The following is a 247,500-nucleotide window of genomic DNA, read 5'->3' on the forward strand; positions in this document are numbered from 1 at the left end:
GCACGAGTAAAATTAATACCAACGACAAGTTTCAAAACCCAAACTTAAACTGGTAAAAAACAAAAAATTGCTACTAGAAGGGTTCTTTTGTCAATCAGAAGGCAATAGCAATCGAGAGTAAGTTTACATTTGTATTGCTTGAACCAAGGAATCTTAAAGAATTGATGTTTTCGAACTATGTTAATTTGTAGGAAGTAGGTGAGAAAGAAAAGCACCAACTTGAATAGATTAGCAGAGCTCGCATTTGATCAGTTTAAAGTGCAATGTTTAAGTTAACGCTAGTAATCGAGTGAAATTCAAAATAATTTCTTGAAATTGTTTTGAGCTATTAACCGGTATTTGCTACAATAAACTAATTTCAAATCATTCAAAGACTCTTGGTTTTAGGCAATTGAAATTTTTAAGGAGAAATATTTTATCTTAGCTTAAACTTCCTCAGGTGAAAATCAAATGCAAATCTACTGATGTCGAAAGTGGGAGGAGCTCGCTTGCTTTTGTATCGCACGTTCTTGGTAAAAACAGTCAAAATTCAAACAAGGGCCGCACTATAAAAGAAACCTCTGCCTGATCAAGCCGCCAGTCGTTTCATTGTAAACACCGAGCTGTGAACATCGTAGAGTCCGTGCGGCAAGATACCATAGCACATTGACATAATAAATTTGAAATTCGTATGCGTATTTACCTCGTGAACTGATAAAGCTAGAGATTTCTTAATTTGTTTTTGCGGCTAAATTGTAATATACGTTGTCCAAAATATTCTTTTAACAGATTAGGTTATTTTTTTGAAGACACTTTTGGCTTTATTTCTTGAAAAATACCAATTCCACAGCGTTTACTTCCTACTTGCTCACTATGTCCGCCATCCCTTATTGTAATGTGACGTTGAAGCGGTGACTGTTTGAAAAAGGTGGGAGGAGCTTTCCCTTTTATAGTGCGGGTCCTTGTTTAAACCGAACACAAACAAATGGCCTTGGCAGGTCCATTTTACCCACTGATTGATTTTGTTGCTAAAAATAGACATATTGCCAAAAGGCGGAAAGACGACAGAATATTGAGAGCCTTACAAGTTCCTCAAGAATTCTAGGTTCTGAAATTGACCGGTGGTTTACATTTTCACTGGGACATCAAATTTTGTTCTGCAAACTGGAATCGGGGTCTTCCACTTTTACAGACAAAACAGGCTTTAATTAGTGAAAACTTACATCGAATTTAAATTAAAAATTTGTAAGTTTGTTAAAAAAAACTTATGAATAAGCAGAAATCAATCATGCCTTTAAACTTCAAGTTCTCGGCCCTGTCTGCAAACTGACCACGCAAAATTTAAATAGAAAACTGAAAAATGGCCCGGCATTTTCAATGGGGAATCGTGCCTACAGTGATTTGCAAACCTCGCTAAAAACTATCACACAAAAAAATATTTATGTTACTTATCAATGACAATGGCTTGGTATTTTCACGTCAAAATCGAGCACGTCAAGCTTACATCGATCTCTTGCTAAAAAATGACAAACCCTTCACATTTTACAGAGCCTTTCTCAAACGTAAATGTTTTGGTACTCAAAGACTGTCTGTCCTAGATTCAAAGCGAACCTCGAACCAATCGTCGTTACATTTTCACTGAAAAAGCTGTTTGAACCTCAACTGAATCCTTGCACAAACAACATGGAAAAACAAACGTTAAAACTGCAAACAGCGAACAAAATTTTCCGAAGCAACTGTCTTTTCTTTGGTCCAATTTTCAATTTTTTAGGTGCCTTTCAATGACACTGAATGTAATTTGAACTTGGCGTGAAAGAACTGGCTAACATTTTGCAGTCAATAAGTTCAACTACACCAAAAAGGCAACAATTACTATTATCTTCTCTTACAAAAAAATAAATGGCTTGAAAATCAAACAGAAAGCAGGCTGGATTTTTATCTGTAAGTTGAATTGTACTCGACGTAGCTAAAAATGGTTTAGACTGTTTACTGCGCCTTTCAATAACACGCGGACTCTGAAGTTTAAAATTCAGCCAACCGTTTCGCTTTTCACTGCCGTCAATCACTAGAGTGGACCTCTTAGAAAACAACGACGTTTGGCTCAACGGGGTCAAAAGGTCATGTTCGTGCGTTGTGATTGGCGGATTTCGATCCACTTTGTCGGTTTCTGTATTTTTGTGGTCAGTCGGTTGTCTCCGTAATTATGATTGACGGCAGTAAAAAACACAAACCGTTACCTGGGGTTGAAGTTCAGAGTCCGTATGTTATTGAAAGGCGCAGTAAAGACTGATAGTCCTTTATTTTCCCTTGTGATTGTCGAAATGATATGCTTCGATCGCCGAACTGCCGCCATCTTGGTTTGTAATGACGAGCGCAACCTGGAGAGAGCGCGTAACATACCGATGGGGGTGGCACGGGGGGAGGGAATCAGGTTGTCCTTCTCATATATATTATCAAGTGCTCCGGCCTCCAGATGCAAGCTACAATACATAGGATAGACTGAGCGACATCGCAGCAACAAATTTGTTGAACGCAGAAGCGCAATCAAAGCGCGGAAGCGCAATCGAAAAAGTAATTAAACAACGTCACATCTATCAATCTACCGCCGTTTCCGATCATTTTACTCTTCCTGGCCATTCAATCAACAACATAGAACTCATTCCCCTAGAACTGATCAATTCTAACAGAGACGACATTCGCCATTCTAGAGAAGACTTTCTAATTCCCAAGGGCAAGATTCTTGAACCCTATGGAATGAACAAACGCGATGAAACTTAATCTTTTCATATTTCTATTTTTATAGTGGCCTTTGTACACGTTTCTGCTGTTTCTGTTTCTGTTTGATAAACCAATCATATCTAATCTTTTCATTAGCATCATTGTAAGAATTGGAAATATTTATTTCCATTTTTACTAAGCTTTTTGCAGCCCTTGAAGAAGGTTACTTTCGTCTAACCGAAATATTTGGCAATAAAATTACCCTTTTTAGTTGTCCGATCAGCCTTGCATTTGGTTTTATGTGTTATTCAATATTGTTGATCCTGATCTTCACAAAGATCCGGCTTCACTTACATGCTGTTTGTACAAGTAGACCTTATATTATTGAAGAGTTACCTGTCTTTCAATTTCCCCAACTCCCGCCCCCTTGGCAGTTTTGGCGCTCTCCTCAGGTTGCAGGTGCCATTGCAAACCAATCTGGCAGCAGTTTGAGCTTACGATCTCAACAATCACATGGGAAAATAGGGTCGACTAATGATTTTTCCAAGTCACACCTATTCAGCCTGGGTTGTTTGAGTCCTTGAGCCACCCCCTCCCATTTTCCCTTCTCTCTTTGTTACTTCAAGAGCATTAAGGCTATACGAATGAAACCTGGGGGTATATAGTACGTCCAAAACTATGTCCTTCCTCGTCCACAAAATGGAACGACTACATCATACGACATAGGATGTATGTCATTGGTTCTTCATAGCCGCCATCTTAAATTTCTCCATTTCTCCAAAACCTCAGAATACCGTTCAAGTCCAACAAAGAAAGGGAAGATGATATAACATGTAAAAGTAACGACGATACGCCATTTTCACAAAAGGTAAAAAAAGAGCCAAATTTCGAAAAACACGCTTCTTCAAATTTTTGTTGCCATGGAAACATCAAGTTATGCAAACAAGTAGATGTCATACCAAATTGTTTTCAGGTACATTTTAGAAAAAAAACAATCATCAAGATTGGCGGTGTTTGCTTTAATAGTGAAAAAGTTTATGACAGTAAACGGTTTGAACCCAGGAGTCATGTCATAAGTTCGTAAATTATGATCATCTGGGTGAGTGTAGTCCTGAGAAGGACTGTTAACGTTTGAGGTGACATTGACTGAAGTTTCGACAACTTGAGCGGACGTCATCTTCAGGGTCAAGTAAATTGTGTAACGTCAGTAGATGGTCCCAATGTCGCTGGTTGCTGGCCTGATTAATCAACGAAGCTGAGATGTTATCAGTCTTTTGTCGGTTAAGCTGTGATGTTATTGGCTGTGAAGACTGTAAAAAGTGATTGGTGCGTCTCGATCTATCTTTTGTAAGTCAAAAGTCCGTCTAGTGTTAGTAAAATTGCCTATTGTTTGTCTGATTTGATAAGTCTTTGGTAAGGTGCAGGTAGTTGTAGGCAACGTACGGTTCATTGCGTCTGTTCTAAGTTAGTAAACTAGCTTTCCAGAGTGAGTCGTTGATAGTAATTTGTTCCACGGATAACGAACTTGGCTGAGTCCCAATACCATTTCTCGTTGCTATTTGTGTTCAGTCAGTCGTATGTCCAAATGTCTGCCTGTCTCACCAATATAAGTGGACTGGAGGTCGCAGCATTTGATCGTGTAAACTGCTTCCTGATTGAGGCTCGGTTCGTCTCTGTCCTTAACGTTCGTCAGTAGTTGTCCCAAAGTAGTGATAGGTTTGTGGGCTGCACGGATGCTGTAGGGTTGTTGGATACGTCCGATAGTTTCAGAAGTTCCTTTGGTGTAAGGTATAGTCGCAGTAGTAACAGGTGTCGCGTCTTTGTTTGTGACGTTAGGTGCCGTGTTTTTGTAAGTGTTACGTCTTAAAATGTCCTTGTTTTGGTTGTTGTTGTTGTTGTTGTTGAAAACGTTGTGTAAGTACATGTTATCGTCTGCTGTCAGGTGAGCCACAAATCAGTCGCGCTTGCCTTGTCAAGGTCTGTATAGTCGTTGCTTTATTGAATTAGGATTGTAGGATGATTGGTTTAGTAGTCTGTCAGTATGTGTTGGTTTTCTGTAAATCGTAGTAGGTAGTTTGTTGTTGTTGTCGAGGGGAACAAGGCAGCCTAGAAAATGTATTTTGCCATTTTTTTCTCAGGACTACACGCACCCTAATGATCATAGTTTCCGTACTTATGAAAAAGTTATGAATGGTCAAAGTCAGCGCGGGTACTTTTTGGTCACCCTCTCTCTCTGAGCTGTCTCAGCTCTAAACTTTTAACAGACGTCTAATAACACTGTCAAAAGATGAAATTTTATTGCAAGGAGACACCTGTATGGTCTTTAAAATAGCTAGTCTTCTTCAGAGATTTCGAACATCAGTTTTGAGCATCACAACAATTGCTTTCTTATCCGGCTTGAAAACTGGCCAGAATAGTTAAAAGGCTCTGCGAATTCGAAGATTCATGGAAGCTACACAAAGATTTTCAAGCAAAGGCAAATAACAAGCCGACCACAACGTTAACAGCGCGTTACATGTGCTTAGCGAAATCGCTTCATGATCGAGTGACAGTCGGAAAATGTATCTGAGGTCTGAGTCATCCTTGAAATTTAACGAAAAAAAAAAAAAACCCGAAATATTAAGTGAAAACTGCCAAACAGCCCTCAAGTTATCGTTGAAAAATCAGTTAGTGGCGTGAATTTCTTTGTGAAGACTTGGAAACAAAATTGAATTTGAGCGGCCATCAAAATATCAATAGGCAGCCTGCGATAAATTTACTGAAAAAAAAAAAAACAGGAAAAAAAACCCATAAAATCCGTAAAAGTCTAGTTTCAGACTCGGTAAAGTTCTAAATCTATTAGACAAACAATAACAGACAAAATCAAATGAAAGAGAGTAGATTGCCTGACACTGGGTTTTATTCGAGATCATTTGATCGAGCCGCCAATTCACACTGAACATGATATTTGTCCGAAAGCTTTAAGAACGTAAAAACGAAATTCACATTTTAGCCAAAAAGTGTCAAAAATTAACCAAAAAATAGTATAGAAAACAGCAAATTAAGAGTCACTTAGAATCGATTGTAAACGTGAACATTTGATTAAAGGCTAACCGACTTTAAATGGCTACAAAACCACGAATGGCGGCCTATATATAGTTCATGATTATGTTCAATCCAACATTCTAACTATATGAAGAACGGACTAAGAAAAATAGTTTTTCAGAGAAATCACTTCAAACGTCGAACTTGTCATCAATTAACCAGAAGCAGCTTCTTAAAGGAAAAAAGAATTGTTAGCCTTAAAATCCTTATTGAAAAATGACAAAATGACAAGATTTTAACTTTAAACAGGACCGAGAATGGATCGATAGATCAAAGTCATTTTTGAACTTCGTTTTCCACAAAAAGTCTTGAAATTCAACAGAACTCATTACTGAACTGAACAACAAAAATGTCTTTGGAAATGGACAAATTCTCTTTTGATTTTTAATAAGAAAACACTTGTTTCCTTAGAATCCTTACTGAAAACTATGAAATTGTGAGACCTAATGAAACTTTAAATGGGCTGTACGTAAGACATTAACTCTAAACTTCTCGATTCAAGCATTGTGAATATACGTGCTCTATCCTAAGAAACCACTAAAAAAATATTCAGAAAAACCAGCCTGGCTGAAAATATACAAATGTCTTATGAACCACATACTTTCTACTGATAAATTGTTTGGCTCATTAGCTGAAAAATTGACAAATAAATTGAAACGGTACAAGTAGTTTTCAAATTGTGGATACCATTTTCATAGAGAATGCACTTGTTAACACCAGCTAGTTGAATACTAAGAAGTAAGTTTTAGCCTTAAATTGTGGAAAATGAGGAAGCATTTCTCCATCTCAGAGCAATTACTCAAAAACGGACTAAATGTTAATTTAAAAAATGATCAAAGAGTAGCAAAGAGAAATAGTTTCTAACTTTAAGGTTGCGCTGTGTTGACCTTACAATGGAATGGAGATAAACGGAAAAGCCTCCAGATTCTCGTTTTGGATAAATTTGGGAATTTCTCAACATCAATGTCTCCACTTGAAACTGACAAGCAGACATCTTTAAACCGAATTCGAAGACAACCATAGTGGTTCATGATTCTTACTTTGACACATTTTAGAGCCACTGTGCAGGTATGTTGAGAACATTTATCGAAAAATGACAGATACTTTTAGAAAGATGAAAACAGCAAATGCTTGACACTGAGATATGGTGCACCTTCCTCAAAACTCTTAATGAAAATGTACTCAGTTCTTGTTAAATCTTGCTAAATAGCTTTCATCGTCAAAAATGTATTATTATAGAAAATGGTAAGTATATGACCTACCATTTTCTATAATAATAGACAAAGACAAACGAAACGGCTGATAGTTTTACCGTGAAATGATAAGGTGTGGCCGTCCAAATAAAAGCTATTGCGCAGTACTTTCCTGTGGTGCTATACCGTTCATTTCTAACTTTTTGGATTCGTAATTTCAGCTCTCGTTCTCTCTAGATCTCCACAAAAAATATATATGTTCTATGCGATGTTCTTCAGCTTATATCTGTGTTTTCACTGTATCTTGAAGTGAAACATTTTGTGTTAATTTTTCGGCAGTTTAAGATACTGAATCAGAACAAAAGCTAACGTATTTACACAAGTATAGGCCGCACCCGCGTAAAAACTGCACCCTAAGCTGCACCCGCACCCCAACCCTGACACTGTGACTCGTTCTGCCCGCGTTTTAGCCGCAGCCGAAAATATCTGCAAAACAAACTATGTACGGGACATTTTTTGGACATTTTTTCATCCGATAGTTCATTCTTTGGAGCTTTTTTGTGATTGTTTATTGTATTCGTTCATAAGCTGAATTCTTAACCTTAAACATTGCCCACATTTTTGTTTCAGAATCGCACGGCCTAAGCGTGTGTAAACACGATAAGCTTTTTGCGCGTATAGTAAAATAAGTGAAATTATATTTCTCTACCTCTACTTCCTTGTTCACTTAAGATGATCGTCTTTGTTGCTTGTTTGATTCTGACATCCAAAGGTCCCCTTGGATGCTAAATTTAAAGAAAACAAAAAAAATACATCAATCACTAAATGGAAGAATACAAGGGCAGCGTCGTAATAAAAGAAACTTATATGATTTTTAGAAAGTGTTCGGGTAGCAGTAATCTAGAGCTGTCTCAGTCTTAAGCGCCCTGTTTACGACGTATGTAAGATCTATTGTGTTGCTAGTTTTAAAAAGAAATGGCTCTTGCATTAAATTGAATACGACAATTGCAAAGCCTTTCTGCTCCTTCTTGCCATTTTGTATAAGGTCGCGTTTCATTAACCACATTCCGGATTAAACGTAATAACCTCTATGTATCTCTCGTTAGGTAAATTGTGGGAGACGAATCTACAAACGTCTGCTTGCGCACGATATTCATTTTGTATTCTGGTATCTCCAAAACCTCTTATGAGTGATTCATTTGGTTGTCATTATATGTGTAATTATTATGGAATAGGGCCAATCGAACACACAATAATTCTGTTTTGCTTAAACACCATAAAGTTATTTTTATCTAACCGAAATATTGGGCAATAAAATTACCCCTTCTTGCTGTCTGATCAGCCTTGCATTTGTTTTTACGTTTTATTCAATATTGCTGATCCTGATCTTCACAAAGATCCGGAGTCACTTTGCCATAATAATAACCCACCAAAACGTAGTTAAATAGAATAGACTTAATTCAAATAACGAACTCACCTCTTTAGAAAGTAATTTCTTGGTTGACGCGTCTTGATTGCTTTCCCATTCCACGTCTGAAATGTACCTGAGGAGAAAAAGTGCAATAGAGGATCATCGACCGGAATTCAAACATATAAGGATTGCGTTCACCCGCTATCAGACTATGCGGCAAAAACAGATCTTAGCAAGGGCCGTTGGAATCAAAAAAGAAAATTGGTGGTAACCCTACAAGCGTTCTCTTTAAAATTTATAGCTTATAAATAAAAATTAATAAAAAAGGAAAGAAGGTTGTCTGTCTTTCTCACACGTTTACTTCCTGTGTTTGCCCCCAAAGCAATTCCTAAATTCAAAGAACAGTTTATTTTCCCTGTACAGAAGCATATATCCTGACCTTTCAAGCCTAAGCAAGTAAACACGCAAAGAGAGAATCGCCGGTTTAGGTAAATAACGGCTCTACCCGCAAATGGCAAAGGCTTATCGAGGCGGGTAGAGCTCATCTTGTCAAGATGATATGCTTCTACCTTGTGCTCAGTCGTAAACGAAAGTTTTTGACAGTTTGACTGCATTTCGCGAATATAATGGCAAGAAAAAGGATCTGCAGGCGTTGTTTGAAAAAAAAAAAACGAAGCAACAACAACAACAACAACAACAACTCAAGGGTCCACGGGATAAACACAAGGCTAGGCTGAAAAGGAGAGCGTACCGAGCATATGAATTCTGCTATACATGTACATCTCTAAAGAGCTTTTTTTACATTGTAAGTCTCACCTCTTTAACTTTAATGATCAGGTCCGCTGTAATGCTTGCTCATTCCTTGCCGACACTTGCTTTGAGGACTGGAGATAAATAACAGTCATGTTAGGAAATGCTAGGTCACGTGTCTTTTAAATATAGATATTGTTGTTCCAGGAAATATCCATGCCACCACCCCCTCCCCCATTAAGGATGGTGCCTGCTAGTACATAAGTATTTTGCACAGTTTATGACTACACGGGAAAAGTAGATCTTAGTATGGGCTATTGGTATCCTAAAACAAAATTGAGGGCAACCAGGTATTTTGCAGGACTAATTATGTAACAAAAATGTATGGAATTTTTTCCCCAAATTTAAGCTTAATTGTCTCTGAAAAATGCATGGCTACCCCTACTTTTCTTCTCGGATACCAATAACTCTTGCCAAGACCAGCTTTTTCCGCGTAGTTACAAACCGCGCAAAAATATCTTTAATTTACCAGGCAACGCCATTACGAAACCGAAGTTTCTCGAACCATCCTGAGGTGCGCAGAACATATGCACAGTAGCAAAAGGAGACACCGTCCTAAAGGTTTCTTTGGTCGGACCCTCCCCCTCCCCCCCCCCCCCCCCCCTTACCCCATCTGGAAATTCCAATTTAGCTTTAAAAAGTTTAGCTTTGGAGAGCCCCAACCCCTGCAGAATTTCCAATAATCAACCATGGTGGGAGTATGGATTATTTCTGAAACCACATAATTCAGATTGGAGTGGAATATCAGGGGAGATAGGAAAACTTCAAATCTGATCCCCCAACAAAAAAAAAAAAACCAACAACAACAACAACAGCAATAGATCTGTAGACGACTAATAACATATATAAATCACTAAGGTTTTGCTTTTACCATGCACAAACTGAGATAAAGCTTACCTTTGGCAATTAAAAAAGTTCGTCGCGTTGAAATTTTGTTAAGTCTTCAATCCATTGCACTCATTGTTTCCGTCCTTAAAAAGAAAGATACGTCTTATTACTTAAATAATTCAACGAACTAAAAGTAGATTGTATTATCAAGATACGTGGTACTCAAAGCTGCAATAAAATCTAGCTCGCCTCAAATGTCTTCTTTGGCAAAGACCTGAACAGCACTAACGGCAGCAGCCGAAGAACAAACTTTAACAGTTTAAGTTGGGTAATGTGGTCAGTTCTAGCTGTTGGTGTTTGTAGATCCTTTAAACTCTTAAATATCACCATCCAAATGAAATCAAATGAGCTTGCAGTATAGCACTTTCTTGTGGGATTATATAACATGCTACAAATGTGGTTTCCTCGCCGATTTTACTAATACTTTCATTCGCTTCGATGATGAACAAATAAACAAACGTTCACCAGTTGCGAACTCGGATGCAACCTAAGGCACTTACTTAGCGGAGCTAAATCTAACAGAACATGGACCTGCATCATGAATTTTGTAAAATTCTAAGTAACATAAAATAACGAAAATTACCTTCAGCACTGACGAAGTTGCTTTCGAACTTCAATTTCAAAATTGACGACTATTCTGCAGCGGCCAAGACACGACATCCACGTGCACACATTTCTTGAGTTTCCTCGACGTACAACGAAGATTTTGTCCTTCTGAGCTGTTCTCGATGTTTTCTTCCACCATATGGGACATCAATACGGATTTAACGTGGTAAAATCTCCGCAAAAAAGGAAGAAAAACTCGCCGTTTACGGAACAACAGTTTGTTCTTCGCAATAACGGTCACCAGGCAAGGTCGATGGTGTGAGAGAAATTTAGCATACAATTTGCAATTCAAATCAAAGCCCTAAAAGTGTCGCCTTGGCTTTCTAAAAATATTTACACCAAAATTAAAAAAAAAGTGTGAGGGTGAGGACAATTATTAATGTACAATTTTATGCACCCCACGATGTAGACCCGATGTATATGTACTAAAAACTGTCTCTACCACCTGGCAGCTGAATGAATTAAATAGTTAAATAATCTCTGGGCTAAAAACAAATTGGCTCTCTCACTGAGACAAGAAAGTCATGTTCACGGCATGATTCCTTTCTTTGGCTTCTTGGAAAGTCTTGGAACACATTTCGCTTCCGCAAAGTGAGCTATCAAAGTTCTTTGCGCAAAAACGAGAAAACATTTTCGAAAACATTGACGTTCGATGTGAAATTTTTTTTTTTAAAACAAGCAATAACGGTTATAAAGTCTCAGCTACGGATATTTAACAATTATTCCATGAGCGCGCGTTGGATATGAGATGGTAAATAGCCAACGAGGCGCGAAGCGCCGAGTTGGCTATAACTAATCTCATATCCAACAAGCGCGAATGGAATAATTGTTTTATTAAATTCTCCGCGTTTGGACATTGCTGTTGAAGTTTACTGAATTTTTATATTTTAAGAAAAAATTTCTTTCAAATTAAAACGACCAGATGTTGAGGCAACCTCCGACCAAAGCGCGCGAAACCTAATGATCACATGACACGCGCAGCGCTTTGCAAACGGAGTTGAATGAAAAATCGAAAGCGAAGAAAATCGGACACAGTCGGACATCTAAAATTCAAGAAACGTTTAAATGTACGTATTATAACCTTTCTGAGACTAGTATTCAAGTGCTTTTGAAGTTCCAGCTCATCGAGAAGCGTAATAGTTGTGCACATTTGAGCAAATGTTCTGCTGTGTGGTGCCGAGCGAAGGAAGAGATTAGGGCAAGGACGGCTTTTTTCATGCTGAACTGAATTCCTCGCGGACGATTTAAAACACTTTAGGCAAGTCCAAGTGTACGAGGTACAACCTCACTGAGACAAGCATTCAGTGCAAGTTTTTAAACTTCAAGCTTATTTGAGAAGCGTAAGAGCTGTGCACATTAGTGCAAATGTTTTGCTGAGTGGTGCCGAGTGACGGATACGAACATTATGGCCGCCGCTCGTACGGATTTCATAGATGAACCATCTGAAGTCCTCGTAAATTCGTAAAAACATAAAGGCAGGCATGAAGCTCTTCCTGAGAAATTTCTTCGATTGGTTTTAACCTCTTACCGCCAGGATTTGCAAGCCATCCTGAAATTTTTGAAGGTAAGCGGTTGTTATTGTTGTTGTTATGTGATCTAAAAAATCGTAAAATCATGCAATTTTGAAGATTTTAAAGGAAACTTCAGAGATACGTACCATTAAATAGTGTCATACCGAACTTTGTGGCTTTTATTGTTGTTATATTGAGATGGCATTGTTTGGTATTTCTTTCTTTTCCTTTTTTTTCTACATTTTTCCGAGGAAACGTTTGCTTCCCGCCGAAAAAAAAAATTAGCTTAGCGACACCTGGGGCTTTCGTTTTCCATATAAGGTCAAACTACGGTATATGAGCTGATAACCGAGATTTAGTGAACCAATCAGAACGCAAGAAATGCAATATCCGAGGCTGAGAATTTAATAATAGGGAATATAAAAGTATTCTTTAATCAGTACCTCTAGAAATGTGCCGATAATTCAAAGCATGATCCCCCAGCCCTACTCCCCGAGTATACTCCGGACATTTGACCGTGTACCGAGCCCGGGGAGTAGAGGAAATGAACTGGATTTTTCTCTTGGTTTAGTGGAATTGATACGCGGATTTTGCCCTGGTTTCTCGGGAATAAGGAGTTTTTCAAGGGCAGAATTAGAATTTCGCCTCTGCGGTGAGGAAAATGGCTAACACAAAACGCCTGGCCTTCAAAATAGTTTTTGAAAGTAATAGTGATTGATTGAAGTTGAAAAATTTGTTCCTCGAGGAGAGGCCTTGTAGCACTTAAGGATAGCGGGCCGTTTGAGCGACTCTTTGGCCCCGCAAGGCGGCAATTTTAAGAACGAAATTTTAAAAAGTTCAAATGCCCCGGAGTTCAAATGTCGCAGCTTATGTCTCTGCGGCCAAACGAAAAGGACTAAGCTATATCTCACAGTTTAAACATTGAATGCCCAGAGTTACAGTGCAAGGATGCGAGCGACGGAGTTGCAGCCTGTGTCAATTTTTGAGGAATATACACGCAGCTTCTTGTTAAGTAGTCAAGTCAGCAGTATCGAATGGTATCGAAACAACTTCTCGCAGGTATCGGTATTTTAGGCAAATTACATTTTCAGTGATATCAAATATGTAGTATTGATATCAAAACTTACATAAGATGTAGGAAAATTGTGGGAACTTGAGTAATATTATACAAAAGGCCATGAATGGAGAATGAAGTCGGAAAGCAAAGAGCAGCGAGTACCAAGATTACTGGGTAGGGCAAACATTGTTGGATTTCTACTCGACTTTTTATGACCCATAGTTCTCAAACGCTTTTCAGAGTTGTTTCAAAACCACAACCCATCCTATGCGTTTTGCAGTGCAGATAATAAGGCCCAACGAGTACATTCACAGTCAGAAAAGTTTGTAAAAATGAATCGCATACCCCGAAATTACAAGCTGCTGTTAGCAAAAATTTTGCCTGTTATGAAAGTCTGGGCGACATTTCATCAACCGAAGCGTTAGTTTCTCATCACAATTCAATCAGAATTTCTAAGACTATCACGGCCTTCTGAACAGATCTGACGAAAAGTATCTTCGGGTACTCCTACATAGTCGAAGTTTTTACTGTTTTGCATTGCACATATGGGCCTTGCATTACACTGGAACGCATAGAAGATGGAACTTACTTGTTGTGCAGCACAATGTCGGGTTTCCATACCAAGTGAGGACTGATATTGATGGAGCGCAAACCTTGGTATTTTATAGGATCCCAAGACAACCACGGATCGTGCCACTGCTGTTGTAAATATAATAATTTCCTTCAAAACAAGTTTTCAATATTGCCACAGACAGGCCAAAAAAGAGGGTAGTTGATATGAATGGAAATATCGTACCAAAAATTTTCCAAGGCAATCCGAAGACACCTGAAGTTCTCTTTCGGCCGCCCTATGAACACTGATGAGCAGTGGGAAACATGGAATTGGAGCAGTGTTGTCTCAGGTAAAAAGCTGACTGTTATCTACACGTGGATAAAATTATGATCTAACCGTCTGATTTGTTGTCCTGTTTATTTGATTTTACTTCAGTACCTCCTTCCGCACATTATCCCTGTCTCCTCCGATTCTCCTCTTTAATTAAAGAGTTGCCATTATCTATTTAATGCCGCTATTTTGAAAATTAGTCTAAAACGAAAACTCAAGAAACGCGGGGTAGGAAATCCTTTCCAATTTATCGTAACAAGCTCGTAAGATGAGAGTGCACGGCTGACTTCCATATTTGGAAGTTAACCGTGCAACGGATTAACAAATTTATCGGTTTCGTCCTGCCAACGAACCGTCTACGAGCTGGACTGAAGAGAGTGTTTTTTACCGTACGACGTCACAACGAAATTTGAAGACAATTTCGATTAATTGTTTAAAGATGTGAAAAGATCTGTCCGAGTATAACTACTCGTGGACGCGCGTGGAAAAATGTCGGCTGGTTTCACCAACGTAACAAGCATTACAACTTGCACAAGAAAATTTATACACAATGCGGGTAAGGAGCCTTAAAGGGTCTTAAAGGGAGAGGATCTTGCACGTTGAACAAGTGCTTGATTTTGAACGTAGAAAAAATAAGTTTGATATCAATAGGTTTACAGAATCGATTGATGAGTTTACGTACTCCATTCTGTTATATCCGAAAACAAAATAAAATAAAACTGCGGTGATTCCTATTGTCTTCAAAGCGCTGTGAATGAATGAAAATGATGGTATCTTAGCAACACCTAGAACGATTTACTACCCAACGTTTCTTGGTCTTCTTGGGGTATTTCAGAGGACAGCGTAGAACTAAAAACAGGGATTATATGCGGAAAGAGAAGTGTAATAAAAGACACCGGACAATAGTTCAGACGGTTAGATGATAATTTTAGTCAAGTGTTGATAACAGTCAGCTTTCTGCCTGAGACAACACTGCTACGTGTTCGTTCCTTTCACTTTTGCATTTCGACGCCAAGTCTTTTTGGGTCTACCGTACTTTCGGGTCTCCACTTCAAGGACACGTTCACGCTGTTATCACTTTCCGTTCTCTAGATGTGACCGTCTAACATTCAACATGATTTGATATATACTGATAATGAGCACATCTTTCTCGCTACTTTGATTGCTGGAAAACATAAGCGAATGTTTTAACAATGATTTAAGGACGGTGCCTACTAATACCGAAGTATTTTTGTGCGGCTGATGACTATGCGGGAAAACAGATCTTAGCAAGGCCTATTGGAATCCAAAAAGAAAATTGGGGGTAACCACGCATTTTTCAGAGATAATTAAGCAATAATATCTCTAAAAAACGCCAAAATATAAAGCAATGTATGGGATTTTTTTCCTAAATTGAAGTTTAATTATCTCTGAAAAATGCATGGTTACCCCTAATTTTCCTTTGAGATACCAAAAGCACTTGCTAAGTTCTGCTTTATCCGCATAGTTTTAAACCGCGCAAAATTATCCCTGTATAAGTAGGCACCACCCATAGGAAACCTGAGTATCTCGAGATGCGCAGAACGTATGCGCAGTAGCAATAGTAGGCACCGTCCTTAACATCAAATCGCTAAATGAAGTTTTCGCTAAAATATATAATTAGAAGTTGTGAGCAATATTGCTGGCAATGGGCACCATTAGCCCTGTACTGTTGAGAGCTGGCCGTGCTGCTCGTAGCCATGAGAGCAGATACAGGTTACAAAACTTCTTTTAATTTTCGGTAATTCCAGAGCAGCTCAGTACCTGTATTTAATCAATGTAGTGCTACCTTCGAAGAAGCAACACTTTCAAAATAAATTATTGCGTCAAAATAAATCAACTTGGCAAAGGAAGAGAACAACCTTTATTTCAGTTGTCGTTAAAATTCACACCAAATTACATTCATTTTATTTTTTTAATGCTTATTATACAGCTAATATTAATGTAATACTTCTAGCTACAGATAAGAAATAATATTGATGATTTACATTGAAAATACATTAAATAACTGGCATTCTAGGATATCTTACAATGAAATACAAAGCCGTAGTAACGGTATAGGTTTAATTTTTTTTTTCATACGTGATTCTCAGCTCACAAATGTTAAAAAAAAAAGTAAAAAAATAAATCAATATTTCACTACATTGACTAGCTTTCCAGTGCAACAAAATAAACAGACTTTCATTTTTTAATATAAAACGTAAAATCAAAATTGTAAACAAACGAAGTAAAAAAACTTATATGATAATTAAATTTGTTCACACTTTTAAGTTAATTATGGTACTCAAAAATAGCATAATTACTAATAATATTACAATATTAACACTAATAATTATTCTAATATTAATTATCGAATGTTTGATATTAACTTAATTCTACCTAATAAGCCATGCTAGCGATTTGTCCTGATTAATCAAAATGGGACTTTTCCAAACACTTTGTGAACAAAAACCGACGAAATTAAAAGAAAAGCACATTTCTTTTTTACAAATCTACAGATCGGTATAAAGGTGTTTTTGAACCGAGAAATTGTACACTCAAGTCAGTAAAAGCGTATAAAATGTCTTGCAGTCATAATCTTTATAAACTGTAAACAAAAAAGCGACTTAAACATAATTAAAAAAATGACACAACTTCACATTACATTATGTGTTATAAATGCGTATCAGCGATTGAAATTCTCCTTAATTCATAATGCTCTTGTCCACTTATGTCCCTCTCTGGTTCTTTCTCGTCGTCTCGTGTTGGCTCCTGGTCATACTGGCCCCCAGTTTTCAGCGCAAAAACCAGGTCGTCGAAGTCCCGAGTTTCATAGTCATCTTCGTACATGTCATTTACTCGTCCCAGGCTCTCAGTGTCATCCATGTTGACGAGCATTTTACGACTTCCTTTAGGCGTGGCTCCAAAGTCTAGGTCATCCCAGTCGCTCTGTGTGCAGAAGATATTCAAAGTAAATGAGAAATACCCCTCAGAGATGAAGACATTTAAGCCACAAGACTTGTATTCTTGCCCTGGAAGTGATTCTAGTCCAACGAAGGGTATTTTGTCAGGATTTCCTTACCGCTACCCATTCATGCATCTCGGAAAGACAATAGGAAACACAATTTCTTTTCTCAGAAAATTAAGTGCACGGCAGGACTTGAACCACAGGCCCTGTGGTTAGGAAGTCCGATCTTAGCTTAAGAACAAACAAATAAACGCACAAGAACCACGACAAAGCACTTTTCGTTTCACAAACCAATCACAGCAAACATGTTTTTTTTTTTCTTTTTTATATAAGAACCAATCAAGAAAAAGAGAATAATCGTTTCTTGGTTGATACATAATTATCCATTCTCTGATTGGTTTGTTGCGTTCTTCGTGTTTGATTTGATTGGCCAAAAGTGAAAAGGCAATCAAGAAGGTGGGAAAGGGGGGGGGGGGGGAGGGTGGGGGTGGGGGACATCAATCCTAGTTGCTTCATGTTACAGAAACAGGGTTAGGCATCGCGTGGACACTTGTGGGCATCCAATAAACTTGAGTTCTTTTTAGCTGTTAAATGGGCAGTTCTCGGTGCTGCGTATTGTGCATGCAACGTTAATTAGAAAAGGTTTGAGCTTAAGAGAAGAAACTTTATTTTATGTTACAAGAATTACGTTAATATATGTCGTCACTGAAGATAAGGAAACAAACAAATGAACAAAACAAAAAGGACATGCAAACAGAAATTGTTATAGTGTAAGTACTAAAGAAAGTTTACAAATCAAAATGAACTGCTTACAGTTCCAAGCAAACAAATTGCAAAAAAGTTAACACGATGCTAAACCATTCGTATGAAAGTGAGAAACGAGTTTTATTGCATTTAAGTTATTAATATCATTTACACTTGTTAACGTTTAGACTTAGTTTAGAAAAGGGAATTGCTATTTTAACTTGTGTTTTTATGCAAAACATGCTTTTCAAACAAGTTATATTTAAACGTTATTTTTAAATGATTTACGTGATGCATGTGGTGACAAACGATCTAAGATATTTTACGTTATCAAACAAATCTTTTAAACTAACAATTCTTGGACCCGGATATCCAATGGTGGACATGCGTCGTTCAATTTTCGTCAGATAAACCTGACCCGGTTAAAAAAAAAGAAAACAAGGTTATAAACATTGATTAATCAATGAGAAAAAATACATGCAAAGTTAAATGAGCATTTTAGTTACACACCTTTTAAAGTTTTAAAAGTTTTATATAATTCTAATTAAAGCGGTTTTGTTTGACTGTTGAGAGTACACAGGAGTTTCTTTAGATTGTCAATATCGATACCAAAGTAACCGATGCCAAGACATTAGGGTATGGCAGAGCTAATCGATATTATATGGAACCGAACGGTATCATTTTCGTTTCCATACTGCACGTGGCCAACCCGAGACAAGGAAAAGCATGTGGTCAAAACTTTGACAAGGTTTTTTGTTGCGATCGGCAAGAGGTGATAAATGTAATGTTGGCTTTTAGACAATCGTAACAAAACCGCTCTATACCCCCAAACTATCATGCATTGGGGCGGTACCTTTATTCTTTGAAACTTAATAAAATTCACACAAATCATGCAGTTATAGTCATAACTGATATCAAACCTTTAGTGTGAGAGACAAATTTCCAGACTAAATATCAATAACAGGGTAATGTTAGCTCCACAGCGCATTTTTAAATTAAGGGAACTTTTGATCAGGTTTACGTTGAAGGTTCAGGTTTAAAATATCTCATGCTGAGTTTGCATGCGTAAAGGTAGTTTCTAATTGCAACAAAAGTCTGAAAAAATTATCAATTACAAAATAACCACTTTCAAAGACCAATCAAACCCTAACTCCCTTCCATGGGAGTTGTTAAGCAAAATGACCCACATCAAAATGTCTTACTCCACATTATGTATGAATACAAAACTTGTGAAAATAACTCAGAAGCTAGAAAAATAAAAATTACATATCTTTTAACAAGTCTTACCGGATCATCCGGAGAATTTCTCATCCCAGGCCTTTTGAGGCTTGATATCGACTGCCCAGGACTTCCCGGGCTATCCCTGAACATGTCTTCTCGCAATTCTATCGGCGGCGGAACAGACGGCACGGCAAACGTCTGCTTAAACACGCCGCGTAACTGATTGCGCAGGCAGCAGTACCAGATAAACACGTATAACGCCTAATGACCAAAAGAAAAATGACAAATATTTGATTATGAGCTCAAAGCAACGTAGATGAAGACGTCGAAGTCCGTTTACGAAAGCGTCACTTGAAAATGCGGGATTGACCATTTCATAAGTACAGTCTAATTTTACTGTTTTTGTTAGTGATCGTCCTGTCAAAGCGCCGCCAGTTCCTGAATAAGGTGTCAGTTTTTTTAAAACAATTCTCTACACCGTCTCAAAGAAACGCAGATGAAGACGTCGAATTCCGTTTACGAAAGTCACTTGGAAATGCGAGATTTAACCTTCCAAAAGTAGTCATATTTTACTGTTCTTGTTAGTCATCGTCTTGTCAAGGCGCGCGCCATTTGTTGAATAAGGTGTTAGTTTTTTCAAAAAATTTCTATACTGTCTCAAAGAAAGGCAGATGAAGACGTCGAAGTCCGTTTACGAAAGCGTCACATGGAAATACGAGATTTAACGTTTCAAAAGTACATTCCAATTTTTACTGTTCTTGTTAGCGATCGTCGTGTCAAAAGTTCCGTCATATGTTGAATAAGGTGTTAGCTATTTTTTAAACATTCTCTGTACCGTCTGTTAGCTTTCTCCTACTGGAAATTACTTGTAAGTTGTCCTTTGTAACTAAAAACATGTTCATCGCAAAATCTCTCACCAGTATTGCGTCTAGTGCAATAAATGTGATGATCATCCATAGGGATCCAAAAGCCAAATGAAGCCCAGCGAACAGCCACACCAGCGTAAGAAGAACGAAGAAAGCCATGATGTAGCGGATTTCTAAAACAAAAACGAATTAAACATTGATGTACTGAGATATCAAAACGACCAAACGTGTTCCATGTCATATATCTCAAAAAAGAGAAGGAGTGAAAACAGAAGTCTGAGTGCTCCTGTCAGGAGTCGAACCTAAGCCCTTCCGATTACTAGTACGGATGCTCCACTTCTGAGCTACAGAAGACTCGTGTAAACTCGGTTCACGTTCATGGGACAAACATCCTGCATACTTCTATGATTTGAATGCCATGTGTGGCATATGCGCAATAGAATAAATGTGATGGTGTATTTTAAGCCTGATAAATTAAGAGGAGGAGTATTTCATCCAATTTCCAAACGCCGAGCAGTGGCGCAGCCAAGTTTTTTATACCAACTTTGAAGTGTTTAGAAATTGGATGAAACACCTTCTGAAACCATTAATAATTCTTGGAGAAATTTAAAGTTAAAGTTGAAAGCAAGATCACATGCCCAATCTCCTTCACGGTTGTGATTTCCTTTATTTTCACGCCATAAATTATTAATGGTTTTGAGAGTACAATATACAACATCAAAGAAGTGCAAACCTCTCGCGAAAATCAAGGTTACGTGTGTCATTAGACCATCGAACACCAAAGAAGGGCTGAATCCTATTTTTTTTTTTTTATTTCCCATAGAATTTCCCATAGGTAAGGTAAGGTCAACTATATTGTACCAGGGTGGCCCATTCAGCAACGAGGCTGATATCCAGAGGGACCCTGGACTAAAAATATAATAATTAAAAATACAAGACATCGAAATAATTTAAAAATACAGAATAGAATTTAAAAATACAAGATATAAATTTAAAGATACAAGCAATAATTTAAAGAGTATAAACTATAAACAAGCATGCAATAATACGTTTTGTGCACAGTGCGTTTAATTTTGTGCGCTTAAGTTTTTGTTTAAACTTTTAATCTGCCCTCTGCTATCCATATCAATCTAAGTCTTCACTTATAGTTACCTCGGATATTGTAATGTCCGCGGAATACATCATCATAGTACTTCCACTGTGGAGTGACCTGATACGCCTGCGTGAACACTACAGCCACGCCCATCAGCAAGAGGAGGACTGGACCGACTGCGCCGGCGAGTGCAGCGTAAGCGTTTGGAATAAAGCACCTAGTGAAACACAGTTCAAGAATCACATTGAATTCAGATAACAGTACTGTTACATAAGGTTCCCAAAGCAACAAAACAACCCTCTGGAAGGTCTGCAAGCGATGATGAAATGGCGGACGTTAGCTAAAGTCAACATTCATGCCTACACTTGACGTCACAATTAACAGTGGAACACCTTGCTAAAGGTCAGAATACGTTTTTACATGTGCAAGGCTCTCCCCTCCCTTCCTCTCCCCTCCCCTCCCCTCAATTCTGAGCTAAACACTTTCGGATGTTACAAGTCGTTGTTTTCAAAACTAGGGGACACACTCGACACAGTTTTAGGAAATCCTCCACTTGATAGGATGGCAGAATTTTTGTCGCTGGTGACAATTTAGACACCTCGGGTAGCGAGAAATAATCTTGGGTAAAGTCTCTTGTCTAAGGAAAAAATACGACAACACAAAGATAACGTAGCCTCTACTGACCCCACTATCTTCAGACCGACAGTCCGATCGAATAAAAGCTTTGTAGAGTGCAACAAGACTCCCCGGACAAACACAACAACAACAAAAACGAACAAAGATAACTTACACCTGTCTAGAAAAATAAAATAAAAATGTCACGTTCATTAAGAGCAGCAACACTCACATGTCTCCGTTGTCGTGTACATCTGCGTAGGATTTCGTGAAATCCCAGCTGAAACCCAGTTGTGTAACCATAATATAGAGCACAACGACAACAACAGGCAAGCCTGAAAGAAACACACATGAATTACGTTTCTACGAGGCTGTAGCTCTTTAAAAATTGGATCTCTATGACGTGCCTTTTCCATATTTAGATAAAGATCACAATTTTATTGGTTTGAATTTATGCTTTAAACATTTGCTGTGGGTGGTCAGAGATAATTACATTCTGTTTGGTTGTAATAATAACAGAGCGGCTTTCGATTGAGTGTCGCAAAACCAAAGTATTTGCTCTGACCAATTACAACAGACGTAAACAGCACAATAAGCCAATCAGAATTACGGAAAAACGCGTGCGACCGAAACACAATTGGTTTGGGTTTGGCATCTTATTGGTAAAGAAAGTGGCGCGAACTTTGCCAACCAATCATAGAACGCAGTAAACCAAAACCAAGGCAAACGCGAAATTACTTTCGACACTCAATTAAGAACCGTTCTAGTCTGAAGAACAGCCACCCCTCAGAACTTATGCACTTGACTTTCAAATGTATTTGATATTTAAGTCCACTGATACGACTGAACTGAAAAGCGACTCCGCTTCTCGTTGCTGCTACACGGAGCATGCGTACTAACCCCATCCAAGGATGAAGAACATGACAAATTTCCTGTCCGTGTGCTCATCATTTAGCACGAAAATTCGCCACAAGTTCCACGCCTGAAAATAAAACATAAATTCACACATATTACAACTCAGCTCTCACCAACTTCTGATGCAAAGGTACTAGGGGTACTACTCCCGCCCCGGGTCCCCTCCCCTTCCCCACATCCTTGGCGTGCTTGTTTCATAAATCCCCGTTAAGTAATTGGCTTTATTAAAATTATTCAACAAACTTTACATAATAAGGTCTTAAGCTTTATAGTAAAACTGACTAAGTAAAGTTAAGAACGTTTATGGGTTCGCAGCGAAATGGGTAGGATGTAATTGTGGCCACGTTCTCGCTAGCATCGTGACTTCGCCCAGACCGAGACGACCTGCACCGTTTGCAACGTCTTACATGTTTGGTCGAGAGAGCAAAAGGACAAACATTCAACAACAGAACAATGCTCGCAACCCTACATACACAATGCAGCTGTAGGTTATAAGGGTCAAGTGAAAATAGAGTTTTTGAAGGGTACAGGTCTGTTAAAGAGATCACGTAGGCGGTGGGTGGAATCACTGCTCATATTTATCCCTACAAAGATACCCCAACAATCTACGCCTGGCTGGAGAAGCTATATATGTCTGTATTGAGAGCAACGATGTGGAGCAAAGTGATGGCAAAGACAAATTCTTGAGCAAACATCTTTCACAACTCACGTCCCTCGTGCTAACTGTGTCATCATCAATCTCCTATCAGCTACATCTATACATAAAATTAAAGTAACGTACCTCAATAAACATCCAAGTAAACTGGCACAGGAAGAAATAGTGGAAAAACACGGCGAGTACAGAACAGCGAGTAGGAAGGTCCACCAACGTGGGGCTCAGATAAGCGCCGAGAACGAACATCAACTGAAAAGTATCATGTTTAAAATAACGTAAGCTTATTATGAGACCTCGATAACTCAGAAATCAGATAATACTACCATTCCTTAAGAAAGGTAACAAACGAACACCTAACTTGTCGTTACAAATATCCATATTTGATCAAACACACAGGTTACGAAAATAAGGGGTGATCACCAAAGACAATTTTTTTTCTTAATATCTTTAATTTTGGTGAGCTCACTGAAATACGTGCATAAAATTATTATTAAATTAACATAAAAAGAAGCTTGGGTCGGTTATCTTTAAGACAGTTAAGGCGGTGTTTAGCAAAACCACGTTCTAAGGCATTTTCAATTTTGCCAACAGTCATATCTAAACATTGTCTGCTGCTGACGGTAACAAGAAGACTTGCATCCCAGACTAAAAAACTATTTATCTACTTAAAAAAAAAATAAAATAAAATAAAACACTTATAAACAGATTTGGAGGCCAGACTCTGTTTAAATAACTGGCCCAATAACTTCTAAAACCATTTCGTCACTCGCCGCTTCCGAAAGTTTGTATTAAATCAGCATCAGTGGGAATTGCGAGTACTCACCTGGCCCATCATACAAGAGAAAAACAAATGCATCAGCAACTTGGCAGCAAACATATTCGCAACGGAGCACAGATGATGGATGATCACTGCCAGAGCAAACACACCCTGATAACAAGAAAAGAAAAGATTACCATGAAAATTGTACTACGGACTAATGAAAGCCAAAGGTTAACAGGACGAACGGAGGTTCGACTCCCATGCGGACAACTCGTTTTTCTTTTCGTATGAGACATGTGGATGGAGATAAATTCAATCTGTGTTCATGCGAGTGATCACCAAAACTTCACAGTTGCGAGCATGAAAGTTGATATTATTGGCTTTCGATTTTGCTGATTCTTGTTCTTGGTGTTGTTTTGTTCCTGTTGTCGTTGTTGTAACGATGTGAAAGAAATAGAGCTGAAAACCAACTTACAATTTAGGAAAGAATCGTCAGCAAATCAATTTGTTCTCCTTGTAACGGAAGACTTACCAGGCAAACAAAGCAGACAATAAAGAAAGCTAGGTTATAACCAGCTCGGTCATCACTTTCCCCTTGAGCTGCAAAGATGGAGAGATGGTCGCATTGACACTCTACATAATCCTCTTTATCACTCTGAAAAACAAGAAATCGCAAGTTCAGAACGATAGTCAACCATCAAGTGCCAACACTAATTGCTTTTCTTCGTTTATTACGTTCTTTGATTAGTGGAACGACAAACCTTCATGCAACTTTCTGAACCAATTAAAAGTAAAACCAACGACAATCGTGACTTTATTGCAAGCGTTTTCATGCGCTTGACACATTTACATGCATTTTCTTCGAGTTCTAATTGGTCCATAGTGTTGTTTACATTGCTGTGATTACAGCTGCACCCGGATCAAAACGACGTTGGCATCGTCTTCAACAAGCCGGCAAACTGGCTTAGCAACCACCACATGCAACAACTTGTATGTGCCTCAGCTTTGGTTATTGTGAGTGTACGGACAAACGATGGGAAAAAGGCAAAATAACACGCTCACCTTTTTCGTGCATCCTTCCTTGGACCAAGCTGACTTGGAATGATCCCAGTACACACAACTAGAAAAGAAACCAGAAATGCACTCTTTTTCAATACAGCATCGTCAAGGCAATGTGGCAATGTTGTCTATCTCGTCGTTGTTATCTTGAAGCTAAAAAATTACATTTTTCCAGAGTTACATGTAAAGATAGAAAATATAAATTGAGAATACTTACTCGGCTCCCTTTGGAGTGACTCTCTTGTTGTTGGTATAAATGCGGTATGTGACAGGATTTCGGCTGCTGACGAGTGACGAGGAGTCGTTTGATGAGGTGGAGAGGACCTAAAGAAACAGACCACGCTCGGTTAAGGCTGGTTTCCGCATCGCTTAGAACACTCAACGATAACTGCCGCTGCATAAACTGAGCAATTATCAGCAGTCCAAGTAAACCTATTAGCTAACTAGGAAAAGTGTGAGCCGAACACCAAGCAAGATAAGATAGGGAACACAACAAAGAATTAACGTAAACACGGTAAAGCAAGAAACAAATACAGCAAACACTGCAAGAAGATATGTTTCTGTGAAGCTTACGTCGAACACAGGTCGATTAAAAACGATGGAATTGATGAATGTCTTTACGAGAGAGAATGAAGAAACAAGAAGAAAGAAAAGAAACTGAAATGAAATTAAAAGACGTTAATACCAAGATGCAGAAATCTAACCTTGTCACTGATGACAGGCGGTTGGCCAGGCTTGTTAAACCAGTGAGCGGTCTGATAGTCAATAAAGTGGACATCGCGACACTAAAAAACGAAATGAAGATTAACTAAACAAACTGTGGCAAGGAAATGATCAACAACAACAACAACAGCAAATGAATATAAAACAATGGAAACAGCAAACCATTAGAGTCACGCTTACCTCTAAGTCACCCGATGAAGACGTGGAATACAAATTGGACGGATACTGGAAGTAATCTTTTCCTTTGCTGCAGAGAGCAAAAACAAACACTTAAGAGGCAATGCAACTGACATTTTTCAACAAATGTTAGTGAACGTCCCAGGATGCATTTCGGCGGGCGCTTCTTAAAACGTATGGCGAGCGCAGGCTGGTTAATAACACGAGCCATGTATGAAAACATACGTGCAATTCTTCACAAAAAAGGTCTAGCTATCCTTAAGGTGATTTTTCCAGTAAAATTCGAAGCGATCACTCTTAACCCAAGTAGGTTCTTTGCATGACTGTACCATTGAAACTCTCGTACAACTTGCCCGTGAGACAGGTTTACTTACAATGAGTCGTTACCTTGGGAACTATGGTAAGCCATTCATCTACTGGCCACAGAAACTTAGATTCCTTAAGACAAACTCTACAGGAGTTAGCTGAGGATAACTGACTTGCCTGGATTTAATTTGCAGTCCATTCAGCTGAGCAGGTGTTCGTCTGAACCCTTCTACAGTGGCATAAGTTCCTGTTAAGGTTGCGGTCTGCTGGTCTGAACACGACAGGCCGTTCAACAAAGAAAATGCAAACACCTCGAAAATTGTAGAGAACTTGTCTTGACCCCTGGAATATGAAAAGGAACGTTCTTAAACTCGTTAATTAACAAAGAAACTCATAAACAAGATGAAAGCTTCGACATCCAGACCCATGTGAAGTTTCACATGTATAATAATTTTCACACGTACTTGGTGTCGTCTCTTGAGGGGTTCAAAAGTTCATCAAAGATTTTCATCATTAGGTTCTTGGAACGGTCTTCCAACCTAGAGAACAAATAATAAATAATATTGTTGTTTATATGTATACACAAACAGAGACTGTACTACTACTACTACTACTAATGATGATGATGATGATGATGATGATGAACTTTGTTCAGTTTATACTATATTGCTCTCCAACAGATAACTATTTTCTATATCGTTTCTATATTATGGGCTACGACTTGCGGACTACGGAAAAAGGAAAAATCATGACAAAATTAAACCAAACAGAAAAGTTTGAGCCCTCTGTCTTCTTCACATTTACAAGTGGCTTTTCGTAACGATTTACATTTTTGACCAGTCGAAAATTTTGGTCTTCTTTACCACAATTCATGTGAAAAGAAGGTTGCCTGTTGTCAAATAAGATGGGCCCTGGTTCGAAGTAGCGCGTCACTTACACACGGTCGGCTGAAGATGGCAGGCTCTTCTTGTAATTTAAAATGGCACTGATCGTGTCACGTGTCAGCTGCAGTTGATCCTCATCCAGTGTTTTCTGAACATTGCTGTGCAGTTCCGTGAGAATACTGCAAGGAAAACAAAATAGTCATGACTCTTGCGCATTAGGCAGCTGCAGCGATCCATTTGGATCAAAGGCTCCCTCCACCATAAGGGGCCGTCACCCAAGGATAACGACGAACGTAAATCGCCTTCTGGGGTGCTTAAATTGTCAGCTACTTCACTTCACTTTTATTTCAGATGCTACCTTAAAAAGATATACACGCACCGCGACGGCTAGCGATATTTAAAACTCACGGAACTGGCTGTCCCCGGCAATGTCCACGGCTCGTTGTGGAAGAGAATTCCAATTAACAATTGTGCGGGGAAGAAAACTGAATTTATAGATGTTATTACGGGTATAGGGCGGGACATAGTGTTCACCATGCATGGAACATTTTAATGGAACACTTGAATGGCAACAAAAAAAAAAGTTCCCTGACTTGAACGTACAACAGCAAGACGTACACTGCTGTAAATTAGACCACAACTTTCGGTGCGCAGGGGAGCTGATGAACTTGTTACGGTGAATTTAACGAAAATCTCTGAGCATTTAAGCAAATAAAATGCACGCCAAATGAACGTCTAAAATGAAAACAAAAGTAAAAGAAAATGCCTCACCGATAGATATCTTCATCACTAAGCGGTGTTTGAAGAGCTGAGGCTCGTAATCTGAGGAAGGTTGTTGTTTCTTTGTTTTCAGAAATGATAACCATTGAAGTGTTGAACTCTTGAATAATCCTGAGTTTAAGATAAGCGGCATAAAAAACGTTAGTACTTTCCCTCTCACAAGCATGTTGTCCAACAAAACGGGTGGTGGCAATGATCACCTAAATTATCCAATCATCTGTGAACACCGTTTAAGCTCTACTAAGCCTTCGAGGAGCTTAAGATGGGTGGGGCGGGCGGGCGGGGGAGGAGGAGTTTAGTACACAGGAGGGTTTATTCCTAACCGTTTGAGCAAAACAAAAATCACCTTTTCCGAACTTTTAACACAAGAGGACTGTGTTTCACAGACAAGATGTTCGATGTTGTTCATGTATTTGGTTTTATCAACTGAGTTGATAAAGTAACTGGCCACCGTAAAGAGATTTGAGTGTTGACGTTTCGAGCGTCAGCCCTTAGTCACAGCGAATCCATACTTCCTTTAGAAACAAACCCTCTTATCCCGATGTTATTCATACCTCACCACAGTAATACTTCTTCTCTTTGAAAACCTCATTTTCGTGCAAGCAACGGAAATCTTATTTGAAAGTCAAGTTTGACCGTCAATTTATTGCTGAGCTTTGAGGTATGTTTTGCATTTTTGTAACACTGATTTCAATCCTTGCTTTGTTACTAGTTGAGAGAAAAAAGAGCGAGGACTCATCACAATACTAGATATCTTCAACCTAGTTCCCCAGGGTCTCTCATCTTCTCGTCCTTTGGAACGAGAGAGATAGAGGGGAGACCGGAAGAGGAGAGACCCTGGGACCGAAGTTGAGACATCCCAACCACTAGGCCTATTAGATAAGAAGACTTTATCACAAAGAGGTAGACTCAATACAACTTTAACGCAGCAGGTATATAAAGCAATACGACTTACTTGGCCCCTCCAGTGGCATTAAGCAAAACGACCTCGAATGCTTTTGGGTACTTAGTGGCGGACGCCTCACTGGGAGTCAGAGCGATGGAAATGATCTTGGACGTCTGAAAAAAAAAAAATGAAATAATTATATTCTCAGAGAAAAATTGCCATGGAAAAATGCAAAAACAAAAATCGACGCCAGATATCCTTTTAAACCAATCTTACATTTGTAAGAAAACGGCTGGGATTAAGTCGTCGAACGCAATGTATAGGGTTATATCCCGAACATCTAAAATCAGGGTACATCGAAATCTTCCATAACTCTAATAACATTTCTAGTAAAAATGATCAATAGATAGCAGTTTTTATATTCTCAGAATACTCTACTCTAAAAATATGCTCAAGCATCAGGCAAACAGTCTCGTTTTCAATTTGGATCAAATATTCGTTTTAAATTTGAAATTTCTCGATATTTTTGAATGTTTAACAACGTCGCCTAGTCTAATACCATAGGGTGAAAGCCATGCATTCCTCTTCCGAGTAAAAGACGTCTCAGTTTCCCCAAGACGTTTTTATCAAGAGGGAGAGGAAGGCTGTTCGCTTACTATAATCTTCGAAACAAATAAAACACCCACCTCTCCCTTGGCAAATTTGATAGTCACTGTGCTAGGTTTCTGATAATCTTCCCCAGCAATAGCTTGGTAAGTCTCCACGCCTGGCTTTGTGGTGACTCTTTCAGTTAGATCACGTGTCTCGTAGTAGACCGTGACGTCAGTATCTTTGCCTTGACCCCGAATGACTTCAACGGAGACTTCTGTTAACGACTTCTCCACAGCTTTGAAACTAGAAGAAATAGAGCAGGTTCATTGTTCACTGTTCGGTACTGTAGCAGGGGCTAAATCGCAAGATATCCTTGATTAAACAAACTCACCGTAATAAAGAGCTTTATACGAGATAGAGACACCTCACCAAAGCTCCTTGTTACATTTTCGACACTTTCAAACAAAATATAAGAAATGTAAAAGGCTGGCAGAATTTACTTTTTTGACACCCGACAACGCTGCGTTCTCCTCCTTACACTTACTGTTTTGTTAGACGAAAGCCATCAGAGTTTTATCCAAAACTTCTCAAAAATTAAGATAACATTTTGTTAGGAAGGAACGATAAATTGTCCAGTGTAGTAGAATTCCTTTGTTGTCAGAAATTTTGAAACCGGAAGACTGGATGCAGAGGCTTGATCTCGTAAGGCTATAGTCATGGGCTAACGTACGCGTTTCCGCTGTCCAAATGTTTGACCAATGGCCCAATTTTGGGCAACTTATGGGGGGAGGGGGGGGGGGGCTAACACTGAAGGGGCAAATCGTAAATCTACGGTAATATACTTTTCTAGAATATAAACGACCCTGAAAAGAAAAAGACAACAAGAAATAGAGGTAAAAATAACAGCTCACATGGCATCTTTACTGAACGCTATTGTGCCGTTGGGAAAATCACTGCCCAGAACCTTGACGACAGCGGAGTTGGCTCCTGTATCGATTAGCGCCTGGTTACCACTCACAATTCCAGTTAGGTCGACATGAAACTGGCTGGCCCATTCAGCGTTCTAGAGAGAAAAGAAAAGGAAAGAATGCTTACGGTCTCTATTAATCCGTTGTGTACTTAGAACAAAGGATTTTATAAGATAGATAAAGATAAAAAACCTTCATTTTAATAGGGTAACTCCTTCAGTTTTTGTACAAGATAAAAACTGCTATCCATAGAGGCCCTATATAATAAACTAGCTATAAAATGTCATATAAAGTAAAAACTAAAAATCTAAATCTGATAAAAATTCTGATTAAAAATTACACACCCATGATAAAAAAGGCTTTTATCGTATATTCTAATTTTACAGACGGGAGTCTGACTTTATCACTGCTCCTTGTCCTTCTGGGCAATACATCCCTGTTATAATTAAAATAGTGCATAAAGGACTTATGACAATGATGACAGCACCAGGAAACCTTAATTCAAATTGCGTAGAAAATTCATTTGGAGACAAAATCCCGTGAAAATCAAGAGTAATAAAGACTACATAGATAACAGCTTCATGTGCTACTACTTACGTTATCATTAATCAAACGGATGACAAGATCTTGTTCTCGCACGCCAGAAGCAAATGTGATTATTCCTTCCCAGGCTACAACTTCACTACGGAACGCACTTTCACGAATACGCCATGATACCTGTAGGTAGAATCATAAGTTAAATCACGCGAGAAGCGAGAGACGAAGACTACGAGCAGTCCCTTATTTTTCTAGGCGTCATTAAAGTAAAGCGAACGAAACGCGCGAGTGAGCGCGACAATTGTCTCCCACGAGATTTTTCTCTTACTCCGCGTGTCGCGTCTCCTCGCAGGAGACAATTTTGCGTGGTCGCCCGCGTGTTTCACTCGCCTTTCTATTCCTGAGACTATACTTTAGTCCAGGAGAGACGACGAGAGCGCAATCCCTCTACCCTTCCACTCAAATTTTGCTTTTAAGCTTTGCAAGCTATATTGAAGGAGACTCTTCTTAAACTTTAGACACTAGAACAGAACAGGACGGAGTTGATCAGATCAAATCAGAAAAGAATAGAGCGGAAAGGAACGGGCGGGGTGTGACAGGAAAGCAAAGCACAGGACGGCACAGAACAGCATCGAACAGAAAAGAACACAAAACAACAGAATAGAGCAGAACAGAGCAAAACGGAAAGGAACAGCATCGAACACAAACTAAAAACACACACACACGCACACAAAGCAACAGAACAGAACGGGCTAGATCAGAAAAGAATATGGCGTGAGAGAACGGGAGGGGTGTGACAGGACAGCAAAGCGCAGAACGGCACAGAACAGAAAAGAACACAAAACAACAGAACAGAGCGGAGTAGAGAAAATTAGCACGGCACGGAACGGTACGGCACGGAGCAGGACAGAACAGGGGTTTTCAAACAAAGTAAGACATGCAGAAAATAGCACTACCTACCGCCACAGTATCCGGTAGACAACCAGGAGGACAGTTTTCTTTAACTGTACTAGAGGCCTAGGCGCCAAGAACAAGGAAAGAGTTTGAAACGATAGGCAGAAATAAAAGGGCAAAGATGACCTCTGCGTGGTCAGAAAATATAAATGGTGAAAAAGAAATTGGTTGAAGAGGGCAGTGCGACAAGGAATGCTCGTTAAGTAGTAGAATATGAGGGCAAGATGCCTTTTACATTGCCTTTGGATTCGACTTTAAGTTATTTTAAGTCTCAAATTACTTCTAGATTTGAATGTCCAATGGCGAAGTTTTGAAGTAACTAGCTTGAAGAGTAATTTAAAACAAAAGGAAAAGGAATATTTAGAAGAGAGCAGCTTCAAGTAGGACTGAGTATTCACATTACCCAGCAATACACACATGAATAATAAATAAATAAATAAATGGTAAATAAACAAATAAATTAAAAAATGTCTTTATTTAAGTTTCGAAGTAGTTAGCACTGTAGCGCTATAAATAAGTGAAATAAATATACAAACTGAAAATAACATTTGTTAAAAATCCCAACTAGTGGAAGGCAATCCAGTTGGCTATTTACAAAGCGTGGCCTTGATTTGAAAACGGGGCTACCGTGAAACAAATCCAAGGGGCCGCAACTCGCAACCCGGGGCCTCCGGAATACATGTCCGGCGCCGCAACCACTAGGCCACGTCGCTTCTGCTAAATGAAATACTACAAGAGAAGTAGGGCATTATGGTGCGATGGCACACCTTGCAGAGACACGTTGAAGAAGCAGCAGTGTTAACCGAGGTCATAATTTAAATTTAAATAGAAAAGTCTGTTGTAGATAAGGTTTACTTTGACAGCTCAAAGCTGATAAGATTTTTGTGAGTCCGTGAGTTTACCAAATCATTTTATAATTTTCTAAAAAAGTTCCAAGTAGGAGACAGATCGGCACAGTGACATTGTGCTGGTACGCCTTGTAGACAGCTGCACTGCCGCTACATACCTTAACTTCACCAAATGTCGCTCTTGTTCTTTGAACTCTAAGAACAACTGAAAGACACAACATCATGGCATGATTAGGACACACGCTTTGTTTTTTCGTCAAACAAAATTATCAAGTTTGCGCATGAACAAAGTAGAGATTTAACATCTCTCACCAGTTCCTGCTCCATCTTCGTCAGCTGTTGCTGTCCGTGAACCAGGCATAAAACCGATTTCTCCGTTCATCAAATCATTTCCTTGAATGGTAATAACAGCCCACGACTGACAGGAAAAACAGAAATTGAAAACATATGCTAGCGTTAATTCACAGAAAAAGGTCCTTTTGAGGAATTCAAAGCTCGCGAACGACGCCTGTAGGTCTAGTATGAAATAAAGGGAGGGGGCTGGGCACACCACGTTAATGCCGACCATGAATTTATCAAACCTGTTTACATGGAAACGCTTTCAACTAGGTCGCCGAGTTAAACTGACGTAGAAAGAACGCACTCCTAATCTAATTGTGTTTGGAGTGGAGATCGTATGGGACAATCAACGAATCAATGGATCTTGGGACGCGTATCTGGCACCCCCCCCCCCCCCCACAGATTTTGCAGGGGTGGATGACATCATCATCAACTTGGCAAAGAAGAGAGAGCCTTGGATCGAGATCATCGAACGAACTCCCTAATCTTTGATCATTACTAGTAAATAGATAAGGGGTTAGTTTTTTTTCTAAAGGAACTGTGGTGTTGCATGGGTGGGGAGTAGAAATGAATGCTATTTTTCCCTTTTCTTTGGGCGTACGTGAAAGCAGCTTTCTTCATCTATGCCAATAACGTATACAAGGCAAAGCGACCGGGTTGGGTTAATAGGAACCCGAGACGAGAAGCAAAACTGATATCTCGAGTTTAAAAACTGAATGAATCAAACATTGAACAGCTTCTGCACCTGGAGTCCACTGTCGGAATCAGTAGCTACTCTAGCGCCACCTTGGACATTTGTTAGGTAAACCAAAACCAGTTCGTCAGGTTCGGGCACGCTATCATCGTTAATTACCAGCTGCACTTTCCTTACTTGACCGCCTGCTGGTATGGGGTCTTCATTCTGAAACAAGATCAGTCAACAGAGCATTAGCAGCAGTACTGGAAATGCCTGACAATTTGATCAGCCATTTTTCATAATCGTCTAAAAAAGACAATCACTGACATACACGATGGATTTGGTACCTTTTACGATGCATTATGGGACCTCGCAGAATGCACTGCCATTGTCAAATTTAAAAACAAGTAGGTCACGGTGAGATAGAGTTTTGTGACAAAACAAAACATGTTCAAGGACATTTTAAAATTAATCAGACATTTCAGAAATATGGTCCTACAATGTCCCACAATGTCCCAACAGGTAGTTTAATGGAGATCTCGGTACACTGTATAAGCTCTTATTTCTTAACAAATTACTTGAATGATTAATTCCCATATGTTTGAGCAATCTCAGATGATCCGGATGACGTTATCCGACTTTAGACGCCTGAGACTTCAAATCGGTCGTTTCCGGGTTCAAGTCCAGCTTTGACCGCTTATGAATATCACTCGAAAATCTTTTAACCGTGTTATTTTCAGTTTGATTTACTTGTTTCTTTGTTCGAATGCTCAGCTCACAAGTACCTTAACCCATAAACACTTATCGAGGGTAAACAAAGAAACTTAGAAATGCTGGGGAGGGGGATGGGGAGGGGGAACCATGATATTTTAGCATTAGCTCCCAATCATTATGAATGCCACTAACTCATTCTTTAAAACAACATTTTCTGTGTTCAACATCAAAGTTTCAAACACAACAACATCATGGCAGTCTTACCGGGAAATTCACTCTCGTTGAAAGCTGAACATAATCGGGACCAGCGGTGGCATTCCTTTCTCCTGTCTTCGCTGCAATGGCCTCTTTCAAGGACTGCATGGTGGGACTCCAGCCCTCCCCACCCCCCACAGTCCTCACAAGGACAGATACATCACCAAATGTTCCCTGGGTTCGTTGAATTTCTAGCTCCACAGCACGAGAAGAGTTCTCTGACGCTGTTATACGAGGGTCGCGGAAACTTAGCACTCCTTGAGGGTCGTCGTTGTCTTTGATTGTTATGCGTACTGTCCTGTTCAGACCAAGACGTGGAGAAAAACCTGGAAAATTAAAAAAAAAAAAAAAAAAAAGACTTACATCTATTACTCGAAAGCGGTAGAAATACTATAGAAATAAAATACGAAAAATAATTTTGAATGAACTGGTCTATAACGAACAAACCAGGAAAAAACTCGGCAATCGCAAAGAAAAATTGCCACGATGGAAATCCTTATTCATGATACAGCCGAAGCGGTTATTACAGTAAAAGTCGTCACCTGGATGATCACTTTTTTATTTAAAAGGCCATTTTCGAGTTGATTTGAACTTCGCTACGAAAGCGAGGCTAAATGCAAAGCTTTTCATGTGAAAACTAAACTTGAATTTTCATAGTAAAAACGATGCACGAAGCAACCCGCAAAAGACCTATTAAATCAAAAAGTGATCACTCACTTTGTGACGGTTTGCACAATAAGAAGCATAAAGCTAAGCGTGAGTTATTGTGCGCAGTGAAAATTCATACTTTGTGCTAGTAGGGCTTGTTTTTGTGCTTACTTCACTGGTGGGAACATGCTTAAAGGCTTACAGCGCTATTACAGGTTACTTACTTCCGGTGACACTAGTGATGTTGAGGTACAGCACACGGTCTTTCTCCGGGTTATTGTTGCTATCAGGCACATTGACATCAAATTCTTTACTAAACTCTCCTTCAGCCATGCTGAACGATTTCGTCTGGCCGTGGAAGACGTAATTTACTGTAACAGATCCTAGCACACTGAACTGCCGAATGACTTTACACTTGGCCTGAGACAAGACAAAACGGGCAGCTATGAGCAGTGATAACACAGTACGCTCACTTTAATTAAGGCCAGCAGACTAAAGAGGACGGGGGAGGGGGGGGGGAAGGAAACAGGTCATCCGGGACTTTTTGTGGGATAGTCAGGGGGACTTATCCCATCGTGTGAACTAACCGAATAGTCCCAGAGGCCACATGTGGTCCCTATGAGATCAAACCGACTTGAACTCAAAATTCTGCCTGCCCCTTCGTGTGACTGTCCCTGGGACCAGTACCCTAGTGTAAACACTACAAGGAACTTTTCTCTCGGGAACTTGCTCCCTCGTGTGTGCCAACCGTTACAAGGGGGCGCCGTTTTATGCAATATCAATCAACATTTTGTAAGGTTAAAGTTAAAGTTGAGTAAAGAAAAAAAATCTTAATATGTTAAAGTAAAGCTTCAGATCCAATGCTGTATTGTAATATTTCGCATAAAAACAAAAAAGAAAAAACAAAAAGAAAAAAACGTAGTTCCGTTTTGGGACAAGTTAATATGAACCATCACATAGTCCTTTCCAAAATGTAACAGCAATAACGCCAAACAAGGTCAATTTTTCTCTCTTATATCACGCTGACAAATTTTATTGAAGAAGTATATCGCTTACCACTCCTCCTTCGACCGCTGCAAGGTGTTGTCTGTCTGGAGCAATGACAACAACACCGCTGTACTCAATGATCGCCGTGCGACTGGCTCCGGTGGTGATGTTTGCGCCTCCAGGAAGGTTAGAGGGCGCCGTGTGAGCTGTGACCAGATACAGTGAATACACGAGCTTCTTATTTGGGACAAGCATTGGATCAACCTAAAATACATGAAAGAGAAGGTTATTTTTTAAAAATGTTGCGATAAACTCCAAAACTGTCGTTTTTTCTCTTTCTCACTTTTCAGTTCCTCGCTCGATTCAGACTTTTAGTTTGAAGAACGCGCATGTTCGTAGACTGTATGACGAGTTAACGGAAAAGATGCCAACTGTTTCGCAGTCCAATGCTGCAAATTAATACTCCTTTTAAAGGGGGTAATGTCACCTATTTGTGATGTTAATTTGAATGGCCAAAAAACACATTTGCATCGACGGAATCGTTAAAATAATGGTTCAGTGTTGTTAACAGTAACACTACAACTACACAGAAACTAGTATTAAGTATCTTTGGCCGCGGATGGCCAAGATTAAAATGGATTGAAACTTGAAAATATTGGCTAATTTTTTCAGGTTCTTCCAGCGTATTTGGAGTAATCGCTAATAATTGATTATAGTTTGTTCTTCCCAGGAGAAATCACTTTATATTTTATTCTCGGTGCTCTAACGACTAAGTCATTTGATGTTAGCGAAAAGGCACCTTGTCAAATACTTGAGCAGTTTCGACCAAAACTCCGCGACAGTGCCCCTTTAAAACCGTCCGACCCCGGTGAAAAAAAAAAGTGGCTGTTGTTGGCACATCGTTTCTTAAGTTTATTCCCATTCGCATTCATGTGGCCATAATTTTATCCAAAAAATGAATTAAGAATAGTCATTTTAAAGTTTAGAGCATATCATTCATTACAAAAGCAGAGAATCTCCATTCCTTGCACGAGTGATTTGGACATATAGTGCCTATGTTGAGTTTTCAAGTCGATGACAGTTCGTCCAATGGACCTCATTCGCTTTATATAATAATTACCCATTACAAACAACGTGATATTCTCAGAAGAATTGATCCTTTGTCTTTTTAAAGTAAAGAATGCATGCCAGTGTCAATATGACCAATTCTAAAAGAGACTACTCCCTAGAGGACCGCCACATGATCTGTAAAGGGGCAACAAAACAACGAAGAGAATAAGGTCTTCTCCATTCTGAAAAGGCTGTCCAAAAATTCAAAATAACGTTTCTGGTGGAAGTGAGTTTTTTGAGCCGTTTGCTCTGTTTTGATCAGTTATGCGAGCTCAAGCAAGCTCCTGGTGATTGTTAAGTAAGCACAGCCTATAAGCGCGGATTATGTTAAACATTGTAAGGTTTTCCCACGAAAAACTCAATGGATGACAGCAAAAGAATGAGGACTTACTTTGGCAGAAAACGTTACGCTTTTCTTCGATCCAGTAAATGACAGCGGACTGCTGGTGATCACGACTTGCCCTGCGGCAAAGCCACCTGGGAAGGTTCCAGGCGGGGAACCCTTGGTGACGTCAACTGAAACACTGCCAAACAAACCTTCACGAAGGACCGTGATGGACGTAACCTCGTTGTCTATAAACAGAAGCGAATACAAGATTAAAGTGAAGGTCGAAAGAACGACTTTCGAACGGCAAATAACATTGGGAGAGGGAGGGGGGGGGGGGGGTAGAGGGCAGTTTTGAGAGTCTTGAAAAGCTGCATCTTATTCGTCTAACATGTGAAATGAAAATGTTTTCTGTCGATTAACATTATCGGTTTCAAGAGCCCTCATCTATGAAATGAAAACTGAGTTCGAGAACTGAGTCCTGACCTTGTCGCCATATTTTGCCTCCCAACACAGTCGTCATTTTTGTGAATTTACTTCTACAGTTCAAGAAAAAAAAGTACAAAAAAAAATGCCTTGACTTTCCTTATGTTCCAGTATAGAGACTAAGAGAATAAAGTCAAGTAAAATGCGACATTCAGTTTCCTGAAAATCGCTTTAATGTCTAGGTTAACAGTAATAGAAAGCAACAACAACAGCAATAGCGTCATGAAAGGTGCAAGTCAGCGTTGTTTGAAATGTCATTTTGTTGTGGATAGCGACGTTTCGCTATACTGCTGGCGATGGTGTTGGCTGGCATCGCCTGACACAGTCGTGAGACAAACGATCGACTAAGCTATCAACAACAAAAACAAGATTTCTTCCTTTGCTGTTTACATACCAGCTCCGACTGTCAGTCTCAAAGAGTTGTCAGCGAACTTGAACACTGCATTAGCCGCATCCTCTGGAACTGAAACCAATTCGGTTGTGTCGCTTGCCGAGTTAGTTGATAGCTTAGGGGCGATAGAAGTCGCTGGAACTAAACAGACAAGTAACGTTAACAGCTTGAAAACCCAAACCTTTATTTAACACCGACAGCAAATAAATAATGATAGTTCTTTTAAATCCCACCAACAGTAATGCCTTTTCAAAACGCCCCGTTTACGTCGGTTTCATCGAATAGGCATGAAAATCAAATGATGAGAAACGAATAATCCAAATTGAACAGGACAGGTTAAAAAATCCCACGTACATGCAGTTTGCAAAAATCTCACCTTGACTGTCGCTGTAACGAACTCCTGTTAATGTAACAGTGAAACTGGAACCCAAACGCAGGAAGGCTGATAAAGTGATGTTCTTAGAAATCTACGTGGAAGAAATTGAAAAAAATGTGAGTGAAGAGGAATTTTCCAATATAAATTGCAATAAAGAAAGAAAATCAATTAATTTACTTCGTGCAAAAGACGAAGAGCAAAGCAAAGTGCAAAAAACGAAGAGAGAAAGGCTGCTCGTTTACAAGCAAGTTCTCCTTGGCAAGTCCCGCTTTCACATTCAAGCGCAGGTGTGTGGGTGAGATTAAAGTTGCATAATGGACTGATAGCCAAATTCTTCACAACACAAAAAACATGAAAATGTCCCTTCACACAAAAGTACGTTAAAAGAGAATATTTCGACATTGCTTTGGTGCAGTATCAGGAATAACTAAACCGAAAAAACAACAACAACAAAACATTATACATACCTGGCTTTGTCCACTGGGAACTGTAACACTTCCTTTCATCTCCGTGGGGTACCACTCCGAGTGTCGCACTTCGTACTGTATGTCGACTGCGCCAAATGTCCCTTGGTCTCGCTGCACTGTGAATCGCAGAAGTCTGCTGCTCCCGATCACCTGTACTTTTTGAGCACCAGGTTGAAGCTTGAATATTCCGTGAGGATCGTCATTAGCGCTGAAATTTAAAATAAAAAAGCTATCATTTATGAATTCACATACAGGCGCAGAAGTAACAGCTACCTTGTATAGCGTAATGAAAAGCACCACAGGAAGGTACTGCTCAGTAATTTTCACTTTAACAATGTTATCCATAGACTCAAAATTTGAACTATCTTTTACAGCAACAGTATCACAGAAAAGTGCTATCATTTATGATGTCACATACAGACGTAAAAGTAACAGCTACCTTGTATAGCGTAATGAACAGTACCACAGGAAAGTACTGCCGAGAGGCTTTCACTTCGATGCTCTAGCTTTAGAATTTCATCCAGACTTAAAAGCTAGAACCACCTTATGCGGCGTAATAAACAGCCCCACAATTTGCAATTTTGGCATTGCCTTTTTAATGCATAACAAACAGTACAGCTTTCATTTGAGTCGTCCCAATTGAGGATTTCATCCACAGATTGAAACATAAAAAACATCTTACGTACCATAAGAAAAAGCAACCCACTGCGTGGCCATGATTTTACCAACCTTATTTTGAAGGTGACATTATTATGTGCAAGATCCAAGTCTGCCCCTCCGTCCACAGACATGATTCTCAAGTTGTATTCTCCTTCCAGTTCAGGAACATCATCGGAAGTGATTTCTACCACGATATTTTTCCTGAATTCATCTGCCAGGAAGGTAACAGTGCCAGAAGTAGTCTTCACACCACCCGATGGACCGGTGATCTGCCAATTAAGCTGTTCAAACAAGCAGAGGAGTTGACTGATATGACCACACCGCTCAAAAGGTTTACCAGAAACTTTGGCGTACTGGTGATCTGCCTTTTCCCTTTTGGGTCGTTAACGAAGGCGCTTTGTTCAACGAATTTATTTCCCCCATTGATTTTAATTGCCACGGACACCTTCAGAACCACAATTCGGTATCTATATGAGAATCTTTACCTATTGCCATACATCAGCAAAAACGACAGAATAAACCACAAACAAATAGTCGCCATAAATTGAAACAGCTTGGAAAACTTTTTCTGTAAATCTGAACATGTTTTGAGGCAAAGCAATGACGTCAGCAAAGGTTCTCTTATAGTAAAGTCCAAAATAGCGGGGGCTATTTTCAGTGATTCGGCCTCGCCAGTATTTCAAAACCTTGTAGGGCATTGGCAATAGCGAGGTGTCTGTCAGTCGATAGTCAACTGCATTAGGTAAGGTCGGGTGATACTTACATTGACCGTCCCTTGTCTTCCTTCATTCCTCACCACAGTGAAATGTTCTGATGACACTCCGCTTGCTGGCTCAGTAAACGTTTTCGTGGCCGTATTCTCAAAGCGGAACACTCCATTAGGAAAGCCGTGCTTTTCAATGGTTATGGTGATGTTGGCTTGGAGACCGTCGATTGAACCATTACCAGACACACGGTATATTGTGAGAAGAAATCGTTCTTCCGGTTCGTCGTGACCTATGTAAATGGCAGAGAAAACATTAGTTTGTGTGCATCACGTTAAGCTCCTTTGCAGTCCCGAAAAGATTTGACAACAAAAGTTTAAGTTTCACAAAATGAACCAAAAACTAACCGAGCTCGCCACGTGTCTAACAGCCTAGCTCAGTTTCTCTTGAAAATAGAAATTAGGTTACCCAACGAGCATTCCAATTTGTTCAACTTGTCCGAACTATCGAGAAACTGTATTGGTAGGAACGGCATTCAATTTAAGGGAGAAAAAAAATGAAAAATTCACTGTTCTCTACAAAACCTAGAATTTGGTCATTCGAGTTGTTGTTTGCAGGAGTCCGCATAGAAATGTACCAAAATGTATAACGCAGTGCAGAGCCATAGTTTCGCTTGTTAAACCTAATGACATGATAACACTTTCACTCTACACTCACCCAAGAAAGGTTTCACGCGAAGCTTTACGGTCCTTTTAGCTCCCGTGCCACCATTAGGAAAAACTTCTGATCCGTTTGTTTGGCCTTCAAAGTCATCAGATAACAAGCAAGAATCACAAGGAGGGTGGAGACGAACTAGCTTCCAACTCACCTAGAGTGTACAAAAAGGAAATACTTAACTTACTACTCTTCAGTCAATAATCGAACAATCATACTGTCCCTCATACTTCATTTATTTATACACGGTAAAATCTTTTAGTAATACATTATAATAAAAAAGTATTAAAAACTTCACAAGTTAAAATAAAAATACTGTTCTACAAGATTGCCGTGTGGGACCCTGAATGACAATTGTTGTAAAGTCGATCATTTTTCCTTTTAAAGCGACCAAGAGAGTCTATTATCCGTAAATTGACGGGCAGACTGTTCTATGATAGCGCCTCGCTGTACCCAAAGCTACGACTGCGATAGCTCGTGTGTGGCTTTAGCAAGTCTAGTTTGATCTCGGAATCCGTTAGATTATTTTTTATATATTGCGGATACTAAACAAATTTTGTAAGTACATCGGGGAAAGCCCTTTAATTGTTTTAAGCGGGTGGAGAGATTGTCCCAGTGGAGCCTCTCAACAATTAGACACTCACATCCTTAAGCCTATGAGCAGGCTTTCCTCAGTCATAAATGTGTTAATTTTATCAATCATGCAGATGCTACTTTGAACAGCAATTTCACTTCTGTCTGAACGAGGTATAAAAAATTTGTTCAACTCACCTCTACATCTCCCTCTGCTCCACCTTCTCGTTCAATGATAAAACTGATATCCGTAGAAATGCTTGGATTTTGAAGCGACAACTGAGATGCGTTTACAAAACCAAACAATCCACTGGGGTCATCGCTCGTTTCTATGGTAACAGTGGTGGTGTTTGGCGAGCCTAATTTAGCTCCTCCTGTGATGGAATCTAGCGTGACTGTAAAAACTTCACGGTGCTCCGGTATGTCATCGTCGATGATCGGTATGTTTATTGACGAGGAGTTTTGGCCGTTGGAGAAATGAACGACTCCTCCAGATTTGGTGAAATCGTTGGCCAGGAATGCACTGCCATTGTGGACTGTATACCTGACGTCGGCAACTCCCAGGCTACCCCCTTTATGATCGAAAAACGGAAAATAATTAGGTAAAGTTTGACCGGATAAGAACAAACTTTTTGAATACAAAGAGGGATGAAAATAATGGGAGAGTAGTGGAACGGTGCTTTGTACAAAGCAGCTGTGAGGTGGGGCTCCATTTTACTGTTCATAAACCTAACCTTAATATTAAATACATGAAATTATCATATATTTAGTTAAGCAAACTGCGTACGAGTTATATAAGACGAAAAATCTTTGAATTTAGCAACTTTAAGTCGATTTAAGTTTGGAAATTCATCAATTGACAATCATTAATCATAATGAAATACATACGAGGGAGAGAATACTCAGAAAAAATCCTGGCACCTATAGAGACCAGTTTTGTTCAGAGTTCACGTAAATGACCATTTATATTTTCATGTTTGTGGGAACTAAGACTGACCAACTACCAGCTTTACGAAAGCTATTGAAAAAAGTGTTGCAAGGCCATCGAAAAAGCCTGTGGTCACCTTCACGCCAAAATTTTCTACAGATTTCCTTGCAGCGGCTTTTAAACTTTCTAAGAAGCCAAACTTACCTTCTCTAACCAGGTGCAAAACAGCAGCACCGCTCTCTTCTCGCACGAGCAAAGTGCTCCGCGTGAAGTGAATTGTTCCACGGGCCTCGTCGTTTTCACGAATCACAACCAGCACCTCGCTCTTTGCTGAGTTTATCCTGGGTGGAATATTCAGCTGTAATCCACCCACCTCGCTGTAGTCCAAAGCCGAAGGAGACACAAGCTGCACTCCAAGCAGCTGCACTCGGATGGTTTCTGAAAGCTCGGGGAGATCGTCTTTCTTTATTAGAATGGGGACGATTTTTTGATCCTCTCTATTGCCAAAATAAAGAACTGAAAAAGTAAAGTTTCAAAATTAATATTTTGCGTCCTTGACTAAGGACAAACTGCATTGGAACAACTGACTGACTGATCACCTTCTAAGTTCTCCTTACAATACCCCTTCTCTGATTTAGATCCTTAGAACAAAGGAAATCGTTCCTCCCCCACATGGGGGAGGAATGCATGACGAGCCCAAAGAGCGTCTTCGTAGGAGGCTGTAGTTATCGGGATACGCATGTTGACATTGGAACTTAAGGGTTAATAAAAGCAAGTTCTGTATATCTAAGATCAGTCCGTCAGTTCCTTAACGCAATCAATTGAATAATTACTGATGGTAAAGTCCGGATCAAGTGTCTGCCTGTTTTGTCAAGGCTTAAATATTCTAATCTTAAAAATAAAAGATGTTTGCTTCTTTTGCTTTGTTCTTTTGTGTTGTTTCTTTGTTTGTTTGTTCGTTTGTTCGGAATCTGCAGAAGGGCTAATCACAGTTCCGTCCTCGCCTACTGCGCAGTTTTGTACGCCGGATCAATTCAATGAAATAAGTACTATGTTGCAGTTTTAAACAATTCGCCAGCTCAAAAAAAAAAAAAAAACTATTATAGAACCAAAAGCAACAAAGCATAGGTCCTACCACTTCCAAACGATTCGTAGTCCACTCCTTTCGTGGCTGTCGCTGAAGACACACTGTAGTTCACCGACAAGTGACCTATGCTACCGCCATCCCTCACTACTGTGAGATTCACAAAGCCAACATCTTCGCTGACATTTTGAGGCGACGCAGACTGGAACTCGATGACTCCATATGGATCATCACTCGCCACAACTGTGACTGTTGCTTTGCGAGCGCTCTGAGATGGGTCAAGTTCAGCTGGACTGGCAGCTGTTAGAGTGAAGTTGTACATGGCCAGTTCTTCTGCCGTAGAATCGTCTTTTACCTTGGAAAAACAATACCACGGGCGGATGTGAGTTTCTTAAAGATAATAACCTGTGTTGAAAGCATCGTTTTGTCCTTCAATGCCAATTCTAGGCTGGTGACATAAAATGGGACATTTCTTCAACTTCCGTTTAACTAGAGGAACCAGACCCGTAGTGTGTGCGTAACAAGTTGCTGGTGAGAACTCTGGGTCTCAAGGTTCCGAGCGCTTTGTTTTCAGTACGTGATCCACGTAATAATGGTGAACGTTTATTTGCTTTCTTCTATTTTTTGCATGAGAAATGAGCATGAAAATCACCAAGAGCTGTATTTTTAAAGACAAAAATAAAGCTAGGTTGAGTTGGGGAATCAGTTATGTATATTAAATAAGCCTTAATAGCTTGCGTAACTCCTCTAAGCCCATTCTTTCCAAAGAATTTCATGATTGTGTGATTTTTCTTCATGCTGTAACCACTTATGGCGTCATCACTTTCTAATTTGTATATATCTGGAATTAAAGAAGATATCGCAAAACTAAAAACATCATCCTTACTCATTTTAAACGGCCTTCCAAATAAGCAAAACTTTTTTTTCTTTATAGGCACTTCAAGGAAATGTTGAGAAAAAGGTAAAATAGCTCACCTTGATAGGAAGCAGCACCGTGTCCAAACCATTCGGCATTTTAATTGAACCAGAGGTTACATTAAAAGTACTGGCGGGACTAGGCGCACCAGAATGTGACTTGATCTCCCACCTGACGTCTGCCTCACCAGATTGACCCACCCGGCGAAGTACCCTGAACAAATGAACCAAATTATTACGATGAATACACTGCCTGCCTGCAATAAATACCTTGGCAAAAAATTATAATTTTTGGATTTTTATATTTCCTCGAGTTCATAGCAGCTCTCTGGGAATCTTATCAGTTTTGTTAAATAGAGTATTTTATCGTGTGCCTTCAGACTATTGACCGGATTAAAAAGTAGACGGTTATTTTTACAGGTGTAGTGGTTACAATACTGATAGAGAAATCGTAGTTGTTGTCCTACTTGCTCTTGCTGTAGTTGTTTTCTTTCTTTTCCTTCTACTTTTTCGAACACACGGTAGTTCGAGGCGTCTGTAAAAACACTTTGGTCCTTGATAGCAAAGCAAAATTGTCGTCCGCTCTTAAGAAAGAACCAAAATGTTTTCATACTTACCGAATGACAAACACTCCGTCATATCCTTGCACTGGTTCTCCTGCAATTATATTTCTTGTTGATGGATCAATCGACACCACGCCCTCAACTTTGTCATTGGGTGGGATGTGCACTCTGGCTTTATCAAGCGCCGGGTCGAGTATGCCGCCATTGTCAACACCAACAAGTTCAACTGTAAACGACTGCCCTACTTCTGCCACAGAGTCATCAAGGGCACGGAGCGTGATAAACTGAGATCTGACTCCCTAAGAAATTGAAGGCGAGTTTTAGAAGAGAAAATGTCAGCAAAATGCGTGGGAGGAGGGAAGAGGGTTGATGTAGTGGCCAGTGCGTTGGATTTTCGAGCAGAAGATATCCTAGGGAGTGGGGGTGGGGGGCAGTAACATCCACAGTCACTTCTTGTTTCAGAAACACCTTAAAGCACACAGCAGCTGTCAGCCACTTGGCTCGCGAAGACTCTTTGTGCAATGTCAAAAGAAATATTAAAATAAATGGAAACCTAGAAGTGATTGACCAGTTCTGTCTAGAGTATGTTTTCACTGATAGCTTTCTTTAACGGTGGGCGATTCCGACGAAAATGGTTTGAAACCGGACCAGAAAAATTAGGCCAAATTTGAGTTTTCCACTTACATTCTAATCGGAATGACGCAGTTTTCGGCTAAATGGAAAACAACCGGTATAACATCCTTGTGTCACCTTGGATCAATTCCTTGAGACAGGATTTCGGGGAAAACGAAAAGCTTAGATGCGGTTGTATATTCACCTGTCTGAAAGTGACCGTTCCATTCATCGGTGATATTTGAGAACTAGCGTTTACAATCCCAGCGTCTGGTGTAATCATCCAGTTGACATGCACATCTCTGAAGTTCCCGCGCTCTCTCCTCACTTCAAGTCGTAAAGTAGCTCCTTCTTGTATAGGGTTGATGTCAGGTGTGGCCTTTGCAAAGCTGTGATTTAAGCACTTTAGTCAAGATATTTTGCAGCAAATTGCGAAGCATAACTGGCAAGAAACAACTAAAAAATTTAAGCTAGAATGTTTCTGAAAAATTCTATAGGTCAATCAAATACACAACTATAATTACGCTGGAGATTAAACGCTCGCAAACTACGAAAATGCGAGATTTGCATTGAGTATTCTATGACAAAGTATAAGAGGGGGCAGAACATTTAGTCATTGCAAATGTAAGAAACAAGAAAAATTCATGAAAAGTGGGAGTCTTTTATCAGATTCAACCCAGCTGCCTTGGCATTTTAAACTATTAAAAAGAATGTATGCGATTTGAAGTGGACGTGTAAAATGTGACCACAATTCTTAGCTCAAATGATCAAAGGGAATTTCGAAGTCAAATAATCACGCTCGCTTACATGTAGTATGAATGTGAATTCTTGCTACACCTGTAACTGGTTGTGGCTTTATGCAAAGGTTTCTTTGTTAAGAAGAAATTACATAATAAAACGTTTTTATACAGGAGAGGATTTTCAAAAAAGTTTGGAACAGATTTCACATTCATTACTTCTCTACAATCGATTTTTAAGCCATACACATACCCAAAACGCCCGTAAGGTTCATCATTAGGCTTGATAACAACATCAACCTTGCTTGGTGAGCCTATTCTCACTCCTCCAATGGGTCGACTGATTTGAACGTAAAATCCTTCTTCAATTTCTGGTACATCATCGTTGATTATTGTAATGTTAAATACGGTGCTTGAGATCCCAGGGGCGAGCATGACAGTTCCTTCACTTGGAGAAAAATCTGAGTTGTTCGCGGAAGAATAGATGTTTGAAATTAGAGGACGAGCGATGAAACGGAAGCCTACAGATCCTGACAAACTTCCAGTTCGTTGTACAGTGATATTGAGCATTCCAACAGCTTCGTTCAACATGATTGTTTGAGTGGCGTCGAACGTTAGCTCTCCCACTGTCTGATTTGGTTGTGCAATCACGACCTCCATTGAACGAGAGTTTGGATTAATACGAGGGGAGTTCGCAGCCATTACGCCTTGCTTGAGCGTCACTGATGTCAGATTCACTTGAAAGATTTTCTTGATTAGTGTGTTATTATACTGGAAGAAATAAAAATGTCTGAGCATCACTAAATAGTTTAAACACATAAATGGCTTCATAAGTATCAGAAACGTCAAGCACTTCAGTGTTAATCGGAAACACTTTTAAGGACCGTGTCTCCTAATACAGACTGAAGTATTTTTGCACAGATAATGACTATACGGAAACGCAGACCTTAGTATGGGCTATTGGAATCCGGAAAAAAAATTGGGGGTAGCGGGGCACTGTTTAGAGATAATTAAGCAACAATTTGTTCTAAAAAGCAGTATATTACAAAGTAATGTATGGCGTTTTTTTTTTTGTTGTTTTTTTTTTAATTGAAGCTTTATTATCTTTGAAAAGTGCATGGTTATTCCCACTGCTTTACACAAGCGCTATGCAGATACATACAACAGAAACCGAGAGGCTGAAAAACATTGTTTAGAATCTTAGCTAGCTTAGAATGATCATCTCCTTTCTAGCGCTATCAGACCAGGAAAGCTTATCACGGAACTAGCATTGATACATACCCTTAAGCAAAATTTCGAAAATGCGCGTTCTACGAAGCTTATACACTTTGAAAACGTGAACGGCTAATCAGTTGACTAATAGGATAGCTGGCCAAAGCTTTACACATGGATTACCGTGTAGACGAGGCACATTTGAACCCATCGTCTCAAGACTGCATGCCGCCTTCCCGTCACTGTAGGCGTGGTCCAATGAGGTCTCTATTTTCACAACCCTTGGTATTCGTAAAAGCTACTACTTACGCTTATAAATTCAAAACCCAACTTACATGCATTATGTCCAAAGTTATCTGCGTCGAGTTCACTCCATCAGGAATATCCACAGTACTTCTCACAGCTTTGTAATCAACTCCAGCCACTGCTACTCGTTCGTCCCTATTAGCAACACTGGCAAGCTGAACGGTTTCGTACGACACTACAATGTCTCCAATGAGGCCAAACTGTCGCATAATGTAAACAGACAAGGTAACATTCTTGGGGCCGTCTTCTTGAGAAATGACCAGAGCTTGTTTCCAGTTGATCAGCCCGTGCGGGTTGTCATTAGCTGGGATGATGAGCATGGCTGTGACACGCGCGGTGTTGAGCACGGCACCGCGGTTAGGATCTGATGAACCAGTTTCTGAGAGACGCTGAAGTCTACAATCAAGATTATAACAAAGAAGTCAATACCGAGGCAATGTCCTGACCACTTCTACTGACATTCGGCGCATGTGCACGTGGGCGCCCCTTTGAACGTATTCTCTTAAGGGGAAGTATTACGGAGATTTTGACCTTTTATGTGAAAACGATGCGACAACACCTTCACTTAGTTACAAAACTAGTAATAATCAGACTTGGGAGTGCGTTCGATGATCTCGATCCCAGGCTCTGCAAAAATCTGCAGGCATCCCCTGCAAAATCTGCAGGGGATGCCAGATACGCGTCCCAAGATCCATTGATTCGCTGATTGTCCCATACAATCTCGACTCCAAACGCAATTAGGGGAGCTCGGGAACTATAATAGAGACATTTAGCACCAGGCTTTTCGGCAAAAACCTCAGACGGCGAACGGCTAGAGATCACGTCACAAGGCTCTGACGTTACGTTTGCGGTTTTCAACGTGCGTTTTCAACGTGGACAGTTAGGTTTTCACGTAAGTCATTTACCTCAGCAATTTGAGTCGTACTTTTCAAGGCTTTTTGAAACGTAAAAATGTCAGATTTGTATGTAGCAAGTCTTTATGCTGATGTTTAGGTGTAAACTAACGCGAAAGAGCGAACATGGAGCTTTATGTTGCTGTATGGAAAACAGCACTACTGCTGTTCGCAAATTCAATATGGCGGCCACTTCAAGTGATCGGTGTAGCTAAGGCGGTAGAAGCCATAAACGTCAAACGCCAAACGCCTAACCTGAAACTGCCGTTTCCGGTTTGCCGTTAACGCAAAAACCAAGGTGTTAAATGTCTCTAATATTAAATTGTATCTAGTTATCCTCACTCATTTCACATTTACATCTCAGATCACGTACCTGATGTATGCAACCTCAACAAGCTCAGGAACCATGTCCCTGTGTACAGTTATCGATATATTCTGGCTGGTTTGTCCATCTTCAAACACAAGTTCTCCAGATAGTGGAGAAATATCTCCCTCACTGAAATTCCCAGACACATTCCAGAGGGCTACCACGCGACCGAGACTTCCATACTCCCTTATAACCACAAACGTCACTACTGATTCAACAGCTAATTCGGCTTGAACCTTAGAGAGGGAGCTCCGTGCAAAGCCTATGCGGCCATGCGCATCATCGTTGGACAGAATATTGACAGTCAGTTCTTGTTTCTGAGTGTTGACAATGGCTTTGCCCGAGGCGTTGTAAATGCGGACGGCAAATGCTTCATCCCTCTCAGGAGTTGAGTCAGATAGCACAGTGAAGTCAAGTTCAAGTTCCTTTTGCCCATTTTCAAAGAGGAGTTGCCCTTGCCTGGCAAAACAAAACAAAATGTAGAAGGAAAGTTACGCTATAAATAAGTGTTGTTCTAAGTTGAATGTAGAGGCACTGAAGAGTTTTCTTTGCATGTAAAACCAAAACCTAATCGATCGTCTAGCGTGTGCCTTATACATTCATAACATTATAAGCACAAATTCAGTGCATTTGGTAGAAAAAAAACGTTTATTCAAATATTCACAGATTCTCAACATGTAAAACACAATATGCAAGGTTTCATTTCAATATGGTCGAAGAGCAATACAGTTGCTGTGGAGTGATTATTTAACATTAGAAATAAATCGATTAAAAGTGAAACATGAAGTAAATACTAGTTGACTTCCACTATTTCAAACACTGGGTGCAACGACAAATCATTCAAGAAAGCAGAAGAGGCAAATTATCATATGAAAGCAAACAAAACAAACCCGGATTCTCCTCTATTTGGGAAGAGATCAACGACACCCATTAGTTGAGGTAAAAAGAGCATGGCTCCTGTACAAAAAAACGTAGATCAGTAAAGACTTACCTGGGAATGAAGTCAGCTTGTGATGAGAGAGATAACGGACGGAGAACAGGAGACATTTCTTTTCCAGAAACTGCTGCCAAAAGCAATGCTGTATCGCCCGCCACGGGATCGTTGATGACAAATGGAGTGGCGCTCTGGGTATTGGCAATGGTCGTATTCTAAAAGGAAAAACAATTTTGCATACGGTGCTAAGATATCAGAAATAATTTTTCTTCCATTTATGAATCTCGTAATGTTGTTTCTGGTGCTAGCTTGTGAGTCATTGTAGATCTAACTTGTTATCATCAAAAACTGAAACAGTTGGGATACATTTCATTCCTTTGGCACAGTATGATATGTGTATGATTAATTGATGGATGGACGGACGGACGGACCAACGAACGGACGGACGGACGGACGGACTGACTGACTGACTGACTGACTGACTGATTGATTGATTGATTGATTGATTGATTGATTGATTGATTGATTGATTGATTGATTGATTGATTGATTGATTGATTGATTGATTGATTGATTGATAATTTCTTCTAAAGAGTTGGAATCATTACAGCTCCAGGAATACCAGAACCACAGTAACTTGCAAACAGAATTATGTCTTGATGTTTTCGGGTTATTACCAAATTAATTCATTCCAAGTACAAACCACACGGCAACAAGTTTGTTATACATCTATCAAAAGTTATCACCCAAACATTTTCGGATCCAGTAAGTAAGTTAGCTTCGCGTTGAGTCTAGTTACTCACCATCTGAAGAGTAAACTTGGACGCACTATCCCACTTGTAAACATTCAACCGTCCATTTTTCTCAGTCGTGACGAGATAAGCTAAAAAAACGAACAAAAAATGCACAACATGAACACCAGGTGTGCGTTTCTCAAACCTGAAAATATTCAGGGCCCGAAAAAGTAATTTACGTGCACTAAAAAAAATCGATTTTTATCATTTTGCAAAAGAGTTGAAAACGTCATAAGGATAGGAGACTTATGGACTAATCTGCATGATAAACTACCACAGGCGATACAAAAATGGACTTGAAAAATAATTCTCGGGACCGGAAACTCTTTGGGAGGTTTGAGGAAAAAGGTTCGGAGGGGATAAGAGGAATTGGAACCAAATATCACATGGCGATAAGAAAGAATTCCAGCTAAACATTTATGGGGATAAGTGGGAATTCGAAAAGAACATATTTCTAACTTTACAAACTACTTAAACACATCTCAGCAGGAAGAAAACGATAGAAGATGATCGTCAATGGGGAAAGAAATTAAAATCGACGAGTTAGCCTTTAACCCAAATTCAGTTAATATGTACGTTTCTGGTCCACGAAAATCGTGTCATCTGTCCAGACCAAATTAAGGAAGTAATCACGTGAAAGCCACACCTTATGAAGATTAATTCTCAAACTTATTAATAATTCATGACCATAGAACAAAGGATATCACTACCGTGAAAGAGGTTTGTAAATGTGATCTTAATTACCAGAAAATATGTTGAACTTTTCCTTTGAGTTTCTCCAAGAATTATTAGTGGTTTGAGAAGCTATATCAAACACTTGGAAGAGTGTTTCATACCATTTCCAAACACTTTGAAGTGGGTAAAAAAAAAAAAAAAAAAAACTTGGCTGCGCCTCGTTTTTTTAACCCAACTTCCCGGTGTTTGGAAATCGGATGAAACACTCTTCCCTGTATTTGATGTATTACACAGCTCACTTACCGTTGCTGCCGATAATATACGGTTTAGCTGACTGAACATCTGAGATTGCAATTCTCTGCTCGGGGGCACTGTTAAACCTGTTTACATTCCAGAGGTATATGTCCACGGTCGACTTGGAGTTGGCGAACACCAGATAATGATTCCCACTGAATTCAAAATACTCCACCCCAACGGGGCCGTTTGTGTCGATTTCTTGAAGCAAACTGAACGAGTTTGATTGCCACTCGTAGATGGGTGACTTGGTTGTGAAGCTTCCGCTGGCGCTGTCTTGGAAGAAGGTTATGGCGACTTTAAGACGTCCAGCATTGGTGAAGACGGCTAGACCAGAGGCACTACGAGTGTTGTCAATATTAACACTTTGTAGTGTAAATTTGTCAGTTACCCACTTGTAAACCTGTGAAGAGAATGGAGAACATCAAGAAACAAGGAAATATAATTTGTTAAGATTAGAAAAAGGCATAGCATTTAATAAATCAGAAAACGGTTGATTACGCGCCGATTGAATGCTTATCAAAGTTTTAGTCTTCTTTTCATAACCGGTTAAGGACGATGCCTACTAATACCAAAGTAGTTTTGCGCCGTTTATGACTATGCGGGAAAAGCAGATCTTTGCAAGGACTATTGGAATAAAAAAAAATGGGAGGGGTAACCACGCATGTTTTAGAGGCAATTTAAGCAACAACAAATCTAAAAAAGGCCAAAATACAAAACAATGTATGGAGTTTTTTTTCCCAATTGAAGCTTAATTATCCCTGAAAATCCGTGGTTATCCCTAGTTTTCTTTTCGGATTCCAATACCCTTGCCAAGATCTGCTTTTCTCGCGTAGTTATAAACTGCGCAAAAATATCTGTTTTAGCAGGCACCGCCGTTAAGAAAACCGGCTTTCTCGGACCAACGCGAGATGCGTAGAACGTATGCGCTGCGATGCTCTCTCATTTATCCTCAGTTCAAATATATGGCATTTCATATATGTCACTTTCATCTCTCCACCTCTACGGGTGTAGAGACCAGTTCAAAGTTAGTTTGATAGCTCAGTTGGTAGAGCACTGCACCTGTATCGCAAAGGTCACAAATAAGATCATGCCAGCGAAATACTTTGTAGGAATCTTGTTCGAATTGAAGCGTTGTAGCGTGTTTGGATACTCCTTTCTTTATGCGTTCACTGTTAAGTCCGCTTCTCAATCGAATTCATTGATAAAAATCACAAAAGGTGCACTTCTCTTAAAAGTAAAAAAAAAAAGGTTAGTGCAAGCGCTTCGTAAATTACCTTCGAGCTAATATGCGTCTCTCCAACATTATTCATCTGGTTTGCGACGATCAGATAAACATCACTCTCCCCAGGAGGCTGAAAGAACTTCACATCAGACGCTCCTTGGGTAGAAATATTCTGAATGACGGTCAGCTCTGCACTGCTGTCCATGGTGTAAATCCTGGAGTGCGTCTCGTACCTTCCATTACTTCCATGATTGGCAACTGCTAAGTAAACTTTGTTTCCCACAACAAAAGAATCCCAGGCCACTCCTCCGTCAGTAGCAATGGTCTAAAGAAATACAAAGGTCGACCAAAACATTTTTCTCTTTTTTAATGGTTTATTTGTTAGATGTACTGGTATGTACTATCGCGGTATACCTTTGTGGGTTACACTGTATTTTGACGAGCCCACAAGCCGAGTTCAAATATACAACGCATACACTGCTTTTATGAGTTTACAAAGTGGATTTAATTTCCAAGCAATTGCACTACAGGGAGCAGGGATGGCGCAGTGGTGAGAGCACTCGCCTCCCACCAATGTGGCCCGAGTTCGATTCCCAGACTTGGCGTCATATGTCGGTTGGGTTTATTGTTGGTTCTCGTCCTTGCTCCGAGAGGTTTTCCTACGAGTACTCTGATTTTCCCCTCTCCCAAAAACCAAATTCGATATGGAAAGTGTCTCCAAACAGAGCTCTGTTGTAAATACACTGACACTTTAATAAAGGTGATTTGTTTTATTTTATACTTTAGAAAAAGGAGCATTTTCAAATAAAAGAATAAAATAGCACTTTTCGTATGGTGTTGTTTATTACCCAGTATACGGTGGATCTAGCTGTAGGCTGTGCTTGAATCTGATATGAAATTCTAAAGTGTCACCTCTCAGACAACACCTTGTAAGAAAAACTCTTCATAGATGTGGCCAGTTGTAAAAGTGCACAAAATCATTTGTGAAATACATGCATGTACACTTGTATTTTTTTCATTTAGTCTGGAGCATGAACTTTCTCTATCTCATCATCATCATCATCATCATCATCATCATCATCATCTCAATTAGGTCGGTAAAAGCCGGTTAGGCAACACACCAACCACTTACAAAATGTAAAAGTAAAAATTACATGCAACAATAAATAGAATACATAACAAAAAATTAACTATACAAATACAAAATTTACTATACTTACTAACTGTAAGTATGAAAGGACTAAGAGATTTTAACGTTTGCAATAATTGTGCAATTCTTGTGTTATTGCGCAATTCAAGTCGAGGTTTTTAAATATGAAAATTGTTCAACAAAGGTATTATCACCTGTAAAGGCACAAGGACTCCTTGCCATCGGAACAGAGTAGAACCAAGATATTCTCCCATGGCACCATCACCAACGCCATATGGTAAATCCCCAGTTCTGTTATTTCCGGCAAGCAAAACAAATCGGTCCCCAAAAGCTGAGAATGTGTGCCAACTGTACGCATCCAAGGTCTTCAACCGCTGCAGCTTTTCAAAGTGAACGACGTCACCAGATGCCGAGCTGGCCGTTCGAGATATCGTCTGAAAATCTAACGTGATTCTTCCAAAGTCGCCCTTACTGCGAACGACCTTGGCCTTGACTGTGCCTTGGGATTCTTCGACATCGATCGAGCTACTCAGCGTAGAACTGGACACTATTTGGAATTCTCCATACGGCGAATCATTCTCGGTTATAGTCAGCTGTGCTTTATATGGCGATGTAAGTCTTCCATTTCCTTGAGAGAAGATACACAAGTTAGACGGGGGCAGTAAAATGATTGGACCCATGATATAATCCAAAACCAAAAACAACATCTGCGTGCTAGAGGGCAAAACAACTATGCTTCGCTGCAGGAAATATTTGGTTAAAATAATAAATAAACAAATTAACTGATAGATGAACTTAGTCAACTCACCAGTTATACTAAGCATTATGATGAACATTTCAGCCTTTTCTGGTGTGGAATCAAGCAGGGCCTTCACTTTGAATGCCTTTCTTGTGTCCCCATCATTAAAGGTCACATTGCCTCTCACCGGAGACAAATCAGCGGATGAAGAAGAGTTGAGCACTTCCCAGTACACAACTACGGTCCCATACGAATCCACGCCTCGAACAACCACAAACTCGGCTTCACTATTAGGGCCTATGCCAGGTTCCGAGATGGTCTTGGCCAGCGAAGACGGATCTAAGCTAAACACTCCATACGCATCATCGTTTGCGGGAATAACCACCTCAAGCGTTTTTGGATCTCCAATAATTGTGTCTCCAGAGTTTCGTGTCAAGGTGATTTTCAGAGTTTCGTCTCCTTCAGGGAAGCTGTCATTCGTGATATAAATTGTTATGTTCTGTTCCCTTATTCCGTCTCCAAACACCAGGGTTTGTTCCCTACCATCAAAGCCCGTTATATTGAAGTCATCGGCACTGACGGAAGATCTCAACTCGACAAAGTAATTGACTTGCTCGACGCCAAATGTTCCTTGGTCACGCAACACGGTGAGGGTGTAGGGATTTCGTGACTCGGTGAGAAACACCCTGTGATGAAAAATAACGTTGGAATCACGACAAATATAACGGGTAGCGTCTCAAGAGGATGTTCCTGTTTTAGTGTACCTGCATCTAATTTTCCCTCATAATATTACTACTTAACAAACGTGCAGCCCATGAGAAAAAGGAAACAATGACCAACGATGAACTACTTTAAACTGTTTAAGTAATGTTTAAAAAACGAGCAGGAGTGTTTTATCGGGATTTAAAAGGGGTTTTAGACCCAATAAAACACGTGCTGCGGGTTTTTTGAACGGCTTCAAAAACATTCCTAGAAAAGCGTGTGTCAATAGAGTTCATAACAATTATGCTTTTATGAACGTTGGAAATTAGCATACGGGAAATACACCGCATACTAATGAGTAGCGTTTTATCAGTTGATAAAACACCTCATACTAATAAGGAGGTTTATCGATATAAAGTTACTGCACGTGATGTATTATCGACCATTTGATAGGTCAATGGGCTTACGAATTATTAATGAGTTTTTGAAACATTTTCTAAACTACTATCATAACAACTATATTTTAAACGTTTTTGAATGCTTTGCTTGTATTTGGCCGTTGGATGCCCTTTCTACTTGTACTAGGTCTTAACTGATTTCTTCCCTAACCGAAACTCAAAATACAGAATGGAGCGAGCTGGACTATTAGTACAAAGCATAATTTGGTCGACTGCAGTTGTGAATGATTTGACGCCCATAAAGCATGGTAGAGGAAACTGAGCAAGCTAATATAAATTGAACTGTATTAATTACCTTGCCTGTGGAAACCTGAATACTCCATATGGATTATCGTTGGGCGACAACGTGATCTGTGAAACACGATGAGAGCCGAGGAGGGGTGGGACGCTGTTGTTAAATTGAAGAGGGTTTACTAACTCCACCCCTGTGATGTTCACTAAAAACACTTCACCAAGCTCTGGGGTGTTATCATCTATTACCCAGACTGGGATAGACCCCACATCTACACTATCGGCTATTATGATGCTCCTTCTCCCTTCAATGAAGTCCAGTCCTGGAGTGGCTAATCCTTGTTTAGGTTGTAAGGCTGTTACGTTGCCACGGATTGTCTCGTAATAAACTCTTATGGCGCCTGGAGAAGAGAAAGAAAATGGAGTCTCAGGAATTTTCGAGACGCAATGTTCACGTCGTTGAGGCACATTTTAGTACAGCAAACTGCACATGCAAAGAACTACCAACACACTAGCACTGTAGTAAACAGTGAGAGAATGAAGTCATGTTCCTGGCAAATCTTTGTATCTTCAAAGAGTCCGCAAAATCTTGAATCCATAGAGCAACAAAGTAACAACGCCATTCTAACTTTTTTTTTTTCCAGTTGCAAAGGAAAAAGTGACAAGGACTACGTAAAGGAATTCCCGAATACCTTTACTTGAAGGTTCATACTCAACCATTCGAAATTGCACCAGTGAAAAGTTAACAAAACAACCTTCTAAAGCGTAATAACCAGCGCCAAAATGCTCTTCAGTTACTTTCATTTGAATTTTAACTCCAGCCACAGAATCTTTAAAACCATTTTGCCCAAAGGCATGGCAAACAGCAGAACAGGAAATAAATGTTCAGTAAATTTTATTTAAGTGGTACCAGTTAACGATTTACAACTACACCTACAAGAAGTTACTTAATACTTCGAAGTTGCAGCCTAGTCACTAGTGAAAGAAGTGGACAGTATTTTGTTAAATCACTTTTTCACCCCAGTTACTAACTTTTCAAACCCGCCTTATGATAGCTACGGACTCAAACGGTATCGTGGTCGGAAAAAATATGATATTCCACTGTTACCAAAAACTAAAACAAAAGTACGTACCAATTTTTCCAAACAGCCTTGAAACGGTCAGAGTAAAGTTCTTCTCATCTTGACGAGTCACTCGCCGTGAGCCTGATTCAAGTTCTACTACACCATGAGGCCTGTCACTTGCACTAATGCTTATGGTAGCAGTTGTTTTTCCCGGAATGAAGCTCGCATGTCCGGTTGACGCGATGCCGAAGGTTTGAATGTTGCTCAAGCGGACCACAAACACTTCATGTGTTTCTGGAGAGGAGTCATTGCGGATTGTTAGGATTATGCTGGTGTGTGTTTCACCCTGCAAATAAGAAGAATTAAAATGAGTAGTTGAATTTAGTAAGGCATTGTTTAGATGCAGTACTTTACATGAGCCGAATCAAATTCAATGAATTAAGTTCATGTGAAGCACGGCGCCTGAATATATTCAGAACGGCCGATCTAATTCGGATCGGCTATGTCGTTTTTCCCTCCTGGGTCAGCCGGGAAAAAAGGCTGTGGACCGACTTTGATTCAGAAAGCGTACTTGACATGAGCTGAATCAAATGCATCAACTGACCCAAATCCACAATTTTCTTCAGTCATAGTACGCTGTGACTTAACTTCGGCGTCTGAATCAGTTCAGCAGGGATTAATTAATTTGTGTCGGTCTCAATTCGAAGTTGATTCGGCTCATGTGAAGTACGGCGTCTGAACTGGAACTTACGTCAAAATTAATTTCTGAACAAGAATGAAATCATCACTCATCGCGTTAGTTTACCGGGGTAAAACGTTAGCTTAAAATTCATCTACACCGTGGAACAATAACCATACAAAGTCATAAAAGAAAACAGAGACATCAAGAAAGACTAAGAAATTGCTGATATACTGTCGAAAATTTACCGGAGTGGTAAGTAACAGATAATGCACCGAAGCCTCATCACATCACTTTTGCAATGTTTGCATTTGAAGGGGTGACTGCACGTGAATTTTTTTATGAACGGGGTGCGAGTTAAGAAAAAATGTAAGTACTAAGTTTACACCAACAATTTACCATTTAAAATTGTGAAGGAGAAGCCCCCCACCAAAGCCCCCTTTACTGAAAGCAGCCTTGACAAGCCAAGCGAAAAACCAATGTAACCTACCTCATTAAACTCAACAGTGCCATTAACCACAACAAAATCAGATGAAGCATTTATCCCAGTCACTTGCCAATCAACAGAGACACGCCCAACTGACAGAGTCCTGTTCACAGACAGAGAAACCTGGCTTCCTTCTTGAACAACAACAGAGCTGGACTGTTCGTCAAAACCCACTTGTCCAGCCACACCATCGTTTGCCTGAATGATGACGGTCACGTTGCTACCCAAACCTATTAAAGTACAGAAAACAGAATTCAATGAACCTATTGGAAGCACTTTGCTACCAAGCGAACGAACTTATAAAACTGAAAAACAAGAAGACATAGCGACATAGCTGCTCAACGGCTTCCATTATTTGCATTGTCACACTTTTCGAACTCAGAAGTTGTTGCCACGTAAAAGGGGAAGTATCATAAGGTGTTAAACCTCCTTTGTTAAAAATGGTGAAATAAGACCTTCACTTAACTTCAAAGAGAGGAAAGAAATCAACTCAATTCTTGACAGAAACAACTCGTGATCTATTCCAGCGCATTTTGGAAACGAAAACGCGTGAACTTGAAAACTGTTAGCCTAACATTTATCACTGAGTTTTAAACCATTCCGACCTACTCTGTCTCTAGCCATAGGCACTAATCGACAGTTTTATTGCACTGGGATGATAATCTATAACAAAACAAGACAATTATTTTTTGTTTTTGTTTCTGTTGACAGAAAGTATTTTGGGGTATTGTAATAGCATCAAATTTGCGTGATACTTCCCCTTTAAAACGTAACACAAGGCCTGACTGACAAAGAAAAGGCTGACAGCTGTTTCAGTTGTTGTTGTTTTTAGTTTGTTTTTCTCGTGTTTTATGTTCTATTTACATTCATGCTAGTGCAAGTTCATATCAACTAGAGAAATATGACCTGATATTATCGGGCACCACACTCCACTCCATTGTTCTGTAAATCACTGCATTGGACTGCATTACAGTGTAGTGCATTAGCTTTATGAAATTTAATTGCCTGGTGATTCCACGGTATTGCATTGCCGTGTACTGCATCAGATTACAATGGATTAAATTGCCCTGAGTTGTAATGTTTTGTGCGATAAATATTTTGGCTTTCATTAGACGTCACTATCCTGCATGCATCGTACCTGTTTCAACTCTTGCACCTCCAGTTGGATTCACCAGTTTGATCACAAAGGCCTCATCCGGTTCAGGGATATCATCTCCCTTTATACTGACAATGTAGGTTTTATTGCTGTTGTCTCCGTTTCTGAAGAGAAATTGAGTTGAATCGCTTGCATCGAAATCGGTTCTGATCGTGGCGCCATCTTGTTGGACCTCTGCACTTACTGTTACATCACCAATAGTGCCTGAAGGTTTAAAACATAACCAGTTGTGTAAGAACTTGGAGAAACGGGGATGGCACAGTGATGAGGGCACTCGCCTCCCACCAGTGTGGCCCGGGTTGGATTCCTGGACTCGGCGTCATATGTGGGTTGAGTTTGTTGTTGGTTCTCATCCTTTATCCGGAGCGTTATTCTCTGGCTAGTCCTGTTTTCCGCTCTCCTCGAAAACCAACATTTCCAATTCATTTCCTTTCCGATAAATTGTTTCGATATTACAGGTAACAATTTGGCATTAATTGTACGCCTTCGTGACATTTTATATGTCGTTATGAAAAGAATATATAAAGGAAGAAGAGGAACACAGTAAGGGACGGACCATTATTTCCTTAAAAGGGGGGGGGGGGGGGGTAGGGGGATCCTGAACAAATAAATAAATCTGCACACACACTGGACGAGACCACTTAACGATAGAAAATCTACGCTTGTCTCAATAAAGCGTATTTGAAAGTTCCACAAATAAACTTACCACGAATTGAGAGACAATTTAGTTTAAAAAATAATGAAGAACGAGGGCTAAATTTCCAGGCTGGGTAAGTTAAGATGCGATGCAAATCACACCAAGGGAGGTTGTTAACGATAATTAAGTTTCTCCCTTCTAATATCCCAAGTTCAATTTCAAGTTTCAAGTTTATTAAAGATTTAAACATATACAAAGAGAAGATAAGCACTGCTAGCAGTTAGCTACAGCTATTCGAGGCGAGCAGTGGTTTTGACGCATAACAAATAACAGCAGTTCAACCTCACAGAATCAAAAAAGTAACTTACAATACAGAAGCAGGTGAAACAAGAGAAAGGAAAATAATATGACAAAGAACTAGGACTAGATGTGTACAGTTTAAGAAACGAGATTTAGCTTTTCGTTGTTGTTGTTGTTTGTTTCTCTCATTGTATAGATGGTAAAAGAATCATTAAACCTTCTTACCTCTCAGCCTTTCAATGACGAGACGAACTGACAGACTGTCAGTTTCGTTAACTGTTACACGGCTGCCCTGACTCCCCGCATCTGGATTGGCAGCTTTGATAACCATCAGGCCATGCGCATCATCGCTTGTAACTATGGTAACAGCAACTCTCTGCACCCCACCCAACTGAGGCGGAAGCACGGGCGATTGACCAATCAGCTCCACGTGCTCTAATTTCACATCAAATACTTCACCTAGTTCAGGATCAGGGTCATCGTAGATAGAAATAGTTATGTTTGCAGAATCGTGTCCACTGGGAATTATAATAGAGCTGTTTGTTGTTACATTGTAGTCGATGTTCGGCATGGCTGGATTTCCTCCAACGTGTTCCACAGTGCTGTCAAAGTTCAAAAGAATACAATGCTCTTATTTCTAGTACTAACTGCCCGAATCTTACTCCTGTAATTGTTGATAACGGTGGGCCATTTTTGTTTACCTTTTCATTAAATTAATAAAAACAAGAGTAAACTCAACCAGCTCCCCTTTTGAAACAGAAACCTTGATGCTCACAATACCTTGGGGGAGCAGGGATAGCCCTGCGGTTAGAGCACTTGCCTGCTATCAATGTCACCCAGGTTCGATTCCCGGACTAGCGTCAGATGTGGGTTGAGTTTGTTGCTCCGAGAGGTTTTTTTCTCTGAGCAGTCCCCCGGTTTTCTCCTCTCCTCAAAAACCAACACTTTCCAAATCCCAATTCGGTCTGGAGAGTGTCCCCAATTAGTGCATAAGAGCGATTTACGTTTTATTAGAAACAAAAAAAAAACACAATAATGGTTTAAAAACACCAAACCTCGAAAATAACAATAACAGTAATAAGTCATAAGCAAACAAGGTCTCTGATAAGGACAAAGGAAAATTAACTGAAAGGTGAAACGGAAAACCAAGCATATACCGGCAGATACCCACAGCGCTACAATTTCTCAAATACAATCAACTCTCTCTAACGAGGAAACCATTCTTGGAAGTAGCTCAATCTGTTCGGTATACGGAAGTGTCCAACTTAAAAATAGGTATCGTCGCAGACAAACTTGGGAAATTCGGAGGAGCCAGGCACAGCTCACGCTGTCCGCCGTAGACAGCACTTTTGTCCAGAAATGCACCTTACCTTGAATTTGGGTACTTTATATAAGGCGGACCTATTTCTCATTTTCATATGATTTCATATTTGACAGAGTTATTTGTGTTTTAGTAAGAATTCAGGGTAGGGGACACATTGCGGTGTCTATCATACAGTTCATTCATCTCGTTAGGGTCCATTTCTGGACATATCTCGTAGAGAGAAACCCGTCTTAATGCGATCTCTACTTTGATAGAGCTGATTGTATTTTATAAAATGCGACTTTCAAGGTTCTCTCTGTTTTAAGCTATATCAATCCTAAAAGTCAAAGGCCTACAAAAACAACATGGATGAATAAGTACCACATACCTATAAAACACTCTGATATCACCCGCGGTACCAAACCGTCTTGAGACCAAAAGATACGCTGTACTTCCCTCTGAGGCATTATAACGTGCTTGGGCGAACTCCACCACCCCGTGCGGGTTATCACTGGCCTCTATCCGGACACGGGCAACTCGAGTAGACGTATCTAGGGACGGGGTCCCCTCGGACAAAAACGTCACTGATGTCAGGTTAACGTTAATTACCTAAAATAGGAAGGAAAACAGGTCAGATCATGCTGGTATTTTGATGTGGTGAATCGTCATGACAGTGAAAGGATGTTCCAAACTTGCTTGCAGCGCGTAAAGGTTACAGCAAAACAACTTTCAGTTCACAAAATTTCATTTATATCTGCTTTATTGCAACACTAACCTTTCTAGTTCCTAACGAGAGGCAGCTTTTATCATTTTTTCGTATTATGAAATATTCTTTCGATAGCAGTCCAAGCCAAATTTTCAATTTCAAGAGCAATCTGCTGTGGAATATACGCAACCAAATTCGCAACCTGACGTGAACAAGCTGGTCCCGTCGTTTGCAATTTGCTCTAGAAAACTGTTGCTTCGGAAAGGAACATCCTGTTTGACTGTAAAGGTGACCAAACTGTAGTAGGACACTAAGGAGACGGGACACAGTATTTCATCACATATCAAACACCGAGAAGAGAGTTGAAAATACGACGCGTAGCGGAGTACGTTTTTGACTTAGGTTTTTGATATTGTGATGAAGCACTGTGACGACTGTTTGATGTAACTTCTCAAACAAACTGATTCTAAAGGGGAAATTAAGGATGCCAAAACGAGGAGTTTTTCATCAGATATCCAAACACGTCACGGTGCATGATTTCCTTTGTCTTTGGCTTTTGAATTATTAATGAGTTTGAGAAGTTACATTGAACCACCTTGGACGCCATCAGTCCAGATAGTTACCAGCCAGTTAATCAAATGCATCTAAAGGTTGGGGCTTACCCCTAGCCTCAGATGTAATTCGATCAATAAGTAGCAAGATTAATAAGATTAAGATTAACGGCTAATTCTGGATTAGAGTTGAAACTCAGGGATATATTAGCGTTAAGGAGAACGTTAAGTTTTAGGTCAGTTTTAGTAAAGTGTTATGATTCTGGGCCGGGTTGTTTGAAAACCGATTAACGCTAATCTACGATTAAAAGTTAATCGAGATTTTCATCCTGCTCGTTAAAAATGGTTTTATTTTATTAAAGGCTAATTTCAAACTAAAGGTAAAGAATAGTCTAAGTCAAAACTGGGGGCCAAAACTCTTTTGGAAGAATCTTTATTGATAAGTAATTAAACACGAATCAAAGTTCACCTTAATCCAGGATTAGCTTAATCGGGCTTTGAACAACTGGGCCCTGGGTTACAACTACGGTTAGGATTAAATGGATGATTAGTTTTGCAAAACAGTTATTCAATGCAGTCAATCTCTGGGATGTTGGTGCAATCCGATGAACTGCTTTAGTTTGTTTTGTTTCCATTTATTTATTTTCTATATATATTTTTTTATAACAGGTACTTTGTTGATAAACATCTCTCTTCCGTTTTCGTTGGTTTGTCCTTTGTTACTTTGAGGCCTAAACTTTGAATTTAAAACTATGTTTACTATAGTTCCAGCTACATACAAGTTTAGATTGTCTACTATTCTTTTATTACTTTTTATGTTTTTATTGATTATTTTTATGTTTATTATTATAATGTGTTTGCACGTTCACGCCAAGAAAATCAAGTTTATGTTTAACTTTATTATTTCATATTTATTCATACCTTATTTGCAACTGTTTTACCACGGATTTAAGGTTTGAGAAAATAGTCATTTCTACTGATGTTATTTTCTTTAAAAGAGATATTTATGTTAAGACTGATTTATAACATGCTTACGGTTATGGATCTGTTGTCCAAGGGCTGTTGGAGGTAAATAACATTGGTAAACAAAACAAAGACGAACAAAAACACATCAAAAATGAACTAACAAACAATAAAAATAAGTAAAACAAAACGAAAAGAAAAGAAAAGAAAGCAAATAAATGAAATAAAATGAGAACAAAAACTTTCAAACAAGTTACACATTTATAAACCAGAAAATAGAAAAAGTCCAAGAAGAAGGAATCAAACATTAAACCTTAGATTAACTTAGATTACTGATTTGTTTGTTACCATCTAGGTTGTTCTACACTCATCCAGCGATGTATTTTACTTTATAATATACGTCAAATTCTGTACATAAATGCTAAATTTGAAGAAAATGATAGAACAATTCCAACATACTATATTTCATCTGTTTAACTACAATCGGAGCCCGAATGACAGTATCATGCCACATGCAAGGTTTAAGATACATGTCTCAAAAAAATCTCCTACCTCTAAAACTTCAGGGATATCATCGGATTTAACATCAAAAACGATATCACGGGAAGCTACGCCATGAGCAAACACAAGGTCACCCTGGAATGGAGTGATATCATCACTTGCTAGTGCACCATTCAGCCGTGCCTCCCAATGAATTCTAGAGCCACCTCGCAGACCAAATCGCCTGCTGACTACAAGGGTTACTGTGGTTCCCTCCTGAGCTGATTTTGATAGTGACGCATTGTCAAAGCCTACCAAGATAAAGCCAACGTATTAGCATAATCATCATCACTAGAGAGACCTAGCTATATTTCTTGCTTGTGTTTAATAAAACAATTTATTCCCTCGCGGTTATTGGGTATGGGTTGAATATAGCCAGCTCAGCGCTACGGACCTCGTTAGCTATCTACAATCTCATACCAATGCACGTTCGTAGAATAATCGTTAAATATCACAGCGATATATTTGTTGCGAGTAACGTTGGCAAATCCAGGAAGGCCAAAATTCACTTTTTAGTAACCGCAAAATGGAAGTCGTTGTTCTTATTACTTTGGAGACGCCTTTAAGCGTTTGACAAAGTCACGACAGAATAACATGAGGAAGTAAGAAGGCTAATGTTTGGAAGAATGGAAATCGAAATTATTGTCATTTCATTTCTTTAAAATTTCAACTATATATACTTTGCACGTAGAAGTCTCGTAGTAGTTTTATTTGAACCGTGAATACCAGAAGTTTTACACATCGGCTTTTGTGGAGTGCAAATTTACGACACTAAAAGAGAGCAATTCTCCCAAAACAACGCTTTCTACATTTTAGGTAAGCGAATACCCACGAGTGATGGTTCTCAATTAAGATTGTTGGACACTAATAACAACAGGTGTCCGGTAGCCAAACTATATCTATATGTGTAATATGAAATGTGCAAAATTAACGCAAGTGAAATTTAGCGAATCTTGCGAATGTCGGCGAAGAATTAGCAAACTTTCGCTTCAAAATAAATTTCGACAAACGTGTGGCCGAAATTTTATAGATATTTTGTTCACGCTGGGGCTAAATTGTGAAAAGATGGACGGGAAAGTGGCACAAAAATGAGATTTCTACTTTTAAAGAAATGTCACAGAAATTCGTTTGCACTAAACGATGTAGGTATCGAATGTTCCGGTTGTGGTAAAGGAAATTTCGCTTGGAAGAAACGAACGTTTGCGACATCAAAGAACGAAATTTGGTGAAATTCGTTTGTAGTACTTTAACACGGTAAGATATAAGCTACATGTAAAACAAGTTAGCACTAACCGATCAAGCCATAGGGATAATCATTCTCTAGTATAGTAACTGTGCACTCCAGCTGGGAACCCAAAACGGCCCCACCATAGACATCAGTCAATCTAATTCTGAAGTCCTCGTTAAATTCAGGTTTCAAGTCGTGAACGATCTCTATTGGGACCTCTGCCACTCTCTGCTGTTCTACCAATGTGATGTTTCTTGAAAGGATTCTGTAATCGGAGCCATTGGCAGATAGAGCAACCACTTCAAACGATACTGCAATCTGAGATTTAAACAAAAAAAACGTTCGTGATATTAAGAAGGGAACACCATTAAATGGTAGTCTTAATGACGTGACATGTATCACTGCACCTATCAGAAAGCACTGCAGCGGGGCTTGACACAAAGCAAATTTATTGTTATGGTCGGGTTATTAGTGAACTAGTTATTGGATTTTGTGTACTTTTCTGTTACATTTAGGGCTCAAGATCCGCGGGCCACAATACTACAGCTTGTGCATCTTCATAGATTCAAAAGTAAGAACGGTTAACAGGGAGCAGATTACATTGCAAGTGGTAGAATGATGCAAATTGACCGCTTTTTGAAGGAGCGCGGCAACGTTTTAGAACTGACAGTATGGCTAAAAGATTTTTAAAAAAAATAGCAGCTAAACTAAATAATAATTCATGTGTGCCAGGGCAATGCCTGGAGTGGAATAGCAAATATTATCTGGAATTTAAGCAGCCGATATGAGAGAGTAAAATAAACAATTCACTGGGTCGGTAAATAAACTCTGACTTTGTTTAACGAGGAAATAAATGTGGATGTCATTTTTGGGCGGGAGGACAAAAAATGGACAATAATTTCAGACTAAATGGGGAGAACCCACTCATGACGCCGAATCTTAAACCTGCCGATAATTTCAGTACACAGAAAATGAAAGCTACTCCGGGTATATTGAACTATTTTTTTGTCATTCATTGTCTGAATATTTTGACGCAATGAACATACTCGGAGTAGCTTTCATTCACTCCACTTCACTTACAGTTCCAAAATCTCCAGCCGTTCTAGTCACGTTGACAACTGATCCAGAATGCGGCTCGTGGACGCTGACTGCACTGTTCGACAGTTGTACAATACCATTGGCATTGTCATTCTTTTCTATGACAAGCTGTGCAACACGAGATGCTCCTATTCGCGGTGAATTGTCTGGAGCTGGATAATCGAAATACAAACAAAGCATTGAGTCAAGATGTGATAAAACACATCAAAAGAAAAAATCTACAGACACTGTTTAGCCCATTGTTCACTTTGAAAAGCTCGCAAGGTGAAAAGGACAACAACAATCCCAAGAATGCAAAACAATCCGTATTTGTTTCCGTTGTACGTTGTACGAACGCGCGCGGTCTTTGAAGGGATAGTCTCGAGCGTGCGCTCTTACACGCTCCACGCTTGCATCGCTTCGGGCTTCGTGAGTTCGCGCTTTCAGTGATTCGCGACTCCCTCCGGGAATTACAAGAGAAAAAAACGACTGTATTGCAGTCTCAACATCACAACAATGGGTAAAAACTAACGGTCACTTTCAAAAGTAAGGAAATTACAAGTAAGCATAAAATTAAAACAAAGGTTTTTCCTACCGGGAAATACAGGATGACCTCCAACAAGTTGCACATCAGTTATATTGACCATCACCACCTCAGCAGCTTCTGGATTGACATCATCCAGCACCATTACACTAACAGTAGCATTCGTTTGTCCCACGTCAAATACAACAGCTCCTCTTATGGGAATATAGTCGACATTAGGGGTCGCCATCCTCATATTTGGCATGTTTCGATTGACGCTGCTGTAGTTCACTCTGACCACACCTTCTGTTCCTGAAGCTCGCTTTATCGTAAAGTTTACAGTAATGTTATTTTCACTGACTGCAAGTTGAACTGGCGAGAATATAAACACGCCATATGGATCGTCGCTTGCAGAGATGGTTATGTTGGACTGTATTCCGTGAGCTGCTAGGCGTCCTGCAGATACATTTCTTAGGTGAACCAGCAAACTTTCTGCGAGCTCAGGGGCCTGAAATTCAAAACATGTTTACCATCTAAATTTACTATTAAGCTCCCAATGTACCAGTCAAGCATTTTATGCACAACGCAGATTAATCAAATAACCATGAAGGAGGAAGATAAAAAGACGAAGAGGAGGAGGAGGAGGTGCAGCAGCAGCAGAAGAAGAAGAAGAAGAAGAAGAAGAAGAAGAAGAAGAAGAAGAAGAAGAAGAAGAAGAAGAAGAAGAAGAAGAAGAAGAACAAGAACAAGAACAAGAACAAGAACAAGAACAAGAAGAAGAACAAGAACAAGAAGAAGAAGAACAAGAACAAGAACAACAAGAACAAGAACAACAAGAAGATAAAGAAGAACGAGAAGAAGAAGAACAAGAACAAGAACAAGAAGGAGTAATATATCAAACATGAGACACAGTGTTTCATCACACATCAAACACCGAGAAGAGAGTTGAAAATACGACGCGTAGCGGGGTATTTTTGACGAACTTCGAGGTTTTTGATATTAGGATGAAACACCGTGACGAGTGAAGAAGAAGAAGAAGAAGAAGAAGAAGAAGAAGAAGAAGAAGAAGAAGAAGAAGAAGAAGAAGAAGAAGAAGAAGAAGAAGAAGAAGAAGAAGAAGAAGAAGAAGAAGAAGAAGAAGAAGAAGAAGAAGAAGAAGAAGAAGAAGGAAGAGGAGGAGGAGGAGGAGGAGGAGGAGGACGACGACGACAACAACATGCAGCAGCAAAGGAGAAAAAAGATTAACACCGGCAAGGACATCTAAAGCACAAAAGCGCAAAACTAAACAAGAGGATCACCAATGAAGAAGCATATAGAGAAGAAAAAGGCGAAAATGGACAAAACCAAGGACTGCAACAAAATCAAAAGGGATCGCAAGAAGAAATGTAAAAACAATAGGGAAAATGACATACAACATCTTCTTTGATCCTGATAGTAATCTGTGTGCTATTGCTGTTGACAGCTAACACTACAGAGCCATTTGTGTTCTCCACATCATGGGCGCCTTGTCCTGACACTTCCCAATAGACGGTGGAATTACCTAACAGACCACCGGTTCTTTGCACTGTCAGGCGTACAATGCTGCCACTGGCTTCAGTGACGGTGCGGCTGAGAGAGTCTGGCGCGAAGCTGATTACACCAAATGCATCGTCACTGGGGAGGATTGTTACATGGGCTACCTTTGCAGCTGCGTTCACTTGAGCTGAAAAAAAGGACAAGCATGAAGAAGAAATAATTCAGGCAACGTGATAAACCTCCGCAGTTTGCCTTCTCTAGTTTGAAATATCGTTATCAAAAAATCAAAACTGGCATTTCAAATTTTTGAACAACGACCAAGTACTAAACATGTTTAAACAAGAAGTCTTGGAAGAAAAAAAAAAGGCATGATCTGCCACTTCTTAGCTTCACTTGTCAACCCCCCACCAGAGTGTAAACAATTGATGAACACAGTACATCTTCACTACCACGATTGCCGATGAACTGAGTTCCTATCAAAAGAATTAAAAATTCTTTGTCTTCATTTGAAGCCAATCTTCTTACTTAAATCAACAACGTGTCGGGACTGAAGGTAGTCTATTTTTGCTGTTCATATCCGAAAGGTGTTAAAGGAAAGTGATGCAGTTCACTACGTCCATTATTGCGAACTCCTTGCCGACCAATACATTCCAAAACGCCTCCCTCAAGGTAAAGCTGCTTTGGAATACGTACCGCAAATGAGAGCAAAAAGACTAATAAGCCCCCCTAAAGCGGCCTTCACACGACAAATTTTTGTTGGCCAACTTGTGTTGGCCAACTCACGTTGGCGTGTGTGAACGACACAACAACACGTTGGCCGACTGTTGGCGACAAATAAAACTTGTCTCTATTCTCGCCAACTTTTTTTCGTGTTGGCCAACTCGCATTTGACGTGTGAACGATAAACATACATGTGTTGCTGAATTTTAACCAGTCAAAATTCGTCCACACATCACGTGATTTGCCCGACACTCACAAAATCCGCAAAAAAATTTTGAACGCGGCTTCATTCTCTGCGCTAAGCTCTTGCACGAGCGTATTGTACACGCCAAAGGAAGGATTTCTTGCTATGTATGGTTTTACCAAAGCCTTTCTGTTTCTCCATCGCTTTTTGTTGTTTCTTCGACGAAAAACATAAAATAAAAGCAAGCCTGAAGCGGCAACTCTCCGTGTGTGCCATTGCACCACGGACGCCATGTTGCGAGTTGGCGTATGTTGCGATTTGACGTGTGTTTGACGTGTGAACGCAAGAGTTGGCCAACTTTTTGGAGTTGGCAAACACATGTTGGCCAACAAAAATTTGTCGTGTGAAGGCCGCTTAATAAGCGCTTCCCCTTAAAAAAAAATACGCCACTCTCAAACATGTGCCACTGTACTTTGACGGTGGAAAAAATACGGAAACTATAATTTTATTTGGACTACTTTTAAATTGATAGCTTTCATTATTATAATCCTTTTTGTTGCTGCTGTCTTTGGTTTAAGGTTTTGAGCATCCATCTAGTATAAGGTATGTAGTCTCAAAACTCTATATGGAGTGAAGCCTCGCCCAGTAATTGACGATTTCCAGTTAAACCATCGCTATAGTAAACAAGCGGAATACATCGACACCTACGAAAAATTCTGAAACAAGTAAGCATGAACTTAAACGACTTACCTCCTCCCTCAGCATTAAAAAGCTCCACCTCGAATGTCTTACTAAGCTCTGGAACATTGTCATCTACGATTGTGATGTTGATAATGCTGCTACGGGAGCCCGAGGCAAACTGCACCGCACCTGTAGTCTCTGTGTAGTCTTCGGGAGAATGGGCAGAGCCTGCTATCGTTTTCCATTGGCACTTGACAATTCCTGGTAAAAAGGTATCCAAATTTATAAGTTAAGGCCCCATGCACACTAGTACGTTTTCGTTTTTTCGCCCCGAACGAATTGAAAGTCCACTAAGTTCCTTAATTTTATAACCTCGTTAATCCGACCACCCTGTTATTACAACCATATTTTCACGGCCCGAAGGAGGTCGTGTAAACGGGCTCCGCTATATGACTTCCTTTCTTCTCTATTTAAAACTAGCGTGATAACAAGTTTGAAGGCCATAGTTGAGTAATTTTTTTTTTTTTTTTTTTTTTTTCAGAGAAAGAAATGTGGATTCTAAAGGCCAAATCGTCACTAGTGCTGCTTCTTCCTCCGGACCCCACAATAGCCTATTAAGTATGATATATACGAGATTGGCTGAATTATAACTGTGTCTCACCAAGTGTTCCTTGCACCCTAATCACATTCAGCATCAATGTCCCTGCACTTTCTCTAACGTCAACATTGAACGGGGAAGCTGATGGTGCGATAGTTCCATTTCCAGCTGGAATACTGGACATGAACTGAAGTAATCCATAAGGGTAGTCACTTTCTCGTATGGTGACATTAACTTTTGTGTAGCCTGGTCTCAGGCTTGCAGCACTTGTCGGAGTGCTTCCATCCACTGGCGTAACTGATGTTAGATTAACAGTGAAGTGTTCAGCTACTTCAGGCAATGTGTCATCATTCACAGGAATTATCAGATCCTGGGAGTGGAAAGAAAGTGCCTTTAAAATGGGAACTGACCTTGTAAACTAGTGTCAATAAATGTAAGTTGGCGTGCGAGAACGTTGCATGTTGCAATAACATTTTTTTTTCTCTTGGAAAACACTACCAACAATACACTGGCAAACTGCTTTGCTTTGCTCAAACACACTAAAGGCCAAGTAATATGGGCAACATTTTCTTGAAACTTGTCGCGTAACAAATGTTGCGTTGAAAGTTGCGATTGTTTGCTGCGTGTATTACCACCAAAGTAAATGCTGTTTCTGCTTTTATCAAAATGAAAATTGTTGCGCTTTGCGCGCGAGGGTTATAATACCCCCCCCCCCCCCCCCAAAAAAAAAAAAATCGCAACTTGTAACGCAACATTTGTTAAGCGACAAGTTGCATGAAATGTTGCTCGTATTACTTGCATTACTTAACTTGCATTTGCCAAGAATTCTTGCAAACTTCGAATTCATCTTCATTTTCACGCATAAATCACAGACCAGTTAAAAGAATGAGATATGCCGCTAACATTGGAAACAAAAGATCTCAGTATAGTCTGGAATTTCGTAGTTGTAATACGGTACAAATCTTGCGAGGAAATGCTGTCCGAAATTGCTGGCATAGTATACAGCTCTGACAGAATAGAATGCCAAATGAATGCCATGCCAAATAAACCGCCAAAAACGTACGTTTTATACACAAAACATATCGTTCCAAAAGCTTCGAAATAATGCGCAGTTTATTACGTATACTATGCGGGAAAAGCAGATCTTAGCAAGGGCTATTGGAATTAAAAAAGAAAATTGGGGATAACGACGCATATTTTAGAGATAATTAAGAAACAATAATTCTCAAAAGTGCTAAAATACAAAGCGATGTTTGTTTCAAATTGAAGGTTTATTATCTCTGAAAAATGCATGATTACCCCCAATTTTCTTTTTAAATACCAAGAGCACTAGCTAAGTTCTGCTTTCTCCGCATAGTTTTAAACCACGCAAAAATATCCCTGTATTAGTATGCACCACACCACCCAAAGGAGACCCGACTATCTCCAGATGCGCAGAACGTATGCGCAGTAACAAAAGTAGGCATCGTCCTTAAAGTAGCAAAAACAATGTAGGTAGTTTACAAACCTTTTCACTTTCACCCTCTGCGAACACAACACTTCCACTAGCCATTATGAAATCACTGGTGGCCAGCACAGAGCTCGAGCCTTTGTACACACTCCAGCTGACAGCGACCGACCCAAACTTGCCCTTCAAACGCTCAATGGTAACAGTAACATTTGTGGACTCCTGAATGACTATTGTGTTGATCGACTTGAATCCAAACAGGCCATTGGCATTGTCACTCTTTAGAACTGCAACAAAGAGATGAAGGTACAGTAAAACCTCTTTAATGCTCTGTCATGCGCTACACCCTCCCCTCCCCTCTCCCTAAACCGTACACAGGATGAGTTTGAACTGGTTCATTACAGGAATTCCAGGACTTTTCATGACCCCTTTGACAATTTTCCATAACCCTGATTTGACCAGTTGTTACTTAACTGCTTCAGTTTTCTTTGAGGCGTCCGCGTTTTATAAACTAAAGCCTTATCACTTAACAGCTAAGAATTATTTGACTTCATCAGAATTTATTGTAGAATGCAACATTGCGGGATTATCGCAAATCGACGGCAGTTTTCTATGGTCGATACTCTTACAGACCATAAAATGACGCCATAAAATGTTCAAAACTGAAGTTGTTGAACCACGAGCCGCAGGCGAGTGGTTTCAGTGGCAAGTTAGACCATAAAATAACTGCCGTCGATTTGTTGTTTACAATAACATGGACAAAGTACGACCAGAATAGGCTTTATTTTCCGTTGAGACAGCGCACGCGATACATCTGACGTCACTTTGTAGTCCGGTGCTCTCCCAACAGAGCTAACCGGTCGGTGGTTTTAGTGATATTTATGCAGTGTTTATCCAGATTTATTCGCTCCACTGACTGACTACTAAGTGTGGGAGTCATGGATGGAAGGAGGGGTTTTTTAGCAAAGGAGTGGTCGATCTGAGGGCTGACTAGCCATAGTGGAATCCCCTTGATTTTCCCACGCCATTAAAACCTGGTTTTTACGAGCGACGCAGGAACAGGCCCAAGCAAAAGTGCAAGCAAAAGACTGCTTTATTCACTGTGAAAATGGCCTCGGCGCCAGCATAAGCATAAGCCCAAGCACAAGGATTAAGTTTTTCCTTTTCTTGTGCCTGCGCTTGTGCTTGTGTAGTCTTCGTTTTCACTTGACATAAAGCTGTTATGCTTCAACACCTTGTACTTGTGCTTGTGCCTGTGCAAGCATCGCTAGTGAATACCAGGCTTTAGTCGTTAACTTCTATGTTCTCTATCAAAAGCATTCAAGCATCTTGGATCCCCTATCGTGAAAAAGGCCCTCCAAAATGTCTGAAGGGGAAGGTTCTACTATGCCTCAGAAGCCAATTCACAGAATAAAGCCAGTCATAAAATCTACTTAGTTGGGAGTTAAAAATAAGACCAAATTTCGTTGAAACTAGTCTTGACGTTACAACACTTCATAGTTTTTTTTTCTTTTTTTTACTTGATCATCATCATCATCATCATCATCATCATCATCATCATCATCATCATCATCATCATCATCATCGTCGTCGTCGTCGTCGCCGTCGTCATCATTATTATCATTACTATTATTATCATCATCATCATCATCATCATCATCATCATCATCATCATCATCATCATTATCATTATTATGGCCCGAAGAAAATACCTTCCAGCTGCATTATAAAATGAGAGACAGTGTCCAATCGAGCTCCTCCCTTAGGGCTGTAGAGCACCACGGTGTACGGTGGATCATCTTCAGGAACGTCATCATCGACTGTGCGAATTGTCACTATTCCTTGCGATACACCAGGGTTAAACGTCAGGTAGCCATTAATTGAAGTGAATTGCTTATTAGGAATCGCCATCGCTTTTACCAAACTGATGGTAAGAAGTACATTTAATAATTACGTTAAAACGAGGAATACTTTGAACATAGGTAACCCTTACATAAGTATAAGGGAAGTGTCACGCAGAGTTTGATCTTTTTGGTGAAAATGGTACAATACCTTCACTCAGAAAAAAAAATTATCAATAGAAAGACGATTCTCGCGGTTATCTACGCAACCAGACCGTTCCGAAAAATAAAATCAGACTTGAACGGGATTTGAACCCATTACTACTGCGAAACCGGTGCAGTGCTCTACCAACTGAGCTATCAAGCCAACTAGGAGCTGGTCATGTTCTGAGTTCATAATATACCTGCAAATAAGGTCAGTTGGTAGAGCACTGCACCGGCATCGCAGAGGTCATGGGTTCAAATCCCGTTCAAGCCTGAATTTTTTTCAGCCTGCTTGCGTATATAACTGCGAGAATCCTTTTCCTATATGATCTTTCATCCGCAGTACGTATACATGCTTCAAAATAATTCTAACCAACAAGACTAAACTCCTAAAAAAGGTAAGGTTTCGAAACGTTTTAGGGTTTTGACATGACAGGAAATCGCAATTTATCAAAATATGTGTTTAACTATAACAGAGCTGTAGGAATCAACCTCGCTAATAAACTTTTCTCTTCAAGAACAAAGTAAAACGGTGATCTAACACTGGGAAGAGAGAACCGCTGTAAATTACAGTGCAACTTGTCATGAGCACATATCTGGGCAATGATTTATCATGTCTTCGTTTTCATCAGGTCAAACACCACAGTGAAAACATCAGAGTATAAGCGATACACTAAAATATCATCACGATAAATGTGGCTAAATCAGGAGCAAATAATGGGTTCCTGGACTAAATATAAAATGCAAAAATGTAAAAATTCTGTAGAACAAAAAACCATCAGGAGAACACATGAACGCTCTTTCCCCTGTCGGACGTTGTGATAAAACGTATTTTCTTAGGTGCATTTTATGACATAGTCTAACGTAATATTGTTCATACTGTAAGTAAACATATTCCCCACTCCAAGAACCACGGGTAGACTGGTAGGACTGAGGGATTATGGGATCGTTTGGGTGGTGATGATCAAGTGCATTTCTTGGCATGTCAGTTGTGTAGGAAATACTCTTTAAGTGACAACTATTTAACAACACCTACGCTACCCGGAGAAAATGCCGAAAAATGCACTTACTTGTCGGCCCGTCTACCAAACAATCCACCGTATGGAAAAAGATGGCGACTATACATTTTACCATAATACCCTGCGAACCTAACACAGCTATTAGGCATTAGTATAAATCTACTAGCGTTCTATCACGAATGCCGTTCTCTGATTGGCTACGCTACTCGCTATCTATTCTGTGATAGATAGTGAGTAGCGGTTTTCAACAAAATGGCGGCCGCTTCGTCGCGTTTTCGAAGTGTCTGCGATGAGGATATAATTAATTTACTTGTTAAGTTTTGAGCGACTAGTAGATTTATACTAAAACAATTAGATTATTCGCTCTCGATTTCTATGCGTGATAGCTGATTCGGGCTGCGCCCTCATCAGCTATCACGCGATAGAAATCTCGAGCTCATAATCTAATTGTTAATTAGAAAGCCCTATTTTTGGCGAAAATCGTCCCTGTACTAACAACAATGTGAATGCTAGGTTTGACGTTTTAAGAATTTTTCTGTGCGTTTTTATGAGCATTTTCAGGGTTTCCGAACGCTAAGAATTATGGGTAAATGTACCAGTCACCATCTTTTACTCGTACCAGTCTTTTCACACTTTCTGGAGTGCAGAATAACTTAAAAGGTTGACAAAACCTACTCCTTATCAAGAACTTGTGGGTATAAAGTAATGTCCTGAATGCACCCACTGAACTGTGGGTCTGAACTTCGACTTTTTCCTACTCGGTAAATAGCAGCAGGGCTGAACGATCCCGAGGGAATGGACCTGAAAAAAAAAATGGGAAAATGATGAGGCTAAATTATTTTTTGCAGCAACAAAAAGAAGAATTCTAATGAGAGAAAACGAACGCGATAGAAGAAAATGACTTTTGGACGACTCCATGTCGTCAATATGAAATGTAAAACATACAGGGTCTTAACGTGACATATCATCATCATCACCACCACCGCCATCATCGTTTTTTTAAAAAGTTCTTTTTTCATATTGTAGAGACGAAGACTACCCGCATATAGGCGGGTAGAAAAAAAATTGGTTACACTGTTTCATACATTACAGGTCGATAGCAAATTAGACGGCAGCCTATAAACAACTAAATAATTAAATAATTAAAACTAGCCAAAAATAAATGTAAAGAAAGGTACTCGCAAAAACGGGAGGAATAAAAGTACCAAAATTTATAAAGTACAATCATGATATATACAAGTATTGAGTTGGAATCGTCGAAATGTCTTGTTCTTCTACCCCTTTTTGGAAATCATAACTATTACAGTTTGCTATGATAGAGAAAAAAAGATGAAGATACGCGAAAAAGGAGAAAAGTTAGTAAAAGAAAACATTTCACACTTAAAAGCCTTACCGCGCACTGCCAATTGGATCTCCATCTAAATAAAACTGAACTTTATTTGCGCCCACTGTGAAAACTATAAAATGCCAGTTACCATCCGCTATGTCCTTTCCAAAGTTTATGTCAGTCTGAGGAAAAAAACAACGGTCTGTAACTATAATTTATCATAATTTATAATATATAACGAATACAACAAAGTAAGAAATCGAGAGATATAAAAAAAGGTGCACGGCTTACAGTCTGAGTTGGAAAGCAACATGCTCATGCATGGCAGTTTCAAGTTTCAAGTTTATTCAAAAATTCAAAAATTTAGCTAAAAAGAGAGACTGGCCGAGAGCTAATCTAGGCAGGCCAGACTTCCAACTGTTTAAGGATAAAATTAATATTACAGTTATTACAAACAAAGACAGAACAAATAAAATTTAGGGGAGGTAGAGAAATCACGAGTAATACGCACATACAAAAAAGAAGAAATATTCGAAAAATTAACGAGTTGCAACTAATTGGCGAGACCTATTTTCTGTACTATCATAGGCGTTTCAACAGTTTGACAGACTATAAAAATGACTTAGAGGTGTCACTATGAATAGCCAAAAAACACATTGGCTTCAATGGAATCGTCACAATAATGGTTTAGATTTGTTTGAATAACCCTAGTAGTGCACAGAAACTACTACTATTAATTATGTTTGGCTGCAGATGGCTAGGATGGAAGTGGATTGCAACTTGAAGAAATAAGCCAAATGTATTTTGGTTTGCTCTTGCTAGGAGAAAAACGTTACTTTGTCAAATGTTTGGCCGTTTTGACCAAAATACAGCAAAATCACTGTGACAGTGCCCCTTTAAAAATGACCAAGGAAACAGTAGAAGTGACAGCGGAAGATCATCTCCTCTTTACCGCTGTTTATTCTAAAAGATGTTTTAAGCGACTTGTGATGAAAACAAGTGAGATTAATATATTTGTAATGAGTTCCTGCCACTTAGAATAGAAGAGAAAGTAGAAATGTTTGAGAAAGTGAAAATAATGAGCAAAAATTTATATAAAATAATAAAACACGCAAAACCTCCGAAATGGTAAGTTAATCCACGGAACATTACATCCAGATTGTCGCCATTAAAATGTTTTGGAAAGATTAACTGCCATTGTCATATAATTTATATAAATATAATCTACGTAAGAATGATTAGACTGCAATCTTCCACATACCTCATTTCTCAAGTAAAAGAAGGTTGCCATAGTATGTGAACCAGTCGTGTTTAGTGACAAAGCAAAGTTAACCGTATTTCCAGCTACACTAGCCAAAACGTATCCATATTTCCCTCTGGTAACATTCACCCACAACCTAATAACAAAAAGTTGTGAAACAGTTAATCGCTTTCTCAATTGGCTATTTTCGAGTTGCTTTGAACCTCATTACGGAAGCGAGGCTAAAAAAGGAAAATTAGTTGATTGCCAACTAATTTCATAACAAAAACTACGCACTTAGCCTCGCTTTCATAATGAGGTTCACACAATTCGGAAATGGCCTCCACAACTGTACTACTGTGTTTCCCGCCAAAACGCACCCAAGTAATGAACTCCAAGAAAGACAAACTGATAGCACACTTTATTTGCAACCCTAACCAGACAACTTGGAGATTTAACCTTCTAAAATATGGAGAGCTTTTTAGTGGCTCATATTTACCAGTAGCTTGAAAACAAAGCCCTGAAGTAACCCTGGGTGCATGGCTTTTGGTAAATAGCAACAGCTTCCCCGTGCAATCAGTTCTGTACGTTTCTTGTGAGTAAAGCAAACTGAAATAGTCCTTTGTGAGTTTCATTTCTTTCACTTACTTTAAAGTCGTCTAACACCTCCAATCCAATAACATGAACAAAACTACGTCGTTAAGTCTTCAAGTAACTTGGATGGATGGTGATTCTGACGAACGGCTACCGCTCGAAACGTCAGCACTCCAATCTCTTTAAGGTGGCTAAATTACCTTATCAACTGCTGATAAAACCAAACATTCATTTTCACTCCCCACCGAAGCAGCACCACAGATTCTTTAGAAACTAACTCTCTAATACTTTTGGAAAAAGTATTTTTAGTGATCGTATTTGAAATTTCTTTAAAATGAAAAGAAAGCCAATCCACCACTTACCTCACACTAAATGTGGATTCTAAACCAGTTACACCGGAAACCTCGACGAACGATTCTGCAAAAGAATGAAATATCCAGTTTCAACAGCGCCAAACAAAATATAAAGCTTCACTATCACAAGCAACATAAGCACAAGAGCCCTCATTTTGCCTTAAAAACAAGCCCGATGCAAGTAAAGCCACAAGAGACCTTTTTTTCGCTACGAAAACGTGCCCCATTCAAGCATAAGCAAGCGCGGTGAACCTTGCTTGAACTTACTGTTGTGTCACTTGAGAGAACAACGCTTATTCTGGATAGCTGAATCAGTGGAGAACATCAAGTAGAATAGGGTATAAGTAAAGAAAATTTAAATAAAATTTCCTTCAAATATCTTGCTTTTCAGTTTAAATAGCCAGAGGTTTAAAGAATGTTAAGAAAATAGTATTATATGAAGTCATGGTTCTTGTATCTGAACGTTGCACAGGGAATCAATGATGCATGGACTATGCCCAGAAATACCTAACGTGACGAGGTCCTGAATGCGACCTTCCAAACTGTCATTATTCAGCTCTTATTACATACCTATACGTCTAAGCTAGTTACAGCACTGTAACTAATTGAAAAGGCTAATCTTATTCAATTGAATGAAGGTTACTCAAGACAGGTCACTATTTAAGAAACCGTTCGTCAAAACAGACGCAATCGTACCATTGTTGGTTCCATCAAAGCAGTACACATATGTCTGGGTGCTGGGTCTCCTCCAAGCAGGCATACTCTTCACTCCTGGCATCACAGAGCCAAGTAAGAACAAATCGTAAGCTGTAGCCGATCTGGGAACGGACTCTTGAGATTCTTGAGGAGTGCGAACCTCCCACGCGACCTGCAAGCAGAACAAAAATTGGCATGTTTTGTCACCTATTTTAGTGTCCATTTGAATAGCCAAAAAATATGTTTGTGTGGATGTAAACATAAAATGCTTCAGTTTTGTTAACAATAATCCTCAAAGTGCACAGAAGCTAGTATCATTCATCTCTGACTGCGGATGTCCACGTTGTCTCTCTTCACCCAGGTGTATAAATGGGTACAGGTGAAAAAACTGCTGGGGTTACCCCGCGATGGACTGGCATCCCATCCAGGGGTAGAAGTAATACTCCTAGTTGTTTTATACTACAGAAACCGGATTAAGCGCCGGCCGTGTGGGCCACTTAGGGTCAAAGTGCGACTTTTATGTGACAGGTAAACTACCAAAAATTCTGAATATAATCCCCATAAATCTCAGCTGAAAATATCCTTCCCGTTATAACCCCCTACCCACCCCACCCTAATGTGTATAACCCAATGGACTGCTAGGATTCGTTGTTGTAAGCCGTTAGCTCTGTACTTCGTCAAGGCCAACCAAGTTTGAAACGCAATATTCCCTCAATAATGAGATCCCCAAGGAAGTAAGCCCATCCGAAAAAAAAAAACTAAAAAGTTCTTTGAAATAATATAATCCCAGGGCTTAAATTCGGCACTGTACAGTTTGTCCGTACAGTAACAAGTCCCGCCACTGTCCACAATTTCACGTTCAGTTCTGTGACCAATCGTGAGGATTACATAATGCACAAGCCTATATCTTTGTACATGTTCATGACCTTGAAGCAATTACTGATACTGTAAATCTATTTTCTTGTTGTGGAAATACATAACCAAGAGGGGGTATATTTCACTCTCAATGAACAAAAGGTAAGAAACGAAAGCTCTCTTTAAGTTGGGCCTATCCGTGTTTTAGGACGATTTCCATTTGTCAGAACTGGCTGGCCAGACCTATCATTTCCCGGACGGAATGCACCACTTTAACGGATTAGTTACACGCGCCAGTTCTTCAAATTTCTTCAAAATGACTCACATTTCCCTGATTCCTGCAATTTCGTAGAATTTTGTGAAATCCAACCTTCAAAATGGCGCACTCCGTTTGTGAAAAGTCCATTCTATCCAGTCAATTCTCTTTAATAGAAAGCGGCCTTAGTTGGATCAATAGCAAAAGCAACATTTGGCTTATCTCTCTCGTCAAAAAAGGAATCAATCACAGTTTTCGTTTCCTTCTCCAATCTTGAGTTTCTCTTCTGGCCACTTTTTTCCTTTCCTTACTTATAAAACGTGTTCTATCCCTACCCTGACAGTTCCCCATGTGCCTTGGTTCCTTAACACTGTCAGATTCTTGACTGTGGTAGCTTCCATTCCGGGAATGAAGTCTTCTGGGATCTCGACTGAGCCAACTGAAAATTTTAAGAGCCCATTTGGATCATCGTTGGCGGAGATTTTGAGATACGCTTTTGATGGACTGCCTATTGTCCCATCCTCTCCAGTATTAATTCCTGCAAATATTAAACAACGTTGAAGACATCTCACTGTATATCTCAAATTATATGAGAATAGACTGGTACATTAAACCTTTTGAGAGACTTGTAGATAAGTTTAACGTCCATACTAACGTCGAAGTATGTACATACATATTTAGTTTACTTTTTATGTGTTGGAATAAATGTCATTAGCTGACACTGGTTAAATGCTATGGAATCGTTTTGCTTCTGGCACTGGTTCTTTTTCATGTCGGTTGAAAAAGGTTTTGAGCAGTCTTTAGAGACAGGCCAAAGAGGCCAACCCCAAAGAGTTAGTGTCCTAACACAAGGATTCAGAGTCCAAAAAACATAAATTTGCAGTTCATGAATTGTTTGTCAATCTCACATCTTTTGACCATAAATACTCAATACTTCCTTTGGGATTCACCAGCACACGATGTCGACAGGCAAATAATTTAATTTGAATTACAACGTGGACTGCTTACTGTAGTTCTTTGAAGTGAAAACCCATTAGAAGGTACTGCTTCTTTTTCTTGGGGGAAGAGGGGAAAGATTACTTGAAACAGAAGATTGCGGCTGATCGACTTCCCTTTTACTTTGCAATTGGTTGATTCATTACCAAAACGACCTCCAAGAAAAAACAACTTAGCAGTTTAGTCCGCAACTTTATCTGGCAAAGTTACCTGTTGCATTTATGAGGTGAAGTTGAAATGATTCATCTTGCTCAGCAATACCATCTTCGATTGGTCTCAATGTTACACCTCGAGACGATGAGCCATCAGGGAATGACACATAGCCAACAACTGTTGTAAACTCTTGTCCTGGTAAGAGCTCTGACGTACTGCCATTGGGAAATGAACGCACAACTTGCCAGTACACCCTGACTTCACCAAACAGGGGAGCTTTTCTGTCAACACTTAAGGAAAAAAAATACATCAGTATAAACTTCCAAAACGTTAGTTATTAAGTCGTTAGTTATTAAGGTTCATGAAATGTAATCGGAGCAAATGCAGATACTATGCAGCTCTTTAGGAACTCCAATGTTGTTGGACCTTTATATCACACAACCCTGTTGTTTCAGGGTGAGGGTCCATCGTTTCTGTTAAGAGCCATTCTAAGAACTGTGAGGTGACCCCAACAAATGCATTAAAACGACACCGGCACCAGCACAAACATCACACCAGCAGCTACAGATCAGTGGTTACAGAACATTAGTTTTCCACAAACCGATAAAATGAACAAGAATTGTGAAATGCTAAGATGTTGTGCAAAATACCACGACAACTACGCAAATGCAGGATTGCTATTTCTTTCTTCAAGTATTTTTATCAAGAGCTTCAATCCGAACTTTCTTCACACACTCTTCAATTTGGAAAAAATAACATTTGATAGCAAATGCAAATTTTATCTCACACTTCTTAATAAACTCTCAGAGGTTACTGGCCTTTCTGTCATTTTGGTGTTTCTCACAATTAAAGTTTAAATGTTAGCTAAAGAATTAGTTTCTTCTGTCCGTTTGTTTACAGATGTTCGCGTAACTTTCCCCCAGAAGCTGTTCATCTGTTGAAGTTCAGCAGACTGCTCTCTTTAACAACCTATTAGAGTTAGGTTCCATTTTTAACTCATAGCTCCATTACGCTTTTATCTAATTTTATAATTCCACACATTGTAACACTGCCCAAATAAGGTCCCGGTGCACTCGATATTCATCGTCCGTAGTCAACAGATATCCCGCGACATACGTAATTTCGTGTGTCAGGGAGAAAAGTGGCAAACAAAAAGATCGTCTCCAGCTTTTCTGCAAGAAAACTGTACTTTGTTATCAATGTGTTGAATAATAAAACAATTATCCTGCTCAATCTTGCGGAATATTCCCTGACTTTAGCCAACTTGGCCCACGGCCTCGTCGGCTAAGTATCAAGCGATATTGCAGGATAATTGTTAATAAAACCTGCAGAAGCTTTCCTTAAAAGTGTTGCACAGATAAGTTTAATCACATTTATGAAAATAAATTGCCAAATTGCAACTCTGTATGTTTAAATTAAGATCTAGGATTGGGAAAACACAGGAAATCGTCCTTACGTGAAGGCTACAGAAGAACTCTCTGCTGTCGTCTTGTTAAGTGAATCAGTAGCAAACTGGAAAGTTCCTGTTCCACCATCACTGCTAAATATAGACACAGTGGCAGACGTGTCCCCATAAAGGACAGTGTCCCCTGTAGAATTTGTAAGATTGACCTTGAATGTCTCCACTCCCTCGGGTGTGCTATCATTCATCACCCAAATCGAAATGTTCCTTTTAAACTCTCCAATGTTAAATCTCACTTGTCCTGTCTTCGCCTGGTAGTCTCCTGGTGATCTGGCAGTGCCATCAACGGTTTCATAAGAAACGTCGATGACACTGTTGCCATCGCCTCCACGTTGAATGGTCAAATTTGCATACTGGCCCTCTCTCACTCTAACCAGTGTAGGCTGAGCGAAATAGACTGGGTCATCATTTTTGGTGACAATTAGGGTGGCTTTACGCAGTGACTGGTCACCGAACCTGGCAATGCTTGAGACGTTGTTTAGACGGATTGTGAAAGATTCATTGCCTTCTGGAATCTGAAAGATAAAAAGACCGCATTATCAGTTGTGAGAGTCATTATTATTTATGTAAGTGCGCATGTTGTTGAGAGACTTGCTCATAACAGGAATCTTTGTAGGTCTTCTTTATTCTTCAAGAAACTGGTTCTTCTCTACACCAACTGCTCTTCATCAATTCTACAACAATTCTACAATTATCACTCAAATCACGCCTTACTTTATAGTGTGCTGTAAACACGTTTACGACTGACTGTAATTCAACCTAGGCCAGATGGTCCCTACCAGAAATAAGAATTGGTTTTGCCAAACTACACCAACAGGGAAGAACAACACAACTGTTCTAAGGAATTATATAAAAACGAAAACCAATCAGGTTGATAAAATGCTTTTAAAAGTATTTTGCCTTGATTTCAACCTTCGAGGAGGCCCAAGCCAAGGTTAAAGGAAGTAGGTGAACCTGCCCATAGCACATAACTCTAATCTTTGAACAACAGGAAAATGTCAAAAAATCTGGAAATATCTATCAAAACTACCGAAAGGAAATAACAACTGTATTCTCAAATTTAAGTCGAAAATACACCATTACATTAACTTTACAACAATGTATAATGCCAATGTAAAGCAACCTTCAGTTTCCATTTGGTGAGTACCTGTTTAGGTTCAGTTCCAAGGCTGGTAATTTTTGGCCACTCTCAGGTCACCAAGACCAAATTTTTTGTCAACATTTTGAAGGAGTGGGAATAATTCAAAGCCTTCCTTTCAGGCACTCCTAGAGGACGTCAGATCACTTGATCTCAAAATTTATTATTTTATTTTCAACCCCGATGTGCGACCACCTTTTGTAAGTGATGACTACCTCCTGTAAGCGTCCACTTTACGTTAACTCTCCCAACTAGAATCGTCAGAAATAAATATGGCAAGGTGGAGAGAATGTGAATGTTGATAGTGGACTAAAAGGGTTAACACGTGAGGTGGGTGCATTGGTTGGATTCCACTGTAAATGGTATTCAATTACACTTAGTGTCCCTCACCTTGTCTGGTAGAGAGGTAATGTTTATAAAAGTGGACCTTTCATTTGGCGAGAAGGTAACAAAGCCCGAAACTGGAGAGACATCAAGTGCTGGGTCAGCACCACTGCTGGAAGTGACATTCCAGAAAACAGAAACCCTACCAAAAGTTCCTTTCTCACGGAAAACTTCAAAGCTGGCACTCTCAGTGCTGAGTTTGGATTCACCTATGATGACAACTTTAATGTTAGTGTAATTCACAAAGTTTCAATTCAGACAAGCAATGAAACACTTAATACACAAAGATAGGACACAATAACAGGAGAGATGGCCAGACCACAAGTACAAAGATCGGAAAGTGGCTTCTTGTTGCTTAACTATTGAAAAGCAAACAATTACATACAAGATTAGAAACGGATTTAAAGCAGACAATTACGAAATGAAGCAACGAAATAATGACCCCAAAAGTATACATATGTAAGCAAATACCGAAGTTAACATTAACATTGGATAGGGGCGTAATCAATTTTCATCTTTCATCTTTCATTGTCATTAGTTGACTTTGTTCATTATGCATCTTGTTGTGTTACAATAAAAAACAAAAATCGTTCATAGACTGTTTGAGCAATATACTTTGAGGTTCTTAGCTTTTAATGCTGGTGAAACATTAATTATCAAATAAGAATTTACCAATTATTTTGATGATGTTTGAAGACTTAAACCCAACCACCCCATAAGGATCTTCATTCTCCTTGATGGTGATGTGAATTGCCGTCTTGTTCCCTAGAACCCCTTGCTGTGCTGGTGGGCCTGTACTAGAAAGCCTTAGCCAAAACGTCTCATCAATCTACAAAGAACAGCAAATAATATTGACTTACGCATAGCTCATACAGAATAGAACCTAGCGGTTCCTAACAGAAGATAGAGTGCTGCGTGCTCCTCCTTATTAGTATGTGGTGTCTTATCAGCTGATAAAACACTCCTCATTAGTGTGCGGTGTTTTTCTCGTATGCTTATTTCCAACGTTCACAAAAGCATAATTGTTATGAACTCTATTGACACACACTTTTCCAGGAATGTTTTTGAAGCCATCCAAAAAACTCGCAGCATCATAAAACACTCCTGCTCGTTTTTTTAAACATTGCGTAAAATAGCGTGACTGTGCCAATGTTGCACTTACCTCTGGAATGTTGTCATCAAGAGCAACGACAGGAAAAGTCTTTTCTCGTTCACCAGGTTGGAATTTAACAGCTTTGGACTCACCAAAAAAGTCTCCTGGAACACAGAATTTAATGTACATGTAATATCTGTATTTTACACCACATCAAATGATAACTTCTCTTGCAGAATTGTGCAGTGAAAGCAAAAATAATAACTGTTTCAGTATATAAGTATAGTAGTTATTGAAGAAGTAACATTCAAGGGCTTGACAAGCTCAAATGCTTGAAAAGCTCAGGACAAACTCTGTTACCAACAATTAAAGAGAGTAGCACAGGACAGGGAAAAATCGAGGAAAGTATGACCAATTACCGTCCATAGGGACTGGGCCTGCCCTTAGGCAATGCACTCTCATACAAGTTTTGACCAGAAAAAAAAAACAAAGCTTGAGAAAACTACTTTTTGTATGCACTGTATGTATTTTACTGTTACAAATTAAAAGATATTTTCAGAGTTATGCAACATTATAGTGGCTTGTAGTGGCCAACATTAAATGACTAATACAAAACAACTGCCATTATTACTTTGTAATAATAATTATTGTCCAATATAAATGTATCCAGGAGGCAACATAGAATAGTCCGGTGGGTCAGTTTTAACCCTATCAGAACCTGTGAAGATGCCAGACTTTGAATATTTATTTTAATTCAGTTTTGAGAAATTAAGATGTATTATTCAGTACTTGAAACAGGCATACTCGGAAAAAAAGAAATCCAGGTGCTCCTATCAGGAGTCGAACCTAAGACCTTCCGATTACTAGTTCGGATTCTCTACCACTGGCTACTAGCTAGGTTCATGGGACAAACATCCTGCAAACTGCTAGGATTGAAATGTCAATGTGTGGCATATGCAAATTTCTAATTGAGTTTTATTTTTTTAATATTTAAAGAAACACACTACACTATAGGAAGTTTCCAGAAATTAAGCTGGGACCAATTTGAATAGGTAGGTCAGAGTTCACTGGTAGGAATGTGAGTCTGTAGTGGCCAACACTGATGTAAGTACGCTTATTTTGCATCCAAAATAACATGTAATAGTAAAATTCACTACTAACATGTCATTATTTTTGGATGCAAAATTAGTGTACTTACATCAATGTAATTTCGTTAAGATTAGATCAGGTAACAAAAAACGAGAAGTCAATAATTATTTTAAATAGCTCTTACCAGATGGTACTATCTCATAAAAAACCCAGCGGATGCCTAAGGCACTGCCTTGTCGGACAATAACAACATTAAAAATGTCACCCTCCTGAAGAAAAAGAAGAAAAAAGACAAGTGAGTGTGCACCACCTGTTTTGAGATCTGTGTAATGCTATGTGCATGTATCATGCACACAACAAAAACATGTAGAATGTGTGTTTCCAGAAAATATCCACAACTCTCCCACAAAAGGTCATTGGAAATTCCAAAAGGAGGTGCTATCTACTCCAGATTTTGTATGAAAACTGTATGAAGCTAAACTGGTTTCTACAGAGGTGGAGTATGGATGATATTTTCTGAACAGAATATATAGTTTCACAGAAATTCCATTCACTGCGAACTAAATCAGAACTTTAAGTACATTGTAACACTGAGGATTTCCTCCCTTCATGCATGAATAATCCATACAAACTAGCAATAATCAAAGATTAGGGAGTGCATTTGATGTCACCAGGCATCTTGATCTTTGCCAAGTTGGGGGATGCCAGATACGTATCCCACGATTCAATCAATGTTGTCTCATACAATCTTGACTCAAATCTGTATTAGGAGTGAATTGTTTCTACATCAAACACAATCATTTCGATGACCCACAGCTAGTCCAGAAATGTCATGGGCTAACCAACCGATCAACTGATCAATCTCAAGATCTCCAAGAACTAACAGTTTCAAGTTTTACATGTAAATCCAAATGTACATGTAGCAACAGTAACTTAAATTTTAGGTAGTTACTACAATATGATAACTGTTTTAGAGAGGTTTACTTGTAACAGCTTACTGTAGGCATCAATTCCAAGGACCCCCAGATGAGGTAAAATCTCACGTCAGACAGAATGCAGTCATGAGTGTCATCGTTCTTCCCACAACTGCAGTGGTCATTACTCACTGCAGTTGTGGGAAGAACATTATGACACTGATGTTGTTGATGTTTATTGTTCCATTTTTTTTTTGGGAGGGGGGGAGGGGGGGCATTTGCATGTAGGTTAGATTGAAACCAATAATTATTTCCCAGGCCAGTCACGCAATGGCATTAAACTTCACATGGATTGTGTTGGGCCTTCCACATGCTTGCATTCTACCATAATTATGAGCTTATACATAACAATTTAATTTAATGTATTCAACCTGTAAAACAACAGCTGTGGTGTTCTTGAACTCAAATGTTCCTCCAGGATTGTCATTCTCTTCAATTGTCACCTTTGCTTTGTTCTGGGAAAAAAGAAATAAAACACTTTATGGAGTGTTTGATTTGGCTGTATTCCTGAATGAGAATACACACTGTAACCATTGCTAAAATTCCTGACAACGGGTTTTTGAAGCTACCAGAATATGGCCCAAGCATGATGCACGAGGGCCATAAATCAATGGGAAAAAACAAGGATCCGAGAAAACAAGGTTAGTAAGATATTTAATATATCTCTGACGTTAATCGGGCGCATGGGAAAGGAAACTACACTGTAGTTGAAGTCAAGGGAAATTTTACAGGCCTTATAGTGAAATAGGGCCTGCAAAATTGCATGTACTAATTGAGAGATATAATAAATTAGCAAGAATACATTGTACTTACAGCTCCTGTTTGAAGTCTGTCCATACCAGATACATTGACAAGATTGACAGTGAAGATCTCTGCCACTTCAGGAGTATCATCTGCTTTTATTTCAATTGTAATGTTCACCTCATCTTGACCTTTTTTGAAAAAATCAACATGTAGTTCTGTAAATATAGTCATGTGCAGTACTTAACTTAAACGGGTAGTGCCATCTATTTTTACTGAGCCTTTGAATAGAGTAAAAACATATTTCGTATCAATAGAAATGTTAAAATGGTGCTTCAGTATTGTTAACAATTGCCCTATGAGCTCAGTATACATAAGCTACTAACTGTAGTATTTGTTACATATACCTTTTGCTGCAAATGCCTTGGATGGTAATAGATTAAAACTTGTACAAATGTACATGAATGTACTGTGTATTTTGGAGAAACAACGGTTATAGTTTGTTCTCTTCCTCCCAATACTCTATAAACAATTTCATGTTAGACAAAATGTTAATATATGTTACAACTGAGAAGCTCTGAACAAAATACAGCAAAATGTCTCAGTCTGCGACGGTGCCCCTTTGACAACAATGTCTGTTGTTCCTCCTAGGTCCTGGTACTACCCTCCTTGCAAGTTACTGTATATACTGAATTAAGATTCCTCAAAATAACTTACATGATGCTTCATAAGAATTTCTAGTCAAGAGGAAGATCTTGCAAGATCCTAAAACCCGTTTTCAGATATGCATAATACTAAGCTCCAGTGTAGTTCTAATTTAATTGATGAGCCACAATCACCAAAAACCCAGTCCCCTCAAGAGTACATGTAAATATTGGCCCAAGTCAACATTTCCTGCAACCCCATCCCCCCCCTCCCCCTACAATTCAGTGTTGTTGTTCTACATCTATCTTTTGCACTTTTTTAGCTAGTCCAGGTAGCAAATAAATTATTAGGCCAAATTGTATTGGGAGAAGAGGAGAGACCCAGGGAACGAGGTTGTTAGGGGAGGGGGTTGAGACAGTGATAGAGTGTGGGACGAGCAGTTTTGCGTATGCATGTACGAGTCAGATACATCTCTCAACAATTATTGCAACTAATTAGCCGTTTACCAAATTAAAAGTTTCTATTAATTTATTATAATCAATTCTCCTGAAACTGAAGATTTGATACTGCTGGCTAGGACCTCGTTGTTTGAAAGCCGATTAATGCTAATCTCGATTAAAAGTTAACTGAGGTTTTGATCTTGCTCACTAAAAATGTTCTTAATAGCAAGTTTGAAACAAGCTGTAGCAAAACTGAGGAACAAAACTATATTTTTGAATTCTTCATTGATTAGTAATAAATTATTATTAGCTCAAATCAAAGTTCACGTTAACCCAGGATTAGCTTAATCAGGCTTTGAACAACTGGGCCCAGGAATATAAATCTATAAAATACACCCCATACTGTAAATACCTTCTTCAAACACAACTTCGCCACTTTGTGGACCAGTGTCATTGGGGAAGAAAGTGGCACTATCACTAGTTATATTCCAATACACAGTAACTCTGTTTGCAGTTCCCCTTCGTTTGACTGGCAAGTAAAGAATCATTGAAGCAGGGCCTGCTGGTTCCTGCACTGAAACAGCTTCATGCGCAGTGGAAAATGCAATTTCCCCATTAGCATCTTTGGCTGTTATGTTGAGGAAGACCGCAGACCTGTTACCAATTCTGGGTGATCTGGGTGGCACTTGGCTTGTTAATGGTGATGCTGTTGGGAAGAATGTTTCAAAGACTTTAAATTAATACATTAATGTATACATGTAACTACAAACTAGTTAAAGTACCACACATGACTGCTTTTTGGAATGTAAGGGTACAGGTTGGGAGTTCCTGGAAATTGGGGGTCCTTTTTGCTTTTCAGAGGTCTTTCGTCTGAATACATGTACATGTATCATTTTTTTTTTTTTTTTTTTTTTGGGGGGGGGGGGGGGGGGAATTTACAGACCGAGCAAAGCAGAGAAACAGTCACTGGACAATCTGATGTCATAAAAAAAAAACTATGTATAATTACTGTATATATGGAGAGATGTTTTGAATTTCATGTGATTTTTGGTTGAAACATCTACATGTAGTAAATAATATAAATTTTCAAAAACAAAAATTGTGGAAATGCACTTATATATTAGCTACCCAAAGCTACAGGCATTCAACTCAGAAATAACAGGAAACAAATAATAATCAAATTTAACATAACAACTCAGATTAAAATCCCAACTGCCAGGAGGCAAACCAGCTGGTGTGGCCAGGAACGGGGCTTGAACCTGGGAAATCCAGATTTCAAGTCTGGTGCCCTAAACTACTGGACCATGCCACCTCCTCATTCATCTGGAACAGGAGATGTGTTTTGGGGCGATCATCTGTATGTTCAGTTTTATTTTACTTATTTTTTTTTTTCAAGGAGTCTGACTTGATTTTCTTGGTAATGACTGAATAACACTGAATAGCCTTTTTTTGTATAGACCTGATCACCAAGTACATGCTGACATCCTCAAGACCGCGAGTTAGTGTCCTTAATTAAGCGAGAGTCCGTAATAGCGGGAATGTATTTCAGTCAAACTTCTGTAATTTAATTTTTGCTGGGGATTTAGCTGCTGTTTGTATTATCAGGGTGTCACTAATAGCAAGGTATCCGCAAGGCGAGAGTTGACTGTAGTTGGGGACATCCAAGATGGTTGAAAAATGTGTGGATACAGTGTAGTAACTGAACCGGTCTTCCATGCACCCCTTAGAAGCATTGGCTCAAAAAGGCAAGCTTCCGTAATTAGTATTATTTTGTTGTTGTTGTTGTTGTTGTTGTTGTTGTTTTTGCCCCATAAACAAAAACTGTGTGTGTTAATGGGAACTCTGACTACATTGTACTACTCATGCCTGATGCATGTCTGGTCTGGGTAATCTTAATTTACATTTCCAGTGCTTTTGGCACCAGTGGCAATTTAAAAGTGAATGAAACAGTTGAATTAAGGTACATGTATTAATAAATTGTCAAAAGAGCACTGTACCAACAAGGTAAAAACAGAGACAGAAAAAATGCATACAGTCAAAAAATTATGAATTATTTAGTTTTTTAACTACATGTACCTCCACTCTGTAAATTGACATCTGTCAACTCAGCTTTAAAAGCAGCTCCAAGACTGATGAATCCATTATTTGCAATCTCCACTTCCACAAGAGCACTTTTTGAACCATCAGCTATATTTGTAACAACATGGGGGTTTATCAGCGTGACTTCATTTGATGGACTGTTGCTCCCAGGCAGCTGGTACACTACGCTGACATTGATAGAAACATCCCCAATCAAACCACCTGTCCTTGTGATGTTAAGACGTAGCTTACGGGGTGAACTGTCCTGTGAGACAAAAGAGAGAAAATGCATTCACAAGGAAAATAATAGCCTGTGAACATGCTCCCAAGTGGGGTATAGGGGGAAGACAAAATTTAAGCTCAGAGAGGGGGCGCCCTCCTTTTTTTTCTCGCCCCCATAGTACGCTCCACTCGCCGATTTTCTTTTCACCCTATACCCCACTTGAAGTGCAATAATTGGGAGCCTGTTCACAGGCTAGGAATACATTGTAATCCCAGATGGGAATAGGGAATAATTATTAATAACTATTAATAGTTAACAACAATTTTTTTTTAATTGCCTGATCAAATGTTGAATGTTGTTTGTATGAAAATCACATTTTGAGGTGAATAAAAGTGTCAAATGTCACTTCTGGTCGGATACAATACCACACAAGATGGTCTTGCGTGGTATTGAACTCAACCGGACATGAGATTTGATGCTTTTATACACCTCAAACCTTGTTTTATTATAATTATTGTTTTCATACAAGAACAGGACAAAGATTTGATCCAGAAAATAAAATAGAATTCTGTTATTAATATAAACCGTACTCATTAAGAGAAAAGAACATACACATACCATGTTTATCCTCTGTTGATCATCTGGTGCAAATTCAAAAACACCATAAACATCATCACTGTCACGCACAAAAAAGTCAGCTTTTCGTGCTGCCAGCGTGTTTTCAAGCCTTGCACCACCAGTAACATTAGAAAGCTGTACATAAAACTCTTTAGTTTCTTCTGGTTCAGGATCATGTCGAACAGTAACTGCAATAGACAAACGACTCTCCCCTGGAGGGAAACTCAGTATTGCAGATGTTGTTTCAAACACAGAACTTGCATTAGCACCAAAGATTTTCCAAGAAACTGTAACAGTACCAAAAGTTCCTTTACTGCGATTCACATAAAACATGCCAGTTCTTGCGCCATCTTCATCCAAAACGCGTGGATGTTGGTCAAATGCAATAACCCCATGCTGGTCATCGTTCGGTAGGAGAATAACTGTAGCTTCCCCTGGTTGCTCGATATAAGCATTCTGACTAGCATTCACCAGCCGGACAGTAAAATTTTCTGCTTGCTCTGGGACATCGTCATTACGTAATGTGACAGTTATGTTCTGTTTAGTTTTGCCTGCTTGAAAAGTCAGTGTGCCTCTATCATCAATATAATCACTTCCTGCCATCGCAGTTCCTGCCACAAGATACCACTCCACAGTTGTAACTTCATTGACAGGGCCAATAGTATTGATGCCATCTGGTTTAAGCCCACGGTACACAACAATCTCAACTGTGGTTTGATTTTCGGGGAGTGAGATCTCATTAACTGCAAATTTTATTGGAGCATCATTAGCAGGTATTTTGATGGTAATTTTATCAGCATTTGAGTCGACTTTTGCTCCTCCTGTTGGTGATTCTAGGGTAAGAATGAATGTTTCTTCCTCTTCTGCCACCTGTGGGTAGAAAATAGGCAATAACAAACACAGTCAAATGTTATTTTCCCATTCAGCCACATGATTACAGTTGTGACCCTTAATTAGTTATTCAAAAAAAGAGAAGGGAGGACTGGCTAGCTGGAATAACTACAGTGTATAGAGTTAAAGGAGGCAGGCAGCTACTTTTACAAATTACATGTAAAAGTAAAAACTATTTAATACTGGTTTTGGTCAAATATACTGGTTTAGGTCAAATAAACACATCATGACACAAAACACACAGTGTTAGCCAGGGTAGGTGCACTTTTCATTGTTATACAAGCATGGCGGAGGATGGGGCTTGAGCCCACGGCCTCCGAATTCCAAGTCCGGTGCCCTAACCCACTGGACCATGCCACCTCCCACTTTTGAACAGTACTGTACAGGTATAGACTATATTTACAGTACATGATGTCCCTCTAGTAAACTCAGTAGGAGAAGAATGAGGCCTTGGTGAAGTCATAATTTTCTTAAACATCTTTTCAAATATCCCCAAGTGGCCATTAGTTAAGGCCAAAGAATTTCCCAGCAAAGCTACATGTAGGAGATTGAGCCAAGCAATGGTCTAACAAAATAGAAATGAGGTAATTAAAATACTTACGTTATCTGGCTTCACTTGGATCGAAAGATTTGCCATGCTCTGACCATCTTCAAAAATAACTACACCACTGGTACTTGTGAAGTCATCTGCTCCATTATTGGGTCCATTCGTAACCTACACAGTTAAGAAGAAAAATGAACTAAAATTCACAAATGCCCTGCTCCCACTTTGAGTGTCCACCTTTAAAATACAATAAAGATCACAGCCTTGCAGCTGAAAGTCCTCTTTATTGACTGGTAAACATAAAGTGTACACCTGTAGACTAATAATATTACTGTAATATTATTAGTCTACAGGACAACTGTAGTTGTATAGCACCACGCCTCTTGTGCCACGATCAAATGTGTCCGATAACAAATAAAATTCTGTTTTCACCAACTTCAGGCTGATTGTTCATGTGAAGGCTAATTCAGTTTCTCAAAACTGTACTCTGAACTCTTGTGCCTATTAGCTACCAGTAGGGCAAAAACTTGACCATTTCCACGCAAATGTTGTAAAACTTGCTGACTTCACATGAGTATAATGTAATGTCTTGTTAAAGTTTGCCACTTTAACTGAAAGATAATTGTATTTCAAATTGGCCATGTTAGCAATTTCAAGGTACTCTTTCCAGCAGCATCTAGTACATTATATTTAAATTCACATGTACATGTATCTAGTTTAATACTGTGACAAGGACAATAAAATAATGATCACTGTAACAGTTTCAAAACTCATTGTACAGCTGTACTTTCAATGGAAATATTTTCAGTGCATTGTATTTGCCACCTCATTGTGCCTGCATACAGGTACTGTATGTTGGAATCTGCTGCTGCAAAGACCATTCCTTGTTTCTACATGTAAGTTATTTCAGCACATGATTTTATTACATACATGTAAGTGCCTGGAAAGAATATTATTTTACCTTGTAACATCTATTGGCCTTCATGCATGTTGCACAATGCATATTTTTTTGTTATGCTATGTCATCTTAATTATTTATAAGGTCCTTCTGGTTAAGTGCAAGCAATAATAATATTATTATTAAACTAAGAACTACTGTACAATATATTGACTCTGTAAATACACTTACTCTCCAGGAAACTTGCACTCTATCAAACAGTCCACCTTTACGGCTTAGTTTAATGACTCTTGTTACTCCTTGTGCTGTTGGTTCATACTCCTCAAGAGGTCCAGTCTGAATATAAATCAAACATAATTAAGTCACAGCAGTGCTCAATAATTCAGTAACTAATAGCAAACGCAAAATTAATCTATTACAAGTGATTTCTGTATGACTGTGCTCAAGATGGGATAATGAGTGGTCTACAAAACTTTCTCAATCAACTGAGTGAACCACTCTTGGCTTGCTCGCACATGTTACTGATATTCATGACAACTACATGTATATAAATTGATTATTTTAATTATTAGCTACTTAAATCAATATGAAATTTTACAGTTACTGTCAAAATGTGTGCAATGATTGGCTAGTACTGTAGCTATTGTCTATAAGTCTTACGAGTACAGACAATAAAAATGATGTCATATGAAACACTTCCACTTTCTCAATGGAAAATAACTATTAATAGCCAATTCCATTTGTTCTTTTCCATGTTGTTGTAAATTAAAATAACAACAACAACAAACTGTATGATCTATACTCTTATAGACCATAAAATGATGCCATAAAATGTCCAAAACTTGGTAACGAAACACTCGCCTCACTTGAGTTTTGGAAATTTTTATGACATCATTTAATGATCTACATGTACATGTGAAAGAAGAGTATAGACCACAGAAATACATGTACTGCTAATTAGTAGTCAGTGTTGATTGACTTTAAATTGATGTTACCATGGCAACCAATTATTGGCAGGCCATTTTCAGAAATCCCTTTTTAAAAATGAAGAAATATCACTAATTTCTTTATGATTATTTTTTCTTGATGATAATGATGATGATGATGATCATCAACATCACCATCATCATCATTATTATTATTAAGTACATGTATAAGTCATTCGATTAATGTTAGGTCCAAGAAAATAAGTTAAGACCATGGTTTTGAAATAAACTGAAAATTAACCTACTGTAGCAAGACAGTCATGATTTAGCTTGTACGGTGGGAACTTTAAAATTTGTTTAGAAACTGACCTTTAATTTGTATTTACATTTAAAGCATACTGTCCATTGTGCGTTGCAAGACATCAAGATTCTTCTTCATTCCGTAAACTTAGAATGCACATGACTTGTACGTTCTCACACACTGAATGCCATTTGTCTGCCACACAAGTAACAGCGTTTATTGACAACTCCACAACTCCACAAAGATTACAAACTCACTGACAGACTGGCATGGGGCTGGGAGGTTGCTTTGTATGACAAGAAAACAAAAACTGAATCACATTTGACCAAATGTGACATTTGATATCCTGACTTGTACCCAGCCCCCCATTCAGCGTGTGAGAACTTCATTTCTTGCTTTTTTTGCAAGCTCAGCCGGCAAGAAAAACATTTCTTGAAGGCTAAACTTCTAATCACTTTTAAAATTAATAACCAACTTTTCTTACCTCATTAAAACCAATGATTCCAAATGCATCATCGTTACTTAGTATCGTCAAATAAGCCACTGAAGGTGGTACCACTGTCGATGATCCACTTCCACTCAAAGTCAGTTGAACAACAAATGTTTCATTACTCTCTGGTATATCATCATTTAATATTGTGAATGTACATGACTCAGAGGTACTGGGGGGTATAAATCTAGCGATCTGCGATGGGCCATCTAGATCTCCTCGTGTCGATGCATTTAATATCTATAATGTTAATAAAAAATGACAAGTTAGGATTTTTGAATAGATTTAAAATCCTTATACGTGTAGTCACCAATGTCATCACCTCCAACATGATGATGCACTGTTAGTAGTTATACAAGACTTTTGTTTTAATTCAAATGATTATTTTATTTCATACTTTAAAAAAGTATCTCTGGTTTAAACAATAAAATTATTAAAACTTAGTTTCAGCTGCAGTTTATTTGTTATAGCACTTGTTATATTCATATCACAGTCTGTTTTATCGTTAATCTAGCTTTTTTCTCTGATGTTAACAAACGCCTTTCAATCTTATTAGACAAAATATAATAATGACAGGTAAAATTTTTATTTATTTAACTAGAAAGAGAGTGACAGTGCAAGGAAGCGCAGCGTCAACTGTTTACAAACCAATTCGGCTCAATTGTCGTTAAAACTATAAAGCAGATACCGAAAAATAGAAAAGTATTCATGTTGGTGCCTATATTAACAATATTGTACATATTGTATGTATAATGTATTTCATTCAGAAAAGCCACAACATGTATATTTAACACATGGCTGCATGACATGAAACCCATTGTGCAACTGAGTTAACTTTATGAAACTAATAATTTTAATGTATGTCATGTACAAATTGCACAAAATAATGTAAAATAGCCCATACCATACCATGGTCAACATATTCAAAACAAATCAAAATTTTAAATCATTTTAATTTAGTTATACACATAAGCCCCTCAGAAAAGTAATGATAAGGGTTTCAGTTACGATTTTGAACAGTTGGGCAATAGGTTAGCAGCCTGAGCAAGAAAGTTATGGACAGTGCCTCCTTAGTAATACAGACTGAAGTATTTAATTGTACAATTTATGGCTATGCAGAAAAGCAGATCTTAGTATGGGCTTCTAGAATGAAGAAAGAAAATTGGGGGTAGCAATGCATTTTTTAGAAAAACAAAAATACATGGTTACCCGCAATTTTCTTTTCGGATACCAAGAGCACTTGCTAAGAGCTCAGCATTCTCCACATACAGTGTACTTTAAAACTGCACAAAAATATCCCTGTATTTGTAGGCACCATCCATCGGAAACCCGCATATCTCAAGATGTGCAGGACTTACATGTAATTGCACAGTAACAAAAGTAGGCACCGTCCTTAACTTATACATGTATTATGATCTTTTACTAAAAATGTTGGTTAGGATGTTAAAAGCAGCTGAGGGAAGTCATGTTCACAGACGGTCATTTGCCCAGTTCTGAGCCCTTAATTGAATCCCTAAATTAATTTACCCTATTTATTATGATCATATTTCTACTTCATTACTACCAACCTGGCATGTGACAAGCACTGTGTCTTGTCCTCCAGTCCGAGAAATATTAAAACTTGCTTGAGAAAATATTTCAGACTTGACCAGATGTGTGTCTATGAAACTAAAATTCCCATCTCCAGAGGCACCAGCCAGCATCAACAAGAGTGCAAAGAGATGATACATCTCTGACAAAAAGAGGAGAAAATGTGTCAAATACATTCACACTACAATACGTCAAGCTGTTATGCAAAAGTGCTTATCTTAGCTCTCCAGACTGCAAGGCATAATGCCACATTTAATGCCATCTTTCCAGCTTCTAAAATTCTAAATAAGCCTAAGGCCCGGACACTCTAGGCAAAAGTCAATTTATTTATTGTAAAAATATCTATCAGTTCTGGGGTTTTTTTTACGACAATGCTCACTTCTCAAAATACAGAAAATACTTAATAATAATTATTATTATACAATGCTGATGCTATCTCAATTTTGATTGGCTAAAAGCACCCCGCTAATTCTAGATGGCGCTGTGTCATCGCGTCACATTTACAGACACTGGCGTTTATGCATGTAGGTATGACGCGTTTTTGCAGACAATGGTTTTCGGCACCTGACAAGCTAGCCGGCGGTTTGAGCAAGATTGTCATGGCGGAGTCCGCTCCAAGATTCGCGTCAGTCTCAGAAGCGGATTTAGGACGCCTTGTTGACGACAAGGACGCAAAGAACACCAAACGAGCTACCAAGACAGCTCTTAGAGTTTTACAGCAGTATTTGAAGGAGAAGAAAGTTCCCGAACCGCAAACCAAAGATGGCATCAGTAACGTTCTCAAACTATTTTATGCCGAAGCTAGAAAAGTCGATGGAACTTCTTATTCCAAAAGCACTCTCAACAGCCTGAGATTTGGACTGGGCAGACACTTCAAGGCGACTCTTGGCTTCGATATAATAAACGATCCAGCATTTGCCGAGGCAAACAAAGTTTTTGGCGCCAAGTGCGTTGAACTAAGACGACAAGGGCTCGCCAAAGTCGAACACACGCCACTGATCTGCGAAGAAGATCTTAAAAAGCTGTACGAAAGCGATGTTTTTAACCAAAACAGCCCGGAAACGCTTCAAAACAAAGTTTTTTTCAAGGTTATGTTGTACTTTTGTCGCCGAGGAAGGCAAAATCTTCGTGAACTCAAAAAAGCTGATTTTTCATTCAGCACGGATGGCAAAGGTGCAAAATATGTGTGCAAAACAACAGATGAACTCACAAAGAACCAACGAGAAAATGATGAAGGATTTGAAGGAGGCGTGATGTTCGAGAAACCAGGACCACACTGTCCTGTGGCTTCATTTGAACGGTACATACAGCACCTGAATCCCTCAAACGAATTTTTGTTTCAGCGGCCGAAGAAAAACGCCGGCATATCTGATCAAGTGTGGCATGATAACATGGTTGTCGGAGAGCGTTTGCTCGGTGAAAAAATGAAAAGGATCTCTCGAGAAGCCAAACTTTCAAAGTCTTACACCAATCACTCGATCAGGGCAACGGCGTTTACAATCCTGGACAAGTCCGGGTTCGAAGCAAGGCATATCATGGCGGTGAGCGGGCACAGAAATGAATCCAGCATTCGGAGCTATAGCAGGACTGACATTTCAACCAAGAGAAAAATCTCGGAAACCCTGACGACAGAGTGCGAGGTGAGAGGTGAGGAAGTGGCTATTAATCCGCACCAGTTATCTCCTGTTATTAGCCTTTCTCAAGAGGAATTTATTGTACAGAACTCTCATTCAGAGATAACGAAAAATTTTAATTTCTTCAACTGTAATGTCAACATTCATTAAACGCAAATCGGGAACATTTTTCATAAGACCGTACAACTTAACTTTAGAATTTTGTTCAAAAGTTTCAGTTCGATTCAGTTTTTCCTGAAACGTTTTCAGATGTTTTAAGCTTAAATCCTTTCTGTAAACCTTTTGAATTCCGCTTTACACGTTATTCACGGCTGTCATTAATAAAGATGTTTACACTGAAACGTGTCATTGCGTGGCTTACTTTGTTGTTGTTCTGTGAAATGTCTCAACGATTGTACATTTATAATTGTATAATAAAACAATTATTGGATTCGGTTTTCGCATGATAGCGAAATTATCAAGGCCTTGGTTTGTGTTATCCGCCTCAGCCTTCGGCTTCGGCAGATAACACAAACCTCGGCCTTGATAATTCTCGCTATCATGCTCAACCTCATCCAATAATTGCTTATTATATGTACTGTAACTATGTATTTTGTGGAACAGTGTTGTGCACTGGTATGTTTACATGTACATGTAACAGGATCAGCATTTGTTTATTATTAATATTGTACTTTTTTCCATCAACCATTGCAATTTTGGATGGCAGACAATAGAGCTTTGTGCTGCTTATGGTCAACTCCCTTTACTGCAGACTGAGCCTTGGAGTCCGTAAAAAGTGGAATTTACAATGTATTTCAGTCAAACGTCAGTAAATTATTTTTGCCAGGGATTTAGCTGCTGTCCATAATAACAAGATGTCCGCAAGGGGAGAGTTGACTGTATCTGAATTGTAGGCTAATAGCTAAAAAAATAATTATACAGTATCTTCTCGATGTAAATACTGCTAATATCAGGATGTGGTTATACAGTATGTGGTTTAATGTTATTATTTAATGCAAGGTTAAAATCGAGACAATGCGAGTCAGCAGCCACCCCTCTGCGCCGCTCAGGGGTAACCTTTGAACCCTCTGCAGAGGGCTCCCCGTGGTTTGCATTCACATTCACTTGCTTGCTGGACTGTGAATGAAGTCATTTAACCTGCTTAATTTCCAAGTTTTTTCCATTGTTGATGACCACTCCCTAGAAGACTTTACAATGACTTCTGCTTTCTTCAAAGGTGATAATTTCTAAAGGTATTCCTTTATGCTACGGCATAAAATTTAGGGCGATTTGTTGGGTGTCCCAGGGATACTGGGCTCCCACAAGGCAACAGCCTTGCCTTAGGGTACATGTGGAACAATAAATGAGGCATCCAAAGAATTGTCAAAGTAGACAGTTGCCATGGAAATCACTACTTATGTCGCCCTCTCATCCAGCAACTCAATTTGGCCTTTCTTTGCACACATACAAGTGCATATGCACAACTTTAGGAATTCTTTTATATTGTCAGCATAAACTGGAGGGTTACTTTCAAAAGGCAGCTGTCTACTTATTAGGATTGATTTTTCTTCCAAACTGCATACTCATTAATTTACAAACAATCCAAATTGTTCTCCCAATAATTACTCTAGAGGAGCAAGTTTCTGGTAACAGTTAGAGAGTTCTTGTGAGGTTTGTTCTGTGGGATCTTTATTTCCATGGATCAAAATACAAATTATGCAATAAAATGCAAAACTAATTAAAAATAAAAATCACAAAAATCAGATCCCGCAAACATTTCACTTCATAAACTAATAATCATTGGTACAGCAAAATTGTCATTTAAAAAGAACAAAATATAATGTACATTTATATTTAAGGGATAACTGTGACTATTGTTACATAATCTGGGTGAAAATTTTTTGACAATGACATCACATCTGCGCAAATGTTAACTGATAAATAAATGCTTAATGTAACTTGAGCCGCCTTATCGTTAAACCTGGTTCCTAAGCTACCATTCGGCTAAAACCACAACAAATTTTCCAAAATTTATTACATACAAAGTTGAACGAGATCGGAGTTTGTGGGATCGAAACCTAAAGAGAACGTGTCAAATACAACGTCTTAACAACAGGACAACTTTAAATCTAATAAACAAAAGTTGTTCATGCATAAATTGAAAGTTTAGATTGGAACGTGCATCACTTTCGATAAACTTTAAGCTTAATTTGTAGCATCAAAGTACGTACGTCGAACGGTCGCCGTTCTTTCAAGAGTTAAATTCAAATTAACATTAACAGCAACTCCAAACACTGAGTAAAACATAGTAGTAACTCAAAAGAAAGAACAATTCCTGCTGCGCTTCCGTCTGCTGATCACGTTCACCAAAATATACACCATTTTCCTTTCCAAAATCCACTTAAAAACAAGCCTAGTTTTTGAATAAGAATCTTGACGCTATTTTCCTGTGTAACTACACAAAATAGAGTGAGCTGAACGGCAGGAAATAAATTGCCGCAATTTCGCATAGCGTCTGATACCGTATCCATGGACGCCATTAAAGAATTACTGCGAGGTTTCGATAGAACGAAATGTATTAGATGGCGGGAAATCGATCCAATGCGCGATTGTGATGTATTCACTTTCTAAAACTGGTGAATAAGAAGTATTAAGAAAACAAACCTGGGTTTAGAATAAGTTGGAAAGTTAGCTTAATAGCAGCTGCTCTACTTTAATTAAGCCTCACATCTTGCTCTGCTATATATTACATCTTGTCAAATATTTTATCACAGCGTTGAATCGCGCGGAAACAGCACGAACAATTACCCCCATTGATCGAGCATGAATCCTTCTCAGAGCAATAAAGTTCCACGGCAGAGAGAATCAAGATCGACTTAAACTAAGAAAACATGTAAACGGCTCAAGTTTAAATGTTAACGAACAAAGCGAGCTTTTGAAGTGCTTGTGTACCATATCTGCCGTTTCAAACAAACCACTTCCATCGTGTAACCCAAGCTTTTCCGAGACTATAAACGGAAACCAGAAGAAGCCTTACCTGTTTAATGTGCCAGATCTTCTTCTTGGCAAACTAGTTAAATTTGCTTTACACGATCTACCAAAGCATTCTTACAAATTTCCTTCACTGAAGTGGAACGATGCGATCGGCACAACTCAGCTATGCCAAGGCTAGCGTGACGTCATCGCTCGCTCTGGTAACGCTCGTGAAGTCACGCCTGAGTGGCCCCTGCTATTTGGTGGGAATTTCAAAAAACTATCCTAGCTTGTACTTAGTAATTTGTTGTAAGCTATGTTACTTCAAAAGGCCGACTGACCTTATTTTCTTTGGAAACAAACCAGACGAAAAAAGTTAAAAAGTACCAATAAATTTTGATCACCTAAAAATGTTCTGCGATTTTTCATTGACTTATGAGAGACTTTTCATCGTGATACAAAGGATAAAGCCCGGGTGCGAGTCTCGTGATGACGTTGTGCATTTTTTTCTACCATTTTCGCGGCCTTGCCAGTGGCCGTCCTCGACCCTCCTCATGTTGTTCTTTCTTTCCAAATGTTTGGTTGACTAAAACTCAAAAGTATTCCTTTCGGAGCAAATAAGAGACCCCGTCCAGAAAAGGTACATAATTTTATTCAAGTGTTCAGCGCGTGTGTACTAACGGGGACAAGTCCTCTGTAGCGTTCCCACGAGAAGGACCTTCAGGGACGTTGCGATTTTAATTTTGTTTTGATTGGATGATTTTTATTTGGTCGAAAGGCTTATCATTCTTGGGAACATTACGCACAAGGGAACAAGCACCATTGGAAGGGGAAAAGTAGGGACCAAGTTTGGCCCGAGTCAACTCGGCTAGATCTTCTGACAATACTGTAGTTCACGCGAAGGGAATGTCCTGGGATTTGTTGTTCATGAGTATCGGAATTTTCATGTGCAGTGACAAGCGCCTTTCAAGCGCGCTAATGAGCTTGATCACTGTATCATTCCGGAGAGAAACTTTGACTTCTCAAAATCTACTCTTAGTTGACGTAGTTGTAACTTAGGAGGGCTGCGTCGATGGGGAAGTGAAATAAAGTAAAGAAAAGCAAATTGCCTATTCACGGTTAGATTTAAAGCTAGAAGCTTGTGGACCGGCCATGTTATCATACATATGTTTTAACCGTGACAGACAGAACAGCACTAAACTCCTTAAAAAGGATCTCAACTAGCAGGGAGGCTTACTGGTTGGCTATTTACAAAGCTTGGCCAAGGATTTGAACAGGATATTAACGGCAGAGTGATCCCAACGGCGGAGGTGACGAGCTTGATAGAACAAACAACAAAGGCTAGAATAACTGAAATATATTTGTTTTTAAAAAAACAAATTTGAACAGGAGATTCCCATGAATAAATTCGGCTAATGGTTAAAGAGGGAGCATGGCCTCCAGGTTACGGCCCCGCGCCTCTTCTCCACTAAGCCACGCTGTGTCAAATAGTTGGTTTTATCAAGTGAGTTGATTATTTGCCCACCGTAAAGAGATTCAAAAGCTGACTCACGTATGACTAACGCTCGACTAACTCGAATCTCTCTACGGTGGCCAAATTAGCTATCATCTCAGTTAATAAAACCAGCACAATTTTTTTTCATGCTCAAACACCAAGCAGGTTTAGCAGCCCAACATCTATTATCAGCAAACTGACTGGAAATTAATCAAGAGAAAAAGCCAAATAATGAAAGAAAACACTGCTGAAAAGGTGTTGCTTGAGTGAGTAGGCAAATTAGCCATCTCTCTCATCGTCCTTTGTTCAAAAGAGACAGAACAACAAATGGCATAATGACTATTAAAAATAGAAAACTTTGTTGTCTTCTTTTTGAGGACTTGATAGATTAACTGTTTAGCGCTCTAAAAGCTATTTCAAAGACAAAAACTTTACAATTAATGTCAGTTTAATAAGAGTCATACCACTGAACAAAAAACGTTTAATATTAGAAAGCTCTTGTACACCGTTATTATCAATGATCTTTGAATCAAAAGAAGTACGCTCAGCCAAACAAAAAAGGCGTTTCCCAATGACACTAATGATGGCGTTTAATTTACCGTTATTTAAGTCATTTTGATGAAAGTAAGGGCCCCAGTTGTTCAAACAGCAGGTTACTCAATCCAATGGACAAAATCCATTCCAACTAATTCATCTTATCCACTAAACAACCAGGGACAGATTATATACACCTGATCTTATTTGCTGCGCAGCCGGAGTACGTCACTTTAGACTTGGGTCCAGTTGTTCAAAGCCCGATTAAGCTAATCTTGGGTTAACGTGAACTTTGATTAGAGTTTGTTTACTTACCCACACGAATTCTTCCTAAAAATTTTTGTCCCTCAGTTTTGCCTTAAACTGTTCTTTACCATTGGCTTCAAATTAGCCTTAAAAACATTCTTAACGAGCGCGATGAAAATTAGGGTTAATCGGTTTCGAACAACCGGGCTCTGGTTGTCATGTGCCGCTACAGCACCTACGACGCAATCGTCGACAATATTTACTTTCAATCTCAGTACAGCCCTAGGTATCACTATTCGCTATGCCGCTGATGAATTGGAAAAGATTGCTGCACAACTTCTTACGAGTGCTCCATGCTTTCCGTCAGTTTGGAATTTAAAGAATCCTGAGATAAATTTTACCGCCAAGGTACCGCCGAATACGTTCTCAATAAATATATTTATCACTATTATACCGGAGTAATCGCCGATGTGCCTGCGAAGATGAGCCCCAGCAAACTTTGCAGCACATCAGCGATACTGAAAGACCGAGGGACGTCAGCGATCAAGACCGTCCGTCGTCGGCTTTTGTTCTCATATGTCGGAACAGTATCCCAAGTAGTACCGCAGCCTACGTTGCAGGTGCGTCGGCGGCATAAGGAACCGCGTGCTATACGCGGAATGACAATCCCAGGTATTACCGCACGTTATGTCACAGGTATGTCGGAACATATGGAAACTGGTCCTCACGCAGCTATCACGTCACGTACCATATAAGGATACCCTCCGCCATTTTCTTTTTCGTAAGACTGAGTGTCCTTTGCTTTTGACTTTTCTAAGCTTTAAATGCAATTGCTTAAAAGTAATCTCGTTAACTACACTCTAATCATTCAAAGCAAATAGAAATTTATTTAACCAATCGTGTGCAAAAAAAAAACTAATCTTGCCTAGATTACGTACGTTTTCTAGACTGCAAGCAGTCCCTTTCTGGTCAGTCGAGATGGTGCGCTCACAGCGCAGCGAGACTGGAGCCTTTCCCCAAGCCCCCCTCCGCTCGTTTGCTCCAGTTTTTTCGCGCTCGGCTATTTCGCGCAACCTCTCGACTATCCAGAAAGGGACTGCTTGCAGTCTAGTACGTTTTCACGCAGTTTGTACTAGTTGCATACTCAGCTCTGCTCGGCTTGGTTACTTATTGTGTAATTTGTTGACTACCCTTACAACTGTTACCCTAGTAACTAATACACAAATATAATGATCCAATCACTTGTTATTTTAGTAAAACGTTTGTTCCGATCATCAGTTTTTTTACTTTAAACGTTCAGACAATAAAAGTCTCCTTGGTCCATGTACTCCTCGCTGTCGGCTGCAACTAGCCTTGTTGCTGGTGACGAGCTTTGCGTTACCAAACCTGCGGAGTTGCGTGACTCAACTGTAACGTAAATAATGTCCCCATCAAACGTACTGTTGGACAGAGGAAGAGAGACATTTGTTGTCAAGCCAACATCTTGGAACCGCAGAATGTCGGTTGCATTTGGCCTTCTGCCGACTGCCACGCGGAATCCACTGATGTCGGATTCATTGTCGTTAAACCCGTACCAATGAGCCCGCAGTGTTTTGTTGTAGAGATGACAGCTGGAGTGTAAGCCAAAAACGTCATGCGTGCGGTCTTCACTCACAATCACCGAGCCCTTCAAATGGAAAGTAAAGCAATTTCTTAAATAACTTATTATGTTTTCCTGTTAGCCTTATATTAGCTAAATTCAAGTCATATAATTACCATACTTCGAGTTTTCTTTTCACGCTTTCTTTTTCTTATCTTCCTATACTTTGTCACAGTGAAATTCATTGCCTAATAACTGATTAATTTTATATCAACAGTTTGTTTTGCTCATGCATCTCGATTAGTTTTATAGTTACACGGAATAATGTTGCACAAGCCACTTGTCTTATAGTAATAAAGTGGCTGTTGTTGCAATTCAAATACGAAGTCAATCAAAAAAGTTACTTTACGATATAACCTAAAAAAGAATAAAGGCGGAAGAAATAGTTTGAGAGAAAGATTAAGTGCCTACGATTGTCAAGAAAACTTCTCTCTGTTTTTAACCATTGTGAAGAAACAACGATCTTCTCGAGGTTTCTGGTATCTTTAAAGCTAAGTTACAAGCCGAAGCTTTTTCCCTGTGAAAAGTTCATCCAAACATAGCCTGCCGACGAGGTTCCTGTCAAAACAACACCTTGGCCTTTCAGAATTTTGAGGTTTAAATGTGTCTCCACTTTTGGCTTTCACTTTGTTTTAAGTCAAAAAGGTTTAGAACGGAGCCTATAACCTATAACAATGCAACAGTAAACGTTATATCTAAGAGAAGCAATTCACACCTTTGAGGGTGGCGTGTCATCAACGTAGAGTGGAAAAGACGCGCGCTCTGTGGTAAGTCCAACGTTGTTTTTGCACCTCACCACAATGTAATAGCTTTCTCCGGCCACCAGATGCAGACCCGATGCCTCCACAGTGGAATTCAACCCATTATCAACAAAGTTGGTCATAAGGGCACTGCTGTTTCTGATAGCATAGCTGCATAATTTCACACCGCTTTCTTCGTCCCGAACGCCAGCGATATTTGCCACGAGAGTACAATCTGCGACGCACGATGTAACGGAAAACTGTGGTTCTATATCACCGAGGATAGGGGATGTCAAATCAACTCTTGTTTCATCTGTGGCTGTCACATTAACAAGGCCAGCACCATTTGTCACTCTTATACTAATGTAGTAAGATCCGTAATGATTCAAACGGCAATCGTTGCACTTAACGTCCGTTGAGTTGGCAGCTATTTCGGTCATGGACTTTATCTGGCATCCGACAGGTAATGTTCCAACGCAGTATTCCGTCTTGCTGATGCCACTCTCGATGTCCTGGGACTTCCACTTGGCGTAAAGGTGGTCTGCAGGACCAATCCAGCGTTTTGAACCAGTTGAGACCTGAATGCGAAACATGAATTGTGCAGTTATTGTAGAACTGAAATCATTACCCTGCATTTATTCGATCTTATGCCGCTGTTACTTTTCAGTCCAATACTTATGAAACACTGATTAGTGAGATAGCAGCCTTCTTCTGCTTATGTATAAGGGGGTTAGTTTCTTACGAAACTGTGGTGCTGTATAGGTGGAGCGTGGGAACGAAAGAATTGATAAGGTAATTTGGAATCTCTCTACGAAAGCAAAGTTACTTTATCAACCCTGTTAATAAAACCAAACATTCGCTTCTCTGCTTATGTCCAACTTAAGGAGGAAATAAAACACTGGTGCATGGAAAAATAAACAAATGAGCAAACAACTTAACTGATTGATCAATTCAAGTTCAATTTTGTCAAATTCGTTATCTAAGGAAACTAAACTTGAGATAAACCTTGAAGAAACAACCTGACCGAAATAAAAGAACAATGATACTTTCATATTTCATAAAAATGGCAGGAGACCATTGAGACATCAGTCCTCGTTTCTTCTCAATCCATTCTAATTTTATATTTTTAGTTCCATTGTTTACCCAGGGGTTTAGGCGCTTTTTACTTTAGCTGCATTCAGTTTAGCGCAATGCTAATGAAAAACACTTGACTCTCTTTACCTCAGTTAATTCAGGAGGAGAGACATCGACTGTAAATCCATTAGACCAACCATGTGACGTCATCCCAGCGCCATTTGTCGCTTCTACTGTCACGTAATACCTCACACCATGCGTCAGTGTCAAGTTTTCTGCCTTTCCAAACGTGATCCGTCCAGTAGTTGTAAAGTTCAAGGCGTCCTGGTTATCAGGGGAGGTTCCTAGACTCCAGCGGTATGACACGATTCCACTTTCCTGATCTTCAAATGGTTTCCAGACTGCTTTCACTTCAGTTGTGGATGACTGATACTCGACATCGGTAAATAAGGATGAGCCATCGCGAACTAGACCAGAATTTGGGGACGTAAGGTCTACAATGATGCCATCAGAGAAGGAAGTGGAACTAAAGCCATCATTATTGGTACACGTGACCTTGCTGATGTAACGGGCACCTGGAACAAGGCTGAGGTTTTCACGAGTAAGGTTGCCGCTACTTTCGACGGCTTCCGAAAACATAATTGTGTCATTTCCAAACGCAGATCCGTTATGTGAAACAGACTGTTCTACAAGTGACCACGAACAATTGGCGACACCAGACTCCTCATCTTCAAAACCTTCCCACTGAATCGACACGAAGCTTGTAGAATTTATAAAATCAGTGTCATGACCAACACCATCGATTACAACACCCTGGGATGGAGGCGTTGTGTCAAACATCAGCTTCCTTGATGACATCACTGTCCTCAGACCGGCACCATTTTCAACTACAACTGTGACGTAATACTCCGCCCACCAGTCAGGTCTGAAAGGACCAATGGTTCCAAACGTAGAAGCACCTACGGGAATAAGGCTACTTCTACAGGCGTGCTGTGTTGTGCCAAGGCAGTACCCACTGCTACTAATACCACTTTCACGATCCTTAACACCATCCCAAGAAACACTGATCTCAATTGTTTTCGTCCTTTGATCGATCACCTTATGCGAGACTACAATTTCTGTCAGCAGCGGTGGACTAGGATCTACAATGAATCCATCCGAAAACTGCATCGAAGTTAGGCCACTAGAGGACGTGGCTTTTACTGTAACGTAATACGAAGTACCAGCCACCAAGACATCAAGGTCTGGGACGTTTGGGGCCAAAACCAGTGCAACATTGAGCTTTAATCCTATACTTCTGTAACGAAGGACATCTTCTTTGCCTGCGGCTGTTCCAACTGCCACCTCATAATTGACAACGGGATCCTTGTTATCAGCAAAAAATGGATTCCAATTAGCACCAACTATTTTAGTGCTCGTCAAATAAACAAGGTCTGTACCTTGCTTTGAACCATCTCGAACAACAGCTGGAATAGGCCAAATAGGTTGAATTATGAAACCGTTAGAGCGCACAGTTGATTGTAAATCTGCTCTGTTTAGACATGTTAAAACATTATGATAAGTCGTGTTTCTTATGAGGCGAAGATCTTTGTATGTCTGATTGATTGAGAAGACACCCCTTTCTCCATAAATTGAGTTGTTGCCGATCTCATCGTTATACCATATCACTCCACTGTTACTTTCAATGGTCCATGTACACGACTTAACACCGCTTTCAGCATCTTCTGTACCAAACCAAGTCATAGAGACATTCCAATCTTCGAGTACGACATTGTAGTCCACTCCAGGTATATCACTTCCATCGCTGACAACACCCATTAATGGAGGACTAACGTCCAATAGCATTCCATTAGAACTGCGCGTCTCGCATAGACCTGCACCGTTGGTCACTTGCACTGTCACGTACACCTTTGTGCCCTCGAGCACATTGCAGTCTGCGCAAGTAAATGACTTATTTCTGCCAACGCTTGTCATTGGCTTAATCTGACAACCAAGCGGTCTGGTCCCCAAACAATATTGGCTTTGCACGATGCTGCTCTCTTTGTCTATAATGTTTTCCCAGTGCGCGGACAATCCCATTTTAGGGGAGAAATAGTCGATGTCCTCACCACCAGGGCCATCTTTGATGTCCACGTTCTTAGCAAGGGGTGATGATGTGTCTATTACAAGTCCATCGCTCGAGATATTGGTGCTTAATCCAGCTGGGTTATAGGCTATGATCGTGATGTAGTATACGCCACCTTGTGAAAGGCCAAGATCACTCTTATTGATCCGAGTGGCCAGGTGCACGTTTTCAAAGCTAACAACATTGTCTTGGTAGGGCTGAGTTCCAATGGCAACATGATACTTCTCTATACCGCTTTCGAGGTCTGAAAACGGTGGCCATGATGCTGTGATGGATTTGCTGTCTGATTGATACTGGAAATTGCCATCCCGGGATACGCCTGTTAAGATAGATCCGGTCTTAATAGGTGGTGTATTGTCGACAACAAACACTGAAAATGAAGAAGAGGCAAGCCCTGCGTTGTTCATGCATTCGATGCTGGCATTGTATTTACCATCGGGAGGAAAAACGTTCTTAGGAAGAGATATATTCCCAGAAGAAGTACTTCTCGATTCTTCGAAGAAAATATTTCCAGCCCGATCAAGGATTGAAATGTTGCATCTCTTTATTCCACTTTCTGGATCGCTAAACTCTTCCCACGAAATAACCATACTGTTGTTCCTGATGAACGTTTTCTTTCCTTTGCCGGGTGGCGATTTTCCAACATAAACGTTTCCTAGATGAGGTGGAGTACTGTCAAAGACAAGCGCGTCAGAGCATGATTGCGACACGAGTCCAGCTCTGTTCCTTGATGTTACAGTTACGTAATATTTCACACCCGATCTAAAGACAAGATCTGTCATTGTGGTATTGGCAAAGTTTGACCGGCCGATGTTTATGAGTGGTTGGACTTGAGTGCCACATCTGCTTGTGCCAATAGCCCATTTGTAGTACCAGACTTCACTTTCAGGCTCAGGGAATCTGTTCCAGTAGACTGCAATGATTGATGATGAAGCGGAATAAAACGCTTGCTCTAGGCTGCTGTATTTCCATCCATCTTGGGATCCAAAGCCTGGGTAGATTGTGCTGAGTATTGGTGGAGTTCCATCTGCTATGACGCCATCTGAAACCAGTTCCCTGACAGCTCCTGCCTGGTTTGTCACTTTCAGGTGCACATAATATTTCGTTCCACTTGTTAACCTAAGAATCACTTTACTTTTCACGTGTGTAGAAAGACCAACATCAGTGAAGTCTTGAACACTGGTCTTGTCATTTACACTGGTACCAATACTCCACTCGAACGTCTCAACACCACTCTCCAGATCCCAGATTCCTTCCCAGTTAGCTGCAATGCTTGTCAGAGAGGACTGGTATTTAAGGTCTGGTTCAATAATCCCATCATGCACCACACCATGGCTAGGAAGACTTAAATCAACAAGTACTCCATCAGAGCCGATGCACTTGCGTAGTCCTGCATTGTTTACAGCACAAACAATAAAGTAATAGACATCGTCAGTAAGCGATAGACCTAACACAGTAGCTGAAGTGTTGAGTTTAGCGTTCTTAAATGAAGATACATCGGGTGTGCCCGCACGACTTCTGCTTATCCCATATTCGTAATACCGAATGCCAGACTCGAGGTCTGCAAATCCTTCCCATTCTGCAGACATCGCTGTGGTATTGTCTTGATAATCAATCTCTGAACCCATGTTTCCATCACGCACTTGAGCGTTTCGTGAACTCGGAGGTGTTACGTCAGCAATGAAGCCATCCGAAGATACTTCGGAACTAAACAACCCGGCCTTATTTTCAGCCTTTATCTTCACGCAGTACCTCTGACCATTGATCAGCGTAATGTTTGTTAACACAAATGAAGTGGCCGTGGGAGGGTCTACTTTTACAAATCCATTTCCAGTTACATGATAATTTCCTGTGATGCAACCTCCAACTGCGTAGTAATACTGCTTGACGGAAGTGTGAGGCTCTGGGAAGCTTGACCATGAGCCGTAGACATATTTCACATCAGCCTGATAGTCGATATCAACTTCGGGCGTTGGACCATCGAAAACGTTTCCAGGGGATGAAGGGGTAGAGTCTGGTATCACAAGGACTGAATATGCGTCTTTATACAATTTGGCAGCATTGTAAGCTCTTATGACAACATAGTAACCTTTACCTTGTGACAGGGCGAGATTTCGGAATGTTGCCGATGTTGGGAGATTAGGTCCTGGAACTATTCTGAAATCAGAGTCTGATAGTTGCTTGTCTGAAGGGATAATGGCCCACTCATATCGGTGGAGTCCACTATGTGCATCGGAAAAACCAACCCACTGCACCGTAACTGACGAAATGCTCGGTATGTAGACACACTGGGTTCCGTTAATGAAGTCATCTTCTCCTGTCACTACAACTTTGCCTGTGAACACGGGATGGGATGTATCCACAGTAACGCCATCAGTAGTGACGTCAGTGCTTAGACCCACTGCATCAACTGCTTTTACAGTCACGAAGTACTTCGTGTTATTCTTCAGTGCTAACCCGGTGTGAGTGATGTTTGTTGCCTTCCCAGCAGATGTCCAGGGAACAATTACGTTTCCACTGGCTTCTGTAATCCTGTACTTGTATTCCACGATCCCACTTCCCTTGTTTCCATCGGTGAAACCATTCCAGTTCGCTGCTATCATTGTGTCCTCTGATTGGTAGTCAATATCACTGAAGTGTCCATCGTTAACAGCACCGGCTTGCGGTAAATCTTGGTCTATCAACAAGCAGTCTGATGTAGCTTGGGTGTAAAGTCCAGCTTCATTATAGCCTCTGACTACCGCGCAGTAACTTTCTCCAGAAACAAGATTGAGATTTGTTGCTGTAGGAGAGCGGTTAACTGCCGTGGACTTAAATGAAGTAACGAGCCCGACACCATAGCGTTGCACTGCCCAAGTGTATCGCGAAATGGGAGAATGGGGATCAGTGAATCGGTCCCAATTTGCGTTGAACGTATTTGTCCATTTTGCGTATTTCATGTCCAATCCAGCTTGATTGCCATCGTATATTTTCCCTGCTACAGGCGGCGATGTATCGACAATAACTCCATCGCTTGTGAGGTCCGAAAACGGACCCGCTTTCGTGAAGGCTCGGACAACAAATTTCACCATTGAACCGTCTGTCACACTGCTGAAGGTCCTTTGGGCATTTGTGTTGAGGTTCACGTTTGTAAAAGGCAAAAGGTCGGTGGTCTGACTGGTGCCAAATGGAGTGATGAGAACTTTCCAGTGATACTTGCCAACGCCATTTCTTACTTGCACTCCTCCCCAGTTCACCTGAAGTAACTTGGAAGCTTGATAACTTAGGTCAGCTCCAGCTCCATCACGGATCCATCCGCCTTGTGGTTTGGATGTATCCACGACTAGTATACCACTGCAGACAACTCGGTGTGTTTGGCGCCTTAAGTCAGATGCTTTAATGGAGACCTTGTAACTCTGATTGTCTTGCAATGTAAACCCAGTAACAGTTTGGTGTATAGTGCTGTCTGGCAGAGAGCCGGTGAAGGCTGAGTTTAGAGAGCAAGTTGAGGATCCCGAGAGAAGAAACCAACTGAGATGGATCTGTCCACATGACACAGAAAATCCAGTGATCTCCAGGAACAACTTGTCCGTGACGTACTGGTATGTGGTAGCTGACTGGAACTTTGAGTCCATGAATTGCACTTTGCCGGCTTTTAAAGCAATCCTATCGGTTATTTCCCCGGGGCATGTTCCTTGGATTCCATCACACCTTTCAGAATGAAAGTTAGAAAATGAAGCAAATATCTGATTTTCTTTATCTTTTAACAGAAGGGAGAGGTATTTAAGCGCCTGCAAGTTCAGCGTTACTGCTTTCAGGTGGTCAAAAAAATAGATGTCATCTTCCTCCAATCCGTTGGCGCTTCATCTGAGTTAACTGGATACACTAGAATGCTTTCAGGTGGTCAAGAAAATACATTTTATCTTCCTCCAATCCGTCGGCGCTTCATCTAAGTTAAGCGGATGCACCAAAAAAAAGCAGCCCTAAATGTCACATAGCCCTATATCTTTGAATAGAGTGAATAAAGCACCCAAACATGTGAGATTCAAGTGTCTAATATGCCCAAGGGGACAACAGCTGGGCAGCTAGAACATGATAGCTTGTAAAATTTGTCATCCTGTGACTTCTTTCCGTATAAATCATCAGGTTTTTTTTTCTTAGAGGCCTTAAAATATTTCCATTACAAATTTCTTATGTTGAATATAACAATTTTAGTACAAGATCCTAGCTATGCAAGACCTCAAGACCTTAAATGAGGCATGTACATCTATCAAACAAACCCTAGCTCCTTTGAGTTGACAAATCTTAAAGACTGTTTATGTTACCTCCCGGGAGGGGCGTGGGGGGAGGGAGAAGGGTATTTCATCTGCCGTAAGTGGGTATTTATGTTACCGTAGATTAATTAGTTCATTCATGTTTTCCTTTCTCTAGTCTTACCTCTCTGGCCGATCACAGATGTCAACAGCAGGACGGCAAATCGTTCCGCTTGATCTCATTAATGGTTTGCAATTACCATCACCAACACACTGCGATGTTTTAATACAACTTGAGGACGGATAAGATGATTGACAAGAGTAGCCTTGTCCTAAGCACCTACGAGTAACAAAATAATGTACATTTTACCCCTCTTTATGCCTTTTATTTTTACGTTGGCTTCATTATTTTGGTCGCATTCTAAATGGCAGCAAATTAAAACCCGCGAAAATTGTCCTAACACAACAAAAATTGATGACATTATTCACTTGCCACAAAAAGTGTGGTGATGGTGGTGATAAGCATTCGATAAATACTTCCTCAACGACAATAGCAATCACAACAAAAAATATAGAAAGATTACACACGAATCCTGGAGAGATCCATATTTTCCCACACATATTTTCACCATGTATTTATATGAATATATACCTGCCGGCACTACATTTGTCCTGTTTGGTGCATTTGTTTCGATCATCACACGGGACTGTTGGGCGATTTGACCAGGCACTCTTAGCTCGAGATGCTGAGTCATACAAGTCACACCACAGACACTGGTTTGAAGGATGAACTGTTTGATGGCTATAGTCCCGACCTGTTAAGAAAATGAACCGGTATCAAACGTGACGTCTTTTCTAAATTCACATAGAAGAGACTGTTTTATGAGTCCGTAAGTTATGTCACGACGCTCTCATATGGGCTCTTAATCATAGAGCTAAATGGCGAGCAGATCCGCAGACAACTGTGACCATAACTGGCACCAATTTTACTTTTACATTTTTGCATCGTCTTTCTTATCACCTGATTTCTGTTTTTGGCGACGATTCCTACATCAAACTAACAGAAATATTTTAAAGCCGAATTGATTTAGATTTCTCTTTGATGCACTCCAGTTTTGGATAAAATTTATCGCACATAAAAAACAAACTGTGCTTGAAAGTTGAGCAGAAATTTGGAAAGTGCGTTAGCTACGTCTCAGCTGCAGTTGTCCTATTACTAATCTGAAGAAAATATCCAATGAGCATGCACGTGTAAATTTAACAGTTATTGTAAAAACAGTACTATGCTCAAAAAACCATAATGGAGAACAGTGCTACTTTTAGCACCAGTTGTTATATGTACCTGCTATTTTACACGTGCACTTGTTATTCACAAAGCCGAATCCTGTTTTGAGACTGCAACTGTTACCATTACAGTATTGACATACTGAGTCACAAGTAAAGGGCGTGGCCCTGCATATGCCCCTGAGACACGTGTCATAACGTGTGCACTGATCACTGTCATCACATGCCTCGCCCTCGCGGCTGCTCCACGTGCTGGTGCTGCTTCTTGGGTCACACCACTACGAAAAAAAAATTGTTTATTTAAACAATATTTAAACGCGACATTTGCTTTAAGGGCAACTTGGTGCTCATCGAGAGGGCTTACGTCGGATCAACTAAATAACATAACACTCGGCAGAGACGGACTAATTTACAAGTCTAACACAAGTACAAATTAAAAAAAGAAAACTACCAAGCTGAACTAAGAAAAACAAGATGAATGGGAAACAAATGACTGAACTTGCTCTAATAAACAAACATTCGACCGAAATTGCAAATCCGGAGATCTAAACAGAAAATATTCAATCTTTTTCTTGACCGAAGCCAACAGCCATTTATCTCCCAGTAAGTGGGCAGCAGAGGTTTTCACACCACCGCAAAAAAATTTGATAGTGCATCATCGCCTTTTGAGAATTGCGTAAAACACGTGCAGGAAAAGCATCTTATGTAGATATATTAGGGACGAATGTAATTAAAGTGTCTTCATAATGGAGACGTCCTGAACGTGGAGATATTATAGTTATAACATAAACGTTTTGACCTCGCCGCCAAAGAGCGAGTGTGACACATACACTACAACTGCTCAGAAGCTGTTAAACTCACCTGGCAGCGATTCCCAGGTCTATATTGATTTTTAGCAAAGCATGTTCTCTGGCTAACCATCGTTATAATGCAGTATCCAGACCGGATTGGACAGCCACTTCCATCATGTGACTCGCACGGTAGGCACCTATACGGTGTTCCAACGCATGCTCCATTCAAGCAACGGTCATTTTTGGTCTTCAAGTTATTGTCACTGCAGGGAAGGTTGTTGTTGTTGGTCCATTGGTGTTTGGTATTGCTGTCACATTGCTAAAAGACAAATTGTACACAAATAGTTTTTTTCTTCTATGCTAACGCTTCTCTTGGCTTGAAGTTGCTGACAGGAATTACACATCACCATTTCTCTCCCCATCTCTGGAAATTAGTTATATCACAAAAGCAACCACAAAAAACCAAACTTGTAAAATTCCTTACTGTACGGTTTAACCGCGTTGCTCTGATTCTACTTGAAAAAATAGCAAGGTATCATAAAATGTATTCAAACAAGCTTTTTGTTCAATTAGTGTCGTAAAACCGTTTCCAAATTAATTACTGCCGTGATCATACAAGACTTAGAATCGCGTTTATATTTTCTTGAAGAAAATGGCACACACACGAGAATAGTGCAAAATAATTCTGGCCTTTGATGCTAACGCAAAATTACTCTATTTAACTGAGAAGCTGAAAACAGCGAGCAGCAAACATAGGGTGCGTTCCTTTGGGATGATCCAGATCAGGATCAATGATTATGGTGCATCAAATCCTTGCCCAGAGTGGATTCCTCGCTTCCTGTGATGCGCCATGATCCGAGTGATCTTGGATTATTGATCTGATCTGGATCATTCCAAAGGAACACACCCATGGGGTAAACATAGTCACGTGATCATTTCTGCCGTTTGCCATTTGCCGTAAACATGATTCTAAATCTCTCTAATGAGCCAATCAGAAACTGAAGCAAATACTTGAAGCAAGCGCGGGATATATGTACAACAAATACATGCTTTGGATTGGTTTTACCTCCAAATGGTAAAGAAAGTACTGTGTGTCGTTCTTAGAGATCAGAGATCATGGTTCGGATTTCTTTGGAGAAGAAAGCGTCTCTAGATAACGTTACCTGACAAGGATATCCTGGTCTTAAGCTCCCATGGCTAAAGCACGTTTTCTTCCCTCCATACACGATCGTGCAGTATCCTGATTTTACACGGCATGCGTCGTTGTAGCACTCTTCACAGTAGAGACACGTGAATGGAGTACTAATGCACGACCCGCTGTAGCAACGATCGTTTCTGGTGCACGCCTTACCATCACTGCATGAAAGAGAATCATCGTTTGTCCAACCATGCTTGTAGGCCCTATCACATCTCTGATTAAAGACACAAAAAAACTAAATTACTTCCTTTGACCTGGCATATCCATAACATAATGTGTATGAAGAGTGCTGCAATTTCAATGAGGCCTTCCCTTAGCTGAAGAGTTGGCTTCAATGGTCTCTCATTTAAGGTGATTCAACCGAAAAAGAAGACATGATTACGACGTTTTTGGTAATTTTGTTCTGACAGTGTAATGTTAGTTGTTGTTGTTGTTGTTGTTCATTGAGTAATAGCACGACAGTTTTCATGTATAATACCTCAAAATTGTGGAAAAAATGAAACCAATGAAATAATAATTTCAGGAGACAAACTGTGATAGTGATTTTTCCATGACAGTTCAGTACTTCAAAACATGACTGATATATCATTGGCAAACGTATTTTCTTTGTAAACTATATGAATAAAACCGGGGAGTCATCGCACTCGTTTTGGGAGAGTCACTTCATAAACAATAATTTTTTTTCCTGGCTTAGCCTGAAAGCGAAAGCACAAAATGATACTGTACTTATACTGTACCTGACACTGGTTCTGTGGGTTGACAGTGTTGTACGAATAACACTCCGCATTTATTCTGCACTGGTTTAGATCACATCTTGTTCCACGTTTGGTATAGCAGGAATAACAACTGCAGGTATAGCTTCCAGCGGTATTGTGGCAGTTATGCTGACATGGACTTGATGTCTGACACTCATTAATATCTGTAGAAAAATTAATAACAATTTATTCAATACATTTCAAAATTGAAATAATTCAGAAAAGCGACCTTGAGATCTAAGTTCGGCTCAGCCATCTATTTAAAATTCAGGTAGCAATCGTAAGAAAAGAGGAAGAAACCGGCGTGAGAGAGGAGGGGGAGAGGGAGGGGGAGGGGGAGGGGAGGGGTGGGTGGGGAAAGGCGAAACAAATACATAGACTGAAATGCAAGCAGTTTGACGGAGAGCCATCAATGAGAACATTGCTCAATATTAACCACCTTTATTAATTACGTGGATTTGTTGTTGCAAGTCATGAAGCAAAAGTAATATTCGTTTATAATGGATAAACTATGTGATAATCTCGCTCGTTGCGACGCCACGACTCTAGCTAATACTGGATCAGCATTCCAAGCTCATCTGATTGATCAGCAATCCTCTCTGGAATGCATTTCAAAGACCTCACTGTGAGACGGGGGGCTCGACAAAAGAAGTAGTTCTGAAATGGCCATTGTAAATTGGCCCGAAAGTAACATACGGTAGGTGTATAAGACAGAGAAAGCTGGGGAATGAGAGTGAGTTGTTTTAATTGATAACTTAGCTGCTAAGTGGTTTAAAAACTGAAAGTTCTGCTGATGGGCCGCCATTCGTATGATAAATGTTTACAAAAAGTTTGTTTCAAGTGACACTTGGAGTTCAATTAGGAAATCATGAAATCAAATTGCTGAAAATCTAAAGGATGTACTTCTTTGTTAAAGTTGGACAATAAAATAGTGAACTATTTATCACATATAACTTTAAATCAGTATTTACTTAGACTTGCAGACTTGAAAGTCCGGTATTTACCTTAAATATACCACTGCAGATCTAGGGATCCCTTGACTGAGGACCGAACAAAATGTCATTGTTTCTCTCAGGTTAGCATTGCGAAGAATCGATAACGACGAAAAAGAATGGTTTTCCAAACGTAAAATAAAACTAAAAAAGTACACATTTTGCCCCTAAAGAATTGAAACTTTAATTTAATTTATTTCCTTGTTTTTTCGCAGTCACATCATTGTTATTACATTTTCAAGCAAACGGAGTGAGCTAAATTGGCAAAGCTATGCACAATATATAAGTCTGCAAAAACAGGTCCGACCTCAGATAATCATGAGGATGCTAAAATCGCAATTACGTAAACGAAATGGGATGCGGGGCAAGGTTTGGGATTTTATCAAAATTTTGTGCTAAATAAATTATGTTCATCTCCCTCCCACAGGCCCAGCCCCCTTCAGGGCCCTCAGAATCATAGGTCTCGACAGAGGGCAGCACTGCATTTTCCTTAGCCACTGTTTATTATGATTTTCAAGGTGGTTTAACCCTTTCTGTCAAGTGAGGTTTGCAAGTTTAAATCAGTACGCGCGACCATTCAATTAAAACTGTTGCCAGGCATAAGCGCATCTCATTGCATTACTGTGTATACGCCGTAGAAAGTCGATCTGCCTAAATCTAGCTATCAGTTGATGGTCCCAATTTTGCAAGTTTTCTCTACAAATGCGTTCTATGGAACTTATAAACGATAAACTGCGATCAGACTTCATCATTTATCTATTCGCGTGGCTCAGTGAGCCATCTTTCCTGTACGATCGCCAGAAACAAGCTTTAATCACATCTTGCCGACTTACCGGTCCCACAGCATGTATTAGTCCAGCCCGGTCTACAGGTACATCCTCGAAAAGCTCGAAAACTTCCGTGTAAGCAACGCCAAGCCTCTCTATTGCATGCCTCTGTGTCGTGTAAATTGTAATTGCAAGTACCGCAATTAACCGCCGAGCTTGTTATATATCGCGATCTTCTCTTGACACCCCAAAAACCACAAGGCAAAGAACAACTACTCCATCCTGACCAAGAGCTGACTGAACAGTCTCTGGAGCCTGCGCAAGGATCAACAGGGGGACGGGGAGGCTGGGATTTGCGTCTTCGTCTACGTCTCCAGAAAAAAGAATTAATTTCGGTGAAAAGTAACAGAATCGATAACGCGACAAAAATCGCCTTTTCTGTGGTTCTCATACTGCACGCTGTAAGGTCAAAGCATGTGTTTGATAAAACTGCTTCCAGACTGAAAACCAATATCTCAAACTTATCAATAGTCATCTATTTACAAAAGGAATTTTTAAGGTTGACCTTGTGACATCATTCAAGCGTAATCCATCGAGTCACACATTTAGAGGTATGCCATAACTCAACAAGCCAAAACATGTTTAACCCGGGGAGGGGGGACGTACTTCCTTATACGAGGCTAATGGGGATGTGCCGCTGGATGGGGTCGCATTTTTACGACTGGATTGACTAGAATGGGGTTGCATTTTCAATAGAGTTACTAGAATGGGGTCGCACATTTTCGGATTTTTGGGGTAAGAAAATTCTATTAAATGGGGATTCGAAATGGTCTCGGTTAAGAAGTTCAGAAAGTTGTTGTTTATTAAATATAACAATCATGACCTTGCATTACATTCCGTTCTTGAAAGTAGATGCATAAATAGAAAGTGACTTAGTTGGGATCGCGAAAATTATATTTTCCCAAAAAGTGACTAGGATGGGGTCTATAACTGGCCACAAAATAGACTATAATGGGGCAGGGGCTCTGAGAGGCCAGCGGCACATACCCAGCAAACCTGAATCCAGGTACCCCCCCCCCCCCCCGGATGTTTAAGTACAGTTGCAACAATCTCTTGCCGCTTAGTCTGTTACAGGAGTGTGGCAGTGAATGTTTAACGTAACCCAATAAAAATATACACTCGATCGAAAAAACGTTGACTCCTAAAAAGCATAAATCGTGAACGATGAGACCCAGTGACTTTATGGGTATAAGTGTACTAAATTTATTTGGTTAATTTTTTTTTTTTCAGAACACGATCTCTGGCTAAAATGATTAAAAATAAATAAAACTACGAGCTTTCGACTGCCCGGACTGCAGTCTTCGACGGGTAAAATGAATGATTAGAAAGCGATGAGAAAAATTTAAACAAAAAGCGTGAACATCGAAATAATAAAAATGTAAATAATTATGAATGTTTGTTAAAAAGAATGTTGTATTGTCCAGGTAACGGGCAAGAATTGTTATCTGCGTTAGGTGTCACTCCGGTATGCTACGCTTCTAATGTTTTTCTGGTTCTCAAGGTGCCTTTGTCAATAATTGACGCGTTTTCAAAATCAATGACATGGTTGTTGGACCAGGCGTGATTAGCAATTCTAGAACCTTTGGCCGCAGTTTTGGTGTTTCTCAAATGTTCTTTTTTTTCGGGTATTGAATGCTCTGCCGGTTTCCCCAATATAACATCACGAACAATTTGTACAGGGAATTGCATACACGACGTTAGTCTGCGATTCCATCGAAGATCTGGGAACTGTTGTTTTAGTGTGGTAAATGGTTTGTATACAACTGTGACATCGTGTTTTTTGAGGATACGTGTCAAAATTTATTTCGCGTGCGACGGCTGATAACCAAAATTAGTTGCACGTGGTAAATGATGTGTGACGCCGGGTCGATGACGGATCGTAATTTTTGGTATGTTCTAGAGTAACGTTACGCATCACGCGTCCTTGTACGTTTTCCATTGTTCCGCTGTTTATATTTTTAAAATGAAATTCAAAGGAAAATATTTGTTATTCACATTTCATTTGAAGACAGCAACCGTTTCTACATTGATTGTTTTTCTATAGCAAACGTACGTGAGACAGATCTGTATCTATCTTTGCCCGCGGGGTCATAGAGTGATTTAGTTGCCAAATTTTCGATTAAACAAAACTAACCTTGAGGAATTAAAAAAGCTAAGTAAATAAAAAACGATATAAAGCTTTCGAATTTTTAAAGTACTAGTAGTGAAAAGATGAAATATGAATGGTTGAAGAGCTTGGAAAGTGAAAAGGTGCACAGAAGACACTATAAAAATAGACATATATACAGATAAAGGTTCTTCGCGTCTGTTCATCGCATAACGTTTAAAAGTCTTTGCCTTGGAAATAGAAAATGCCTCTCTCTCCGACCGCCTAAAAAATAAAAAAAAGGATTTGATAACGCGACAGAAAACTTAACTCATGCCCCCATATGGCCCGAGTAATAATGGCAAGATAGTGTTGCAAATCGAGTTTCGGCTAAGTCTGACCTGTATTAACCTAGTAGAAGCGGAAACGTTTTTGGAACGTCAGGGTCTGTTGGAATTCAAGCAAGCCAGGACCAGCCTCACCTACATTTTACCTTCAGTATATAACAGTTTTCAAGAAAGTAGGTGTCATGGATTGGCACCGCTGGATTTTACTGTTATTGCAAGTTTTACTAGCTTTGATCTTTAGTAAAAATGCTGCGGCATTCGCAGACCTAAAGGAAAAGCGACTTGCTTTTATCCAGCATTCCAAATGCGCTTATTCCTACGAAGTAGCTGTGCACACCGCAAGAGGCTCCAAATCTACAGAGAGTGATGGCTATCAACTACATGCTCTAGTAAGTTTTTCTTTTTATACCATTAGTTTTGTCGGACAAAGTTTCAAGAAATGGTACTGAAATATATGAAATCCATGTATTTTGAAATGTTTGAGTGAATCACTCATTTATTATTTATCTCAAAAATTATCTAAAGAAGTCGGGTCAAATGTTACACTTTGTTAATATCTCATCTAATACCTACGCAGGGACATTTTGCCAGCCGTAACACAGTATCGCACAAACCACTCCACCAGAACGCATGGTGTTTTTAAAAGAACCGTTGCTCTCTTCAACGAAATTATGAAGAGGATTGCAGCGTTGCTTTAAAGCTTGTTTGAATTTATCACATGAGAAAGTTTTTCACCACAAGATTTAAGCAAACGCTTTCAAAACGACATAGATAAGGTGGTTACACGGAAGATGAAACCCTGAAAGATTTTTGCTGAGTTTTAAAACTTGACAGTGTTTCAAACTGCGCACACGGTTTCAGGAACTATGTTGACAAGCACCGTGGAAGGCTTAATCAACTGCATCGAGGCCATTAAATACCCAAACGGTATCCGCAAGAACCGTTTTCTTACTGAGTTATTAACTTTAAAATCCCCTTGACTTGACCCAAAGCGCCTCAGTTTCCGTTCTTTCACGATGAGGGAGCTCGAAGAGAAAATTCTTGGAAGCGGGTACAGAATTTTTGCTGAATGCGGTTGTCTGTGGGGTTGGGGTCGTTATTTGAGAAACAATCGATACAAGCGCTTAAATTTGAGCATTATGTATTGCATATCGACTGAGACAAAATTATGAGTATGGAAAATTCAGATTTTTCAGTTTACAATTACCTTGATTGTTTAAGCTAGCTTTTCCTGTTATGTATTTTTAATTCTAAGCTGCTCGAATGTTTTCTCCTTTTAATCTTGTGATCAACCTGACTTAGGCAGCCAGTCTGGAATGTTCATCACCAAACATAGCTATACATGTCTTAGAGTGCTGTTTCCGAAAATTTAAGATCCATGAAGTATATCTTCCAATTTAACAATTAATTAATAAAAGCTTAGAAAATTTGACTGCATATTGGAGACAACTAAGTTCTCAACTTTCATTTAACAGTGAGATTTGGCCCGGCGGAATGTACTGTTTTCTTTGCTTCACTGTTCGGTATCGTTTGATTTGTAGCTTTCCCAAACCACAAAATTACATGCCTCAAAGCAAGCAGTCAGTTTAAGAGACGGTGGTCCTTCTTGATGGAACAAACTTCGATCCAACTGTTTCCCTAACAGCGAGTCGATCAATTGCACACCGATTTAGCTCAGTTTTGCCCGAGAGCTGCAACTAACATGATTAACCTTTTTATCGAACATAGGTGGATAATGAACTACAATAATTTCAATTTCACTTGCTCACAACAAAATTCCTGAATTTAAAGCAATAACATTGTCTTCCTTTCTGAGACTGCGATGAATGTTGATTAGACTGAAATCGACGAGAGGAAATTAGCAAAACCGTGATCGTTAAGTCTTTGGTTTGAATAATGGATCAGACCATGACGGAATTCCTTGCTCCCTTAAGTCGGTGTTGCTGATTTAAATTAGCTTTTGTACGATTCAATTTAACACCTGAGATATAACCAAACATTTCAATATTATGAAGAAAAAAATTAAGAGAAGTAGCATCCAGGGATGAGTTGCGTTAACCATTGGTTAAGAGGTATTAAAACCTATAGGTTGTTATGGTATTTAACCCGGGTTAGCGCTAACCATGCTTCGAGCAACTGGGCCCTGAGTTATAAGAATTGTATCATCCGCAAATTGAGAGATTTAATAGCTTCCTGTTGATTTGGGAGGTTGATACCTTTGCATCTTGGATCTTGACCAATTTTACATGCTAATATTTCTACCGCAAGAATAAACAAGAGCGGGCTTAGTGGACAACCCTGCCGTACTCCGCTTGAGACTCTAAAATGGTTTGACAAGAAGCCGGCGTTCATCGCCGCAGACTCCACGTCATTATATAAAACCGAGAACCATTTTCTGACAACAGGACCAAAATTAAAAAGCTCCAAAGCTTTTGATATAAAGTTCCATTCAATTGAGTCAAAAGCTTTCTCGAAATCAACAAAAAGAAATATCCCTGGAAGCTTTTCAAAATTCGTGTATGCCATTATGTCATTCTGAATAATCTTATATTCTGACCGATATAATCTTCCTTTTACAAAACCAGTTTAATCCTAGTGAATTAATTTAGGCAAGAATATTGCGATTCGTTTGGCAATTACCTTTAATAGTATTTTATAACTGACATTTAGAAGAGTTATTGGGCGCCTGTTGGAAACTTCCATGGAATCACAATCATTTTTCGGTATTAAGGAGATTATTCCTCTTCTCTGCGAAATTGATAATTTATCACTGCAAAGGGCTTCCTTATCTTCCTTATAAGAACTTAAGAGTTCATTACAAAGGGTGTCAAAAAAGGTTTCCTAAAATTCTTTTGTAAAGCCATCCTCACCCGTAGTTTTATTATTCTCAAAGGAAAGTAGCGAGTTGCTAACTTCTTCAAGTGTCAAGTCATGTTCTAATTCTCCTTGTTCATCATTACTCAATTTAGAAAGATCTATAGTTAAGGGAATTGGAAATCAGGAAAAAATCTATCCTAGATTTTAAACGCAAAGGTTTCGATTCGCAGGTAAATTGTTTAGATTTTGGATGTAGAGGGCCATAGATGTCAACAAGTCCAATTTGTTCTATAAGATCACATACTGAATTCCTGTTGTTGATTTTTTTCCATGGCACTCCGCCATGCTTATCGAGGTTGTTTAAGGTGGTGTTCCAGTCGCCAACAACAATAGCGCTTGAAGTATCTGTTTTAGAAATAAGATTTTCACTCAACATTTAAATAAAGATTTCTTGCTCACGATAATCAGTTGGCACATAAATATTAACCAGAAAATAGTTACTACCTTCCATTGTTATTTTCAGTATTATATATCTCCCAGAGGGATCGCATTTGACAGTATCAAGATTCATTGTGTGAGAAAACCAGGCAGAGGTGAAAGATGGGGGCTGGCCGATTTCCTTCAAACTTTCACCACTTATGTCTGTCCGAAATGATAATAGCCTCCCACGCAGTCTTTCAGTTTAGGAGACTCGTATTACCACCTCCCCACAAACGCCTGCTGCTTGCTTACCCAAGCGCCACATTCCTTTCCGCCGCTAAGCCAATCGCAGTGAACCCTCTTAAAATCTGGAAGGTTGACCTTGTCTTTTAATTTTATTTCAATTTTTTGTATTTTTGCTATATTGCTTTGCAAGGCTGGCAAGCGCCAGCAAGTGATGTGTAATCGTGTAAGTATTGTGAACATCGTTAGTACCGTATTGTAAGTATGTAAGTATTGTAAGTAATTATTATCGTATTGCAAGTAGCGGTATAGTACCGGTGTAGCTGTATTGTAAGTTGTGTAGCTAGTTTGTTGTGTAGGTAACTATAGTTAAGTATGTTTCTCTTTGTTTTGTAATGCAGTGTCATTTGGTAATATAATTAATGAAATGTACTGTTCTGAAGCACTCAATAAAGTGTTCTTTAAAAAAAAAATCGCATTTGACAGTATTAAGAGTCATTGTCTGAGAAAACAAGGCAGAGGTGAAAGATGGGGGTCGGCCAATTTCCTTCAAACTTTCACCACTTACTGTCTGTCCGAAATGATAATAGCCTCCCACGCAGTCGTTTTAAGGGGACTCGTATTCGTATTTTTCAACTAAACGCATTTTAATGGCTCAAGTTAGAGTTTGCTGATTTGGGAGAACAGATGTTTAAAAAATATCTCGAAATTTTCGGAAAGGAACGCCGCATCTCTGAGAAAAACAGTTTCGAAATTGCCTCACATTTGGCCCAAGACAATTTGGCGATCGCAAGGAAATTGCAAAATTCTATAAAAAATTAAGTTTTTTGTTAATTCGAGATATTTTCCTTTAACAACGTTTTTTAGAGGGTAAACAATACAAGCAATCGATATGAGTCCCCAGAAATGACGCGAAAGATGTTTTATTGAGCTTCAAATTCTGTATTGATTTTGCGTGACATCAGGGTTAGTGAGGGTCAATACCAGGGGGGGGGGGGGGTTGGTCAAACTACGAAACGGAACAGCAGGAGAATTGCTAAAGCATCATTCATTATCATTTCGGACAGACATTAAATGGTGAAAGTTTGAAGGAAATCGACCGACCCCCATCTTTCACCTCTGTCTGGTTTTCTCAGACAATGACTCGTAATTTGCAAATTTGAGGTGGAATTAAAAGGTATACACACTCCTCTGAAATGCTCAGTGCCATGAGAGAATATTCTTGATAGAACAAACTTTGATCCAACTGTTCCCCTAATAGCGAGTCGATCAATCGCACACCGGTTTAGCTCAGTTTTTCCCGGGAGCTGCAACAGCTGCATCGGTGGTATTGAACTAGATTCAATTTTCACTTTCTGAGATTGCGATGAATGTTGATTAGACTGAAATCAACGAGAAAAAAATTAGCAAAACTGTGATCGTTGAGTCTTTGGTTTGAATAATGGGTCAGCGGTGTTGCTGATTTAAAATTGTCCATGTCGTTTCCCAAAGTTTTGGATGTTTGTTGTTGTTCGTGTTTGTTTCATAGCGTAGAGGTATTCATAGTGATGAGAACTTAATGAGAATCGAATGAGAAATACCAACAAGTTTTGTAAGTTGCAATTCGGCGATGACTTATATTGTATCTAGAACTCTCACCGCTCATCTTCTAAAAGCACAATACACAGAAAAAAATGGACACACTTTCTATCAACAGAGAAAGGCTTTCTTATTTTCTAGCCATCGAATCAGGAAGGGGCGAGGCAAAATCGATGGTCAGGCACGACAGGATTCGGAGGAAATAACTGAGAATCAATAACGCGAAAAAAATCGTCGCCTTTGCTTTCGTTCTCATAGTGCACGTTTCCTTCTTTATGACGAAAGTAAGTTGGATTTGTTAGCTCTAAAGAATAACGGGTTAAACGTCTATTTGATAAAACTACTTCTAGTCTGACAACCGATTATCTCAAACTTATCAACATACATATATTTACAAACGGAACTAACAGTATCGTCTAAGCGTAACTAAATCCACTGAGTCACACACTTAGAGGTATCATTGTGTCAGCTCAACAAACCAGAAACTGTTTTTAAAAGTACAGTTGCAATAGATACCAACAGGTGTATTCTCTTACACAGTCCGCCAATGGAGTGTAGCAGTGGATCTTTAAAACCCAATAAAAGTTCATACGCAAGTGTTATGTTAAGCGTGTGTGGTAAATGTGTTGTCGTGGGGGTATTTTTAGTTCGAAAAGACTGATTACGCGTGATGCCCTGAGGGGAGCACGTGTCTAATTGGCTCGATATCTTCGTCGTCGTCGTTTTTTTTTTGTCCATGTCTAAAAACTGGTAGATTTCTTTTTTTCTTCGTCGTAGCCACAAATCTGCACATTAATTTATTCATTAAACTCTGCCCTCACCTAGTAGGTATGTATTGTTCTGATTGTCTTCAACAAAAGCAGGCCAATCAAAATTCATTCTTGTCGCGTATATCACGAGGGAGGGGACCCACTCATCCCTACTTGTGTGACGTCGAAGCATCATTGGATTTATTCATTAAACCCGGATTAAATTTGTGGCTGCCATATTGTTAACATGTTGTGGACTTAAGTGTGCCGTTTTCAAACGGAAAATTAACCATTTTGAAACAGTAAATCGAAAGAATAACTTCTAAGGAGCACTCGACCTTTAAAGCGGTGGAAATTGGAGAGTTCCTGGCAAAAGAATCGTGCTTTGTTTGACAGTTCTAGAACCACGATGGGACTTGAGAAGAGGACATTAATACGGTTACGTTATCGTAATGGAATTTCCGAAGTTTCCGGTACAACAATAAGAAGCGTAACGCAAGGGATACAACATAACGCGATCATCGTGACTTAAACCTTTCCATTAGCAAGGATAGTTTTATCAATCTGCGAAGCATACAATTGGAATAAATGAATCAGACACAGCATCACGCTTAAATGCCGGTGAAGGCATCTTGTTTTTTTTTTTCTTCATGGTAGCCTGAAATCTGCACATTGGTTTGTTCATTAAACTCTCCTCTCTCCTAGAAGGGGTCTATTGTCCTGATTGTCTTCAACAAAAGCGGCCCAATCAAAATCTATTATCGGCGCGTAAATCACGAGGGAGGGGACCTTGTCATTCCTACCTCTGTGATGTCAAATCGTCATTTGATTAATTCATTAAACCCGGATTAAATTTGTGGCGGCCATATTGTTAACATGCTGTGGACTCAAGTGTGCCGTTACCAAACGGAAAATTAACCATTTTGAAGCGGTAAATCGAAAGCATAACTTCTCAGAAGCACTCGAAATTTAAAAAGGTGGAAATTGGAGAGTTCCTGGCGAAGGAATCGTGCTTTGTTTGACAGTTTTAGAATCACAATGCGCGAAGGAAAGGTCACTGATAAGCATGACGTTATGAGAAAGGAATTTCCGGTATGATTTCTAGTAACACAACGATAAAATATCACGCAGTAATGGAATTTCCGGTACAACGATAAGAGGCGTAACACAAGAACGCTATCTTTGTCATTCAAACTATTCTATTAGCTAGGATAGTTTTATAAATCTGCGATGCACACAGCTATAGCATCACGCGTAAATGCCAGTATAGGCATCTTGTTTTATTTAAGGCCACGTTGTAGACTGTGGCTCAAGCCACATTGACCCCACGACATCGTTTCAGCGGAAGGCGCCATGACAAAGCGGGAAAGAAAAACAAAACGCCAAAGTTATTTTGAAAGGAGAGACAATTACTTTAATTTTTTTTGTTTTACTTGATCCCGTTGGCTTTGCTTCAAAAGATCACATTTACAGGTATGCCGTAGCTCAGTAAGCCAAAAACTAATTACGTACAGTTGAAATGGATACCAACAGCTGTATTCTATAAATCGAAATTCCGCCATCTGGTCAGTTTTACAAACATATGTCATTTGACGGTCGATTATGACGTGTATCGGATTCAGTCATTTCAGCTTGACAACTGAAATGGATTCTTCTCTAGTATTAAATTTTACAAGAAGGAAATGTATACTCAAGGGATGGGAGTAAGCAGGAGTCACGAAAATTGCCAACAGCGACAAACCACTACCACCTGCTGATCTATTTGGAGAAATCTACCGGGCTTGATCGGTGTGGCTAGAATGTTAATGGTTAGGTACTCGTAAATTGACCATTGAAAACGCAATGTTGGTTAGTCAGGGGAGGTTCGGCCTTCACCGCTTTGAGATCATCAATAATTTTAAGGTACTCGTAAAAGGAGCATTGACTCTGTGTGACAATGCATTAACATATTACGTTACAGTTGCAGTTTCGTTCAAAATTAAGTTTCAGAACGTTGTATGATTTTGATTTAAATGAAGGTATTGACGTTTATGATTTTATCACATAAATGTTCTATTAGTAAAAGGTTTCGTGAAGCACTTTAGAATAAAAATGAGCGATATAAAGAGTGAACGACGTTTCGATGACTCCATATCATCATAATCAAGTTCGAAATACATGGTAAAATTAATTATATATAGTAACAAAAGTGTAAGAATATTTAGGGAATAAACAAGGGAGTTGAAGTATTCAATTGTTACGTAAAGAGTTTGGCACGAACTGAATCCGATTGCGTAGGTTTTGGTTTTATGTTCCTGATGAACAGCATCTCGTAGATCAAGCAGTCAAACTTTGTGCGACATTTCTTTAGAACAGTAAACTGGTCTTGTAGATTAGTTGCTTGCAGATTGTTTTCTTCTTACAGGTGTTTAGCAATAGCAGAATGTTTACGCTCAGCGATGCGTTGAAAGAGATGTCGAGATGTATGTCCGACATAATCTGTGCCGCACAAATCACATTAAATTTTATAAACAACGCAATGTTAGTTAATCAGGGGAGGTTTGGCCTCCACCACTTTGAGATCATTATTAATTTTCATAAAACCAAAACTTAACACGCAGTCGGATTCAGTTGGCGCCAAACTTTTTACATAACAATGGTGTTTCCTCGTGCTATTTGACTCTCTAGTTTTAACCTACTCGAACGCGAAGCGACTGACTCAAAGATTTTTATTATTATAACCGAACGACCGTTCAACGCAACTTAACTTGAATAGTAATTAAAGCCTTAGATATCCCTAGCGGCTCACACATTCTGCACGCATTCATAACTTAATTATTCCGAGTGGTTCACACATTCTGCACGCATCTAGTCTTACAACATCCCCCTTTCTTAACAAAAAAAATCAACAAAAAGTTCCTAAAAGTTTTTTTTAGTGTCCCTACAGCTACACTTCTTCGATCAGTCTTTTTGGTGGTCTAACCGTTCGTCGTGGTCTCGACGCTGCAATGCTGGGATGGGTGTGGTCTTGCGCACACTGCGTTGGCAATGTCTGGATGACGGTTTTCGTCGGTGGTGATGCTGGCGCAACTGATTCTGCTGGAAGGGCAGGCTGCCCTCTTAGCTCTTTTGATTGGTCGCTCTGAATTGCAGGACGCAAGTGTCGACGGTTTCTGAAATAGTTCGCTCCATATTCGGTCTGCACTTGATGAATCCCTGTGGCTTTCCGCCAGACTGGCTTATTAAAATCCAGTTGCACGCAAACATTCTGTTATTGCTTTAGATCCTGAAGCTGCTTGGCTTTCTGATTGTAGTAATGGGCTTGGGTCTGTTTCTGTGCTATCTACGCTTCTCTGCTCTTCTCCAGATTAGGATGTAGATATTGATGAATGGGCAGTAGCGCTCTATACTTGCGCTGGGTGAGCAGTTCTGCTGGACTTAGTTGATCCGGTCTGATTGGTGTGGATCTTTTGATCAACATTGCAAGATGTGGATCAGAACCTGGCTCTTCTGCCTTTTCCATGATGTTCTCTGCCGTTTTGACCATAGCTTGAATGAAACCATTCGACTGAGGGTACCTTGGGTTTGAGTGCTGCACCTGCAACCTGTATTAAACAGCGACTGCTCTGAACTCCTTAGATGCAAATTGAGTTCCTTGATCTGTGTACACTACTGCTGGAATCCCATATTCTGCTTTTTTAAACACTTGAAAATACCACGAACCACTTGAAAATACCACGAACCTTGATTTGCCTGAATTAGTCGGACCAACAATAATAGCGTTGAGCGGGATGTTGCTCGGGATCATTTCTATATCAGTATTGCACAGATTCTAATTGCCGCCCCATTATGCTCATCTGCGAGTCGCTGATGACAAAAATGTGGCAGATCACGCTGCCGGAGCCGCTGGCTTTCCGCTTGAGCTCGAGCTGGACCCCGGCTGTTTCACGATCAAAAGCCCGAACTTGTCATTGGTGTAGAACTTCGTCAGATTCATGTGCTGTATTTTGTTTTTTGTCTTCAAAAAGAATCGGCTGACCTCCTCCCAAATGTGTTTCCCTTCGATACCTTCGTTGTAAATCATGTTGGGTGAGCCACTCACCATGACGCTGATTTTCGTCAGGTCAAGGTTGATGTAACCCGTGGCATGCTGGGTACGTCATGCGGTATAAGGGGTTCCTTCTGTTGAGCTGGTTTGTGTTTCTGGCAAATGTCACATGCTTTCACTGCATTTCTGATGTCATCCGAGGTCCGTGGCCAAAACACTGTCTCGCGTGCTCTTAGTAGAGTTTTCTCCTCTCCTAAGTGCCCTGCGTGAAGATGTCTCAGGTAATCTGCTCTCTGCGATGTGGGAATTACTAAGCGGTGAGCTTTGAATATCAGTCGGTCTTCGATTGCCAGCTCTTTGTGATAATTCCAGTAATGCTTTACTGGTTCTGGAAGTTGACGCTTTTGTAATGGCCAACCATGGAAGATGTAATGTTGTAGCTGATTCGGAGTTGGATCTGCAGTGGTGGCAATTTTGGTTCTGTCCAGGCCATTGTCTGTTGCTGAAATGGCGTTAGTTATCTGATGCACCGGAATTGCATTAATCTGCTTTGCATCCTGAGGTTCTGGACTGAGTGGATCGACTCTGTCTAATGCATCTACTATTGAGTTGTTCTTTCCCTTGATGTACTCTCACTGAATCTCGTACCTTTTGTAATGGCCATCTTCCATGGTAGCCCTTGAGAAGAGAAGTCTTGGGCTTGCTGTGACAATTCGCTTCTTCCAAATCGTCTCCAGTGGTTTGTGATCTGTTTGAACTCGAACTGGTTCACCATACACATAGTTGTGCAGTCTCTCCATGGCGAATACCACTCCTAACAGTTCCCTCTCAATGTTAGAATAGTGCTCCTCAGCAGGAGTGAGTGTTCGGGATACGTAGATCACTGGTCTACCTTCTTGTAGCAATACGGCACGCAATCCTTTGAACGAAGCATCCGTCTGAATAACATGATTAGACTTGGGGTTGAAATACTCGAGTACTGGAGTCTTGGTGAGCTCTTCTTTGATCACGTCAAATGCATCTTGATGGGTGGAGTCCCAAGTCCATTCCACATCTTCTCTTAGTAGTGGCTTGAGCGGCTCGGAGAGTTTCATTAGCTGGACTGAATAGCGCTTTAGATAACTAACAATGCCTTGGAAACTCTGAAAACCCTTCTTGTCTTTTGGTGCACTCATCTGCTTTATGGCCTTGACTTTTCTGTCATCAATCTTCATTCCATACGGTGTCAGCGTGTGTCCAAAGAATTCACATTTGGCGCTCTTAAACTGAAGTTTCTTTGGATTGAACTTTATGCCAAGGTGTATTGAAGGTTGTCAAAAGTGAGCTCTCGGAATCCAATTCCACCATCCAAGAGCCCGACTTGGCGTCAACGACTGTGAAATACCTTGGATCATGGATTTCAGCACTAACATCGTCAATCGTCTTGGAGTAGTACTGGTTCCTTTTGATACTCTCATTGAGGTCTTTTGGGTCTAGACAGAGTCGAATCGATCCATCTGGTTTAGCAACAGGTACAATGCTATCGATCCAGTCCGTGTGTCCCGCAACTGGTTCGATAATGCCTAAGCTGCATAATCTTTCTAGCTCATCTTCATAGGCCTCCTTCTTCTTTTCCGGTACTGCCCTGGGTGGGTGTTGTAAGGGTTGAGCATCAGGTTTGAGTTCAATGTGGTATTTCCCTCCTGACAGTTTACCAATGCCTTCGAACACATCTTTAAATTCTGACAGCACGTACTCCTTTGTAACAGGTAAACAGTGTCTCTTTTTCCATTTAGAATAACTGCATCATTCATTACTTCACATGTGGTCGTTTTAACTTCATCTAACTTTGGACGTAGAGCATTCACACTCGTATGGACTTGTGGAACATGGGTTGAGGTGGGTGGTGTTACCACTGGGAAGTTAATGCAACCAACTTGTTGCACTGTTGTTCTACCTAGAATAGTATATCCTCGGGTGTCGGTCACCTGACAGGTTGCCATCTGTGGCTGCTTATTGCTGGTGTGGATGGTAATTGTACACGCTCCAAGATTTGCTATCGGAGATTGTCCGTATCCGAAGATTTGTGCTGGAGTAGGCACCAGTTCCTTATCTCCAAACAGCGATTTGTACCTGTATAAAGGCATTACGTTGTATCGATTTCACACTCACCTTGGTTAATGGGTCGTTTACTTGCTGCACTCAACCAAAGTGGCTTGATATGCTTACTTGAAGTGTCATTAATGCTCTTAACATGATACATCTGAATATGATGAAACAATGATGGCTGACTTGCGTACTGTTGGGGCTGTTCAAGTGGCGTGTAGTAGCCTGAATATGGGTTAATTGGACGCTGGCTGTTTTCGTCCACTGGTTGTGTCTGCAAGCCATGTACTTGAGTTTGTTTGAATTTTCTGTTCTTGCCTGGTTTTGCTCGCTTGCTTTCGCAACACTTCTGGTAGTCTCCTTTTTATTACCACAGCTGTGACACCTTACCGCCTTGGCTGGACACTTGGACTTTGCATGAGCTTGCCTTGCTCCGCAACAATAACGGTCTTACCGCTTCATTCCATTCTTGTCTTGGGAAGTGTCACCTTTGTCGTGTCCCTTTCTTGATTTTCCATCTTCTCGGTGGTTTTTCTTGTAGCTTGTAAACCTGAGTTGACCTTTGTTGTATGGCTGTGGCTGCTGCCGATGCTGTGCTGAGAGTCTGCATAATCGGTCTTTGACAATCGCTATTGTAGATGTCGGTGGCAATCTCGATGACCCTGTCCGCTTTAAGCGTATCTTGGTTCTCTTCCAAACACTTCTGATACACCATTGGATTTTTGAGTCCAACGAGAATTGCATTCCTGAGAGCTATGTCCTTGGCGTCCTCTGGCCATCCATATGCGTCGGTAATTTGTCTGCACTTTTCATTGTACTCAGGTAGTTCCATGTCTCCATGCGTTAACACCTTGTATTGAGTAGCCGCGACGAGTTTGCTTCCCCCCGGTTTGCAGTGCTCCTCCAATTTCTCGAGATGCTTTTCCCATTTCTTGAGATCAGCTTCGACAAACGTCGCCTTGTGGAGAATATTTTGACCGCTCTCTCCTGACCACTGGTAGATACACAAGCTTGTGAATTCTGGATGTGCTTTAGTCATCTTTAAACCTTTGTATAAGAAAGAAACCTTTTTCGTCCATTCTAGGAAACGCTCATGTATTTTTCCATCGCTTGTCCAGTCGAAAGTCGGTCATTGAATTTCGCTTTCGTCGCTAAAGCTCCGAATTAATATAAGAGCTGGATTTTTTTGGTCCTGACACCATCCCATTTCTGACACCATGTTTCCTCATGCTATTTGACTCTCTAGTTTTTACTTACTCAAACGCGAAGCGACTGACACAAAGACTTTTATTATTATAACGGAACGATGGTTAAACTCAACTGAACTTGAATAATAATTAATGGCTTAAACAAATTGAATACTTCAACTTCCTTGTTTATTCCCCAAATATTTTCACATTTTTGTACTATATATATAATTAATTTTACCATGTATTTCCAACTTGATAACGATGACATGGAGTCATCGAAACGTCGTTCACTTTTTATATCGCTCATTTTTATTCTTAAATGTTCTATTGTCGACGTAAAAGTTTTGAATACCTTAATTCGCCAAAGTTTCAGTTTGTGAAATCGCAAAAAGTAAGTGACCTATGTTGCAAAATTTACGAAAACCCGCTAAATTAACGTATCGTTAAATAAGGATATTTCAAAATCGCTAAATTAAGGGGGGAATACACCTCAATTTGAATGAAATTTGAAGACGTTTTAATAAGAGATAGAAGAAAAAAAAAAAGATTTTTGGAACACTAACAGACAGTTGATCCCACGCAAGAGCACTCCAGGTTGCTAGTGGACTAACTTGGTGTCCGTCTATTAATTATTAAGTACAAATTCCAATTTTAAAACCTCACTAGATCTTCAATATTTCTTATTTCTCTTAATTTTACCAATCTTTCTATCAAACCTACTCCTTCCAAATATACCCACAAATCACCCAAAAATTCACAATAAAAATGTCGTTCAGGTGTAATTCCCTCTTAAAGTTTTGCCAAAATTTCATGTAATAAGGTAACCCAATAAAGAAAAAACGCATATAGGCAAGTGCTGCATTAATCGCGTTTGTGTTAAATGTGTTGTCGTCGGGGTGTTTTTTGTTCGGAAAGAGTGATTTTATTTATTAAAAGGCCTCGTTGTAGGCTATGCCTCACGCCATATTGCCCCCATGACATCGTTTCAGCAGAAGGCGCCATGACAATGCGGAAAAGAAAAACAAAGCACCAAAGTTATTTTGAAAGGAGATACAGTTACTTTTTCAGTTGTTGTTGTTGTTTTTTTGGTTTTACTTGATCACGTTGGCTTTGCTACAAAAGATCATTGTTTCTTGAAAGATTGTTATGTCAAGTTGTTCGAGTGGTATAGAATGCACGACTTTGATTTTCGTACCGCCAGGCCGTTATCAGCACAGTGTATTAAGCATGTGAGCAGATAGTGTTCTACAATGTATAAGAAGAAAACTTGGAGATAAAAGTTAACTAAATACAAAAACAGCAGGCTACTGTTATGATTATTGAATTCCGGCGACAAAGTTATACGATTTACAAGCCTTCGTCTATGTATTGTGGGGTCATAATGCGAAGTCTGCTATGAATAGTACCGAAGAAAACAATAATCCATTTGACTCCTGTTTTTTCGAAGAAAAGCGCATAGCCTCTCATTTTAAACATTGTCGATTATCTCGAAATCTAGTCAGACACTTTATGACGAAACTTTAGGGATTTAAACTACTCAATCTACACAACTTGTAGGCGAAATTAGGAAAAAATCTGTAGGAGCGTTTTCAAGTAAATAATGAATCAATTTTTATGGGGTGATTTTGTTTATTCCAGCATTTTTCACCAATATCTCTGGCAAAATAAAACTTGACACTTTGTCTGTTCTGTCAAAGGGTCTTTCCTGATAGCAAAAAATTCTAAATGTATATTGCGCTTCATGGGTGTCTCCGATTTTAAGATATTTATGTTTAAAAACTGTGAAAATAAAGGCTGGTTTCCAAATGATCGCAGATCGCAGACCTTATTGCGATCTGCGATCCGCGATCATATGGAAACCAGCCTTTAGATAGAACATGGTTCTATCTTCTGCGATCGTCTGCGATCACGATTGCAGGATCGCAGACGATCGCAGACCTTATTGTGATCTGCGATCCGCGATCATTTGGAAACCAGCCTTAAAGCGCAAATGAATGTAAAAGTTCCTACTTTGCATAAATCGAGATATCTTTCAAATGCCCCCCACAGATTTTTCTGTTAAATTACAAGGGGTTAAAGTAAGAATTCTTTTCGATATCTACGCAAGTTTTAGGCTCAGAAACCGAAATTGGTGTTGGATAAGAAGGCTGAATCTTGGTCAAGTTTCAGTCGTTATTCGCTTTCTCCGAGGAAGAATTTTATTTTGTTTGTCCCGGTCTATTTCACTGCTATTCACGTGCTTTGAATATTTATCATAACGTGAAGTCGTGCAAAAGGTAAAATTTACAATGGAGGACTTGAGAAGCAGGAGCATATATTTATTTAAATTTTACCTTTTGCACGACTTCACCTAATCATAAATATTCACAGCACGTGAATAGCAGTGGAATAGACCGCAACAAACAAAATAAAACTCTTCGGAGAAAGCGAATAATGACTGAAACTTGACCAAGATTCAACCTTCTTATCTAACACCGGTTTTGTGTACGTGTGTTTAGTATCTGCGTTTAAAATAAACTTCTGTCATATAGAATAGTATAGCCTGCGAGCAAGCCCCCCACCCCCAAGCTAGAGAGCTTGCTCGCAGGCAAAGAATTGTAATACGGTAATATATTATCACAACTTTGTAATAATAGTAGCATTGTAGTTGTTGTATTATTATTATTTTTTTCTTTTCTTTAACTATTTGAAAAGTGTAATAAGTTTTTATGTAGTGAAATAAAGTTCTTCTTCATTAAAAAAAAAAAAAAAAACACCGGTTTCGGTTCTTGAGCCTAAAACTTGCGTGAATATCGAAAAGAATTCTTACTCTAACCGCTTGCAATTTAACAGAAAAATCTGCCGGGGTATTTAAAAGATATGTCGATTTATGCAGGTAGGAACTTTTTCATTCATTTGCGCTTTATTTTAACTGTTTTCAAACATAAATATCTTTAAATCGGAGACACCCATGAAGCGCAATATACATTTAGAATTTTTTGCCATTAGCAAATGACCTTTTAACAGAAAAGACAAAGTGTCAAGTTTTATTTTGCCAGAGATATTGGTGAAAAATGCTGGAATAAACAAAATCACCCCATAAAAATTGATTCATTATTTACTTGAAAACGCTCCTACAGATTTTTTCCTAATTTCGTCTACAAGTTGTGTAGATTGAGTAGTTTAAATCCCTAAAGTTTCGTCATAAAGTGTCTGACTAGATTTCGAGATAATCGATAATGTTTAAAATGAGAGGCCATGCGCTTCCGTTGCTATGGTAATAGCTGTTGCTTGGAAACTGATGCGAAAATTAACTTTGATCATATGTTGAAATGATGATGTAGTATGAAGGAGATCGAAGTTTATCTTGTATGCGAGATTGTAATTTCAAAACTTCCACCTTAAGTCCAAAAAAACTGCCTTGAGCCTCCTTAAGGATGTGGTCGAGGCAAAATCGTTCTCCCGTCTCAAGTACATTTCGCGAAATTTTCATAGCATCGAACAGTGGTGGCTCGTGAGTAGCCATATAGTAAACGTAGAAACCTCATGTAGTTTGTTTTCCCCCACTGGCACTTTAGTTTGGAGAAAATACAAGGAATTGTAACTCCGTGTCCGAGGGGTCAAAACTGTTTCTTTAAAATACAGTAATGAAATTTGAAATGTCGGTACCTTTTCAATGACTACTCGGGTTAAAAAGGATACACCTTCGAGGAAAGCTTCTATGGAGTGCCTGCTGTTTTCGAATCTTTCTAGATCTTGTTTGAAAAATTTTTGCTACTAGCCCTAAATCAATGTTTTTAAATAAGTCGCACTTATTAAAATAAGTGCGACTTATTCTGTTGATAGCCGAACTGTCCATTTTTGTATCTTTGGGCTTTAGCTTGTTATGCTGGATATTTGGAAATCGGATCAAACAATCTTTTTTGTGTGTTTGATATATAACGTCACTAGTTGATTTTTAATCAAATTTGCAATCTTTGATTTGGACGTTCCTCATTTTGAACACTTTTTTTCATTTGTAATCGGGCTGAATCTTCGTTACGCATTCAGTAAAGCATTCGAAAAGTAGCTAGTTTCCTTCTATTTTATAACATTTCACCTAGCTAGTTCGTGCCTTACGCATTTTAAAGTTGACTGTATTTTAAAACGTCAATACTTGTTGCCTTGTTTACGTAATTTCTGAATCATTTTTGCAGCTTGAAAACAGGGTTCATTTTATCTTACTTTTTAATAGGTTGACATTACTTCCGTATCACGTGAAGACGATGGGAAAGCCCCAGTACATCTTTACAAGTTGGTTGTACGGGAACCCCGTTTAAGACGAGTACTTCATGGGCGTATCACCAGCTATCCTGTAATTGAACAGTTTGAGAGTCAGCTGTCAAAGCCATTTTATTTCCGGCAGAAGGAACATGGTACCTTGGTGGACGTTCTCTTCCCCAAAGCCGCAGAATCGCCACAAGTAGCTGCCTTTAAGAAAGGTACGATTTACTATTATTTACCAGTTTCATGTAAAGAGAAAGCCAAATTACTGACTGATGATTGGTTGAGACAGAAATCAATTTTGTCTTAATCTTCTTTCACAACTGATAGGTCAAGCGGAAAAACCACTCGCTCCGAGCAAGTAGAATTAACTGAAGGAGCGTGCTTAGCTAACCAAGGCTTGATTGGCTAAGCACGCTCTTTCAGTTGATTCTACAATAAAAGAATCAAATGCCTAATCGTTGGTGAACAAATCGTTTTCTCAATCTAATAAGTTGCCATAACAACGTACAGTATAATTGTGGTTATATCTAAAACAAGGCCTTAGTGATATCCATTTTTTAATATGGAACTGTGAACGGCGTTTTCAGATACAACTTGCAAGGTTAATTAAGAGCAAATGCAAAAAAAATTCGATCAAAGCGCGGCCACTCTTAAAATTTAATCTACCTTCATACGGAATTTATAGCGAGGTATAAGAGAGTTTTGAAAGGTTTTGAGGTTTATTCTTAAAAATACGGCCGAATTTTAGAAATATTTGAGACGATCGATTTCGCGCTCTCGCTTGCCAAAAAATATCTGAATTAATTAGCAAAAATTAGCCTTCGGAAAAACGTTCTCGCGATAATCATTGAGGCTATATCATCAGAAAAGTAGAAACTGAACTTAAAGGAAGGATTATTTGGCACTAAATATCAGTTTGTTTTTCGGTTCTAGTTCATACCTCTTACTGCGAAAAAGCACATTATTTGATTACGATTTGACAAGAGCCGTAACGAAGCTAGCCTCCCACGCAGTCGTTTTTAGGGGACTCGTATTATCTCCTCCCCAAAAACGCCGTTTGTGGGGAGGAGGTAATACGAGTCCCCTAAGAACGACTGCGTGGGAGGCTATAACAAAGCGAGTTTCACCTTAAAATTGTAAACTTACTTTTCGATATGTGGCCACTCTCCAATATGGTTCATTTTACGGTTATAAAGTGTGCAAAGAACTCCTCTTACACAGCATATAAAAATTGGTTTGGGTTATTTAGCGAGGCCTTCATAAAACGCCATCGAAATCTGAGTAGTTTGACTGAAATGTGAGCTCATTAGCATATTGTCACAGTAAGAAGAAGAGTCAATCGTTTGTTGAGCTTGCCAGCCTAGTTTGCGGATGAGCCTTCCTGAATAAGTAACGTTAACTAATTCCGGGTTGCATTGTACACATGTGTTTACATATTTGGTAAATGCATTAAAATAAAAATAGAAATTCTATTCGGATTAAAAAAGAAAAGGAAGAAATCCGCTGCCCAAATGCACTTCAGTCCGTAAAAAGAGCCTGCACACATTATTACACCACTTGTGTAATTGAATTATCAATCTAGCTAATTTGCTTTTCACAGGAATTTATCTCAAAAATTTAATTTCTATGATCTCAAGACATTAAAATTTGTCCGATGTCAGCAAGCCAAAGTAGTAGAAAACATTTTTGCCTCTGATGTTTTGATGGGAACGGGAAAAAAGACCGTTAAGGGGAAGTGGATTGTGCTGTCTCCACGTTCTCCCGGTGTTAGCGAGCTTAGTCAGATTATAGTTAACTGCATCTTCTGATAATACCGTACAAAACATTTCTCCAAATAGAACAAATCATTGTTCAAACCTGAAATAAATCCTTTCTCTCACGATCACGGTCATTGAATTGCCAGTTTATAAATCTAATAGCAGGTGTAAGTGCTTACGCGCTGTCAGTATAATACGTGTTGCTTTTGGCATCGTGAAATGGACAACTTGATATCGAGGGGTTTTTTTCCTGAGGAATTCACACTCGGTCTTATTAGCAGGTGAGCTTTTTGTCTACGTTTTTATTACGAAAGATCCGTTCACTTACAGTAAAGCCGGACATTTTTTGTACCGGGTGAAAAGGCAAAGGATTTTGGACTGTCCAAACAATACAGTAAGCGCGCATGCTAGTTTGCCGGGCACAGATGAAGGGCAAGTGCGAATTGCGTCAGTCAAGTGCACTAAGGCCCCGTTCAGACTAGGTGCCGGTTCCCGGTTCCCGGGCGCGCACGGGCACTAGTCTGAACAGAGCTTTTTGTCGGTGCCCGAGCAAAAATCTGGGCACCGTGCCTGGGCACGGGCACTGCCTCCAAGGGTAGTACTCGGGCACCGTTCTTGGGCACGGGCAGTGGTCTGAACAGGATTTTGTCAGTTCCCACGTTTTTTCCTCATGCTTCCCTATGATACAGCAAACAAAATGGCGGGCGCTTAATTGACAAAGGAGAGCACGATTGTTCCTTGGGCACCAAGGAGTCTGAACAACGTCCTTTTTAGTGCCCGGGCATAGTGCCCTGGTACGGGCACCTAGTCTGAACAGGGCCTAAGTTTTAAAGGCCCTTTTAGACAATTTGTTACCATCCCATAGTTGATGCAGTTAGCACCTTAATCTTTTACAACTGCGGAGGGACAACTTTACTTTGAGGGACTGCTTATTCAATTCTACGAGTTGTGAGCGCAAACGCAGTTTCACTTTTGACTAAAAAGTAGTTGCCTGGGTTGGACGATTGCCAGTGCTGTTGTTGTCTGAACAAAAAAATGGTTAATTTTTTCCGATATGAAATGGTCTGTAATGAAAGCGCACTTCCAACAGTGTTTATTTCTCGTGTTGCTGTTACCCAAAAAAACCACGTTAACTGACACGGGTTCAATAATATATTAGTCGGCAATTACATGCAGACGTTTTGAGTCTAGATTTGACGTTAATAAGATAAGTCACGTGGTCCTTTAGTCTTGCACAAGTTAATAATTTGTTGCAGATCGAGCTCGAGTGTATCGGGGCTGCCCCAGTGGCGCAAAGTACGCCAGCACCTGTCCATTGTCCCTCCAACATCCAGACGCCGGGGGAAAGCTTTTTTTCGCCTTCGGATTCCAGAGTAGACACAACAACTAATTTCCGCAATCGTACAATCTCGTACCCAGAGTCCTCAGGCTCTTTGGCCAGCGGTTAGTCGCCAGGAGAGACTCTGGGGACATCGAATTTTATTACGGCAGGATTTCAGCAGTTATACAAAGGAAACCGTTATAGAACAGCCAATCAAAAAATTTGAATTTTTTCGATGTCCCCGGATACTCTCCTCTCCCGATCAGAAAAGTTGTGGCATTCGCTTGTTCCATTGTTGAACCAACAACTCTCAAGTCAACCACTTCTTGGATTCCATAACGAGCCCTCATGTTATCCAGGCTTTACCATTCGGAGAGAACACCATCAAGTTGTCAACAAATAACGTTATGACAGTCCCCAACGTTACCCGAAAGTTAATCCCTAAAACCATTGTAAAGGAATACCTTGCACAAGTAGAGGAGTTCAATTTTATCCGTATCAGTCGCAGAACTCAACTTAACATCCTTTCCGTTTGTGCAGCCTCGACTAGAAAGTCGTTACAAAGTCTAGACTATATCACTACGGCTGGAGCTCAGGCTTTTGAAGATCTTATCAATGTGGCAGGGCGCTTGCGACGAGTCCTCGTACCCCTCCAGTCTGTCCTGTGCGTCAGGCAATATTATTTTTTGTGCGAGATTGCCGACAAAGCGCGTTAGGGAGAGGCTCGCGCGCGCTCATACGAATTTACACAAAAAAGTCGTTTAAATTCGTTTCTTGCCTGATCTTTGCCATAGTTTTTTTTACACCGCTTATAAGCACCCCCCCTCCCCCAAAGCACCCCACCTCATCACCCTGATATATAAGGTACCCAAGTTATTCAACCGTGCCCAAAACACGTTACTAAGTTGTATGGTAACCGATATTTTACGATTTTTCGCTATACACTAACCTACTGAATTTGCTACCAAATCATAAGAACAGATAAAATTCACTTGATGCCGTATTTGGGCTCTTTCAAACTTCACTTTATCGGTATGCGTGACAATATCACTGATCAGGAGCGTCACGTATAACTGGAGACGGTTGACCGAACATTTTTTCGCTTTCAACGAAGTTACTTTTCGTTTCTGAAAACAACGCGTCACACGGACCATTGCTGGAACAGACGCTGAAATAAGTCAGCCTTTTTAAGTATGAAGCAGGAGTTTCGATTCATAATTTCAATCAAAACCTGAGTTTTCGACTTTAATAAGTGATTCGCTTTGCATGTCAACGACATGACAATATGCTAATGAGCTCACATTTCAGGCAAACTACTCAGATTTCGATGGCGTTTTATGAAACCCTTGCCAAATAACCCAAACCAATTTTTATATGCTAAGGAAGAAGGTTACGTTATCATTCTATAGCCGTAAAATTAACCATATTGGAGAGTGGTCACATATCGAAAAGTCAGTTTTTAATTTTAAGGTGAAGCTCGCTTTGTTACGGCTCTTGTCAAATCGTCATCAAAGAATGTGTTTTTTCGCAGTAAGAGGTATGACCTAGAACCGAAAAACAGGCTATACAAAGAGCCAGATACCTTTTCTTTTACGTTCAGTTTCCAATTTCTTGTGATATAGCTTTTATTTCTTACGCGAAGGAAATTTCCGGCAATGCTAATTTTTGCTAATTAATTCAGGTACTTTTAGCCAGCGAGAGTGAGAAATCGATTTCCTCGAATAATTCGAAAATCCGGTCGTATTTTGAGAAATAAACCCCGAAACCTTTGAAAACACGTAAATATGCCACAAATTGAAAATGAAGGTGGGTTTCATTTTTGACCGTGGCCGCGATTTTTTGATTTTGCTTGGTATCTCTGTGCACTCGCTCTTAAAAAACTCGTTGCAAGGGGTTAACAGCTACATTTTCGCAAGTTTAGGTGGTCACAGGGTTTTCAAAGATTTGCAAACAGTTTTAGCGGAAGATACGATCACAGGTCCATAATATAAAAAAGTGGCGTCACCAAGATTTTGACAACAATAGATTTTCAAATAAAGGGGTGTTTTTAATAAGTATACTGTTACCTTGGTAACCTTCAATGTCGAGAAAACCACCATAGCATTTTTACCAATGACTAGGCGTTTCTTTGATACTATTATTGTAGTGTCCACTAATAAAGCGCGGTTGAACTTCCCCTTCAAAGTAGAAGTGCTGGAATGTGCCGAAAGCCACGTTAAATCTCAACTCGAATTGTTTCCTTCACGCATGCAAAGAAATTAAGTACCAACTTGAAAGGTCTTGGACGTAACAGTACATGTTACATGTTAGAAAGAATCGTTCACAGCCGTTGAGCTCTCTCACTTCACCACGTCTTGTTGCAGCCTAAACCAAAGAGCTCAGCAGGTCAGTCTGCTTTTTACGTGTACAAAAATTTATTGACCACGCGAGAGGTAAAATTTCTGGATTTTCGTCAAGTATTGATTTTTAAGAGCAATTCTCCAGGAAAGTGAAGCAAAGTTGGAAATGAAAAATTTTAACCCCCCTTCAATTTTTGTGTGGAGGTAGGTTACCTTGGGGGATAGACAAAAACAACCATATTTAGATCGGCAGATGTAACGTTGCCATGGTAACCGAACTATATGACGTCGGCCTTGGGACCATGTTTTGAGCAAAAGTTCCACTCTTAAAAAGTAAAAGTAAACGAGTCTGGTTCTCGGGTGCATGCGAACCAATTCAAATGAAATTCATACAGATAGTAGAACCACTCTCCCAGTTTATAAAATTCGCCGTTACAATAATTTGGGTTTTATAAACAAGAAGAAAATGCTCGTCCTACTGTGTTCCCTGTCAGCCATTTAGAGAAGCAGGAAAAACAAGCACAACCATATTCGTTATTTCTCCGAAAGTACTCTTTCCACAGAAATCAAATTAGCAGCAGAGATTACATAGATATTGACGTTTCTAAATATCATAAAATCAATTTGGGGAAAACTATATTCTGGCCATGGGTGCTGAAGACACCTGGGACAAATTGCAAAAAATTGTAAAATTGGTAATTTTGAGAGCTCTAGTATTTAGCTCAAACAGGCTTTAGAAAGAGAAAATCAGCTTCAAAAGTATCTTTTATCATCTTGTCTGCTACCTACATTTAGTAAATAAGGTTTTGGCCAACAAATTTGATGAAATATAAATCGATACAAAACCTACCTTGAAGGGTTTGGGAATTTCTTCAGGATGCTTACGTCGCGTGGTTCTCTCCAGTGTCTCTCCTTCGCACGTTCCGTCTTTTTGACCAAATCTAGCGCAGACTAACAGTTACTCCCATCGAATATCCAGTTTGCTGTGTTTCAGACCAGGGATGATGATACAAGTAGCCCTCATACACTTGACAAAGAATAGTTGACAAAGTCCAAAATATGGTCGTAATGCTTGCGATTTCTGCCGTCGAGCACCTACATTCATCAATATTATTCAGCCAGGAAGTAAAGTAAATGTGTCAAGATCGATGTACAAAGCAAATGCATGCCTTTGAACAATGCAAAGTAACGTCTTTGGCTAAAATCGAGTCAGATATTGCGATAGTCGACAAGCCAAGAATGGTAAACAAACTGAATGCATATGCCGGAAGTCCCAGAAGCACGACTGCTGACCGGATGTAACACAACGTAATGGGATGTAACACCGGATGTAAGTGTAATGATATCCTCTTGTAATGGGGTTGTTTCACAATGGCAATGGTGAAGAAAGCCAAAACAAAAAAAAAAACCAAAACAAAACAAAAATGAATAACCGAATGAAAACAAAAACAAAGGAAATGAAGCTGAAATGAAGCTTAGGTGAAAATTGAACGCATGATCATAATAGCCGCACCCCTCCCCCCCCCCCCCCCACCCAAAAGATTGCTTTTTAGACTGTGAAAATACAATTACAAATTCAGTTATGATAAACTATTCGTGACAAGAGAATGAAAAATTCGCGCGTGAAATGTTACATTTATTTACCTGCACGGCAAAGAATAAGATCCATTTCTCCGCTGATTTCATCACGGTTTATACTAAGCCCGCAGGCTTGTACGTGCCTGGAGATATCCCTTTGCCATTTACTGAGTTTTATATTGTTTCCACTGCACTCACAAACCGAAACGTCCCTTTTGGGATTTGAAAGAGAACAACTTTCCAATATCCCGACCAGGATATTTTCCTTCGCACTACGATATGGCACAAATTTACGTCCGGTCACCCCTCCCCTCACCGAAAAAAACAACGGCAAAAAATAAAAAAAAAATAATAATAATAAATAAATAAATAAATAAACAGAAAGAATGCCAAAATTTGCGCAGGTATTAGGTACTGAATGTGAAAATTTATCGGCTTGGAGAGGACTTATTTATTCCTGGAAGACAGGTGGGTCAAAAATCCAACTTCGTAACTTCTAATGTGTACGCTAATGCCCCAGATCAGCGACGTATCTTACATGCAGCCCATCCTTAACATCCAATAAGGAATAAATTGTAAAAAAAAAAAACAAAGAAACAAACACAGGAAACATGGGCGGCTTATGTGGTTGCGTAAAACGACTAGTGAAGCACTTTTATTTTGTCCTCTTTATTCACCACTGTAAAACAGTCATAAAAGCGGATCAAAAGTCGTCCTTTTATCCCTCTATCAATGAAATATTGTACCAAAAATATCTTAAGAAGAGATAATGCCATTGCGACAGTGTCACTTTAACCGAAGCTACAAAAACAAACAAACAAAAAGCACGTATATCGCATTTAAAACTACATCCGGTCAGCAGTTTTGCTACTCGCATTTCCGGTCCACATACGTTTGGTCGTAAACAGGTCGAAAACAACGATTTCTTCGCTTCTCAACCATGCACCACGGAATGTACGGCTCGATTTAGCCAAAGACTTTATTCAGAATCATCGCAGACATGTATTTGCTCACCTGTGATCTTGATGCATCTATTTAACTTCCTGGATGGATTGTATTGATGAATTATTTCGATAGTCGACACACGGCTGTGTTTGACCTGCTCGACTGTTCTTTATTCGGGTTAATGCATCATCACCTTTGATCTATAAGTAGATGTTCGGCGAGGCTAGCAGGTGGATTTGTCCTTTCCGCCTGAGTCTGTGCAAGATTTGGTCAAGAAAATGGAGCGAGCGAACCGAGGAGAGACCCATCCCATACGACAAAAGCATCCTGAAGAAATTCCCAAAAGTTGCAAGGTAGGCTTTGTTTTAATTTATATTTCATCAAATTCGTTGGCCAAAACCTAATCAATCAAATGTAGATAACTGATAAGATGAATGAAAAAACCTCTGAAGCTGATATTCTCTATCTAAAGCTTGTTTGAGCCAAATACTGGAGACCTCAACATTTCCAATTTTGCAATTTTTTACAACTTGCCTCGGATGTCTTCAACATCTATGGCCAGAAAATAATTTTCCCCAAATAGATTTTATGATATTTAGAAACGTCAATATCTATGTAAGCTCTGTTGCTAATTTGGTTTATGTGGAAAGAGTACTTTCGGAGAAATAACGAATATGGTTGTGCTTGTCTTTCCTTCTTGTCAAAATGGCTGACAGGCAACATAGTAATACGAACATTGTCTTCTTGATTATAGAACCCAAAATACTCTAACGACAAATTTTATAAACTGGGAGAGTGCCTCTACCATCTGTATGAATTTCATTTGAATTGGTTCACATGTACTCGAGAACCAGACTCGTTTATTTTTACTATTTAAGAGTGAATTTTTTGGTCAAAACATAGACCTCAGGCCGACATAATCAAGTGCGGTTTCCATGGCAACGACGCACCTGCCAATCCAAATATTGCTGTTTTTGTTCATCCCTCCAGGTAACCTACCTCCACACAAAAAATGAAGGGGGGTTAAAAATTTTCATTTCCAACTTTGCTTCACTTTCCTGGAGAATTGCTCTTAACATGTTTTAAAAAAAGCTTAAGATCGGCAGACATCAAGAAAGCATCTATCACTTTCGGCTTATATTAATTGACCCATTCAAGTCATTATCTTGCTCCAAAATGTGCATATGAGGTGATCGGTGACTTGCTTTCTCTTAGCGTCTGTAATGTGACGAAGAACAATGTCACGAATACGCGCTAGCTGTGCTGTCCATAGTTCTCTTCGTTATTATATATACTCAAAACCTACAAAGTCAAGAAAACCAGAATCTTAAAATCGCAAGTCTCGACATTATTACCTAGATCAGGAAGGAGTTGATCAACATGTCGTCTTCTTAAGCCTGCATCACCGGCTGCAGCTCGTCTTAAAACTCTTTAGGAACTTATCCTTCACCTTGTTGTAGCCTCTCACCTCAGTTGGCTACAGGTTTTGTACTGTTAGACCTGTCAGGTACAACGGCTTTTCCTTTTTCGTCAAGACTTTCACTCTCACTCTTCTAATCTCGCCATCGTTCCCAGTGATCATTTCCTCCACTTTTCGTAGCCTGCATTTGCCACGAGGCACTCTCCCCTCGGCAAATGTCACTAAGCCTTTCATTTCAATCAGCACACCAGCTCTTGATAAGATTATCTTGTGGTGCACTCTCAGTCCTGAAAAATATATGTTACCGCCATAAAATCGTCAGACTTTATTTTGATTGTTTACATCTTAATGACATTTCGTGTAATCGGACATGACGTTGTTTTTTGATTTTATTGTACCCGGATGAGAGCACATGGCATGGTTTTTGGAGAAATGTACTACGGATTGTAACTTTTTTACAGCTGGTGTAGAATGCTTGTAGTCATTAAAAAGTCATCAAAATGTTACCCGAGGTAAGAGATTTGGATTTGGGAGCCGCACGAACATTTTTCTGGTCCCAAACGAACCGGATACGACGAGTGAATCGAAGAATTTGTTATGGAATCGACCGATCCGACCGATGGCAGTCTGCATTTGGAATTGCGTGGAGCTATGAATACACAAATTGTTATCCTGAGAAACAAGCGAGCGTCTGTGAAGCGACGAATTACGAACACCATAAAGAAATTGAACAGTTCTATCGAGCAATTTGGAAGAATGTATAAACGAAGCACGTGTTCTAAATGATCGACTGGTGGCTGTTATTCCGGAAAACGAGCACGAAAAAGCCCTCACTTGGTACGAAGTGGAGCTGGAGAGAGTTCAGGATGTGAAATTAGAGGCTGAAGCCCATCTTGAGCAAAGAGCAGACGAAAGCGTTGGTGGATTGAGCTCGGTAAAGGCGAGTAAAATTTCGAGTAGAAGTGCTCATGAAATCCGAGCAAAGGTGACTTCGGCGGAAATCAAAGCAAAACAACTTCCTATGGAGGAACAGCGACGAAAGCAAGAGTTTGAACAACAATTGGAACTAAAAAGGAAACTTGAACTGGTCCAGTACGAAGCTGAGAGAGTTAGATTTGAAGCCGAAGAAAGGAGAAAAACTCAAGAAGCCGAAGACGAGGCTGCACGCCTTGCAGCCGAAGCTGAAATCTTTGAAAAGGCAGCAAACACTGTTAGGTATGATCACGAGTCTTTATCTAATCGATTGCTTGATTTTGAGGATGATCCTTTGGAAATAATTCCTTCTGCTGTTGAACAGTGTGTGGTCTCTCAACCACCACCTGGTCTTGTGAAACAAGCACAAACAAATTGTGGAACTGTTTTGTCAACTAATAACACCTCGTGTACTGCAACATCATCCCGATCGTTTTAACAACCAAAGTTTAGTATTCCATTTGTTGGCCCTTTGAGTAAGTCAAGGCCTGTAAAGGTGCTACAGTCATGGGTTGGAGATTTGCCTAATTCATGTTCTCAGGCTGACATTACACCAGTTATAGCTGACCAAAAACAAGTGATTTATGGCTATTCTACACGTGATTGTCTTCCCAAGCTACAGCTTAGCAGGTTTGATTGAGATCCCTTGCATTGGTCTGACTGGTCATCAATGTTTAAATCAATTGTTCATAATGCTAATCTCTCCCTTAATAGAAAGGTGCAACATCTTCAGAACTCTGTGGTCGGTAAAGCTAAGTCTGCAATTGAAGGGTATGGTTACAGTGGAGATTCTTACTACGAGGCACTGAAGGAATTGGAAAGCAGGTTTGGGAAAAAGTCACGCTAGACAGATTGAGAAAAACTGCACGACTACAGAATGACAAACCCCATGAAGTGAGGAATCTATCAGATGTGGTGTCAACCACTGTGTGGACTTTCAAGAGGTCTGGATACGAGAATGATCTAGCAGCTGAAGCTAACCTTTCTCTCGGTGGATAAGCTGTCCCCAGAACTCAGAGTTAAATGGAAAGACTACATCAAGGCTGCAAACCAGCAGCGACCGACCCTGGTTGACTGGTGCAACTGGTTGAAAGGGCAGGCAGAGATCTATGATGATTGCTATACAAGTATATCAAGCCCTAAGTACCCATTTCAGCCCTTTAAGAACAAATTTCGGTCAGGTATTCCCAGCGGAGGAACTGAACGGCAGAGCACTTTCTCTGGTAATTATTCATCTCATCAGAAGCCTACAAAATTGTGCCTTTTGGGAGACGGACAGCAACATAACTTGTCTGATTGTTCCAAATTCAAAGCTATGAGTGTTGAGGAACGTCTCAGTGAAGTTCAGAAACATAAGTTGTGTTTTCGTTGCCTTCAATATGGGCATTGGCTCAACAACTGTCCTAATAGGAAGCAGTGTGGTGTCAATGGATGTACGCGACCTCACAATGCGTTATTGCACTCTATAAGGAGCGTCACTCCCTTGGGAAGCAGTGATTTCGTAGCAGCAACCTCATCCAATGAACATTCTAGTGCATCTCATAGAAACAGAGACTCAGTTTTGTTACAAGTGGTACCTGTAACACTTTATGGTCCAAAGGGATACTTCAACACATATGCAATGTTACTCAAGCAGTTTAAGGCCTGGGTTTGAAGGGTGTTCAGAAATTATGAATGATCCCCTATATCTTCGGTTTTTCTGCCTAGAAAAGGATGAAATTTTCCCTGAAAATTAAACTTGATGTTTTCTTTTGCCTTAACGTATAATTTTGATCACGTGACACATCACGTGACCAAAAAGTGAGAATTTCGTAAATCGGCGATATGGCGGCGAATTTTCTTTATAAAGATAACTGAATTAGTGTTTCCGAAGCAGATTTCAAATATTTAACTTTCTACGTTTGGAATGACTGTCCTTAAGTTTTTAAATTGGAGAAATTAACGATCAAAGGTTGAATTGTGGACTAAAAAATGACCTTTGCCCCGATAATTTTTTTCTGGAGAACAATGGACGATCATTCCAAACGTGAAGCGATGGAGATATTTAATCTTTATTAGAAACGCGTTTTTGTTTGATGTTATCTCTTATAACCGTCGCCTACCCGTCAAATCTTTGCTTTTTTCACAAAAATGATCACGTGACATGTCACGTGATCTATAGCACTACTTATTATGCCTAGAAATTTTCAGAGTGATGAGATCTTTTTATCTTCCAAATTTCAGTTGAGTGCCATTGAATTTGTTAAAGTTATCTAGAATAAACCATTTTTCCTCTTAAAAGCCCTTGACCCAGGCCTTAAACTGCTTGAGTAGACACTGGAAGCACATGCAGTTTGCTGTTAGCAGATGTTGCCCATAACCTTGGTTTGGATGGTCCGTTAGAAAGCGTGCTGTTAAATGGAATTCAGAAAACATCAGAACTGTTGACAAGGCGTGTGAGTTTACAAGTCAGCCCATTGAACGACCTTGGTAATCGATTTGATGTGAATGGAGTCCTGGTAGTTGATCGCCTGAATGTACCTGAAAGAAAGGTGGAACTCAAGGAGTTACAAGAGAAATGGCCACACCTGTTGGACTTAGAGTTGACTGAAGTTGCTGGAACACAGGTCACTCTACTTCTAGGCAGTGATGTCCCAGAGCTTATTGTGCCACTGGAAACCCGAATTGGACCGAAAGGGTCACCAGTTGGAACTCGTACTGAACTTGGGTGGGCTATTACTGGCCGCCTACCTGGTTATATTCAAGACAGTGAGTCAGTTTGTAAAGTTCATTTGGTGACTGCGGATGAAGAGCTCCATGAAACAGTGAAATCTTGGTGGCGAACTGAGAACTTTGGTTGCCGCTATGACTATGACACCCAACATTCAGTTGAGATGCAAATGTCATGAAGTTCCTGAATGAGAAAACCCGAAAGGTTGATGGTCGATATGAGGTTCCGTTGATTTGGAAAGATCAGAACATCAAACTCCCTGACAACCGCATTGTGGCAGTCCATCGTCTTAATGTTGTGGAAAGGAGACTCCAACGTGATCCTGAGTTAGCAGCTGCCTATGAGAAAACCATCAGCTCAGACTTAGAGAAAGGGTACATCAAGAAGCTGACTAAGGAAGAAGCAAATGCTTTATCTACAAGGTGCTTAAAAGGGACTTGGCAGACACGCGACGCAAAATTCTGAGTCTGATAGCATCATTGTTCGATCCAATTGGGTTCCTGGCTCCATTCCTGGTGCGAGCAAAAATCCTTCTTCAACAGGTGTGGCAGTTTGGTATTGGCTGGGATGATGCACCACCACCAGAATTCCTCATAGAGTGGTCCAAATGGCAGGAGGAACTGGAGGGGCTTTCAGAATTCTTTGTTCCCCGTTTTTATCGTCATGTTGTGGACAATCCATCTGTTATTGAGTTGCATGTATTTGGAGATGCCAGTGAACTGGCATTCTGCTCAGTAGCTTACTTTAGATTCAGCTATGCCAGTGGAGCTGTGAGATGTGCCTTTGTTACAGCTAGGACGCAAGTAGCACCCAAGAAGCCGTTGAGCATTCCTAAGCTTGAACTGCAGGCCGCAGTATTGGGTGCGAGGTTATCTGCTGTAGTAATCAAGGAGCATGATTACAACATTGATTCTAAATACCTTTGGACTGACAGTAGCACTGTATTTCAGTGGATTCGTGGAGAGTCAAAGCGCCACCCCGCATTTATCGCTAATCGAATTGGTGAGATTCTGGACATGACAGAACCAAGTCAATGGAACCACTGTCCTGGTCCATTAAACCTTGTAGATGATGGAAGCAGGGGACTTCCAGTTAGGTTGATCGGGTCAGAGAGCAGGTGGCTAAATGGTCCTGCCTTCCTACATCTTCCTGAAGAGAAGTGGCCAAAGGGGAATTCAAAACTTGAAGCCTCCAACCAACTGGAAATAAACAAAGACTCCTACAAAAACCATGGATATCGAAAGGGATCCTTAAATCTATCAAAATTAAGCATACCATGTATAAAACGCATTTTCTATCCAGAGATCCGTCCAAAGTCTGTGAGTTTAAAAAATATTCTAATAGATTGAACTACCTTTAAAACATCAGTAAGAAAACTTATTTTTGTAAGCACTGTGATCTGTGTAAAGGTAATTTAAAAGCTACATGGAAGCTAATTGGTACACTCATCAAAAGAAAAACTAAGGCCCAGTCTACACCGCTAAGAATTGTAAGGAACAACAAAGCATACACTAATAATGCTGATATTGCAGATCAGTTCAATAAACATTTTATTAATGTTGGCCCACTTCTGGCCAGCAAAATTGAGAACAGCAACGAAAACCCTTTGCAATATATCACATCATCTCCAGCCAATAGTTTTGTTATGTTTCCTGTCACTGAACCTGAAGTTTCTACCTTGTTTAAAACCCTGGATGCAAATAAATCATCAATTGATATACCTAACAAATTAATAAAACTAGCTGCTGATCCACTGTCAGTATTTTTCACCCAAATTTACAATCAATCAATTGAAACAGGCATAGTGCCCAATGTAATGAAAGTCTCACGGGTCACTCCAGTTTACAAAAATGGTGATGTCACCAACACAGGTAACTACAGGCCGATTTCAGCTTTATCACCCTTTAGTAAGGTGTTCGAAAGACTAATTTATAATCAACTAAATAATTTCTTAGAAAAAAATAACATTTTGTATCAGTATCAGTTTGGGTTTAGGAAAGGACACTCAACTGAACAAGCTATTTTAGAAATCACTGATTCACTCAAAAAGGCTTAAGATAAGAAAATGATTAACTGTGGTCTTTTCTTAGATTTCTCAAAGGCATTTGATACTGTGAACCATGGCATTCTGTTATCAAAACTCTATCACTATGGAGTACGTGGAACTCCCTTTAACTGGTTTAAAAGCTACTTACATAATCGCACTCAGTTTGTTGAGATTGGCAATACTAAATCCAGTTATGAAACGATTGTTTGTGGCATACCACAAGTGTCAACGCTAGGCCCACTTTTATTTTTACTTTATATTAATGACTTGCCAAATTGCTCTAAGAAACTATCATTTCGAATCTTTGCTGATGACACAAATATGTTCTACACATGTGATAAGTTACAGCATCTTGAAACCATCATGAATGAGGAACTAAAATTAGTTTTCAAGTATTGCGACATTAACAAGCTTTCTATAAATCTTGCTAAGACAAACTATATGGTAATCTCATCTCCAAAATTAAATGGAAGTATATGTATACATAATATTGAACGGAAAAGCCAAATAAAATATTTAGGTGTATACATTGATCAAAATTTACACTGGGGACCACAGATTCAACACATAAACAATAAATTAGGTAAAAATATTGGCATCATTAATAAATTAAGATATTACGTAGATCTTCATACTTTAAGGCAGATGTATTTCTCCTTCATTTATCCATATTGAACTTATGGTATTACAAGCTGGGGTAGTGCTTACAAGACCAGGTTGCTTAAGATTAAAACTAAACAGAATAAGTGTGTGCGTAGCATGTTCTTTGCTTATAGCAGGGACAGTGCTATGCCATACTTAAATCTCTTAGGTATTCTTACACTTGAAAACATCTACAAATTTAAGGTGGCCCTTTTCACACATAAAATTATTAACAATACTACTAATATTCCTAACATTTTCAAAGGAACCTTAACTCTTGCCTCTGAAGTTCATAGCTATAACACCAGATTTGTATCAAACCCTAATTTTCATCGGCCGAGGATAATGAATAACTACGGAGCTGCCACTTTAGCATTTGCTGGGTCAAAAATTTGGGAAAAAATTCCCACTAAATTAAAAAAGCTCTCATATAATAGCTTCTACAAGCAGTACAAATTGTACCTTTTAAATGCCCAATGAATATTGGGTATTTAAAAGGTATTGCCCTCACTATTAATTATCATTCCTATTGTTTTTTATGTAAAAATTGTGGTATGTTTCTATTATTGCACTTTTATTATTCTTTAATTTTTTTGCTGTTTAGTTGCACGTTATAGGCCAGTTAGTTGCACGTGGCAGTGACCAACTCGAAGGCCTAAGCTCCTTTGGTCACTGCGCACATTCTACTTTTCACATTTATGTAATTTAATGCTATCTTTATATTACTTTTCTTATATATTGTAATTTCCTTTTGTTGTGAGCCATTGAAATAGTGCACAATAATAAAAACCTTAAAACCTTAAAAACCTATGAATGACCTGCAAACCCAAGAAATGGCAGTAAATTGGACTGGTGCGGTGCAAGATTCAAGGTGCAAATTCATTTCTTTGGATAAGTACTCATCCTTGACGCGACTCCTCAGAGTAACTGCCTTCTGTTCTCGGTTTATTTACAACTGCAGACACGCAGTGGCTGAACGTCGAATTGGTCTGTTGTCAGTTGAAGAGTTGAAGCAAGCTCGGAAATTCTGGATCCGCAAGGCTCAAGCAGAGTCCTTTTCAAGAAGTTGCCACTCTTAAGAAAATTCTACCCATTTCAAGCAAGAGCAAATTGGTTTCTCTTTCACCCTTCTTGGACGAAGAAGGAATGGTTCGTGTTGGTGGTCGGATTGAGAGAGCCAATTTAACATATTCTGGCCGCCACCCTTTAGTGTTGTCACCTGAGCATGAGCTGAGCCGCCTTATCGTCATAAACTGCCACGAGAAGCTTAAACATGAAGGCGTTGGACATGTCAGAAACGAATTAAGACAACAGTACTGGATTCTGCGCTGCCGTGCAACAGCACGAAAGATTCTATATCAGTGTTCTTATTGCAGAGGGCGAAGAGCAAAACCAGAAGCACCATTGATGGCTGGCCTTCCCTCTGATCGTCTGCAAGTTGCACCGGCATTCTCGAAAGTTGGAGTAGATTTCTTTGGTCCACTAAAAGTGAAGCATCTGAGGAAGGAAGAAAAGAGATATGGTTGCCTCTTTACTTGTCTTGTGAGAAAGAGGTGGAAGTTGCGCACTCTTTGTCTACTGACTCTTTTATCATGTGTCTTCGACGGTTTATAGTAAGACGAGGTAAACCAACTGTCATCTACTCTGACAATGGAACAAACTTCGAGGGAGCCAACCGCGAGTTAAAAGAATGCCTTTGTGAGTGGAATCAAGATCGAATCTGAGTCAAGAAGGAATTCAGTGGGTATTTAATCCACCCGCCGCACCCCATATGGGGGGAATATGGGAGCGTTTGGTGAGGTCTTGTAAGAAAGCCCTTGATGCTGTCCTGCGGAATCAAGTCCTCACGGATGAAGTATTAGTGACCGCCATTACTGAAGTTGAGTGGCTAGTCAACAGTCGTCCTTTGACTGAAGTGAGCTCTGACGTGGGGGATCTTGAAGCGCTGACTCCGAATCATTTTATTATTGGTAGAGCATCTGCTAATCTGCCACCTGGTATTTTTGCTGACAAAGAGATATCGTCTCAGAAGCGTTGGCGTCAGGCACAAGTATCACCACCCACGACTGGAATCGTTGGTTGCGAGAGTATCTGCCTGGTTTAGCTGTTCACAAGAAGTGGTTCCAACCTATGGCGAATGTTAAGATTGGTGATTTGGTGCTTGTGGTAGACTATGGAACCCCGAGAGGCTCCTGGCCTCTTGGCAGAATTGTGAGAGTTTTCCCTGGCCATGACAATGTCGTGAGATCAGCTGAAGTGAAGACCAATTTTGGTTTGATGAAGTGTCCTGTTGTGAAACTAGCCCTCCTAGAAGAGTGTTCGCCCATTTAACTCGGCCGAACACGGGGGGAGGATGTTACCGCCATAAAATCGTCAGACTTTATTTTGATTGTTTACATCTTAATGACATTTCATGTAATCGGACATGACGTTGCTTTTTGTTTTTTTGTACCCGGATGAGAGCACATGGCATGGTTTTTGGAGAAATGTACTACGGATTGTAAGTTTTTTACAGCTGGTGTAAAATGCTTGTAGTCAGTAAAAAGTCATCAAAATGTTACTCGAAGTAAGAGATTTGGTTTGGGAGCCGCGGGAAAAATATATCTTCTTCCATCGTTTCCAGAAATGACTTAAGATGTTCTTACTTTTAAGTAAGAACATTTTTAGTAAGTAAAACATTTTAAGTAAGAACATAAAGCGGAAGGTTGTCCAATGGGGTTGAGCAGGCAAATGAAATACCTTTTAAGGTATTTCATTACCTTAAAGGTATTTCATTTGCCTGCTCAACCCCATTGGACAACCTTCCGCTTTATCTCGAACGAAGGGAAAATCAGGTATCACTGTCAACGTCAGTAAACTATTTTAGTCTGTAAATTATTATAATTACGTAAATTGTGATCATCCGGGTGATTGTAGTCCTGAGAAGGACTGTTTGAGGTGACATGTGATACCAATTATGCGCACTGTTGTTTATATTTAACTCCGACTACAGAGCTTCTCCCACGGTGTTTTTAGTTTTGCTGTAATCCTCCCCGCCATTAGCTCTCCACCAAAGTATTTCTCCAATTCTTTAATCGCGGCGCCATAATTTTCTTCTATCAAAGACAAACATGTAATGGCGCTACTCACTTCAACCTCCAACAAATCTTTTAAATGCGTAAATTTATCGACTTTCGACACCCTACTTTTCGTCAAATTGAAGTTCAAATGTATTTGTTTTCCAACGCAAAATAAAGAAAAATATGCATCAGTAAAAGGACATGCTGAGGAAGTCTAAGAAAAACCGTATGGCTAACAATATTACCCCGCCTCTCCCTCCCTCCACTCCAACCCCTCCCCCCCACTCCCCTCCCCCCCCCCCCCCCGTTACGTTACTTAAAAATTTCTGTAGCTTCCCTTAGTCCTATTTGGGTACACGTGATGTGTTAATTATCTACTGCTTGAATCGGTGTTGACGCCAGGTGATTAAAATTTTGTGGTCTTCAAAACGCCCTCGAACTTTACGATGCCCTTTCTGTTGTCTCGTCGAATTTATCCGATGGCTTTTTTTACCAGTTTTATCAATTTGGCCAATATCTTAATAGTTTCCATCAAATTGACCTTTATCCCTCTTAACAGCGGTTTTTTATCGCCTGACTCACTGCCAATATAACAACTTCAATCCACGGAAGTAATTTTCATTAAAAAATATCCTCGATTTGCATCGCGAACATTAATACCATCAGTTGTGTACATCTTCCATCTCGTCGCAGCTACGAAGTCGACCTCGTCACCAAAAGCGAGTGACATCGACATGAAAATCAAATTCACTTCAGAAGTAATTCTTAACGCGTTTGTCTTTGTCCCTCCATCACACTCGACAAGCCCAGCTGTTGAGGACTCTATTGACGCAATAACGCACGAATCACTAACAACACATGTAACACTCTTCGCATTGATTCCACAACAATACTGACATCGGTTCTACTTCAGCAATCTATGCTTCTTCGTAGCTAGTGTTTCAAAATCTAACAAACTACTGTCGGTGCCCACTCTAGGAAACAAGAATCTGAAACTCACGCAATGACACAACAATAAACATGCGCGTGTTTTTTTGTTTTTTTTTTTTCAAATCGGGCTTCGGCACCACGGTACCACATCCTGTGACTGTTATCTTAATACTTGCAATAGGACTTAGCAGTGTTGGCTCTCAATCATACAAGCGTGTACGTCTGAAGTACTTGTTCTGACTACTGTCTATGAAGGCACTACCATTCGCTGCTCTTTCAGGACCAAGTAAACTGTCATCAAATTCATTCAAAGTTTCCCATACTGAACAGAAGAGAAGTCTATAGTTGTATAAATTAAGCAATTGCTGAGCAAGCGGACTTTGAAGTAATGTGCCTCACACACTTAAACGGTTTACTGGTACAAAAAAAGAAGTAGAACAATAATAACTTTTACCCTCGACTTTTTTTGTAAGATTAACATAAGGTGCCAAGTATTTTTTTTCACAAACAAATAATTAAATTTATCATAACATGGCCAAAAGTCCCAGCTGGCAAACCAGTTGAACGAGGAGTTTAACACGGGGTTGCCAACAGACAACTCCAACTAGCGACCAGAGCGGGGCCTGAAAATTCAAGTGCGGCGCGCTAGACGCTTGGCTACGCTGGTTCCCTCAGAAGGCAGGGAAATATGTGTATCTTTCGACAAAGTTCCAGTGTCCGAATATAGTTCATCCGAGTTTGATCATTCATTTAGTGTAGTACCCAGCTGGAAAATGTGTGAATTTAATCTTTAAAATGTAATGCAATTCTCAATAACAGGGATTGCTGGTTCCTTTCAAGTAAATCTGCAAGGGGCTCACAAGTCTACCAACTATGAGGTCAAAGAACATGATGATTCTGGTATCTTTCGAACAAAGTACAATGTCCTTTCCGTTAATGAAACACACGCTCATCTTCGTCGAACCTGGACAAACAACGACTACCAACAATTTGCAGACGGCACTCCGGTTAAAGGAGTACACAAGGTGCAGTCTCAGCACAGCGCTCATGTTCATTTGAAAGATGGAAAAGTCGAGCAAGTTCACCGCTCAACAAAAGCATTCTTTAGGCCTCCCAATGGACATCCCAGAGCGGAAAACTTCAAAGATTTCCAAAAGCAGGACATAGAAATATCAACCAGTGGGCACAGCAAACTGAAAATAAGATCATGTTCTGACCCTGAACATCAACGATCCAAGCGCTCGATCAGCGAGAAACATCATTTAGACACTATTAAATCTCTTACTGGAGACACTATTCTGTTCACTGACGCAGAGAAAATAAACTGGTCGGAGATAGGTGGAGAAAAGCTGAAAGCAAGGCCTCTGTTTGAAGTCCTTCGGTGCTTCGACGACAAGAGCGTCAAGGAACAGGAAGTTGGTTATTGTGCGAGAGAGTTACATCTCATGATTCGCAATGACGCAAGTGTATTTGAAGCTATCAAGCGACTGGTTCTAAATCGAAGCCACCAGAACGTAACTTCATGGGGTGTTTATACAGCTGCACTTGCGGCACATGGGAAGAGCGAGGCGCAAAATGTTCTAGCTCGTGCAGTGAAGACACGCGACCCGAGACCTCTCAGCGGCGAAGAATATGAAACGCTGTTGTTATCAATCCATTACTTACAAAAAGGACCACTTCATTGCAGTCTGTTCGATGCCCTTTCTGAACTAGCATTTGCAGACGGTAAAGAAGACCACATCACAGCTGCTGCGATGTTGGTTTTAGCTGGACTCACAGAAAGAGCAAAGACAGCAGGATACAACGAGACCCTGAGCGACAGCGTTGCAGAGATGATTGTCAACAGATACGTAAACAAGACAAGTTTTTATCATCGGGATACCCTTGACCACGAGATGCAGCTAAGAGACCACATCTGGGCGTTTGGAAATCTTGGCCACCATTCCGGACTTCCTGTTATCTTAGAACACATCGATCACGACGACTCCAGTATTCGATCAGCGGTGATTGTGGCCATGCGCAAAATGCCTCAAAAGTTCACAGACCAACATCTTATGAAAGCTTTGTATCAAGATGAGCAAAATGACGTGAAAGAGGCAGTTATTAACGTATTCATCGATCGCCATCAGAATTTAAGTGAGTCCGTAGTCAATGGCCTGGAAAATGCTATGTGGTATGCCACGAAGGGTGAGGCATTAGACTCGGCAATAGAAGAGTTTCTGCAAAACCACGGAAATCATACCAAAGCTGTTCACTTGCGCAAAAGACGCAGCTTGATCCATCGCCGCAAGCGTGCTTTGTTTCCGGCTCTCCGTCCTCGAGAGTTTAAACTTGGTCGTGCAAAAAATTGGGATTTGGGTGTTGGAGGAGAATGGTTAGGAGCCGAAGCTGCTGTTCAGTTTGCCAACCAATTGGGCCTAAGTATTGGAATTTTCGGCGGAAAGGTTGAACTTAATCTTCATAATAACGCGATAGTGCGAGCTCATATTCTCAAGTTCGCGTTTGACATAGCGAAAGGAAAGGCAGCCTTCAGAGCTTCGGCAAGTTTCAAAAACGATTTTCCAAAGGATCTTATTCATATTATCGCAGATGCTGGGGACGATCTTTTTAGGCAATTCGATAGTATTGCAAGTGCAGTCACAGGACAAATAAACAATTTCAGAAGTAAACTCGCTGAATTCGTCCCATTGCACATCGACAAGTTCACGGCATTTGTCAACACCATTAACAAATTTCTCCAGAACTTGAAAATTCCTCTGCAAGCCTTAGAGGGTGCAAAGGTGGTTATCAGTTTTTCGAAAGACGTGGGTCTTCATGTTATGAGATGGAAATCGCTGATAGAAAGGATCGCAAAAATACAGCAAGGTCTATTTAAGGCTACTGGTTTCGAGACACTGTTAAAGAAAGCTCTCAACACCTTGGATATGATTCTCGAAAGCATCGATGGCATTACTAAGTACCTGCCAAATAATTTGCCCACGAACTTCAGCATCAGAAAACTTCTACAATATCTAAGAAAGGCTTCTGCAAGTCAACAGACGGCCAAAATCAGGGAGTATTTCTTCACCTTAGGGACATCTGTGCCAGATGGTTTCAGTTTACAGCTTCCATTCAAGGTATCTATTCATTTCTCGTCATCACTGGGGAAGTTCCAGGAAGTCTTATCTAAATTGCAACGTTTCAGCAACAGCTTTCTGGATATGTCATCTTTGCTCGAATCGCTCGAAGGAACAAAGTTACCTGCGTTACGCCTACCTTTCCTAAAGTTACGTGCCCCAGCGTTTCAAGGGAAGGGATTTAATTTTGGCCTCGGTTTTAACTGGAAGATTAGCCTAAAGTTCAATCTCCAATTAAACTCTCCGGATTTTCAACAATTCCTTGCTATACTTGGACAAGTCGGTGACTTTTTCAGCCAGTTCACCCACGTAAATTTCGATCTGCAAACTTTCTTTCGCCAAAGCGTGCCTGGGGGAGATCTTGACTTGAAAATTCAATTTCCCGAACTGTACCGAGGACGTCAAACAAAGGAGAAAAATCCCACTAGCCCCTCTGATGTTCTGCAAGCGTTTCTGTCCGCAATAACAAATCTGCTAGATTCAAAGTCATTCAATGTGTCTTCTATTAGTGACATGTCTGACTTCTTCCAAGAACTTAGTACCACAGTGACAGAATTTGCAAAGCAGAGTGTTCAGAAAACTTGTAGAATCCACAAAATGGCGTTAGAATACTCTCGAGAATTTAAAGACTTTAGAGAGAAAATAGGAAATGATGGCATCCGTGTTCTAAGGGAAATCGATAGCGTAACAGAAAAAGTACTCCAAGAGCTACTCAATTTTACAGCACTCGTAGACACTTCGATAGACGAGATCAAACTGAACCTCACAAGGACTGCCAAAGAGTTTGTTTCAGACACACTGCAAGATTTAACTGGCAAGATAAGAAACATTCAGGATATAGCAGGTGACATCTCAAACTTTACAAACGGCGCTTCCTCGAAGATTAGTGGGGTATGCTCTGAGGCCGCAGATTTCACCGCTGATGTTATCGACGAGGTGCAAGCTAACGCCCGTGAGACCCTTAATGACCTCGCGTCTTTAATTGGTCCGGTGGCAAAGAACATCAAGACGATGGCGGGAAACCTTAGGTCTTCTGTCACAAAAGTAGAAACGTGGTACGAGGAAAATCTTGCAGATCGTGTGGGAAAGATTTCCCGTGTTGCCCAAATTATATCTGATTTTCTTTCGCTCCTAAACACTAAAAAAGGATTTGTTAACACTGTACGGGAAATAGCTTTTCGTCTCAATGAAGTGCTTAAACATTTCAGAAATCTTCCGGAATATGCAGCTAAGGCAAGAAAAACAGCAGACGAGATAATCAATTTTGCAAATGGGGCCCAGAATTATAAAGACGAAATTGAGAAGCTTGACTTTCGAATGGAGTTTGCAATTGACTTTGACCAGCGAGTAAGAAGTGCCTGTAATGCATTTCATGGAATCACTACCGAAACCCTTGACCACCTCAGAGGCGATAATGTGATGAAACAGGTGAACTCCTTTTTCCATAAAGAAGCCAGCGCGTTCATAGATAAGTCTGTGGGAAAGTTCATAAGCATAAAAGATGCTGTAAACGAGATGCAAGGAAAAGTGGAAGAAATCAGTTCCATGGTAAAAGAGGTAGTGGCAGTTCTAGCAGATCTAAAACCTTTCACCAAGAATTTCTCGCCTATCCTTGCAACAGCAGGGAAGTTACCTGACTGCCAGCAAATGAAGGAAATAATACTGGATAGCACACGGCCCTGTGTTTACAAAGCACTTAAGATTGGTAAATCCTTTATCGATCAGTATAAAGACTTAAAAAACGAAATAGAAGTCTTTCGTGGTTTGGTAGCCGACACTTGGAAGAACTTCGAGATCCAGAAATGCACCAAAGGTGGAATTTGCATTTCAAAAGCGTTCATAGAACAGGGAAAGGTAGTTAAAAACAAAGTGGATTCTATCAAAGACAAACTTGAAGAAGCAACAGAGTACACCAACTTGCTTAAAACGTGTGGAAACGGTGTAGACAATATAATAGCAGTGGTAGACGTTGTAAAGCTTCTCATTGACCAAGTACGAAACTTTTCCACCAGTGACGATATTCAACGAGTGATAACCGTTTTGCAAACAATCACTGGACGAAATCCGACAGAACTCAAAACTAGACGTGAAAAAAGGCCCATCAAGGACGCAATAGACCGCATTAACAGAATCTCTGATTATATACAAAAAGCTAAGGAAATGAAGAACAAAATCGAGAACTTCCAAGAAAACACTTTTGAGGCGTTGCAGAGTGTTTACGATGACGCCATACTCAGAAACGTGAAATCACTAAAGGTTGCACGTGTTAAGCTTCAGGTATCGTATAAACTGTGGCAACAGACGAGGAATGTAGACAATGTTCTAAATACTCTGGATTTAGGAACTAAAAAAGCGTTGGCATTTGCTGGGAAGTTAGAAGACGTGAGTTCTTTGTTCTCGAACCCAACAGTCGACCTTCTTTCTCATACGGCTGAGCTGACTGACGTTGTCAAACCAAATCTCGACAAGTACAACTCAGAGGTCACGGAGGCTGTAGGCAAGGTGAATGGTTTTATAGACAAAATCAGTGATTTTCTCAATAAAATTCAGACAAGGCAAAGGGGCTTAGATCCAAGCGCTTACAAACCCTGGCAAAAGATATCTTACTGTTCGGAAGAAGTTTGCTTGCGATTTCTAAGAAGGTCATCATCCTTATATCTATCTACTATTTTCACATGGAAATTTCCTCATCTTGACGACCTATCGTCCATGCGAAAAAGTGGCCGTTGGTTGACACCAGGCCTGTTTGATGACTATAAAGTGGAAGGAATATCTCAGTTCTCCAGTAACGAAATGGTTTTAGGAATGCATGGCGTGGCAAGTAATCGAGGCAAAGCCTCTCTTCTTGTTATCACAAACTTTGATCAAGGAGTAAGAAAAATTATTCAACTCACCAAACAAGGTCGTCCTTTGTCAGTGAAAGTCGGTGGAGTCGCCATAGCTAAAAATTTTATCTGGATCAGCAACAGTAATACAAATAAAATTCTATCGGTAAGGAAATCTAGCATCAAGTCAACGTTTACGTCCCACAAACCTTCAAAGCTTGATATATCCAATGTTGTTTCTGTGGAAGGAACGGCGAGCTCTGTTTCTTATGATGAACCGACGAACGTTTTATGGGTAACAAGCAACGCAAATGGGAAAGCTTATGGATATAAGCTGACAGGAACTGGTGATCTGGCGACTACTGGCTTAGCCCCAGATAGAGTAATTCACATCGGAGAAAACGCTCAGGGGATGGCAATAGTGAGACAATTCGGCAGTGAGTACGCATGTATTTCAAAGTGTGCATTGGTTGCTGGGTTTCAGTGCAAGATTGAGTTTCATGATCTGAGCAAAGGTGATGAAGTGGGAGACAAAACGCTAGCAAGGGTGGTCCGAACTCCGTCAGGGTTGGAGTCTGTCGCTAGAGTTGACAATGAAGTTATTGCCGTGGCGTTCTCTAGTGCCACGTTTGCTGAAAAGAAAAATGTAGAACTCGCAGCTGGTGATTATGAAGATCGATACTTTAAACTGAGGCTGCCAATACTTAACACTACCTTTGGAATAACCGAAAACTGTCTATACTTTAGACTACTCGGGAACTACGTCTTACGACCGAGGACGATTTTCCCCATTGGAGATGTAATATGTGGATCAAAACGCAAGCGAAACATCGCCCAAGAGCTTTTAGAAAGAGATGTCTATCATGAAAAACTAGAAGAAATCATTGGAAGAGGCAAAAGGATTCGTCGGGACTTAACAGCTCCCGGAACTTGCATGAGTTTAACGAAAGGATCATTATTGCGCGGTGCTCATACTTTCTTTGAAGTGTCAACTACCATTCCAGTGTTTGGAATACCTGTCAGGCTATTTGCAGGAGCTAGAGGTCACTACAGTGTCGGTTACAAGGTAGGGCTGTGCATGAAGAGTAAAGTTTTTAAATTGGGTCTTATACCAGGGGCGTGGATAACGGCATACGCTGGAGCTAGCTTAGCTCTTTTTGTTGTTGAAGCTGGAGTAACAATTGAGGCCAGAATCCTCGAGACTTACCTTGTTCCAGAGTTACGCGTGGATATTGGCAAATGGCCCATACAAGCCTGTATCGAGCTAAGGCAACGGATGACGCCCCTCAGCATCAAAGTTTACCTCTGGTATAGGTTTTTTAAGATTAAAATCAGTAACGTCCGGGTTATTGGCATGGACATCAGCTTCACATTTGGTCCAAAGAAGACATTCAAAGAATGGTGGTGGTCGGCAAGGCAAATCGATAGAATACTTTTTACCAATTGCAAAATGAATGTAGACACAACGGCACCTGAAGCGGGATCCTGCACGGCTCGACAGGTCGCAGACAAGAAATACTTCATTCAGTGGCATGGATTTACCGAAGACACCAAAATAAACGCATACCATGTCCGTATAGGATCTATTGAAGGTTCTGGTGATGACTACTCTACCTTGGTTGATACATCGCTCAGTCTTATTGTTAGAAATCTTGGAATAATGCATGGCAGAAGCGTTTTTGTAAGTGTCATGGCTACGAACGATGAAGGTTTGGAAAGTTCCTTAGTTTATTGCCCCGTGTTCGAAGCAAGGCGAAAGGGACCACAGATTCGTTATGTTTATGATGGTACACCGGAAGGAAGGGACGCTGATTACCAACATGATGTGTATTCCCTGGGAATGAACTTTGCATTAAAGAGTGATTTCAGTGAAATTGCAGCTCTGAAATGGGGAGTTTCTTCACAGTCATCCTGTTTGTTTGATGAATCAGAATCCAACGTGGTAACTTTGACATCTCTCGGTGATTCGAACACAGTCCAGGTATCTGGTTTAAGCCTTGAACACGGTAAAAGGTACTTTACTCGCTTGTATGCATTAAATTCATTTGGACTGAAAGCAGTTATGTGCAGTGATGGTATATTAATTGACACAACTCCACCCATACCAGTAACTTTTCAAGACGGTGCTGGTGAAGCCGATGTTAAGTTCCTTTCGTCCGTAAGACGTGTTCGTGGAAAATTTATTCCTTTTATTGATCCGGAGAGTCCTATAGTTAAGTATGAATGGAAGATTGTGAATAATGTGTCCGGTGAAGATGTTACTCCATTTGTTAGGGTACCCCTCACCCAGAAGACACCCCTAATGGAAGGCCTCTCCCTTGAAGCTGGCTCTCCTTACAGGCTTGTCCTTCGTGGAACTAACGCAGCAGGACTTCAAGCAATTATTGAGACAAATGGTTTTATACCGGATACCACCTCGCCGAATTGCACCGGGAATGTCATTGATGTGACTGATGAAACAGACACATCTGACGTAGATTTTGTGAGACATTTATCCAGTATTCAAGCAAAGTGGAAATGCTTTGATCGTGAAAGTGGTATCCATTCTCAGCTGGTGGGTGTAGGAACGTACCCTGGTGGTGATGACATAAATGCATTAGAAAATTTCAGGTTTCTTTCGCACTCCTTAATGGAAAACGGAATGTATTACGTACGGTTTCTTAACACGAGCATTTTCCCAAGAGTAAGATACCATGTTACAATCAAAATCATCAATGGAGCGGGTCTAAAGAAAACAATCTATTCGGACGGCATTTTGATAGACACTACTCCACCTACCGTTGCGCCTGAGTACATTAAAGATGGCAAAGGGTTAAAAGACAAAAACTTCACCAGTGAACGGTTTGCTTTCAGTGCACACTGGGAACAAGCGTTCAGTGATACGGAAAGTGGTATAGCGAAATATTATGTCGGCCTTGGTACAAGACCTGGATTAACTGATATTGAAGAATTGAGCGCAGTGGGCTTACAAACAAATGTGACAGTGACTGGACTGCTCCTGGAAAGTGGCCAGCGTTACTACGCAACTGTTGTGGGTTGTAACAAAGTGGGAATGTGTATTAATGCAAGTAGCAACGGTGCCACTGTTGACGCTGTACCTCCTCATTCCGGAAAAGTCATCACAGGATTTAAAGGTCCTCCCGTTTTGTTTCAGTGGATTACTAAATCTGTTTGGGCTAGGTGGAACTGGTGTTTTGCAGATGAAAAGAGGATTTCTGGCACTCTAAATATCAGCCAATGTAGCAATGACAGTTTCTATGATGTACACAGCGGAATTGACATGTTTGGCATATCGGTGTTGTCACCAAAATTAGAGCTTCTTGCCCCTTATAAGTTAGCTGGACGCCAACGACTTAGCGGCCGCAATGTAAATCTTCGAGATGGGGTCTATTCAGTCGTCATCGAAGCCAGAGACAAAGCAGGTGTTAAATCTCGTGGTTTTTCAAACACGTTTATCGTTGACACCACTCCTCCTTTCATAATAACTGTACAGCATGGGCATTATGGTGAGACAATAGAGTACGTGAATACTCCGGTTATGACGTTCCGGTCCTTCTTCGCCGTCGAGGACGATCTTTCTATGGTTACAGCTTACAGAGTTGGCGTTGGTAGTTTTTCTGGAGCCGATGACGTTATCAAATTTGAGACTGTCTCCTTACGCCATCCCACACCATTTCTGCGTGCCAACTGGACATCTCTCAACTCCACATCTCTAAAAGATAACCGGCGTTATTTTATCACAATATTTGTCAGAAACAGCGCTGGCCTCTTCACCATTAAATCATCCTCTCCTCTGGTTTCTGATTTTGAGGCTCCTAAAAATGGATTTGTAATGGATGGATGGGGCTTCAACGACGCTGAATATCAAAGCTTTTCATCTCTCTACCGAGCACATTGGTATGGATTTACAGATTTCTCAGGAATCGAGACCGTTTACTTCGGGTTGTCCAGCAAACCTAATTCAACTGTATGTGATGTCATAAAGGAAGAGATCGTTTCGGGCAAGACCGACTTCCACGTCTTGTCCGGTCTAAACTTGACCTCTGGTACAAAATACTATGCTTGTCTCAAGCTGGTAGACAAGGCTGGGAATTCTGCAATGATTCAGTCCAACGGAGCAATGGTCGATACTAGTGCTCCACTCCCAGGATATGTTTTGGATGGTGGACCACACCAGCAAATAGACATTCAGATTGAGAACTCAGTCCTTAGAGCTTCATGGTGCAATTTCACAGAACGCGAAACAAAAATTGTGTCATATCAACTGGCGTTTGGTTCTTTCCCAGGGGGCCAAGACATTCAAGAATTTACAGACGTGGGACTTGTCAATACAGCCAGGAGTTCGAAACTAAAGGTTCCAGAACTCACATCTGGTCATCGTTATTATGCTTCTGTGATCGCCCTTAATGTACTTGGAATGCCAAGCTCTGTGGTCTCGTCAGACGGTGTGCTAGTGGATTTCACTCCCCCACGTTTCTCACAACCAGTTCGTGATGGAAGTGATCATAGTAAAGAGCTAAGTTACACGGCGGAGAACTCTCTAAAGGCAACATGGATCTGCGAAGATCCAGAAACTAATATTTTGTCCATTGAAATCGCTTTTGGCTCACAGCCAGGGGAAGCAGATGTCCTTAATTACACGAGCCTATCAGTGACGCAAACATCGTTTATGATCAATCATAAGCTTCATCTCGGCTATCGATATTTTGGTATTGTTCGATGTACAAACAAACTTAACCTTACAGCTGCCATCTTCTCAGATGGTGTTGTGTATGATGATACGCCTCCTGATCCAGTTTATATCCAAGATGGAGACTATCAAGACTCAAATAGGACATTGGCGATGTCATTTAAGTTTGTTGATAAGGAAAGTGGTATTCAAACATACAGAGTTGAAGTGTGGGAAGAGGGTTCCTCGGGTCTGTACGGTTCTTTTGTTTTCTATGGTAATGCCACGAGGGTGAATTTACAGCTATCCAAAGACCTGGTTAGCGGGAAAAGATATTATGTGAATGTGACAGCAGTAAACGGCGTCGGTTTGGGAATGACAGAACAATCAGATGGATTTATTGTCGATGCGTCTCCTCCAATATGCTCGCAAGTTTGGGATGGCAAAGGCGATTATCAAGATGACCAGGAATATGCATCAAGTTCAAGCAGATCCGTGATTTCCTGGGTATGCTATGACAACGAATCACCTATAGTTCGGTATCGATTTTCAGTCAAGGACGTTCACACATTGGAGCACGCTATTCCATTTTACGCGTCAAAAAGGCGAGTTAATTCCTCAGCGCCAGCAATCATTTCGGGAAGGGGTCGGATTAACCCACGATTTCTGGAAGGACATACTTACGCAGGTGGAATTGAGATAACCAACGCTGTCGGCATGAAAACCGTTTACTGGACAAATGGTGTTACGATTGACAGTACTCCTCCTCTAGTGACGAATCTAAAGATCACATTTTATCCACAAGAGGACTACTTGAAGGCTGATTGGTTAGTCAGTGACAAAGAGAGTGGCGTGAAGTCAATATTGTGGGGGCTTGGTACTACACCAGAAACAAACGATATAAAGAACTACACTGTCGTGTCACCGTTTAGTACAAATGTATCCACATCAAGTGTTTCCTTTCAACAGGGACTTACTTGCTTTTTAAATTTGATGGCTGTTAATAACGGCGATTTATCAACCAAAACGTCTTCACAGGCCGTCATTGTGGATCGCACAGCACCAAATTCCGGAGTCGTAGCTGCATATTATGCTTTTCCGCGTACCTATGATCGAAATATAAACCAGGTACCAAATTCAACTATTGTTGTGACTTGGACAGGATTTATAGATCAAGAAAGTGGCGTCAAAGAAACCAGCTGGGCTATTGGAATAGACCGTCAGCAGCTCCACCGAGGTGCGTCGGATGTGTATACTGTAGTGGACCCTGGCGAGTCCGTTGGTGGAGTCATCATAACGAATCTAACTCTTGTGGGCAATGAAACATATTTCGTTTGTGTGCGAGTTACAAATGGTGTCGGTCTTACAAGAACAGATTGCTCACCAGGAATGCTAGTTGTATTGGGTCAACTCTCTGCTGGTGTGGTGAGTGACGGGCCGATTACTTCATCGGATGACATTGACTTCCAACTTGACGACAAAGCACTTTGGGCGCATTGGAAAGGTTTTGACGATCCAGTGTTTGGTATCTCAAGATATGAATGGTGCATCAGGGATCAGCTGCCCAATCCATCTGGATCAGACTTGTGTAAATGGTCTTTTATGGATATTGATCATTTGAAAACTACAGCTAGCCGGTTTCACAATCTGACTCTATTGCATGGAACAAAATATTATGTGACAGTAAAGGCCGAAAACACCAGAGGTGACACCGTGATGTCGTCTTCGGATGGTGTGGTAGTTGATCGAACACCTCCAATTGGAAACGCAATCCGGATCGCACAATCATCGGGAAGAGAGACTGTGTTTCTAACTTCAGCTTCTGCTCCAGTAGTTACCTGGTCGATTGACGATACTGAGAGTGGAATCAGCCACTTTCTTGTTGGCGTCGGAAGCTTTCCATTTCAGGATGATCTATTAACTTTTCAACGCGTCGACAGTCTTAGCCGTTCCATTGACTTAGATCGTGTAAATTTGACGCTTTATGAAGGAATGTCATTCTACGTAACAGTCACTGGCGTCAACATGCTTGGTCTAGAGACTACACTGGTATCCGCGCAGGCAGTGGTGGACTGGACGCCACCGGAGTTTGATAAAATCGTGGATGGTAACGTTACCAAGCCGCTTACGCAGGGATTTATTGATAGCGATTACGAAAGGGACAAAGGAATGCTATTTTCTCACTGGCGTGGAATTCAAGATCCTGAAAGTGATGTTATAGAATACCACTGGTGTGTTGGAACATCACAGGGTAAGCATTTGTTTAGGCTTGTTATTCTTTTTTTTTCGGGTTTCAACACTTAAACACTTAATATTTACCGTAAATAAAGCTTTTTAATACTACTAGACCATATTCATGAACATCCAACTGACTTCCCAACAAGAGTTGTGTCCTTGGGCTGATCGAGTTTCATATGCATGGACACTGGTTGGAAACCTGTCGAACCTATCACAGGGACTGGAATGTTTACTTTAACTACCAATTCTACATGTTTCTCTTCTATGAACATTATTTTTGCCACAAAAGAGCGAATTACGATAAATAAAGAAGCAAATTGTGTTTATTCTTTTGTCTCAATGTCAAGAAGGTTTAAAATGGACATTTTAAGGCAACGTTCTGTGTATTCGAGTAGATAATGTACTTCTACCACATGCTGGGATTTTGTAACTCATTCAATAGCAGAGGTGTTAAAAGGTTCGTTTTATTTTCAGGGGGTTGCCAGGTAAAAGAAATGACAGCTGCTGATCTGCAAACAAGTGTGTGGCACCCACTCGCTTCTCAAGACGGCTTGCAGTATTTCTTTACTGTCGAAGCAACAAATGGAGCCGGCCTTAAACAATCAGTCTCTTCTGACGATATAATAATCGATACTTCTCCACCTGTGATAAGTGATATTTACCACGGCGCTGAAAAAGCAGAGAAAAATGCGGCTCACGTGATGTCTCAAAGTGTTGGTGACCAGTTAGCATTCTGTTGGGATAAGCCGTATGACGACGAGAGTGGAATTTTGTCTGTTAAATGGTGCGCAGGTACCAGCAACAACTCCTGTGACATCATATCGTTGACGTCTGTAGATCCAGGAGATGATTGTGTGAGATATTTCATGTCTAAATCGCTGACGTCTGGTACGATTGTGTTCATAATGCTGCTAGTCACAAATGGCGCAGGAATAACATCTGAGGTCGTCACCTCACCCCTGTTAATTGATACCACACCGCCATCAGAAGGAAACGTGAACATTGGAAATACGGTCAAACTCAAGTATTTCAGAAAGGGGGATTTAATTAAAGCCGAATGGCGTGGTTTCGCTGACAATGAGAGTCGTTTGAGCCACTTCGAGTGGGCTATCTGTCAAGTCAGTGCGAAAGACATATGTATTAGCCCATATGTTAACGCTGGAGGTAAGACGACAGTGGAGATCGACACCTTGGGTCTAAGATATGGAGTTTCATATGCTGTCATTGTCCGAGCCTTTAATAAGGTTGGACTTTTTAGTGAAGCAGCTTCGAGTCAGTTTATTTTAGATGGTACGAAACCATCTGCTGGAACTATATACGATGGATTACAGGGACGAAAAGATATAGAATTTCAAAGCTCTACCACAGAAATGTCTGCAAACTGGTCGCCATTTACTGACAGGAATGGAGAGATAGCTGAGTACGAGATGTGTATAGGCATAGAAGTAAGAGCATGTGACGTAAGCGACTTTGTTAGTATTGGCATCAATCTTAAAGGAACAGTGTCAGGGTTAAGGCTGAAGCACAACGAAAAATTCTTTATTACCGTACGAGCAACAACCGAGTCCGGCTACAGCCAAACCGCAACATCTAATGGCGTCAGAGTTGATAGCACTCCAGCTGTAACAGGAGAAGTCAGAGACGGACAGACACTCGCGGACATCGACTACCAGGCAGATGACACGTACATCTATGCCAACTGGGACAACTTTCAGGATGAAGAATCAGACGTCACCGAGTACACATGGTGTGCCGGCACAGGAAAAGGAATATGTGACATTGTTCCAGAAACCAACGTTGGAGATCGCACTAGCGCTAAACAGCAGATTGAACCTGCACTTCCTGAAGGAATAGAAATCTTCGTTACTGTTACCACCTTTAACAATGCAGGCGCCTCTACCTCGTCTTCTTCAGATGGGTTCAAAGTGGATAAATCTGTTCCTATCCTCTCAAAGGTAACTAAAGTTGGCTAGAAATGTCTCCACTGTTGTCTTACGTCTAGACCACTTTACGATATTTATGTAAATATTATATTTAGGTATTAGCGGGAGTGTCAATAATTAATGTAAGGTGTTTTACTAGACTGATTTGAGCAATGCACTTTTCCTGTACTCTAAGAGCGTCGTGGGAAACAAGTTCTTGTAATATTTCATTTGTGTGGTGTCACGTTTTATCTTCAGGTCATTATATAACTTCTCAAGAGTGGAGGTTTGATTGTAAAAATGACGGGCTTAGGAGACTTTCTGATTTTGAATATTTTTCTGTTTACTCCTTATATTCACCAGGTCCTGGACTTGCAGCTGGGTTTGGGCGATTCTGATGTTGACTACCTCACCGCAAAGGAAGAGTATTGCGTTAGCTGGGATGCCATGGATGCTGAGAGTGGCATACTAACAAGCAATGTTTCTGTCTGCTCTGAATTGAACAAGAACGACTGCCCACTGCACAGCCTTGAAGTCGGCAACCAAACGTCTGTCTGCATGTCTGATATGGAATTTAAAGAAGGTATCCGGTATGTGACGAAGGTTAGCACTGAGAACAACGTTGGGCTATCCACAGAGTTCTTCTCAGATGGCTTTGTAATTGACACTACTCCACCTGTAATGGGTGAGGTTTTATACCCTGATAAGCCGAAGACAACCGACGAGGAGACTGCAGAAACATTCACACATTCTGAAATTATTGTCCAGTGGAATGGGTTCTGGGACAAAGAAAGCGGTATTCGGACCACTTATGTTTGTGTTGGTACTCAGCCAGGACAGTGTAACATCAAGAACTTTACAGATGCGAGAAATTCCACTTCGTACACCTTTGGAGACTTACCGCTTGTTCAAGGAAAGACGTACTTTGTCTCTGTCCAGGCTGAAAACAGAGCTGGTCTCAGAAGTGATGTGAAGACATCTGATGCGATTGTTGTTGACAAGACAGGTGCACAATTTCTCTCATGAGAAGATTGTTATTAGAGATTGTTACGATCTTGATAAACAGAGGCGCTGTTATAGATTCATACTTCGAACTGAGCCTTGTGATAATCAGGCAAAGAAAGAACATTACTTTGGCTTTGCGTTCTCCCTTTACTTTCTGAGATTCACACTAGTACTCGTAACAAAGAATTGTAGTTCCTTTGCTTTGCTTTCAACAGGGTGAAGAGCGTTCTGATCTTCCATTTTATTGTTGCATTAAAGATATCTCGGTCCGTAGCATTTGAGGAATAGAATACTCGTCCTGCTTGAATAACGCTAGGGTAATCAGCTAACTGCCTGTTTGTGAACTTTTGTATTGGCAGGACCTATTAATGGAGGTGGAATACAAGCTGGAAGTGAGAGGGGTGGCGACATTGATGTTCAAGAAAGCCGAAGCCATATTGCAGCTTACTGGAATGCCTTTGAAGATCTGGAAAGTGACGTCATGAAAGTCACGTGGTGTGCGGGACTGTCTTCAGGTGATTGTGACCTCTTGAAAGAGACACAACTGACGCCAGATAGCACGTCTGTCCGTAAGGTCCTAACGCAGCCAATTAAGAATGGCCAGCAATACTATATCACCGTGACTGCAACAAATACTGCCGGCGTGACAACTTCACTTACATCGAATGGCGTGACGGTTGACGATACTCCTCCAATTTCTGGTATCGTGATCGATGGAATTATCTCAGATGTGGATTACTTGAATGGCGAGGACGATATCAGTGCTAGCTGGTTTGGCTTTGAGGACTTAGAGTCCGGTATCGCGTCTTACGAAGTGGCCTTATGCGACACTAGGAACTTGTCATCCTGCCCGCAGCCCTTCGCTGGAGTTGGGAAAACAAAGAATGTCACTATCACAGGTACAAATATCATTCGCGGCAGTTACCCCTGGCAAGTGTGGGAAGTGTGGCGCGATATGTTCGTTAATTCGATCACAGTTATTGATATCCATCTCCTAATTTTTAGCAATTGGACTATTTAGGACATTTTGTGGGAAGTGTGGCGTGATATGTTTGTTAATTCGATCACAGTTATTGATGTCCATCTCCTAATTTTTAGCAATTGGACTATTTAGGACATTTTGTGGGAAGTGTGGCGTAATATGTTCGTTAATTCGATCACAGTTATTGATATCCATCTCCTTATTTTTAGCAATTAGTGGCGGCATCATATTCCCTATTTTAGCCTCTTATTTATTTACTTACCTTTTTAACAGGTCTAGACCTAGAAAGAGGTGTGAAATACATATTTATTGTAAGGGCAATCAACTACGCTGGACTTAATGTTAAGGCTGTTTCCAATGGATTTACAGTGGATTTTACTCCTCCGACGATTAGCAGTGCATGGATTGGAACTGACATTGAGAATGTTCCTTACCAGTCAGATTCTACCAGGATGGTTATAAGGTAAATGCCAACGCTATGTTCATACGATTCATATGAATACGGCTGTGGAAGAATCTCTTTTAGAGCACGCGGACGAAACAGGTTCTTTTCTGCCGAGAAAATTCCAAGTACAAACCGTAAGATCCGAGAATTGTGGCATGTGGAAATGTTAATTAAGGTTTCACATGTTAAACGCTCCAAATCCTTAGCGATAGGTGATGAAAGTTCCCGCCTTGTCTTCAACGATTCATATATTTTTAAAAAGCAAAGCAAAAGCTACCAAACTACGTGACGTTTCGTTTTATCCGGTAATGACATGTCATTGTTCACTTGACTCAGTTGATGTTTCCATAGGAAACATAGCATTTTTTCCCTTATAATGGAAAATTTTTGACCGTAAAAAGTTTACATTTTCCGTTCATTTTATAGTTTCTTAGAGCACAAATCTTAGCCCTAGTCCGAGGTTCAGTTACGATGTTTACCTTCACTTCAAAACTTCCATTAGTTATCCGAGCTTTTTGGATGGTAAAAGGAAAAGCCTTTGATAACCAATCACAAAGACGGGAACCGTGGTAAAAGTTAGGCTTGAATTGGAGTAGCATCCAACCATGGGCAGGTAAATGTAATGACCCAATTCAATATTCCTCCCATTTATCACTTTATTGCAGCTGGATTCCTTTCATCGACTTCGAAAGTGGTATAGAAAGATATGAAGTTTGTTTAACTTCTGCTGCACAAAACTGCACAGTCACCAGTTTCATTGATGTTGGTTTGAACACAAGCTACGCGATAGATGGTCTTAACCTAACACATGGAAAAACATACTACGCAATTGTGCGTGGTACAAATGGAATCAGACTCTCATCCGAGACGGCAACTAAAGGAACAATGATCGACTTGACGCCACCCTCTCTGAAGGATAATGAAGATTTGTTACCAAGGAGACCTCCTCCTACAAAACAACCACCCTCAACTAACATGACGTTCAACGCCTCGTCACCTCAAACAAGCAATCCGACATTGTCAAGAGTAAATCAAAGTATATCTCGAATCGCGTTCAGATGTTCCGAAGAACACCTAATGTCTAGCTGGGATAAGTTTGAAGATCTAGAGAGTGGAGTAGAAGAGTACAAATGGTGCGTTGGAACAGCAAAGGCTTCATGTGACGTGCTATCTTTAAGGTCTGTTAGATTGAGAACAAGGGATGCTGCTATTGTTCATAGACTTCGTTCAGGGGTAGTACTTTTCTCCACTGTATATGCTGTCAATAGAGTAAAGCTTAGACAGGAAATAGTATCAGATCCCTGCACCGTTATCACTGTGGCACCCAAGTTAGCTGACGTCATTGACATATCAAGACTCAATACGAGCAATCTCACTGACATTGACTGGAAAGCTACTGTCCGAAGTTTGTCACTGAGTTGGAAAGTCATAGGAAAATATCTAAATGAAGTCTCACGCTTGCGTGTTCAAGTAGCCGTGACGTCCCTATCTTCTAACCTTTCTGTACCAAGACTCATTGAAGACCAGTCCTGGGCCGGCGAGCCTCTTAAACAACCCTTTATGAACGTGCTGTCGTGGAAACGCAATGTTACGATTCAAAGCGTCCCTTTTCAATCTTGGAACCGTTATCGCGGCGTAGTAAGGGTCTGGAACGAGGGCGATATCTACTCCGAGGCTGCCAGCGATGGAGTGAAACTGGAGCCAAGTCCTCCACCGAAACGTGGTCTTACAATCCGAGACAAAGCTGCTGAAAAGGAACATTTACGCTGGTGGCCGAATCTGAGGGTTCCTCCTCTTAATCTGAGTAGAGTAGACCCTGACATAATATTTATATCATCTCCTGCGGATTTGAAGCTCGTGATCAGCAGTGGTGTCACAAATGAAACCTCTAACAAAACGGATTATATTTTCGATCATCATCTCTTTAGCCCAACGGCAGAATTTAAAATTGTTGTCAAGAAAGCTGTAAGTGGGGCGAATAATACGAACACAACCTTCCAGTCTAGAACAATGAAAGTCATCCCTGGTTTCTCTGACGTAGAGGGTCCTTGCTGTGCCAGAAAAGGAGCTGTGGCACCGTCAACATTAAGTGACACGCACTTCAAACCAGCGTTACCAACCGAAGACTTTGGTGTCTCTCTTGCGGTTTTACCGAATGAGAACGTGGCCATTGGATGTAAAGACAAGGTGATTATACAGTCCCTGAAAAGTCAAAGTGTTATCCAGTCTGTTGCGTCGGATAACCTCCTTGATCCAAGTGCAAGAGTTAAGATAGCCTCGCATAGAAACGGAACAGGTTTTCTGATCAATAGTAAAGTCCATCTCTACGAATATTTTGCAGGCAATAAGGACTTACATAAGACCATCGAAATCGGAAAATGCAAGAGCACTTCAAGTCCAGATTGCTCAAAAAATGAAACATGGGCGGATACCGTTGGTCAGGTGTTCGCTGTCAGTGACCACATAATTGCAGTAAATGGAAAAAATTCAACTTCAAATAACAGCGTCGTGGCTGTTTTCCGAAAGGCCGGTAAAGGGTGGACGTTTGAGCAAGCACTTGGGCAGGAAATGAAAGATCCACACTTTGGACAGTCAATAACTTTGAATAAACGTTTACTGGCCATAGCTTCCGGAGAGGGAAAGAATTGTTGTGTTTTTATTTACTCTTTACCAACACTGGTTCTTCTGAATACAGTCTGTGTAGCTGAATCTTCAAACCACACGGCACCGTTGTCGATACACCTTACTGAGACCGATGCGCTTGTGGTATTGTCCAGAACCCCAAGATTGCTGAAGGTATTCCAGATCAACTCCACATCACACTCCCACCAAGTGGTCTGCCACTACGATTCCTGGGGCTATAACGAAGAGCTAAGCGGAAACATTGATGTAAACGTACGAGAGGAAGGTTTTATTATTGCCCTCGGCATCCAAACGGGAGATAAAAGCGATGAAGGTGTAAAGTTACTGGGCTTTCAAGGAACTTACTCTGACAAAGCAGATCAAAAGGGAGAATCTAGTGAATGTGCCAACCTAGGAACAGTCCTCGCACGAAAAAGTGGATTACGAGTGGATGGGATGAGTACTCGAACATCAGTGTCGTTCAAAGGAAACAATATCTTATTTGGATTGCCCGGTGTCCTTACGTGGCCTAAAAATGATCAGTGGCTTAGCACGGGGAAATTGTTTATGGCAACATATTGTCCCTTGGATCACTTTCGCTCTAGAGCTTCTGGAGTAGACAGTTTACGTCCCATAACTTGCCTGCCTTGCAAAAAAGGAAGAAAATCATTTGGAGGCTTTGCCGAAACTTGTACGGTGTGCGCAGGACGAATTTGTTCCCCAATCAATGATTCGTCCATCTTCACGTCAGATATTTGTGATGACGTTTCTTGTGTTTCTACGTCGGTTGCAAATCTCAGCACAAATGGAATCAACCTTCACTTAAAGAATGGCTCGTTCTTCTTCCCAGGGTCCGAAAACGTCTACACCGTCGAGTTTATTGAAACTACACGAGCTGGCCAATCAACAGGTTCTCTTTCAGAATCGTTCGTTATCGACCCGACATCTCCCGAAGTTGGAGTCGTTTACGACGGACTCGGTAGTGACCAAAACATGAACTGTTCCCAGAATACGACATTTGGGGAGGACAGTCAGTGCTCCACTCGAAATTTTGAAGACACGGATGTGAATTTTACCAACAACACACGAGAGATTCACGCAAGATGGATTGACTTCTTGGATAACGAAAGTGGCATTGTAGAGTATTTCTGGTGTGTAGGAACTCAGCCGATGAAAGATGACATCCGGGTGTGCGAAAGTACCGGAATGAGACCAAACGGAAGTCATTATGGACTAACTTTACAGCATGGTGATTCCTATTACGTCACAGTTATTGCCTGCAATGGAGCCCGGATGTGCGCAGCTGTGCCCAGTGACGGTGTTACCATAGACACCACACCGCCTGACATGACATATGTCAGAGATGGAGTCATGGGGCCAGATATGGACTATCAGGTAGGGAGACTCGAGCTCTTGAGTTTGACAACATAGATGAGACATTATTTGCGCTATAAATCGAATGTCATTATCCATTCTTTCTCATATTTTTAACGTTGCGTTTAAAACCTAAATTTCGAAGTGAAGGAAAATGTGGCGTTCTTTAAACTAAATTTAATTATATTATTTGTCCAGCTCTTCGTGCGTTTAGGAACTATTCTTTGAGATCGTTAATTGGAAATCTTAATGTTTTGCATTGGTGGCAGGTTTTTTTGGATATTATTTTTGCCTACTATTCTGCGAGCGACCCAGACAGTGGAGTGACGTCATACGAAGTGGCATGGGGAACTGCGCCGGGTTTAGTTGATGTATCAGGCTTTCAAGAAGTCATGAACACTACAGTATGGCGCGCCAAACTCACAGATGGTGCTCTCGAGGCCGGGAAAAGGTACTACGCAACCGTGAGAGCAACAAATGGGGCTGGTCTGCAATCAGAAAGGCTATCTTCTAATGGCATCATAGTCGGAAAATCAGAATACGTCTTCGACAATTCTTCGACAGGGTCGTTTTTCTTCGATAGTGTCAATGTCAAAGACGATGGAACTCGCAAGGATGAAGGAGTAGGACAGACATACGGGACATTGAGTGTACCCAAGGGAGCTGTGAAAGAAGAAATGAAGCTGCGGTGTTACAGTTTGGACGAAACGACGCTAAGTTCCAACAAGACTGACGAGGGTCCTGTTAGTAATCCAACTAAGACAAGACCAAAGGTATAAAATAAGTACGAGGTACAGCGGGATTTAAAAATGAGTTATAACTGTTTGTTACCTAAACCTGACGGGATTAAACGATTCACATTAAAACATCTGGATAGAGAAGTAATGTGGCATTAAGGGTTTCAGGTGCTGCGTTGATTGGGAATGAAAACGAATGTTTGGTGTTATCAATAGAGTTAGGTAATTTGGACACCGTAAGAGATTCCTGACGTTTTGGGCGTTAGCCCTTCGTCAGAACGGATTCGTTCATCAACCAAACATTCGTAATGTGGCATTCCGTCTCTTGTTTTTTAAAGAATACAAAAACTAGCGCAAAAAACCAACCAGCTTCTGAACAAAATCGTCACACACTCTAGCCAGTTCTTCCTTTCCTGGTAGTACCAGTGTGCCCACTGCGAAAAGAAAACACTAAGTCCTGCTAAGCATGGAGAAGAAGAGTCATTATTATGGTGACAGGGGAGAGAGGAAGAGCCGCCCCTCTTGACGTAAAGTGGTATAAGGGCTTCCCCGTTGACCACGTTACTTTTGTATGTTCTTTTTATAATCATCGTCGTCATCATCATCATTATCATTTTTTTTTTTTGCGACAGCAATTTATGCTAGGAAACTACAGTTTCCAGATCAAAGCTTTGGATCCAGTGAACAACACTGTCCAAGAAGGATACCAGTTTGTTAAGCCAATCAAAATATCCATGTTCTATGATGTTGGCAACCTGGTACAAGCCAATCAAAAGCACGTTAACAACGAACTGACCAAGGAAGACGTAGATCCGGTGTTGTATCTTTGGGATCCAGAAAATGAAACCTGGTTAGTATGCTTTTCCTTATGGCTGAAATAATACGGATCTTGGTAGAACTGTGGTGAACTGCGAGCTGACTTATTTGTACGACAAGAATGACAATATGAGCATACCTCCTTTGTGGCCATACCCTCTTACAATTTTATATCGTTTGAATGCAAGGCCGTTAAGTTACATCAAACATTGGGGGAAAAACGATTTCCAACTTTACTTACAAAACATAGACCATGCAAGGGAAAATGAAAGGTCTATCCTGATAAGGAATATTGCTGGAATGCCTTCCTATCTAGATAACTCTTCTCTTGTACACGACTCCGATTACCACGTTCAACCTAAAAAAAAATTAAATAAGTAAATAAATAAACGTCTCACTGAAAATATGACATAAATTTCGTACCAGTCATCGAAACGTATAGAAACCAGTTCAAGTTTGTCTCTGGGATTATCGCCTGCATCCATGTTGGTGAAATATAGAGCCTCATGTTTTCTTCAATCACTGATTAGTTAGAAATTAACAACACTGCGGTCCATCCTCGTATCTTTTAGGTTTGACGCGGCCCTCACTTGTCCAGAACCTTGGAGTCACGTGAACCGTTCGATTAAGTTGCTGACAGTTAACGTATGCCACCTGACTCAATTTGCGTTTTTCTGGTCTTTCATTGCAAAACACGGCTTGGTCCTGTTCGACAAGAATCATTCAAGTAAGTAATAAAGATTGTGCATTTCAGACCATTCCTCCCCGAAAAGCTGGAATACTGGAGCACCTTAAACTACAGCGACCACAACTTAAATTTCGTTTCCTCCCAAATTTGGACTAACTCCCTATCGTTTTATAAATCACGGCTTAATGCAGTAGTGAAAGAAATTAAGCACTTGCTTCACAGTTCAAATTATAATTTACAAGCTACACTGCTTTCATCACTAAATACAAAATAAGGACAAATTATCTAGAGAACTACAAAGTACTCTCAGCTCTAAAACAATTTAGGAAAAAATGCTCCCCTGACCAAAATATCCCTCCCTTTAAAAAACTTGCCGAAAACCTCATTTCATCAAAGAAAGTCGGCCAAAAAAATACCAATATATTGTCAGAAGAAAGGCATTCACGCCAGTGAAAAGTCAAGGAAAGTGACTTTCTGAAGATGTAATTTCAAACGTATAAGTGAACTGCGAAAATGCTTACAAGCTTCTCTTCCTATGTACTGTGGAACAAAACTAAGAGTCTTTCAGTTTAAGTTTATTCATGAAATGCAATCAAAGGGCAAGTGCATGGATACAGTGTGTTTGAAAAACCGCTAGACAAAACCGTAGCCACTGAAGATGTTTTTAAATCCGTTACACGAAACGCTACAATCAAATTCCAGTTGTTTTTACTCACTCGTGTTACAAAAAGTGAATTTGTTGTGCCCTTTTCTAAAAATGAGTATGGATTGTTCCATTTCATCATAAGTTTAAGGGTTGCTCTCCTACACTATAAATGTTATGACGCCTACCCCCGGGACAATTGCCCGGGCGATGTACACTGCAAGATCATGTTAGTCGTGTTTATGAATATTCAAAATTGTCATTGTCTAGCCAAATGCTCTTCTGTGATAACTTATGTCTTCTTCGCTAGCCGAGCCTTACCTTTGTTCTGTCCATGGTCTTTCCTTTGTTTCAATGCCAACCATTTTGCATAATTAGCACGCGCCAATCCCTTAGCAGAAGAATACGTCTCTCGTTCTTTTGTCTTCGCAATTGTCTGGTCTCCCTTTCGTTGGTGGCCCTTAGCAATTGCTTCCTTTTGTCCCTTGCTTTGCGCAACTTTCTTTTTTCCTCTATTTAACTTTCGCGCGACTTTCATGGCATGATCAATCACATTTTCGGAAGGACGCGCTTTCCTCTCGTTCCCTCTAAACAGTACCGTAATACAATTCCGCAATCGCGGTTCAGATGACTTGTATGTGTGCCCGCGCTTCCATACAGCGATACTCATTATCCAAATTCGAATAGGCAGCAGTTTATTACAAAACAATAGAAAACATTTGCTGGGAAAGCTTTGTTCCGGAAGTGAATGTACGACAAATAGATCTAAAGGATGGCAATTAGTTTGTGAGCTTTGTGCACGGGACATAGAGGAGTCCCATCTAACGGTATTGAGGCTAACATTTTCTTCACCGTGCAATTGCAGCGAAATTCGCGCAAATCGATGTTGTTGATTCATTACAAAACAAAGTAAGTGGCCAAACAAAGCGTCACACGATCGACGACGCGTACCTTTTATATGGGTATATATTTATATTTTTGATCGGCGTGATCAATTTGCGATGCAATCACACGGCACCTCTCATTAGACGGTACGTACATAAGCACCGGCATGCGGCAGGCTTATGTAGTTCGAATTTATTTTCGCCATCTTGTTATATGAGTAGTAATACGGTAATTTTGTGTCGAGTTACGATATTCAAAAATCACTGTCCAGATCGCAAAGAAAGAAGTGAGAATAACATGAGCCGTTCGTTCATTGTATGACATATTGAATGAGATAACAGACACCTTAGGGAACCACAAAGATTTAATCCCTGCGTGAAGTCGTAGTTGCAGTAGACTTCACTTGTGTCCCCTCATGTGCGCAGCAGGGATCTCCTTCTTCACCTCGCCCGACGTACATGTCGGCCACTCTGTGGCATTTGGGTAGGTAGGGATAGGCTGCGTTCAAAAATGACTTCTTAACTGAACTCCTTACAACACTAGTACGATCACTGCATCCACCTTTCTCTTCAAACGTCTGGTAGACTCTTTCCTCAGCTTCTACTTCAGAGATCTTAGCTCTTAGGCTGAATTGCTTTTGATCTTGTTTCAATTGTAACTGCCTTCGTTTCAATTCTAAACCGTCATTCAAAACTTGTACACGAGCCATTAAAGCTGCCTTTCTAGCTGTGGCCTTGAACCTCGCACTGGATGCGGTAGTCGAAGAGGACTTCTTTGTACTCTGACTAGCTTGGCTAATGCTATCTTCTAGATCTACATTGTCTTCTAAGCAATCACTTGACAGGTCTAATGCACATGCCACACTCACGCGGTGCTCTGCCAATTTTAATACCTCGCTGCAATTGTACTCAGCTTCAACATAATGCGTTTGGGCCCGGGGAACCTCTTCCGATATACCAGCCCCCTCCAACAAGTCTATAAGTTTAACATTACAATAAAACAAATTTCCAAGAGCAGCCCTAACCTCTTTAATCCTTCTCCGGACACGATCGACACTCGCTCCCTTGTCTGAAAAAGCTGAAAAAATACGAAATGAAACAGCTCGCAAACCGGGCATAAACAAATACAGAAATACTTACAACCGGCTGAAATAAGCGGTAAAAATGTAAACTCACATATATTTGGGCATCCTGCCGCCTGTCTCTCCAAATCGAGTCATAAAAAGCGAACAAACTACGCTACATAGCAAAGGTACAAACTGCCCGAAGCACATGGTCTCACAAAAAAACATCGCGTGACCCACACAAGGGAGGTACGGAAGGGCGCATGACAACAAACTGTCCCTAAGACAGTAAGGCAGACTGAAACGCATTTATTCTTTTTGTACTTTTTTTCTTTCTTTATGTAATTAGATTTTATTGATCTTAGTATTTTTGCAGTTTTGTAATCTGCAGTTATTGTAATTGTTAGCTATCATTTGGCCTTTTTTACTGCATTGTCATTGTATTATTTTGTGGTGTTGTAAAGTATTACATTGTAAATAAAAAACACACAGCATTGTAAAAAAATACAGATTATGCTACAATTGACGGATTTAGTATGATCTTCTTACTTAGTAAAGTTATCAAATCGGCGAAGTGTCCCATCACCTCGCAGCCTTTCACGGGGTTTGTGTACCCTAAGATGGCATGCCACTTCTTATCAGAGTTAACCTAACATTTTGCTCGATTTTCCTAACTGTTCGCTGGGACAAATTCGTAGACCTGAGAAGAAATAGGAATTGTGAAAAACGTTTCTTGTCAAAGAAAACCACTCGGCATGCCGCCTCCCCCTCGAAGCAATACTAGTCGAAAAAAGTCTGTTTATCTTCCGATATATGTTAACTTCTCATCGAACAGATAATTGCCTGTATTTTCCATATCAGAACGCCTTGAAATTGTAAAAATTTCTTTTTTTTTTTTTTTTAATACTCAACTTTATTTCAATTCTACGTCATGTTAACATTCCTTTCATTTAAGTATTTTTTTTTTACATTTATATTTGATGAGTGATAACACATATGTATATATGCAAAGTAAAACAAACGTACAAACAGTATTATATACAGCTGTTTCGACAAAGGTTGTCGAAAAAAAGCACAAAAGCGTACGCAACAATGCCAAAAGGTAATCCGGGAAATACCCCGGCAATAAATTTCAAGAAAAGCTCAGAATCCATAATGCTTCGACCGTACAGCGAAGACTTGAGATGGCGGGCAATATGGATTCTGGGCTTTTCTTGAAATTTATTGGGTATTTCACAGACTACCGTTCGGCATTGTCGCGTACGCTTTGACGCTTTTTTGGACAACCTTTGTGGAAACAGCTGTATACAGCCGAGGAAAATTAAAAGATTACAATTTACATGCACTGTCAAAAACACACACACTCTCTCTCTCTCTCTCTCTCTCTCTCTCTCTCTCTCTCTCTCTCTCTCTCTCTCTCTCTCTCTCTCTCTCTCTCTCTCTCTCTCTCTCTCTCTCTCTCTCTCTCTCTCTCTCTCTCTCTAGAAATTAGATCATAAACATCATGCTAACTAATTCTGTTAAAAATTAAAAATCGTATAAAAGTTATTCTAAAGGACTAATCGAGATATGCTCTTTTAAAAAGGAGAGTCTTAAGTTTCCGTTTAAAAATGTTAAGACTGTGTTCCTTCCTGAGTTCTAGAGGTAGTCCATTCCACAATCGAGGAGCCGCAGTAGCGAAGGCTCGGTCCCCGAGGGTGGGCAGCGTTTTAACTGCCAGTGGTTTGAGCGTATAGTTATCATTGGATCTCAAACCATAACTGGAGTTCGGCTTCAATGTGATTAAGTCCCGTATATATTTTGGGGCGGTGCCATGGAGAGCTTTATATGTGATTAAAATTATTTTGAAATAAATTCTATGTTTAATATTTAGCCAATGAAGTTCAGTTAATAATGGGGTGATATGACAGTATCTAGGAGCTCTAAAAATTAGTCTTGCCGCTGAATTCTGTAGGCGTTGTAGTTTATAAACAAGGCTGTTTGGTAGCCCATACAACAGAGAATTGCAATAATCCAAGCGACTAGTGACGAATGCTTCTACGGAAGGCTACTTAGACGCAAAAAAACCTAATAGCTACAATTACGATTGCTTGTACTTCAATTAGAGCATTGATCAACTACCTATAACACTGATTAACTTTTTCCATTTTTTTAAATGATAAGTTAATTTATCTCTTTTCCTGGCAATATGGAGCTCAATAGAATAAACTCTCTTCGTTTTGGCAATGAACCCCTTTTAAGGAAGGCTTGGCGTTTTGGCATTTCCGAGAATAAATATAGTATTTACCCAACAAGAGAATATGATTGATTACAGGAAAAGAGTAGGTGCTCGATGGATTCGTCCTCTTTTTGGCAGAAAGTACATAGCGGTGATTGCGTAATGCCAAACTGAAAGAGCTTTTCATTTGTAAAAACAATTCGATTTAGAACTTTGTACTGAAATTCTCTTGATTTAGAGTCCATGGACGAGCAGAAGGATAAAGAATAGACCTTCTCCCAATCGACAGCAGAGTGTGGGTATTTGTCAGACAATTTCTTTTGAGCAGTAGGCACTTCCTGCTTCTTCCCTGGAACTGGCGATAAATTTGTTTAGAAGAGACATCAAAAATTTTTAAAGAACTCCCATCAACAGTGATGGTGGGAACATCTGGAACTGGAAAAACTATTGGTAGAAATGAAGCTTCTTTTATTATCGTGCGCCAATGAACTGGGATGGAGTCAATGATACTCATCACAAAAAAACGTTGCTCAGGATTGAGCAGTAGATTCGTAAAGCTAAATGCTGTACCGTTACCCGAGATTAAATCCCCTAATTTTAAGAGGCCAATGGTAAAAAGATCCCTTCTAAAAAACGATTTTTTGTCAACACAAAGAAACTTATTGTTCCATACAATTTGATTCGCAACCTCTTGAAACGAAAGTGGTGTATTGTTGTTCATATCAGACCAGGAATCGAAGCACTTTTCATAGAAGGGCGGCAATGTTACTCTTAACTTGGTAGTATCGAAATTGCAATGAAGTACAAATTTACCACCCACAGATAACAGACGTTCATCGAGGAAGAACTTCCAAGGACTAGGATAATCTTCCAAATATTTCTTTAAACAGGAAACACGTTTTGTACAAATCATTGAGTCAATATCGAGCATGTTTAAGCCACCACTCTCAATGGTGGAGGTGAGAACATTTCTTTTAACTTTATCTTTGCCATTCCAGATGAAATTGAAGAAAATGGAATTCGCATTTTTTATAAGTTCTTTAGAAATAGGTATTGCTGATGCCCTGAACATAAATTTGGGAATCGCGAAGGTTTTAACTATCTGTATCCTCCCTAAAAGTGACAAGCCTCTCCATTTCCATAGATTTAAAGATTTCTTTATCGCCTTTAAAGTTTCCCTAAAATTTAAGTCGTCCCTTTCTTTATCGTTACCACCGAAATAGATTCCCAGAATTTTTATAACATTGCGAAGGTTGTGCATGTTAGATAAATCTTCCCATATAGAACTGTCACCAAAGGCTAAGGCTTCTGTCTTCTCATGATTGACTTTCAACCCCGAGCACTCCCCAAAGTCGTCGAGGAGGCGAAATAGGCTGGTATAAGACCTTTTGTCTTTCAGAAAACATGTCATATCGTCAGCGAATAAGTTGAGCTTTACATTAACTTCACCAATTTTAAAGCCTTGAATGGAATCGTCGTTTCTTATCCTAATCGCCAAGACCTCTAATGCGATTATAAAAAGATAAGGAGAGAGAGGGTCACCTTGTCTTACCCCTCTTCCTAATGAGAAAGGCCCTGTTGAAAAACCATTGTTCATCACACAACTTGAGGCATTTTTATACAGCACGCGTATCCACTGGATAAAACTAGGTCCTAAATTAAATTCGTGTAATATTCTTATTAAATAATTGAAATTAAGAGTGTCAAAAGCTTTCTCAAAGTCAACGGCTACTAAAATTCCAGACAAGCCTTTCTGTTTAGTATGCTCTATTACATCTTCTATCGTTCTGATCGCATCGAAAATCGTTCTTCCTTTGACAAACGCATTCTGATTGTAGTGAATAATTTCAGGAAGAGTCTTTTCCAAACGTTTTGCTAGAGCTTTTGACGCTATTTTCGCATCCACATTTATAAGAGATATTGGACGCCAGTTCTTTATCAATCTTTTATCCTTCCCTTTCTTTTCAATTAAGGTTATAATAGCCTGTTTCTGTGAATTAGAAAGTTCTCCATACTCAAATGCATGATTTAAACTATCGACTAGCAATGCTCCAATAAGAGGCCAAAAGGCAATATAGAACTCTACAGTTAAACCGTCATTTCCTGGAGATTTATTCTTTTGGAAAGACCTCAACACATTATAGCACTCTCCATATCCTAGTTTTCCTTCGCAAATATTTCTCAGATTTTCAGGCAATTTTGGAATTTGATTTGATTTGCTAATAAATGTAGATATGGCATCCGAGTTTGCACAACTATTTCCATCATAAAGACTCGAGTAATAAGACTCTAATTCATTCATAATTTTTTGGGGGTCGTGTGTCAATGATCCCTCACTTGTAAAAACTTTTCTTACGCTGGTTTTCTTTTTATTAGAATTTTCAAGATTGAGAAAGTATTTATTGTTCCTCTCACCCATTTCGTACCAAGTCGCACGAGAGCGTATGATAGCTCCCTGTGTAATAAAGTCGTACAAGTTCTCATATTCTGCTTCTAGAGATTCCAGTTCCTCAAAATTTTGAGGAGGGGTCCTTGTCACATTTATGAGAGCATTCTTTTATACATTCCTCAACCTCTTGCAATTTTGCTTTTCTTTCGCGAGCTTTACTTTTACTATACTCAATAGTACACTGACGTATTCTATATTTAACTAAATCCCACAGAACTCGTTTATCCAAAACCTCCTTAAATTCCTCTAACCAAACATTATAATTTGCGCTAATTAGTTGACAGTAATCTGAATCGGTATCAATGTCCACTTGCAGACAATCGCTGACCAGCCAGTAATCTAGACGTCTTTGGATAATTGGTGTTTTTTGGCGCCATGTAAGCCTTGTATCGGTAGGATTGCGAATGCGCCAAATATCTATTAAGTCGTGTTCTACACACATTTCTTCGACAAATTTAGCAGACTCTTTCCTCTTCTTGTTCCCTCCCCGCCCGTCTAAAACCTCGTCAAGAGTTACGTTAAAAACGCCTCCGACAATGAGATATGAATCACATTCTGCTGTCAAAGACTTAATTTCTTCTGAAATATTTTGAAAATATTGAATTTGCTCGCTGCACTTATTTGGAGCGTAAATATTCAGAAGACAATAACGCGAATCCTGTATAATTGCGTCCAACGTAATGAAACGGCCTTCAGGGTCTGTCTTAATTGTTTGCAAATTAAAATCCAAATTGTTCTTTACAAGCACCAAAACTCCTTTGTTATGGCATGTTCCATGAGAAAAAAACAAATCACCCCTCCACTGTTTCTTCCAAATATTTTCCACGTCACGAGTACTATAAGTTTCCTGCAAGAAACAAATTTCCGCGCCAGATTTACTGAGCCAATTGAATATGGCTTTCCGCTTTTCAAAGGTACGAATCCCTCGAACATTTAAGGACAATAATTTAAAATTAACATTGCTAGGCCCCATGTGACTGAGAGAAAAAGACAATAGTACAATGGAAAAAGCTGAACAAAAAAAAAACAGTTTTGTTTAAAAAATACTAATGAAGTAACAATGACAACTAAGAATTGAGGATGTAAATCAGATTTTGACACGTCCAAATAGCCATCAGCGAAAACAAGAGAAAAAAACGCAAACAGAAACAATATACGTAAACAATTGCACAAGGAAACAAAATTTAAATTTAAATTTAAGAGGGCAACAAAGAAAAATATCCCGAGTGCTGCCCTTGAGAGTGGAACTCGTATCGAATAAGAAAGCCTGACCAGTCTTGGCCGCTTAATCAGCTAGGCCGGTAAAGGCTCCACTGCACCTTATTATAGTATTATAATAGAGTAGACTGAAACGCAGCTTATCTAAAGAATAATTCTAAATAGCATAATATTCAAACAATAAACAGTTCAAAGTTTATGAAACAACCTTTCCGTTAATTATTAGCTTGTCGGGTTCTGATTTACTAAAGGATACCCTTAGCCCTTTCTCCTTGGCTTCTTTGAGCTTTGGCATCTTCTTGCGCCTCTTCTCGATTATTATTTGTGGAAAATCTTGAAGTATCATATATTCAGTGTCTTTTAGTTCGAAGCCTTGGCTGAGAATTCTTTCTCGATCTTGGAACCGCAAAAAGCGTGCAAGAATTGGCCTGGGTTTACCATTGATGGACTTACCGACCCGGTGTACGCGCTGGATCTCTATAGTGTTACTTGGGTCATGGAAGCCGAGCGCCGTTTCCAAAAAATGGTTTAGGACCGTCCTTGTGTCAAGGGCTTCACCGCCTTCTACAGCGTTGACTTCTTTCTCTGGAATGCCAAAGAACTTCAGGTTTTCACGCCGACTGTACGATTCAAGATAGAGATGCTTCATGTGTAGCTCGTTGATCTGCTTTTCCTTTTCCGTGAGTTTACCTCGCAGCGCGGATACTTCGTCATTTAAATTAGTGAGCCCAGCGTCCATTGTGTCGATCTTCGAATCCATCTTGCGTGTCTCACTTTCCAATTTCTCCACAGTCGTTTCTGTCCTGGCAAGTCTAGAAGAAATGTCCCTCAAGATAGATCAATGGCATCCAGTTTCTCTCGTTTCTTTAGAGTCATATCCAGTACTGGTTTAATGTCCTGGTTATCCGGTGTGTTTGTCATATCGCGAACCGTTTCTTCTTCGATCTCAGCGACTTCAATTTCACACCTTCCGAGGTCGCTTTTCTTAGTTTTGGAACGTTTATCTTTCGGTGAACTCGATTCTGTGGAACTCGTACTACTTCTCTCGGATCTAGTGCGCTTTGATGATATATTTGTCTTTTCCATTAAAAGGCTACGCTCAAAAATTAAAAAAAGGCCGCGTCGGGGCGGAGCCTTGCAAGACACGACTATTTGGCAGCCATGCTCGTTCCATGCTCGTTTCTCTACGTTACATTGCTGTTGAATTATATTGCCAATGATTATGGTGTTCACTCATAACTTATTTTTCCTTTCTGATAGTGTACGATTCAGATGGGGACATCAGAGTAAAGCGGGGACAAAAAGTTACTAAACTGGAAATTACCGTTCGCCGATCCAAAGGTTCCCAAGGTGACATCACAGTGCATTGGTCTCTGTATCACACTGATGACTCGTCAGAGAGCGCTGATCTTATATGGCCATCATCTGGGACAGTGTCCATGACTGACGGCCAGTGGAGTGAATCGTTCATTGTAAATGTCGCCAACAACAGAAAGGAAGTGCCCGAAAGCGTGGTCTTTGTGCAACTCGAAGATGCCACGGGTGGGGCTTTGTTAGCTTCCAGGGACGAGACAACCGCAATGATCGTGATTGCTTCGAACATGAGGAACGACCATGGTGCGTTGATTATCACTGAGGTCAGCGTTTGTGATTGCACTACTAACAGTTTCCGTTGTCGTGAATGCACAAAGAAGGAAAAGAAGACGGTAAGTATCGGGTATTTAAGATTTGCAAAACCATATAAACTTACACCGAACACGCTAAGATAAGAACAGAAACATGAAGAGTGTATCATCCAATCAATGGCTCATAACTTTTCAAAGTTTCCGGAAGAAATTCATGCATCCTTGTCCATTTTCCCATCTGAATTTTAGTTTCACCAAAAACTTTTTGTCAATCTATAAGATAGGTGTGGGCCTAAGCAGAGTACCACGGGCAAAACAGATACCGTCATTCTTCATTTATCGTCATGTGGCATCAGATGACGGCCTTGCCACAATGCAGTGAGCATTGGTAAAAATTACTAGACCCTTTGCTTACGTCATCGTCAAAGAAAGAACGCCTCAGTTTAACTTGCATTGCGTGCTATCTTGTACAATACTGGTTATTGCATTAGAAAAAGACTCAGTTTTCATTGTCTGTTTTCAGAGTTATCAGGCAGAAACAGGCACCAAACCAAGAATTTGAGATGTCACCTCGTAAGTAGAGATGTTCTTCAACTTGTATTGCAAAAAAGCAATCTGCCGCCTTTTTAATGTGAGCAAAGTGTTAAAATTTATAATCAACGCTAAGGTTTTCTATCTCTCTCTCAGTTTCTGTTATAATATTTAATTGTCATGCGTCCTAGTGTGATCGATATCGGATGAGTAAACTTCCTCAGCAAAAACGCAGGAAATATTTTGCATGAAGTCTCCTCCTATTGCCTTAGTGTCGTATGCAGAATTGCTTCCAAGTAAGAGAATTTATGTGCTCAAGATTTGACTAACCCACTCCCCGTTTTGTTTTTTAGTTCTTTCTCATAGGACTGGAACTGGTCATGAGGCTGCACGATCCTGAAGACCCTGAAAACAATGCTTTTGACTAAAAGAGAAGTTAAAAACGTTTACCTTTGCTTGATAAAAGGCACATTACTCATCTTTAATTATAGTGAAGTTAAGGTTGTAGTTTTGGCAAAAGCGATAATAACAGTTTAGGTTTGAGTGAATTGAACTAACACCTAAGATATAGCCAAACGCTTACATAAATGCATGGCAATCATTTGCTAGTGTTTATAGTGTACGTCCGTACGCTGGCGTGACACTCGGTAACATTTATAATCAGTAAAGTGATGATATTTTACCTAAACTTGGACTAAAAGGCTGCATGCTATTTACATGGCCTTTTCGTAGTTATAGTATTTTTAAAACCGTTAAGTTTTCATTTCAATTTATACCATGATTACCAAGGCAATTACAACATAGAGCAAGCAAGCTAGAATAAATAATTGTTTTTGGAGCCTGTAGCTGTTGAAGGCATAAAGTTAAGCTGCTTTGTTCGTATTTTTAGCATTAAACTTGTTTGGTAACATTGTACAGCTAATTTTGTATCAGTATCTCATGTTTTGAGTAAAAAAGTTTTTAAATATATCTTTGCACTATTATGGAATCCATTTTTCTTGACGAATGTCACGTTCGAATGTAGTTTATAGGTAAAACTGCAGGATTTAAGTCCACTCTTGGCCTGTGGTACGCGCTCCAGAGGCGAATGGCGCCAAGAATTGATGTGTGTGATAAAGAGCCAATAGTCAATAGTAGGGACCTTACTAAGCCTTTCAATAACATGCGTACTCTAAAGCTTAAGATTCAACTAGCCGTTACCGTTTTCGCTGCCGTCAATCGCTGAGGTGGACCTCAGTAGGAAAACTAAACGTTTGGCTCAACGGAGTCCAAAGGTCATATTGCTGTTCTGTGATTGCCGGTTTCGATCCACCTTGTCGGTTTCTGTATAATTCTCCATAATTCTCTCCACCTAATGACTTTTTCACAAGCGGACATACTTGTGCTCCTAGTTGAACACTATCTATCAGACAAAAAAAGATAAGAGACTGCTTTCTGGAATGTTTGATGTAGCTAACAGAACTACCTGTTCCTGGGATAATGGTCTAACCCATGTGAACGAACCCGGTATTTTGGAAGGGAGCTCTCGGGGAGATCACGGACACATGTACATTGCCTGACTGCGCAAGTTCAACATTTGCATTCAAAGATTTTTCCCAGGGATTGATGGATCTTCAGGACGACTTTTCCGTATGTCCACTCCCTCCCCCCCTCCCTCCATTCCTCCCTCTCTCCCTCCCTCCCTCCCTCACTTCCCACATTTAACTACATGTCCAATATAGATAAACGGATGAGGTCTGTTAAAACAACTTTACAATACGATGTGTACAGACTGTAAAAGTAGAAGTCGGTCCGTTAATGATATGTACCTCGTTAATCGTTATTGCCAGTGAACGTTTTACGATCCATACTGTCTGCACAGCTACGGACTGTAAAAGAAAAATTCGTTCTGATCTCGGTCCGTTAATAATATACATTTGTCATTTTGACCATCCTTAGTACTTAAAGTCGCTCACTATTTTCCCTTATCTCCTTTAATTTCATTTAACCGATCACCGATTTGTTGTTGTTCACTACCTATAAAAAGGCTGACGTCGTGCAACCAAGTTGTAGTTTACTATGGTTAAGGCGTACATGGGACCGCTACGATTTTTCGCACTGAGGCATACATTCTTCACGAATCCGAATTATTTATAAAAATCAAGCGATAATAATCAAACTGGCGGGAAAACTTGAACTGCTGACGCATCAACAGCTTTTACCGATTCCAGCGCATTTTGCGAGATTCAGCGCATTCTGGAGAAAGCTCGCAAATGCGAGATTTTTGCTAAGTTTCTCCTACTAATCCTGATTGAGATTTAACGTAAGCATCATGTAGAATTATGAGAGGTCCCTTAGTCTACATGATGTTCAAATAATCCCAACAGCGTTAAACAGGGTCCCGCACTATAAAAGGGATAGCTCATACTTTTGTCACATAGCTGACCGCTTCAACGTCACATTAGGGATAGCGAACATAGTGAGCAAGCAGGAAGTTACCGTTGTGGAACCGATATTTCAAGAGATAAAGCCAAATATGTGTGTTGAAAAAATAGCCTAAGCTATTAAAAGAACATTTTGAATTTAACAATTTAAAAGCAAATTAGCAAATCTCTAACTTTTTCACGAGGTTAATTCACAGATAAATTTCAAATTTATTCTATCAATATTCTATTGCATCTTGCCGCATGGATTCTGCGATGTTCACAACTCAGTGTCTACGATGAAATGACCGGCGGCTTGGTTATGCCAAGGTTGCTTTTATGTCGCTGGTCCGTCTTCAATGTTCAAATATCTCTGTGCGTTATTGTTTGACACTTCCCTGTCCTGGTTCTTTAACAAAAAATAAAGACGAGACATTACTCGCACTGTTATATTATACATGACCACTGTAGCAAAGTGATAGAGCGTTTTGAAGAAGTGTACAGCTTTACACGCTTTACTTCGTCAAATCATGTAAGTGGCACCCGTAGTCCATCAGCTAAAAGTTGTATGGCTCCCTTAAGAGGAACAAACGAAACTTAGCTAATCTTAACCTTTGACTATTAAGCAACGTAAAAATGTATGATAGTTCTAATGCTTTGTGAAGCATAATAGCGTGATATTCATATCTAATACTAAAGAAAAGATTTATTTTTATTTTTCAGCCCGATTCTCAGCTGCATTGTAGGCACACAAACCTCTAGTTTATTCATAAATCACCAGCAGGGGGGTGGGAGGGGGAAGGGCTGGCAGCGAGGCCTGGAACCGTCAGTCAATACGTAAAATCATTCCAAATACTTAATCTTTCTTCTACTGGGTCGTGACTTGTGTTATCCGCTCTTTGAACAAAAATCAATCAAATTCCCTAATTCCCTCCAGCGTAGGGAGCTGTTTTTTACGTACAAAAAACGACAAAAACACGGGTATGGATAACATAAGTTTTACTTCAATATGGATTATCTTACAATGATGTTGTTAATTACTGAACAGCTTTTAACATTCATTTACAATCAGAGGGAATCAAAGATTGCGATCCTACTCTTACGGGGCGGAACTCTGGATCATCAGTAAAACAATGTTAGCAGAAAAGCTAAATTACCACTTGGCTAAACGTTCCTACAGCTAGTTCTTATAGCTTCCTCGTGATATTGTAGTAAGGTACTATAGCTATCTGTGCCTACTGTATCTGTCTATCTACCTATCTGTATCTACTGTAGTTCTAAGTGTTCTTGCGCTGCTCAGAATCGTTATAAATGCAATGCAATTGCGCTCACCAACTTACACTAAACTTTATCTTAATCTTATACTTAAACATAATCGACAATAGAAATACTTAATTGCAAATACACTAATTTTCAATCAATTCAAACTAAGAAAGAAACAAAATTTAATCTCAACGTTGTAAGTACTTCCCATGCTAACTTTAACATTCCCTATATAATAAAATAGCTACATACTGGTGATAAGCAACTGCAAATGACACTGACTTAAGCTTATCTATAACGAGCTCGCGAAAAACCTACCACTGGCGTAAATCGCTGGGTCAACGAACAACAAACAACTTGCCACCTTAGCAACTGCAATGACTGCGCTGAAAAAAAGAGCAGCGCTGTTACATCTGCCTACATTCCTATTTCATAAAATGGCCGATCGAACAGCCTTAAAAAGACTCATGGTTGATATTCAATTTATTTGTTCAGACACGAAGATTACAACTGAGTAACATGACTCCTACAAATTCGCTGTCACGGAGCACCTCAAGTAGTAGCCTTAAATAATCTTCGAAGATAGGCCTTACGTTGATCGACAAAGAGATCTGTAATTAGCCTCTAGATGAACCTGACCTTATGAGTCTTATTGCTGGGAAATCTCACGTAAGCTCGAACAAACTGGTAACAAGGTAGAATCGACACTAAGAAAAGCTAAAAAGTCGGATGAAGTTTAATTAGAAGTCTACCAATTAATTTCAGTGACAAGCGATTACCTGGTCCCCCTCCCAATCTCATTGACCCAATTTGGACACCTCGGTACATTCAAAACCGCCACAATATCAGCGCTTGCTATCTCATTTAAAAGAGCAATGTCACCTATTTATAGTGTCGCTTCGAAAAGCCCAAAAAGTTATCTTTATCAAACGTTTAAGGGGGTACTAACTCAACTACCATATTGTTCCTGTGGAAAGTAAACATTAACTTCAACAGAGAAGTTGTTTGGACAATTTTTTTCTATTTGAAAGGTTTTCAAGATTTTCGAGTCACAACCATATTTGACAAGTCGCGTAACCAAAACAGAAAAAGGCGTAAAACTTAAACGGTGAACACGGAAAAATTGAAAACATTGCCAATAGTTAAAGATCGTCAGAACGAGACGTAACAATTTTTCGAAATTTGAATTTTATAAAAGTTATGACGTCATAAACACGCATATTTACCCACTTTCTTCAGTAGCAGTTATATTATTTTCAAAAACAGTAAACGCTTACGTTAGGTTATAACAGGCTCTAGTTTGATCTTCCTCTAGTAAGCACCTAAGGACGTTCGCGCGGAAAATCGATACATTCCTTTTTTGGTAAAACTTTTGCTGTAGCTGGGTAATCAGTTAGTCGTGTTAGAAATGCCAAAAATTGGGGAGGGGGAGGGGGGGACCACTGACTTTGCTCCGAAGGTATATCTAAAAAATCACCCCAGTTTGAAAAAATTGGTCTCCTTATATCCATATGACCCCACTGTCTGTTAGTGTAACAATTTCTTTCATTCGTGCTACTTCAGGATTATTTCAAAGCGTTCAAATTTTACGGAAACTAATCTCTCGTAAAAGAGGGGAAGAGGTCACGAATCATTCGAGAGAGTTAAGTCCAATCAAAGTAACCCAACGGCTACAAGAACTATATGTGGTTAGATTTCTGAGTATGAGCGCACGCTCGTGCATGACATAGCTTGACATTACGACGTGAATTAAGGACGGTGCCTACTAATACCGAAGTATTTTTGCGCCATTTTTGACTATGCGGGAAAAGCAGACTTTAGCTAGGGCTATTGGAATCCAAATAAGAAATTGGGGGTGGCCACGCTTTTTTTCAGAGATACTGAAGCAACAATTATTCAATAAAGTAGTAAAATAGAAAGCAATGTATGGCGTTTTTATCATATTGAAGGTTTGTTATCTCTGAAAAATGCGTGGTTACCCCCAATTTTCTTTTTGGATACCAAGGCCACTTGCTAAGTTTTGCTTTGTTTGCATAGTTTTAAACCGCGCAAAAATATCCCCATGTTATTTGGCACCACCCATAGGAAAACCGAGTATCTCGAGATGCGCAGAACATATGCGCAGTAACAAAAGTAGGCACCGTCCTTAAGTGCGCGGTAAGGATGCGCAAACACAATTAGCCCGTACGTCCCCAATATTTTCTTCTTGGAGCGCTGAGAGCTTTTACGTGTTCGAGCAAAAGTACTTTGTCAATTTGTTTTGTAGTTTGACCAAAACACAGCCATTACCCTATGACAGTGCCCATTTAATCCCTGGCAATGATCTAACACGCTAGAATTTACGTTAAAGGAAAGTCTAGTTCAACTTTAACCCTTTCACTCCCATGGGAAATGTCGTATTTTTGTAAAATGGCAACTGTGAACCCCTACACCAACTGTAATACACCAATTAAAAGGTTTTATCTGGGGCATTTTATAAATCATTCCAGCTAAGACAAAGGAAGTAACAGAAGAGAATTAAAAGTGTTTAAAACGAGAAAATATAAACCTTAAAATACATCTCACTTCTCGTATACACTGGGTATACCCCTAAACTATAGCTTAATTTGCAGATCTCAGCGCATAGTTTCTTGTCAAATGGTGACTTGGTCTTAAAAGTGTAAGAGGAAAAAGTTACAAAAAATGGAGGGGTGGTTAATCATGTCTTATGTAGGAGGGGGGTAAGATTTTATGCTTCCGTTGTGCAGATCTCTCCAAGGTCTGTTTGGTGTCCAAATTTGATACAAATTGACCCAATATTGGGCACGTAATGACTTTTTGTGCCATATGGCACTCTTGGGAGTGAGAGGGTTAAGTTTCCCAGCTAATCACTACTTTAAATTTCTTAGATTCTCTTATGACAACAACAAAACCATCATTCTTCAGGGAAAGAGACCCACTTCGCTTTTAAATTTAAAGGGCGTCCAAAATGCGGATCTTTAACTGATCACCACTCTCTTGCGCAAGTTTACGCAATGCAACTGGATCGCGGCTACTGGACATCCAGACCTCAAACGGCCACCTTTTCTTCAAACCTACTGTTATGGCTGGTATCATGTAAGGATCGACATTCACAATAACTACTGTTCCTTTCTTTACACCTCGTCTTGAAACTACACTCACAATGTCACTAACCAAACTAGTGTGAGAAGACATTTTTAAGACTAATGTCGACTCATGTTTACTTATTTTATCCCAAACAGTATCTGATGATCCAGGTTTGTATCCATACAAAGTTGCCATGGCAAATTCTCTGTCACTGACAACAAAACCTATTAAGTGCCCAATGTCTTTACTCATCACTTCCAAACTAGGACTATAGTCTACAAACATATACAAAACCTCCTTTTTGGTGTTGCACGATGGAAGCAGATGAATTGGCTCTGTGCACTGTTCGTCAAGACAAGTATGGCTGCTAGTATCCCACAATTGATCACAAACACAGCTATCGCACGCTATGTGCTCCTTGCTGCATTGCCAGCGCTTGTCAAACTTTGTTAGGGGCTCTTGGCATTCTTTACATGACCAGTACTTGCCTAAGAACAACAACAACAAAAATGGAATTATTATACATTTTACTTACACCTTTCAAAAGCTCTATTTTCACTGGACTCAGCTGCATTGTTTTTAACTCGTGAATGCGCGCATGCGCAATGAATGAGTTTTCAGGATGCGTACTCTGGCGAAAAATGTCTGATTGGTTGAAATTCAACCACGTGACTAAGTAGTTTACTCGACGCGCGGAGCCTGAACCATAACTACAATGCCTATCAAAATGACAGCCGATGATCTACATGATGGCGGGATTTTTCAAAGTTTTACGACCGGCATGAAGAAAATTTTCAAACTGTCCTTGTCGTGAAATCTCTATAACGTAGTTTATTTGTAGAGGATTTTAAGTTTGTACAAGAGAGGGAAAAAGCAGACGAACATAAACGCTTATCGCGAGAAGGGTGTACGTAAGATGTCTTGAAAGATAACAGTAGATAATTATACTTCGTGGTGTTCTCGGCCGAGAGCTGTACGTGTGGACTAATGCTCATATTAAGAAGAAGAACCAGAGCAGGTGAAGAGTGCCATGGCAACTTGAGAGGATTCGATGAGTTTACGACTCGATTTTCGGGTGCTAACGCAAGTAAACTGTGCGTTCCACTTTCGTCACTGGATGAGAGCCTCTAAAGAAGCAAATGAATAGTAACTTGGATGATCTGTTCCGGGCACAAGGGTGGCGAAAACTTTCTCATCAAAGATTGGATAAGAAATCATTTATAATGTATAAAACTTTAAATGGGATGACACCAGAATATTTAAGATCAAACTTTAAGTTTTTCGCGATAATTTGAATTCTTATCATTTAAGGAATACTGAAAACACGCTACATTTTCCACAACCGCGCACTGATTATTTAAACAAACGTTTCTCATAATGTGGAGCTCAGTTGTGGAACAGTTTGCCAATAGAATTACGGCAAGCAACTTCCTTGAATGATTTAAAGACTAAATTGAGACGCCACAGTTATAAGTAAGAGTTTTAAGCACGGCCTCCATGAAAAGCAGCATTTATTGTTTAGTTTTGTTTTATTTTTTAAACTTTTTATAATCAGAGTTAGGTAGATAGATAGTTAGTTGATAACGATAATCTAAGTAGCTGTTAGAAAAACCGTGTATAAGTAAAGTTATCCTATCCTATCCTATCCTATCCTATCCTATCCTATCCTACTGTTGCAACCAACCTGTCACAGTATCCTCAGACTCTCCAGCAGCCATTTCGTCATCTGGCTTCAACACAAGGCAAGTCGGTTCCATTTCATGCTCACCGTCATCTTGCAATCCTGGACCTTTATCTTGTTTGTCTGGATTATAGATCAACCAGAAAAATTGAAATGTTAGGGGAAAGGTAGCTTGCGTAGCAGGTGTAATTGGGCAGTGGGAAAGGGAACGAGAAAAAGTGAAAGATGATGCAACTAGTCTATTTTTAGATTATGAACTCATCGTTTCCAATAGCATTATAACCTCCACCCCTCTACCCGATAATGAACTATTCTATTTTAAGGCTATGAAGTATCCGTTTCCAACAGCGTAACCTCCACCCCCTCTACCCGATGATGGAACTATTCTATTTTTAGATTATGAACTCATCGTTTCCAATAGTGTAACCTCCACCCTATGACGCCATCGCCGTTAATGCATTCCCCCTTAAAAATTCCGGCCCAAAACATCCCTACTGGACTACGGTCAGCGTTTTTTTAATGAAAGAAAATGCTCAAACAAAAAGCGATTTCTTTACAGGTTATTTTCAACTTGATAGTATCTGCTGGATGTTTTTCAAAATGCGATGAATTTTGAAAGCGGTTTCAAACATTTCGAAAACATAGCTTGTTTTTTCACGATAACCGGTAACATTTATTCGATTGGGCAGTGAAAATAACCGGTTACCGGCTCCTAACAAGAAGCCTGCCATCCAAAATTGTTATTTTTTCTCAACATTAAACAAATTCAATTGTTGCCAGTGAATGATATTTTTCGATGAAAGAAAGTTTCCCTTCTCCCCTCTGAAATTATTTCCTGGGTCATTGACTCCCCCCCCCCCCCCCAAGCCCACCCCTCTGCAATTTCGAGTTCCCTAAGTGGTGGAGGTGTGGATATTTTCTGGAACCACACAATCACGTTCATTAACAATCGGTGAAGAGGGCTCGCTTTAGAAAACCAAAAGGATCGGTTGGTAGAAAGCTTCAACCACTTTCCACAAAGAAAAGACTATGTTGGTGACGGCCCCTCTCAACCCCCTCAGTATAGAAAACAAAACAACACAGATGAAACGAAACTTAAAGGAATTACTGGGTTCCTTGCATGGAGGATCGAGGGTTTTTCTTTTGTTTGTTTGTTTTCATACGTACCATTGGGCATGTTCCTTATCATATCAACAACAACACTGCACTGCTCTTCCCAATTATATGTCTTGGCATAGTTATCGAGTAAAATTTGCGCTTCTTCCAGTCGACGTTCATAGCCTTTGTGCAGTATTTTCTGAATCTTTTTCACCCACTCCATAACGTCATCAGAGCTAACCACATACTGTGAACCAAACGGAACTTTCTTCAGGACTTGTCCTAATCCCGTTTTGTCTGTTATAAGAACAGGCAGATTTGCTGATATCCCTTCCAGAGCAGCGAAGCCAAATTCCCCGGTTATCGATGGCATAATGGCAAGATCCACCTCAGACAACAATTGTTTATAACTTTCCCAGCAGTCTATATTTCTCACTGTCAGGCACTTTGGAGGAACATTACATTCTTTTAAAAGAGATGCTACTTCATCTTGTTTCTTCCCTGGTGGGACAAGAAAGATAAAATTAACTTCATCTTTCAGCAGACCAACAGCTTCAGCGGCGATGTCAACTCCCTTTAGAGAGAAACCTTCGGTATCACCACGATCAAATACTAGGACTCGAAACTTGTCTCCTTCTTGCTTCCTCTGCACTGCGTTGTCAAACTCGCTGAAAATTCCCGGTGTAAAAACAAGCAGATTTTGGTCTTTCGCTCTGCAGCGAAGAAAGGAGCGGTAAGCATCTTTCAGCTTAGGCCCGACTGCTACGACAAGATCAGCCATCTTACAAAGGTCCACTTCTCGATCCTTTTTTTGCGCCTTTGACATGGCACCGGGGTAAGCTTTGGACATTCCCAGATCCTCCGGGTCAGTATGAACAAACTGGACCCACTTACAATTGCGGATTTCCTGAATGATTTTCGCTTGGAGACCAAGTGAGACCTCATGTCCGATTACACAGTGAATCTGAAGGTCTTTTGGAGGAAAAGGAAACAATTTGGACTCATCGTAAAATTCAGGTCCCCTTGATGCCTGAATTAGAGTAACATTCTTCTTCAGAGCTGAATCCTTTTCTTCTTGGTCGCATTGTGGGACAAAGACGGACACTTGTACATCAGGGCGTTTTGCAAGTTGTATGGCCAACTCCCTATGGAAAATCGACAGCCCGTCACGCTTCGATCCCCACTCTGAGGCCAGTAGCAACAATTTCAATTTTGAGGATGATGCCATTGTTCTTGAATCCAGTTGTCCCTTTAATTAAAAAATAAATAAATAAAATTATCAGTGATAAAAACTAAAAGCAGCCGCTGATGTGGTCGTGTTATTACAATAATAAGAACATTAAACCTACATTATCACGACTTCAAAAAAAATCTATACCTTAAAAATACCTACTCTTACTTTACATTGAAAAATGCCTATTCACAAGGAAGTGTCTCTATAAAAACCTACTTAAAATTCAACTTCTTATGGTACTTTTGTCCGGTATGCCTCTAGTTTGATTAACTACCGAGCTCCCCACGATATCGCCTTATACCTTGATTAATTATGAAGAAAGACAGTTATAGGTTTTGGAACCATAAAATTTCATTTTCTTTGAACATTGAATATTAAAAAATAGTGAAGGTTCAAAAAATGCTTAAAATACGCTAAAAGTTCCCTTTGAAAATGTACGTGTCCAAAGCGCTCGACTTGTTTTAAAAAAGGCGATTTCCTGCGGAAGAGATGGTAATCGTTACCTGTATACAGCCATTTGTCAGAACACTGCTCTGTCCCACCCCAAAAACTCACAGCACAAAACCTGTATGGCTGAACATTGAGGGTAACGAAAGGTCATACTTGTATGCAGGTGGATGTTCATGTTTAACCAAACTATTTGCAAAAACCGCAATTTGAGCTGGTAAATTAACCAGCTACTGGTGTTTGCTTGCATTAAACACTTGTTTTTGATTTCAAATTTGTCTTCCTATCCACATATCACAACGGAATGTCACAAAGTTTAGGATTCCAACAAAGTCCTGTCATGCCCGCTGATAATTTTGTGCTGTGATCGATTCAAAGTAAATAAAATAAATCACTACAATACACGGAATACTTTGACATGTCAGTCCCCAGTAATTTAAATTTCAATATGGGTAAATATAAATGGCATCTTGGCAAGTAAGTAGATGGAAATAAAAGGTAAGGGCACGCGTGCCGGTAAAATCACATTGTCATACATCAGAGGAGAAAAAAGCCAAAAAACCAATAAAAATATATCATTATAATAAAAACCTTCCCAGAATCCTTTGCACCTGAAATTCGCAAGAGCCGAATAACTTTGACAATTTCAAGCCCAGGAGGATTCCACACCACATGGAAATAACACTTGCCATAAAAATCACTCATATTTAAAATCTAGTGTAATGACGTCATCAGTCACGTGACAACACCCCAAAATGCGTTTAACCTCATCGCAAAATTGGATATCTATCAATTCAAAAAGAGATTGGTGTGACGTATATAGAAATGGCCATTAACGACCTTGCATCTTAAAATTAAGGGGGCCATAGACAAAAGACACAAAACTGAAAATGTGGGGGACTTGTACTCCCATGCGGAAGGTCATGGGTTCAACCCCGGCAGGACCAACACTCAGGGTCTTTAATTAAATAACTGAGAAAGTGCTGCCTTTGTAATTACATCTGCAAATGGTTAGACTTTCAAGTCTTCTTTTCTTGGATAAGGACTATAAACCGTAGGCCCTGTTCGAAAAGAGTAGGGGATGTTGTGGTTTGGCCTTGTTCTGGAAGGGGGAATCTTTCACTTCTTTAATTAACTGTAAACTGTGTAACAAGCAGTATGACTAAAAGTCCCCCAAACAGTATTGTAAATTAGTCCTGAAAAGCCCAGAGGGGAGTGACTAATCTCGCCAGTATTGTATTGTATTGGGACTTAGTCCAGAGGGATACCTTGTTGAGTTTAAGGCACATTTGAAATTAAATTTGCATGGGTATAGATGTTATTTGAAGTACCTTCTATAACATTTTTACCATGGTGAAGACATCGGTCATGTGACCAGGATGCTCTGAATTTTCTGAGGGTTTTTTTAAAACTATATTAAGCACAATGAAAGAGCGACTGGTAGGTCGCTGCTTGTAGATATTTTAGTAAAACATTTAAAAGGGGCACGAGATCTGTTACATGTCTCCTCTTGAGCGACTTGTCAAGTTAAAAATAAAAGCAAACTCCTATATGAGGTTTGAATGTATGCTCTTGCTAATGGGATCGAAGGTTTTCCTCCATTCTGACCCAAAAGGAGGCTAATATTATCTGGTGCCTTTTTTTCATGGCTAAACCATTCAGCTAGATTCAGCTATTATACATGCAATATGCCTGGAGGACGTGGTTAAGTGCATGAAATCGAGGCTTAAGATACATTGATTGGTGAAACATGGCTCAGTTTTCTAGTATACAGGTGTTAGTAAACGTTTTTTGCAAACTAAGTACTTCTGGGTGCCCAAACTTAGCATGGTGCAAGATTAACTAAGAAGGAATGTATTTTGAACATACTTTAACAGGTTTATCTCCTATGAGTCTATTATTGATTGACTACTCATTGATCGTTGCCATTAATCAATGACTAATCAGCTGATTACCTATTGATTACCTATTAATTACTCCTTGATTTCATTGATGTCATGGATTAGTTATGTCTGGCATATAATGATGATGATGATGATAATAAATAGGTCAAATTGGAATTTGAAAATGTTGGTTTTTTGTGGAGGGAGGAAAACCGGAGAACCCGGAGAAAAACCCTCGGAGCAAGGACGAGAACCAACAACAAACTCAACCCACATTACGCTGAGACCACAAATCAAACCCGGGCCACATTGGTGGGAGGCAAGTGCTCTCATCACTGCATCATCCCTGCTCCCAGATAATTTCATCCTTTGGGAGTTTCTAAAATGAGTGTCGAAGTGAAAAGGGATATCATTATCAATTGACAATGTATTGATATCGTAAGGAGAAATTACACATTGATCACTTCTGGAAGTAAAAGGGTTAAAGTAGTACATTAGTACTGTGAAAAAGAGCAATGTAGTTGTTGCCAAGCTTGTGGCACATTATTGTAAGACAATGAAAGAATTGCCAACTGATTTCTATTATAAGTAATGCTTTTCTTTTCCATTACAGATGCTTAATTGTAAGGGGTGGGGGCACTCCTATCAGGAGTACTCCTCACTCCTCAAAAAGAAGGCAGTAAGGGGTTGGGAACATGGCGGCTGGAGTGATCATGGTGGTAGTGGTGTTGGCTGCAGTCATGACGGGGGGAGGGGGGTTCCTCCCTATAACAATTGCGGGGGTGGTCTTCATACCTTGTCGGAGGTAAAATTTATGGATTTGTACCGAGCTTTGGGTGCTAAAGTCTAAAGGCACCACCACTAGAGTTGTTGTGGTACCTTTTAGTTGCCTTTAAGGTTAGATCCTCAAATAGGATAAAGATTTATGACAATACTTTCAAAAAATCTTGATCACATGTTGTTTGGAAGAGTCAGCTTTACCAGTATTTATCTTTTAACCCCTATTAAATATCAATGAACAAATGTCATGTCCCATACTTTTCTTATAAAAGTACTGGGGAGAAGTGAATAAAATATCAAGGAGATTCACCTTGGGTGATCATATCCTTAATTCTCATAATTGGTACCTGTAAAGGGTGAAGAGAATTTGGATCACGCTCACAAAAGTAGATTCTGGTACCTTTTAGGGGTGTTTTTGAAATGTTCTGACAAGCACCAAGCACCCCCATCATTTTTATAGTCTATAACCCCCCCCCCCCCCTCCTAGAGTCATGGCTGTCACCAAGTCATATTACAGTTTTTTTTTTTTGTTTACTCTTGTTTGTATCTGCATGGACGCAGTAAAACAGTAAAACAGTGCTTTTAAATTTTGTTTATTCTTTGTTTAAGTATCAGACTACCAACAAAACCCTCACAAGACCTTTCCTTAACAGCTTTTAACAGGATAAAAACCCATATTGCCCTGCTCTCAATGCTTCTCAGCTGGTTTACAATAAGGCCCTAGTGACTGGCCCCAAGGGAGTGAGGCTGAGCCGAGGAAAACATTCTGGGTTGAGGGAAACAAAACTCACTGTTTCCATCTGAACAGTTATTAAGCAATTTCTTACACCTCTCAACTCAGCTTTACAGTGTATGCGCCATCCTTAACTCTGCAGGAATTTGAGCTACAGTTAGTTTAGTTTTTCAAATGCTTTTTCCTAAAATATGATTTATGAACTGTATCCAACCAAATCAAGATGAGGGATGACGAGGATAATGAACATCAGCCAGGCGATAATGTCTGATGTAACACTTAAACTCTCAGAAACAAGAGCACAGAAAGCTAAAAACTGGGCTCTCAAGCTTCTTAAAATTTATTTCTTAGTTAAAAAAGCATGACCTGTAAGAGCATTAACAAAGTAGGCAAGCATGTCACAAAACATCCATGGTCTACATGATTCTCAGTAATCTTTAGCGTGACGTGCCTGCTCAAGCTTTCTTCTTGTACATCTCACACACACAAACTAACACTAAGGGATATGCTGGTAATTTTAATTAATATATTACTTTAGCCAGTTCTAATAATAATTATAATAATAATAATATATAGTATAGAATAGTATAGAGCTACATTGTAACTTCCACACAATGTTCAGACGTGCATGATAATTACAAAATGCAATAACTGAATATAATAATTTGGGGTATGGAGATCTCGGACTCTCAAGCCAGGATTAACTCACGTGATCAAGTAGCTAGACTGGAAAAAACGCTACAAGAGAGCACGAGAAATCTACCGTGCGATGCACAGATGGAGGGTGCAGCAAATTCAAAAGCTATTACAACTGTGCCTTGAAATACAGATTTATCTATTCTTGAAGTAAGCGAATCGCAATATGCTAATTTGCTAACAACATCACGCAAAGATTTGCATACAACCAGTACTTCTCAAATCCCACGAGACTAAGAGCAAATAGAGCAAGGTGAAAACAATGTAAGCAGACCGGGATGCCTTCCAGACTACAATACTGTTTACAAACTGTCTATGATTAACTGGGGAGAACGAAGTGATGATTCTGCAATTGTCATACCGACGTCAATCATAATGGATGCCTACAACAAGATCGCAACATGGAGAAAGAACATGTTTCTTGTGCCAAATGGGAAAGTAGGAAAGGACTTTATTGATCAAAAAACATTGCACATTAATGACTGGAATAGCGGCTTTGACAATCAGTACATACCCCTCAAAGCAGCCTTTGTGCACCTTGCCCTAGGGCTCCAAAAACTACCAGCAGCTACCAGAAGATTCACTCGTAAAATCAGCACAACAGGCAGTAACAAAGGAAAGTTCAAAGGAACTTGAAGATAGGGCAAAGTGTATTAAGGAGATGGCACCTCAGAAGACCAAGCACTAGATCTGGCAGCAGAAAAAGGATCATCGGCATGGTTTACAGTTCTCCCTCTTCAAGATCTGGGTTTTAACCTGAATAAAAGGCAGTTCCCTGACGCTGCTAAACTATGCAACAACTGGCCAGTGGATGATATCCCCTCCACATGTGCCTGTGGTGACGTTTTTCTGGTAGACCACTCTACGATTTGCAAACTACATGTAGGAGGTTTTGTTATTCAGCGCTTCAACGAGCTAAGAGATCTGGAAGCTGAACTCACGAGTACAGTATGCAGTGATGTTGAGACTGAGCGAGTTCTCTGGAGAACAGCTTTTGAATTGAATTTAATGAATTCGTCACTGAGGATATTATACAATAGAAATACAATAAAAATACAGTAAAAAATACAGGCTGTGATGGGGAAAAGAAACAGAACTTGTATCCCTATTGCAATCTGACCCCCTACTACAAGAAAAAGCTACAATAGTAAGTAAATAACAATCGTAAGTAGATTTACAGTTGAGCCAGGTCAAACGTACCCCCCCCCCTAGATTCTATTAATGACTCTATTATTTGAAAATTGAACACATTAGTCGTTTCAAGAATTCAAATCAAAGTTCGATTTCTGATTGGATTATACGAACAATGCACGAAACCAGAAAACCAGAAAGCCTGCCATAAAACCCCTCTCAACATATTCAGAGCAGTAATTCTTGATTTATATAATAGTGGGTTTTCCAAAAAGCAGATTTCTCATGTTTTGCAGCAGTCAGCGCGTACTGCCAGAAACAAAATTCGCCATTTTCAACCGGGTACGGTGTGAATGGGTCCTGGACATTTTACGTTTACGCACTTGCATTTATTTCGTTAGTTATTCAAAAAAAATTAAAAAAGGATTGGAAGTGCTTTATCATAATAAGCAGTTCTCTTCTTGAGGTATATGCAAATTAATTTAGCGAAAAGTATGTGAGCCCACAGTGAAAGATGATCATTTCAGTTGACCTTCGACAATGGAAATGACCCTCGGCACATGTGTTGCGCTATTCTTCGCAGTATAATGGACAGTCTGGTGAAATATATACCAAACTTTTTCATGCTTCAAGGTGGGTATTGCTATACATGAAAGATAAATTGGAAGTTTCAGCCCGGCTCATTTGCAAGCACTTGACTTTGTGCTCTTGCCATGACCAAATTTGCATAATGAATTATATGAACGTGTCAACAATATGCAGGAACAGTTTGAAGGAACAAGCTGTTTCAAATGTACTGTAGTTTGAATTTTATATGCTTTTGCTTTTACTGTTAGCGTGGATCAATGTTCAAATTAAAAGCCAATGAGAATCGAATTTTAATTTGAACATTGATCCGCGCTAACAATGAATTAATGAATGCCTTCTTTGAAACGACTAATGGGTTCGATTTTCGAATGATCGATCCATTAATAGAGTCTAGGGGGGTACGCTTGACCTGGTTCAACTGTAAGCTACACTGTAGGGAGTGAATGAGGAGTGAATTAGTTGCTTTAGTGCAAAAAAGGAACAAGTTCCACAATTCACCAGTCCTAATGGAAAAGATTTCCTATAATAATCCCGATTGTGTTTATATTTTATATAGTAATTATTAGGGTCATAGTTTCTCGTACCGTGCTTTGGCTGGAAGGTACGAAGGTAATTGCTAACTTCAGTAGATATAAGACCATTTCTGGACTTAAAAAATAAAAGTAAGTCAGATATTTCTTTACGATGTTCTAGAGGCAATAAAATAACAAAGTTTGCTAAATCTTTTATCGTGTGTCATTTTCTGGGGATAGTTGACAGTATGAATTTAGTTGCTCTTCACTGCACATTCTCAGTGAGGGCACAATGTTTGATGGTGTATGGTGACCTAGTCTCATACGCAGCCGTTCATAGTGTCGTCACGCAACGCTTCTCCTCACAAACGACTGCTGTAAACCAAACCACATTCCTTTCCCTTTGTGTTTGCGGTCTAACGAACAAACCAATGACGTATCACAAATTCACAATGGATACATGTCAGCTCTAAGAACATAATACTTGTCAATCACGAAGCGACTGAGCTGAAAACAATTGCAAGAGGCCAAAGCTCTCGAAAGCGAGAGACAACATTGATCAACTTTGTAAAGACGTGGATCTGTTAGACTCTCACATACACGATAAACAAACATTATGCAATCTCATTGCAGAAAAGCATGAAATCACAAGTAACAAAATCCACGGATCAAAATTAATGTCTTCATAGATAGCATTTACTGAGCCCTGTGTGATATCTTGCAGTTGATCCGAGCCATTAAACCTAAACACATGCCACAGACTCTAGGATACCCAATGGCATATGAAAAACTTCTCCCAACGGCTCAGAATGATCATTAAGAAAACCTCCATTCACTATATTTGAGTTCAGTTTCCCTTCATGATCAAGATTAACATCATTAAGCAGAGCTAAGGTACCGTTGAAGGTTTTACTACAAATCTATTTGCGAACTGCAGGAGTCGCGTTGGCCCGTCAACACTTATTAACACGCCATTTTGTTTGCTTTGTCAGTATAAACTAGGTTATGATTGGACGAGACACAGAACTGAAAACTTGGCCCGAGGAGCTTCCAGAAAATGGAAGTTTGAACCTGATAGGTTAATTATCGGGAAAGGAATGTGGTTCGGTTTACAGCAGCCGTTTGTGGGGAGAAGCGTTGCGTGACGACACTAAAAACGACTGCGTAGGAGACTAATGGCGACCATACACTGCTACCATACTCTAGCTTCGGGAGGATTAATGCACAGTACTTTTGAGCGGTACTGTAGGAGCTTTTTGGTACTTGCATCCCGCACATCATAACAAATTCTTTTAAGGAGGCCAAGAGTCTTGTTGGCCTTGGCAATGGTGACTTCAATGTGTCTTGAACAAGACAAGTCACTGGTTATCATTATACCGAGGTCACTTATTGAAAAGGCACATTCTAACTAGTGGCCTTCCAGGGTATAACTTCGGTTAGATGTTACGGGAGTTTTTTTCTGGAGATCTGAAGAACTTTGCATTTGGTTCCATTAAGTAGAGGATCTAACAAAGCACAAGATGTGACATTGGATATGCATGCTTGTGGGTTCTGGGAGCAACAACAATTGTTATTCTTTGATGTAAGGGTTTGCCAACCATATGCTGAATCGTATAAGGACCTGGAGCAGCAACAGATCTATCGTATGCATAAGAATGAGAAAAAGCGCCTGTACTCAAGGAGAGTTCTCGACATTGAGCATGGAACATTTACATGTACACCTTTGGTCTTCACTACAATCGGTGGAGTAGGAAAGGAATGCTTGAGATACCATAGTCAATTAGCAGAGCTGATTGTTATCAAGAAAGGGGAGCAAAATGCCACAACCATGTCATGGATCAGAAGCCGAGTTTCATTCACATTACTAAGATCTGCACTTGTCTGTTTTAGAGGTTCTAGGGCAATATGACGATTCAATGTAACACCAAGAACACGGACATTGACATTGAAACAGCAGAAGGGTTTTTTGTTTTTTTTGTTGTGATACTTGACTCCAAATATTCCATAATGACTCCAAAATTCACACTGACTCCTCTCATCATTAAAATTTGCAAACCCTGATAATTATAGTTTCTAAGTAAACGTTAACAAAAGGAAAATACAGGAAACTAATATTTGGTTGTGGCCTGAAATACTTGAGCACTTAAAATTTGTGCTCGTTTACAAGCGCATGGTTAACAGTTCTGTTCAAATATTATATTCCCCACAAATATGTCCTATGGTTTCAATTTAAGTATCTCTGTATAGTTTGAAATACATTAAATATCTATTTTGTGGTTTGTTGGGTCCTGTTTGAGTATAGTAGTTTTGACCACTTCCCACATACCTGGTTATTAAGACCGCTAAGTCATGGTGATTAGGATGCTTCTCTGATTTAGGATTGATGAGTGATGCCCAGCAGCAGAAGTGTTTCAGGGTGTGACTAGCATGTTGAGTTACCTTCAATGCACTCTGAGAATAAAAAAAGGAATAGATATATTTTCATGAATAAGTGAATGATCATCAGACTTCCTTTCTACAACCGCTTAAGCTGCATACATAACTGGGATGATCATTAACTAATTATGCGGGATGCCCTGAGGGGCATACCGTGTCTAAAAACGGGTAGACTTCATTTTTTTTTTCCTTTGTCGTAGTCACAAATCTGCACATTAATTTATTCATTAAACTCTGCCCTCTCCTAGTAGGGATGTATTGTTCTGATTGTCTTCAACAAAAGCAGGCCAATCAAAATCCATTCTTGTCGCGTATATCACAAGGGAGGGGACCCACTCACCCCTAGCTGTGTGACGTCAAAGCATCGTTTGATTTATTCATAAACCCGGATTAAATTTGTGGTGGCCATACTGTTAACATGTTGTGGACTCAAGTGTGCCTTTTTCAAACGGAAATTTAACCATTTTGAAGTGGTAAATCGAAAGAATAACTTTTAAGGAGTACTCCACATTTAAAATGGTGGAAATTGGAGGGTTCCTGGTGAAGGAATCGTGCTTTGTTTGACAGTTCTAGAACCACAATGCGCGAAGGAAAGGTCACTGATAAGCATGACCTTATGAGAAAGTCATTTCCGGTATGATTTCTAGTAACACAACGCTAAAATATTACGCAGTAATGGAATTTCCAGTACAATGATAAGAGGCGTAACACAAGGGAAACAACATAACACTACATGTATCTTTGTGACTCAGACAATTCCATTACCTAGGATAGTTTTATGAATCTGCAAACCACACAACGAGAATCAATGAGGCCACATTAAGCATCACAAGTAAATGCCAGCATAGGCATCTTGTTCATTCTTTCTTCCGCAGTTCAAATCAATTCTCATTCATCATCAGTTTTCATTCATGGATTCATATATCATGTTCAAGATGTCCCCATTTTTTAACGTATAGCTTAATAGTGACCGTTGCATTGAAATTTTGAAATTTCTGTATTGCTACGAAACCTAAATTGAGATAATAAAACATCGAGAATAAGATTGTTGAATTCTTGACTTACTGTAAGATGAATATAAGTTACAACAGCACTTTGGATTTAAGAAAAAGTGATCTTAATCCGAGATGCCACTGTCATATAATTAAGATAGAAAGTTATCTTATCATAAGAATCATATTCAAATGAGATTTACATGTAAGCACTCTCTTACCACAGCACCAGAATTAAGTTTAAAGGAGAACAGAAAATTACAAGACCAACATTTTTTATCAGGACATTTACAGAAATAGCGTTGAATTTTCAGACACAATAATAAAAAGTAATGTTTTGTTACCAAAAGTGCTAAGAACTGGGATAATTCTTACCCTTTCTGCGATATTAAATGTCAGCCATTTTGTGCACATGTCTTCTGGTTACTTCCAAAAAAGGAATGCCAGTCGCCATGTTGTGACATCACTGCGCTCATGCGATTGTTCACGATGCGATACCAGTGTGTTTTCTTACTAAAACGTGTGTATGGCCGCTGTTCTTATTTATATAAATTGTCGATTAATCCATGGCAACAGCCAAATTTGAGCCTTATTAGTACACTGCACTATTATAAGAACTCGAACTCGAACTCCCCCCCCCCCTAACTTGAACCGTTTTTCCGTCTCCCTTCAGAGTTCAAGTTACTGGGGTTCTACTGTATTTTAAGGTTTTCCCCGACAAACCCAACAATTTCAGACAGCTTGTCGTTAGTTTTGCTGCTGAAGGGATGACTAGGTTTCAAACGCAACTTAACAATGGAATTTCAGGTGTCGTTTCTATTTTCATTAGTTCTTGGATCGGTGTTTCATGAGTATAAAGTTTCATCACTGAGTAAGTTTGAGGGAGTTTTTGCCCGAAGGCATTCATTTCAGGGAAAGCTACTTATTGCTGTTAAGCGTAAAAATTTGAGACAGAGAATTATGTACAGCTACGGTCATCCCGGATCATTCGAGATCCTGCTGTCATAACAAACAAAAAAGCACATACAACTTACAGAAACATGAACAACGAAACTGGGTTTTCAAAAGATGTTGGCTTTCACAAGAAAACAAGTTGAAAATTTCTGCTTCATCAGCCTGCTGTGTTGGGCCAGACTGAAGCATAGACTCCTTACTTCAAAAGAAAAGAAAACATATTTTAATTGATGCGATTGAAAATTTACATCAGTGTTGACAGTTTTTGATGCATTTCTAGGCATTTTAGAAGACTTTAAGTTTAAAATTTTTCCGGGGATAGCATCCTGCTGGACCACCATAGTTCTCTTGTGCTAACGCATTCACTTTAACCCCCCCCCCTCCCCCACTTCAAAACCAGCTGCGCTGACCCTGCATAAGCTTTGTTGCCGGGAATAGCAAAATGATCAGACACAGGTTTGTAATGAAATGTTGGATCAAGCTTACGTATGGAAAACCATTGAAATGCAAAGTTGAGAGCCGGCTAAACATGCCAGCATTCCAACACCATATTCAATGAAAATGTCAGTGGATCACGTTGTCGGGGCTTCAACATACAAGGACGTAACACATCGATCGAAATCGATCATCCGAAACCTAATCGATAAATCGATATTACTCGATTTTACTCGATAATAATCAATCGATTAATCACAGACGTTCGGACATCAGAAATCGATTTCTATCGATTTTGAGAAACTGTCCGAGGATACTGCGAGAAACAACCGCTCATAATTTTCCCAGGAAGGCAATTTGATCGAAACAATAGTGTTAAGAGTTAAACCTAGGCATCGAGAATGTAGAAAAATGAACACTGACTTCCAGTCTGTGACTTGTTAGCATCTTTTTAACCATCGCTTCAGACCTTACAACGGCAACTCTCAAGCGTTGAACTCTAGCAAACCTTCGCAAACGCATTTCGTCAGCAGTTGGCCATCACTCTCGGTAAAGACCAAAGCTGTTTATAGTTTATCACCAAACCCTGCTTGTTTGTGATTTTTTATTACGACGACAGAAAGGAACGTTTGTTAAATTTGCTATGGCAGTTACTGTTTTTATTACAAGTCGTTGGAGTTTATTTAGACATACTAATGTACCAACGAGCGCTTTGCTTAGTGATGTTAGCATCCATGTATCAGTATTGCCTAGTGCGGGTTCTTGCTGGGTTCATTCATATATGGATGGAAGTTCTTTCTGCCTGGTTGTACGCCAAAGTCAAAAAGAGGCAATTGCTGATAACTCTCTTATTGAACTAACAAGATAACTCTGAACACAATCTTACTTCAGCTGACTAAATAGGCCGTTGTCCGTGGTCTGTTGCCAGTCAAAATGTGAGACTCTGTTTACAAAAGGTTCAATGCCGTTTTCAACACGTTGTCTTCGTCACGATAAGTCTCAGTAAATTTTTATCAGTTTTATTTGAAGTCACTGTCGTTTTATGATGAAATCGATAGTCAATCTGTTGTAATTAAAGTTAAATTTTAAGTTGAATCACTGCTTCGCCTGGGTACCGATAAGCATGCTTACCAGTTTAGCAGTATCTATCATGCAGGTTCACATCTTACACCGTTTCAATGCATGAAAAAGGTTTGGGAGATACAAATAAAGCAGATAAACGATTGCTCAAACAAAGTATAGCTCAGGTTTGATACAACTTATAACGTCTTGGAAGTCTATCTTATCTCCCCATTTACACTTACGCGGATGAAAACCAGTAGCCTTCCGTCTCCGATATTATCGAACAAAATCAATACTTATCGAACCTTGATTATTGAAATTGATCAACATCGATAATCACAAATAATCTGGCAATCGATTTTTATCGATTTCCGATATTAATCGATTAATTCATATTGATTTGAATCAATTTTGGTCGAGTATCGGAATTATCGATGTGTTACATCCTGAACATACTTTATCTAACATTTGCCTTTAAAACACATAAGATTAAGTTAACATTGAAATGAAATGAGATGGTACATGTATTTGGGGTATTCTGGCTTTGAAGACTAAGACGACCTTTAAGTGGGCGAAATTCGCAAAATAAACTATAAAATTTTTAACGGCAATGCCAAAATCGTCAATAATCAAAGAAAGAACAAAGTAGGTCAAGCATTTAGCTACATGGCGGTAAGGGGAGTGGTACCAAGTTATGAGTCTGTTGTACAACCAGCGTGGCGCTTGGCGTAGCGAATTTTATGCTAAAATCGTGGCGTACAACTTCGGCGGATGAAATGAGATACGAACTTTCCAGTATGACTATGATAAATGGAATCAAAAAGATTTTTGGACAACATGTCTCAATTAGAGGGAAATATTGAATCTTACTTACCGATCGAATGAAGAAACATGGCTATCCAAATACAGCGGATACAGCGTCGAATCAGTCGTCAGTCTTGCGCAAAAGGAAAGAGCTCTTTTGGGAAGCCAATCTCGTTCCCAGAGCCCTCGTTACTCTTGTCCGCTAGACAGGGGTAACGAGGGCTCTGGGAACGAGATTGTTGGGAGGTGAGAAAAGGGAGGTGACGTCATCGGGTTATTCCCGATTATACCGGAAATTGACCTGCAGTCACTCTCTTTTGGTAGTAATGGCGGACGACGTCGGTGAAATAATGACTTCGAACGTTTGTTAGGATTCGTTATGGTAGAATACAGAGTTCTTTCTACTTTCGTTTCTCGGCGTCGGAGCACTGATCTCAAGGATTTTACGCTCGATTTGTGGAAGAAACGTGGAACCGTGAAAACAGTCATGATTTGCTCAGGTAACATCGACCTACGGGAGGTTAACATCGACCTACGGGAGGTTAACATCGACCTAAGGGAGGTACGTTTTATAGCACCACGTTTGTATCGTATGTATTATACTGGCACAATCGTACACATGGAAAGCTTATTTGCAAGCATTAAAACTTACAATCTTGCCGGGGCTTTTCTAATCGTTGACCTGAGTGTCATTTCATTTATTACCAACTCATAACATCCACCTACAGGAGGTAAACATCTACCTAAGGGAGGTTATGATTTTTATAGCACCATGCAAGTAGGTATTATAATAAGGAACGATTGACTTGAAAAAAGCTTACGAATCTTAAGGGGCTTTTGCATTCCGTGTACATGCCGTTTTAGAATAAATTTATTTATAAAGAATTATTATTATTATTATTATTATTATTAAAGATGATTTTTCACTCTGTGAGAGTAAACTTCACTTCCCCCCCCTCCCATTTGCCAGCCCCCGCCCCCCATAAATGATGAACACTCCCTTAGGGGATTTGCTGAATAGGTGTGAAGAAGAAAATTGCTTGTATATATGGTGATTAAAAATTATAGTGAGAGCACCCCACCTCCTCTCCGTCCCAGGGCTCATAACCGTGATTTTAGCCAGTATAAGGGTATATGGACAACGCTCTCCAATGCTGAGGTTTATAAAAACTAAATACCTTCCAATTCACTGTTTTACTTTTCATTCAGGGCATTGCCTATGACTTGGACGCCCGAAAAGGACGAAGCCCTCTGTAAGCAAATCATTCTAATGGAACCGTTTAGATTTCGACCAAGGACAAAAGAGAGTGGAAACGCATGGTCGCAAGTTGCTGATGACTTAAAACAGATCACGTCTCTTAACATGAACGTTGACCAGAGAGCTGTTCGAGAGCGTTACAAGATACTTAAGTCCCACTTCCTTCAAAAGATGAGAGAGGAGGAAAATGGTTCCGGTATAGCGCCTCCCGAGCTGACCCCAGTTGAAGCAGCATTGGAGGAGATCATCGAGAAAGAAAAGGAGTTTGAGAAGAAGCACACCACTGAAGACTCGGATAAAAAGGAAAAGGTTGAGAAAGACAGGAAAACAGCCGAAGAGATGCGCCAGGAATCTCTAGAAACTTTCGCAGAAACCAAAAAGAGAAAGGCTTCAAATGGCAAAGAAGAGGAAACAGAAGGAGCGAAGTTTAAAAAAAAACCGGCGTTCAGGTACAGATACGCTTGCGTATCTCAAAGATAAATCAGATCAAGAGTTGGTAGTAAAGAAGAAGGAGTTGGAAATGCAGAAACAAATGCAAGAAGAACAACTAAATGAGCAAAGAAACATGAGGCAACAACAGGCCGGCATGATAGAGGCTTTCAGCAGTATGCAGCAGTCCATGCAGAGGCAACTGCAACAGCAAACGGAGCTGCAACAACAGCAGCAACAACAAAACAACCAGTTTATGATGATGATGATGCAGATGATGCAAAACATGAAAAACAGTTAGAAAATTGATTTAACTGTTTTTTTACTGACTGACAATGTTTTCGTCAGTAAAATGTTGTGTTAGAGCAAGGCAGTTGTTTCTCTATAGGTTTTATAAATTTGAGAAAAGTTTTGGAATTATACTTAGTTGAAAGTTGGTGGACACCCTTTCCTTTTATCAACGTCATTTGTAACACAAAAGCAAAAGTTTAATGTTTCTTTAATAGTTGTTTCCTCTCTTTATTATAACATTTTTAGCAATAAATGTCTGATGCTGACATGAAGTATATTGCCTTGGTTATTACAACAGCATCCCCTGGGGTACTCCCCTTTATAAGCTATAAAGGTATGTCCCCCAAATTAGTTTAGCCAGAGTGAACCGCTCCACACGCGAATCTCCCTTCTCTAACGGAGCGGTTACTCAGGCTAAACTAATTTGGGGGACATACCTATGGCTAAAATGAGATGAAGTTGATTACAACGTGTTCAAAATCTGAAGGTAGACATACGGTCAGAATTTGTTTTTTGCTAGCTAGCTAGCCTGAAACATGGTATGAATTTCGTAGGGAAATTCATCTATTTGGCCTGAAATGAGTAAGGGTTTAAAGAAATGGCCAATTAATTTTACAGTTGTAAGCAGCAATAGGACTAACTAAACGCAACAACTGTTAAACACAGTTCAAAGTTTTTATCCAATACTCGATTTCACTGGAAATACGCTTCCAACGTAGGTGGATCCAAGCCAAAATACGACGATGTTACGGACTGGTAAAGACATGTGCGGGCATTCGTCAGCAGGGCACACACCATGTACATTTTGCCAACTGCGCTTAAACGAATTTTCAAGTTCTTCTTCAAATCCATAAAAGCGAAGTAATTTATAATGTCTCCGAAAACCCACTCTACTGATGTTCTAACACTGCTCATTGCACTGTTGTATTCATTCTGTAGAGGGGTAATCCTGGCACCTTTGAATGGTCCTTGAAGGTGTATATTTAAGGGGTAGGCCGGATCCCCATATACACATAAGGGTTGACCAAGAGGGGAAAATGAGTGGCGTTGCAAATCGCCAAGTAAAGCAGACTCTACTAACATACCACTGTCATGTCGTCTCCCTTCAACTGGACCATACAGGTTAGCTATCAATCCATTTGGGGCGGCAACGGACTGAAATTTTATGGCATGGACCCTCTTGTGTCCGTTGTACAGAACTCTTTGGTTTTTCCCAGGCCTAGAAACTGGCCTAACCGTTCCATCGATAAAACCCCAACAGTTTTGAAGCGGAGCTCCTTTAGCATGAATTACATCGGCATAATTCTGAAGATTGGCCTGAGAAAGCCATGGCTGGTTAAAACTTCGTAAACGGTGATTTTGTGTTTGATAAATGAAGTTCATCATTTGGTTCGATATCATGCAAAGTTGTGGCACGGGTCTTGCAAATCTTGGCAGCATATCCGAATATCTACATGGGTATGCAAATCGTTTAAGAAAAATACACAGAGCTTCAATTCCGTCCACAACAACACGATTATATATATCTTATTCGATGGTTTTACATATAATACGCGCGGATATTTTGCGAGTTGCGTAGTATTTTTCCGAGCCCCGAAGGGGCGAGGAAAAATACGAGCAATGAGCAAAATGTCCGCGAGTATTATATGTAAAACCATCGAATAAGAGATTTATTATTCCACTACAAAAAGATTTTGTTATTTTGGCTTCTCTGTTTTGGTAACAGTTTTCAAATGCACCCGGCATCAACTGTCCATCGGTTTATGGCGCGTACGAATGATGTAAACAACACAGAAAGCCAGTTAAATGTCTTTAATTTGATTAGATAAAATGAAAAGATAAATGACAAGTGAAACTTGTTTTCGAGTCTGCATCGTTTCAAAAACTATTCTTCGTCCAGTCCGGACATTGTTGCTCCTTTTTTCTGCCTTTTCCGTCCGTATTCGCTCTGTTGTAAACCGGTCAAACCGGGACACTACAGCGTATTACGGTCTCATATTTTGCGCGTTCTCTTGACCTTATTTGGTGAAATGACATAATAGTGGAATAATAAAGCATCTTATTTCATCTGGAACATGCGCGCATCACTTCAGCAAGACGGTAAACGCCGTTCTTGAGGAATCTGAATTCCGACTTGCATTCATCGTCCGTTAGCAGATCAAGGTCAAACTGGTCGTAGCTCCAATACGGTAGATCAAGGTTGTTTGACTTGTTTAAATCGTACAAAAGCAAAAATTCTTCATCGTTTATCAACTTATCACTGTGAGCAAAAAGCAAGGTATCTCTAACTTCTCTTAGAGAAGGCATACCGTATATCAAGAGCAGGAATACAAATTGTTAAATCATTAGTCGATCAAATATAAACACAAGACAAGTCGCCGATAAACTCGACATTTTCCCGCCGAAATGAGTGATTTGCATTTCGCGCCAAAACCAACCGCCGTCCTAGAATCCATCGTTGCGTAACGCAACTCGACAGTCGACGGACTGAGTTTGTCGGATCTCGGATCGTGGCTGCTCCGAAGAATAACCCGATGACGTCACCTCCCTTAGGCCGATGTTATCTTTTCTCAACCAACAGGGTAACAAGGTAACAGAGTAACTAAAATAACAGAGTAACAAGGTAAGTTACAATCGTAACAGAGTGACAATGGCAACACAGTATTCAAATATAAAATTGGGGGACATAATGATTTCAAAAAGAATTTGGGTACATACTTATCAAAATAAAAAGTGAGGACATAATAATTACCATATATGAAGTACCTGATCTAACCGCTGACCAAAAGATCGTAGGCTCTGGGAACGAGGATGACCTAAGCGTGCAGCGCACGCGCAATAGAGTCCTCTTTGCAACTTGAGGCTTGCGAAGAAATCCTATTTTATAGGCTCTCCGCCCAAGCAATGGGCGATACCTCAGAGAAGAAAAAGGATTCCTGCCATTGGAGAGGGAAAGAAGTGAGTGTTGCGTTTTAGCTTTAACTTCGCATGTTGTCCGTGAATTTGAGATTCGTTTGATCGTTCGTGATCTCTATGATCATGACATAGGAAGTCACTCCCGGCGCTCAAGAGTACATGAAAAGCTTAGATTGCAATAATTACTATTGTACATTCATTTCTAGTTAGAAAAATTCTTTTACTGACTTGTTAATTCTTTTCATTACTTTTTACATTGATTATTCATCAGTCAATTGAATGATTGCAAGAGCAAGGCATTACGCATCTGATCTTAACAAAGTCTACTTTAGGCTGGTCGTAAGAGCGCTTCGACCTAGTGAAAATCAAAAATTGGAGTTATAAGCGCGACAGAATCGGAGTCGGAAGAATCAGAATGGTTCCATTTTCTTCCGATTCTGCTTATGACTCCGACGCTTATGATCCACTGAAGTCGAAGTTGCAAGCCGAAGCGTAAGAACCAACTCCCGGGTTGAGGGTACTTTTACACATTGTTTAATGGCAATAGTAATTACATATTAAGGCCCACTGTCACTTAACCGAACGTGATATTTCACGCTTTGAAAGTACCAATCACGACAGATAAAATAATACATTACTGGCTAGAAGTGATGGCGAAAAACTCCAAAATTTCGCATTAACAGCGGTGAACTTTAGGTGGAAACTTAATGTTTTGCATAATGCGCATATTTTTGCCGAAAAACTTTGTAAAGGACTAATAAATGCGTGTTAATAAATGCGTGTTTCACATATCTTGCATATTTTTTGTAAAAGAATAAATAGGTCAGTACGTGCCTCGCTTCATAAAGCAGAAGTGAAGGCAACCAGAATTTTTGACAACGTAAAACACTAAACTTAATCGTTAATAAACTCAGTGTTTGTTCAAAAATCTGGCTAAAGTCGACGTCTCTTCCGAAAGGGAAAACATATACCCAATTCAGTCAAAAATTCTGTTCAAGAAAGGAGCAGACGACGACGGCACAAACTCAAGAATCAATGGTTCAAGTCTAAAGCCCACGAACAGCCCAGAGAACGACACAAGTTGGCGACAAAAGGCAGTGAAAGCTCAGGACAACAAAGAATCAAGCAGCATTCAGGACAGTCGAGTTTGTCAGCCAAACCGAAGGTAAAATAATTCCTTATTCGTTCATCGAAACAAGAAACAAACGGAGCAAGACTGTCTAAGACAAGTTCAGGAGATACAGCAATTGTTGGCGCTGGAGAATCCGACAACCAATTGAAAGTTTGAAAACTGTTGAACTTGAGATATTTGAGAAAGTGTGACATTGTAGTTTACTTTCTAAGACTTGTAGAAAATACCAGTCAGTTCACAAGTAATTTCAAGAACTCTTTGAACTTTGATTCCCTACGATAATTAACAATAGTTAAGATATTTTTACATTATCCATTACAAGTAATCGGCGGGATAGCAAATAAGTTATCTAAGTTTATAGTAGAACGAACTACACTGTTAGTAAGCTTGAGCAATTTAGTCGTCAAATAGTAGCGTGGAAAATGCCTCCTAAAGTCGACGTAACAGTGCTAATTGCAAAAAGGGACAGGGTTCATTATACGATCTTCTTGAAGAATTTAACATGCTTTGCGAAGTCCAACCAGTGATAAATATACTCGAAAACGTTTACAAAGAAGTGGAAATTAAGTACAGAAGCGTGAAAAAGCAACAAGAGACAATTGCGGACAAGTTGTGTGAAGTTAGCACAGAAGGTTCCGAAGAATTAATGAAAGTTAATCAAGGGCTCGGAGAAAAAGCCAAATTTGATTTTCTGCAATGCAGTGAAAAATTCGCAACTTATCAAAAGGCGTGCGGCGTTCAAAAATCGTCCGTTGAACACAATGCGCTTGATGTTATGGCAGAAGCAGTGACAAAAATGGCCGAAGTGTTAAGCTCGCAAAAGAACGTTAGTCACGGACTTGAGAAATTGTCAGTTCCAAAATGGGATGGCAACAGGAAAACTTATGCCACTTGGAAACGCGAATTTAAATATTGGATGATCAAATATAAACAAGACGATGACGAACAGCTTCAGCGTCTCCGAAAAGCGCTTCCCAAAAACCCCTTTTGGTCCGATCAAGTTAAGCCAAGTACGACAATTGAGCAGGCGTGGAAAATTCTCGACTCGGAATTTAGTGATGAAAGAAAATTGATGGACACGTTGCTGAATGAAATTACTAATCTCAGACCTGTCAAAAGCGACTCATTCTCGCTTTCTCGTTACGCATCAAGAATCCAAAGCTTCGTAAATAACATGGAACAAAACGGTTGTCATGTAACAAGTTCCTCTGAAGCTCCCTTTGTTATGTCACAATTATTGTCCAAATTAGATGGCAAAGACAGTGTTGAATTTGGCCGCGAAATGCAGCGCACTGGAAAAAGAGAAAACGTGACAAATCTGATTGATTGGCTGTTGAATGAAGCAAGTCTGCGATCACGCATCAAAAGGGAAACTAATTATCAGCGAAGTAATTCAGGCGTCGGTTCCGACAATCATGCCAACGATAGCGACGCAAATACCGATGAGAAATGCCCGCTTGGATGCGAATTAAGACACCTACTTTCGGCATGTCCTACTTATCAAAAGGCAGATGTAAACCAAAGATGGGAAATTGTAAAACAAAACAACCGTTGCAGAAAATGCCTACGTGCTCATCACACGAACATTTGTAAAAAACCCGATGGCACTACTTGCAACAAATGCACTCGACGCCATCACCGTTCCCTACATAACGAAAGCATGTCAACGACAGAAACCAGACAAGATCCTGAAAATGTATCGGCTTCAAATGCAAGCCAAGAGGCCAGTAATAACAATATTCAAGGAAAAAGAAGCGTTCTCTCTATTTGCCCTGTCCAAATGGTGAAGATAAGAGACAAAGACGGAAATTACATCGAAGTATTAGCTATGCTCAATAGTGGTTCAAACACAAGCTTCATCTCAAAGAATGTTGCAAAGAAACGTGGGATCCGTGGTTACAAAACACATCTCACGATGAACCTCGCAGGAGGTCAAAAGAAGTCTGAAGAATCGGAGCTCATCGATCTAGCTGTTTCCTCTACCCTGGAACAATGCGTTAAGAAATCTATGCAAGCTTATGCCATTAACAAGCCATGCAGTTCAGCGAGAACAGTTTCAAGAACAGCATTAGAAAGATATCCTCATTTAAAACCAATCGCAAACAATTTGCATTTATCAGGTGGAACAGTGGACCTGTTGATTGGTACAGATTTTGCAGACGCCTTCAATGCATGCGGAGAGCCGATAGCTAAACGAAATTGCTTTGGGTGGTATGTCATCGGAACATTTGCTGGTCAAGTAAATCAGCAGTTGACAAGAATTAGTTCAGTGGATGTTGGAACTGTCAGCGTGCTAGAGGACATGAAGAAACTTCTCACTCAAGATTTGATGGGAGTGAGACCAACCGAACTCTGTACGTGTAGAGATAGCGATCTCCAGGAGAACAAGTTTATCAAATCGATTTTGGAGTCCACCAAAATCATAGACGGCAGAGTACAGGTTCGAATGCCCTGGAGAGGAAATGGACCTCCAAATGAATCTAACTACGACGCTGCTTACAAGAGAATGATTTCTGCAGAAAAGTCCTTCAAGAAAAAGGATTGCACCGAAATAATCGACTCTGAAGTACAAAAGCTGGTAGAACTAGACGTCATCACAGAAATACCCCCTTCAGAAGTGAATCACAATCTGCCAGAATGGTATCTTCCTTTGCAAGTGGTATTCACTCCCGAGAGAACAACCCAAGTCAGACTAACTAGTGTTCGATGCAAGTGCGAAAGGTCCAAACGGAAAATCTCTCAATGACTACCTTGAAAAGGGACCGAACTACATTAACAGTTTATTAAACGTGTTAATGGCTTGGCGTTATGATAATGTAGCATACACTGGAGACGTCCGAAAAATGTTCAACCAAGTATTGATCCACCCAGAAGATCAAGTCTTTCACCGTTTCCTATGGAGACCAAACGGATATGAGATGCCTAGAGTTTATCAGTGGAAAAGATTGAACTTCGGAGATAAACCGGCCCCAGACATCGCTGCTGGAGCTATCAACACCTTGGCAAAAGGCCTTGCGCACGGTGTTGGTTACCACTGTAAAATTTTACTAACGACTTGTGTTTGATTGTAATTTATCGTCAGCAGAAGCCCAATTAGCTCCTGCATTCCTCACAAATGTGTGGATAGAAGGCTAAATATTACCATGTTTCTAGGTAGATGCACAGATAGCCTACGAGCGCGAAGTAAAAAGGGAAAGAATTTCGAAAACCAGTCGAAAAACCGCACTTCCGGCGTAACAAACAAGGAGTATCGTGCGCTATCGTGCCTATTGGTACAGTCTCCAAATATTGTGCCTATCGTGCCAAGTTTTCGTTCCCTAATCGTGCCTATTTTGCGTTCCCTGATCGTGCCCACTTTTCGTTCCCTGATCGTGCCTTTTATCGTTCCTGTCGTGCCCTTATTTGCATTGTACACATCGTGCCCTTTATAAGGTATGAAGGTATGATGTGTTGTCCTATTGTTCCATATCGTGTGTATCGTTCCTTCCACGCGCATAGTTCGTATATTAACAAAACTAGACCGACATCATTCGTTTAGATCGTTCGAAGCGTTTGGCATTTTTAGTTTCGATTGTTTCAGGCGTTTGAGAGTGTAGATAAAATACATTGGCTTATCTTTCGCATCTCACGGCAACATGTTTTCGGTAAACCCTTTGCCTGTTATTAGAAATGAACCACCGAAGGAATAACAACTTTTCAATACGGATCTGTGCGTAACTACAAAAAATTGAAGGACAAATCAAGTAGATATCAATTATTACTACTGTATATTCGAAAAAATAAAAGCTACTTAAAACGCACCAAAAAAAATTGACTTATCTTGATCAATCAGTTTTTCTCATGCCCAACAGCTCCAAAAGCCCACAAGAATCAGGGCCGCTTGGTGAATTGTGGCGTACTCAAGATATTTCAGCGCTTATTTTGCGTAAAAGCAAAATTTTATGAATGAAACATATCATTTTAATAGAACAGGATGCAAAGTTTAGAGTTTTTCAACAGTTTAAAAAAGACATAACATCGACTGAGCTTGAAAGGACTACTTCAATATCCGTTCCTGAAGCGGAACGACCAATTAATCTGATCAAGAGTAATTAAATTTTACACTCTCGGGAACTGCAAATTTATCGTTAGTTTTGCTTCATTGTTTCTTTGCTTGATTCAGAAGGGAATATGGATTTCATTGGAAATAACTGCGGTTGGTTGACAGTTTATTCCGATAAGGTCAGATTTATAACCAGTAAAATTATGAAGAGGAAACGCGGCAAGGTACGTAAACTAATGAAACGATCAAAACGCACCAAAACAGTCAAACGTTTGAAACACTCAATTCAGACGTTTCAAACGCATGAAGTAAACGACATGTAAACCAAAATTTTCATGGCTATGACCTCATGCCGTAGAACTATTAAAAACATGTTTCGCTGAATTGTCATCTTTCAATTATCGAGGACTGCAAAGTGCATACCAGTGGATATGAGAGTACATTTACACATTTTTGCGCGACTGCATTAAGTCAATGTGGTTTTTAGTCAGATTTGCGTGTACAAAGGTTGATGCACATAAAATTTGGTTTTTATTTTTGTTGACGGATAACAAAATCTGAAAACCCGACGGTGCACAGCGAGTTAGCACATGGAACAAAATATTGCCGCGAGTTGATCATGTCCTACTGATCGTTCGCAGTATCGTTCCTGCACGGTATTCGGCACGATCAGTTCAAATGGAGGGATTTATAAATAGCAATTGATGAGGGGCACGCAGGTACGAACGAAACGGGCACGAAAAGCGCGATAGCCGGGAACGATAGGGCACGATTTCCTGGCATGGAACGATAGAGGGAACGAATTTTGGACACGTGGGCACGATAGGAACGGGCACAATGGGCACGAAATCGACTGAAAAAGTGAGTTTTTTAACGTTAAGTTAGAGTGACATTAAATCAGAGATCTTCTCTCCTTAACCCTTCAGGGGACAGGAAATGACTGAATGGCAAACGTAAACACAACTCATGTGCATCGTAGTTTTACTATAATCTTTATCGATTTTTTTTTTCAACACGACAATTTCGTCGATTAAGTCGAGAGCGTTTTTCACTAGATGGAGGGAAAATTTTGAACCCGGTTTTCTCTAATCTTGGATCTGTAATTTTCTCGGAGCTATTAAAAAATAAGAACATTTATAGAGTGCACATTTATTCCACTTTACTTTCCCCGGTTTTTATTTTTCTATGATTTTCGTAAGCGCCAAAATTGAGAGTTTTCTGATGTCACGCAAAATGTTACGCGTGTGGTAACCAACACCCTGCGCAAGGCCAAAAGCTTCACAAGATCGATTCCCAGAAGCTGCTGAAGAACTCCGTAAACATGTCTATGTCGATGACATCGGAGGATCGAAAGAAAACGAAGAAAGAAGCAAGCAAATCACAAGCGAGATAGATTCCATACTTGCCACGGGCAGCTTTCAAGTCAAAGAGTGGAACTCGAACAACCGAAACATTGATCAGTCAGATCAAACTGTTGTGGATTTTCTCGGTCACAAGTGGAACAAAGCCAAAGATACATTTTCCTTCAAAAAGAATGAAATTGTTACAAGTGAGAGTCCAATCACGAAGAGGAATTGCCTTGCATATCTTGCACAACTATGGGATCCCATAGGACTCGTAACGCCAACAACCATCGAGCTCAGAATTGACCTTCTAGAATTGTGGAGCTCAGGTTACTCATGGGACGAAATCCTCCCAGACATAATCAGCAAGATGGAAGATGAGCGTTCAAGTACTTAACCAACTACTCAAGTACGAATTCAGTAGGAAGCATAAACCTGACGATGCAGTTGATTTACCAGAAATCCATGGATTTTGTGATGCAGGAGAGAAAGCTTATGGCTCAGTCCTGTTCCTAAGATGGAAGCTTGCCAATGGAACCTACACCTGTACGCCAATCCTGGTTAAAGCATTTGTGTCCCCATTAAAGAAGAAGTCAAGACCTCGTCTAGAACTCATGGGATGCCTCTCACTCGCAAGAGTATACAAGACATGCAAAGAAGCATTAGAATTCGCCGGAATCAGCAACTGCAAAAGAATGTTCTGGATAGATTCCCAGATCGTGTTGTCATGGTTAAAAACCTGCCCTAGAAAGTTCAAGCCATTCGTCTCAGTTCGAGTAGCTGAAATTCAGGAAACGATTGACTCAGAAGAATTCCATTACGTTAAATCAAGCCACAACCCAGCTGATGCCTTAACCAAAGGAATTTCACCAGAAGCCCTGGAAGACTGGTTAAAAGGCCCCAAATTCTTGAGGAACCCAGAAGAAGAGTGGCCCACCTTCAAAGAAAGCTCGCCAGACAATGAGGAAAAGAAGTCATCAGAGACAAAATGTGTTCAAGTAACGGCAACAGAAAGCTTCGACCAATTTTTTCAGGATCCAGCTGGCCAGTCACAAGCAGACGAAAACCCTATCATGGAACAGTTGATGAAATTGTGCTTAACGTTCAGAAAAGCCAGGAAGACCATGGCATATGTTTTGAGGTTTATCAGCAACGCAAGAACAAAAGAGAAAAACCGAGAAGTAATATCACCAAAAGAATTATCAGAAGCAGAACTTTGGCTATTCAAATGGAGCCAACAAACCCTCGACAAAGACAAGCTTGACAAAAATTGATTCCTTCAGAAGACGAGCAAGGATTATTGCGTGCACACGGAAGGCTGGAAAATATCAGATCTCTACCAAATGAGTTACGCAACCCGATTATTCTCCCGAAAGGACATCGACTTGTTCACCTTCTTCTCGATCACCTTCACGAAAAGCGAGCTCATTGTGGCAGCAAAAGCCTCGTTTACGAATCCAGACAACGTTTTTGGATCATAGGCGTACGTCAGATGGCAAAGCATCTTACGGCAAAATGTGTGACCTGCAAGAAGCTTAGAAGAAAGCTGTTAGAGCAACTGATGGGCCAGCTCCCTAAGCTAAGAGTTGCAGTGGGATTCCCAGCATTTAGCAACACAGCAATCGACATGTTTGGACCGCTACAGATCAGAGTTGGTCGGAAAACATTAAAGGAAGCACATGCAATTATCTTTACCTGCATGACTACAAGAGCAGTCCATCTAGAGTTAGTAACCGACAGAAGCACAGATACCTTTCTCATGGCCTTCAGACGATTTACGTCCTTAAGAGGAAATCCAAATAACTGTTGGTCTGACCGGGGAACAAACTTTATTGGAGCACAACACTACTTAAAGGAAACCACGCAAGAATGGGACATCCCGAAAATTCAGAGCGCCGTTTCTGAAGAATTTTCTTGTACGTTTCACTGGAACTGGAATGTTCCAAGAGCCAGCCATCAAAACGGTGTAGTGGAAAGTCTTATCAAGTCCGTCCGAAGAGCTCTGGAAGTTTCATCTAAAACCCAAGCGCTCACAGAAGAACAATGGAGAACCTTTCTTGCACAAGTCACCTGCCTCGTTAATCAGCGACCGCTTTATCCTAGTTCGAATAGTATTTGGGAAGGTCCACCCGTCACGCCAAACGACCTTTTAATCGGAAATCATTTTCCACCTCCCGTGCCAGAAGAGCAATCAAGGGTGAATCCAAGGGATCTCGTTAGGAGCACAGAAAAGCATGTACAAGAATTTTGGCGCTGTTGGCTAAAGTATTTCACGCCAGACTTGCTACCCAGAAACAAGTGGTACCGAAAAAGAGAGAACCTGAGAGAAGGAGGTCTTGTTTTAGGGATGGAACCTACCCCCAGAAGAACGTGGAAGATGGCAGTTGTTCTCGAAACATTTCCTGGCGACGACGGACTCGTGAGGAAAGCAAAGATAAAAACGGCAAATGCAGTCTACGACAGACCCATTCACAAGTTATGCCTAATTGCTACCAAAGAGGAATAAGATAATCCAACTTAAGTAAATTAACACATCAACTTCATTAAGCTGCTCAGTCTAATTAATGGAAATTTAATTATACCTCCGCACTGGGGGGAAGTGTTTTGCATAATGCGCATATTTTTGCCGAAAAACTTTGTAAAGGACTAATAAATGCATGTTTCACATATCATGCATATTTTTTGTAAAAGAATAAATAGGTTAGTACGTGCCTCGCTTCATCAAGCAGAAGAGAAGGCAACCAGAATTTTTGACAACGTAAAACACTAAACTTAATCGTTAATAAACTCAGTGTTTGTTCAAAAATCTGGCTAAAGTCGACGTCTCTTCCGAAAGGGAAAACATATACCCAATTCACTTAAGGTTACAGTAGAACCCGCATATTAGAACCTAGTGATATAAGAACCTACAGGCTGAAATTTGGCATTTAAATACCCAAAAATATAAGAACCTGTTCAGCCTGGCAAAGAAAAATAGGTTCTTAGACAAAAACAATCCCTCCAATTTTGATGGTTAAAATTCTGGATTTTAATTGTGTGAGAAACTTCTGACAAAAAGTTATTGTCTATATGTTTTTGTTCTGTATGTTATTGTTTAGCAAACAAGGCAAGCATTTTTGTCGTCAAAAATACAAGTGCTAAACCATTTTGTAGTAGTAGTACAATATTTTTGCCAATGGTAACACTACGACAACCTCTGAAAAATAAGAACCTATTAAGAACCTAATCAGCATGAATTGTGAAAAACTACCCTAAAATATAAGAACCTGTTCAGCCCGACCACGAAAATTCTAGGTTCTTATACGTGGGTTTGTACTGTACTTATAGGGAAGAAAGGTCGAATTTTTCTCAAATAAATTTTTTTAGATAATTGTTGAAACAAGAAAGGGATGCAAAGTTTCGTGAAAACAGCAGTTAGAAATCTTAAAAAGAACGCGAGCTATCTGAAAAACAAAGTTTGGTAGGAAATGCGGTGAGCGAGTGAAGGTGTCATAATCCAATTTATGCGGGACTGTGTTAACATATTATGCGGCAAAACTCGAATTACCGGCAAATTTGCATATTTTTGTTTACATCGTGTTCATTACATGTCACGGCATTGTATGTAAAATTTTACTGTTGAACAGCGTTCCATTTTGGATTCAAGCATTGCGTAAAAGGTTGTTATGAAGAAAGCGAAACTAGAAAAGTCGCCTTGGGTGAAAGTCAAGAAAAAACCGGGGCCAAAGAAGGTCGAAAAATCATTTGATGCAGCCAAAAAACTTCAGCTGGCGGAGAGCAACAAGGGTTCTTGGTACAACCAGTCAGATTTTCTTCCAAACCCATCCTCGTTGAAAGATATCGGGGCAAGCCAGATAAAAATAACTGCCTCGGCAGCAGAGAAATTCGAGGACAAGAAATCGGATAGTGGAGAGTCGAACATCAGTTCGGAGTCCGAAATCGAAGATGCCGGCGACAATCCAGCCACTTTCGCCGTTGTTGACCGGCTGAAAATAAGCAGCGAACCTCAGTGCGCAGCCTCGTGTACTGATAGCAGTGAGAAGTGCGTGTCTCGTATCAACTCCGCTGGGGCTGCCAGTTTCATGTTCCGCGTCTATCTGCCGTTTTCTTCTTTGTTTTGGTTCTCGCCCCAGACTTAACTTTTCCCATAAAGAAATCGCCTTACAATATGACATTATTAAATTTATATTGATAATTGTGCAATAGAAATTAATAAAATTATTATTATTATTACAGTAACACTAAATGCTTCTGCGGGAATTCCAATTGTTTTTTTATCTACAGAACTCCCCAGGGAATGCTTCTTTGTGTTTGATTGGCCGGCGGCGTGAACGCGTTGACAAGTATTTTAATGAGGTGCGAAAACTCTGAAAATGTTTCAAGGCCGAAAACATAGCTTTTGTTTTTGTGCGAATTCCCCATCTTCAAGTGAATTAATAGGGTATGTAGATTTGCCAGATTTCAATGAAATTTGGCCAAAATGGTCATCAGACATAAATGCGTCAAATTGTGTCAGGCTTTTACGAAATTCAAAATATTTTTCCCGTGATGTGTTAACATCTGACGCGACTAATTTTCCATTGTCCATCTTTGGAATGGGTAATTAAGTTAAGTACACTTCGCTACTATTGAGTGTGCAGGCCTCTGAGTGCTTATGTATCCAACAAAATAAAAAATCATCGATATTTCCGCAAACTTCAATTTATCAGCTTTACAGTGATATATAGTTTTCCGTGGTTTTATCGAAAGCTGCGCGCGTACGCTAGATTTCCCTGAAGGCACTTGCGAAACATGGCAGTAACCTTAATTGATGTGAACCATTATTCCTCGCGAAGCGAGGGCCGAAGGCCCGAGCATAGCGAGGTTAATAAATTTGTCGGGCCGAGCTGGCCCGAGCAGAGCTAAGCCGCGCGAATTCGAGCGAAAAATATATTTATATACCGTATTTACTCGAATAAGCGCCGCCTCCGAATAAGCGCCGCCCTCGATTAAGCGCCGCACATGGAACGGAATGGTTAATAAGCGCCGCCCTCGAATAAGCGCCGCAGCTCCGGTGCGGCGCTTATTTGAGTATTTCCATAAGATGATGAAAATACACAGTAATCGCTGCAATGTGGTTGTAAGCCAGCAATGAGAATTTATTTTCATCTATAGTGATGTTTTTCAGTTTGAAGTGAGTATATCTCAATATGCTCTTTCATTCAGTTCTCTCTTCAAAATGTTCGCGTTCTTCAGTTCTTGCGTGAAGGCTGTAAACTTCGCCGGTACGACAAGCCCAACCTCCCTCTTTCTATTCCCTGTAACTGTTGCAGTAAGGAGATTGTCAGCGTTTGCTTGTACAATCAAAATGTTTTGGCTTTGTGGTATGAGCCTTTTAATAAGCGCCGCCCTCAAATAAGCGCCGCCCTCGAATAAGCGCCGCACAAGAGACACGAAAAATTAAATAAGCGCCGCGGCGCTTATTCAAGTAAATACGGTATATATATGTGCGTATATATGTTTATATCTTTGAAGGTGTCCGCACAATGACGTCAGACTGTCTGGCGTCGTCTAGAGCAAAATTTGCATACATCGAAAAATATATGCGTGCATGATCAAATTTCAACTGCAATGTTCATCAATATTCACTGGATACAGAACTATCTCTCCAGAATCTTTTCCCTTTCTTTTAGAAATCTTTTTAGTGAAAGAGTGCATTAAAGAAATTACACGTTTTGTGGCCGCGGTAAATAATTTTCCATGGGAAATAAATTCATCGAACACGACAGCGCTGCACGCCCGTTGTACATTACGTCGCGTCAGAAATAGATTTTCAACCGCAAACTAGCCTGTGGAACTACGAAAACACCATGCTCATAAAAAAAAATTCTTATGCGCCTTTTAATCTCCTCGTTTAATGCTACAATATGAGTCAAGAGGGCTTTCCACCCAGCCCCAGCTTCGCGAGGTTTTGCGAGTCACGTATTTCTAGTTCACTAAAATAAATTACAGACAAACTTCTCTGATTTTGGATTGCCAAACACTCGAGAACAGTCCTGCAACCAATTACCCTGTCTAGGATGGGTCCAGGACAGACTCGCTTGAAATTATATACCCTGTTCAGGGCAGAGGGGCCAAAAACCATACCCTATCCTGCGGCACATCCCCATATAGCCCATATAGGGGAGTACCACCCCACTGGGAACCAACTGATCACAATGCCAGTTCTCAGGCTCTCCAAGAACAGTCTGATAGCAAAAAACATGGTGGCCTCCTAGACAAAAAAGTGGCACAGGTGGTAAGAAATTTCCAGGTACTGTACAATAACCTTTACCAGCCGACAAATTTATCAACTCTATTATACATCTTGCTGACTAAAATATAAGTGTAGACGAGAAGAGAAAACAACAAGATATAAAGTAACATAATATTTTGGTTCTTCCAAGGCTGTTATCAAACATAAAGATCAGTTGGAACCTAGCAAACAAAACTCTATGCAGGTATTACTTTGAGTGTGAAGAAAACTATTAAATAGTTTTCTTCACACTCAAAGTAATACCTGCATAGAGTTTTGTAACTTGATTAATAGCCAAATCCTTCCTGAATATTTACCTACTGTGTACAAATATATTTTTTTGTAATCTTTTTACAGATATTTTTTAGGGATTATGGATTAATTCACGCTAATTTCAAAGTTCTCCCAAACTGTGATGAGTGACAATTTGCAAAAACTTTGAAAATATAAGTAAGGATTAAACCTTGATTCTATGAGGACTCATTGCATTGACATGGTTATAACATAGAGGGTAAAATTTTCTTAAACCATCGAGCACTTCCTAAAACAGTCAGCTCCGTCACAGAGTAAAACACTCATCCATAAGCAAAACAAACAACAATATTCATCTCTTTCTTAGTATGCAAACAGACAAAATGGGAATAGTTCAATGTTATAACATGTAATTAAGAGAAAATTATACAAGGTTAATAATTTCATGAGCAAAATGTTAAAACCAATATTGTTAAGCATCAATTAATTGTTCACCTGTGCTGTGAAGCTTTCTACTGCTTGAAAATCACAGGAACACAGATCAATAAAAATAGTAAACAGTGGGTCCAAAGAGGGAAATTGCAGAGTAATTTCTTCTACTTAATTTGACCTGCTCCTTCCTCCTATCAAAAGGACACTTTGATAATAATTTTATTGTTTGGCCATCATTTGTTGGAAGAAGCTGTGGCAAGATGAAAGCACTTGGTCGCCATAAGTTTCAGTTTTTCAACCAAACAAATCTGACGAAGTTTTTTGGCTTTTGACTCAGACAAATGATCTTTCGGATGGCTCTTGTTTTTCTCTGATAATCACCTGTGAGTAATTATAAATTATATTACACAATCTATCGCTCTCTATTTTTCACCACTTGTTTGCATAAACAACTGTGAAAAAGCGACAAATGATATTACTAATATCCTCATGGAAAATACACCACTTGAGTCCCTGATTTTACTTTTTGTATGAATTTTATGAGTGATGTATTTTCCAGTAAAACACTTGTGTCCGTACATGTAAAATAATTATATTAACAAATAATTATTATTCGCCTCAGGCTCAGTAAATATTGGTTAATATTCACCAAATCAATTTTAATTTTACTTCGCCTTCAGCAAATAATTGTTAATTATTATATAGACACATTAAGTGTTTTTAATTACTGGAAAAAAATACCAGTCATAAACTTCATACAAAACTACATCCAGGACTCCAGTGGCGTATTTTCCATGAGGATATTGGTGATGTCATTTCGTCATTGGTGAAATTAAATAGCGAGTGATAGATTTGTCTATATAATAAAAAGAACATTACACAGTGGCAATGTGATTGTTGATATCACCCTTTCTGGTTGCTCGTTTGTGTTCAGTCAGTTGTACGTTTAAATTTCTGCCGGTCTCACCAATAGAAGTGGCCAGGCAGTCGCAGCATTTGATCTTGTAAACTGCTCCCTGTCTGCGGTTCGGTTCGTCTTTGTCTTTTACTTTCGTCAGTAGTTGTAATATTAAGTGGTAACAGGATTGTGAGCTACACAGATGTTGTAGGGTTGTAGAATCCATGCTATAGTCTCAGAAGTGCCCTTTATGTAACATATAGTTTAACAGTAGTGACGGGAGTCGCATCGTTGTTTGTGACATTTGGTTCAGAGTCCTTGTAAGTGTTACGTCTAACAAAGGCCATGTTACAGTTGTCCTGACTTGTTGAAAACGTTTTCTAAGTAGTTGTTTTTGTCTGTGAGACTGTCAGGTGAGTCAGGTGAGTTAAGGTCTGTATGGTAGTTGCTTTGTGAGAGTAGAGATGTAGGATGACTGGTCCTGACCAGTAGTCTGTCAGTATGTGTTGGTTTCCTGTAAACTGTAGTACTTAGTTTGTTGTCGTTGTGGTCATGGGTAACTAAGCAGTCTAGAAAAGGTATTTTACCATTTTCTTCTATCTCCTTAGTAAACTGTATGCATGTCAGCATTCTGTCTGTTAAGGTGTTCTTGAAAATTGTCGATTTTCTCTTTGTGTACTGCTGTAAAGGTGTCGTCTAGTACGTACCGTAACCAGAGCGGTAGTGTCTGTTTGTAGGTTGCTAGGGCTTGTTCCTTGATGTTCTGCATGACCAATTTCTGCTACAACAGCAGAAACTGGTGAGTCCATAGCTGTTTTGTGTAACTGTTTGTAGTGCTTGCCATTGTACTGAAAGTAAGTGGATGTTAGGCAGCGGTTCAGTAAGTCCATTACGACATCTGTAAATATGGGCAGTGGCAGTTTTCTCATGGAGTTGTTGATAGCGGTAGCCGCGCAGTCTAGAGTCAGTTGAAGTGGAATACTGGTGAACAGTGATTTCACATCAAACACAAGTTTGTAGTCGTCAGGTTTTTGTACTGTCTTGATAGTGTCAATAAAGGTCTCGGTAGACTGTAGTTTGTGTGGGGATTCGTTTGTCAACAGTTTCAGTATAGTAGTCAGGCAAGTACTGTATTTGGATAGTTCGTAAGTCGGGGACCCACAAAACCAGACTGATGATATCTGGACTAATGTTGGCTCATGTTGCAAAGTAGTTATGATCAACTTAAACTTTTCATTATAATTTGGAATAAAAAATCCTTTTCAAAACAGAAAATAAAATGAAAACTTAAACACAGTTATATTACTGTACTTTATGTGGAATATTGCATGAATCTTATGAGTCTGTGGATTGTTACTGACACAGTGTCTTTGATTATATTGGGGTGGTGTGGGGGACTTGAAATTGCCACGTCATAGATTCTGATTCAAAAAACAGTTCAATTTACTGTCTTAATTAATAATTAGTAACTCTGCTGTACCACCTCAAAGTAACAATTAGGAGACTGTATTTATAAATGCAGGGCCTGTAATCAAAATTTTATAGTATATTAGGCAATAAATTGGGTTTTATGCAAGCACCCAAGTGAGTCTTTTGTTAGAAATAATAATATTGATAAGTTTAATTTGCATCAAATGAAAACTCAAAAAACATTGGCTCAGCTCCAGATGGGATTTGGGTCGTGGGTTCAAATCCCATCTGGAGCTTGTTTTTTTTCTCCCGAGTTTCCATTAATTTTGATACTGATGAAAACTTGTTTTATGCAAGAGAGAATACGACTTTTTTGCCTCAAAATTAAAAATGAGCCCTATTTTGCCACAGACACTGGTTGTTGTATCAGAAACTTAGGATTCAGAGTGTATTTTGTTATTCTGTTGTTCTTGTTATTCAGAAAGAGATTGCCAGCCAATCAACAGAAGAAATTCCTTTGTCAGACTTAGTTCATCTTTGGAGCTTAGGTCAATTTTCGTTCGAGTTTTAAAAGAGGAAAACAAACCTTTATGAAATGGTAAAGTGAAAGAAAAACTTCTAAGGAATACTCGACAGTTTAAAAAATGGACTCTAAGAGTTTACACCTAGGAAATCACACTTCAAGGACAGACGTGTACTTTCTCGGAAATGTAAGAGCACTCCTTGGAAAATTTTCCATAAAAAAGCTACAGGTTTGATTTAGAATTTGCACTGAAATAATGTTCTAATTGACTGATTCCTCATATCAACAATTTTTGCAAAACTTTTGTAAAAATGTGTGCTTGTCACGGGCCAGTAAATTCACTTCATAATGGTCTTGCAATAATGTTATTGTTATTACAAATCGCTTACCTCCATTGCGCACCTCAAAGTAAAAATTGTATGCACTCAAAATTTTTCATGTAAGAAAGTTTTTTGTCTGTATTTCTCTTTGTTTTTATAACTAAGCAATCTCACACTGTACTCGACAAGCAAATTACAGATGTCATCGTGAGCGGATCAAATTCACCCACGCATGTAATGCAAGAATCAATTTCAGGACAATCATTTAAATTTGTGGTTTGGGCAATTCTTAATTTGCAAGTAGTGTATTTTATTTGAACATTGAAAACATTGGCTCAGCTCCAGATGGGATTTGGGTTGTGGGTTCAAATCCCATCTGGAGTGGGTTTTTTTTTTCGGAGTTTCCATTAATTTTGATACTGACGAAAACTTGTTTTATGCAAGAGAGAATACAACTTTTTTGCCTCAAAATTAAAAATAAGCCCTATTTTGCCACAGAGACTGGTTGTCGTGTACGAAACTTAGGATTCAGAGTGTAATTTGTCATTCTGTTGTTCTTGTTATCCAGAAAGAGATGGCCAGCCAATCAACAGAAGAAATTCCTTTGTCAGACTCGGAGTCTACAGTACATACAGGTACATGTAATCAACATTGTTTATGCATGGAGACCTGTGTGATATCATATCATCTACAGTACAGTCAAATTTATGCATGCAGACGTGATGTCATGTCACATGTGATGCTCTGCCTATTTATTTGGCCATACTTTGATAAAGGATAGCACAAACCTTGGCCTTGATCCAGTACATAATTTAATAATTAAATATTGACATTAACTTCCAAATGCTTTTGATTAATACAGTCGAACCTGTATATAACGGCCACCCTCGGGACTTGAGGAACTGGCCGCTTAATACAGGATCACTAAATTAAAATACTCACTGGGCGTGGTCTAATGTCAATTTTAATGGCGTATCATACAAAACACTTCACGCAAGGAAACAATAGGACAATCAACACTCTTTCAAGCGATCAATACTTTAACGTTCAGTGCCATCTTGTAACTTAATGGTATAATATTCGTAACATTGTGTAAAAGTTCTATGCAATAAATATCAAAAAAATCTTCTACGGTATACAGTGCTCTATTTCTATGACTTACAGTTCACAGCAAAATATGTCATTCCGTCATTTCATAGTTGTTACGCTCAATGTTCAATATCACGCGGCTGAAGAACAAGCTAATTAAAGATGAATTTCTTGCTAGAGAGTGAAGCATATTCAAAACAAACTTTTTTTAGCTTTTGTGATCAATAGGTACTGTACTTCAGCACCGTGCGGACATCTGAAAAGCGTTAACAATATTAGTAAATATCAAATCGAGATGGTCAGAAAGTATTCTGGAAGCACAGCCGTCTGAGTCAGCTGGAGTGACAATACGGCCGAGTATCACAGGCCATCTGATAGGGTGCGATAAAAAATCTGAAATTGTGCGATATTTTCAGGGTAGATTGTGCGATAAGAAAGGACTATTATGCGGTAAATTATGCAAATTATGCGATTTTTCCGTTAACTATTTTAAGTTTGTTTTCCCAGGATTCTGAGAAAGTAATCCACTTTTATGCTGCTCTAGCGACGATTATTTCATAAAGGAACAAAAAATAAGCAATTATGAGTGAATTGGGATATAAAAATTTAATTATGACACATACATGAGTACCGTGCAAATGTAAGTTGACAGTCCCTCGAAACTCGAACTTTGTGACTCGATCCTCGAAACTCGAAAGCTTCGAGTATCGAGGCGCAAGTCGAGTGCATCAAATTTCGAGGCAGGAAAACAAAGAACTTTTCGTGTGATAAGTTTTTCACATGTCTGATCTGAAGCCACAGTTCGGTTCCTTTCTACAGGAATCAACTCTGCGAGACAGCCAACTGTGTTTGCGTTTTTTTTTGGAGCGATGTGCGCACGTGTATGATCGAGCTGGAAAGAGTTCGCTCTTTAAGCGTTTTCTCGGTTCCTTGCCGATTACAACAGAAAGTATTGAGCGTTTTTAATCAAGAAAATGCTGTTTTCGAAGTTTTGATTCAAAAGATTATTAAGGTACAATCAAGCATAATTTTGTGCATGCAGCGTACTGGTTTAGCGGGGCTAAAAGCGATCGTGCGTGTTTCCATTCTCAGCTTGTGAAACAGCGGCCGAAAAAGTCGCAATCTTTTAGTTTCGCTTCCTTCACTGTTAAAACTGGGTTTAGTGAACAAGTAATCCAGTCATCTGTCAGAGGAAGACACTTACAATCCGAAATCAGTTGATAGAAAATGAAGAAAACGTGACATTGCCTCTTGAGATGATCTCGATAACATTTATGCCAATTTGTAACACTACGCTGAAGTTGTAAACATTCGCGGCAGCTTTCAAAGTCTGCTCAAAAGTAAGCGAATGGCCACGTTGAAGTTTCCCCAGTTCCTTGCCGAATTCCACCGAGGTATTATGCACCACCTTGGCTCAAAGTTTTTTGTTGTTGCTATTGCAGAGGAATCATATGTGATGGATTTATATCAGCAATCCTTATAGGCTAACTCAAAGAGAAGAATTGTTTGCGTTGCACCAATAGACAATTCTTTAAGAATGAAAAAACTAGCACCAGGCCCCGAAAGTGCCAAAAACAAAAATGACGCCTTGAACTTCGATTGTTTGTGAAATCGATGGTTTCAGAACGATTCTTGGGCTTTTTCGAACGTAAATCGTCTTGAAACTAATTGCAGATGCGGAATTTTTTCAGATAAGGCATTTATTTATGGTCTTTATTTAAGAATTGTGCGATTTTTTGTGAATTGTGCGATCGGATGCGATTTGAGGTCAATTGTGCGAAATCGCACCATCGCATAAATTTTACAGTAGCTTTGTACATGTTATTTCTTTATAGTGATGCTGGATCGCCTTTTAAACACAATAAAATACCACATAAAATAACATGGCTTAGTTTCCATTCAAGGGTGGCCGCTTAATACAGGTAAAAATAACAAAGAAAGACAAACATGGGACTGCTACAGGGTGGCCGCGGTCGCTTAATAGAGGTGGCCACCTAATACAGGTAACAAATACAGTGTTTGTATTGTCTGGGTCAATTCCAAAAGCGATCATCCCCCCCCCGGGCAAACCCCCAGGCATTTGACTTTTTTAAAAATGCCTGATCAAATTCCCCTCTATATGGGCCGATTTCTAGGTCAAATGCCCCACTGGTTGGGGCTGAAAAGTCATCGTGTTGGTTTTTTTTTTGTACTCGCTAGCTCTGTTTATATAAAAATCAACGAAATTCATACATTTATAAATTTAAAACAATTTATTATTAAATATAATGCATAACATCACATATGAAACTCAACTAACAGAGAGTTTAACGATATATGTACCGATAACTCGCTTTTCTTTTATATTAAATGTACGTGAAGTTTGCTAATACGTGTGATAACAAGAACAATGATAAAAAACACTATGTTATGAAACCTAGACATGCCAACAAGTCGAGCTTCGAACGCCGAGCAAAGGGAGAACGAAGCTTGAGGGAACTTGGACATACCACTGAAAATGAGGAGCGAAGGGCAATATGTAACCCCGCCATGCCAAAAACAATCTCAGATATATTTGTTATAACGCTTCTCTATGGTAGTATTAAATGGCTTACTACATTAAAAACTGTTTGACGCAAAATATACGCGTAAATTCTGGCTGTGAATAAAGCATTCTGACAATTTATGCGACCGCTGACCAGCATTTTTTCGACGGGTCAAATGCCCGATGGGTCGGGTTTCTATTCGCGTCAAATGCCCCACTATGTGGAGCCGAACAGGGGTCAAATGCCCGGGGGTTGCCCGGGGGGGGGGGGGGGATGATCGCGCTTGGAATTGACTGATACATATGAGCGAACTGAATCAGGACTTTGAAAACTGGCCGCTTAATAGAGCGTGGCCGCTTAACCCTTTAACCCCTAAGGCAAAACGACATTTTCTCTAGATCCAAGTCTACAAACTCAATGTCTATGTATGATATACCATTTTAAAGCTACTCATGAGTGTATTTCATAACTGATATAATTATGAATGAGAAAAGTTATGGCTTTGAGATAAATGGCCTTAAAACGTAAAAATTTCAAATTTCAAAAACGTCCTAATCCTTGTGTATATTAGGTATACCCCTAAACTATAGCTTATTTTGCAGGTCTCAACATCTTCTTTAATGTGAGAGATGTCTTAAGACCCTCAACGTCTAGGGGGAAAAAGTTGAAAAGTTATGGGGGTGGTCAACCATATCACATATGGGAGGGGGTTAAGTTTTTATCCTTTTAATGAGCAGATCTTCACAAGACTATCTTGGTGTGAAAAATTCATAGAAATCTGTCAAATATTGACAGAGTTGTGGCCTTATGTGCCAAATGGCACTCTTAGGGATTAAAGGGTTAATACAGGGCCGTTATATACAGGTACGACTGTAATAGTTTTGGCTTTCATATGGAGTATACAGTGTGCTGTATTGCCAAGCACAATTTATAATAAATATTGATAACGTCATTTCTGAGCATCAAAAATGTTACATGTAAATTGGCTGGCATACATTTACCCTAACTTTTCATTGTTTGTTTATTGTTAGGTTATACAGCATTTGAACATCTTCTCGATGCACTGTTGAAACTTATAAATGATGATACAAAGGTTAGAGATGTTTTTCATTATGTTTAGATTTGTCAGTTTTATCAATTATTGAAGGGCCTGGGGCATAGCCGTTCATTAAAAGATCGCAGATTACGTAGCGTTTCTGAATGTTGTGCCTCACCCAGGTAATTTGTTTGAAATCTTGTCAGTGTCGATGCTAATCCAGGACTTAAGATTTATTATTTTAAGTCTGTTTTGAGAATACATTTTGAAAGTTGAAAATTAAGAGTAATCAAGTAGAAATATGCAAGTTGCACGTTAACATGAATATGTCACATATTTCCATTTCCATTTTTTCCATTTTTTATTTGCCCCAATCTTTATACAATCAATAGGTTTTCTACATTTTACATATATATTGTTGGCAGGAGATCCCAGCAAGTTTTTGCAAACTTATCTTTAGGGGATCCCCTATTTCTTAATATTTTCTATTGTTATATAATTTGATAGCTGTCAAATATATATACGTACCTAATTAATATTAAGATTAATATTAGGATTATAGTAGTAAAAGATTGTGATGGCGATGTCGGTAATTTAAACTTTATGTACTGATGTCTGAGCAATAGATCTGCTTCACTTTCCGCTTAAATGAAAAGTAGGATTTAGCATCTTTCACCTCATCAGGGAGATTATTCCATAATTTAGCACCTCTAGCTTTCAGAGAGAATTTTCCATAATTTGTTCTAGTATACCTGGAAGCTGGCATTGATGTCGCTCTCAATTTCTTCCTTTTTCTTTTCCATTTTCTTTTCTACTTTCTCGTTAACTTCTTTTTCTAATTTTTCAAATTTCTTGTCAAGGCGAGATTCGAGCGCTATCATTCTCTCTTCCAGCTTGTTATGTTTGTCTTGTATATCAGCTTTAAGAGAAGCGATCATCTCATATATATCTTTTAGCGATATCTCCTTCTCTTCTGCTTCATCACTCTTCTTCACCTTCTTATTAATTGCCTTTACAGGAGTTTCAGTACCATGGGGGCTGTTTGGTAGATTACGTTTTTGCGAATTGTTATTAAGCTTTCGTGGAGGCGTCTTTACGCTCGCCATGTCACGCTTTCGTATACGATGTAAATCCAATAATCACAGTCTAAATGTACTCTGTCACATATTTCAAACCCTAGAATTTCACGGTAACGATCGTTTCCGGTACCGTGTCGTTACCGTGTGCTTAAAATAACGGAACCGAAAAATAGTTTCCCATGTAAATATTCAGCTTTACTGATCAAAATTCACTTGATGTGAGTTTTTCTCACTCTGATTCTCAATTAGTAGAGCAATTCGTTGGTTGACTCTGCTTATATACGAAACAAAAACGTTGTTTAGCATCTCTCTTCCTGACCGCCATCTTGTATCGTTCCCAAAGTGCATTGCACGGTACTGGTGACCCATGTGTTCCTTTCTCCGTGTGATCAATATGGCTTCCAGCGCCAAAAAGAAGAAACACGACTCTGTAAGTTTAAAAATATTTAAGAGGTGGTCTTTCAGTGATGATTTCACCGTGGAAACTGACGATGACGGCCAGATTTCTTTGTTGAACTGCAAGATTTGCAGCGAACATTTCACATGAGTATGCCTGGCTTCTTAGTTTGATCTATGATTATGAATTA

General features: G+C 39.8%; 6 protein-coding genes and 2 pseudogenes across 6 annotated transcripts; 3 read left to right on the forward strand and 5 right to left on the reverse strand.

The window, feature by feature from the left end:
- Positions 1-16,007: 16,007 nt before the first annotated feature.
- Positions 16,008-104,147, reverse strand: LOC146459784 (adhesion G-protein coupled receptor V1-like). Its single transcript, XM_085088928.1, has 87 exons — positions 104,001-104,147; positions 99,329-99,492; positions 97,755-98,000; positions 96,275-96,379; positions 95,203-95,316; positions 93,711-94,580; positions 92,867-93,134; positions 91,203-91,496; positions 89,778-89,896; positions 89,336-89,419; positions 88,175-88,259; positions 86,971-87,065; positions 86,481-86,637; positions 85,815-86,017; positions 84,281-84,801; positions 82,882-83,114; positions 82,011-82,213; positions 80,565-80,736; positions 79,878-79,932; positions 78,943-79,078; positions 77,748-77,863; positions 77,030-77,155; positions 75,003-75,214; positions 73,351-73,577; positions 71,907-72,213; positions 71,315-71,506; positions 69,558-69,847; positions 68,218-68,653; positions 67,626-67,795; positions 66,611-66,863; positions 65,330-65,568; positions 62,946-63,166; positions 61,480-61,856; positions 60,300-60,521; positions 59,165-59,391; positions 58,065-58,341; positions 56,996-57,332; positions 55,610-56,226; positions 54,996-55,429; positions 53,704-53,976; positions 52,436-52,829; positions 51,467-51,546; positions 50,721-50,878; positions 49,736-50,188; positions 48,499-48,865; positions 47,205-47,722; positions 46,420-46,603; positions 45,657-45,901; positions 45,100-45,253; positions 44,176-44,479; positions 43,245-43,556; positions 42,311-42,684; positions 41,543-41,693; positions 40,885-41,117; positions 40,191-40,402; positions 39,462-39,669; positions 38,995-39,085; positions 38,622-38,759; positions 37,808-37,989; positions 36,376-36,570; positions 35,544-35,739; positions 34,681-34,997; positions 33,772-33,927; positions 33,000-33,105; positions 32,846-32,892; positions 30,946-31,065; positions 30,292-30,443; positions 29,476-29,683; positions 28,859-28,962; positions 27,895-28,014; positions 27,177-27,302; positions 26,704-26,778; positions 26,417-26,581; positions 25,937-26,003; positions 25,738-25,818; positions 25,251-25,357; positions 25,037-25,094; positions 24,507-24,629; positions 24,038-24,142; positions 23,341-23,463; positions 22,545-22,626; positions 21,877-21,979; positions 21,089-21,246; positions 19,988-20,109; positions 19,137-19,331; positions 18,186-18,262; positions 16,008-17,084 (listed from the first exon to the last, which is right to left on the reverse strand). Exons 2-87 carry the CDS (start codon positions 99,488-99,490, stop codon positions 16,811-16,813), a joined length of 18,195 nt encoding a protein of 6,064 aa, XP_084945054.1. The 5' UTR covers positions 99,491-99,492; positions 104,001-104,147; the 3' UTR covers positions 16,008-16,810.
- Positions 99,950-102,046, forward strand: LOC146459785 (uncharacterized). The gene is made up of 3 exons (XM_085088927.1): positions 99,950-100,374; positions 100,510-100,990; positions 101,984-102,046. The coding sequence occupies exons 1-3, from the start codon at positions 99,950-99,952 to the stop codon at positions 102,044-102,046; spliced, it is 969 nt and encodes a 322-aa protein (XP_084945053.1).
- Positions 104,148-107,328: 3,181 nt separating the features above from the next.
- LOC146459786 (uncharacterized) lies at positions 107,329-122,296 on the reverse strand. The gene is made up of 10 exons (XM_085088867.1): positions 121,875-122,296; positions 120,032-120,213; positions 119,260-119,508; positions 118,167-118,415; positions 117,364-117,583; positions 116,674-116,836; positions 116,206-116,361; positions 109,812-115,479; positions 108,566-109,168; positions 107,329-107,877 (listed from the first exon to the last, which is right to left on the reverse strand). Exons 1-10 carry the CDS (start codon positions 122,257-122,259, stop codon positions 107,500-107,502), a joined length of 8,253 nt encoding a protein of 2,750 aa, XP_084944993.1. The 5' UTR covers positions 122,260-122,296; the 3' UTR covers positions 107,329-107,499.
- Positions 122,297-124,413: 2,117 nt separating this feature from the next.
- Positions 124,414-196,239, forward strand: LOC146459787 (uncharacterized). The gene is made up of 14 exons (XM_085088914.1): positions 124,414-124,690; positions 141,624-141,870; positions 162,195-174,236; positions 174,698-176,178; positions 176,509-177,151; positions 177,510-178,049; positions 178,406-178,595; positions 179,243-182,594; positions 182,843-183,346; positions 183,943-184,160; positions 184,699-184,853; positions 194,551-194,996; positions 195,439-195,488; positions 195,800-196,239. The coding sequence occupies exons 1-13, from the start codon at positions 124,484-124,486 to the stop codon at positions 195,475-195,477; spliced, it is 20,064 nt and encodes a 6,687-aa protein (XP_084945040.1). The 5' UTR covers positions 124,414-124,483; the 3' UTR covers positions 195,478-195,488; positions 195,800-196,239.
- On the reverse strand, positions 135,727-137,343 carry LOC146459788 (uncharacterized; annotated as a pseudogene).
- A 5,238-nt stretch (positions 196,240-201,477) lies between the features above and the next one.
- Positions 201,478-219,814, reverse strand: LOC146459789 (uncharacterized). Its single transcript, XM_085088879.1, has 5 exons — positions 219,735-219,814; positions 215,308-215,432; positions 205,047-206,226; positions 203,883-204,002; positions 201,478-202,686 (listed from the first exon to the last, which is right to left on the reverse strand). The coding sequence occupies exons 3-5, from the start codon at positions 206,203-206,205 to the stop codon at positions 202,064-202,066; spliced, it is 1,902 nt and encodes a 633-aa protein (XP_084945005.1). The 5' UTR covers positions 206,206-206,226; positions 215,308-215,432; positions 219,735-219,814; the 3' UTR covers positions 201,478-202,063.
- Positions 219,815-220,670: 856 nt separating this feature from the next.
- Positions 220,671-221,914, forward strand: LOC146459790 (uncharacterized; annotated as a pseudogene).
- A 154-nt stretch (positions 221,915-222,068) lies between these two features.
- LOC146459791 (uncharacterized) lies at positions 222,069-223,965 on the reverse strand. Its single transcript, XM_085088880.1, has 2 exons — positions 223,718-223,965; positions 222,069-223,168 (listed from the first exon to the last, which is right to left on the reverse strand). Exons 1-2 carry the CDS (start codon positions 223,947-223,949, stop codon positions 222,336-222,338), a joined length of 1,065 nt encoding a protein of 354 aa, XP_084945006.1. The 5' UTR covers positions 223,950-223,965; the 3' UTR covers positions 222,069-222,335.
- Positions 223,966-247,500: the final 23,535 nt, after the last annotated feature.

This window comes from Pavona decussata, unplaced genomic scaffold (genome assembly GCF_977016875.1).
Source record: "Pavona decussata unplaced genomic scaffold, jaPavDecu1.1 SCAFFOLD_216, whole genome shotgun sequence".
NCBI classification, from domain to species: domain Eukaryota; kingdom Metazoa; phylum Cnidaria; class Anthozoa; order Scleractinia; family Agariciidae; genus Pavona; species Pavona decussata.

What these genes read in the sequence shown, in the direction of transcription:
- LOC146459785 (XM_085088927.1), top strand. Translation starts at nt 99,950, where the DNA reads ATGGCGGAGTCCGCTCCAAGATTCGCGTCAGTCTCAGAAGCGGATTTA. An exon ending in GAAGAAGATCTTAAAAAGCT is followed by an intron (nt 100,375 to 100,509) that starts GTACGAAAGCGA and finishes TTTTTCATTCAG; the next exon opens with CACGGATGGCAAAGGTGCAA. An exon ending in CCCTGACGACAGAGTGCGAG is followed by an intron (nt 100,991 to 101,983) that starts GTGAGAGGTGAG and finishes ATTTAATGCAAG; the next exon opens with GTTAAAATCGAGACAATGCG.
- LOC146459791 (XM_085088880.1), bottom strand. Translation starts at nt 223,949, where the DNA reads ATGCCTTCTCTAAGAGAAGTTAGAGATACCTTGCTTTTTGCTCACAGT. An exon ending in TGCTGAAGTGATGCGCGCAT is followed by an intron (nt 223,169 to 223,717) that starts GTTCCAGATGAA and finishes CCATCGAATAAG; the next exon opens with ATATATATAATCGTGTTGTT.
- LOC146459786 (XM_085088867.1), bottom strand. Translation starts at nt 122,259, where the DNA reads ATGAGAACCACAGAAAAGGCGATTTTTGTCGCGTTATCGATTCTGTTA. An exon ending in GTGCACGTGTAAAATAGCAG is followed by an intron (nt 116,837 to 117,363) that starts GTACATATAACA and finishes TTTTCTTAACAG; the next exon opens with GTCGGGACTATAGCCATCAA. An exon ending in CTCCTCCTGAATTAACTGAG is followed by an intron (nt 109,169 to 109,811) that starts GTAAAGAGAGTC and finishes TTTCGCATTCAG; the next exon opens with GTCTCAACTGGTTCAAAACG.
- LOC146459787 (XM_085088914.1), top strand. Translation starts at nt 124,484, where the DNA reads ATGGATTGGCACCGCTGGATTTTACTGTTATTGCAAGTTTTACTAGCT. An exon ending in GGCCAGATATGGACTATCAG is followed by an intron (nt 182,595 to 182,842) that starts GTAGGGAGACTC and finishes CATTGGTGGCAG; the next exon opens with GTTTTTTTGGATATTATTTT. An exon ending in CAAAGAAGGAAAAGAAGACG is followed by an intron (nt 194,997 to 195,438) that starts GTAAGTATCGGG and finishes GTCTGTTTTCAG; the next exon opens with AGTTATCAGGCAGAAACAGG.
- LOC146459789 (XM_085088879.1), bottom strand. Translation starts at nt 206,205, where the DNA reads ATGGCATCATCCTCAAAATTGAAATTGTTGCTACTGGCCTCAGAGTGG. An exon ending in GATAAGGAACATGCCCAATG is followed by an intron (nt 204,003 to 205,046) that starts GTACGTATGAAA and finishes TCTATAATCCAG; the next exon opens with ACAAACAAGATAAAGGTCCA. An exon ending in GTCTGAGGATACTGTGACAG is followed by an intron (nt 202,687 to 203,882) that starts GTTGGTTGCAAC and finishes TGTTGTTCTTAG; the next exon opens with GCAAGTACTGGTCATGTAAA.
- LOC146459784 (XM_085088928.1), bottom strand. Translation starts at nt 99,490, where the DNA reads ATGTATCATCTCTTTGCACTCTTGTTGATGCTGGCTGGTGCCTCTGGA. An exon ending in CCAAGTTTACTCTTCAGATG is followed by an intron (nt 50,879 to 51,466) that starts GTGAGTAACTAG and finishes TTTTCCTTTTAG; the next exon opens with AATACGACCATTGCCAATAC. An exon ending in AATGCCACTGGAGGGGCCAA is followed by an intron (nt 28,015 to 28,858) that starts GTAAGTCGTATT and finishes TCTTAAACTCAG; the next exon opens with GATTATTCAAGAGTTCAACA.